Source organism: Lontra canadensis, unplaced genomic scaffold (assembly GCF_010015895.1).
Source record: "Lontra canadensis isolate GAN:19392208 unplaced genomic scaffold, GSC_riverotter_1.0 scaffold28, whole genome shotgun sequence".
Classification (NCBI taxonomy): Eukaryota; Metazoa; Chordata; class Mammalia; order Carnivora; family Mustelidae; genus Lontra; species Lontra canadensis.
The window spans coordinates 11,754,484-11,973,862 of NW_022631022.1; the positions used below are offsets into that span (position 1 = coordinate 11,754,484).

A 219,379-nucleotide genomic window follows, 5' to 3' on the forward strand; every position below is an offset into this window, starting at 1 on the left:
TGAGTCAGCCTACATCCCCATTGCCCACCCACACATGGTTTTGGAATTTTTTTAAAAAAATTACCTTTACTAATGTACAAGAGCTGTCTAATTTAAGGGTTTTTGACCTGTAGCCCCTCTTGCCAGAGATGGCTTTTTTCAGACTCCTTAAGAGATATAACACAAAAGAGTCTACAGTCCAGTACATCATCTGTACTCCTAAGTAAAGGTTCTGACTCCACCTTTTAAAAAAATATATTTATTTATTTATTTATTTTAGAGAAAGAGAGCATGAGCATGGGGGCAGGGCAAAGGAAGAGGGAGAGGAAGAGGGAGAGAAGCAGACTCCCTGCTGAGAGTAGAGCCCCACATGGGGCTTGATCTCACAACCCTGAGATCATGACCCAAGTTGAAGCCAAGAGTCAGTCCCTTAACCAACTAAGCCACCCAGGTGCACCCTAACTCCATCTTTGTCTGCTTGACAACTGTAGTGTGCTGGCCTGGACAGTAAACTCACTGCATTGCTTTATTCTTTTTACTGAAATCCTGGACCAGAACTGAGGTAGGTCTGGAGCTGGGCTGCTGCTCTCCTCAACACTGTAGAACCTCCTTCACTGCTTACTACTATTTACCACAGTGGAGAAATACAGAAGACAGAGGGCAAGCAAGGAATAGAACAGAAGATAGTTTTCTTTTTTTTTTTTTTTTAAGATTTTATTTATTTATTTGACAGAGAGAGATCACAAGTAGGCAGAGAGGCAGGCAGAGAGAGAGGGGGAAGCAGGCCCCCCGTCAAGCAGAGAGCCCGATATAAGACTCGATCCCAGGACCCTGAGATGATGACCTGAGCCGAAGGCAGAGGCTTAACCCACTGCGCCACCCAGGTGCCCCCAGAAGATGGTTTTTATAATTTTTTTCACTTTTCCCACCAGAAATTTTATCCCCTGACCCTGAGATAGTGATGAACAAAACATTGTTACTACACATCTATCATTCATTTAGTGCCTATTAGGAGCCAGGTCTTTGTTTATATACAGCCATGTTAACTCTCATAACAATCCCATAAAGTTGGTGTTGTGAAACTAATGAAACTAAGTTTAGGGCAGATTGAGTTAAGCAGCAGAGCCAGGATTTGAGCCCTAGTCCCAGACATCTGACCTCCCTGAGGTCATAATAGAGGTGGCCCTAGTATGAATGTGTAATGCTTGGCAGTGACCTTCTCCCATGGCAGGCACTGAAAGACAATAGGTACTTTATTTATTTTTTAATTTAATTTTTTCAGTGTTCTAAGAACAATAGATACAATAGATACAATACACACTTTAAAAATGCTTATTAATGAGAAGAGCAGCAATGGCATAAAATAAATTTTGAACATAGACAGCTTTAGAGTCAAGTGAAGCATCTTGTATACTCTTTTGTGCTGTAGGGAAGTTGATCAAAAGAAAAAGAAGGCATCAGTGCCCGCGATCTTAACAGGTTTTAAATGATCTCTGGTCCACCAAAATGCTTCTAAGTTCTAAAATAACTGGTAAAATTATTTTTTGAAGTCAATTTAAAATATATTAGCTATAAAAAATAGAATATGTTAGTTATGTGTATATTCCTCATGTGTTAAATTTGTAATTCACAATTCTCTATATGAGCAATATGTCTATAAAAACATCTTTGGATCTTGGAGTTGGGTTTTCCATTTAAAATATAACAGAGGTTTAGAGTTGTATGTATTATCACACACAAATCTCCAGTCATAAAGCTGTTTCTAACTGTATTAAAATGTTGTATTAAAATTTCTAGTATCTCCTTGTATAGCAATGACCCAATTTCTCATTTTCAACGGCTCCCTGATACCTTCCTGATAACATAATAACAACAAAAAAGGTAGATTTAAACACAGCAACCCTTATCTTATACTTTAATAAGTAGTTATTCTGTTCTGTTCTTACCCAACTGAAGATACTTCATGTTTACAAAATATAAGCGTAGTTAAGTAAATGACAAAAACTCAATGGCTTCTAATTACTGTGTAATGATTATGATTAGCTTTTCTACCAAGGTAAGTGCAGACATTTTCAAATATTTTTAAAAATATATATTATTCTCTTTTCTTGTTATCATTATTTTACTTGGGCTTTTCAGAGTATTTCTGTCATGCTATTTTAAAATAAGACTGTTCACTACCTGGTATCTTGTGTCAAAAAGTCTCTGGGTATAACTCCTACTTCTATTAATAATTGAAAGTCCTGGCGGCTTTCTTTCTCTGCTTGTTAATATTCAGTTCTCACTAACTTCTCACTGTCAAAAAGAGTTAATAACAAGTTGGCTATTATACATTTTAAGTGAGCTCTGCATATGAAAAAGATTATTAAAATGTTACATGAGTATAAATTCAAAAGTAGAAACAATTATCCATAAAAGCAAGAATATTGCTAAAATACCACTACACCCTCTATGAATAAACAGGAAAGACATGACAGATTCACTGGCTTTGCTGACACTAACATCAGTGAAGTCAGGAGAAGGCCAATACTTCAGTAATAATATCCTTGGGGGCCTCCCATATGCAGGTTTGCAAATAATTAACACTTGAGTTACAGAGCCTCTTGGCCTAACCTGCACAATATCAGTCCATATGACATTTAATAACGGTGTAATTATGCATCCTTTTAACCTTTTCAAATGCAGCTTCAATTTGAGATAAGAAAAATGACAAATCTACATATTTTTTCTATGAAATTTACATAAAGCCAAAGAGTTGTATCCACCGTGAATTAATATTTATAATGAGAGAATAAAATGTTTCATTGGGAACAAGACTAGCTGCAATTTTACTGATTCACTGACTTCTTTTGTATGTCCATATCATACCTTATTTTGCCTTTGGAGTATTTCATTTAATTTTAAACCATATATCAAATTACTCAGTGATTCTGAGATCAGTTTCCTCATCCGCACAATGACAGTAAGATAGGTTATTTGTATTCAAACCGTATTTTGAAGCTGGACCTCAACATATCAAAAAGATAAAACTACAGCTCTTATGCAGACATTGGAATAGGGAGGGACTTCCCTACCAGGGAGAACCTTGAGTCTCCCTCCCTCCCACCCTGCAAGAACTCTAGGGAATCTAGTAAAAACAAAACAAAGCAAAACAAAATACTAGAATTGAGAAGTGAGGCCATAAGATTCAGGATCAGGACAACAATCCAATAATGAAATTAAGAAAACATTTCCATTCACCATAGCATACAAAAGAATAAATTCTTAAGAATAAAGTCATTAAAAGAGCAAGACCTATACAGTAAAAACTATAAAACATTGTTGACATAGAAATGGGCAAATTGATCCTAAAATTTATGATCTGTACCCGTGAAACAAATAATACATTATATGTTAATAAAAATTTTATTTTTATTAAAAAAAATTAAAAGCTGAACAAGTGTTGAAAAAACTGGAGGGTATATACTGACAATCTCAAAACTTACTGCAAATTTTCAGAAATTAACATAGTGTAGTATTGGCATAAAGACAGACATTAAAATCAATGTAAAAAAGCAGCAAGTCCAGAAATAAATGCACACATTTACAGTCTATCAATTTTTGACAAAGATTCTAAAATAATTCAGTAGGAGAAGAATATTCTTTTTAAAAGATTTTATTTATGTATTTATTTTATTTATTTTTGTTTGAGAGAGAGAAAGAGAGAGAGTAGTACATGAGTGGGGAAAGAGCAGAGAGAGAGGTGAGAATCTCAAACAGACTCCACACTGAACCCAGAGCCCAACATAGGGCTCAATCCTATGACCCCGAGATGACAACCTGAGCCAAAACCAAGAGTCAGACATTCAGCTGACTGAGCCACCCAGGCTCACTGAAGACTATTCTAAAAACTGGAGCTGGAATAATTGTATATCCATTAAAACAAATATGCAAATATAGACCCTTATCTCATACCATACACAAAAGTTAACTCAAAATGGATCAATAGATATAAGGGTAAGACCTAAAACTATAAAATTTATAGAAGAAAACATTGGCAAAATTTTTGTGACTATGGGTTAGACAAAGATTTTTTTAGATACGACATCAACAACATAATTCATTTTAAAAATGGTATATTGGGAGCACCTGGGCAGAATAGTTGGTTAAGCCTCCAACATGACTCAGGTCATGATCTTGGGATCTTGAGATCAAGCCTTGCATTGGGCTCTGTGCTCAGCACAGTCTGCTTGAGATTTTCTCTCTCCCTCTGCCCCTCCTGCTTATGCTCTCACCCTCTCTCTAAAATAAATAATTAGGGGCGCCTGGGTGGCTCAGTGGGTTAAAGCCTCTGCCTTCAGCTCAGGTCATGATCCCAGCGTCCTGGGATCGAGCCCCACATCAAGCCCCGCACTGGGCTATCCTCTCAGTGGGAAGCCTGCTTCTCTTCCTCTTTCTCTGCCTGTCTCTCTGCCTACTTGTAATGTCTGTCTGTTAAATAAATTTTTTAAAAAATCCTTAATAAAAAAAAATTAAATAAGTAAATCTTTAAAAAAAAAAAAAGGTATATTGGCCTTTGCCAAAACTAAAATCTTTTTCTCTTCAAAAGACACCATTTAAAAATGAAAAGACAAACCACAGGTTGGGAAAAATACTTGCAAATCATGCATCTAAAAATGGACATATATACACCATACACAAAAGTCAACTCAAAATGGGTTAAGGACTTGAATGTAAGATGGGAAACCATAAAACTCCTAGAAAAAAACATAGAGACTAAGCTCCTTGACATTGATCTTTACAACGAATTTTTTTTTTTTTATTTGGCACCAATGCCAAGGCAACAAAAGCAAAAATAAACAAGTGGGACTACATCAAACTAAAAGGCTTCTACACAGCAAAGGAAACCAACAACAAAATGAGAAGGCAACCTACAGAATGGGAGAAAATGTTTGCAAATCATGTATCTGATAATGTGTTAATATCCAATATATATAAAGAACTCACACAACTCAACAGAAAAGGAACAGTTTGATTAATAGTAGCTAAACCTCTGTCCTAATAAATAAAGGAACCCGGTGTCAGTAAAGTAGAGCGGGAGGAATCCAGTTTCCAGAATTATGGGATAATTAGTAAGGAATTTAAGGCAGCTCATGTGGACAATCTTTATCAGTATTTGTCAGTACAAAGGACCACAAGAGAAAGATGGGTGCTTGAAGAGACAATAAAGGACATGGGACAGGAACTTCCTTGGGGAAGCTATTTTCTTGTTTTTTAAAAAGGCTGAGTATATTCATAATCCCAAGCTTGAAATAGTTAAAGTAACACAATTTGCTGCTGTGTTAATCACTGATGAATATAAGCTAGTTTAAAGATAAATGCTATGAAAACAAACACCATGAGTGGAAAGAGTGAAACCTTTTGTTAAGTGCTTCTTAATAGTAGAATTTCTGCATCAGTTAGGAGGATCATATGATTCTTGTCCTTTCTTTTATTGATGTAATGTATCACATTGATTCATTTGCAAATGCTGAACCACCCTTGCATCGCAGGAATGAATCCCACTTGGTGGTGGTGAATCATCCTTTTAATGTACTGTTGGATCCTATTAGCTATTATCTTGGTGAGACTTTTGGCATCCATATTCATCAGAGATATTGGTCTGTAATTCTCCTTTTTGGTGGGGTCTTTGTCTGGTTTTGGTATCAAGGTGATACTGGCCTCATAAAATAAGTTTGGAAGTTTTCCTTCCATTTCTATTTTTTTTTTTAACAGCTTCAGAAAAATTGGTATTAGCTCTTCTTTAAATGTTTGGTAGAATTCCCCTGGGAAGCCATCGGGCACTGGACTCTTGTGGAATATAAGAAATAGCTCAGAGGATCATAGAGGACAGGAGGGAAAATGGAATGGAAAGAAATCAGAGAGGAAGACAAATCATGAGAGACTCTTAACTCTGGGAAACAAACTGGTGGTTGCTGGAGGGGAGGCAGTGGGGGGGATGGGGTAATCTGGTGGCAGGCATTAAGGAGGGCACATGATGTGATGAGCACTAGGTATTACAAACAACTGATGAATTATTAAACTCTACATCTGAAACTAATGATGTACTATATGTTGGCTAATTGAATTTAATTTTTAAAAAGTTAAAAAAAAGTAGAATTTAAATTTCTCCAAAATTATTGCATTAATGTTGCACCTTTAACACAATCAAAATTATTCGGTCATATAATCCAATCTAGTTTATGAAAAGGAGATTATATTTATTGAGCAACTACTGTACATATATTAGCACATTATTTAAAGAAATCTCTTGAAATCATGATGACAAGTGGTGATCACATGATAAACTTAGTGGAACATAAGGCAGAACATTTTTAGTATCTTAAAGATTTTTTTAAAAAGATTTTATTTATTTATTTATTTGACAGAGACAGGGAGAGAAGGAATATGAGCAAGGGGAGTGGGAGAGGAAGAGGGAGAAGCAGGCTTCCTGCTGAGCAGGGAGCCTCATGTGGGGCTTGATCCCAGGACCCTAGGATCATGACCTGAGCTGAAGGCAGACGCTTAACGACTAAGCCACCCAGGCACCCCAGTATCTTAATGATTTTTAACAACAAATTTGTATGGAGATTTTGTAGCACAGATATAGATACATAGATAAATATGAAAGACACACAAAACAAAAAACTTGATAGTGGTTAAGTCAGATTTATGGGATTATGTAGTATCTTACATTTTCTTTTTGTTTATATGTTTTGCATTTTTAAATTTTGTATTATTTTTAAAGATTCTGTTTTATTTATTTATTTGTTTATTTATTTTAGAGAGAGAGAGGGCATGAGTAGCGGGGAAGAGCAGAGTGGGAAGGAGAAGAAAGGGGGAAGAATCTCAAGCAGACTTTGTTCTGAGCAGGGAGCCTGACGTGGACCCTGATCCCACGACTCTGAGATAATGACCTGAGCTGAAACCAAGAGTTGGAAGTTCAACCGACTGAACCACCCAGGTGCCCTGTTTTGCATTTTCGACATAAAAAAATTTTTAAAGAGACAAAAACGGACATTTTAAATTTAAAAATATTACTCCTCGTAAATTGACTGTTAGTTAAAAGGGAACTAGTTAGTTAAAGGTGGAAGTAGTACATATAAAAAAAAATCAGTATGCACTCTGAACTTATTTTACTTTTATTTTAAAGAAAGATGGGAAACAACTTGCAGAAGTGTTCTTGAGCTGTAAATGTGCCTTTGACTGTGTCCATCGCTATTATCCCTGTGAAGGACGGGAATTTTCCACACGAGTCTGAGAAGATTAAGATGGTGAGTGAGAGTGACTGTGATGAGCTAAGATGTATTTTTAGGATCACTGAGGGTCCGAAGAAGAATGGAACAAAATGATCCAGTGGCAGAGGGAAGGAATACCCTGTCAAGCAACACCTGAACATCTGAAGGCAGGAGTGTTTGCTTGGGCTGCACCAATGGGAATGGCACTCAGGGTGTGAAGGCCCCAGGTCAGAGAGGTGAGTCTGGACCAGGAAAGCTGGAGCATTTTCCTGCGAGGAGAACCAACAGAGGACTCTGGCTAAACTGATAGCAAAGGTAACTGCCAGCACGGCTGGTGGGGAAGCAAAGACCTTGCTCCTGAGATTTGGAGGATTACAAGGGTGAAGTTGGAAAATCAGTAATCCCAAAGGCCGAGGCCTAGAAGAGGAATTTCTGGACTGGGGGGAAAAAAAAAAGAAAAAAAGGAGCTATCAGTAGGGAAGAGGCAAAATGTCTCTGGATGATTTATATCAAAACATTGTAAAATTGTTCTCACCATTTGCCCCAACTGTCTAACTCTGTGAAGCACCCCGCACCCTGCCCCCCCGCCCCGGGATCCCTCTGCCACAGGAGGTTGTGTCTGTATATTGGCACCACAGTGCGCCCTGGATGTCCAAAGGGGGAGGGTACTAATATAATGGAGGAAATTCTGTTTCACAGAATTTGGCTAAGAGCATTATGCATGTCACATTTTCTTTTAATTTGCACAAGAACCCCATGTAGTCAACATTATGATCCCTGTTTCACAGACATGAAGAGAAAGGTATGGCCCAGCTGGTCGATCAGCCTCAGTTTGCTCTGAGCCCAGGCCCTCGTTTCCCATTTCACCACACCCAGACGTGCCCTCTGACTTGGAAATGGAGATTGAATTTAGGTGAGTCGATTTAGATACGTCGAGTGGAGGTATCATCTGTTTGGCATCATTAGTACTAAAAGGTGTGATAAAGCTTCAATATATTGTCTAATTTCCCAAAGATTCCAAAGAGACACTTAGCTCTTAAGACCCAAAAAAGCAGAAACATTCAGTTCTTTAAGTGAAAAAATTACAAGTCATATTGTTAAAATGCACACTCTCTGTATCTCTGGTGTTCATGGAATTAGATGCACTTAGCTTCCTAAGCAGGGCGCACCATGTCCAACTGGTCTGAGAGATTGAGGAAATCAAATATTACTAAATGTAATTTAGAGACGTATAAAGATAACTCTTAGAGGAAACCATTAGCAGGTTTATACCATTCCTAGATTTTTCTTTTCTATTTTTGTATTACAGCATAGCTGTTGATAATCAAGAAAGATTACCTGTTTCTGGGGTGAAGGAAAAAAAGCAATTACACTAAATCACAAGTATAATTTTGGGGGACGTAATAAGAGGTAGGAGTGATGAGTGACTTAATTGAGGTTGCAGCAAAGAATTTTAATGAGAACATTTTCATTCATTCATTCATTCATTCATTCATTCATTCTTCACTCTTACCTTCCTTGCCAGGCTCTGATAATTATGAGAGAAAACAATAATGAGTAGGACATAGTCCTTCCCTCACGGAACTTGCACTCCAGTGAGAGTGACAGACACACGCAAGCTAGCAACACCAAAGAAATAGCTTTATAAAGGCAGGATGAGCAAGGGGCTGTGAGGGCCAGAAGGGAGAGAGAGAAGTGTCTGTTGCACCAAGAACCTGTGTGGCTGTTAAAGCGCCCCAGGGGCCAGAGGCCAGCCCCAGTCCCTGGAATGGCTGCCAGTGTAGCAGCTGCAGAGCTGTGGTTACAACGTCGTAGTAACAGTCAGAGAGCAAGATGAAGCCAGGACTGGCAGCCTCAATGTTGTGGTTAACAGGTGTTGAAGCAAGTATGAAGAACATGTGAGATCAAGCCACAGCCGGGTTTTGAGAGGTAAGTGCTCTGTTAAATGCATGGAGAAATAACATAAGCTGGCAATGTTGATACCTGACTGAAGTTTAAATCCATCTTCAAATTAGCAGGATCCCATGACTTTTCCTATGGTTTTTCTTACTGCTTGCCTGGATTGTAGCTCTCATTTGGAAAGGATGGCAGCGTTGAGACCAATGTTCAGAGGTGAAAGACGAACCTCTGTGAGAAAGCGGCTGGAGTTTTGGTTAGCACTTCATTTGGAAATTTCTCGCCTGCGAATTCCTCGTGCTCTTTTCTTTTTCCCTTAAAATTTGCAATGCCCCATCCAACTCTCCATCCATCCATCCATCCATCCATCCAACAGCTGAACATATATCAAGTACCTATCATGGGCTAAACATTAAGGACACCCAGATCATCAAATGCCATTACTACTCTCTGGGGGTTGAATCTCGATGGGAGGCAGCACTTAAACAATCCCATAGGAGGTAATACTTATGCAACGTGCACTGGAAGCACAGTGGAGGAACTGACTGATCTGGGTCAGATGTCACAGTATTTGACAGGTGACCAGGTTTAGGTAAAGATTACAGCGGCAGGAGATGAACGGGGAAGATAGACTGGGACAGCCATACAGAAAAGAGGAAACGACTAGTTGCCTTACAGCTCTAGCCCCTCTGAACTTGGAGCTGAGAGATCATGGAGCTTGCCCTAGTTGACCCTTGCTTGGCTTCTCCTCTTGTACATTAGCCCAGTCATTTCTAAGACAGTTTTGAAGCAGGAAAAGTGCGTAGGCAATATCTCTCTGTCTCCCTTCTACTTCCCCTCCATCCTTCCCAAGAGTACCCTCTGCCGTCAGACTTCTTTACAGCTTCTTTTATTCTGGTGACCTAACAGAGACTGCCAGCCGGAGACTCCCTTCCTCATGGCTTTGCTCCAGGCTCCCATGAACCTGACAAACACGTGAAAAAGTAGCTTCCCCGTGCTACTTCTTAACACGATATACCTGACTCTTGGCAGAAGTGATCAGGGTTTTACACAAGTAAATTTTTGGATCTGGCAAGTATACGCATGTCTATTTGTTTGTGTGGTTATGAAGATTTGGGGAGAGCAGGGGAGCAGATGTTTCTGGGCTGCTGAAGTCATCACCTGGGTTCACACTCCACTGAGAGTGAGGAGCTGGCCATATCTATCCACTTTCATCTCATTGGTTGTTGTGGTTGTGGTTCTATCACCCATAGTCTGGTGGTGGGTAGCTATGCCTGACTGGAGCTCCAACGTACAAGCTTCATATGTTTAAAATATTTATAATCATTACCTGTAGAGATATAATAAATTACTTACACTAGTAAAGCCACCGCTACAACAGATTTCATTCATAAAGTCCCACCCCATCTTGATGAGTCCATAGGCTTCCTGCTATAAGAATAATCAATGTCTAATGATATGCTTTGAACAAATTAAAGACAGAAAACATAAATAGACAAGACTATAAATTATATGATGGCTTTGTTTCCAGAATTGACAATGACCTACAAACAGTCATCTTCTATGAAATCACAGATGCTTCCTGAAGCCTACTATTCTGACTTCCACACACAGCCCATTACAGGAGATACTGATTTCTAATACAGTCCCCATGTTCCAAGTGGGGGTTCTAGAAGTGACTGGGATGAAGAGAGTGTTTCATATTACCAGGATGACCAGGGGACTATAACTCTTGGTACAAGCAAAAACCTGCATTGGGGAAGTTAAGAAGGAGCCATTCATTTTGCAGTGTGCATGGTCTAAGCCTTTTATGTTATCTGGTGGCAGTGTTGGGAGGCACAAGTAAGAGATGATACTAATAAGCTCTGATCTTGCAGATGCAAAATGCTGGGCCAAATACTGACTATAAACGATTTTGCCAACTGGGGATCCAACACTGACACTTAAATTAAAACGTAAGAGCTTCCCTCTCTCTCTCTCTCTCTTTTTTTTTTTTTTTTTTTTGCAAGATCTCTTTTCTTCCCTACAAAGAAACAGGCCTACAGCACTCTTTTCTACTAGCTAAAGACCTCACTAATTCTAATGGGGGGTCTTTAGCTTCATGAGCAAAGAGAGATAGAGGTTTTCTTTTAAACCAACATCCTAAGCCAGTCAGCTGGGAACTCTTCTATCCCTCAGGGAAAGGTAAAATCAGTAACATGCTCTGGGCTGGGGGCGGGTGGCGGGGAGGATGTCACAAAGCGGGGTGGGTATATTGTATAGGCCTTCCTGACAAGCCTTGTGAGCTAAGCTTTGGCTGTGATGTGAGGGAATATTTTAAAAGACTCATTGCCAAAGGTGATGAGCTACCTCCACGCAGTCCTGGGAAACAATGGCTGGAGGCTGGTGAAGTGGAGTCTGGAGAATTTTGAGCATTAGTTCCTCTCCTAAGCTGAACTCCTTCCCGCTATTTGACAATTGCTATGTACAAAGCAGGTTAACCCAGTGCCTTGGGTAAAGGAAAATCCAAACTGAGGGTCCGCAGAAGCATTATCCATCTGCAGCTTGAACAGGGCATTTGCATATTAGTACAGAGCCCAACGAGCAGCAAGAGGGTTGTTTGTGCTTGGCTTATGTTTGCTGTGTTTCAAAACTAAGGTGAAATCTGGCCTCAGATCCCTGAGGTCTAATTAATCCAGTAATGAACTGAGACAACTTGATAGGGGATGTTCCCATCCAATTCCCAGACTGTTCTGTTCTGGGAAGATATTTCCTAAGTTGAAAATGGGGTAAATGTAACGGGTCCCACTCAAAAGTGACAAATCTCATTGTAAAGTCGTCTATAAACAAATCGAGCTGGTGATGCCTTAAAATATTCCTCTGTTCCTAAAGTTATATTCAAGAGTCTTATTGTCGAGCAAACATGATAGGTTTATTAAATACCCTATAGAATAATGTACTTGAAGTGCCTGCCCTATCTTATGCAATTTTTCTGTTTAATCTGAGTTGTATGTATGCTGCTGCAGCTTCAAAACATCTGGGCACAGCAATTTTTTTTTCCCTGCACCTGCAAGGGTAAGTACACACATAAACAAAAAAGAAATTAAATCTTCCGCAGAGCTGGGGAAAAAAAGAACCCAACCAGCCATGAAGCTCAAGGGAGCAGTATGACAAGTGCTGAGCTGTAAACAAGCTTGAGAGGGATTTAATTCTTATGACAAGTGCCAGTGGTGGCATCTCACATGGACTCAGCATATGCACACATTTCAGAGAGGAGCCACACAGGATTTAATGCAAATAGAAAAGAAAAAAAGAAAAGAAAGGAAAAGAAAAGCAAAAGCTCTCAGTGCATCAGCTTCTCCTCATCTATAAATAGCCAAGGAAATCAGGATGAGCGAGTGTTGTAATTATCTTGATTTTCAGAATTTTTGCCACTCAGAAGAGATTTTTAGACTCTCCTCCCTGCTCTTTATAATTATAGCTGCTGTTCCAACCTCTGCCAAGGGTTGGTGGTTGCAATGTGATATTCACCAGGTGGCTTCTCTACAAGCAGAGAAAATTACCAAGTTCTCTTGGTCGGCCCAGTTTTGTCATTTAGGAGCCAAATCAAAACTTCAGAGGGCAGCCATTCATCCTCCTGTGACAGTCACTTCTTCACTTTTGTGTGTGACTTCTAGACTCAGGTGCTGTGGGGCTCCTGCACTGGAATAAACAGTATGACTAAGGTACCAGAGTAGCTGAGCTCCACGTCGCATAAAATCTCAGATACCTATGTCAGGAGAAGATTAGAAACCAAGTCTTATGACGGCCCAGAAGCTGAACCCCTTCCAAATATGAAATGCCATGTTTGATATCCTTATTTACTTGATGTATTCAAGTCCTAGAATGCAGGGTGGGAAAAGGGTTCTCAGGGAGTGATTCTTTTTTTTTTTTTTTAAGAATTATTTATTTATTTCTTTGACAGAGAAATCACAAGTAGGCAGAGAGGCAGGTAGAGAGGGGGGGAAGCAGGCTCCCCACTGAGTAGAGAGCCCAATGTGGGGCTCGATCCCAGGACCTTGAGATCATGACCTGAGCCAAAGGCAGAAGCTCAACCCATTGAGCCACCCAGGCACCCTCAAGGAATGATTCTTAAAAACAGACAGGTGGGATGGGAGATCCTGCTTGTTTCTTACCTAATATTCTTCTCCTTTGTCAAGATTGGGTAAACTGCAGTCCTTAGGCGAAATCCAGTTTGCTGCTTGTTCTTTAATAATAAAGTTTCCTCGGAACACAGTCTCACCATGTATTGCCTGTGACTGCTTCCACGAGGCAAGGACAGAACTGAGCAGGTGCAACAGACACCCTCAGACGCTAAAGATGAAACCGTGGTGTTTTACAGAAAGTTTGCTGATCCCTGTCTTATATTAACAGAACCCCATTTTCATCAGTGTCTACATGCAGTTTTTACTTTTATTTTTTTGAAGTTTTTATTTAAATTCAAGTTAATTAACATGCAGTGTAAGTTTCAGGTGTACAATATAGTGATTCAACATTTCCATACATACCAATTTAAAAAATAATTCACTTTCTTTAAAAAAAAAAGACGTTTATTTTAGAGACAGAGAGAGAGAAAGAATGTGCATGTGAGAAGGGGGAGAGGCAGAGGGAGGAGAGAAGAATGCTGAATGATGAGTCCCAGCTTGGGGCTCGATCTCAACACCCTGAGACCATGACCCTGAGATCAAGACCTGAGCTGAAACCAAGACTCAGATGCTTACCCCACTGTGCCACCCAGGTTTCCCCCACCTCCCAAATTACTTTCTTGTAGCTAGGGATGGCCGTGTGATCTAGTTCTGCCAATGGGATGCAAGAGAAAGTAAACTGGTGGGGCCTCCAGGAAAACTATTGTTTGTCTAAATTGTAAGGGAAGAGTTCCCTGAATCTCTTCCCTAAAAGTTATCCACTTTCATGGTATTTCCATATAGGAGCTCTGCCTGGTGGTCGATAGTAGCATTACCTGATGGTGGTACCTCCGGGGCTGAGCTGCTAAACGTGACTGAATTTAGTTTCTGAGGAAAGGTGGAACCAGATACACTCTAATTCCCTACTTGAAGACTTTCTTATTATTCTAATTATGAGGAGGCAAAAACCATTTCTGAATGATTTCTGCTGCTCTTCCCACAGTGCTTCTCTCCCTTTCCCCTGCTCTCCTCTCTCTTCTCTCTGCTGCCAATCCCATGCTTCATTCGGCAGGGAGTGAGGGAGTGGGAGACTTCGAAAGTGGGATGAGCAGGGAGTCCGTAAAATAATCAGTGCCATTTCCTTACTCACCCCATGATGTCCTGCTCAAACTGTATCCAAGGATGGACTTTTCTCAAAGTGTAACAACTGCAGTAACAGAGTTGGTCCATGCCAAAATGGTGGCTTCAGTGGGGATACTACCAAAACCATTCCACAGTCCCCTCTGCTTCCTTCCCTGGTCCTCAGTAGGATAGTACAGAAAACCTTAGATAAGACATTAAAATTCCTATTCTTTTCTCACAAAATCCAAAGGGAACATTCAGTCAAAGATTCTATGGAAAATAATGTATCTGATACTTTTCCTCCTTACGGTCCTAAAAAATCTACAGTCAAATATGATCTCACTTAGTGTAAGACCCATGTTGATTTTTAAGATACAAAGAGGGTCAAGTTTGGGAGTTGAACTCCTATAAATATTTACTGGTAGGAATTTTTCTTCATATTTAACTGTGGCCATTTGTGTGAATGCTCCTATCTCACAGATATTCTGGAAAGCATGAAAGCATAGAAAATACATTTGCTCTTGGCATTAAGAGTAAACATTATTTGGTCTATTAATGCTATTTTGATTTGGTTGTAAATGGTCTGCAGTTTGCTTAGCTTTTCATGGTTGGTCTACAAATTACTGTAGACCCTAGCTACCATGCTTACAAAATTTTGTAGAGCTATAATCAGAATCTATAAGGTACTTAGTAATTCAAATAATTATATTTCATATTTAAATCCATTCTTTCTTCTTCCTTCTTTTGTGAATAACATCAGATTCACCAAATCCCCTTCTCAGAAATGGCTTTAAAATCAAGCATAGGGGTGCCTGGGTAGCACAGTCGATTAAATGGCTGCCTTTGGCTCAGGTCATGATCCCAGGGTCCTGGGGTCGAGCCCCACATTAGGGTCCCTACTCCGTGGAAAGCCTGCTTTTCCCATTCCCTCTGCCTGCTGCTCTGGCTACTCGTACTTTTTCTCTATCTCTCTGTCAAATAAATAAATAAAATCTTTTAAAAAATAATAAAAAATTTTTAAAAATCCAAGCGTATACCCAGCCTACTCAACATGCATCTCTGAAAATAAAAATGGCCTGGAAATATTCCCAAATTAAAGCAAAGCAAACAAAACAAAAAGCACTCTAGAGTTTAAAGATTCTGAGTCAGGATGACAAATGTAAACAGACTGTTTACTTGAAAAAAAAAAATCTGCAAACTTGGAAGAACACTAGAACTTGCATCACTGTGGAAGGCAGTATTCTACCATGACCCCCAAGACCCCCACAGCCTGGAGCATACATCCTATATATCCTCTCCCCTTGAATATAGACAGAACCTGTGATGAGATATCAGATATCAGGTTACTAATAAGTGAACTGACTTGACTTATTCCAAAGTGGGATTATGGAGGCAGACCTAAGAGATTGGAGGTATGAAGGGGTTTACAGAGGTAGCCATGTAGCTACACCTGAGGGCAGCCTCTAGGAGCTGAGAGCAACCCTTGCCCACCAGCCTGCAAGAAAGAGGGGCCTCAGTCCTCCAGCTGCAAGGAAGTGAATCCTGGCAATAACCTGAATGAGTGTGGAAGAGTCCCCCTAGCCTTCAAATGAGACCCCAACCCTAGCCAACACCTTGATTTCAGCCCAGTGAGATCCTGAATAAAGAACTCAGTTTACCCATGCCTGGACTCCTAACCCATGGGAACTGTGAGATAATGCATTCATGTTGTTCTAAGCCGCTAAGTTTGTGATGATTTGTTATGCAGCAATAGATATGCAACTATTACAATCACAGACCCAAAGCCTACCTCTGACAATAACCCTTACAGCTATGAGAGCTGCATATCCTGTTGTGGGGAAGAGATGTCTCCCTTTAGAACTTTCCTGCTTGGATGGATGGTATGTTGACTGGATATGGTACTTGTTAAGAATCCCTTAAAAGTTCATAAGAATGGCTTTATCAACAGTAAAGTTAATTAATTCACCAATTCATTCATCCAAAAATTTCTGAGCACCTACCACAAGCTAGGAATGCTTCCAGGTACTGTTTCGTAGGATTATTTTATATCTTGGTACCAATTTTTCTGTTTTCTCCTCTAGATACTACATCCACACTACTTATCTTCTGAGGTTAATTTTCTGGATTCAGCTAATGGAATAACAGAAAGAGGAAAGAGTTAGAAAAAAAGCGAAGTCAGGAAACATACTTTCCTGGATTTTTCCCTGTTGGGTTACTTTGAGCTAGAGGTATCCTTCCACTCTTGTTGGTGTTTGCCTCCTAAGTACCTTATCTCAGGACAGGTCCCCCACCCCCCACTCCACCCCTGGACAGGAAGAGTTCCCCACTGTTGCTAGCCCCGGTGTACTCTATTCACCCTTGTGGTATACCTAAACCCTGACCACACCTTTGTAAACAGTTTCCTTATCAAACTCCTTTCATTTCTTTGATGTTTGACTGTGCTATCTCCTACCAAGACCGGAAAGACAAAGCACTAACGATCCCTTTGAAAATGTGGTATTTGGAACCACTGGATCAGGGGACTTAGATTCCAAACCTCCATTCATCCTCTACATAACTGCAGGAACGTGGTCTTTCCGGGACATTCTTTCTTTATCTTATCTGTACAATGAGAGAAGAGGTTTAAAATATCTCTATGGTTTTTACCAGGGCTCATAATCTATAAATCAGTAGGTGGGTTGTAAAACTCACTCTTTGAGATATTCAGAGGAAATGCAATTTCCTGATCCAGCTTCTTCATGAATCTCAACCCTTTCATGTTGGAAAAACTATATTCAGGCCAACCTACTGAGCAAATAGAGCTATCCCTTTAGATAATATTTAATCTTTTTAGGTAAAAAGCTCAGCCTCCTGAATTTCTTAGTTCAGTCTTCAGTCCCTTTTCCAGCTTCTTTCCAGGATAGCTTGTGTGTGGAAGAGTTTATGCTAGGTGATCTCATGATGAAAGAAAGGAGTCCAGCTCCCTGGACTTGCTCGGTACCCTCTGGTCCTTTGAGCTCCAAAGCACCATCTCATACTGGCCTCACTGCAGCTTGTCCTTTAGCCTTTCATAAGGTCTAGGGCAGAAGTTGGCAAACTTTAAATAAAAGGCCAGGTAGTAAATGTTTTAGGCTTTGTGGACCCTAGAGTCTCTGTTACAGTTATCCAACTCCACAGTGTGTAAACAAATGGGTGTTTATTTGGGTTGGATTTGACCCACAGACAATAGTGTGCTCACTCCTAGTCTAGAGGCTCCTTGGCTTACTTGGCTTCCCCCCATTCTCACTCATGTAGATCCTGCCCCCTTTGCATCCTTACCATGCAGGACTCCAACTGCCTCCATTTGGAACCCAGGTCTGAAGGTTCCACTGATTCCAAGGTAAGCCCATAAAGGCCCTCACTCAGAACCATGGCACATGGGAGTTAAGGCTCTAGTCTCGTTCTATGGTACCCCTCCCTGCACTGTTTGCTCCTCAGTTTAGCTGGTGTTTCCATAGCCACCCTCCCTTAGACCATTGTCCCAAGAAGAAAGAGAAAAAATAAGAACTCTGACAGCTACTGTGTCTGTTCTCTTCTTCTCTCTATCCTTTAGAGTCAGAAGGATCAGTTTTTTCTCCTGACCTTTATTCTTTCTCTACCATATTCTTACTCTTAACTTAGGACAATAAGCTTCATGGTCTAGCTTGCTCTAGTGGAAGGAATACCTTCTCTGTAGCATGAGAGAATTCTTCGAGTTGATTCTTCTAGACTTATTTCTTGATATGTTCAAGGGGAAACAGGAACTTTGAAAATGTTACCTTGAGAAAATAATCTTGTTTGAGGACTAACATCTTTTTCTGCACAATTCTATTTTCAATATCAAAAGTTGCACATTAACTCCTCCACTCTCTTTACTTATGCCTTTCGGAGCCGCCATCACTAGTAAACGCTCATAAGTGGCTCTGCTGGAAGTACAAAACTAGGGGAAAGTTTTGGATTCAGGAAGCAAGCACCATGAATTTTTTTTTTTTTTTCTTAATACTACCCTGTTGCAAGAGACAGGAGAAGCAAAATGAAGCAGCTGCCTAAGATGCTCCAGAAAAGCCTTCCTAAAGAGTCATTTAATCCTTTATTCAAATAGGAATCCATCACCCACCTTACCCAACAAATGGGCTCCGAATGAAACATGCTGGTGTCTCGGAGGCACCACTGACAGGGATGTGGTGTGAGGAGTAAAGGAAAGAAGTTGGGTTTTAGGGTCCCACAGAATCACATTCCCATCTCCACTTTGCCCCTCAATCGCTATGAAATCATGGACTAGTTCTTACTGCTTCCGAGTCTCGTGATCCTTATTTCTAAAATTAGGCTCAATATGTAAGATAAATACAGCTGCCTACAATAGGGCCTGATATCCAATATGCTCGCTGAATGCACTTTGATGGCTACCGCTGTTATCAGTAGAAGTCTACAATGTTTTTAATTCAGCCAAATTAGTGGATACTCACAACTGTTTTGTAAACTGTGTTCTTATAAAGGGGTTTTGAGTAAATTGAACTATGCCCGGATTGAATAGGACAGCGCCTACCAAGTCTCTGCCGCCTTCCACTGTTTCTTCAACCCTTACAGGTGGCCCCCAGCAGAGGAAAGCAGTGGTAGGTTTGTTGGTACCGGATATCAAGTGCCATTTGTGATAAGAATTACACAGAGTTGCCTTTTCTTTCTTCCTATTTATTTACTTAGACTTTGCACTTTTTAAAATCATAATTCTTGGTTGTCAAAGAATAAACACGCCAGCAGGACATACCACTTTAACTGACCAAACTGACATTTCGACCTTGTAGTTCATGTCAAGAAGAGAGTTGCTTTCCGATTGGTATAAGCAATTCAGTAGTTTTAAGGTTTAGTTTCATTGGTCTCATTCGCGACAAACAGACAAGAAAAACTTGCCCCCTCTTCTTTTGGCTTCATTCTTAATAATACTTACCAGGAAATGCATTAAATGAAGTCAAATAATATGGGGCGCCTGGGTGGCTCAGTTGGTTAAGCATCTGCCTTCACTCAGGTCATGATCCCAGGACTCTGGGATCCATCTGCACTGGGCTCCCTGCTAAGTGGGGAGTCTGCTTCTCCCTCTGTCTCCCACTCCCCCTGCTTGTGCTCGCTCACTCTCTCTGTCAAAGAAATAGATAAAATCTTAAAAAAAATTTTTTTAAATGAGGCCAAACATTAAATAAGTTCAGAACTATTTGAAAGTCAGCACCCATTGTTACATTCCCCACAACAAATTCACTCCAGAAAATAATTAGATTCAGTAGGAAGCTCACTAATGCTGAGTCTTACTCCACTGATTTCTATTCTCAGTGGACAAACTCACTGTTATTGCCTGAAGGTTGTTTTATGGATTTTAGTTTCTTACTTCCCGTGAAAGAGTTCAAATGGCCCCAGCTGCTGGGCCTATCAAAGTGTAGCAGCAGACATCTGCACCGCGTTTCCCGGTGTTCTTGATAGTCCCTATGTTTATGTAAATATAATGTGACCGACCTTTGGCCCAAGCAGTTTAACTTTACCTGGAGAACTTACAGGGGCTAGTCGAGGTGGGGAGAAAGGTGAGTTTCCTGAAAACTCATGCAAAGAGGTGAAAATGTGTCTTTGGGGAGATACTTTGTCTATGAAAATGAAGAGGTAGCCCAAAGAGAAGAAAAAAACTATACCCACAAGTCATTTTTTTTTTTTAAGATTTTATTTATTTATTTGACAAATAGAGATCACAAGCAGGCAGAGAGGCAGGCGGGGGGGGGGGGAAGCAGGCTCCTTGCCGAGCAGAGAGCCTGATGTGGGGCTCAATCCCAGGACCCCGGGATCATGACCCGAGCCAAAGGCTTTAACCCACTGAGCCACCCAGGCATCCCTATACCCACAAATCTTGCCCAGGCAAGAATTTCATAATAAGAATGGAAGAACTGTGGAAGACAGGAAATCAACTTAAGAAATGGATAGCGCCTCTCTGGTAGCATCCTATGCCCGTTTGGCATTTCCTCTACTACCCTATGTCCTCTCCTTGTCTCTCTGTGTTTGGCCTGGGGAACCCTCCTCTAACCTCCCCTTCCTGTCTGCCATTCACTTGATCCTCATTAGGATGTACTTCTAGATCCCTGGCTTGGGTGATGGTTTTGCTAATGTGATGCCCTCATAATATGTATAAATATGTCGACTTTGCAAGCCACTGTCTTAAAAGTCTAAAACAAGGGTGTGAGTAGCCTGGGACTTGACTGATTCTAATGGAGAGAACATCAGTCTTGAAAGCAGGACATTTGGGGAAATCATTATGGACTGGAAACTGTGCTAAGAGACCAGAGTCCCTGGAGTCATACTGCTTAATCTAAGCAATGAGCCAGCTCAAAACATGCATATTAGAATATCAAGATTAAGTTTGATGAAGATAGAGTTGAAGACTGAAGGAAGGTGGTGAGCATGTGAAAAAATATGATCAGAATCTATAATGTGCTTGGGGCTTCGAATAATTTTTCCCATTAGTTAATTTATTTTTCTCATGAGCAGTGGCTGGGAACAGACTAACTTGCCAAGTACTCACTGTGCACCAGGAACTGGACAGAAGCTTTGTAAATATTGTCCAAGTTAATCTTTCCCACAAACCTGTAAAATACATAGTGAATCAGAATTCTAGGCTGGAACTCAACAAGGGTTGAGGAACTGACATTAGGACTGGTTCTTTTTTTTTTTTTTTTTTAAAGATTTTTATTAATTTGACAGATACCACAAGTAGGCAGAGAGGCAGGCAGAGAGAGAGAGAGAGAGAGAGCAGGAAGCAGACTCCCTGCTGAGCAGAGAGCCCGACGTGGGGCTCGATCCCAGGACCCTGGGATCATGACCTGAGCCGGAGGCAGAGTCTTAACCCACTGAGCCACCCAGGCGCCCCAGGACTGGTTCTTAAGAAAATCTGTGACCGTCTTCCAAAATGGTGACTTCCCTGAACCCCCCTGTCTCGGATGAGGTCTGAGATGAGAAGTGAGGGCGGCCACAGCTTTCACATGCCCAGTGCACAAGCCAGCTTGCATCCACCTCACAATTCTTCAAACAGCTTAGTCACACTCTTGGTTTTGCCCTATGTCTTAAGTACATATGTCTTGTCACATTGGTGAAAAAAAGGCTGATGGGAATCACAACAGTGATCCAGTAAGGGAGAATCAACAGGTCAGAGATGCAAGGAAGTCCAGGTCCCTACCCAGGGCCCATGGCTGTTTATAGTGGTAGGGATGAGTCCTGAAAAAAGGAGGGGGGCAGTGGCAGCATCACTGACATAACTCAGAATTCCTTACATCTTCAGCTTCACAGTCCATCCTCTCTTACCTCTCCAGTCTCCACAACTTGACACATTGGTGTTTTCCCAACACCTCTTGAATAAGAGCTTCTCTGGACACAAAGATGGATACTTACTAAAAATCTCTACAGATTCTGTTAACTGAGCATGCTTTCATTTATTCAATTACCAGTTATAAGAAGGCTGTATTTTCAAGGCATGTTTGGGTGCCAAAATAAGACACAGTCATGTCCTCAAGCAGCTTGCAATTTAATCCAGGAGAGAGAGATGTGGACAAGTAATTGCAAGTAATGCCAGGTGGTGAGTACCCTGATAGTTGTATATATGGGGGAAGAGCAGGACAAAATGTCAAGGAAGGTGTTCATAGAGGGGGCCAAGTTGAATGAGGAGGAGCTTGTGACTAGATAATTGGGGAAGAAAACACCCACGTGGTGGCAGGAGCAGGTGCAAAGAGAATGAAACAGTCTAGTGCCTTCTTAGGGGACAAATGGGTAGAAAGGTTCAAAGAGGTTGAAGGAGGCAGGGGTCAGATGTGAAAAGAGCTGAATGTGTTGCTAAGGACCTTGGGTTTTACTTTATAAGTTATGGGGTGGTTGAGGAATTCCTGATACCTTTTAGCTATGAAACAATGGAGATTTGTCTCAGGGACGGTCAGTGCTCTGCAATCTCCCTTTCTTCCTTTTTAGGACCCTGTTCTCCTCAGGTGCCAAGGGCTGAGTTAATCATACTTCTGGTTCACAGCACTCTTGCTACTGACATGGGTCTATGCACAGCCCCTTGTTTATTTCAACATATTTAAATTTTTATTTTATTTTCCCCCTTCAGCCTCGATCCCCACATACCCATTCCTTCCTCCCCACAGAAAATAATCCACTCTGATGCATTTGGCAGATGTCTCAGATACTTATGTATGCTGATAACTTATGTTGTGCTCTTTTGTATGTGTATATGTTAATTCACATAAAGGGTATTGTGATGTAACTTTTTTTGATTCAACACTGTTTTATGATCTATCTTGTGGTTCTACGTATATTTAATTTATAGCTTCCTACTCCTGTATAATATCCCATAGAATCTATTCACATTTTCTGATCCTTTCCCCTAAAGTTGAACAATTACAGGTTCACTGCTCACTAGAAAAGACAGTGCAGCAATAAACATCCTCAAATATGTCCCCTTACGGATCTGAGTAGGATTTTCTTTAGGATGTATAATCAAGACTGGGGTTATGAATGAGAGCTTTATAAATCCTTGGTTTACCAATTACTTGGCAGATTGCTCTCCGGAACACCTTTGTCAGTTTATACTCCCTCTCATAATATGTGAAAGTACATGTCCCTTCATCTTCACCAAAACCAGTATTTTCTGACTCTTGAACTTATGTATGTCAAATGGCATCTCATTTTATTTTTTTATTTTTTTAAAAAATATTTTATTTATTTATTTGACAGAGAGAGACAGAGATCACAAGTAGCAGAGAGGCAGAGAGAGGGAGGGGAAGGTAGGCTCCCTGCTGAGCAGAGAGCCCCATGTGGGGCTGGATCCCAGGACACTGGGATCATGACCGGAGCCGAAGGCAGGCGCTTAACCGACTGAGCCACCCAGGCGCCCCGGCATCTCATTTTAGTATCTATCTCTCTGACTGCTGATGTGGTTGAACATTTCCTCAGTGATTTGGTAACTTTGGATTTCCCTTTATGTGAATTTTTCATTTATATTTTTTATTTTTCTGCTGGGTTTTCTTTCTTATTTGTAAGTATTCCTTATGTATTAAGATATAAATCCCTTGGCTTGTTTAATCATTGCAAACATATTTTCCCAGGGTGTCAATTGTTAATTTTATCCATAGTATTTTTCTTTGAACAGAAATACTCAATTTGGGGGCACCTGGGTGGCTCAGTGGGTTAAGCCTCTGCCTCCGGTTCAGGTCATGATCTCAGGGTCCTGGGATCGAACCCCACATGGGGCTCTCTGTTCCATGGGGAACCTGCTTCCCCCTTTCTCTCTGCCTGCCTCTCTGCCTATTTGTGATCTCTCCCTCTGTGTCAAATAAATATATAAAATCTTCAAAAAAAGAAAAAAGAAATAATTTTGATAAAGTCAAAACCATCAAGATTTTTTTCTTACCTTATGACATATACCTTTTAGGTCTTGTTTAAGAAATTATCTCCAACCCCCAAGTAGACAAAGATACTCTTTACATTTTCTTCTTTTAGCTGTATAATTTTAATCTTTTATATTTAGGACTTGTTGATCTGAAGTTCACTTTTGTATATGGTGTAAGGGAGGGATCTGTTTGTTTTTCTCCAAATATTAAGAGAATTACCCCAACTCTATCTACTAAAGAATCCATTTCTTCCCACTGATGTGAGATGTCACCTTTTTCATTTGTCAAGTAGCCATATGTCAGTGAGTGTCTTTTGGAGGACTCTATTTTGTTCATTGTTCTCTTTGCCTATTTCTGCAGCGTTACCACAATGCTTTAGGCTATCTCTTATTTCTAATAGGGAATGCCCTTCATATTTATGGATTAATCTGGGGAGAACTGTTATTTTAAAATAAGTAAATCATTTCATCCATTAACATAAAAAATCCCTACATTTATTCAGATTCTTTTAATACCCTTTAAAGGTATAAAGCCTTAGATTTTCTCCATAGAGGTCTTAGCATACTTTATTATTTCACTCTTACACTTTATATAGCTATTGTTAGTGTGAGTTGTTTCCTTTGCAAATTATATTTTCTCCTTAATTGTTAGTGTAATAAAAATCCCAGCTCTTTTGTTCTGACAGGTTGGTGATTCTGAGGGTTTTCCATGTAGATAACCATGCTGCAGCAAATAATGATACAAAGAAGTCTCTTCCCAGGGCACCTGGGTGGCTCAGTGGGTTAAGCCTCTGCTTTCGGCTCAGGTCATGATCCCAGCGTCCTGGGATCGAGCCCCGCATCGGGCTCTCTGCTCAGCAGTGAGCCTGCTTCCCCCTCTCTCTGCCTGCCTCTCTGCCTACTTGTGATCTCTCTCTCTCTCTTTGTCAAATAAATAAATAAAATCTTAAAAAAAAAAAAAAAAAAGAAGTCTCTTCCCTTTCAATAGTTTTACTTCTAATTTTTTTTCTTTGTTATTACACTGGCCACGACTTCCAATATTATACTGAACAATAGTGGTGGTAACTGTTTTCTTGCCTTGTTTTTTAATCTCACAATGGCTGCATTTAAACTTTCTCTTGTAAGTATGGTGTTTGCCGTAGGTGGCAATGTAGAGCCTTTAACACATTGCAGAAGTTCTCCTCTGTTCTTAGTTATCTGAGAGTTTATATTTTTATATTAAAAATAGTTGTTCAATTGTTTCAAATTCTTTTTAGGCTTCCATGAGATAGCTGGGTAATTTTTCTTTTTTAGTTCATCAATATGGTGATTTATATGACAGATTTTCTATTATAAAACAATTCTTCATTCCTAGGATGAATCTTATTTTATTATGTCATTTAAAAAAAAAACACTGCTAGGTTCAGTTAGGTATTGCTTTTTTAGGATTTTTAAAATCTATTTTCACGTATAAAATGGGTGTAATTATCTTCTACTACTATATTTTGTATTGGAATCCAGGTTCTACTGACTTCATAAAGTGAATTGAGTAACTTTCTCACTTTTTCTACTTTCTGTAGCAACTTACATATGGTAGGAATCAAATATTTCTCAGAATTTCGTAGATTTACTTGTATAATTGTCTGGGGTTGGAGGATTTTTATTCCTTTTATGCAAAGGTGAATTCTTTTATTATTTTTCTGATTTGAGTAGTGGTTTTCATCTATTCACATCTTAGATTTCATCTTGCATCAATTTGGCATTTGTATACTTTTATAGACATTTATTCATTTGGTCTAGGTCTTCAAATACATTGGTGTCTATATGTGCATGTATGTAATTTTAAATTTCTAATTTCTTTCTGTATATGGCTTATTTGCAATTTCTCTCTCTCATTTTTTTCCTCTTTATCATTCTTGCCTGAAGCTTGTCTATTTTATTGATCTTAAAAAAATTCAAGTCTTGTGTTAGCTAAATTTCTCTGTTTTGGAGGGTTGCTGTTGTTCAGTATTTTATTGACTTCTCATGTTTATGATTTCCTTCCTTCATATATCTTTGGGCCTTCTCTGTTGTTCATTTCCAACTTGCTGAGGTAAGCACTTAGCTCATTAAATCTTTCTTGTTTTCTGATAAATATAAGCTTATCGAATCTATAAATTTCATTCCAAGTAGTGATTCTAACTGGTCTGTTTTTAATACCCTTTAATTTTAAAGGTTCTTTTTGTTTCAAGTTTTTATTTAAATTCTAGTTAGTCAACATATAGTATAATATTAGTTTCAGTACAGTACACTTTAGTGATTCATCACTTACATATAACACCCAGTGCTCAGCACATCAAGCGCCCTCCTCAATACCCATCACTCATTTAGCCCATCCCCCTACCCACCTCCCCACCAGCAACTCTCAGTTTGTTCTCTTTGTTAAGAGTCTGTTTTATGGTTTGCCTGTCTCTCTCTGTTATTAAGTTTCCTTTTTTTTTTTTTAAGTTTAAAAAAAATTTTTTTTTAAGTAATCTCTATACACACTGTGGGGTTCGAACTCATGACCCTAAGATCAAGAGTCACACGCTTTTCTGACTGAGCCAGCCAGGCATCCCTAAATTTCCCTTTTAACCAAAGGGTACATCTTTCAATTTCCAGACATGTACATTTAAAAAAAGGTTTTTCTTATTACTGATTTCTTTCTATAGTAATTTTTTTGCATATAGTCAGGTAATATTGTATTATTTGATTCTTTAGAATTTCTTGTGGCTTCCTCTGTATGCTATTACATTGTTGATTGATATATATATGTGTCATATGGGCTTGAGTAATATATTCTCTCTTAAAGATCATAGGTACGTGATAGATAGGTAGATAGATTCAATTTCTTAGTTTTGTTATTTAAAATCTTCTTTATATTTGATTTTTAAAAAATCTGAACAAAAGTTGGCCATGTGGATTTAAAATCTCCTAATCCAGAGTTGGATGAGTGTCAGTAAAGAGGATTGGGCATAAATTTGTTGATGGGGGAGAGAATTTTTTTTCTTCTGTATTCAATATGACTGTATTATGCTGATACATTTTTTTTAATTATTTATTTGTTTGACAGAGGGAGACACAGTGAAAAAGGGAACATAGCAGGGGGAGTGGGAGAGGGGGAAGCAGGCTTCCCACTGAGCAGAGAGACTGATGCGGAGCTCAATCCCAGGACTCTGGGATCATGACCCAAGCCAAAGAGGCTTAAGGACTGAACCACCTAGGCACTTACAGAGACATGTATTTTATTAACAGTTGTAAGAAGAGTGGAAGCAGAGAATGAAGGAGGAAAGTGCCCGAGTTTTGGCTGAGTGCCTATTCCCAGTGGAAGGAAAATCAAAGAAATTTTCTCCAGTTTAGGCCCAGTGGATGGCCTATAATCCAGAGAAAGGTAATATGTGTATGTACACATCAGCAAGAGAGAGAGAGAGAGAATGAGAGAGAGAGTGTGTATACATTTCAGGAACTACAACACTTGGGCACCAAACTGCTTTGCTTTGGGACATCCTGGGTGGTGGAAAAACACAAAGAAGAGAGGAGACTTTACTATCACCTCCAAACTGCTGCTTCCTGAACAAAACATGTAGTTGGCAGGAATAAGTGATTCCATTGGAAGCACTTTTTTTTTTTCGTAGTTCTTGATGTGTGTGAGTAAATTTCAAATTTATCAGAAATGTAGATGGGGGCTTCACATTAATGGAGTCATTGGGCCTGAGGCTAATATTTTTCTGATGCATGTGAATTCCCCTGGGGCCCTCAGAAATATTTTGGGAAGGGGACTTTATAAAAGCCTGGATAATGGAGCAGGAAAGGGGCTCAGGGCCACTGTAGTTTGACCATTTAAATGTTAAAATGACTTAATTTGTATTCATGGATAGTGACATCCTGGTTTCTTAGATGTGTATATGTCTCTATGTGTGTACTACCATATCACATGTATCTAGAAAGAAAAAAACCATGTGTGATGTATATGTAATTTTTTCCTCACAGATAGCACACAGTTTTGTTAACCTGCTTCATCCATCCAACAATATGCCATCGATATAGTATAATAATTAAAAATATCATTAGTAATCTGCAGTCAGAGAGAATTAATCCATTTGAAAATTCTACGTATCCACCCACTACTAGCTTGTCTGATCAGGCTCAATTTACTTAGCAGGGAAGCATCCGAACATTTAAGTATGCAAATGTGTAAAGCCAAATGAGACCTCATTTAATTCCTTTATTGTCTTCCAGTGAAAGAGAGCAAATGAACAAGTTGATGGCTTTATGCCAATTATTTTTACTACGATTTCTTTTATGCTAAGGTATAGCTGAAGGCAAGCCCTCAAATTCTAGCACGAACACGCAGCAGCAATAACATGAATATTTTAGGGGCCATAAGACTCTTTTTTCACGGCTTATGGTTGGAAATAAAAAATTTAAGTGGCAACTGCTTTGGAAAACACGTCATAAACCACTGGGACTAAGTGTAAGAGTGTGTGTATGGCCTCCACCCCAAATGTGCTTCTAAAAAACTCAAGTCCTAGGTGTCCAAGGCCCTCCATAATGCAATGCTCTTTCCTCCTATCTTTCTAGATTAGTCGTTCACACTCACCCCACTTAATTCAGCTCCACACCTCCTTCCAGTCGCACAAACTTACTTGAACAGAACATGCATTTTCACATCAAGGAATATGGCCCCAGGACTATCTTCAGATCCCAAGGCCAGCATGGGAGCTGGGCGACAGCGCCCACCATGAGAAACTCAGCCAGACGGAGACCAACTGGCTGAGCTAGAGAGAGCAGCGGGCTAACGAGGGTTAGGTCATGACCCCCAGCATGACAGCTCCATTTCCTCCACTCCTTTCCACCAGACTGCACACTGAACTTCACCTAGTCCTCTTACAGACTGGTTCTATTGACTAGAATGGTGACTGAGGCAGGGACCTTGTGGAAACCTCAAAGCCCTGTCCCAATGACAGCTTGTCCAGACCATTCATTCGCTCACATTGAGAAGGAGACATTATTACTAACCTGGAGGAGAGCTAACCAATCAGAGCATTTAGCCTATTTGTTTAAGGATGGTTTTCCCCGTCTAGGAAAAAAAAAAAAAAAAGTGCAGTGTTTCTGTGTTTAAAGCACATCAAGAATTAATGAACCTCATTTTCTTTCTCTTACCCAAGGCATATCACTGCTTAAAACCACAAAGTGCTGACCCAGCCAGTGGTTCCAGAACCCGGGGCCTCAGCGCAGCATTTTAAAGACTCATCCTCATAATAAATTACTATTTTAGTTATAGTCCTGGTAACATATGGTGAATGGAAAACACTTTTTGTAGATTAAGCAACATAGTTCCCATTAATGGTTTTCTATACTTTGAACTTAAAGAGATTTTAATGCACTGTTCATTTGGTGCAGTTTCTGCTGAATTATTTAAAACACCTCCTTACTGCTTTAACTATGAACTTGCATTAGGAAGTACAATGCCAGTTAAGATTCCTCCATTGCCTCAAATGCTCTAAAAATAAATACAAGCTAAATCCCAACCATAAATACATTTCTCTCTTTATACTCTGACCTTCCTGTTATCCTAACCTTAGGCAAAAGACAGAAATGATACACGCAACTTGGCCGAGAGAGACAAGCCGGAAGATTGGGAAATTATGAAGGTAAGAAAAAAATTGAAGTTTGAAGGATGGCTTTTGGAAAGTGCTGGAGACACACGGAGTCTTCACCATATCTAGGTGGAAACCTCAGCATTTACGTAGACCAGTACAAGTTCTACCATCTCCAGAGTTATATAACATAAAATACAAACACAAGTTCTTAATTTACATAAAGTCAGAAGTTAAAGATGTTGGCTCAGTTGGCTGAGTTGAATCTAATTTACTGTGATAAACAGTCAGAAGTGAGAATGGAATACAATCCATAACTTTGGCCATGTTTCATTTGCCTGTTTTATTTTTGCAAAGCTGAGTGTTTCTCTTGGTCTCAGCAACCTTGCCCGAGGTGTCTCCCCACTCTCTTCCCATTGTGTGAAGATTTGCTATTGACCCTAAGCCTGCATCAGATAACTTGCTCCCAGTAGACCGAATCTGACTCCTGGTCCCCATACCACTTCTCGAACTCCAGGCCACTTCCACCTGGTGTGTCTGCTGCCTCCTGCCCCTTCCACTCTGTTCAGAGCACTACTCCTGAAGGAAGCTCCTCCGTAAGGGAGTTCTCAACGAATCCCTCTAACTCCGGCATCTGATCACTCTATAACCTTGTACACGTCCACTTTCCGAAAGGAGCGTGCGAACATGATTTTCAGTTACTTTTGTATCGCCACACATTTTCACTTGGGCGCATCCTGGCTGATGAGTGCCTTGTCGCCACAGAGCTCAGAACACGTTCCTGCAGGACCCCTGGGAGGTTCGAGTTTCAGTTTGAATCAGACTGCCATCTACTGGTGTAAATGTTGTAATACCATTAGCGCGATTACATTCTGTATATTGCATACGTGTGACACACACCAGTTCTCACCGTTTGATTAAAGAATAAGGAATGTGCTGTCTAAAAGAAGTAATTTGCTCCCACACTTAGTAACACGTATGTTTTCAAAGAAGAAATGGCAATGAAATAAGAAAAGATCCCCATTTGGATCCTCTAAATAATAAAATCATCATCTCCAAAAGATGGGTGTGAATTCTAGACTGTGTCCTCCGGTTGCTTTGTAAACTTTGCTTTTTATTTATTGAAAAAAAATCATATATGAAATTAGGAACTGCAGCAATATAGAGTACAATGTCAGAATGCCATTAAGGCCTATGGAAAGGGCACTGTTTTAGGAGGAAGACTAGGGTTTTTTGTTTTGTTTTGCTTTGTTTTATTCCAAGAACTTAGCCCTTCCATACGGGAAGTCACCCCTAGACTGAGCACACTTTGGAGTCCTAACCCTCTGAGCTAGCATGGTCTCTTGGCACAAAGTGGAGGAACTGTATTTTTTTTTAAAAAGCAATAGTAAAAATATTTAACCCCTCTTTATCAGGCTAACATTTTTGCCCGTTAAATAATTTCTCAAACCATTTAATAACTCCATCTTTCTACTCACTCTAAATCCCATCGCACGGTGGGTAAATTTAAATTGCACAGAGGTGGGTCTATTAAGAGAACACTTTTCTTCCTTTGCCCAAAGGCTGATCCAGATAGCACGGGATCGTTAGTGACCAAACAGATGCCCCCATCTATAACCCAGAGACAGCCCTCAGCTGGACAGAGAACCTTTCATTTCCTACGTAGAGGTGAACTCAGAACGTGTCACTGGTTTTTGCACCCTCTTAATCTTCCTGTTTATTCTGAGCTTCATTAAAGTCAATCTCCACAGGGCAGACTGTCATCTGAGCTCGGCCCGTCCTGCTGTCTGCTCTCTCCAGAGAGCATCCTTCATCCTGATAAACGGCCTGTGAGCTGAGCACATGACTGAGCTCCTTAAGGTAAATAGATTATAGAGCGATGTTCCTTCCACACTGGCTCAACAGAATTTGATAAGCAGGATCATTGACGTGGGCGTCATGGTGGAGATGATGTTTTCTGAAAGATGGGGTTTCAGATTTACCATTGTAAAATGAGATAGTGAAGTTTTTTTTTTTTCATTGTGTAATGCCATACCTTTAAGGCTGCATTAGCTAGTGTCATTCATCTGCCAAGTATCTCCCTCAGGATTTAGCATCAATTATGGGACATCTTTTGTGTGCCAGGCTCTCTGCTAGGCATTAGAGACCTACAGATACACATAGGGAGGGAAAGTGGCGGCAGTGGTGGGAGCTGGAGTGAAGCTCTCTGGGAAGCCGTGAAGCATGCCGCCATGACAACGCCGGCCCGTGGGCTCAGATTAGTGGGTGCCTGTTTGTTGGACTCACAGGCCATGCTGTCCCAGAGCAATTGTTATATCTAGATGAAAAGGCAATGCTGGGGCCTGAGACTGGTCTCTAGGCAACTCTGTTCCTCCCCTGACTCATGTTGACAGATAAAGCAACAAGCTATTCCTGGAGGAGCCAGGACTGTCCTTCCTACCTGATAAACCAAACACAGACTGGACTACGGAGAGGGCAAGTCTCATATCTCAGGCAGGGGCTGTAGAGGGGTCTTGTGTTCCTGAGCTGAGGACATCTGAGTCCGTATGGCCGCCAGCTGGCACCACAGTCACTCCCCAATACTTGGATGCTGGAACCATGTAAAAGATACCCCACATATTGTGACAAGGGTAAAGAGATGGACAGTCCCAGAAGAAGATGGAAACTTACCTCCTGGATGATTGGGGCAAGATCTATGTGGAAAGTGTTACAAGGAAGCTCACTCTCTCTTAGCTGAGAAGGGAGATAAGGTCAAGGAGGACTCCCACCCACCCTACACCCCAGTTTTCCCAAGGTTTGCATAGCAGAAATCCAAGATCCTCCTCAACAATGACAGCAACTTCTGCCTGGAAGGCTTAAAGATCAGCCCGAAGACTGGACAGCCAGACAGATGGTGTCCTGTCCTGCCAGGGGCTGCTCCCGGCTCCTGTCTTCCTCTAGTTCACTCAGTGATAAAAACCAGGAGTGAAGAGCTCCACAGACAGGACGTCGAGGGCAAGGGCTTGGTCTTCTGACCCATGCAGAGTCACCATCCTCCAGACCCGTCTGTCTCTCCCTCCTCTGAGGAATGTGATTTACAGTTCAATATTTTATTTTATTCAGTCTTATAATGCAATTATTCCTTGCATGTTGTGTGGCCACAACGAGATCACATTTGTGAGTTTCTTTGAAATGAGAGACACAGTCTCAGACATGCAGCAGGTGTCTCATACTTAACCTAACCTGGGAATCAGAAAATAAGAGCTTGTAGAAACCTTCCTGTAACAGCATAGGAAACAGATCTAGAGAATCGCTGCTTTATTTACTTCACAAGCGCCTCATTAAACTTTTGAGTCACCGTGCTGGGCGCTGTGGAGGAGACAGAGAAGGACCCAGTTCTCATGCACCTGCCAGTGACGCGTGAGAAAGAGGATGTGTGGCCTAATTACCAAAAGTGGAACCCATTAAGAAGGCAAAAATGAGCCTGAGGGATCTCGCGTGAGGAAGGTGATGGGTCAGCTGAGGAATTGAAGGGAGGGTTTGTGGAGAAGGTGGCACCTGAACCCGATGAAGGATTTGATGGGTAGGAATGGGGAAGTGTATACAAGCGGGAATGTATATTGGCCTTTGCCAAGCTTTACATCCACCTCCAAGCCAGCCCTCAGGAGTCAGCTGAGACAATTGTTGTGGTGGCTACCACCCATGCTGAGCCCCCCGAGGGCTGGCTGACACTTTCATCCCCCAAATAGGAGCGTCCCTTGATGTGACTGTCTCAGCTCTTTACTCATGAAGAGGGCTGTCTCTTCCCTCTCCTTTCTCAGTTTCACATCCCCTTCCTCCCCCAAATGCAGGGAAGCTTGCAATCTCCCTTAACCTTTGGCAGCTGGCAGGGGCTCTGACCTTGTCTTGTCCCAGCCTCAGCACAACAGACCAAGGCGCTCCTATGGGCCCAGCTCCCCACCCCCCACACGTGCTACACATTGAACACCCTGCCTTGGGCCTGGCCCTGGTTTTCACAGGGTTTAAAAGGTTTCCTTGGAGGCAGAAGGGTGGGTCGTCCACCACTCTTTGCGTCAGGGCTTGGCACTTCCCATAGAAGGAAGCCAGGCTCTTCCTGAGAAAAGCTGCAGGAGGCTAAGCAAACTCAGACCACATAGGCAAGAATCTTCTGAGCCTCTCTCTGCCAGCCAGCTCCCTGTCCACCCCGCCCCCTCATTCTTCCTTCAGCTGACTTCACTGCCCTCGCGCCTGCACAGAAGTGTCCTTTGCCCAAGACAGGATATTCTTGCTCACTCTCCTTGACTCTGCCTGTAACTGGGCTCTCTGCCCTACACCTACCCCCCCACCCCAACCCAATGCAAGGAGTAACCCCTTCAACCTCTTTCTTGCTTCTGCTCACACAGCTCTCCCTTCTGGCCATGTCCTGTGGTCAAAGAGACCAATTCTCTCTCCTTCCTATCTGCTTGCTTCCTTTTTTCTTTCCTTATTCACTTTGAGTTTAGGGGAGAGGGGAGAATCCTCAGATGCCAGGACAGCAGCATGGACTCGAAGTAACACAGAGAGGCTGGATAATTCATCTCTGTTCTTAACTCAGCATAAAAGCCCGACCCCCACAATTTCCTCTCCAATCTTCCCTCTAGACCGGGGTCTTCAGACTCCTGCCTTCACCTTAAGTGGAAACTGGATGAAAGCCCCATCAAGAGGAACTCTGAAAGTTGCATCTGGATGAAAAGGGAGCCTCTTGGACACTCCAGCAGCAGGTGAGGACCTCATGCCTTCTGATTCCTTAGACTTCTGTCTAACGGCACCAGTGGTAGGTCTGTGAGAAGAACCTCCAAGTGAGGGTTTCTCAGAGTGCCCTCTCTCTTGGCCCTGAGACGACTTCTCTTTTAGGTGTGGCCAGTTCTAATCACTATTGCTTTAGAGCTGTAATAGCCTTTTCACTTATTTTTTAAGTTCCTGGATCCCAAAATTTAGTTCAAGTAAACATTTATATACAGCAAAACATATGGTCTAGTTCTAACCCTTTGGTAGCTATGCGACTTCAAAAATTTCACCCTATTTGAGGTAGGGCAGCAAAGCAGGGCTGTGCCCAAATGTACTTTCTCCTGCCTTCCTGCTACTCCTCCCTCCCGTCAAGGGCCCATGATGGGGGCCTTGGCTCGGCCGCCCGTCCATCAGGCAATCATTGATAGTGCTGGTGCCGCTGAGTACTTTAGAACAGGCCTTGCTTAGGACTTTTTGTGGATTTGGACCAAAGGTAAGGCTAGAGGGGAGACCTCAGTGCCGTAATAAGTCCCAGAGGCCTGGTATTGGACAGTACATGTTACAACCTCTAGACCCCATTCTGAGGATGGGACAGCCCAGACCTCTGAGAACCAGTAGTCCTAGGACAACCCAGCTCCGGCCATTCGGAGGTGGCAGGGAGGTCACTGGAACATGGTTCCGCAGAACTCTTCTCTACCACCACCTTCCAGACATCGCTGGGGGTTGTGAACTGTCTTAGATAAGCTCAGAGTTAAGATTCAGGAGATAATCTCTGGCAAAAACGACATGAAACGCACATATTTATCTCTTCCAAAGTGGTTTAACACCAGTCAAAACTGAAAATAGACACAAAATAATTTTAGTTTTGAAAACTGTTCAGTGGAAGCATTGGAATGTGTGATAAAGTGTATTCTTCTCCATCTACTGAGCAAATGTTTTAGAATCTATGAACCAAGGCTATATGAGTCAGGAAGCTTTCTCCAGATTTAAGCCTTGGCTCCCTCTAGTGTCCCTGACTCCACCTTTGTTTCAGCCCTAAAATGCCTGGGACCTACCATCTCTATTCAATGAGGATTCAAAGCCCAGTTCAACTAGTCCTCTTCCTTTTACCACCCCCACCACACAGTGACCATTGATCACAGACTTCTCCCTCTATGAGCTCAGTTATCTTCTGTTGCTTGCAACTGACATTTTATTATATTCTGTTCATAAGATAGTTGTTTCATATGTATTGTTTGTCCTGCTCCCATCACAAAATTCCTGTATAGTTAACATTATATTGGTTTCAGGTGTACGATAGAGTGATCAGACCGTTGTATACATTACTCAGTGCTCGTCAACCTAAGTGTACCTTTAATCCCCTTCATCTCTTTCATCCATCCCCCCACCCACCTCCCTTCTGGCAACCATCAGTTCTCTGTATTTAAGAGATTTTTTTTTTGGTCTCTTTTTTTCCTTTGTTCGTTTGCTTTGTTTCTTCAATTCCACTTACGAGTGAAATCACATGGTGTTTGTCCTCTGCTGGTTTATTTCACTTGGCCTTAGACCCTTTAGGTCCACCCACACTTTTGTGAATACAGTTGTGTCTTTGAAATGGGAAACCTATACTATCAGGCATGCAATAGGTGCCTAATACTCTAAATGGGGAATAAGCATATTAGAGTCAGGAACAAAGCTAATATGGTGTCCCCGTCTCAAAAATGGGAAACAGACCCAGAGAACAGCTGCATCATTCACTCCACAAGTGTCCCCATGCTGGGCAACGTGGAGGAGACAAAGGTGCCGACCAGATGGGCCACCTCTCCTGCCCCTAGCAGTGAGGCATGGAAAATGACCCGTGCCCCCATCCCTAAAAGTGGAAGCCATGAGGAAGGTAAAGATAAGTCTGAGGGATCTCAGGTGAGGGAGGTGGTATATCAGCTGAGGGATTCAGGATGGTTTTATGGAGAAGGTAGCACTTGAAACTGATCTTGAAGGATTTAAACAGGTGAAAGGCATAGTGTTGTAAAAGCACATTTGGGGAAGGAAGCCTGAAGAAGAACACCAGAAACTGACTGGGATGCCTTAGAGTCCTCGGACAGCAGGCCCGGAATGCCAGCCAGGAAGCTTGCCCTCTGACCAGTAAGCAGGAAGCCCTCCTGAAGGAAGAACTTAGAAAAATGTCTAACTTCTTCTTCTTTTTTTTTTTTTTAAAGATTTTATTTATTCATTTGACAGACAGAGAGCACAAGTAGGCAGAGAGGCAGGCAGAGAGGGAGGGGAAGCAGGCTCCCTGCCAAAGCAGAGAGCCCAACGCGGGACTCGATCCCAGAATCCTGGGATCACAACCTGAGCCGAAGGCAGCAGCTTAACCCACTGAGCCACCCAGGCACCCCAATGTCTAACTTCTTGAGCATGTATTGAACTTCTGTTTAAAAAGTGAATTCTCCATCCTTGAAGGTGTTGAAGTACATGACGTGCTTTTATCTAGCCATGTACTTATGATTTCTGAGTAGGTGTGTACAGAGGATTCCTGCATGGATTGGATAATGCTAAGGTCACTTTGAATTGAGATTACCCAGTTAGGATTAGAACTGGACCTATGCTCTAGGAGACAAGGCTGTATTTCTTCTTATACTTAGTAAGTGCTCAATTAATGCTTCCTCACACAACAAATGACATGAACATACCTGTGCTTTAGGAAGAGGAATTTGGCAGCAAGTTTTAAACTAGAGCGGCAAGAAGGGAGAGACGACACACAGGGAGACTGGCTAGAACACCATTATATTTTCAAGGCCTACACCAGGTTAGTGGAAATGGGAATGGAAAGTAGATTGGCAATGTGGATGTTGAATCAAGATGACTATTTTGTCTTACTTACTTGTGACCTTCCTCGACAGATGGCAAATCCTGTGAAAGCAGAAGTACCTTATTTGACTTTATATTCCCACTGCCCAACACTGACTAGCATATAAAAGCGCGCAACATGTTTTAAATGTATTTGTGCAGTAAATGTTGACCGACTTTATGAGTAGGTGGTTGTGATGGTGTTACTTGAGGGGCCCTGGATGTCCCAGCGGCTGGACAAGGGGCAGCCAGGATCTCTGGATCTGAGCCCAGGACTTGGGTGGTCCTGGTCCTGGGGCAGAGGAGACTCAGACAGTAGCTGCCCCTCTTTCCTCACTCTGCAGTCTCTGTGACCCATGCCAGGCAGGCCCTCATCCTCACAACTTCATCATGTTTGGGTCCTTTCCACCCTTTTTGCCCTTGTCTCCCCTCTCTTGTTTTACTTCTCATCAGGATTTGACACAGCTGACCATTTTATTCTTGGAATATTCCTTTCACGTCCACGACATGATTTTCTTCCTGTCTTGCTGATGATTCACTTTATTCTGGTCATTCTGGCTTAAAATCCTCTTCCCAGTTTTTAAGTCAATGGTTCTCAGCCTTAGTTGCACACTAGAATCTCAGGAAGCTCTTTATTTTAATTTATTTTAAAGATTTTAGTTGTCCGAGAGAGAGACAGCATAAGCAGGGAGAGCAGCAGGCAGAGAGAGTAGCAGGCTCCCTGCTAAGCAAGGAGTCTGATGCGGGACTCGATCCCAGGACCCCAGGATCATGACCTGAGCCCAAGGTAGACGCTTAACTGACTGAGCCACCCAGGCATCCCATGGGAAGCTTTAAATCTCTTGATACAACTCGAGCTGCCCCACAAAACCAATTAAATTAAAATCTTTGAGGGGTGGATCCAGGTTCAATATTAATTTAAAGCTCTCCTAATGATTCCAGTGTTGTAAACCACTGTTGCAAGTATTAGTGTTCCACGGAGCTTCGTCTTAAATCTCTTCCTGTCTTTAGCTATACCCCTCTGTGCATGGGTTTTAAGAGCCTCTTTATTATGTTGACCTATACTTCTAGCTCCAACTTCTCCTCTGAACTATAAACTCACATGTAGAACTGCCTATTCGAGATCTCCACTAGGATACAGACATCTCAGATTTAACAGGTGCAAATGGAAATTTTGACTCTTGTTAAAAGTGACTCTTGTTAAAATCCCCCATCTCAGTTGATAGTATCATTTGTCCAGTCGTTCTGGCAAAGACCACTTGACAGCTATCTTTGACTCCTTTGTTGCTTTCTCCCCTCCTCTCCCCCTCCATCACATCCATGCCCACTCCTGCCCACCCCTTCCCCCTCCCCCCCCAACCCCCCCCCCTGGTGTTCCATCCCCCCCCCCCCCACCCCCCAATCCTGGGGTCCAGTCCACCACAACCCCAAACCCACCTCCACACCCAATTCACACCCCCCCCACCCCACGTCGAATCCACCTCTGTGTCCTGCTAGTTTTATTTCTAGAATCCATTCTAGACCCAACCACTTCCCTCCACCTTTCTCAACCCCCTCCCTTACAGTCTTTTCCTCATACAGCTCTTGGAGGGATCTTGGAGAACATAAATCCTATCCTATTCCTTCATCCTGAAAAAGGTGTCTTGTGGTTTCCTATGACATTTAATACAAAATTCAAGCTCTTGACTTTGGCCTCCAAAGTTCTGCACGATGTGCTCCCTTCCTGCTACTCTTACCACTTTCTCATGCTCCCTTCATTTGCTCTGCTCCTGCTACACACTATTTTTGCTGTTTGCAGAACACAGCTTTTGGCTAGGATACTCTTCACCTAAGTCTTCCTATGGTTTGATGATGACCATTCAACCTGTGCTCACATCTTACCTCTTCAGAAAGGTTTTTACTGACCTAGTCCCTTCAGGCGAAAAGATCACCGTGGTCCCCATCTGAACCTTGCTTTATTCTCTTATTAGCTGAAATGTTTACTTGTGTTCATTTCTCTGCTCTCCTCCCGCCCCCAGTAGAAAGCGGGGACCTTGTCTGTTTTGTTGCCAGCTTGTCTGCTGGCTCTCTGGCACTTGGTAGGTTCTCAATAATTATTTGTTGAATGAATTGTTAAATCCAGAATTGAAATTCAAACTGCTAGTGAAGCCGACTGTCCTAGCAGATCGCCACTGTGAGGCGGATGAAGTATCTCAGCATGAGGCATGATGAATTCAAGACTCTATTAACAAGTCTTTTAGGGGAGTATCTGGCTTAGTCTTTGGGCAGACTGTCCCCTACCACCACCACCCCCCAAACTCCCTTTCTTCCTCTACTCATGGTATCTGAAATTCTCCCCTTGGCAATTTAGATTCATTGAATTGAAAGGTCTTCACCTTCCGTAGAATTCTCTACTAAAAATCAAATGCATGTGTCTGTTGACTAAAAAGATACAGGAGAGAAGATTTTTTTGAGAGACCAAAGCAAGAGCTGAGGGGACGAAGCACAAAGGGAAGACAGAGGATTGTCATACTAAATTTTCTTCATGATGCCATAATGCCTTTGACAGTGCCCTTTGAGGAAACTGGTCATATAGAAAGCTGAATGGCTGTCTGCCTTAACAAGAAACTTTCTGTTCTTATTCTGTTTCTGTTATTCTGTTGGGACTAGCAACCTCCTAATTTATTTCTCTCTGCCCTGTGTACTTCCAGTTCCATTCTCAATCCCCAGTGTAACTTCCTGAGTGTGGGGACTTGACAATTTGGTAGTCTATCTCTAACACTCTTCTCCCATCTAACACTCTAATCCCATCTATCGTAGTAAATCAACCGGCTCGACCTAGAGCCATAAGAAAGTCATTCTGTACCGGGGATTTAAAAATACCTAAAAAATGTTATTAAATGCTGGTTAAAAACCTATTTCCTTATTATAATATTTATATCTTAAATAACCTGTTAGGGACAATAAATTGGATTTCCCTAGTGCTAAAATTTGGGTTCTCTGAGAAGCACACTCAGGGACGGAAACTAGCAGAGTATTCATTAGAAAGTAGGTACGCTTGGGATCAACATTTTGGGAAGCGAAGGAGGAAGGCCTGGGTAGCCCAAATAACTGAGCTCAGCACAGTCTCAACGAAGGCCTCCGCTCCCCCTTTGGGGAGCTCCTCAGAGGAGCTGAAATGGCTCTTTGCAGTCAACTCCCCTTGCCGCGAGGAGGCTAGGCTTTCGTACTTTCCCTTCAAACAGGCAGTGGATGCAAGCTGATCCTGGGTGAAGAAGGTTCTCTGTAGCCAAGGGCGACTTCTGGACCTGCCCTACCACTGAGCTCCGCCCACTGACAGCACTACCTGAAGACAGGTCTGGGCAACCCCACACAGAATCCATTGCACCTAGGGTTTCATGTTGATGTCACTTTTTGGTTGCTAACATTCGTCTTAGTATCTATTGAAAGACAGTTGAATAAATTATGTACTGAGGGTCTCTACTGAATTGGCTCTACTACTGAGAAATTTTTTCGTATCCATGCTGTGCTTCTGAAATACTGTAACTTTTTCCAAACATATGTTATAATGATAAGTTGTTGTTTGTTGATGTCATTCTTATTTAACATTTTGTGAAGCATTCACAGGAAGCACCAGGGTCTGAGATTATTTCTTAGCCATCTGCAGTGGCCAGTCTGGCTGACTAGAAAGGTAAAATTCTACTCTCATTAATCCTGCATTCTCCACTGAATCCAACTCCCAGGAGTTTTTCTTAAAATAAATAAACAAGCAAATAAACAAAATAAATCCCTCAGCCTGGATGATGTCAAAGGAACTAATTATTCAGGCTTCTCATTATAGTTTTGTCTATGTAAGGACTGTGGATTGGGGTCCTGAGTAAGCAAAATTGAGAATTAATGTGTTCTGTGCCTTAGAGGTGGGGAAATAGAACTGAAATATCCCACGGGAGGAAAAAAAATATCTTTATTGTGTAAGTGAGACAATAAGATTCATGATTGTAGACTTCATTGCTCAGGCCTGGCCAGCAGATACAAACAAAAGTATCCTTTTTCTATGGTGGTCTTTCACATGAGCAAGATTGGTCTCTGAAATGGGACTAAATTACACCTTACCTTGTTCATCTCTCTGCAGAAAGATGGACATGAAAGAACAAGGAAGTTATACTTAGTATATTCTGCATAGGTCTGAGCAAGCATTAAGCAAATAATAGATTCTTACCAGAAATGATATCCTTGTCTGGGGCTCCAACATTGTGGTTGGGACCTGGAGTTGGTGCCAGTTGGCCCTTAGGCTCTTCTGTCTCTCTCTCCTGCACTTTTTCCAGTACCTGTGGATGATGAGGGGCGTCCACTGCTTCCTTGCACCTTAAGTTTATTGCTGAGGAGGCTATGTTCCATGTTGCATTTGGATGGCAATATAGTCCAATGGCTTGACATGTGACTCTCAAATCCTGGCTTCATCATTTAAGTTTTATCATCTTGGGCATCCAAATTATCTTCTCTGGCCCTTAAGTGGTTCTTCTCTAAATTAACAATGACCACAGTGCCTACTCCTAGAGTGGTAAAAAGCATTACATTAGATAATACATGGGAAGTGTTGATGGTGCATAGCAAAAAATAATCCATACTAGGTATTATTATCTGCTAGGAGTAAGATGAGGTTAAGAATTACTTGGACATTTCTGGAACAAAGAGAAATTTAACTAACCCTGGTTGAGTTGAGAATTCTTTGAATATGTACAATTAAGTAAATAGCAATAGAGAAGAATCATTTCAATACAGAGTTGAAACCAATAAGAATTCCCTCTTTAAAGTTAGATGTCCCTGGGAGCTGTATTAAACAACTTAGTGTGGCAAAGGTAATAAATGTTAAGGTAGGAATTGCTTTTGCTGTCAATGAAAGTCTAGGAATTGCTATTTCTGTCAATCACAGAAGACACATGTCAGTCGAGGGATTGGACCTCCCCACACCAGAAAGCCTTCCCTGGCTGAGCAGAACAAGATGTAGCCTCACCAAACCCAATAACCTGCCTTTCTCACAAGAAAGTTTCAGTTATGTAAGTAATAATTCCCTTATGTGTCAAAAAAAAAAACAAAAAACCAAACTCAACAGACTTTCAAATTTTGATCTGGAGGCCAACTTAGGCTCTGCTCTACTAAGTTACTAATAATTGGTCAAAAGTAATGTGTCTTTGGACTGTTTCTTGCACTCCTCTTACATATTTTAGGTATTTAGTTTGGAAATCCTAAACTTCTATGTGAGAATGCCTATTGATTAATTTTTTATGTACTAGAGAAGAGTTTCTTACATATCCTACTGCTTTTCTAGTTGACTCTGCTCCATATTTACCCAACAAATGTTTATTGAATGCTCACAATAAACCAGCTATCTAGTAAGTGAATATTGTGAGTAAAGGAGGTAAAAGGAGGATAATTTAAGGTTAATAAGCAAATATCTTTAAAATCTATCAAATAGGTTTATGATTTTTCTGCTTTGCATTCATGAGTCCAAAAGATCTCAACTCTGTTCCTTAGTGTTGGTACTACATCTCTACAGTGTTTTAGTAAAATTTCTAATATCTCTGACATGGTATCATGCATCCAGTTGACACATTTGTCAAGTGATGCTGAAAGATTGTTCTAGTTAGTAGTGGAGACAATTAATCCCAAGGGCAATGTGATTACCAATAATGTAGTTTCTCTTATTTGAAGAAAGCTAGTAACAGGTATGAACTTAGCCTGAATAAATGAAACAATTTGTGGATTTTTTTTCCAGCCATCAAGCTTTAAGAGATTTTGAGGAGTTAAACATTATTTCTTTAAAATGAAATGCAAGGAAGTCAAGATGAAATAGAAAAAGGAAAGATGGAATAGTCCGAAAAGAGAAGTTAAAATGGAAATTGGTACCTCTCTGAAATTATAGCTATGTTGGTAAAAGCTTTGGTATCTTGTTCTACTATAAGTGAAGAGAGTTTCTAAAATATAAAAGTTTTACTGAAGGTAGCAGGAAAGGTTAGCATCCAGTAGAAATTGAGAATAATCAAGGCTTAGTTAGGTATTCTATAATTTACATGTCATTCCTCTATTGCTTCTTCCAGCCTACTTCATTTTACTTAATGAATCTCAATTTTTTTTATTTTGGCTTTTACTGTGAAGGCTGTGAGAGAAGTGCCAGGGTCCCACCTCCGCCCTCCTGAGTCAGACCATCCGGTGAGTAGAGCTCATTCATCTATCCATATTTTTTTAAATGTATAAAATAAACATAACATTGACCATCTTAACCACTTCTATGTGTACAGTTTTGTGGCATGAACTATATTCCAATTATTATGTAACCATCACCAACATCCACTTGCAGAAGTCTTTTCACCTTGAGGAACTGAAAATCTGTGCCTATTAGACAACAGCTCCCCACTCCTCCCACCTCCCCACAGGTTGCTCCTGGCAACCACCATTATACTTTGTATTTTATGATTTTGGTTACTCTGGGTACCTTATGTAAGTAGAATCATATAGTATTTGTCCTTTTGTGATTGGCTTATTTCTCTTAGCCAAATATCCTCAGGGTTCATCCATGTTGTGGCATTTATCAGTTTCATTCCTTTTTTAAGACTGAATAATATTCATTATATCTATATACCACATTTTGTTTATCCATTCATTCATCAGTGGACACTTCTACCTTTTGGTTTTTGTGAATAATGCTGCTATGAACTTGTGTGCACAGATATCTCTTGAAGACCTTGTTTTTAATTATTTTGGGTATATATGTAGAAGGGGATTGCTGGGTCATATGGTAATTCTATTTTTAATTTTTAAGAAAGCACCAAACTCTTCCACAGTGGCTATACCATTTTACATTCCCATCAAGAGTGCACAAGGGTTCTGATTTTTCTGACTCCTGTATATCTTTGCCAACATTTGTTTTCTGGTTTGGATTTTTTAAAAAAATAGTAGTTATCATACTGAGTGTGAGGTGGTATCTCATTGTGGTTTTGATTTGCATTTCTCTAATAATGAGGGATGTTGAGCATTTTTTTCAAGTGCTTCTTGGTCTTTTGTACTTCTTTTTTGGAGAAATGTCCATTCGAATACTTTACCCATTTTTAAAATTGGATGCTTGGTTTCTGTTAAATTGTAGAAGCTCTTTGTATATTCTAGGTATTAACTCCTTATCAGATATGATTTGCAAATATGTTCTCCCATTCTCTAAGTTGTCTCTACATTCTGTTTTGTCCTTTGCACAGAACATTTTAATTTTGATGTAGTCCAGTTTGTTTTTTTCTTTTTTCTTTTGTAGCGTGGGCTTTTGGTGTTCTTTCCAAGAAATCATTGTCAAATCCAGTGTCTTGAACATTTTACCCCTATGTTTTTCCATTTTCCACCTATGTTTTCTATAAAGAGTTTAATAGTTTTGGCTCTTAGGTTTAGGTCTTTAATTCATCTTGGATTAATTTTTGTATATGGAATATATGATGTAAGTTAAGGATACAACTTCAATCTTCAGCATGTAGCAGTTGTACTTAAGTTCCAGAGATATTTCTGGTGTTTGTGAACCACTGTGTTATGCCAGTGATATCCAGCTATTTCACCCCTTTTCTAAATACTAGGTCAGTCGTTTGTGGCCAAAAAAACCTTAAAGGACCAAGCACAGAGACAAATACTTGTACAAAGCTCACATACACTAACTAGATTATGCTCACTATTTAAAGTAATTTAAAATGTGAAATGACTGCAACCCACAATGATGTTATTTCCCTGTTTTTTTCTTTTTTCACATATATTGTTCCAGATACCCCATACCCCCTCCCCAAATCAAGCCTAGAAATAAGCACTTAAAAAGTGATTCTGAACTAGCTGCATAGCTGCATCTCTGGGGGGGCGGGGGGGATTAAGCCACCAATTGGGAGACATTTCTGTAACTTAGGCCACACCATATTCCCACAAATGAAGTAAAGATGAGCTCACAATCCAAAATTACAAATATTCAAGGAAATACTCATCAACCATGAGAGTTGGCAGAAAAATCTAATATACTTTATATAATATTATCAAATACACTGCATTTTGTTTAAACTTATGATTTTAATTCCATCTTTTGTTCCTTTAAAAGAAAAATAAAGTATTTGCTATTTTAACACAGTAGGTTTTGATCAGTGTACTCAAGGTTAATTGAACAAGAAAGTTTTCTATCTAGGTTACAGGCCCACCCATTCTACACACTTCCACAAAACAACCAAATAAGAATATTAGGGGACCCCTGGGTGGCTCAGTTGGTTAAGCGGCTGCCTTCAGCTCAGGTCATGATCCCAGCATCCTGGGATCGAGTCCCTCATCGGGCTCCTTGCTCTGCAGGGAGCCAACTTCTCCCTCTGCCACTCTGTCTGCCTGTGCTCTCTCTCTCTCTCTCTGACAAATAAATAAATAAAATCTTTAAAAAAATATTATTAGAAATATTGCGATGGAAATTAACTGATTAATGAGGGGGGAAAAACCACTTTATCTCCAAATGTAGAAATAAACTGATAAAATTTAAATTTCCATTCAGGATAAAAATTCACAAACAAGGGAATAAAACACCTATATGATGAATTTCACTCTACAGTATGTAACTTTTATACTAGGCATATACAGTATAATCTCATTCTATTAAAAATCTATACATATATATTATTGTTCACAAAGGTGTTAATAATCATAAGTTCTGCTAATACAAATATAATGTTCTTATATTCAGTTATCTATATATTCTCACTTCATACAGTGCATATATAGTGATTTTGCAATAGTAGAAGTAAAACCAGAAAAAAAAATCTGTAGCAAACATCATGCTTACAGGTGAGATGTCAAACATATAAGTCAAGGATGCCCCATTAGTTCTTTAGTTCTTCTATTTTATTTGAAGTTATAGTCAGTTCAAATAAAGGAAGTAAAAAGAAATGTTAAAGATTTATTTGAGAGAGAGAGAGAGAGCATGAGTAGGGGGAGAGGCAGAGGGAGGGGAAGCAGACTCCTCCCCAAGCACCAGGGGCTCAATCCAGGACCCTGAGATTATGACTTGAGCTGAAGTCTGATATTTAAAGATTTTTTTATTTTATTTTATTTTATTTTTTTAATTTATTTGACAGAGAGAGCACAAGTAGACAGAGAGGCAGGCAGAGAGAGGGGGAAGCGGGCTCACTGCCGAGCAGAGAACCCGATTCGGGGCTCAATCCCAGGACCCTGAGATCATGACCTGAGCCGAAGGCAGAGGCTTAACCCACTGAGCCACCCACGTGCCCCTGAAGTCTGATATTTAGCCAACCGAGCCATCCAGGCACCCAGGGGAATAAATTTTCTTAAACAGTATAAGAAAAAAGGGGTGCCTGGGTGGCCCAGTGGGTTAAGTGTCTGCCTTCAGCTCAGGTCATGATCTCAGGGTCCTGGGATTAAGCCTCATGTCAGGTTCAGTGCTCAGTGGCGAGCTTGCTTCTCCCTCTCCCTCTACCCACCCCCTTATATTCTTGCTCGTTCATGCTCTCTCAAATAATCTTTTTAAAAATGGCATTAGGAGAGAAAAAGATGGTTCTGAACATAGAAAAGTCAAGAGGATCTACAGATAAGTGATTACAATTTAAAATGGAATTCACCTAGATAGACTACTGGATATAAAGTCAATATACAAAAATAATTTTCATTTCTATAAAGCAGCAATAAACAAAATTAATAGTGAAAAAGACATGGTGCTGTACATCTATTTCCCCCTCTAGATTCCCTCTTCACCTTTCTCTACACTGGTAGTACCTTGGGATACGGACTGCAGTGACAGGCTCCCTTGCTCTCCTGCTTCTCATTCAGTTCGGCAGGTGGTGGTCCCAGCAGGAGATCCAAGGGAGGAGGAAAAGAGGATGGGGATTATATTACCTCATCTCTCTTCCTGTGGGGTTGTTCTTGGCTGGCTGTATCCCTCTATCAAAGGTCACAGCTCCCATCAGAGGGCCCTCTCCACATAGCTATTTCAGTCTTTGTGTTCTGGAAAATTGCTTTCTTCCCATACCTTTAAGTTTAGGAGTGGCAAGTGTTCTCTAACATTACTGCCCCCAGGTACAGCAGAATCCCTGATAGTTGGCTTAAACCCTGCCTATGTCTTTGTAAATGACCTAATGTGAGGGTATGTTTCCTACTGGGACCGTCAATGATCTAAACATTGTTTTTGACAGCAACAAAAAATTTAACTGGAAATAAAAAGATACAAAATTTTAAAGCTTAAGTAAAGGACATTTTTAAAAAGCTGTTGAGTTGTACCCTGTACATATAGGCATTGGTTTTTCTCCAAATTGATCCATAGACTTGATGAAATTCCAATCAAATTCCCAATAGTTTTTTTTTTTTTTTCATGAGACTTGACAATGGAAGTCTAAAGTTATATAGAAGAATAGAGGGCAAAGAATAGCCAAGAAAAATTTGAAGAACAGTATATCAGGTAAAGCCTTGCTCTACCAGGTAGTGAGTATTACTATAAACATGTAGTAATTAAAACTAAAATTGGTGCATTATAGATCATTGGGGAAATATAATGGTACTGGAACAATGATTATTCATATAGACAAAATGATAATAAAATTATACACCTATCTCCCATTATACAGAATGTATAAATCCCAGGTGAATTATAATTGGATTATGAAAAACTTTATGATCTCACATTACTAAAAGAGTATTTAAATAAGGCCCCCAAAACCCACATTAGATGTAAAGGAAAAAAATCTGATTAATCTGACTACATTGAGTTTTAAAATTCCATGCATTAAAAGTCATTTTAGAGAAAGTAAGCATATAAACCATGGCTTGTAGAAAACAGTAGGTGTACATGTAAGAGCATTGTGTGATCTCACAAACATGTGCATTGAAGAGCAATTTAGGAAGCACGGCTCAGTCTTGTTAAACATGCAAAATACCACATTTTTAGAGTATTAAAAGTATAAAGACAAGCATGGGAATGATAAATGCTATTAAATATAGAATAGTATTATCTCAAGGGGGAGAAATGAGACCAGAATATGTACAGTGGTGCACAACAATAGCTTCCACAGTTTTTCTTATTTCAGTTTTCTTAGGGAAACATGGGTGTTCATATTATTCTCTGAATCTTTATGTGGGAGATATTATCGATCCAAAGGACATGACAAAAAAGTAGAAACTAGATTATCAGGAATCAAGTCCAATCAACCAAAAGTTGTGGGATTTAATTTTTAAAATCTAAGCTAGATACAAACTGTTATATTTAAGAAAAAAATAAGAAAATAGCAGCATTGTTGAAATGAATAGGTATTAAAAAGAAAAAGTAAAATACTTCCTTATTAACTGGAAATCAAAACAGATTTTGGGGGGTTAGAAAGTTAACCAAGATGTTTTTCTAGTAATAATTCAGTGTTGACCCAAGGTAAAGGCAATGCAGCAGGAAAACAGAAGTAAGAAAAACATAATGGGATTAGATGAAGTAGGTGTGGGTACAACTGGAGTCCCTGATCACAGGTGTCCTTGAGCACTTCAGAAATTGGTAAAGAATTTCACAAAACCACTCGTGATCATTTTATAGAATTCTGGTAGAGTGCCTGCCAAGGTTCTGAACATAGAAAAAAATCAGCACAATGACAATTTTTTAAATAGAAAAGAATGGCTTTTGTATTGTAATATGTCCATCAAGTCAAATTCCTTGCCCAGAAAGCTATTGAACCTTTTGTGAAAGCATTAATTTGCAAATCTTAAAAAATAATGTTGGACTTCAATTCAACATGAGTTGGCTAAGATTAAAATCTGTCAGTTGAATCTAATTTTCTTCTGTGATGGGTCTGTTAAAGGGCAGCGACAGTGTAATTAATTGCTCGAGGCTCAGAAACCCAATTAATCTCTAAGTTGACTTTTATTTCATAGAATGTTAGTGCTAGAAGAGGCCTCAAGGATTATCTAGCCCACCCTCTTCATTTTACAGAGGAAGAAACCAACATCAGAGAGGTCAAATAACTTGTTCAAGGTCAAAGATCCGGTCTGTCTTTGCCAGTGCATCCTGTATGTAGGTTCAGAATTGCATCCTTTAAGCTTGTATGGGTTTCTTTACATCAGATCATAAGATATTATTTGAACACAGGTTTCTCTTATTCCATAAAATACCTGAGAACTCCTCTTATGGGTTTCTAAGCCTAAAAGTCTTTAAAATTTGGAGCCTGTTCCATAATGATTATGCAGCCAAGGGAGAATGGGGGAGCGGGCAGTGTCCTAGTCTGCACTTTCAACAGGGGATTTCTAGAAAGAGGAGCAGCCACGTGTGGGCTTGTGGGAAACCAGGGGTCCCAGTTTGGCGCTGGGAGTGACCCCGAATGCTGGTGGTACCATGCACGCTATGTCCTCTTTTAGGATTGATGTGCCTGATTCCAAAATGTAAGTAGAAAAAGTGGGCATGTGGAATCTTTTTAGAGAAGACATCTGTAGAGTCACGAAGCTAACAAAGATGACACATGAGAAGATCAGGGACACGAGACAGCTGCTATAACTGTGGGAAGCAGAGTGGCCCTCCACGTGTCAATGTAGTCATCATGGGGGAGCTCTGCTCCATCTTCTTTCAGGGAAGCTGCTTCAAGGAAAGCCATGGTCCGAGAACCTCCAGTTGCTGCACATCAGGGTCTGCGGCCCTATTCGTGTTGAGCCCATACTCTGCCAAAGCTGCTCCCAGACAGTGCCTGAGCATGACCAGGGGATTAGAGTCGGGATTTTTTTGACCCAACATGGGACATCCCTAATGGGAAGGCTTTGCTTGGAGACTCCCCACTGGCCTGGCAGAGACTCCATCAATTATGCTGCAGTTTGGGGCTCGTCCTCTTTTCCTCTCTCCCTTTAAAGGTGTCTGTTCTGAAGGCTCTCCATACCTACCTCTACTTCTCCCTCCCCTTTCTCCTTTATGACCTTTACCCAAGTAAACCTCTAGACCCGCCAGTTGGGTCTTGATCTGTATCACAGAAGACCGTACCTGATGCAGAGTATAGCAATCACCCTGGTTGGTGTCCAGGAGGGATTAAAAAATTACTTGAGAAAAAAATTAAGATCCTGTTCTGCTGAGGGCTGGTTTAATAGCTATAGTTTCTGTTTGGTTATTGTAGTTATCATTATTAGAATTTTTTTTTTAAAGATTTTACTTATTTACCTGACAGAGCTCACAAGTAGGCAGAGAGGCAGACAGAGAGAGAGGAAGGGAAGCAGGCTCCCTGCTGAGCAGAGAGCCCGATGTGGGGCTCGATCCCAGGATCCTGGGATCATGACCTGGGCCGAAGGCAGAGGCTTTAACCCACTGAGCCACCCAGATGCCCCTCATTATTACAATTTCTTAACTGTGCTCTGTCATGATGACATGACTTAGGATATATGTATTACAGTGAAATTTACTTCCAGGAGGGAAAACCCATGTTCCATAGACTCTAAGATATACTTTTTTTCCCCATTTTCTTCTTTCTAAAAAAAAAAAAGACTTAAAATAGATAATTACGGGGCACCTGGGTGTCTCAGAGGGTTAAAGCCTCTGCCTTCGGCTTGGATCATGATCCCAGAGTCCTGGGATCGAGCCCCGAGTCGGACTCTCTGCTCAGTGGGGAGCCTGCTTCCCCCCTCTGCCTGCTTCTCTGCCCGTTTGGGATCTCTGTCAAATAAATAAATAAAATCTTAAGAAAAAAAAAAAGATAATTGCCACAGTTAAATTGAAGGGTTTTTTTTTTTTTAAGATTTTATGTATTTGACAGAGAATGAGAAATCACAAGTAGGCAGAGAGGCGGTCAGAGACGAGGAAGCAGGCTCCCTGCTGAGCAGAGAGCCCGACTCGGAATTTGATCCCAGGACCCTGAGATCATGACCTGAGCCGAAGGCAGAGGCTTAACCCACTGAGCAACCCAGGTGCCCCTTGAACGTTTTTTTTTTTTTTTTTTTTTTTTAATGATAAATAAAATACTGGGCATTCTACCATTTATGGTGTCATAGATTCAATAAGAAACATTAGCTCAATTCAGGTCATCAGATGCCAGGTACTATTATAGATCCTAAAGATCTAAGGAGCTAGATTATCTTTTGTGGGTTATTATTTGGCTATCTTAGATACATCTACTAAGAAAGGAAAGAAAATCTTAAGGAATAGAATTATATGATGAAGAGGTATACTGTGGGTAACTATTGTTATGTGTATATCACTGTAGAAATAACTAGAGATCCAAAGAGGCATAAAAAAAATGTCAGGGAGGGGCGCCTGGGTGGTTGAGTCACTTAAGCATCTGATTCTTGGTTTTGGGTCAGGTCATGATGTCATGGTCATGAGATCAAGCCCAAAGTTGGGCTGCCACTCAGTGGGGGGTCTGCTTATCTTCCCTCTGCCCCGACCCCTGCTTGCACACACATATTTTCTCTCAACTTAAATAAATAAATCTTTAAAAAAAAAAAAAGTCAGAGGACACAAGAATATATGCTCTTGTCACTTCTGGCTCTATTTACTCTTTTACTCTTTTTTTTTTTTTTTCTACTTTTACAACTGATGTTTCCTTACTGGAAACCTTATAGGACAGAGCTGACTTGTGGTTATTCTGTCATTCTCCCAGCAGTATCTTGTATAATGAGATCTATGTGTTCAACACATTGAGTGTTGAACCTCATATTGATACATGGTTAGAAATCCCAAGTGAAGGACCAGGCCACTTCAACAAGCTTATCAATGGTTTCCTGGGAAAGAGGTTATAAGTAAGGATCTGTGGTCTGGATTCCCCATAAATGTATCTGCTTATTTAAAATTAGATTCTCTGGCACTGACTGCTTCCAAGGTTAGATTGAAAAGATTGTTTCCTTTCTTTCTCCATGTAGCCTTTATGCTTGGATCAGTTTCTCCTAGCATTCCCCATATTTCCAAAATCCTAGAAAAGAATAAATGGGGATCGCTTTGATATAGTGCACCATAATTACTGGAAGGGTTGCTGTAGTTTGTGGAAAATACTTAAAACACATTAGATTCAGCAATTATTTGGAAAAAAAAATGGTTTTGTATGAAATGATGCCCTAGATATTGTAGAAAAGATTCCATAAAATGAGAAGTTCGCTGTAATTCAGAAGTTAAAAGCATCTCCCTAAGATTGGGAAAGAGAGGCAATGGGATTTAATTCAGTAGTTTTTAAACTTTTTTGACCTGGGCCCATAGTTAGAAACACATTTCATATCATGATTCAATATTTTCTTCCTTCCTTCCTTCCTCCCATTTTTCTATCTTATTTGTGATCTACATTTTAAAAAATACTGGACATGGGGCGCCTGAGTGGCTCAGTGGGTTAAGGCTTATGCCTTTGGCTCAGGTCATGATCTCAGGGTCCTGGGATGGAGTCCCGAGTCGGGCTTTCTGCTCAGCAGGGAGCCTGCTTCCCGAGCGCCCCCCCCCCCACCACCTCTGCTTGCCTCTCTGCCTACCTGTGATCTCTGTCTGTCAAATAAATAAACTCTTTAAAAAAAAATAAAAATACTGGTCTTTATGAAAGACCATGAGCTGGGAAGGCAGACTTGATATGAAACTCTGTCCCACGACTGGCCCCTTCCATGAATCTGGCAAGCTGCTACTTTTGAATCTTATTTTCTTCATATGTAAAATGAACTGGTTTATCCCGATGATTATATTACATATGAAGTGACTGGCAGATAGTAGATGCTCAATAGATATAAGGCAGTAGGAAAATGCTTTCTAGATGTTTTGCATTGCATTTCCTTGTACCCATTGTCATCTGTCGTCTCAAGGTAGGGTTGTTACAGGATTTCTGGGCCATTCTTGTCTGTTATCTCTATTAGTGAACTGATACAGCCTCTCTTTCTGTCTCGCTCCTCCCATCCTATTCTCCTCTCTTCTTTCCTGTCTCCTTCTTCTTACAGACCCATAATTCCTCTCTGTTTTCTGGCAATGGACCAAGCAGGGCTGGGTCTTAAGACAGTGTAAATAGTCTTGCATCAATACTCCTTTGCCTTGCCTCAAATGTCACAGCCAGCATGGGTTTTTTCACTGTCCCTCTTCACGGAGCTGCTGTCTTCGTCTGCCATTCCTCCTAAAGGGTTATTGTGTGTCTCTTTCTCTCCAGTATCTGGCGTGAATGCTCAGGTTCCGAGTGCCTAGTCATTCTTCTTTCCTAGGAGGTTGCTCAGGCTCTCTGCAAATTATTTCTCCTGGGCCTGCCCCACTAGCCCTCCAGACATACTCACATTTCTCTAGGTACATAGCTGATATGCTATTATTTATTTAATCACTTCCTTATCATTGCATATTTGCATTACCCCCCCTTTTTTGGGCTAAATTGGAAAATTCCACAATGAATAAAATAACGCATTTAGTGGTTTAAATTTTGGGTCTAATTAATTTTCCATTAGAAAAAAATGATACAAATATACCAAATTTGATCAAATAGGTAGTTTTTCCAAAGTTAAGAAGTGAAAAAAAAAACTTTCTAAAGGTAGTCCACATATATGTGTATCTATGTATTAATATGCACATATATATTGTATAAAATCAGAGATTTATAATTCAGAAAGAGACTCCTCCATACTTTGCAATGAATTGAACATGGGCATCTTTGCTTTACCGCTAACCAAATTACAGTGTCTCTGCACCAAATGACAAATCCCTAAACAATTATTATTTGCTGTTGCATATCCTGTTTATATATATACATGATATGTATGTACCAATCCCCTCTTTTAATACTAATTTATATCACTTTTCATTCATTTCTGTTCATTTCTGTTCCTGTACCTGTACTTGTTGTGTCTGAAACGTCTTTCTCCTATGCTTAGAATGTGACAAAATGCACAAAAATGGGCAATTGAGGCAATTCCCTATATGAAGATAATAACTTTTTTCAACTATGCAGTATTTTATTTTATTTTTTAAGTAATTATTCTACTGAACATTGGGCTCAAACTCAGGACCCTGAGATCAAGAGTCACAGGTCCTACCAATGGAGTCAGCCAGGTGCCCCTCACCTACATGGTATTTTAAATAAAAGTGGCTCTCAAAAAAAAATTACCCAGATAAAATTTTATTCATATCCACAGTGAATATGCATTCCTACTGTGTAGTGTCACCCAATCTTGGAAATGCATGTATAACATGTCTGTAGTTCCTTTCCAAGTTCGCTTTGGAATTTACCAAATCAGCTATTTCCTATAGAATTGGTGAGGATGGAAGTACAAGGATGAAAAGCAAGAGAGCAGGGAAGGGAGGGACCCACTAATCTAGGTTTAAATGGGGTGACAAGTCATTTAAGGGCGTCCTTTTCCTCCCCTGCCCCACAAACAATATTTAGCGCTTGATTCTATCGTCACCTTGTCAATGCGATTCCCAGATTATTGTGGCTAAAATATCCGGAAACAGATTTTACTGTCTCAATGAAACAATCAGATTCAACATATGGAAACTGGCTTATTCTGAATCAACCAGAAATAGTCACTTCCTAAGTGCATATCACAGAGAGACAAAGTAAGAAAGGAAGTTATATACAATGAAACCATTAAATGCAGATTTGCCACAAGGCAAGATGGTAATGCTTGAACATTATGAAGTGTGGAAACTGCACAAGCACATTATATTTTAAACACTTCATCTACTTAACAAACTATGTACACTCTTCAACTAAATAAGATGAATTGAGATTCAAGAGGCAGCACCGTACTGGCAAATCTCATCCTAAAGGCATCCATTAATATAAATCAACAGTAGCAATTTGGTTTGATCATTTATTTGCAAGAATCATTAAGGTTTATTAGCATAATTATTCCCTGTGGGATTTCATGTCAAGGAAATGAAAAATGGCATTATCAATATTTAAAAGATAAGTGTGTAATGTTCAGAGTACTTAAACAGTCATCTGCAGGTGGTGTCCAGCTGCAGCAAATTAGATTAGATTTGGGCATTTTTCTGAATGAAAGAAAAGTTGCTTTGTTTTGATTGCTTCATTTTTTAAAGTAATATAATTTTGTAAATTTCTACTGTATGGTTAGAACTTACAGTGTATAGCTATAAGGTGCCTTATTTCAGATCAGGAACTATGTTACATTCAATCCTGTTATAACTATTATTAAGAAATATTAATCATATAACCCATCATCTATTATTATTATTATTATTGATTTCTAATTTTTTAATTTTTATTAATGTATAATGTATTGTTTGCTTTAGGGGTACAGGTTTGTGAGTCATCAGTCTTACACAATTCACAGCACTCACATAGCACATACCCTCCCCGACGTCCATAACCCAGCCACCCTATCCCTCCCCCTTACCCCCCAGCAACCCTCCGTTTGTTTTCTGAGATTAAGAATCTCTTAGGCTTTCCTCCCTCCCCGGTCCCATCTTGTTTCATTTTTCCCTCCCTTCTCCCCATGGTCCCCCGCCCCCCTCTTAAATTCCTCATATCCGAGAGATCATATGATAGTTGTCTTTCTCTGATTAACTTATTTCGCTTAGCATAATACTTTCTAGTTCCATCCACGTCATTGCAAATGGCAAGATTTCGGGGTTTGTTTCTTTTTACCCACGATTTATTAGGAAAAACTCTTTCCTTTTCATACACAAGACTTTTAGTCTAGACCTGTGGGTGAGAAGCTAAATTCCAAAGGGAAATAATGCTGGGAGGGCATAAATCCTTCCTCAACAATAAAAAAGCACTTATGATAATGATTTATCAGGAAAAATAATCTTTAAATGTAATGATGTTTTTTTAAAGCCATACAATGGAATATTATTTAGTGATAAAAATAAATGAGCTATCAAGCTGCAAAAACACATGTAGGAATCTTAAGTGCATAAACAAAGTGAAAGAAGTCAGTCTGCGAAGTCTGCATACTATGTGATTTCAACTTTATGACGTTCTGGAAAAGAAAAAAAAAACAAACTGCAGAGATAGTGAAAAGATTAGTGGTTTCCAGGGGCTTGGGGGGGAGGTGGGAGAGATGAATAGGTAGTCGGTCCACAGGTGATTGCCCCATCTCCACAGGTGATTTTTTTTTTGAGCAATGTAACTATTCCCTGTGATACTGTAATGGTGAATACACAACACCGTGCATTTGTCAAAACCCATAGACCTGTATAAATAGAGGGATCTGGATGTCAACAATGGATTCAGTTAATGTATCAATATTGGCTCATCAATTGTAACGAATGTACCACACCTATGTATGATGCTAATGACAGAGACTGTGTGAGTACGGCGGGGGTGGGGGGTGCTGGGGGAGGACGCACGGAAATCTCTGTAGTCTATCAACTTTTCTGTAAACCTAAAACTGTTCTAAAAAGCAAAGTTTACTTAAAAAATGTAGGCTATTTTTTCAGGTAAAACAGCTAATTGTTGCAGTTTATAAAATTTGTCTTTAATTTAGGTGAACATTCAGTCCAAAAATCTTTCTCCCTGACAGATCCCTTACTAAATCACATAAATTATTGTCGAATCTTTCTACAATATCCATGTGTGGGCTGGAAACAAGAAGATGTAACTAAAATTCCCTTTAGAAATAATGGTCCGATTGGGGAAGGTGTGTCCTACAGTGAGTACTGTGAAGTGTGTAAACCTGGTGGTTCACAGACCTGTACTCCTGGGGCTAATAATACATTATATATTAATAAAAAATAAAAAATTGAAAAAATAATGCTCCTCAGAGAAGCAAGAAATAATGGAAAGTACACATTTGCTAAAATACTTTCCAATGCTACGTGACATTTCCCTATTAGGAATTAGCAAATTCTACTCTATTAAACCTGTTATACTCTGAACCTGTCCTTTTCATCTACCCTTACTCTAGGAAGCCTAACCTGGGAAAGTGGTTATGTCTAGAAATGAGCAGCAGGCTGTCTGTTTTCTTCCTTCCAGGTCAATTCACACAGAACACCAAAGGGGAAAGGTTGTGCCTTCCGTTCCTCTCAGACAATATTGCCAATGAGTAGAGCGGGAGACAAAATATTGATATGCAACCATGTGATCAATCACCCAAGGACAGGGAGAGGAGGAAAAGGTTTGCAGCTCCCAGAAGTTCTTTCAAGGCTCAAGTTCACCTTTTTACCCATGATTTGTATTCTTTTCCTCACCATCTCAGTCTTTACCACTTAGAAATCTTCCTTAAACTCCTCACCAGAATTTCCTTCAACATGAATGTTGCAAGAAAACAAAAACAACAAAAAAGCAACAACAAAAAACCCATGAGTGTTGCACATTTTAGCTTGTCTGTGTATGGCCCTACCTTTCATCACTGTTTTCTTCATTAGTACACAGTGTTCTCATTATAACGCCATTACTTTAAGGTAGGGGGTCCCTTTGCCAGTGCAATAGGGAGTGCAGTGTGAATTCTCTTAGACCAAGAACTTGAACTCTACCTGTTCAGACTCCTGTTAATTTTTCCAACACCCCCCACCCCACCTCTTGTGATTAAAAGCATGCCAACCATTCCACAAATTTCTTTTGTCTCTCATCTCATAATTTTTGGTCATCTGTATGGTTTCACCTTAGTTTATTTCTACTGACTAAATGCAAAGCTTTTCCCTCTTCTGACACACTAGATTCCCCATCTGAATTATCCTTTTGAACATCCTAACACTCAAATACACTGCATTCTTAAAAATATTGTCCGCCCTTCAGTGTATATTTATTAACCTATACTATGTTCAGGGCTCTGTGCTAGCCATATTTTGGTAAATTTAGATAATTAGTAATGAACTTAAACTATTGCTTATGTGTGTGTGGTGTTCTGAAATGTTAATTCCAAGTTTTAAGAAGCAAATGGGATTGATTTATTTAGCTGCCTAACTAAACAGATAATCTATATTGATGGATGAAATACTTTGTGTATTTGATTAATGTCTTTACTTACAAATATTTCCCTGAAAAAATAAATATATTTGTGTTTTAGAAGTCCATTGCATATGAGAAAACTTATATTTATTTACCAAGTAACTAAACATTTAATGATCAGATTTGTACCCTTTACTGTTTTTAAGACATTTATATTTATTGATCTGTGAGCAGTTCAGGTAAATAATGTTAACCTGAATCTATGTATGCAACCAAAAAATCTGTCACTTGGTTGCTAAGCTGTCTATTGGATTGTGTTAGGCAAGTAAGGGAAATGAAGAAATCCTAACGTGTCTACACTTTAATGGAGTCTTTTTGGAGAATTCTCCCATTAAAATTTTACAGAAAGGTATGGAAATATTAGTAGCATATCAGTAAATTTAGTGCACTGGCAGCTAGTTGACCATACTCAAAGTTGGCTGATCTGGTTCCCCTCAGAAAAGCTGCTCCAGTGGTGTATGTCAGGCCTTTGCGTTCTTGCAGCCTTGTCTACATTTTTATTCTTTGAAGTATCTGAAAATACAAAAGGCATGCTTCTCCAATGTGGAAATGACATGACTCTGGGAGTTATTACCATGTTTGATGGGTACTTTGGAAATCAAAACTGAGATTAAAAGTTTTGATAAGACTTGGAGAGCACAGGGACTATGGGACGGGAACTGGCTACTAGCTTCTAGAAATTAGGGAGGAAATGTGAGAAAGGAAATCAAAGGTTTTCTACTCTACCTTCTAATCTATAAAATCAAATATTGATGTAAAAAGGCAATTAATGCTACAAAAAGCTTTGTTTTTTTAAAAAAATATTTTATTTATTTGATAGAGCAAGCACAAGCAGGGGGAGAGGGAGAACAGACTCTCCGCTGAGCAGGGAGCCCCATTTGGGGCTCAATCCCAGGACCCTGGGATCATGACCTAAGCCAAAGGCAGATGTTTAACTGAGTCACCCAGGTGGTTCTGATTTTCTTAATCATTTTCACCCATGAGATTAAACAGAGATGGTGGTTTGTTAGGAATTGCATTTGGCTAATAATAATAATAATAGAATCCTGAGTGAAGAAGAGGACACAGAGGCTTAGATACATTAGGAACTTCCTCTTCTTTCACACAGCTTGAGGCCAGGAGTCAGGCAGCCCAGGGCTGGTACAGTAGCTCTGTGGTCATGAAGAACTGAGGCTCATTCTCTTTTTCTGTTCTGCCATCCAGGGCATGCATTATCTCATCGACAAGATGACTGGTGGGGTTTCGGTCATCACACGCTCTTATTAAGGCAAAGACCCACACATGCAAAGGCCTTCTGGAAGGAAGGAGCTCAAAGAAGTCCATTTTGGCTGAAGTTTGGAGAAGAAACCTGAAGAGGTAGACATACAAGCCTTTACAGCCCAGCTTAAGGGTTTTAGACTTTTTTAAAAAGCAGGAAGAAAACACAGTGAGTACTTACCATTAAGGAAAGTTTTTCCAATTTATGAGGCCCCACAACTAGTTTGAAAGAGTCCACCTAACACTGGACTGGACAAAAATAACGGAGAAGCCCCTCTTCCCACCAAGCCCCAAGAGCAGCCATCTCCTGTGGAGTTGGGGCGGGGAGCTGGACTGTGGAGAGAGACAGTCTCTGACATGCCAGGAACATAGGGAAGACCTTAAGCTGAAGGTGAACCAGGAACATTGAAAGAAGCCTTCTGGAAAACTAGGCCCCAACATAAGCACAAGATAACACGGAAGATATATGAAGACAGCGGTGTACTGAAAATAACCATAGCAACACCAAGTTCAAATCCAGCTCGACTCCTGACTGCATGGGCTCAACCTCCTCCACTAATGTTAAAGCAGGAGAATAGGGGTGTTTATTCCAGGCCTAAATATGCTTTACCTCGGTCTCTAGGTCTGGCATTCAATCCAACATTATGAAACCCACCAAAAATCAAGAAAAAAAAACTGTAAAAAATGTGCAAAAGGGGCACCTGTGTGGCTCAACAGGTTAAGGGTCTGACTCTTGATTTCAACTCAGGTCATGATCTCAGGGTCGTGAGATGGAGCCCCAGGTCAGGCTGCATGAAGGTGGTATATGCGTATATATACCACCTCTTCTTTGTCCATTCACCTATGGATGGGCACTTGAGTTGCTTCTATACCTTCGCTATTGTAAATAATGTGTAATAAGCATAGGGGTGCCTATGTCTTTTTAAATTGGTGTGTTGGTGGTGGTGGTGTTGTTTTTTTAAGTAAAATACCCAGTAATAGAAGTCCTGGATTATATGATGATATGGTAATTCTATCTTTAATCTTTTTGAGAAAACTCCATGCCGTTTTCCATAGTGGCTGCACCAATTTGCATTCCGACCAGCAGTCCATGAAGGTTCCTTCTTCTTCACATCCTCAACAACACTTGTTATTTCTTGTGTTATTTATTTTAGCCATTCTGACAGGTGTAAAGTGAAGATTTAAGCTTCCACGTTATGAAACTATAAAGAAAAGAGCAAATTAAACCTGAAGCAAACAGGGAAGAATATAATGATGGTAAGAGCAGCAAACAGTGGGATTAGAAGCAAACAAATTACACACACACACACATGCATGTGTATATATATAAATTAATAAAACAAAAAGTTTGCTCTTTGAAAACATAAGTAAATTTGATAAAATTCTGAATGATGAGCAATCTGTCTTAAAAGTAATTTCTGGGTAGATCTTTCTCCTATGTGCATATCAGTAATATAATTTCAGTCATTTGTTCATTTAACAAATATTTACTTATCACTTATGATATACTAAGCACTAATCAGTGTTCAAACCAAAACAAAAATTCTTTCTGACAACCCAGCTAGCAAAATTTTGGTTAAAGTCTACTTTATAAGAAGCTATATATAAATCATGTTTTTTGTAGAATTCTTGTCGACATTTCTCATCAAACAGGATTAAACGCTTTCAGAATGTTTTGCACTGTATCCGTATGGTCAATTTGGCTTTTATGGTAACTGGATTTATATGATCTCCCAAAATACAGAAGCTTGGACAATTACCACCCCCGCCCCTGCCAACACACAGTCCTCTTCTAAGGGAGGAAACAATTTGATTTTAAGAGGAAGTCCACAAACCCAATAGGATTATCTATTTAATGCTAATTTCCTTGCATTTCAGTTCGGGAAGTGTCTCTTGATTTATCTTCAAGCTCACTGATTCTCTCCACAGTGTTGTCTACCTTCCTATAAGCCTGTGAAGGGCATCCTTCATTTGCTACATTGTTTCTTATTTTTAGAATTTCCTTTGGATTATTTCAGTTGCCATTTCCCTTTTTACGTTACCCATCTGTTGAACCCATTTTCCATCAGATCCTTTAACATATTAAACATAGTGATTTTATATTACTGTTTAATAATCCTCCAAATCTGTGTCATAGCTCAGTGTAGTTCTGATGCTTATTTTGCTTTGCAGACTGAGTTCTTTCTTGCCTTTAGCCTTGCTGTTCTTTATTGAAAACTGGCTGTGGTATCTTGGTTAATAGGGATGGAGATAAATAGGGATATGAGGGTTTTTATTCTGTGACTAGGAGTTGGGTTGTGTTTAATATTTGCTGTAGCTCTTCATTCTAGAAGCTTTTAATTCCCCTAGTGTTTTTGTTTTTGTCTCCTGTTGTCTGTGGATTTTTTTTTTTTAAGATTTTATTTATTTGACAGAGAGAGATCACAAGTTGGTAGAAAGGCAGGCAGAGAGAGCAGGGGAAATAGACTCCCCGCTGAGCAGAGAGCCCGATATGGGGCTCGATCCCAGGACCCTGAGATCATGACTTGAGCCAAAGGCAGAGGCTTAACCCACTGAGCCACTCAAGCGCCCCTGTCTTTGGATTTCTCTAAGCATTCCTTGTTAGTGTGTGTTTGCAGTCCTTGCAGCTATCCTTAACTGTTATTATATGGAAGCACTTTTGGTGCAGTGGGAAAGTGTGGGAAGAAGAGTATTCTATCATTTAACATTAAACCTCTTTTAGTGTCCTGTGACCTTCACAAGTGTTTCTTACCTCCCTCCTCTCTACTTACAAGAGACAGAAAGGCTGGAGGATGCTGTGGTCAGAGAACTGTCCTTGCCCTGGGTGGGATATGGCTTTACTAAAGTCTTTTCTTCTGGAAAGTAGGCCTTTATTAAGGAGAAGGCTCTGGATGTATTTGACAGTAATTATTAATCTTATCCCCCTGCTAGAGCCACAAGAGATCTTTCTTGGTTTTTCATGGTGAGAACTTGCTGGAGTTCCTGGAAACAAAACCCATGGAAGTGTTGGTGCCTCCCAAGACTGCAGTCTCCAGGAGCTTTACTCACACTAGCCCCACCCAGTCTCCAGGAGTTCATCAAAATTACCATTCAAGTATTCGTCCATTATGGCTTCAGAGACTTCTGCTCTAAGTAAGTGGGTCTCGGATATGACTCCCCTCATCCCTCCAAACTTCAGGGTTGTGGTGTGTCCTGTGACCTCAGTTCTGTGATGACTCCAAGAAAAATTTTAGTTTTTAGTTTGTTCAGCTTCTTCCGGTAGTGAGGATGGAAGGGACAACATCGAGTTTTTACATTTTGGAGCTAAAACTGGAAGTTCTCTTGGTTTTTAATCTTTTTTTTTTTTAATTTCTTTTCAGCGTAACAGTATTCATTGTTTTTGCAGCACACCCAGTGCTCCATGCAATACGTGCCCTCCCTAAGACCTAGCACCTTGTTCCCCTAACCTCCCACCCCCAGCCCCTTCAAGACCCTCAGGTTGTTTTTCAGAGTCCGTAGTTTCTCATGGTTCACCTCCCCTTCCAATTTCCCTCAACTCCATTCTCTCCATCTCCCCATGTCCTCCATGTTATTTGTTATGCTCCACAAATAAGTGAAACCATATGATAATTGACTTTCTCTGCTTGACTTATTTCACTCAGCATAATGTCTTCCAGTCACGTCCATGTTGCTACAAAAGTTGGGTATTCATCCTTTCTGATGGAGGCATAATACTCCATAGTGTATATGGACCACATCTTCCTTATCCATTCGTCCATTGAAGGGCATCTTGGTTCTTTCCACAGTTTGGCGACCGTGGCCATTGCTGCTATAAATACTGGGATACAGATGGCCCTTCTTTTCACTACATCTCTATCTTCGGGGTAAATACCCAGTAGTGCAATTGCAGGGTCATAGGGAAGCTCTATTTTTAATTTCTTGAGGAATCTCCACACTGTTCTCCAAAGTGGCTGCACCAACTTGCATTCCCACCAACAGTGTAAGAGGGTTCCCCTTTCTCCGCATCCTCTCCAACACATGTTGTTTCCTGTCTCGCTAATTTTGGCCATTCTAACTGGTGTAAGGTGGTATCTCAATGTGGTTTTGATTTGAATCTCCCTGATGGCTAGTGATGGTGAAGCAGACATATTGCTGCCCATGGTGGACTTCAAATCAGGTAACACGAACTAAGTCAGGTTCTCACACTACTTAATTGTGTTGTTGTTGTTTTTAAGATTTTATTTATTTGGCAGAGATCACAAGTAGGCAGAGAGGCAGGCAGAGAGAGAGAGGAAGGGAAGCAGGCTCCCCACTGAGCAGAGAGGCTGACATGGGGCTCCATTCCATCACCTCGGGATCATGACCTGAGCTGAAGGCAGGGGCTTTAATCCACTGAGCCACCCAGGTGCCCCTGTGTTGTTGTTTTTAAGGGATTTCTCTGTCCTCTCTAAAATGAATTTATTTTACTAATTTCCCTGACCCATTCCTATTCTTAAATGCTTCCATTTTAAATGGACTTTAGCGTTTACCGGCCAATGAAATAAACTTGATCACTGCTGCCACCATCTATCTGCCCCACTGGCACCTGGATTATGTATTCCACGGCAGAGCGTCCCAGTGTCCCAGTGACCCATACATTTTATTACCAGAGTTTACCAACATCTGTCGGGGGTTGAGGTGAAGGCGGCTGCAAGTACACGCTACCCAAAAAGCCTCACAGTTACCTATCTAGAGGGACGGTGACCGTGCCTCCTCCTGCTAGAGATGAAGCCAGCCCTCAACACAGGCAGAATGGGCATTGAGGGCACAGGATGTTCTGAGTAGAAAGTACTTTGGCACGATGTACTAGACAGGAGTTTGCGTATTTCTGTGTAAACAGTTTCCACAGACCTCCCCTTGACTCCCAGCCCCACCCAAATCACAGAATCCAGCCGCTTGAGGGAAATCGTGAGCGCCCTAAGGCACTGCAAAGTGCTTGTGCCACGATAGGGGATCTGAACTTCCCGCCTGTCTCTTAGAGCTGGAGAAGTAGCCTCCCAGCCAGCCTCCCAAGAAGCTCAGTGCCGATTGGCTCTTGCTGCGCCCAATGGGAGACCGTACCCTGCGCAGGTGGGCCCTGCGCTCTCTAGGGAGGCGGCAGTTGCCAGGAAACCGCGGAAACATCGGAGCTCTCAGCCCGCCATCGCTTTTGCAGCGAGCGGTGGTGGCGGCTGGATCCTCAGAGCGGGATTTTCCTCCTCCAAGATGGTGAGCCTGTCGGGGGTCTCGAAACTATTTGTTTATCTATTGATTTAATTGTAGTTTAGAGCCGGATGCATCTAAAAATAGGATTTGGAGTGCCTAATCGGAGAATTAAGTGGGAGAACCTGTTCAATTTGCTTTCAGAAGCCTCATGTGCTATTGTTTAAGCAACGCTCGCGGTGGCTTCCAGCCTTTTTCAAATTTTCCCCAGACTCTATTAGATCTGCCTGATGAAAATTTTGTTTGGCACCCCCCCATTTTTTTTTTTTTTTGCCATATTTCTGGAAATTTGGGAAAAGATTAAGAACCTTGAACAAATAAGTGGGGAAGAAAGTCCAGGAGAGAGCAGATGAATTAGGTAGCAGCAGGTTGACCTGTTAAATCTGTATTAGGAAAACCTGACCAGCTTCTTTCTGAATGATACTTTCTGGCCAAGGGGTAAAGGAGGCTCGGGGGGCGGGGGGGGGGGGGGCGGTGTGTAGCGGGGAATGAGGAAAGGAATTCGGTGTGTTGTGGTAAAGAGCTAGGTCTATAGAGCTCACCTGCGTGTCTTTGAATACTAGTACTGTTTTAAGCCGAGGAACCTTGGGTAAAGTTGCTTTTACTTTTCATGTCTCATCTATAAGATGGGGAATAATAAAAGTAATTTATTGATATATCAATTATGTTTATCTACCATATGTACTTTTTTATTGTGTTACATTTCTCTGAATTTAGGAAGGAAGCCAAGGGCCCTTTGTTTATTCTGTTATCTATTTTTGTACCAGGGGCTTGCAGCGGTATACTTTTAAAAATTAGATATTGGAATACCAAAGTATGAGTACTTTTTTCCCCCATTATAGGCTTCTAGAAGGCGAACTTTGAGTTTCAGTGAAAGGCATCAGAAACAAGTAGATACAAATTACTGCAAACAACTACATGTCCAGTCCATAAGAAAGATACAAAATCAAATCAGGGACCAAATGGTACAGAATGAAAATGATGACCTCGTGGAGCGCAAGAGATTCCTCAGATTATTACAGGATGAACAATTTGAGTTGGATATGGAAGAGGCCATTCAAAAGGTACATTTTACTATTCATTGACTTTTTTTCTTCATTTTTTCATTGGAAATGATGAAAACCAGCTGCTGATGCTGGAATTGAGTAGATAGATAATAAGATCAGGTAAAGGATGACTCATCGTAAGTCAGACCAATGTAGTGGTAAAGAGCTGGGTTTTGGAGTTAGACTGTATGACTTTAAATCCTAGTACGGCTGTATGTAAGCATGCTCTGGAGCCCTGGGTAAACTGACTTTACTTTTCTGCCTCCTCTATAAAATGGCAATTATAATAGTATCCGTTTTGTAGGAGTTTTAATAATTAATGAGTTACTACATGCAAAGCACTTGGAATAGTGCCTGTAACAGTAAGACTCAACTTTTTTGTGGTTGTTGTTTTTTAATTTTTTTTCATAAACATGAAATCCATAATTACTGACTTCCACAGTTTTGTTCATATAAGTAAAATTCGGCTACTTTCCATAAAATTCGAAAGACAAAAATTTAAGAGTACCTTTTTTGAATTTATTGAGATTAAACATGTACATTATTCAGTGGTAGAAAATGAACATGTATGTATTAGGTATGATTTACTTATTTTTGATTTTGAAATACTGCCTTGAAGAATTCAAGTACAGTATCTATATAATTCCTAAAATATGGAGATAATTTTTTCATGGAAACTTCTAAATATTTTAAAGAATGAGGCTGGTAAAAAAGGGAAACCAATTAGAAATGAGTTCTCTTAAATGAAAGTTTCTCTGATATTTCAGAATTTTTCAAGTTCCTGCTGTATATTCAACATTTTGTAGGATATTGTGAGGAATAGCAAAAGCAACTTTTTAAAAGTGGTATCCATTCCTCTGAGTTCCAAATTCATAAGGCTTAGACATGATTTTTCAACTCTGAGCAATAAGATCCTAGGGATTAGATATTTTCCTCTTCTTTTTACTCTTATTTTTTCTTTAATTTTAAAGAAAATCCCAGATATCATATCACCTCTTTCATGTATACTTCAGTATGCATCTTACAAAATAAAGATACTTTCTTACATAGTAGTAGAATAATGCCACTATCTCAACTACTAAAATTAACAGTAAATTCTAGGTATTGTTTAATGCCATTCCATAATCAACGTTTTGTGATTGTGTCAAAATTGGTTTTAACAGTTGGTTTGTTTTAATCAGGATCCAAATAAGGTTCATACAGTATATTTGGTTGTTATGTCTGCTAGGTACCTCTTAGTCTAAAACGGTCCTGCCCTCTTCTTTTTTTTTTTTTTTTTTTTAAGAGTGGGAGAAAGAGGCTGGGGGGAGGGACAGAGGGAAGAGGTTAGAGAGAATCTTAAGCAAGGCTCCATGCCTAGTGCAGAACTGATATGGGGCTCTATCTCACAACCCTGAGATCATGACCTGAGCGGAAGTGAAGAGTCAGATGCTTAACTGACTGAGCCACCCAGGCACCCCCATCCTTTTTTTTTTTTTTTTTTTAACTTCATATTTCTAACTTGTTAAAGTAGGCCAGCTGTTTTTTGATATCCCATATTCTGAAATTGCCTGTTTGCTTTCTCCTTTGTTCATTTAATTTGTTTCCCTAACGTCTATATTTTTTTCAAAATGGAAGTTAATCCTAAAGCATGATTAGATTTAGGTAGAACTTTCTGGTAATCACTCCATAGTTGATGCTATGCTTGATATTGTACCACATCTGCAGGCACATGATGTGTCTGCTTGGTGCACTTGTAGTGATGCTAGTGTTGATAAACATGTACATTCTAGTACCTCTGGTGAGGCATTCTGGTTCCTCTGCTGTAAAATTCCTGATGAACCTTTCACCTGTAGTTTCACCAATGAATCTTTCCTTTCATTAGGGGTTGCAAAACACTGATTTTCTAATTTTGTTATTCCTTTCACATTTGATTAGCTGAAATTCCTGTGTAAAGAACTTTCCCGCAACAACTAGGATTTTTCGGTACCTGAAATATAGTTATTACTGGAAAGGGAGACATATACTTAACTTTCAGAATTGGTGCTCTGGTCACTTCCATTGGTGTCTGTCAATGTTGTTTTTAAACGTTTTCTTTAGTTTTTGACTTTTTCTTTTTGTAAAAAATCTTTATGGACTCATGGGTCTTTAATACTTGAATTAATTGCCTTTATTATTATTTTTGATACTCAAATTGTCCCATTTTTGGCCAATGGATGCCTTTATTGGTTTTGTGACCTTTTAACAAGATTCCTTTAATCTGTGATAGCTTCCTTCCTTTCTGTCAGAACAAAATGCCTGGGCTAGTGATGGTTAATTTTGTGTGTTGACTTTCACTGGGCCATGTGGTGCCCAGATAGTTGGTCAGACATTATCGGGTGTTTTGGGATGAGATTAACATTTAAACTGGCACAGTGAGTAAAGCAGATTGTTCTCTCTAATGTGAGTGGGTCTCATCCGATCAGATGAAGGCCTGAATAGGACAAAATGGCTGAATAAAAGGAAACTGCTCCTTCCTCCTTCCTGACTGCCTTCTAATCAGGGCTTCAGCTTTTTTCCTGTCTTCATACTTGAACTGAAGTATCCGCTTGTTTTGAATTTCAAGCCTGTCAGCCTTCAGATAGGAACTACACCATTGGTTCTTTTATTTCTCAGGCTTTTCTGCTTAGACCGGAGCTAAACCACTCTCCTGGGTCTCAGGCTTCATGACTCACCTTCAGATCTTGGGATCACTTGAGCTGACTAATTATCCTATTTATTTTTCTCTGGCTAATGCAAGGCTCATCTTGTGAATTTCTTGTTTCACACCTAGAGTCAGCCATCATATCGAAGAGCTCTATTATTGTCTAGTAGAAATAATATTTAGAGACAATTTCTTAGATAAATTTAGATTTATAATGGAGTTGCAAAAAATTGTATAGAGAATTCCTGTATACCTTTTACCTGGTTTCCCTTTATGTTAAAATCTTACATAATCATAGAAGAATTATCAAAATGAAGAAATTAGCCTTGGTACAATGTTTTACTATAGGATTTATTCAGATCGCTTCAGTTTTTCCCATTAACTTCTGTTTTTTGTTCCAAGAATACAAACTGCCTTAGTTGCCTTGTCTCCTTGGTCTCCTCCAATCTGTAAAAATTTTTTACTTTTTCCTGTCTTTCGTGACCTTGACAATTTTAAAGACTATAGTTCATTTATTGTATTAGTTTTCTGTGGCTGTTTAACAAATTACCACAAATCTAGTGGCTAAAAATGTTTATTACCCCCACGGTTTCTGTAGATCAGAAATCTAGACACGGTATGTCATTGGATTGACTGCTTCGCCTCACAGGGCTGAAATCCAGTTGTTGTCTAGAGTGCATTCTCATCAAATCTTCTAAGTTTATTTAAGTTGGCAGAATTCATGTTCTCGTGGTTGTAAGACTGAGGCCCACATCTCTGAGAGATTGCTGACATTGCCGGCCACATGATCCTCTCCACAACGTGGTAGTCTGCCTCTGGTTTTCCAGTTTTCTTCTTGGTGTTGATTTCTAGTTTATACCATTGTGGTTGGAAAAGGTGCTTGATATGATATCAATCTTGAATTTATTGAGACTTTTTTTTGTGGGCTAACATGTGATCTATCCTGGAAAGTGTTCCATGTGTACTTGAGAAGAATGTGTATTCTGCTGCTTTTGGATGAAATGTTCTGTATATATCTATTAGGTTCACCTGGTCTAAGGTGTTATTTAAGGCTGATGTTTCCTTACTGATTTTCTTATTTCTGTCAGATGATGTAAGTAAGGTGTTAAAGTTCCCTATCATTACTGTATTGCTGTCAATTTCCCCCCTTTCAATGTATTAATATTTTCTTTATATATTTTGGTGGTCCTATATTGGGTACATATATACTTATGAACTTTACATCTTCTTTCTTGATTGACCCCTTTATCATTATGTAATGCCCTTCTTTGTCTTTTATTAGTCTTTGTTTTAAAGCTTATTGTGTTTGATATGAGTATAGCTATACCAGTTTTCCTTACTTTTCCATGGATATTGTTTCCCTTGTGGTTTGTTGTCTTTCTTTAGTGTTGTGTTTAGATTCCTTTCTCATTTTCTTTTATTTTCTGTAAGTTTTTGCTTTGTGGTTACCATGGGCTAATCTATGTTTATAACATATGTAACATCCTATGAATAGAACATTCTATTTCAGCTTGATACCAAATTATACTTGAACTCATCCAAAACTCTACGTTTTTACCACCCCCCAACATTTTATTTATTTATTTATTTTTTAAAAGATTTAATTTTTTATTTGACAGAGAGATCACAAGTAGGCAGAGCGGCAGGCAGAGAGAGAGAGAGAGAGAGAGAGGAGGAAGCAGGCTCTCTGCTGAGCAGAGAGCCTGATGTGGGGCTCAATCCCAGGACCCTGGGATCATGACCTGAGCTGAAGGCAGAGGCTTTAACCCACTGAGCCACCCAGGCACCCCACATTTTATGTTTTGATGTCACTTTTTACCCCTTATTTTATGTATCCTTTAATTATTGTAGTTTTAGTTTATTTTACTGTTTTTGTCTTTTCATACTAGCTTTATAAGTTGATTTATCCACCACCTTCACTACATTTTTACCTTTCCAGAGAGATTTTTACTTTCATATGTTTTCTTGTTAATCAGTACCGTTTTTCAGCTTACAAGGTCCCTTTAACATTTCTTGAAAAACCATTTAGTGGTGCTGAACTCCTTTAGCGTTTGCTTATCTGAAAAACTCCCTCTCCTTCACTTCTGAGTGTTAACTTGCTGGGTAGAGTACTCTTGGTTGGAAGTTTTTTCCTTTCAGCACTTTGAGTATGTCATGTCACTCCCTTCTTGGCCTGCACAGTTTTTGTTGAGCAGTCTGCCTTGTGGGTTTTGTTTTGTTTTGTTTAATATGTAACAGATGGCTTATATTGCTTTTAAGTTTTCTTTTTAACTTTTGACATTTTAATTATAATATGTCTTGGTGTGGATCTCTTTGCGTTCATTTTATTTGGAATTCTCTGGGCTTTCTAGACCTGGATGTCTGTCTCCTTCCCCAGGTTAGGTAAGTTTTCAGCCATTATTTCTTCAAATAAGTTTTCTCCCCCTTTCCTCTTTCATTTCTGTTGGGACCCTGTAATGCAAATACTATTTCACTTGACGTTGTCTCATAGATCTCTTAATTTATCTTCAGTTTTTTAGAATTCCTTTTTCTTTTTGCTGCTCTGTCTGGGTGAATTCCAGTGCTTTGTTTTCCAGCTCTCTGAGCCGTTCTTCTGTTTTATCCAGTCTGCTGTAGAATCCCCCAGTGTATTTTTCAGTTCAGTTATTATATCCTTTGGCTCTGATTTCTGTTTTATACTTTCTTGCATTTTATATCTCTTTGTTAAAGTTCTCAGTGTTCATTCTTCTCCTGAGTTCACTGAGCATCATTATGCCTATTACTTTGTACTTTTTATCCAGTAAATTACTTATCTCTGTGTCATTAAGGTATTTTTCTGATGTTTTGTCTTATTCTTTCACTTGGAACATATTTCTCTGTTTCTGTGTATTGTTTGGCTGTGTTTGTTTCCCTGTATTAGGCAAAATAGCTACTTCTTTCAGTCTTGAAGAAGTGGACTTACGTAGGTGGTGAAACTTCTCATTCACCATTGATTAGTTCTTGGTTGTCTCTTGAACCTTTGTGATTGTCCAAATAGCCTGATTTATTCTTGATCTCTCTCTGCTGTTGAGGGTGTGTCAAGACCTGCCAGTCTTCCAAGGGGGAGGAATCTTATTCAGCACCTAATTTCAGGCTGAATGGAAGCCAGACTCTCAGGCAGCAGCTTTTAATATATGCAAATATATACAGTCCTGTGGGGCCACAGTTGTAAACCCTGCTGGCCTCCAGGTTTAGAGACAGAGGTGTGCCCTGGGCAACAGTTGCAAAACTCAGGACTCCAGATGAGAATATAAGCTCCTTTCTGGGAGGCCTTGTTGATCCCTGGGGAAGTGCCTTTGTAGCTTTGGCTTGTGTGGGAAACCTAAAGCCTGTTTGTTAGGCTGGAACTCCAGGATAAGGCAGCCTTTTTCACAGGGAGACTAGGTGTGTCTTTAATTCTGCGGTCTGTGCAGTGCCCTGAGGGTGTTGGCCTGCCAAGTACTGTCTTTCTGATTGTTTCAGTCCTTGGAGTTCAGGAATTCCAGCCCCTCGGCCCTGGTGGCCTGGTGAACAAGGGGCATCCCTGGTGTACTTGGCATGCTTCTGCCCCAAAAGCAGCACTCGCCAGCTTCAGCAAGGCAGTGGGAAGATGCCTGGACTGCAGGTGTCCAAAGCCTTCAATGATTACTGCGGGAGAGCGCCCTGTATCTGTGCCTATACTGGCCCCAGGTTGGTGGCAGGAGAATGCCATGACTGCTCCTACTTGTCAGCCCCGGCCAGAGAGTTAGGGGATGGCTATGACTGCCCCCATTGTCCAGCTTGCCCCCACTGTCCAGCCTGCCCCCACTGTCCAGCCTGGGGACAGTGCTGAGACCACTTGCGCTCAGCAGCCTCATTGAGGTGGTGGGACGGTGCAGTGCCCGTGCCCTCCTACTCTGGGGGGAGTGGTAGAGAGCACACAGAAGGAGTCTGTCTGCCTTGCCTCCATCCCTGCTAGAGCACCAACCGTCCCTTGCTTCTTGAGCAGATTCCCCCAGACCAGCAAATGAATTTCCTTCACATAAACACCAGATGATTTTCCCAAATTGGTGCTTTTGTGCTTGATTCTGGGATGAGTGAGACTGCAAGTGGATCTTTAAAAGGAGATTCTCAGTTTCCCATAGTACTTTGGGTCCCTTGGATGTCAGCCCTCTTTGTTGTCTAAACCAGACATTTTTTGTGCAGCTCTGAAGTGTTGGGGTGCCTAATGTGGGCAGCAACCCCTCACTCCTCTAGCAGAAGTGCTGGACTGGTGAGGTCCCTCTCTACTGTGTCTCCCTGCCTATAGGAGGTGGGTTTTTTGTTTTTGTTTTTTGCCAAGACCATGTCTCTGTCCCTTTACCCCTCTCCATGTGGTCCTTTTATCTTTTCTTGTAGGGAAGCAGTTCTTTAGTTTTCAGATCCTTTTCAGAAAGAAATTGTTAGAAGGTGCAGGAGAGACACAAAGTGTCCCCAAAGTGAGAAGGCACTTTGAGACTGAAAATGAAGTAGGCCACTCCATCCAGTTTATGCAGTTTGATTTGAGGTAACTTACTGAAGGGGGATTTGGATGGAGGACTAGTCATAACAACTGCATAGTTATTCTCTGCCAAATCCAGACCTTGGTCCATAAATTTTTTTAAGAGCAAAGGGCACATAGAAGGGCACTGTAAGATCAAAGGGTTCACACACACCTCAGAAGGTGTGTATGCATCTAATTGACAGCTAACTTTTAATTAGATCAGGTGGCCCCACCTGTTCATCAGAAAAGGGAAAGACTATGTTATCTCTAATAGATTCTTAGCCTTTCTGGACTAAGAATGGAAGATGGAGGGCCAAAGATGGAGGCAGTATTGTCAGCCTTCCTACCGAAATGATCCATATATAGCTGTAGATTTTGTGTATCCATGAAGATGAGTTCAGGATCTTCCTATGCTGCCATCTTGGACCCTCTGATTTTTAATACAGTTATTTTGACATAGTCTGTGTTCTCTTATTCCCCCCACCTCTAGTTGATTTCTTTAAATTTTTTTGTGTTGAAATAATTACAAATTCTTGGAAAATTGCAACAACAGTATGAGAGGTCCACTGTGCCCTTACACAGAAGCTTCCCCCAGTGGCTACATCTTGCATAACTGTAGTACAATATCAAACCTTAGAAAATGACAGTTGTACAATATGCGTGTATACCTCTGTTATTTTAGCACATGTGTAGATTTGTGTGACTGCCATGTCATTCAAGATGCAGAACCACTCCATCACCACCAAGACCTCATTTCATGCTTCCCCACTGTAGCCATATACTTCCTTTAGCCCCCACTATGTCTGATTTGTTTTCCATCTGTATAATTTTGTTCTTTCAAGACTGTTCTATAAATGTAATCATGTGTGAATCCATACATGTGTGGAATTATATGTCTGTGACCTTTAGGTTTCTTCCACTCAGCATAATGCTTTGGAGAGTCATCCAAGTTGTTGGATTTATCAATAGTTAATTCTTTTTTATTACTGAGTAGTAGTGCATGGTATGAATGTACTGGTTGATTTCTTTTTAAATTTGCATGTTATAAAATTATTCTCTTTGATATATACTATGGATTTTGACAAATGAATAGATTTCAGTTTCTGCCATCACAGTGTGATGCAAACAATTCTATCACCTCAAAAGTCCCCGCATGCTGCTCCTTTGTAGTCAGCTACTCACTTACCCCTTTCCCCAGTCCCTGGAAACCACTGGTTTCTTTTTTGTCCCAGTAGGTTCATCTTTTCCATAGTGTCACACTATTGGATTATGCAATATGTCACCTTTTGGGTCTCACTTCTTTCACTTAGCAAACCAAATGTAAGATTCCATGTTGTTGCATGAATTACTCCTTTTAGTGCTGAGTGGTATGGTCATACTCTAATATACTGATGTACCTGTTGTTTATCCATCTGCGTGTTGGAAAAAACCCGTGTTATTTCCAGTTTATGGCAACTGCGATTAAAGCTGCTATGAGCTTTTATTACAAACTTTAATATGAATGCAAATTTTTATTTCTCTTGGACAGCTATCTGGGAATAGGATGGTTGGGTCATATGGTAGGTGTTTGCTTCATTTGGTGAGAAACTGCCAAACCATTTTGCAAAGGTGTTGCTTTATTTTGCATTTCCTCAAGTAATGTATGAGAATTCCAGCTGCTTTGTGTTATCACCAGTACTTGCGGTTGCTTTTTGTTAATTGAAATTATTATTTAGATAATTATGGAGTCATCTGCAGTTGTCAGTAATAATACAGAGAGTCCCAGTATACCCTGTACCTAATTTTCCTAATGGCACACCTTGCAAAGCTATAGTATAATATCAGAAGCAAGACATCAGCAATGATACAGTCCACCCACTTTGTTCAGATTTCCCTTTTAGTTGTGCTCGTGTGTGTGTGTGTGTGTGTTTAGTTCTGTACAGTGTATCGCATGTGAGGTTTGTATATCCAACACCACAATCAAGATCCGGGGGAGTTCCATGCCAAGGATCCCTCATTTTGTCCTTTCATAAACATCATCATCTCTTTCTTGGATACACCTACCTCATCCCCGACTCCGGCAACCATTAATATTGTCATTTCAAGAATATTATCTGTACGACTCAACAATAAGAGACCAAAAAAATCCCTTAATGGGTAAATTATTTCAATAGCCATTTCTCCAAAGAAGACATACAAATGGACAATAAGCACAAAAAAAGATGCCAACATCATTAGTCATTAGGGAGATGCAAATCAAAATCAGTTAGATGCCCCTTCATAACCATGAAGATTGCACGCACGTGCGCGTGCTCTATTTTTTTTTAAAGATTTTTAAAAAAGATTTTATTTATTTATTTGATAGAGATCACAAGTAGGCAGAGAGGCAGGCAGAGAGGGGAAAGCAGGTGCCCTGCTGAGCAGAGAGCCTGATGCGGGGCTTGATCTCAGGACCCTGAGATCATGACCTGAGCTGAAGGCAGAGGATTAACCCACTGAGCCACTTAGGCACCCCATGCTATATATTTTTTAAAAATTTAAAAAGGACATTAAACATTGACGAAGAGGTAGAGAATCTGGAAGCCTTGTACATTGCTGTTGGAAGTGGAAGATGCTGTGGTGGCTGTGGAAAGCTGTCGGGCAGTTCCTCAAAAAGTTAAATGTAATTGCTATGTGACCCAGCAATCTGCTCCTAAACATACAGCCAAGACTACTGAAAACATGTTCACACAAGAACTTGTACATGAATATTCAAAGCAATACTATTCACAATAGCTGGAAGTTGGCTGTTGACCATGACGCAAGTGCCCATCAGCTGATTCCTGGACAGACCACATGTGTTCTATCTATACAGTGAGTATCATACCGACACAAAAGGGAATGAAGTTCCCATACATGCTGCAACATGGTTGAAACTTGAAAAAGTTACACTAAGTGAAAGAAGCCACACGTCAAAGATTGTATGATTTCATTTAAATGAAATATCTAGAATAGCAAATCCATAGAGACAAAAAGTAGATTAGTGGTTGCCAGAGGCTAGGAGGTAGGTGGACTGGTGAGTGACTGCTAACAGGTATGGAGTTTTTCTGGGGGGTGAGGAAACCATGCTGTAAAGTTAAAAACTTATACACACACATGCAAAATCCCGCACGTAGATGTTCATAGCAGCTTTATTCATAATTGCCCAAACTTGTAAGCTACTAAGATGTCCTTTAGTAGACGAATGGATCAATAATCCGGTCTATCGAATATTATTCTGTGCTAAAAGAAATGCACCATCAAGCCATGAAAAAGACATGGAGAAAACTTTCGTGTGTATTACTGAGTGAAGCCAACCTGAAAAGCCTTCAGACTGCGTGACTCCGAATGTATACCAACCTGGAAAAGGCGAAATTGTAGGGATTGTAAAGAGATCAGAGGATGTCAGGGATTTGGGGGAGGGAAGGATGAATAGGCAGGGTAGAGGATTTTTTAGGGCAGTGAAACTACTGTGTATGAGAACTCTAATAGTAGATACGTGTCCTTAAATGTTTCTCATACCCACAGAATATACCGCCAAGTTAAACCTACTGTAAACCATGTACTTTGGGTGATTGTGTTGATGTAGGTTAGTTGATTATAACAAATGTACCACTTGGTGGGGGATATTGATAGTGAGGCGGGGCTGTGTGTGTGTGTGTGTGTGTGTGCGCAGCAGGTATATGGAACTCTGTTAATTCTGCTGAGTTTTGCTGTGAACCCAAAACTGCTCCAAAAAATAGTCTGTTCAAAACAGTCCTGAAACTAGATAGTGATGATTGTTGTGCAACACTGTGAATATACTAAAAAACCACTGAGTTATGAATTGTGAAAGGTGAATTTATGCTATGGGAATTAAAGCTCAATTTTAAAATAAAGAACATATTCGAAGAACATTATATAAATGGGATCAGACAATCTATAACCTTTTGGGATTGGATTGTTTTCACTCAGCTTAATTCCTAGGAATTCATCCAGGTTATTGCTAGTGTCAATACTTGATTCCCTGTTGTTGCTGAGTGCTCTCCGTGGTATGGAGGTACCACAGGTTATCTGCCTAGTCACGTGTTGAGGTATGTCTTTTTCCAGTATTGGCTGTTTTGAATGAATCTGCTGTAGACATTTGAGTATAGGATCTTAAATAAACATAAGTTTTCATTTCTCTGGGCTAAATGCATGAGTGCAGTTATCAAGTCATATGGTAATTGCACGTTAGCTTGATAACAGACTACCAATTTACATTCCCACCCAGGAATAGGTGAGAAATGCAGTTTCTCACCAACATTCGCCTTGCCGCTATTTTTTATTTAAGCCATTCTAAAAGGTTTGTGGTGATCTATCATTTTAATTCGCATTTCCGGATGGCTAATGATGTTGAACATCTTCTCATGTGTTTATTCTTTCTAAATACAGAATTTAGTTAAGCCTCTAGATCTTTCTACCATTTTACAGGAGATACAAAAGAGAAGCAAGTTGAATGGTATCCTGGGGAAACAGTCAAATTTAGGATGTTTTGGGACATTCTACGGGCTACATATACTAATTTCGACAACAAATCAATGGTTTGAGGAAAGAAGTATGTATATGGGATGACGGTTACGGAATGAAAGAGACATAAGAGAAATAATAGCTAGATGCAATATGTGGCACTTGTTTGGATTTTCATTTGAAAAAGCAAACAAAAAGTATCTTTGAGACAATTGGGAGAACTTGAAAATGGACAAAGCATTAGACCTTACTAAGGAATTACTGTTTGGGCATGGTAAAGGCATGGTTGTTACATAAAATTAAATTCTTTTCAGATAGAAATCAACACTGAATTGTTTACATGGTAATGACATCTAGCCTATGTTTTAAAAGTCTAGCAGAAAAGAACAAAGGAAAAAATGAAATTGAAGTGGAAGAGTAGAGAAAGAAGATTGGAAAATTATGATAGTTATTGAAAGTGAGTGATGGCTAGCTGAGCGTATATTTTAATATTCTTCTTACTATTGATTAAAATTTTCCAGGGTAAAATGTTTGGAAAAACACTTACTGAAATAGTGTTTTGTATTTTAAAATAAAACACAGTGCTCGCTTCGGCAGCACATATACTAAAATAAAACACAAATGTTTGTTGCTCTGAAGCTTTGATGAAAAACATCTGATATGGTGGACAAATAACTGAAGTTACTTTAAAAAAAAATTCAGGCAGAAGAAAACAAAAGATTGAGGAAACTCCAGCTTGAACAAGAAGAAAAATTGGCTATGGAATTGGCGAAACTAAAACATCAAAGTCTAAAGGATGAAAAGATGAGGCAACAAGTAAGAGAAAACAGGTATCTTGGTTTTTATAAATGTCATTTATTTTGTCTTTGCCTTTAAACTTTTATCTAATGAAAAAAAATTTTTTTCTTTATGTCATTGCACTTTGTTAATATTTTGTCTGGAAATACTTATTGTTTTAAATGCTATGTATATTCATTTGGGAAAAGAAGTCGTATTCAAAGAAGTGAAATATTTAAGGTGAAAATAAATAGCAATTGTTTCTTTTTTTAAAATGACCTAAAAAATAGACTCATGAGGGGCACCTGAATGGCTCAGTCATCTAAGCATCTGACTTTGGCTCAGGTTATGATCTCGGGGTCCTGGTATACAGCCCCACATCGGACTCCCAGCTCAACAGGGAATCTACTTATCTCTGCTCATGCTTTCTCTTTCTTTCAAATAAATAGAATCTTTTTAAAAAATGATACATGAATCTTACTCTTAAGTGAAACCTTAGGGGATACATAATTTAATTTTCTACTCAGACATAAATTTTCTACAGTATTTCTGGAAAGTGGCTGGTTGGCTATGGCTCAATACCTCTAGTAATTGGGATAGAAAATTCTTTTTTAATTCAGGCCTCACTTTGAATAATCTTTTTTCCCATATTGTTTCAAAACTGATTTCCCTGTAACTTTCATGCATTTATTTCAGTTCTGCTCTCTGATGAAAATCACATTTAGTTCTTATTTAGGATATCCTTTCATATTTATGAATCCCCCAAATGTTTTCTTCTATAAGATAAATATCTTTCATTTGTTCCATATATAATATGATTTCAAGTTTCTTCACCATCCTGGTTTTTCTCTGTAGATGTAATTTACACAATTATTGTTCTAAAATATTGCCCTCATAATTGTGTATAATGTTGCAAGGTAGTACTTTCTAATAGTGGGACTGTTAACCACATTGTTCTAGAATATATTTCTTAATACTGCTTAGAATGGAATTGCTTTTTAGAAGCAGGCATGCCACACTGTTGACTAAAACTCAGGGCTAACTAAATGCTCATTCTATAGTTATATAGTCGAATGTATTAGAAATTTACTTTGATAATTGTTACGTATTATCTTAACTGCGCTGCACTTCTGTAGGATATTATATGACCTGTGGGTGAGCTTCAGGGATTTTGAGCTTCACTAAAGTATATTTATGTGTTTGACAAATGTACCTATTGTATTTTTTTGGGTCTATAACTTTGATCACATTCTTTAAGGATTACTAATATTTAAAGGTTTAAAATTGCCACTTATGTCTTCATATTATTCTAGTTGCAAAGTGTCTTTTTGGACATTAAGTCTCTAATCATTGTTAGCTGTTCCTCATGGGTTTATGTTGTCTGGAGATGAAATAACTATTTCATCATGTATTTGTCTAATTCACTGATCTAGAAATTAAATAGAGGAATTTTCTACCTCTAGCAATTTTTAGACAAGGTGTTGCAAATAAAGGCTTTCTCTGAGAACAGAATATCTGGAGAAAGTATAAAAGTAAGATCTGAGAGAGGAAGGAAACCAGAATGGTAAGCTTGGCATTTGTAGCTACACTTCCCCTGGAGGTTCTGCTGATTCCGAAAGGATGGCTGAGAGGTCAATAAGCATATTGCATATTGCAAGGTATCCAACATCATTTTACAAGTTTTATGCTTAAGATTTATACACTTTAGTGTATGTTTTACTTCACTAATACAGAATTCAATTAGATTTTATTAGATAGATACAGATGAAGAGATAATGTTAGTTAGTGGAAAATAGCCAGAATAAAGCACAGAGAGACAAAAGGATAGAAAGATAGAAAAGAAAACTTAAAAGAGGTAAGGTCTATGATGGAAAGTTCTAACGGATGTATAATTTTAGTTGTAGGAGTAGAAATAAAAGAGGATGATGCAGAAGCAGTATTTGAAAAGACACTGGCCAAGAATTTCCAAATATGATAAAGGAAATAAAGCCACAGGTTAAAACACAAAAAATGACGAAAATATACCTATACTCACCCTACTCAAACTTTTGAAAGGAAACAATAATGAGAATCACAAAAGCAGCCCCACAAAAGACGATTACCTTCAAAGGAGCAGCAATCAGAGTATGACTGAATTTGAAAGCCAACAGTGAAAATGAGAAGACCGTAGATTTAAAGGGCAAAGGAAAGTAGTGGCCCTTCTAGAATTCTGTATTTTGTGAAAATTTTCTTCAAACTTAAGGCAAAAGTCATTCAGTTGAGTACTTTTTCAAATAGAGTATGCTGTTTCTAAGCAGTGTCAAAACTTCTAAGAGTTTTTCACTTTATGCATAAGCCATGATAGAATTTTGACTGATGCAGAAATGGACCATTATTCTGATTAGTGTTTTCATCTGCTAATTGGCAGGTCTAAATTCAAGGAAATGTTTACTGTGGTACTCAAAATATATCCTAAGTTATTAAAAGTCATTTATATTAAGATTAAGCTCTTTAAATTAAAAGAAAGAATTAAAACCCAGGGTAAATTTTGAAAGGTCATTGAATTTTTTTTTAAAATAACTGAGTTTGAAAGTCACAAGATTATTTTGTTATTTGATTTTTGAACACATGATTTTTTTTTAATCCAAGAAAATATTTAAGACACTTTCTCACTGCTTTTAACTTGAAATGCCTTAACTCTCTATTTTTTAGAAGTCTTTTTTTTTTTTTTTTAAGATTTTTAAATTATTTATTTGACAGAGATCACAAGTAGGCAGAGAGAGAAGGGGAAGCAGGCTTCCTGCCCAGCAGAGAGTCCGATACAGGGCTCGATCCCAGGACCCTGAAACCATGATCTAAGCCAAAGGCAGAGGCTTAACCCAGTGAGCCACCCAGGTGCCCGAGAAGTCCTTTTTTTAATTAAAGCATGAATCAATTAATAATTACATATGTGATTAACAATTTTAGTCAATTATTTAAAATTATGATTAATTGTATAATTATAATTACACAATTTATAATTACATAATTGGCAACTGTACATTTATCACATTGTTAACACATTGTTTTATGAAAGAAATATCTCATGTATAATTTGTATTTAAGTTCAGCAAAAACTAGCTCAAAGAGAAGATAAGACATAGTCTTCCCTTATTAAATACATAACCCGTTCCTTGCTGATGCCAGTACAATTAAAACAATCAAAGGTTAATAGCAACCTAGTGAATGCTGAATCAAGAAAAAGAAATGGTAGCAAAGTTTGTGGTATTATTTGTTTTACTTGTCCTTGCTCCATCCCCTCCCAGCTCTGAGGCAGTCTAGAAGGCAGTGGTAGCTCATATTGTATCTATCGCTGGTTCTGGAGAGAGCAGAGCAGATCTTACTAGAAAATTGTTGTATATGTATGTTTAACCTACTTGGGAGCTCCCTGAAGGATTGGCACAAGATGCCTATCTCTATTTCACATAACTCCTAACTCAGGCCAGAAAAGCATATTGTATCTCTGATAATATGTATCAGAATATGTAAGGGATCCCTACAATTTAACAACAAAAGACAATGCAATTCAAAAATATGCGAAGTACTTAGAGATTTATTCAAAGAAGATAGACCGCGGACAATAAGCATATGAGAAAAACACTCAACATCCTTAGTCATTAGGGAAATTGCTAGGATAGCTATAATAAAAGTAATGGAAAATAAATGTTAGTGAACATGGAAACAAATTGGAACCCTTGGACATTGCTGGTAGGAATGTAAAATGGTGCAAGCACTGTGGAAAACAGTTCAGCGATTCTCAAAAAGTTAAATATACAATTACCATATGATTTAGTAATTCCAGGCCTTAGTGGGTACTTACAAGGACTGAAAACAGACTTAATCAGATATTTTTACACTAGTGTTAAAGGCAGCATTATTCATTATTCATAATAGCCAAAAGGTGGGAACAATACAAATGTCCATCAATAGCTGAAGAGATAAACTTTGATATAGATAATATCATTCAGTTTTGAAAAGGAATGAAGTTCTGATACCTGCTATAATATGGTTGAACCATAAAAGCAATATGTTAAGGAAGTAAGCCAGACATAAGAGGATAAATACTGTATAATTCCACTTATGTGAAATACCAGTACAGGTAAATTTATGGAGACAAAAAAGTAGTTAGACGTTACCAGGGGTTAGGGAAAGGGAAGAATGGGGAGTTATTTACTTAAATGAGTATAGCATTTCTATTTAGGATGATGAAAATTTCTGGAAAGAGTGATAGATGGTTGTAGAATATTGTGAATGTAATTAACACCACTGAATTGTATACTTAAAATAGTTAAAAATAGCAGATTTTTGTTTTGTGTATTTTACCACAATAAAAGTTATAGGATTAAAAAAAAAAAGCTTATGGGGTTTAGCTAAAACTGTTACTCAAGAGTCATTTATAATCTGAAATGACTACTAGAAATGAAGGCTCCTTCTGGAATTATTAGAAAATGAACAGCAAATTTCCATCTGGAATGATTACAAAAAGAATATAGAAGAACAATAAGAGCAGAAACAAATACATGAGAATGTAAACATAAAGTAGAATCAAAGCCAAGAATTGTGCCTTAAAAAGGCTAGTAAAATTGACAACCCCTGACAAGAATGATAAAGTATAACAGAGAATGCATGAATAACCAATTTTTTTTTTAGAATGGATGATAGGATATCACTATAGATCATACAAATATTTGCTAGATTATAGGATATTGTGAACAATTTGATACAAATATAGAAATTTAGATAAATTCATAAATAGAACATTTTACCAAACTGGCACAAGTTGTAACAGAAACCTAAAATGTTTCTATAACTTTTAGACTTTTATATCTATAATTAACCTTGTTCACAAAGAAACCTATGTGGTTAGGTGGTTGGTGAATTTTACCAAACACTCAAATAATAACACCAGTCTCACTTAGTTTTGCCAAATGGGAAAAGAGGGAACACTTCCCAATTGATTTTTAATCAGGTCAGTACCTGAATAGGATTAAAAATTATAGACTAATTTTTCTCTTGAATTTAGCTATTGTAATTAGAAATTAGTATCAAATCCAGTGGCAAGTGAGAAAGATATTATTACATCTGACTAAACTTTAACTTATCCTAGGGAATCTAAAGTGGATTTAACTAGAAAATCAATACATGCAATTCATCCCATTAACAGAATATAATAGAAAAACTATATGAGTGGAAAAAGCCAATTGATATAAATCAATTTAAAAAAATTTAAAAAAGGATTAGGAAATTAGGAATAAAATGGAGTTTACAGTAACATCATACTTAATGGCAAATGTTAAACACTTTATAAGAAGACAGGGATGCTTGCTATACTACCTTCAACTAATCTTTGTATGGACAAACTAGCCAGTGCAATAATGCAAGAAAAGTAAACGAAAGGTGTTAGGATTGGCAGTAAAGAAATAAAACTTTAATTATTCCTAGATGATATGACTGTGTATGTAGAAAATCCAAAAGAATCTATGTATAAATTATAAGTTCAGCAGTGTTTTGGATGTGAAGTCAATATTTGTATTTCCTCATTAATTGTATTTCTGTAGATTAACAATTAGAGAACAAAATTTTAAAAAATAATTTGTACAAGAGCATAAAAAATAAATACCTAATGAAAGAGGTATAAAACCTCAACACTGAGAGAAAACAAAAAATAAACCATTATTGTAATTTTTTTTTAAGTTTATTTATTTGAGAGAGAGAGAGAGAGAGAGAGCATGAAAGGGGAGAGGTGAGAGGGAGAAGCAGACTCCTGCTGAGCAGGGGCCCCCCCCCCCCCCGACCCCCAATGTGGGACTCCATCCATGGGATCCAGGATCATGACCGGAGCTGAAGGCAGTTGCTTAACCAACCCATTCACCCCCAAAATAAACCATTATTAATAGTTTTTAAAACCTAAATAATTGGAAGGATATACCAGTTTAACTGAATTAAAAACTCAGTATTGGGAACATGTCAATACTCTTCAAATTGATTCATATAGTCCTATTCAGAATCTCAGCCAGTATTGTTTATAGTGACACTTGAAGAGCTTATTCTAAAATGTATATAGAAATGCAAAAGTACCAAGAATAGCTAAGATGATCTTTAAGAAGACCAAAATTGGAGACTTATTCTCTAGGATGTGAAAAATTATAAAGCTACAGTAATTATAATATTCTGTGGTTTTAGCACAGAATAAACAAATGGATCAATGGAATGGAATGGAGCCGATCTTCTCACCCAGAAAATTTAAACCCTGATGGCCTAAGGCATCCTTTATCTGTAGTGAATTAACTAACCTCCTATCAATATAAAACAATACCAACTATATACTGTCTATGAGAAAATTAAAATATAGTTACTCAGTCTTCCATGGGGCTAATTTCCCTTAGGGAACCCCAGCTGAGGAAGGATGGGATATATTCAACAATGGATCCATGCATAGATGTACACTTGAATTTTATGACATTGCAGAGAACTCTCACTGTTCTGGTACTGCAGAGCAATCAGAAATGGACAGTTTTATACAATGGTACTGGATCAATTCAGTAGCCATATGTACAAAAATGAACTTGATTTTCACCTCACACTACACACAAAAATCAATTCTTGAGTGATTGTAGTCTAAAAGTCAATGGTGAAACAAAGTTTTGAGAGACTAATATAAGAAAATGCCTTTATGTCTGTGCAGTAGGCAACATTTCTTAAAACATGACACAGAAGTCATGGACAATGAAGAAAAAGATTGGTGAATTAGAATACTTCTCTTCATCTAAAGAAACTGTGAGAGTAAGTACAGACTGGAATGATACACTTGCAATGCATATAAGCAACAAAAGACTTGTATCAAGAATATATAAAGAACTTTTATGCAGCAGTAAGAAGTAGACAATTTAGACTAAAAACAGGCAAAAAAATATTGAACAAAAACTTCACAGATGATGTAGGAATGACTCAAACTTATGGAAAGGTCCCAGTTTTAGGAAAACAAAACCCTAATGATATATTACACACCCACAAGACTGGTTAAAGCGAAAAAGAATGACAAGACTAAAAGAGTGTTACTAGGATGTGTAGCAGTGTAAGCACTAGGAGTATGAAGCCTTGCAAAGCATTAGAAAGCTGGCATTTTCTACCGCATTGGAACACAGCCTACCCTGTGACTCAGATATTTCACTCCTAGGTAAATATCCAATAGAAATGTGTGTACTTGTCCTTCAAACGAAGGTCACTTATTTGCATGTTAGTTTTTGGAATTTGATGGACTTTGTTTCAGAGAGGTAATTTTATAAATTGTGATTGGGTTCATACGTTGGTTTACAGATACTAATACCTAACTCCAACAAAACCCATATAAATATATTGCAGTCTATTAGAGTAAAATATGTAGATTAACCTAGAAACTTAATCCTCATTTAAATTATTATTTTTTATGAAAGAAAGCGATCTTGTGTCATGTACATTTATACCTACAACAGTAAGGGCAAGAAGGACACATCACAACACCAAGAATAGCTTACCCATGAGGACTGTGTCTTTGGAGGTATAGGGTACTTATAAGTTTATAATTAGGTTTATAATTAGGTGAGTGCCTCTGTTCTAGAAAGAATTATGATGTGTTTGGGGCACCTGGGTGGCTCAGTTGGTTAAGCATCCAACTCAGCTCAGGCCATGATCTCAGGGTTGTGAGAGCAAGCCCTGCATTGGGCTCCAGGCTCAATGCGGAGTCTGCTTCAGACTCTCTGTCCCTTTGTCTCCCCACAACTCTCTCATTCTAAAATAAATAATAAATCTTTTTAAAAAAAGAATTAATCTAAGTAACATCTAAGGACCCTTCCAACTCAGAATTCTCATGTTCAGAATTCTGGCACATTGAGAAGTTATATATGGCATATTGTTTTCCACCAAAGCTAGGGAAAGAATTCATTCAAAAGCAGTTTAGAGATTATCTGAGGGCAATCCTCATTTTTAACAGATAAGCAAACAAGCCCAGAGAATTGAAGCAAACTTGCCCATGGTCATTCCTCTTCATCATCGTTATCAAAAAATAGTTACCGTTCGTAGAATGTTTACTGTGTAACAGGTACTTTACTAAGCTTTTTATACATATTAACTAATTCCCATAGCTAACCCTTCTACAGGTAACAAAACCAAAGTATAAAATTTAAGTAATTTGCTTTAAAGCATTCCACTATAGTTCTTTTAGCTCAATAGCATTAGTGGCTGGACAGAAGTTTTAACCAATATCGATAAACCATCTTCTCTGAGTCACTCTGGCAAAAGGATTTTTAGTGATGATTATTGGAAATAAAAGGGTTGTTTTGTCTAGAAAATTAATTATAATGCCTCACTTCGTATGTATTCTGAGTTTTCTTTGGGTGAAGGGAGGAAAGGATATTGTTTTCAAGGTATTTAATAATATAAATATCTTTTACATTTAGAAAAAAAGTTCTTTTAAACTTCAGATCTAGATTTCTAAAATAGGAAGAAATACGGTCCTCAACTTTATATTTCTGTCTTTTTTTTTTGAACAGTATTGAGCTCAGAGAATTGGAGAAAAAACTAAAAGCTGCTTACATGAATAAAGAAAGGGCAGCCCAGATTGCAGAGAAGGATGCCATTAAATATGAGCAAATGGTAATCATGTTTCTGGTCATTATGTTTTCTGTATTTTTAGCTTCATTTAGGAAACCAAAAATAGACCAATTTTGTGAAAATTGTTATATACGATAAGGAATTTACACTGCTAGTTTTCTTAAATACTTTTATACTTTTCAGATCCTTAAGGTACAGGAACTCCTAGATTTAATAGTGAGCCTTGTTTAATTTAATATTAGAACCTTTCAGAGACACAAAGAATGAGATTACTGTTTAGAATGAATAGTTATACTCAGTCTGAGCATTCCTATGGTCTCTTACTGATTATTCTTTGACAAATCAATATAGTACAAATTGTTAGTGTGATCAATATATTTTAGAATGTTATTAAATTTTGTATGTGTTAAATGTTTTAAAAATTAAAGTGTTTTATAATTTTAGGCAGGAAACGTGCCTGTTTTTTAAGTAGCTCCCTCTTCTTTTTCTATTTTTATCCTCTTTTCTAACTCCTGACATACTGCCAAGTTAGGGCAAGAGTTATTCTTGGGCAAAGGAATTTCAGACACGCTTACCAGTGGTGTTATACAGTAAATGTAGAATAGGGTTTATTGAGTGAATACTTCCAAGCAGGGTGCACACCATCATTTGAGCCCTTAGAAAAGCTAGATGGTAGATGAAGAGGTCTGACTGTTGATTACATGGTCTTGTAAGTTCCTTCCGCTCATTTCTCTATTATGTAGAGCATTTTGGTGGTAGAGTTCCTTCTCTCCTAGATCCCTTTCAGAGATGTTACACAACTATTAAAGAGAAGAGGTAGGGTAAATGTTCTGGCTTTTAAAGTTGTTCTGAATATATTTTAGGTTAAAAAGAAAAAAAGCTGCAGAAAAATCAAGTTGGAGAATAATACATACCACAGAACATTTTTTTAAACCTGTATGTGTACATCAGCCATGTGTAGATCTCAACACACATACACGTTCACATACACATACAATTAGAGGAATAATATCAAAATACTTAACCAGCGCCGTGTGATAGAGTCATCTAGTACGATGAGATGCTGGCCCCAGCAATCTGTGCGTGCCTGTGTTGGTGTGGGAGAAGTCGGAGCTTTGCACGGCAGGCTATTGACTGGCATCGCTTGTGGTGAGACAGGTTGTAGGAGAGCACGAGACTTCATTTCCTTAGCCACGTAGTTCTTTTCTAAGCTTGCAGAAATAAAGTAGGACATAAACCATGTAATCTTTGGCTAGTAGTTTGCAGTTTTGCCCCAATACTTGAGGTTTCTCAAAGCAACTGTACATTTTAATCTGACTCCTTAAAGAATTTTCGCAATAAAATTGGTTCATAAAGATTAAACTCAAATAGTCCTAGAACTTGATTATGTGTATGGCACCTACAGCAATGTGTACATAAATGTTTTTATCATTTCACATTTTTTTAAAGAACCTAGTACAGCATGTGATAAGAAAATAGAAGCAAAGAAAGAGTTTTGGTCAAGTCCTGTTAATAGTGTATTTGGTGTGCAGGCATCGTTGGATCAGGAATAGCATTCAGCATTCATACTTTAATCTGTTTCTTCTTGTCTGTTTGATGCTATTAACCATTCTAGTGTTTGGATTGTGATCATAATGGTAAAAGGTAACAAAAATTGCCTCAATATATTTAATTTACAATTTATTTGGTTACTGATTTCAAAATGCTCAAAACCAATAAGGGGTTTAACCTAGTTAAGAAGCAAGATTGTCTCCAACTCAGAGGGAATGGTCTTGAGCGAGTGAATTAAAAGCTACAGAAAACAGACACAGTAATATATAAGGCTCTTCTAAGTTAAAGTGATTATAAAGGGCATTTAATAAATGAGAGATGATGGACTTCAAAGGCCAGAGGCAAGAAGGAAAGTTTAGGCTGGGAAAAAAATAAGAGTTGCTCAGAGCTATTTAATAGCAGACCTCTATGAAAAAGAGTACCAACCTTGTTGTAAATGCACCTGATACACAATGACGTTAAGAATTGCCTGTATCAGCTTTTAAATAAAAGAAAAAGAGGACTGCTGCTTTTTAAACATAGTATTGATATGGTACTTCTAATTTTATTTGCTGTTTTTCAAATGTGGAGTTACTAGTTATCCTTTTCCTGTATTTCCTTGAGACCTACTTGAAGGAATGGGAAAGCCAGTTTAAGGTTTGACTCATCATTCAAACCGTTCAGATGACAGTAACTTCCCTTAGCTTTTTATTTTGACAGATGAAAATGTTTTATGCAGTAGGCTTTAAAATATTCCATTACATCTGTTTTGAAATATTCTATCATACTGTGCTCACATTTGAAAACGGAAAGATGAATCTTGTTTTAATAACAGAAACGTGATGCTGAAATAGCCAAAACCATGATGGAGGAACACGAGAGAGCAGTAAAGGAAGAGAGTGCTGCAGAAGACAAACGGAATAAAGTAAAAGCACAGTATTATCTTGACTTAGAGAAACAACTTGAAGAACAAGAGAAGAAAAAGCAGGAAGCATATGAGCAGTTACTAAAAGAGAAACTCATGATTGATGAAATTGTTAGGAAAATCTATGAAGAAGATCAATTGTAAGTTTATCCCAGCTTTTTTCCATGTCTAAACACTGAGATTTGATTGATCTTAAGCTTGTTTTGAAGACATAAAGCAACTGAACAGTGCCTAGTGCATAGTAAGTCCTCAGTAAATGTTATAATCCTATAAACTAGAACTCTTGTTTATCTTTGTAAGCATGACAATTACCTGATAACAAATGCTTATTAAGTAACAAAATGATTAAACCTTTGTTTTTCTTAAATATGCACATATCGTTTCAGAGGACTTGTATTCTGATCATTTCTTGGCTAGACAGTGGAAGTGTAGGTTGTTGGCCTTTCTGAAGTGAGATGCATAAAACTTCATTAATAATTTAGAGGAGAGGGGGCGCCTGGGTGGCTCAGTGGGTTAAGGCCTCTGCCTTCGGCTCAGGTCATGATCCCAGGGTCCTGGGATCGAGCCCCCCATCGGGCTCTCTGCTAGGCAGGGAGCCTTCATCCCTTCCTCTCTCTCTGCCTCTCTGCCTACTTGTGATCTCTCTCTCTTTGTCAAATAAATAAATAAAATCTTAAAAAAAATAGTTTAGAGGAGAGGTATAAGTAGTATTTTACTCAGAAGATTCATACCTGTCATTATATTTAGTGGTACACAGTGGATACTCAAAATGGTCATGGTATTAATGAATGAAGAAACTGTAAGTAGAAAAGCTGTGAGGCGCCTAGCTGGGGTCTGTCATTTAAGCATCTGACTCTTGATTTTGGTTCAGGTCATGATCCTCAGGGTTGTGAGACTGACCCCATGTCAAGCTCCAGGCTCAGTGGGGAGTCTGCTTGAGATTCTCCTCCCTCTGTCCCTTGCCCTGCTTATGTGCGCGCGCGCTCTCTCTCTCTCTCTCAAATAAATAAGTAGGTAAGTAAATAGAAAAGCTGTTTTTGCCCATGTTATTATCAACTGAAGGAAATGACGCATTTTTCAATATTATTTCTATTACTATAAAACTATACTCATTATTGCTTTTTAGGGAAAGACAGCAAAAGTTAGAAAAAATGAATGTAACTCGAAAGTATATAGAAGAGTTTCAGAAAGAGCAGGCTCTCTGGAGAAAGAAGAAACGTGAGGAGATGGAAGAAGAAAACAGAAAAATCATAGAATTCGCCAACATGCAGCAACAAAGAGAAGAAGATCGGATGGCAAAAGTTCAAGAAAATGAAGAGAAAAGGCTACAGCTTCAGAACACGGTACTAAAATAGCCACTTCTTTAACACTAGGGAAATTCTGAAATACTTGTTATAGAATTTGTTTCCTATTAACGTTTGTGTGTTTCTTTAAAATTTAATAGTTGGCTCAGAAATTGGAAGAAATGCTGCGGCAACGTGAAGATTTGGAACAAGTGCGACAAGAATTATACGAGGAAGAGCAAGCTGAAATACATAGGATGAAACTAAGAGTAAGTTTTGGAAATGGAAGGAATGATTAACATAGAGAAGCGTATCACTTTGAGATGAAGCAGTAGAAAAATGGTAGATCTAAACCCAACTATATTGGTAATTATATTATGTGTAAATAGTATAAACACTAAAATGAGGGGCGCCCGGGTGGCTCAGTGGGTTAAGCGTCTGTCTTCAGCTCGGGTCATGATCTCCAAGCCCTGGGATTGAGCTCTGTATCAGGCTCTCTGTTCCCTGCTTCTCCCTCTCCTTCTGCTCCTTCCCTTGCTTATGCTCTCTCTCTCCCTCTCTGTCTCCTTTTCTCTGTGAGATAAGTAAATAAAAGCTCTTAATACAAAACAAAACATCACTAAAATTAGGAGAAGAATTTTCAGGCTGGATAAAAAAGCTAGTCGTAGGCAGCAGTTAACAGCGTAAAAGGTGTGATTCAGCTGTCTGCCCTGTAAGAAACACAATTTAAATACGAAGACATATAGTTTAAAAACAGAAGGATGGGGAGAGAGATACTAAACACTAATCAAAAGCAAGTTAGGGTGGAAATCATGATGCCAATAGGATAAATTCATCTAGAGGCTGTAACAGCCCTAAAGGTGGATGAGCCTAAATAAAGCTTCAAAATGGATGAAATAAAACTGAAAGGAAAAGAGACAAATCTATAATTATAGTTGAAGATTTTCAGTATTCCTTCTCATTAGTATATAGAATAGTCCGAAAACCACAGAAACAGTGTTGAATAATATCGTATCCTGACCTCAAGTCAGGATGACGTGCCAGTTTTCTAATTGAGTTGTTAGTTTATTGTAGAGTTTTGAGAGTTCTTTATGTTATTCTAGATACTAGTCCTTTGTCAGGTTTGTAGGTTTACAGATTTTCTCTTAATCTGTAGTTCGTCTTTTCAAAATCTTCTTAACAGGGTCTTTCTCCAAGCAAATGTTTTCGGTTTCTATGAGGTCCAGTTCACCAATTTCAATTTTTATAGATCATAATTTGACATCAATTCTAGGAAGTTTTTGCCTAAATCCTGACAAATTTTTCTTTCTAAAACTTTTTACTCTTACATTTGTATCTGTGATCTGCTTTCAGTTAGTATTTCTTATAGGGTATGAAACTTAGGTCATGGTTTTTGCTTTTAGATGTTCCGTTGCCCTTACCAATTGTTGAAAAGATTTTCTATCCTACATCAAATTGCTTTTGGAACTTTATTGAAACAGTTAAGTATATTTGTATGGGTCTGTTTTTGGGACCTCTGTTTTGCTCTTTTCATCTATGTATCTATCCCTCCACCAATTCCACACAGAATTGATTATGGTAGCTGTAGTCTTCAAATTTACTTTAGCCTTTCCATATATATTTTAGAATAATCTTATCTCTATCTACAAAAACAGCCTTCTGGGATTTTTTTTTTTTTTTAAGATATTATTTATTTGACAGACACAGATCACAAGCAGGCAGAGAGGTAGGCAGAGAGAGAGGAAGAGAAGCAGGTTCCCTGCTGAGCAAAGAGCCCGACGTGGGGCTCAATCCCAGGACCCTGGGACCATGACCTGAGCCAAAGGCAGAGGCGTTAACCCACTGAGCCACCCAGGTGCCCCAGCCTTGCATTAAATCTGAGTATCAATTTGGGGAGAATTGACATGTTCACTATGTTGAGTTTACCAGTCCATGAACATAGTATGATTCCCATTTATTTACATCATCTTTGAATAGTTTCCTTGGTGTTTTATAGTTTTCAGTATATAAATCCTGTATGTGCTTTATAGATTTATATTTAAATATTTCTTTTTTTTTGAGCAATTATAAATGGAATTTAATTGCAGTATCCATGGACTCATTATTAGTGAATTAACTTTATATTTATCTTGTATCTCATAACCTTCCCGTATTCACTTAGTAACTTGTAGGAGTTGTTTTTTTTTCCCCTCCATAACCAGTCATGTTTTCTGAGAGTAGGGAGTCTTCTTTTTTTCTTATCTTTATCTTTTTAATTTCCTTTTCTTGCTTTATTGTACTAATTGAAACTTCTAGCATTGTCTATCACTATGTTGAACAAGAGTGATGAGATAGACGTCAACTCTCTTTGTTGCCTATTTAAGGGGAAAGCTTGCTGTTAACTGTACTTTGTTTTGTACATAGATGTTCTTTATTAACTTAAGAAAGTTCTCTTCTATCCCTATTTTTCTGAAGGTTTTTATCATGAAGGTTTCAAATGCTTTTTCTACATTTATAGATAAGATCATGTGCTTTTTCTTCTCTATCCTGGTGGATTACATTGATTTTTTTTTGAATACTGAAACAGTCTTCATTCACTAGAATAAATCCCACTGGTATATAATTCTTTTAATGTATGTCTGGATTCTGTTTTCTGATATTATGCTAAGGATTTTTTCATCCATATTTATGAGGAATATTGGTTTTTAGTTTTCTGTTTTTATACTGGTGTCAGGATAATACAATATTCATAAAATAAAAAGTGAAGTTTTCCCTCCTCTCCTGTCTTCTGGAAGATTGTATAAAATTGGTTTTAATTCTTCATTAAACATTTGGTAGACTTTTCCAATGAAACCATCTGGCCCCGGAGTTTTATTTTTTGAGTTTTAAATTATTAATTCAATGTACTTAATAGTTATAGGGCAATTCACATGATCTTATTTCATAATTGGTTAGTATTAATGACTTGTGTTTAAGGAAGTTATCCATTTTATCTAAGTTGTCAAACTTGTTTGTGTAGAATTGTTCATACAAATCCCTTATTATCCTTTGGATGTCCTTAATATCCTTTCTGATATTGGTAATGTTTTTCTATTTTTGGTCACTCTTGCTTTTGGTTTTTCAAGTTTACTGACTTTTAATATCAGCTTTCATGACGTATAACTAACATATACACTTGTAAGATATTTAAAGTATACATTATATGGTGATTTGATAAATATTTACATTGGGAAATGATTCTCTCCATCTACTTAATTAGTATCTATCATCTCATATGTTTATCTTTGTGATGAGAGCATTTAAATTCTACTCTTGGCAAATTGTTATACAATACAGTGTTATTTAACTATAGTCACTATGTTTTACATTAGATCCTCAGACCTTATCCATCTTATAGCTGAGCTCTGTACCCTTTTACCAACCTCTGCCTATTTTCCCTGCCCTCCAGCTTATTATTTTCTGTCTTATTATATACAAAAATTAACTGAAATGAATGAGACAAACAAAAAAACTGAAACTACAAAATCTCTAGAAGAAAACACTGCAGAAAGACTTTATAACCTTTAGAAGGGTGAAGATATTTTAGTAGTTTAAAAAGGCAAGACCCATAAAGGAAAAAGTTGAAAATTGGGTTTCATCAAAACTAGTAACTTCCTAACATTTAGGAAAATATAAATGTAAGCCACAGTCTGGGAAACAGTATTCCCTACATGTATCTTATAAAACCTTTTATTCAGAACATAGAATGTTTATAACTCAATAATAGAATACAAAGAACCCAGTGTTTTTTAATGAACCAGAAATCTGAACAAACATTTCATTAAACAAATACATGACTAGCCAATATACAATAAATTGTTAGCTTTTACTATTATTTTTAATATTTTTCAGCTATATTAAAACAGATCATTTTAGATACTGTTTCATCAGTGAGGAGGAAACTGAAAACCACGTATTGATATCAAAACCAACTGCATATATATTCTTAATGACTAACTGCATAGAAGAAATGTAAAATATGTACATTTCTTTTTAAAAACAATGTAATCGATTTATATATATCTAGTATCAAGTTAAGTTGAGGGACTAAAGTGTGGTGGAGTTGGTGGGGGCTGGGAGTTAATATCCTTGGGGTAATTCCTCAGCCAAGAGGGGAGAGAAATTAAGGGATGAATGCTTCTTCCTGTCAGCCTTGTGGACAGACCTGAAAGGTGCTCCATGCATTCCTCACAAGGTCTTGGCAGGATTAAGCCACAGTTGCCCGCATAGTAACCAGTTAACTTATGTACCCATGTGTTGGCTTTTCTTCCTTCCCTATTTCTCTCTGCTTTTCTCTCACTGATGCTTCCTGAGATCTTCTCTCATAAAATATGTATACACAAATATTTGTGTAAGGCTCTGCTTTCATAGGAGAACCCAGACCAAGATACCTCTAAAAGTTTCCAGGCTCAGAGTAGTTTTACAGCAAATTATTTCAAACCTTCAGTAAATAGCTATTTCTTAAACGACATTATGGGTTGTAAAATTATGCAGTCCATATTACTTATATTTATAAAATCCTGATCCAAACAGATCTAAGAGTACAGGAACACTTTTCTTGGGAAAAAAAAATTGTGTTTTGTTTTGTTTTGCTAACACCTCCCTGATTTCTACCCAGATGTCTTTACCATTACTAAGATTTGTATGGGAGATGGGTCCCAGGAGATGTCATCAATTCATTTGATTCAATGTGTGTTTTCTGTGTGTTAGGTATTATGATGAGCTCTGGAGGAGTTCAAAGCTGAGACAGTATCTGCCTTCACTGAGCCTTCTGACTTCCATATCATACATGGCAGATGAACACAAACTGTAATATCATAACACCGTGCCCAGTATCATAAACTAAAACAACAGATATGATACATAAAATAATAAAAAAAAATGCCCTCTAGGAATTTATTGTTAGTGAGGAGATAGGGCACGGGCATGTCAAATAAATTAAATGTTGGGAAAATTGAATGGTATCAAAGGCCCAAAAGAGAATTCTAATTTCTAAAAGGAATTAGAGTGATTAGAAAAGACTTTGTGGAGGTGAGATCTGAACAGATTAGATAGAGGTAAGTGAGGACAAAGAGGTTGAATATTCAAGATAATGAACAGAGTTACCGTCACTGATATTCCAGACTGATTCACTTAAAACCCACTCCTACCCTTTTGTCTTACTTTATTATAAAGACTATAAAATTGAAATCACATTTCTCTTCTTTTAGCCATAATTCTTCATAGGACCTAGGTAATCTCCCAAGTTATCCTTGCACTTCAAGGTGTGAAGACAGAAGTAGGCAAAGTGAGGTTGCAAATCATACATAGAAGACTGGGTCATTGGGAATAGTTTTGGTAGTTACCATCATGGAATTTGAGCCATGATGGTTAACTCTACAAAAAATAGATGGTAACCAAGATGGCAGCTGGTTCCCTGGCCCTCTATGCCACCTGCTGGCCTGTAGTAAATCCCTTATAGTTTGTGTTACATGTAAAACCCTGCTCATACAGCTGTTGTTAAGGCAATATTTTGAATGCCTTGAGGATATGGCTTACCTCCTGGAAATTGTGTTAGAATTAGGCAAGGCTGGTTACAGCTGAGAAGGAATTAAAATTTATATCAGTCCTAACTGGATAACAATAAAGCAAAAATAGAATCTAGGTGTTAGATGGGTGGTCACTGTAAACATTTTTCAGTTATGTTTAAAATTTTTTATTAATAAAATGTTAGGAAAATTAAAGCTTGTAGGGAAAGACTTTAACTGTGCCAAGTAATTTTGAATTTTCCCAAAAAACTTGTGATTGTCATTTCTAGATTATTATTCTGAAAAATATTTACCAGTGATTGGAACCACAGTTTCAGGCAAGATTCTAGAATGATTCATAGTGGGTACAAATTTCACAGATTTAATAACCTCAGGTGTGTAAAAAAGTTTTTATATCCGTTCCTTCCAAAATATATATAAATTATATAAAATCTAAAAATAAAAGAAGGCAATCCATAGGTAACATGTCCTTTATCCAGTGAGTCTTTAAAGGATGGGGAAAAGTGTTATCTTGAAAAAGTTAGTTTTTCAGTTTTATTTCTTATTTTAAACTGCACTCAACCAAACTCTATCCACCCTTTCTTTGTAAATCTGCTGTAAAGAAACAGTTACTGAATTAATGTTTATATGGATTGTTGTTTAGGAGGAAGCAGAAGAGAAATTGAGAAAGCAAAGGGAGTTGAAGCAAGATTTTATAGAACAAATGGCCCTGAAGGAATTAGTACTCCAGGCTGCGAAAGAGGAAGAGGAGACCTTCAGAAAGGCTATGCTAGCTAAGCTTGCTGAGGATGATCGGATAGAACTGATGAATGCTCAGAAACAAAGAATGAAGCAACTAGAACACAGGAGGGCTGTGGAAAAACTCATTGAAGAGCGTCGCAATCAGTTCCTTGCAGACAAAGTAAGAAAAGTGTTCTGTTTTTTTCATTATCACTGAACCAATAATCAGCTCATCTGCTCCTCCACTAAGCATTTCACTGAGACCCTTGCTGTTAGCTTATCTGTTTATGAACATATGGTGTAGACGTTTTCTGACCAATCATTCCTTAATGCATCTAGAATGTATTTATTGATGCTTTCCATTGTGCTAGACACTGGTTGGCTGGTGTTGAGAACATAAATACAACTAAGTCCATGGTATCTATGAGTTTATGGTCTTGTATAAAAATATATAAAAGCAATCATTATAAAGATAGGCCAAGTACATGTGATAATAATTATACAGGTATGGGCATCTTGGTATGGTAGAGGGGACACAGATCATGAATGCTCTGGATGCTAATTTAAAAGTGATCTTTAGCCAGGCATACCCACTGAAGAATTAAGTAGGCTACATGGTTAAGTTCTGCACTTGGAAAGATGACTTGAGTAGGGATATTGGGGGTAGAGTGAGGGGAGTAAGACTGGAGACAGGGAGACCAGTTAGGACATTACTATGGTAAGTCGGTGAGAGGTGGGGAAAACCCATGCAGATGGAGAAGGAGGGAGATGTGAGGGAGATAGCTTTGATGGGGCTTGGTGACCAGTTAGGTCTGAAGAGGTAAGAGCAGGATTACGGCTGCTGCTGCTACTACTAAATAATACTATTGTTTCCATCTTCAGTGAATGGGTGAGGTCCTAAAGAAAACAAAGAAAAATGGATTTCAAGGGGATATATTATTCCATTTTGTCCGCATTAATTCTTAGGCACCAGGGGGAAGATTTCTTAACTGGCAATGTAGACCTCAGAGTTGGAGAGGGAACTAGATTTGTGTCTTTGGACACATGTTTCATTCATAAACCTGAAATAATACTTAAATAATCTGCCTCACTAGATTGTTGAGCTTTAAGAACCAAATAAGATAATATGTAAGTACTCTGTAAGTACAAACAGCTCTAAATATGAAGAATACAGATTAGGCTTATGGTAAATATTTATGACTAATGGAAGTGGTTGGTAGCAGTAACAATGAAAATTTATTGAGCGTTTACATGCATCATTCACTATGCTAAGCTCATTACAAGCAAAGTGATAACTTTAAATTTTCAACCCTGTTGAGTCAGGTAGTATTCTACCCCCATTTTAAAGATGTGAAAACTAAGGCATAGAGAGATGATCTATATATTGCTCAAGGTTTCACAGCAAGTAAGTGGCAGAACAGGGATTAATAAAGTTACTTATGGTAATGATGATCTTTTCCTATATGGGTGGACAGGAAGAAATCTTCAGATATTCTTGTAATCAACAGATACTGACCTGTTAGGCATTCTGCTGAGTGTTGGTGAAGGAACCAAAATGAATAAAAATTAATTCTCATAGCTTCTAGGGTAGTGCAAAAAATAGGGTACAGATTTGTAAAAGATTTGATTATATACAAAATTATACTGAGTACATTTCCTAAATGTACAATGTAAACATTTATAGAATTTGGTAGTTGTAATTTACTAATTGTGCAATACGGTTGACCCATGAACAGCACAGGGTGAGAGGTGCTGAACCCTCCCCCTCACCCAGTCAAATATCCACAATTAACTTCTGACTCCCCCAAAACTTAATAACCTACTGAGGACCAGAAGCCTTACTGATAACATAAAGATTTGATTAGCACATATTTTATATATGTATTACATCCTACATTCTCAAAGTAAGCCAGAGAAAAGAAAATTTTATCAAGAAAATAAGAGAAAATACATTCACAGTACTATATTGTATTTATCGAAAAAAAAATTACTGGTAAGGGGACCTGTGCAGTTCAAACCTGTGTTATTCATGGGTTATGGACATTTCTGGCAGAACTATGTGGGTTTACCTGGAAATACATAAAAGATGAGTAAAAGCAGAAGGTATTCTAAGTTGGCAGCATATGGAAATACCACAACGAGAAACTTGAATGATAGGCAGAGGAGTCTAGATATGATACAATAGGAAACTGATGATCATAACATGGTCTTTAGCAAGAGGAGAAGGTAGTCATTCAAGAAAGAGGTGATTAGGACCTGGAATAGGTTCACAAAGCAATGGAAGAAGCAAGAAAGGTAAGAGTTTAAATATTTTTAAAGTAAGATGAGACTGGTATAGCTTTTTTGGACCATGAAGGGTAGAGTGGAGGAAGGAGTCAAAGTAACTCCCAAGGTTTTAAATATGAGAAACTCAAAGACTACCAAATGCTATTGTGTTATGAGGTAGGACAAAAAAGATATAATACTTCAGTTTTAATCATGGTGTGTTTGAAACGGAAATGCAAATTGAAAATATTCTTAAGGCAGTTGACCCAGAAGAGCAAAGCTTAGGTCAAATTTTCCTAGAAATACGTATCTCGCATTAAGCAGCACAGAGAGAGGTTCAAGCTAAGAGGATTCCTCCAAAGAATTATGATGAGAAACAGTAAGAGGGCCAGTCAAGTCTTGGTGAACATTCTTATTTGATGGTAGGAGGAGGAGGAAGAAAACAATGACATGACCAAGAGATGGTTAGAAAGGCAAGAGAATCTAGATGGTGTGTCACAGAAAACCAAGAGAGATCAGCTCTGTCTTTTGCCTGCTCCATGAAGTGTCGAGATACTTTGGCTCTCCTCTCTTCTTATGTCACACCATAGTTCTGTTGCCATATTTCCAGATGTCTAAATGACAAAGTTGGAAACAATTTGTCTTAATTTTCTTTAATGTAAATAGTCCTAGTATGAAGCTGTGTGCTTCAAGTGTTTGAGATTGGGTCACATCCCAAGGGCAAGGGTGGATTTTCATTATCATGGAATATGTTAATCCTTTCCATTATAATCCTATGAGGCTCTAACTCTGATTTCTAGATTTTGAAGATATTCCTAAATAGGTATCTACAATTCTGTCTAGCTTTTTAAGAAATCATACGTTTAGGCAGACAAAAATCTGAAACTCCCCAGAAAGCAGTTTCAGCTATTCAGAATTTGTCCTAAATGGACAACTTGGTTTCAAGAGTTTTCTAAACTTTTTAACCTAATTTACTATAAAAATATTTATTAGGATATTTAATGTGTTTACCACATCCTAAGAAGAGAAATCTTTTATTCTACCCAAATTAGAGACTATCCATCATTGGACAAAAATTTAACAAGTGAGTTTTCCTCACAACATTACAGAAATTTCTTGTATCTCCTTTCTATAAGGAACACATCAGTTAGAATTAGGTTTGGCTACAGGTACAGAGACCAAATTAATGGTGTCTTAGTAGATAGTTTATTCTTCCTCATAAAAGTCTGTATGACCCATCTGCTTATATTCCGTTGGCAGAAACCAAGTCCTATTTTGACCATACCGGACTGTAAGGGAGCCTTAGAAATGTAGTCTTTAAAAAAAAAATAAATAAATTCAGGTGTAACAATTCCATGGCAGATTCTGTTACCTATTTGATCTTAGAGGTAACATAAGTAAGGGCCACTCAACTCTTTGATTCAGGAACCAGATGGATGAGAAAGTCTTTTCTCAATTAGCTGTTATCAATGCTATGTCTGATTCTGTTATGCAGATAGTATTACTAAAGAAGACGAAATACTCTCATGAGAAGCAATTACAGGTTTAAGTGGCACTGGAAATGGCTGTGTCCTAGCATTCCCCTTTTTCTTCATTGGTAACTATGAAGAGTTATTAGGTTATGTAGAAGCTGGTCTCCCATTGTAGGAAAACATACTCTTTTCTAGTTTACATGACTTTGACAAGGACTGGTCTGAAAAAATAATGAGCCTAGGAAACTATAGTTATTACAAAGACACGCTTAACATTAATACTACTTTAATTCTAGGTGGGAATTCACCACTTTAGTGGTCTGCCTTTAGCACCCTTCCCTTTCCAACAGGATTATTTGGGTATGGCTCCGTAAGTTCTTTTAAGCCCTAAAACTTTTGAAGCTGGTCCTCTCTTCCGTAGTATATGGTACAGAAGTTTGATGTGGTTATATAAGAGCATTCAGAACTCCCTCCTGAGAAACACCAATTCTTTTTTTTTTTTTTTTAAAAGCTCAGCAAGTCCCAAGATTGGATTTTTTTTTTTTAAGATTTTATTTATTTATTTGACAGAGATCACAAGTAGGCAGAGAGGCAGGCTGAGCGAGAGGGAAGCAGGCTCCCCGCTGAGCAGAGAGCCTGATTCAGGGCTCGATCCCAGGACCCCAGGACCATGACCTGCGCCAAAGGCAGAGGCTTAAGCCACTGAGCTACCCAGGTGCTCTGAAACACTGGTTCGTCTGTTGGAACTATTGCTGCTATTCTTGTGCTTCCTACAGGCTCTTAAAAATCTTAACATATATGGAAATATTTACCTTTTAGATATCCCTGTTTTTTTTTTTTTTTTAAGATTTTATTTATTTGACAGAGATCACAAGTAGGCAGAGAGGCAGGCAGAGAGAGAGAGAGAGGAAGGGAAGCAGGCTCCCTCCTGAGCAGAGAGCCCGATGCAGGACTCGATCCCAGGGCCCTGAGATCATGACCTGAGCTGAAGGCAAAGGCTTAACGACCTGAGCCAACCAGGCGCCCCCCTATTTTGTTTTATACAGTAAACTGCCTTCAACACTGGGCATATGGTTAACATTATATAAATATCTGAATAAATTAGGAAATCCCTTCTTTGAAAATTTTTTCCTTGGTAATGAAGTTATATTGTCCTAGAAATATATACTTGCCTCCCTAAAATCCCAGTCATGACTACTGTTTTTGTAACTTTAAAAGATAGAGATATGTTGTATATATAATAAATATAAAAATACTATATAGTATATTCTGAAGTTAGTGTCAAATATTTCATCAATTTTGTCTAATTCACTATGAGAATAGGTTTTATTTTATGACTTCTTAAAAGATTAATGTATGCTGTGACAATAAAATTTTATTTACATTTCCAGCAACGTGAACTAGAAGAATGGCAGTTGCAGCAAAGAAGACAAGGATGTATTAATGCAATTATAGAAGAAGAAAGACTAAAACTTCTCAAAGAACATGCTACAAAATTACTAGGCTATCTCCCTAAAGTAAGTGAGATTTAACTCAAGGTATAATCTTCCTGAACTCCAATAGTGGGGAAAATTACATGGTAACTAGGACTTCAGAGGGTCTGGGTTTTGCTTACTTCTGGCTGTTCACAAAGCAGCAGTGGGATCTTAGGCAGTCATTGACATCTGTCCCTAAAATGAGAGAGTTGGTCTTGGCACATTCTTAGAAGCAGGAGCTAGAGTTCCTGAATTTCAATTTTAGAAGTCTAAAACTAAACTACCTGAAATCAGTTGTGATACTTTGTACACTAAAGCTGATGACATACGGGAAAATCTTGTAATTGGTAACAGTGCTAACAGACACATGCTTGAACCAAGTCCGAGACAGATCTGCTATCTAATGGGAAGTTTTAAGTAGGTACTAGGTAAACTGTATTTAAAAGTACTTCCAAGAGATAAGATTTTCATGTATAAGTGAGATATATTCTGACTATAAATAAAGTAACAACTGAGTTTCATAAGCCATATAAACATCTGGGTGCATGTAAATAAATTTTCCGTCTTTTAAATTTAGAAATGTCATTTGATTTATTCATCTGGAAGAATCAAGTGCTTATTTTTTAGTGCAGTGCTAAGGAGGGAGAAAGGGAATTGAGTAATTATTGCTTTTCCACAGGTTGTTACAGTCTAATTGGTTGACAGGATTCATTAATATAGTCTTTTTAAATTAATACGTCACCTTATAAGTTCTGGAGAGTCTGGGATTTAGATATTTTTAAAAGTAAATGTGGAGATGGGGAGAGCCTAACAAACCTGATATATCCCCAAATGACAAATTATTCTTTAGGTCCTTTAAATTATATAAGCAAATACTTAAGAGGCTTTTACTGTATAGTATAAGGGAAAAGAAAAGTAAGTAAAAGCATGGAGAATTTCAAAGGGCTTGCTTAAATGGCCTAACTCCAAACCTGGAGCCTTTCCTGCAAGATTCAAGGTTTGCTGACCAGCCACAGAACGGAGGCAAGAGCCAGTCTCATCCATGAGCCTGGCAAAGCTCAGTTTCTTCACCCTGACCTCTCTCAGTCCTTATTAAATTCTTCCTCATTCAGCCAATCCTAGCAGTTGTGACCTGCAGTAGTAAGGGAGAAGAGCCCAGATTCCTATTACAAATTCCTACACTGGAGCTGATAGATACGTCAGGAAATCAAAGAATATTGAGTATATATATCAAATCATAATTTTAGAGAACAGTGATTTTTTCATAAACCTATTAAATAGATTACATTATCTTAGAGCTATAACTTCATAAATTTGTAGTCTATATATTTGTTAGCATTTGGTGAACTACTCTAGCATTTGAAGTAACCCGCAAAATATTTTTCTTGCAGGGAGTATTTAAAAAAGAGGATGATATCGATATGCTAGGTGAAGAGTTCAGGAAAGTATATCAGAAAAGGAGTGAAATTTGTGAAGAGAAGGGACACCATCAAGATTAGGTAAAAACTAGATTGTTTTTCACCACTAGATGTCATTGTAACTTTTGTTTTACAGTTAATACTGAATCTGTAATCTGCTTGGATTTTCTAAAGTGTCTCTAATTCCTATTTTTTAGCTACAAAATTAATTGCTCTTAGTCAAACTCGTTCTTGTACTGATAATTTGAAGATCTGAGTTGTGTACCACATCACAACAGTCCATGTATGTATCAATACATTACAGGCCAAACCCAGGAGACTAACTTCTTCATACTACCCCTACTGCTCAGAGCTTTTGCTGCATCTCCATTCAGACTACAGTTCCACTGGTATTTTAGGAACTTTACTTCCAGGATCTGGCCAGCCAAAGTATCTTTTGCTTTCTACTATAAGGAAAGAGAATAGTTAAGCGTGAGGCATTTCAAAGTGCTTTATTGTCCATGAAAACTTAAAAGCAGAATTTCTATAACAGAAACTTACCGTTTACAAACTAGACCTGAATCTCTAGGACATAAAGTACTTTACCTTAGACAGCAAGTGGGTCACAAGAAAGAATCAAAAGTTAAATTCCTATTCTTTTACATATCAATTTTGTATCCCCTAAATCTGAACAGGGAATTCACTGGAATTACTTTGATTTCATTACCAAATGTCTTCATTACTTAGAGTACAAATAGTGCATTAAAACTTTAAATAAAATATATATGGGTCATACAGTTAGACAGACATACAAAGTCTATATAATTATAAAGTAGATAATTTATGAATTTCCCCATTCAAGTGCCTTCATAAATTCCTCTTCGGTGAAAGACAACATCTTGGCAGCTTCAATATGCATCTGTGTTTGTAACAAATCAATATTGTTTTAGTCTTAAGAGTAGACCACAGAACAACAGGAAATTGACAAAAGTGTGTACATAAATATGCTATCAAATTAATAAGGTCTGTTGGGATGTGTACTCGAAATCTAATAAACATGATATTTGAAATTACATTCAATGATCAGCTTGTAAAAACTTATTTTGTCCATGGTGGTTACTGAACCAATATGTTGAGAGAATAATGACATTTTAATTCCTAACCTTGGCAAAAAGGGAGAGTGGCAGAACCATGACGCCTTATCTTTTCACCACCAGGTAACTTTGTGGACAGAAGGAAATAGTGGCTGGGATTCAATTTTCAGTCTTCCGTGTTTCAAGAGGCAAACTAATCCCCTAAGATAATAGTTATTCTTGTACATACTTTCTTTAATTAAGGAGTATCCATACAGTATTTTTAGTTCCATTTGCCACATTACTAATATACTCGCATGAAAATATCCATTTGCTTGGATGACACATTGTATATAAATCTTATTATGTATGTTAATAGATAAAATTTTGTGCCTAGGGGCACCTGGGTGGCTCAGTGGGTTAGGGCCTCTGCCTTTGGCTCAGCTCATGATCCTGGGGTCCTGGGATCGAGCCCCACATTGGGCTCTCTGCTCAGTGGGGAGCCTGCTCCCTCCTCTCTGCCTACTTGTGATCTCTCTCTGTCAAATAAATAAAAAAAAAAAAACTAAAAAATTTTGTGCCTGTGTCAAAATAAAAAAAAAAATCTCTAAAGTAGAAATAAGAACTATTTTAGTAGAGTGGCCCAAATAATACCTATGATTTAACTGTGTTTTTTAAGGACAGACTCACCTTCTGCCTTTTTAAAACATCGATTAATTTTAATTGTTTCTTGAACCCTATCATTAATTCTCCTTTTTGTTTTTCTAGCTTCTTGTTTTCTGATTTTAGTGCTTCAATTTTTTTGTGTTCTTCATTGGCTATATCCTGCAAAAAGAGAAGAAACTCCCATATAGTCTTCAGTCTTTACTGGAAAAAATTATATTGTCACATTAGTAATAAATATCTTTAACTGAAATATAAAATTTTTGCAAGTTTTCTTCTTTGCATTACTGAATAACTAACATTGGGAACTTAATGATCTCTCAAAACAGTTTAGAAATAATTCAGTTCTAATTCCAGTAATGCCAGTTTGTAGTAGACCAACTCTTCTGGAGTTAACAAAAACATATTTGAAGGTATAGATGAATAATCAGTAGTAAGCTGAAACTGGAGGTGATATGCTCCTTGAAAAAAGGGAAATATACTGGCTGAAGTCCATAGTCAGCTGGATTTTTTTTTTTTTTTTTTTTCATAGTCAGCTGGCTTCTGAGAGTACTTTCTACTTCATGGGTTCACAGGAGATGGATCTCGAGGAAAAAGTAGCAGTCTTACTGGTCTGAGAAATGAGACAACAGGGTGGCGGAAATTTTCAGTTGACAAATCCTATAAAGAATGGAGCCCTAAAAATTCCCTTAAATCCTTGGTAGACACTTAAATACCCCAAATACCCCGGGGGCAGGGTGAGACCCCTAGGAACACATGAAAGGCAACAGCTATGGTCTAAAGAGCTGAGCAGAGAATTCAGCCACAGGCCTGACAAGGGAGAGAGAGTTTGTGAACTTGGCAAAAATTATCCAAATGAGCTCTGCATCAGTTTGGACAATGGAGAAGAAGGACCAATGAACTTTGACAGGTCAGTAGAATTTAACTAAGTACAGGAAGATCTTATACTTAAATAAATGTTAAAGGAAGCCTTTCATGCAAAATGGCAATGATACCAGAAGGAAATCTGAATCTACATACAAAGTAACAGAAATAATAACGTAATAAATATTAGTAGACTTCTTTTTAAAATAAATCTCTTTAAAAGATAATTGATAGTGATGTCACCAAGATGGCAGATTACGAAGTTCTGGGCCCTTGTCCCCCAACAAACACACATGGACACACTGAAGACACAGTGTAGTGTCGTGAGAAGTATAGAAGCCAACTAAGCAGTAACAGCCAAGCAAACACTTAAAAAGCCATACTCAAAAATGATAGGAAATTTCATGGCATTTATGCTCACCCTTTTCCCCCTTACCCTCCTGGCATAATGGAAGGAAGCCTTTCAATTTGTGGAAAGAAGAGTAGAACTTGCCTGTAATGGTCTGACTTGTTTGGGGATTGCTTGAGGGACTGTCTCACCTGATTCAGAGCACTGATGGAATGGTGACACCGTTTACGTATCAGGCTGGAGGCTGCTGGAAGCAGTGGTGGGAACTGCTGCACATAGGGCCATACAGGGGGTCTGCATAACCATGAATGTCTAGGTACAAGAGATTATGGGCTGAGGAATAAAATGCAACATTGAAGGCCCAGAGAAGAAGCAGGGCTGAGACTCCTAGGAAGTCATTTAAATTTAAGTCTGTCATTTAAATGACAGAGTGAAGAGCTTTAAGACATACAGAAAACAAATCAAAATGGTAATGGGAAGTTCTTTCCTCAGCAATAACTGGAAATGTAAATGAATTAAACTTCCCCTAGATTGTATTTAAAAAATAAGATTGAGCTGTGTACTGTCTACAAGAGATGTAAGGACATACACTGGAAAGATGAAAAAAGATACTGCATGCAAATGGTACCCAAAGGAGGACAGGGGTTCTATAATAGTATCAGACAAAATAGACTATAAGTAAAAACAGTTATGAGAGACAAAAAGGCCATTAGGTAATAAAATGCTTCATTCACCAAGGAATTATAACAATTGTATATTCACCAAACATCAGTTCCTAAATATATGAGGCAAACATTGACAGAACTGGTGGAGAAAAAAAAAAAAAGCTCTGTGATTATAGTAGACTTCAATACCCCACCTATGGATATAACAACCAGAAAGAAGGGCATTAAGAACAGTACGTGAACAACCCAACAGACCCAACTGGGCCCAAAAGATGTATATAGTACATTCCACCCAACAAAAGCAAAATACACATTTTTCCTTTGTTTTCCCCCTAAAGATTTATTTATTTGAGAAAGAGAAAGAATGTGAGCATGTGCAGGGGTGAAGGGCAGAGAGAGAGAGGGAGAGAGAAACCCAAGCAGACTGTGCTAAATGTGGAGCCCGACAAAGAGCTCAATCTCACCACCTTTAGACTATAACCTGAGCTGAAGCCGAAACCAAGAGTCGGCACTCAACTGACTGTACCACCCAAGTGGCCCCAAATACACATTTTTCTTAAGTGTACATGGAACATTCTCCAAAACAGATCATAGGCCACAAAACAAGTCTTAGTAAATTCTAAAAGACTGAAGCCATACAAACTTTCTGTTCACACTAAATTGAAACTCAAAATCAACAGCAGAAGGAAAATTGGAAAATCTATAGATATGTGGGGATTAAACAACATACTCTTAACCAATGGGTCAAAGAAGAAATCACAAGGGAAGTTAGAAATTATCTTCAGATAAATGACAATGAAAACACAATGTACCAAAACTTACAGGATATAGTGAAAGCAATGCTAAGGTGAAAACGTATAGCTGCAAATGTTTACGTTAAAAAAGAATAAAGATCTCAAATCATAACAACTAAAGAACTAAACATAACTACAGAACTAAACCCAAAGCTAGCCAAAAGTAGGAAATACTAAAGATTAGAGCAGAGATAAATAGAAAATAAAATAACAGTAGAGAAAAATCAATGAAACAAGAGTTGGTTCTTTGAAAAGATCAACAAAATTTACTTTATCTAGACAAAAAAAAATAGACTCAAATAACAGCAGAAATGAAAGGGGATATTAAAATTGACTTTACAGAAGTAAAATTGTAAACGAGACAGTAGACATTACAACCGAAACCACAGAAATAAAGAGGATAAGAGAATACTCTGAGCAATGATACACCAATAATTGGATAACCTAGACGAAGTAAATTCCTAGACACTCCCAAACTACTAAAACTGAATGATGAAGAAATAGGAGATTAGTTCAGGCAATACAAATATGTAACTAGTTAGCAGACTGAAGGAGCACTCAAAAACCTCTCAACAAGGAAATCCCCGAACCATATGGCTTTACTGGAGAATTATACCAAATATTTAAAGAAAAATTAACACCAAGAAGAGTCAAAGATAGCAGAGGAGTAGGAGACTTTAATTTCATCTGGTCCCAGGAATTCAGTTAGATAGCTATCAAATCATTCTGAACACCTGCAAACTCGATTGGAGATCAAAGAAAAGAGTAGCAGCCATTCTATGAACAGAAAAGTGACCACTTTCTGGAAGGTAGGGAGGTGCGGAGAAGTGAGTAGGAGGTGACATATGGGAAGACACACCACAGCAGGGAGGGAGCCTCCATCAGCTGGCTACTGACAAGTGACAGAGCAGCGGAGCACAAAATCGGAACTTTTAGGAGTTAGAGCATAGAGTCCAGCCAGAGACTAGGGAGATAGGAGTGACTGACTGCTTTTCTCTGAGGGCTCACTGAGGAGTGGGATCCCAAGTTCTTGGCTTCTCTGGGGCCAGAGATTGGGAGGCCGCCATTTTCATTCTTGTCCCCCAAAGCTGGACTAAATGACAAGAGGAAAGTTGGAAAGAACTCAAATACATGGAGGCTAAAAAGCATCCCACTAAAGAATCAATGGGTCAATCAGGAAATTAAAGAATTTTAAAAATCATGGAAACAAATGAAAATGAGAACACAACTGTTCAAAACCTTTGGAATGCAGCAAATGCAGTCCTAAGAGGGAAGTATATAGCACTACAAGCCTTTCTCAAGAAACCAAGTCTCAAATACACAAGCTAAACTTATATCTAGAAGAGCTGAGATAGGACAGCAAATAAAGCCTAAACCCAGCAAGAGAAGAGAAATAATAAAGATCAGAGCAGAAATCAATGAAACAGAAACCAAAAGAACAGTAGAACAGATAAATGAAACCAAGAACTGGTTCTCTGAAAGAATAAGATTGATAAACCCCTGGCCAGACTTATCAAAAAGAAAAGAGAAAGGACCCAAACAAAATCATGAATAAAAGAGGAGAGATCAAAACTAACACCAAAGAAATATAAACAATTATAAGAACACATTATGAACAACTATATGCCAGCAAATTAAACAATCTGAAAGAAATGGATGCATTCCTAGAGACTTATAAACTACCAAAACTGAACCAAGAAGAAATAGAAAAGATGAACAGACCCATAACCAGTAAGGAAATTGAAGCAGTAATCAAAAATCTCTCTCCCTCCCACAAAAAAAAAAAAAAAAAAAAAAAAAAGAGCCCAGGGCCAGATGGCTTCCCTGGGGAGTTTCACCAAACATTTCAAGAAGAATTAACACCTATTCTTCTGAAGCTGTTCAAAAAATATAAATGGAAGAAAAACTTCCAAACTCTTTCTATGAGGCATTATCTTGATCCCAAAACCAAAGACCTCATCAGAAAGGAGAATTACAGACCAATGTCCCTGATGAACATGGATGTAATAACTCTTACCAAAATACTAGCCAAAAGGATCCAACAATATAGTCAAAGGATTATTCATCACGACCAAATGGGATTAATTCCAGGGCTACAAGGGTGTTCAACATCGGCAAATCAATGTGATACACTACATAAATAAAAGAAAGAACAAGAACCATATAATCCTCACAATAGACACGGAAGAAGCATTTGACAAAGTACAGCATCCTTTCTTGATTGAAACTTTTCACTGTGTAGGGATAGAGGGAACATACCTCAATACCATAAAAGCCATCTATGAAAAACCTACAGTAAATATCATTCTCAATGGGGAAGAACTCAGAGCTTTTCTTGTAAGGTCAGAAACACGGCAGGGATGTCCAATATCACCACTGCTATTCAACAAAGTACTAGAAGTCCTAGCCTCAGCAATCAGACAACAAAAAGAAATAAAGGCATCTGAATCAGCATAGTAGTAGTCAAACGCTCTTTGCAGATGACATGATACTTTATGTGGAAAACCCAAAAGATTCCACCCTCAAATTGCCAGAACTCATAGAGGAATTCATATGAAGTGTCAAGATATAAAATCAATGCACAGAAATCAGTTGCATTTCTATACACCAAGAATGAGACAGAAGAAAGAAATTGAGTCAATCTCATTTACAACTGCACCCAAGCCACGAGATTCCTAGGAATAAATTTTAACTGAAGAGGCAAAGGATCTCTACCCAGAAAATTATAGAATACACATAAAATTGAGGAAGACACAAAGAAATGGAAAAATGTTCCATGCTCATGGATTAGAAAAACAAATATTGTTAAAATGTCTATGCTACCTAGAGCAATCTACACAATGCAATCCTTATCAAAAAACCATCAACTTTTTTTCACAGAACTGTAATAAATAATCCTAAAATTTGGACGGAATCAGAAAAGACCCCAAATAGCCAAAGGAATGTTGAAAAAGAAAACCAAAGCTGGTGGCATCACAATTCTGGACTTCAAGCTCTATTACAAAGCTGTAATCATCAAGACAGTATGGTGCTGGCACAAAAACAGACATAGATCAATGGAATAGAATAATGAACACAGAAATTGACCTTCAACTCTATGGTCAACTAATCTTCCACAAAGCAGGAAAGAACATCCAATGGAAAAAAGACAGTCTCTTCAACAAATGGTGATGGGAAAACTGGACAGCCACATGCAGGGATCTTTACTAAGATAAAATGCTTTTGCACAGCAAGGGGAACAATCAACAAAACCTGAAGACAATCGGCAGGATCAGAGAAGGTATTTCCAAATGACTTATCAGATAAAGGGCTAGTATCCAAAATCTACAGAGAACTTATCAAACTCAACACCCAAAGAGCAAATAATCCAATCAAGAAATGGGCAGAAGACCTGAACAGACATTTCTTCAAAATAAACATCCAAATGGCCAATAGACACATGAAAAAGTACACAACATCACTCGGCATCAGGGAAGTACAAATCAATACTACAGTGAGATACCACCTCACACCAGTTAGAATGACAAAATTAACAAGTCAGGAAATGACAGATGCTGGCGAGGATGCAGAGAAAGGAGAACCTTCCTACACTGTTGGTGGGAATGCAAGCTGGTGCAGCCACTCTGGAGAACAGTATGGAGGTTCCTTGGAAAGTTGAAAAGAGAGCTACCCTATGACCCAGGAATTGCACTACTGGGTATTTATTTGCCCCAAAGATATAAATGTAGTGATCCGAAGGGGCACCTGCACCCTAGTGTTTATACCAGCAATGTCCACAATAGACAAACTATGGGAAGAGCCCAGCTATCCATCGACAGATGAATGGATAAAGATCACACACACACACACACACACACACACACACACACACACTGGAATGTTAGGCAGCCATCAAAAAATGAAATCTGGCCATTTGCAATGATGTGGATGGAACTAGAGGGTATTATGCTAAGTGAAATAAGTTAATCAGAGAATGATAATTTTCATATGATCTCACTGATATGTGGAATTTGAGAAACAAGGCAGAGGATCACAGGGGAAGAGAGGAAACAATGAAACAAGATGAAACCAGAGAGGGAGATAAGCCATAAGTGACTCTTAATCTTAGGAAACAAACTGAAGGTTGCTGGAGGGGAGGGGGATGGAGAGAGGGGGTGGCTGGGTGATGGATATTAGGGAGGGTATGTGTTGTGGTGAACACTGGGTGTTGTTTGAGACTGATCAATCACAGAATCATAGCCCTGAAACAAATAATACATTACATGTTAATTTAAAAAATGAAACAAAATTTATATAAAAAAATAAAGAAAATTAACACCAATCACACTCAAATTCTTATCCCAAACTGAAGAGCCCAAACACTTCCAAACTCATTCTGTGAAAGTCAGCATTAGTCCATTACCAAAGCCAGAGAAAAACATGAGAAAAAAACCTACAGAACAATATCCCTCACAAATACTGATGTGAAAATCCTCAACAAAATAATAGCAAACTGAGTTCTGCAGTACATGCAAAGGTTTATACAGAACAACCAAGTGGGATATATTCCTGGAAGCAAGGATGGTTCAACATATGAAAATCAATCGGTGTAACACTCCACATTAACAGAAGGAAGGAAAAAAAAAAAAAAACCACACACAATCCTCTCAATTGATGTAGAAAAAGCATATGAGAAGATTTAACACATTTTCATGACAGAATGATACTACTTCAACATAATAAAAGCCATATAGGAAAAGCCCACAGCTAACAGACTCAGTGGTAAAAGACTGGAAGCTTTAGCTCTATGATCAGGAAGAACACAAGTTACCTCCTTTTGGATTTGTTTGTTTGTTTGTTTGTTTGACACAGAGAGAGAAATCACAAATAGGCAGAGAGGCAGGCAGAGAGAGAGAGGGACGCAGGCTCCCTGCGAAGCAGAGAGCCCAATGCGGGGCTCAATTCCAGGACCCTGAGATCATGATCTGAGCTGGAGGCAGAGGTTTAATCCACTGAGCCACCCAGGCACCCAAGTTACCTCCTTTTGCCACATTTATCCAACTTAGTCCAGAAGTCTTGGTCAGAGCAGCTAGGGAAGAAAAATAATTAAAAGGCACCCACATAAAAAAAGAAGAAAGCTTATTTCTGTTCACAGATAGCACATATATGTAGAAAACCCTAAGGATTCCACAAGTAAACTGTAAGAATAAATTCATTTGGTAAAGATGCAAGATACAGAATCAACTGATTCATAAGAATCAGTTATATTTTCATATACTAACAATGAACATTCTTAAAAAGTAATGACCATCAAAAAGAATAAAATACTTTAGAATAAACATAACTTAGGAGGTGGAAGACTTTTACACTGAAAACTTCAAAACACTGTGGAAAATATTTATTTTTTTTTATTATTTTTTTAAAGATTTTATTTATTTATTTGACAGATAGAGATCACAAGTAGGCAGAGAGGTGGGCAGAGAGAGAGAGGAAGAGGCAGGTTCCCTGCTGAGCAGAGAGCCCGATGTGGGGCTCGATCCCAGGACACTGGGACCATGACCTGAGCCGAAGGCAGAGGCCCTAACCCACTGAGCCACCCAGGCGCCCCTACTGTGGAAAATATTTAAACGCAAATAAGTGGACAGAAATTCTGTGTTTGTGGACTGGAAAGATTTAATATTAGTTCTGATACCAATATTACCCAAAAGGTAGTTATATATTAAATGTAATCTCTATCAAAATTCCAATTGTGTTTTTTACAGAAATAGAAAGATCCACCCTAATATTCATATGGAATCTCAAAAGACCAGAAATAGGCAAACAATCCTGAAAATGAATAACAAATTTGGAGGTTTCACACTTCCTGATTTCAAAATTTATTACAAAGCTACAGTAATCAAAACAATATGGTACCTTCATAAAATACAGACCAATGGAAAAGAGAGCCCAGAAATAAACATGTACAAGGACAAATAATTATTGACAAGAGTATCAAGCCATTCACTGGGAATAAACAGTGCTAGGAAACTTGTTATCTCCAAGCAAAATAATGAACCTATACCCCCTATATCATACCATATACAAAAATTAACTCAAAGACCTTGGTCTTCAGTCAAAGACCTAAACGTAAGCCCCCAAATCATGGAACTGTTAAAAGAAAACACAGAGAACATCATATTGGTACATGATATTGGATTTGGTTGTGATTTCTTGGATAGGACACCAAAAGTACAGGAAACAAAAGGAAAAATAAACTGGACTTACATCAAAGGACAAAATGAACAGAGAGAAAGCCAACCTATAGAATGGTTTGCAGATATTTGCAAATCATGTATGTAATAAGGGGTTAATATCCAGAATATGTAAAGAACTCCAAATCAGTAATAGAGAACAGTCCACCAACTGTTTGAGTACGCTGTATATTTTTTAGGCATTTCTCTAAAGAAGATAGATAAATGGCTTACTTCAAGCATATGAAAAGGTGATCAAATCACCAATCATTAGGGAAATGTAAATCAAAATCACAGAGAGAACCACCTAATAAACACAAGGATGACTACTATTAAAAAAATAAAACTCGGGGCACCTGGGTGGCTCAGTGGTTAAGCCTCTGCCTTCAGCTCAGGTCATGAACTCAGGGTCCTGGGATAGAGCCCCGCATCGCATCGGGCTCTCTGCTCAGCAGGGAGCCTGCTTCCCCCGCCCCCCTCCCCCGCCGCCTGCCTCTCTGACTACTTGTGATCTCTGTAAAATAAATAAATAAAATCTTTAAAAAAAAAAAACTCAAAACATGCACACACACACAAACAAAAAAACAAGTACTGGTGAAAATAGAGAATTTTTTTTTCTTAAAAAATTAAAGATTTAATTTAATCTTATGATTAGAGCAATTCCACATGGTATAATTCAGCAGTTCCACATCTGGACATATACCCCAAATAACTGAAAGCAGGGTCTAAAAAGATTAATTATATACTCATGCTTATAGCAGGATTATTCATAATAGCCAAAAGGCAGGAGCAACCCAAGTGTCCAGACTAGTTGATAAACAAAATGTGGTATATACATACAGTGGAGTGTTATTTGGCCTTAAAAAGAATGAAATTTTGACACATGATACAACATGGATGAAAGTGGAGTACAGTATGCTAAGTGAAATAAGCCAGTCACAAAAAGAGAAACATTGTATGAATTCACTTTTATGAGGTACCTAGAGTGGTCAAAATAATAAAGATAGAAAGTGGAACAGTGGTTGTCAGGAGTGGGGGAGAAGGGAATGGGGAATTGCTGTTTAACAGACACAGAGTTGCAATTTTTGTAAGATGAAAGAAGAGTTCTGGAGTTTGGCTGCATAACATTGTGCATATGCGTAACACCATGAACTGTACATTTAAAATACAAGAGGGTAAATTTTATGTGTACTATGCCAAAACTATTTTTTTTTTAATTTTAAAAGATAATTCTTTAAAGCAAAAAGTAACAATATAGTGTGGAATTCGTGTATATGTAAAATGTATGACAACAGCAAAAATGTCAGAAAAGAGTAAATGGAATATACCACTAAAAGGTTCTTAAATTATTCATAAAGTGCTATAGTATTTCTTGAAGGTAGACAATGATAAAGAACTGTATGAGGAATGCTAAAATGTGCATATGTAAAATGTACCTAGAAAAGAGTTGAGAATACAGGAAATAAAATGGAATCATTAAAAGAATATTCAAAAGAAGGAGAGAAAGAAGAAAGGAAAAGAAAGAAAATATGCAAATAAACAGGAAGTTAACAAAATTAAACACAATCATATTCATAATCACATTAAATGTAATGTTCTAAATATCCCACTTGAAAAGTCAGAGACTGCATTAAACAAATGAATAAACAAGTAAGAAAATAAGTACTCAACTATACGCTGCCTACAAGATATAAAGGAGTTACAAGTAAAGGAATGGCAAAAGATAAACTAATGCTAACACTAATTAAAAGAAAGCTTAAGTGGGTGCCTGGATGGCTCCGTTGGTAGAGCATGTGACTCTGAAACTAAGGGTCGTGAATTCAAGCCCCTTGCTGAGCATGGAGCCTACCATTAAAAAAAAAAAAAAAGGCTAAAAAATGCTATAGTTACTTAATATCTAAGTATATATCACAACAAAGACTACTATGAGGAATATAAAGTGTGTCACAATAATAAAGTGTTCAACTCAATATGAGGACATAACAATTGTAAATACAGACCTCCAAAGTATATGATGCAAAAACTGACAAACTGAAAAAGGGAAAATAAACTAATCCACAATTTTATTTGGAGATCAATATCCCTCTCAGTCACTGATGGAACAAGTAAACTAGAATATGTAAAGATACAGAAGATTTGAGTGACACTATCAAGCAACTTGACATAACTGATATTTATTGAATATCACATTACTAAGAGAAAGGATACAAACCATAAAATCATTTCAACAGATGCAGGAAAAAGCATTTGACAAAGTACAGCATCCATTCATGATAAAAAACCAGCGCCTCAACAAATTTAGGTTTAGCGGGAACATACCTAAACATAATAAAGGCCTTGTATGAAATCCCACATCGTACTCAATGGTGAAAAACAGAGCTTCTCCCCTAAGGTCAGGACCAAGACAAGGATGTCTACTCTTGTCACTCTTATTCACTATAGAACTGGAAGTTCTAGCCAGAGCAATCAGATAACAAAAAGAAACAAAAGGCATCCAAATTGCTAGGAAAGAAATAAAACGTTCACTATGTGTAGATGACACAATACCTATATATAAAACCCTAAAAACTCCATCAAACAACTACTAGCTGGTAAGTGAATTAAGTAATGTCAAAGGATACAAAAATCAATGTACAGAAATCTGTTGCATTTCTATACACTAATAATGAAGCAGCAGAAAGACAAATTAAGAAAGCAATCTCATTTACAACTGCACCAAAAGCAATAAGATACCTAGGAGTAAACCTAAGCAAAGAGGTGAAAGACCTATACTCTGAAAACTATGTTACACTGTTGGAAATAACTGAAGACAACATAAAGAAATGGAAAGACATTCCATGCTCATGGACTGCAAAAAAATTGTTAAAATGTCAGTACTACCAAAGCGATCTATGGATTTGATCCAATCCCTATCAAAATACCTCCAGCAAGGGCGCCTGGGTGGCTCAGTTGGTTAAGCATCCAACTCTTAATTTTGACTCAGGTCATGATCTCAGGGTCGTGAGATCAATCCCAGCTTCGGGAATCTACACTCAGCAGGGAGTCTGCTTGAGATTCTTTCCCTCTGCCCCTCCCCCGGCTCTCTCTCTCTCAAATAAATAAATAAATAAATAAATCTTAAAAAGAGAAAAATACCACCAGCATTTTCCACAGAACTAAAACAAACAATCCTAAAATCCATATGTAACCACAAAAGACCCCAAACAGCCAACGTACTCCTGAAAAAGAAAAAACTAGAGGTATCACAATTGAAGACTTCAAGTTATATTACAAAGCTGTAGTTCTCAAAAGAGAATGGTACTGGCACAAAAATAGACAAACAGATCAACAGAACAGAGAGCCCAGAAATAAACCCACAATTATATAGTCAACTAATCTTCAACAAAGAAGAAAACAATATGCAATGGGGTAAACAGCCTCTTTAACAAGTAAAATTGGGAAAACCGGGGGCACCTGGGTGGTTCAATGGGTTAAAGCCTCTGCCTTCGACTCAGGTCATAATCCCGGGGTCCTGGGACGAGCCCCGCATCGGGCTCTCTGCTCCGTGGGGAGCCTGCTTCCTCCTCTCTCTCTCTGCCTGCCTCTCTGACTACTTGTGATCTCTGTCAAATAAATAAAATCTTTAAAAAAAAAATTGGGAAAACTGGATAGGTACATGCAAAAGAATGAAACCTGAACTACTTTCTTATGCCATACACAAAAATAAATTCAGAATGGATAAAGGCCTGGGGCACCTGGGTGGCTCAGTGGGTCAAGCCTCTGCCTTCGGCTCAGGTCATGATCTCAGGGTTCTGGGATTGACCCTCACATCGGGCTCTCTGCTCAGTGGGGAGCCTGCTTCCCCCCACCACCCCCCTTCTCTGCCTACTTGTGATCTCTCTCTTTCTCTGTCAAATAAATAAAATCTTTAAAAAAACAAAAAACAAAAAACAAAAATGGATAAAGACCTAAACGTGAGACCTAAAACCATAAAAATCCTAAAAGAGAGGATAGGCAGTAATTCTGACACTGTAGCAACATTTTTAGATAGGACTCATGAGGCACGGGAAATAAAAGCAAAAATAAACTACTGCACAGTGAAGGAAACAAAATGCAAACTACTGAATGGGAGGAGATATTTGCAAATGACATATCCTATAAAGGGTTAGTATCCAAAATATATACAGAACTTCTACAATTCAAAACCCCAAAACCAAATGAGTAGAAGACATGAACAGACATTTCTCCAAAGAAGACATATACTTGGCCAACAGAACATAAAAAGGTGCTCAATATCAATCATCATCCAGGAAATGCAAATCAAAGCCACAGGAGGTATCACCTCATACATGCCAGAATTGCTAAAATTAAAAAACACAAGAAACAAGTGTTGCTGAGGATGTGGTGAGGAAGGAATCCTTGTGCACTGCTGGTGAAAATGCAAACTGGTGCAGCCCCTGTGGAAGACAGTATGAAGGTTCCTCAAACATTCTAAAACAGAAATACCGTATGATTCAGTAATTCCACTACTCAGTATTTAAAGAATATAAAAAGAGTAATCCAAAAAGATATATATGCATCTCCTTATTGTAGCATTATTTAAAATAATCAAATATAGAAATAACCCAGCTATCCATCAACTGATGAAGGATAAAGAATAAGTGGTATAGGGGCACCTGGGTGGCACTGCTGGTTAAGCATATAACTTCAGCTCAGGTCCTGATCCCAGGGTCCTGGGGTTGAGCCCCACATCAGGCTCCCTGCTCAGTGGGGAGCCTGCTTCCCCCTCTGTCTGCAGTTCCCCCACTTGTACTCACTCTCTGTCATATAGATAGTAAATAAAGAGACAAATATCTTTTAAAAAAAAAAAAAGTGGTGTGTGTGTGTGTGTGTGTGTGTGTGTGTGTGTGTATATAATGAAATTCTTCCACAAAAAGAATGAAATCTTGCCATTTGCAACAATATGGATAGAGCTAAGAGTGTATAATGCTAAGTGAAATAAGTCAGTCAGAGAAAGACAAATACCACATGATTTCACTCATAGTGGAAAGTCAGAAACAAAACAAATGAACATAGGAAAAAAGAGAATGAGAGAAAGAGAGAGAGAAACCAAGAGTTAACTATAGAGAAATGATGGTTACTGGAGGGGAGGGGAGTAAGGCAATGGGTGAAATAAGTATGAGGATTAAAAAACACTTTTCATGATGAGCACAGAGTAATGTATAGGATTGCTCAATCACTATATTCAATACTTGTAACTAATATAACCCTGTATATTAACTATGTTGGAATTTTTAAAAATTGAAAAAAAAGAACAAATGTATTATACGTCCACTATGGAATTAATAGTAAGGCTCCAGTAAAACTGAATAGGAAAATATGATACAAATGACCAATACCAAGAATGAGGGAGAAAAGGAAACCCATGAGAATGTGGGAAGGACACTATAGATTCTACAGTTATTTAAAGGACAATAAGAGAATAACAAATAAGAAAAAAGTGAGACCATAAAAATAAATTTGGCAACATAACACCATAAAAATAAATTTGACAACATAGATAAAATGGACAGATTCCTTGAAAGACTCAATAAGGTATAGTCACTATATAGACTAGAAATCTGATGAAAAATATGCCACCAGGATCATATGTAGCCCAAAAAACTTAAAATAGTTATTAGCTAGCACTTTACAAAAAAAGTATGCCTACCTTTGGCCTATATAGAATCTTAAGGATTCCAGAAAAAGTGACTTTAGCAAAGTTTCAAGAATAAATAAAACTCTATTTCTATCTTCTAACAACAAATAACTGGAAATTGAAATTTTAAAAATTTATAATAACATGAAGAAAGATTAAATACTAAGGACTAAGTTTGAAAAAAAAAAATACATGACCTGTATACTTTTCAGTATGTATGTAGTTTTTTTCAGTATTTATGTAGTTTTCACTACAAAAAAACTGCCTACTAAAAATGAAAAAGTCTTACAAAGTAGATAGGCTCTATTCATGATGTAAAAAACAAAGTATTGTTAAGGTGTCATTTTTCCCCAAATTGATCCACAGATTCAGTGCAACTCCAAACAAAACTTCAACAGGATTTTTTGTAGAAATAGGCAAGGTGATTCTAAAATATATATGGAAATGCACAGGTCCTAAAAGAGCCAAAGCAATTTCCGGAAAGAACAGAATCATACTACATGCTTTCAAGATTTTATTATAAAGATGTAATAATTAAGACTGTTGCTAGTGTAAAGAAAGACACAGACATCAATGGAACAGAAGAAAGATTCCAGAAATAGTGCCACATGTATCTGGGCAATTAATTTTCAACAAAGGTGTCAAGGCAATTCAATGGTAAAAGATAGTCTTATCAAAAAATAGTGCCCCACATATGCCAATAATGACCCTTGACCCTTATATTATAAACAAAAATTCTCCTAAAAGCTCTAGCGATGCAACATCTATAACAATACATAAGAGCAAATCTTAGTGACCTTAGATTTATTGGCAAGGAATTCTTTAACAGGACAAAAGCACAAATTATAAAAGAAAAACAATAGATTAGGCTTTATCAAAATTTAAAACTTTACTCTTTAAAACAAATGTTACGAAAATAAAAGGAAAGGGATAAGGTACTTGCGAGGCATATATCTGATAAAAGACATGTAGTTAGAATATATAAAACTCTTATAATTCATTTATAATAACAATTCAACTCAATTTTTACTCTTATAACTAACTCACTTACAGTAAGTCAACTCAATTTTTTAAAATGGACCAAAGAGATAAAAACTAAGGAAATGTGAATAAAGTATACTCCTTAGTTAATAATGTTATTAATTCATTCATTAACCATACTAAATGTACCATGCTAATGTATATGTTAGTTTCAGAGGAAACTGTGTTTGGAGATTACAGAAATGCTCTGTACTAACTTTCCAACTTTAATGTTAATCTAAAACGTTTTTTTAAAAAAATTTTACTGTGTTATGTTATTCACCATAAAATATATTATTAGTTTTTGATGCAGTGTTTCAAGATTCAGTTGTTTATATAAAAATTAAACTCCATTAAAAATTGTTTTAAATGAATAAAAAACTTGTTACAAATACTTCTCCAAAGATATCTAGACTCTGATAAACCACCAATAAATCAAAGAAGAAATCAAAGGGGAAACAGTATCTTCAGACAAAAAAATAAAAACACAAAATACCGAAACTTACAGGATATAGCAAAAGCAGTTCTAAGAGGGAAGTTCACAGCAATAAATGCCTACATTAAGATACAACAAGATCTCAAATAAACTAACTCTATGATTCAAAGAACCAGAAAAAGAAGAACACAGTGAGCCCAAAGCTAACAGAAGGAAGGACAAGATTGGAGCAGAAATAAATGAAATAGAAATAGGAAAATAGAAAAGATGAACAAAACCAAGAGTTGTTTCTTTGAAAAGATAAAATTGAGAAACCTTTAGCTAGACTAATCAAGGAAAAAAGAGGGAAGTCCCCAAATCAGCAAAATTATAAATGACAAAGGAGACAACTGATATGACAGAAATACAAAGGATCATAAGAAACTACTGTGAATAACTATATATCAACAAACTGGATGACCTAGATAAAATGGAGAAATTCTTAGAAACATACCACCTACCAAGACTGAATCAGGAAGAAATAGAAAATTTGAACAGATCAATTACTAGTAAGGAGAATGAATCAGTAATCAAAAAATTCCCAACAAGAGCAAAGCCCAGGTCCAGATGGATTCACTGGTGAACTTTACCAAATGTTTAAAGAATCATGCCAACCTTCTCAAACTCTTCCAAAAAAAAAAAAAAAAATCAAAATGGATTTATTTTACAAGGCCAGCATTATTCTGATACTAAAACCAGAAAAGGACACTATAAAAACTACATACCAACAATGTCTCTGATGAATACAGATGCAAAATTTCTCAATATAATACAGACCAAATTCAGCAGCACATAAAAGGATTATTCATCATGATCAAGTGGGTTTTAACCCAGGGATGTGAGGATAGTTCAACATAAACAAATCCATCAATGTGATACATCACAACAGAATGAAAGAAAAAAAGCACATGATCATCTCAATTAACACAGAAAAAGCATTTGACAAAATTCAACATCCATTCATGATTAAAAAAACTCTTAATAAATTAGGTTTAGAAGGAATGTACCTTAACATATTATAGGCCATATATATGATAAGCTGCAATAGCTAACATCATAGTTATGGTGAAAGGATAAAAGGGTTTCCTTTAAGACTAAGAACAAGGAAAGGGTGCCCATTCTCACTACTCCTATTCAACAAAGTACTAGAAGCCCTACCCAGAGCATTCAGGCAGGAAAAAGAAATAAAAGCTACCAGAATTGGAAAGGAAGAAGTAAAATTATCTCTATTTGCATATGACATGATTTTATATATAGCAGCATTATTTATAATAGCCAAATTACGGAAGCAGCCTCAGTGTCCATTCATAAATGAATGGATAAAGGAGATGTGCATGTACACATGATAGAGTATTATTCAGCCATAAAGAAGAACAAAATCTTGCCATTTGCAATCACATGGATAGAGCTAGAGACTGTAACCCTAAGTGAAATAAGTTGGTCAAAGATAAATACCATATGATTTCACTCATATGTGGAATATAAGAAAAAAAAATGAGCAAAGGAGAAAACAGAGATAAACCAAGAAACAGACCTTTTTTAAAAATATTTTATTTATTTATTTGACAGACAGAGATCACAAGTAGGCAGAGAGGCAAGCAGGCAGAGAGAGGAGGAAGCAGGCTGCCCGACGAGCAGAGAGCCCGATGTGGGGCTCGATCCCAGGACCCTGGGATCATGACCTGAGCCAAAGGCAGAGGCTTAACCCACTGAGCCATCCAGGCAGCCTCAAGAAACAGACTTTTAAGTACAGAGAACAAAGTAATGGTTACCAGAAGGGAAGTAGGTGGGGGGATGGGTAAAACAGGCAGCGGGGATTAAGGAGTACACTTGTGATGAGCACTGGGTAATATATGGAATTATTGAATCACTATATTGTAACTATCACCTGTAACTAGTATAACACTGAATGTTAATTACACAGAATTTAAAATTAAAAAGAAAGGGGAAAAAAGAGAATCCTGAAGACTCCACCAAGGAACTGTTAGATGTAATCAATAAATTCAGTAAAGTTGCGGGATACAAAATTAACATTCAAACATCAGTATGCTTCTATACACTAAAAAAATAATTATCTGAAAAAGAAATGATCTCATTTATAATATCATCAAAACCAATAAAACAGGAATAAACATAACTAAAGAGGTGAAACACATGTACAATGAAAACTGTAAGATACGAAGGAAATCAAAGAAAATACAAATGCATGGAAAGGCATCCTGTGTTCATGGATTAGAAGAATATTGTTAAAATTTCCATACTACCAAACAATCTATAGATTGAGCACAATCTCCTCTACCAAGATTGCAATAGTACTTATTACAGAAATAAGCAAAACAATCCTAAAATTTATATAGAACCACAGAAGATTCCAAATAGTCAAAACACTCCTGGGGTGGGGGGGAGAACACAGTGGGAGGCATCTCACTTCCTGATTTCAAGCTATAAAGCTGTAGTAATTAAAATAGTATGGTACTGGCATAAAAGCAGACACTTGGACCAGGAGAACAGAATCAAGGGTTCAGAAATTGACCCACACACGTACAGTCAACTAATAGCTCACAAGGGAGGAAGAACACTCAATGGGAAAAGGATAGTCTTCTCAATAAATGGTACTGGGGAAATTGGATACTCACATGTAAAAGAATGAAACTTGGTTCCTATCTTATACCACTCACAAAAATTAACCTGAAATGGATTAAAGACTTAAATGGAAGACCAGAAACTCCTACAAGAAAGTACAGGGAAACAAGTCCTTGACATGGGTCTTGACTATTAGTTTTTGGATATGACACATAAATCATCAGTAACAAAATGAAAAACAAAGAGAACTGCATCAAACTAAAAAGCTTCTGCACAGCAAAAGAAATAATCAACAAAATGAAAACAGAATGGGAAAAGTATTTGCAAACCATATAGCTGATAAGGGGTTAACATTTAAAATATGTCCAGAAATCATACAACTCAATAGTAAAAATACTCCACAAATAATCCAATTTAAAAAAAATGGGCAAAAGGACCTGAAGATATTTTCCAAAGAAGATAGAATACAAATGGCTAACAGCTACATGAAAAGGTGCTCAACATCACTAATCTTCAGGGAAATGCACATTAAAAACACAATGAGAAATCACCTCATGCCCGTTTGAATGGCTATCATCAAAAAACAAGAGATAACAATGATGGAGAGGATGTGGAGAAAAGGGAACACTTGTGCACTGTTAGTGGGATTGTACATTGGTAAAACCACTACTGAAAACAGTTTAGAGGTTCCTCAAAAAATTTAAAATACAACTATCATATATATAATCCAGCAATTCCACCTCCGTGAATTTATCTACAGGAAATGAAAATACCACATCAAAGAGATATCTGCAACTCCATGCTCACAGCAGTATCATTTACAATAGCCAAGACATGGAAACAACCTAAGTATCCATCAATAGATGAATGGATAGAGATGTGGTATCGGTGCAATATTATTCAGCCACAAAAAAAGAAATTCTGCCATTCACAACATGGATAGACCTTGAGGGCATTATGCTAAGTGAAGTTAAGTCAGACAAAGACAAATACTGTGTGGTCTTACTCATATTTAAAAAAATCTTTTGAAAAAGTATTCTAAAAAATGCATTAGAGGGCGCCTGGGTGGCTCAGTGGGTTAAAGTCTCTGGCTTCAGCTCAGGTCACGATCTCGGGGTCCTGGGATGGAGCCCCACATCGGGCTCTCTGCTCGGCAGGGAGCCTGTTTCCTCTCTCGCTCTGCCTGCTTCTCTGCCTACTTATGGTCTCTGTCAAATAAATAAAATCTTTAAAAAAGAAAATGCATTAGAAAAACAGAAGCAGGGGATGGCAGGGGGTAGAAGGGGGGGATTGGAGAAAGGTGATCAAAAGTTACAAACTTCCAGTTATAACATAAAAAAGAACTAGAAATGTAATATGCAACATGATAACTACACTTAACTGTTACATAGTACATTTCAAAGTTGTTAATTAAGTAGATCCTAAGAATCCTCAATACCAGGGAAAAAAAGCTTTTCTTATTTTTTTGTATCACTATGAGATGATGGATATTAAATAAACTTACTGTGGTAATCATTTCACAATATACGTAAATCAAATCATTATACTACACACCTTAAATTTATACAGTGCTGTATGTCAATTACATCTCAATAAAACTGGGGGGAAAGGAAGATATCAAGATAGCAAATAAGCACATGAAGATGTTCAATATCATTCACTGGTCATTAGGAATATGTAAAGTAACCACATAAGATACCATTAGTCACCCACTGGCACAGTAAAATGTCAAAGCCTGACTACATTTTTTTTTTTAAAGATTTTATTTATTTATTTGACAGACAGAAATCCCAAGTAGGCAGAGAGGTGGGCAGAGAGAGAGGAGGAAGCAGGCTCCCTGCCGAGCAGGGAGCCCGATGTGGGGTTCGATCCCAGGACCCTGGGATCATGACCTGAGCCGAAGGTAGAGGCTTTAACCCACTGAGTCACCCAGGCGCCCCAAAGCCTGACTATATTAAATGCTGGTGAAGATATGGACCAGCTAAAACTTTCATATGCTGCTGTGGGGAATATAAATTGTTAGAGACATTTTGGAAAACAGTTTGGCAGTTGAATGTACATCTGTAATAAAACCCAGACATTTAATTCTAGGTATTTACCCAAGAGAAATGAAAACAGACATCTACACAAAGACTGACATGTGAATGTTCATGGCAGCTTTATTTGTAATAGCAAAAACTGGCAAACAACACTAAGTCCATCGATAAGGTGGTATTGCTTGGTATATTTATACCTTGTGTAAAATTATTAAAAGTGAATTATTAAATTTAATAATAATTTAAAAGTGAAATTATTAAAAGTGTCACATGCAACAATGGGATCAATCTCAAGATATCCAGAAATACCTCAATCTTCTTTCCCAACCTATTCCAGTGAATGGCACTATCTGGTTCTGAAAATTAAAAATCAAAACATCCTCTTGAAAGCTTCCCTTTCCCACAATCCCATACCCAGTCCATCACCATGTCCTAGTGATTTTTTCTCTTTGATGTATTTTGGTACATATTTTCTTTCCATTTTTACCAATATCAGTTTAGGCCAAGCTACCTCATCATCTCTCATACTGCTATTCTTTCCCCCGCCCCTAAGATTTTATTTATTTATTTATTTAACAGAGAGAGAGATCACAAGTAGGCAGAGAGGCAGGCAGAGAGAGGAAGGAAAGCAGGCTCCCTGCTGAGCAGAGAGCCCGATGTGGGGCTCGATCCCAGGACCCCGGAATCATGGCCGGAGCTGAAGGCAGAGGCTTTAACCCACTGAGCCACCAAGCCGCCCCTCACACTGATATTCTTAACCAGAAGCCATTCTTGCCTCCTTCCAGTGAATTCTCCACACAAGAAACAAAAATACTTTCCAGGTGCTCATATGATCACGGCATATGAGCAACTTCACCCAACTTTGTTCGAAATAACCACACAGTGGCTTTGTACTTTGTACTATTCTTTTAACAAAAGCCAAAATACTTAACACCGCCTAAAGGATCTAAATGGTTTGGCCTCTACCTATGTTCGAGGCCTCACTTGGCAACACTCCCTTCACTTCCATCCCCGACTTTCATGACCTTGTCTTTTTTTTCCTGCCACAGAGCCACATTTCCTGCCACATTTTTTACACGAGATTCCTTTTGTCCATAATCTTTTCCTAGCATATAACTTGTTAATATTATTCAGATCTTAGTTTAAAATTGCATTTTTAAAAAAGCACTCCTTGACCTGGTTTCCTGCTCATAGCACGGCTGCCCCTCACTTTTGCTTGAATTGTCTAAATAACACACAGCTTCTCTACTACAAAATGCATGATTACACAGACCACATTTATTTATTTATTTTTTATCACCTTTATACCTCCAACCTCTAGTAAAGATCTGGCAGGTACCTAGAAGGCCCTCATAAATATTTCTTAATGAATTAAAGAAGAATTAGAAATTATCTATTCCTAAAGAAAGTGACATGGGCTTGGTGACATATTTTAAGTGGACCTCAACCAAACCATATAATCAAATGCCCTGTTTTTAAGAAGAATTCCAATTAAAGCATCACATAGTTGTCTTTCCACATTCCTTCCTGCAGATGCTTCAGAGGCAATTACTATGTTCAAGGCACTGAGACACAGAAGTGAATGAGACAGTCAGGGTACCTACACTCATGCAGCATCTGGTTAACTTGACTGACTTTTTGTTTCAAAAGTGACTATTACTCTAAGGCCAGGTTACTTAATTCCTAACCTCTGTGGAGAATATATCATTTTTAAAAATAAATCCTTAACTTTCTGAACACTGTGAGGCAACCTTACTCTATTTTAAGGAAGACTTACTTTTTCTTAAGCATACGGACATGAATAATTTTAATTATCTACCTAATTATGTCTAATCAGAATGAGAAGCAAGGCACAAAGAATGAAAATGGAAAAAAGTATACCTCCTCACAAAAAACTTACATACAGAGTAGACTATAAGGAAAAACTTATAGCATATCCCCAAAACATCCTTCAAAGACAGAAGTTAGAAATGAAGCAAAATTATTGAAAAATTAAAAACTGAAGACTCGTAGACATACTTTTTCAGAAATCTGAAATAAGTTACATCTAAGAACTCTGACCTCAAAATGTCCACTTGATCGCAAAGAGTTACACAAAATGTTCTCCCACTGTTTAAACTGAGCATCCATAATGCAGACTTGGGATCAGAAATTTGTCTCGAACATATTTGGTTTTACAGTGTTGATGATTTTAAACTAAGTAATGAGGACTTGGTGTGTCAATCTGTAAAATAGTTGATGAGGATTATTGTTGTCATGGAAACAAATTTTTCCTTCTACTTCTCTAAAGTGTGTGCTAAAACAGAGATCATATCTACAACCAAGAATTAGCAAATCCTGACATATATGAGGTTATTCCATTTTATCTGTTTCAAAATCCCTTCAGAGTGAACCAAACTGGAAGTACTATTCCAATAGCATGCTAGTTATTGGCAAGTTATAAAGATGACTTCCGAACTTGTTCATTTAGTAAGTTCTATTAATAAACTCCCATCGTACCATCATTGATGTCTCTTGAACATGAATGTAATCTGATCGCTCAACATAAAACTATCTCACAGAAGAGATCACAAAACTCTGTAGTCTCTGTAACATTTTTGCATTTGTTAAATGTGTTGGAGGATTTATCAAGTTCGGTTTATTTCTATATCCTTTTAAGTGTTATTAGTTTAATTCAAAATGTATCATTTGTGTATGTAATGAAGGTGGCTCCTAACTTCAACATCCAAGCCACTGTTAAATTATTCAATATAATATACAATAAGGGGAGATTCCAATGGAGCATCACTTTTAGGTTGACATAGAACCAAAAACTAATAGCCAAAATTTATAGAGTACACAAAATGTTTTCATATATAATGATCCTTAAGCCTTCATTTATTCAACAGATATTTCAGGAACTGAGTGCTAATTCTATGCTAATCACTGGCTAGATACTGGGATACAATAGTGATCCTTACAACTATATAACAGTGAATATCAAATGTCAGCTCAGAACCAGTGGCTTCAGCATCACCCAGGGAACTAGTTAAAATGGGCCTCACCCCCAATCTACTAAATCTGAAACTCTGGGGTTGGGGCCCAGGAACCTATGTTTTAACAAGCCTTCCAGGTAATTCTGATACTTGCTCAAGTTTGAGAACCACATCCCTATAAAGTAGCCCTTTGCATTCTATATTAGAAAAGTGGGGCTCAGAGAAGGAAACAGACTTGAGATACCAAAGAGACTTTTTCCTACCATTTATCCCCAGAGATTAGAAAAATGGCATGTCATATGGGCACACAATAAAAATTTGTTGGATGAAAAAATGACTGAAATCTCCAAAGAGTTGGGCTATCACCCAGTTATGATAATAGACCAAGCAATATAATCTTAACTTCTTGAAAATACACATATCAATAATGAATGCACTTCTTCTGAAAAGAGAAATGTTCACCACCATGACATCAAGAATTATAACTTAAAGGGGTGCCTGGGTGGCTCAGGGGGTCAAGCCTCTGCCTTCGGCTCAGGTCATGATCCCAGGGTTCTGGGATTGAGCCCCACATCGGGCTCTCTGCTCAGTGGGAAGCCTGCTCCCTCCTCTCTCTCTGCCTGCCTCTCTGCCTACTTGTGATCTGTGTCTGTCAAATAAATAAATAAAATCTTAAAAAAAAAAAAAAAAGAATTATAACTTAAAAACTGTATTTTTTACTCTTGCATAAAAGAAGGTACCAAAGGTGACCACTACCAAAACTATTCAATTTTTCCATACCTTGTTATTTTGCCTTGATTTACTTAACTCCAATTTATACTTTTCTGCCTCTTCTAGAGCTCTGTTCAACCGAACTTCTGTAGCACTTTGGTTACTGGCAGCCTGTTTTTGTTGTCTTCTTTTACTCTCTAATTCCTGTATGGTCAAAGATATATGGAACATTTATAAATATATCATAAGTTCCCTCTATTATTCTGCAACATTTTCCATTTCCATATTCCTTGCTTTCTCCCAAATTTTATACACACTTATGTACACACATACACCAAAGGCTAGGGTCTGAGCACTGAATGACAGAGGTCTCAGGAAATTCTTACCCTGACTTGGTATTAGAAAGATATACCCTTAAAGACATAGTCATGAATTAGGCTTTCAAATTACTTTGTGTTTAGAATTTTCTATCTGGTTTTATATAGTATAGAGGTCCTCTATATTTATTTTATAAGCAACTCTTTGTCACTATAGTTCTTCCTTTGGGAACCTCCCCAAAACAGCTATGTAAGGCACGAACTCTATTAAATACTGTGCTTGTATAAACCTAACAAAGTATATCATGTAAGAAATATTTGTTAAAAACAGAGCATTCTACATTAGCCTTACAGGGAAAATCCTAACTCTGAGCAAAAGCAACAGACCTTGTGGATTCACGTTCCGTGTCTTGGGGTAGGTTTAGACTTGCATTTCTGAAAATATTCTAAGAGAAGCTGTTGCAGAGAATCTATAGAACAGACATGAATATGTAGGACAAACTCCAAACTCTACCATAATCTGCGCCATTATCTCATCTCCTGCAAGATGTCACCTTCAGATCTATCTCCCAAATAGCTAGGATGTTTCTTGCCCCTGAACCTTTGCTTATGTCATACTCTTCCTTCTGCCCTGATCCCTCCTCCCTGCTCCTCATTTTTACCTAGCCAGCACCCATCCATCCTTTAAGACTCAACAAGGGGTGTACAGGAGGGTTTTACCTCCTCCAAGAAGCCTTCCCTCATTCTACTCCCAGGGTAGATTAGGTACCCTTTCTTCAGAGCTTCTATAACAACTTAACACACATATGTCAGAACTGAAACTATCAGTTTACTTCATTTTCCCCACAATTAATATAAGCTCAGTGGCATAGAAGAGGCACTAATGACATATTTATTCACCTGAATTTATTTTGTAATATTTAACTCACTCTTCTTTGCATCCCCTACAATGCCTCATACAGAGCCTTATATACAACAGATATTCAATAAATAGCATGGAATTGAAATGATGCAGTTAAAAATACAGTTGTCTGTTTTCTTCTTCTATAATTTTTTTTTTTCTCCTGGCTGTATCACTGTGTTTTATTTGAAAACTGATCTCCCTGGCCCTAAGTAATTAAGGGCAAAACAAAACAAAACACAACAAAACACATGCTGCTCTTTATGTGGGTTTTTAAACAAATCAAACTGTGTATGAATACCATCTGCTATCACCAGCCTTCTTCACAGCTTTGTGGGTGGTAGCTACAGTAAGAGCAAGCTTGATTTATCTCACTGTTCACATGGAAAAGGCAGAGATTCTCATTAGCTACAAAGTCCACAGTTCTAGCTGCCTCATTTCAGCCTCCACCCATAAGAATAGGAAAATAAATCTTTGCCCTTCTCTTTCCTGCTGGTGACTTTGTAACCTACTTCATAGAAAAATGAAAACCATCCAACACCACATTATGTTCTTCTATCCATTAATCAACATGGCCCCCTTCTTGGGAGAAGAAAAAAGATAAGCATTAGAAAAGTAAAATACAAAATAAAGTATTCCCATATGAGCAAACCCACTAATGAAAGGGAAAACCTTACAAAAACTTGAAAACATTTCTGTTTTCAATCACACTCAAGTACTTTTTACAAAGTGCAAACAAGATACCAATATTTTTTATGAGAGAGGTTATAAACTGAAAATAATAAAGTAAATCTATTGTTAACAAAAAAATTAAGCAGTCTACATGTTGTTAGAGAAAAATTTTAGGAAAGATTTCAAGCCCTGAATTTTACATTAGCTTTAAAAGAAAAATCTAGATCGCCTAAAGAAATTAAAATCTCACTTTAAAACTTAAATCCAATGAGATCCAATGAGAAATAACTTGCCATTCTCTCTTAACTTTCAAAGCATTCATAAGGAACTGTGGGAAGTCAAGAACAGACAGAGCTATGTATCAGTAGCCACAGCACTGACAAAATGATAGCAAATGCTTTAAGAGTAACACAAATTGCCACAGTAATTCAGAAGAGAAATAACCAGATAAGAACAAATAAGTGATCGGATAAGGTTCTAGAAATAAGTGGCTAAGGTACAAAAAGCAATAAACTTGGACTCAGAGAACCTATGAGCTGTGGTAAACAGTTTCTGCATCTGAAATTGGTAGTAATGATATCTATGCCTAATTACTTATTCATATTTATCGAGGATTTACTATGTGCTAGGTACTCTTCTACATGAACGATGGGCACACAAAATTAAGAATATATATAATAGATAATTAGTACACCATGAAATGTAAGCTGGGGGAGAAGGGAATAAAGAACTGGGGAGAGGTGCAGATCTATGTAATAAAAACATATGACTACACACAACTATCGTATGTATGTGATAGCAATTTGTAAACTATATAGTATTAATCAAAGATAAGGGCCACTAATATCATGGCTTTGCAGGATACATATAATAAAAAATTTAAAAGCTTTCTTTGCAAGATAAAGACCTGAAGAAATTAAGAAAATGCTTTTGAGGAGTTTTGCTACAGAAACAAAAAAGAACAGAAGCATCTTTAGGAAATGATACAAACCTCAATTTTAACTGGAGTGAAAGATAAAAAGAGAGCAGACTTTTTTGTGTGTGTGAGTTACTAATGATAAGCATTGTGTGACATAACCCATGGTCAGAGAAACTTGTGGAATGTACCTACTGACTTTAATTTGACCAAAACAAACAAACAAACAAACAAACAAAACAAAACAGAGATTAAGGACTCTACCCATTATGAAACAGTAAGAACCTAAGATAAAAACACATTGTAAACAACCAAAAAAATAGTCAAAACATGTAAAATAACTATTTAGAGATAAAGGAAGATAATAGGATTATGATTCCTGAGAGAAGAGAAATACATGGAGTAGTCCTACAATCACTGCAGCGCTCTGCCTGGAGGCAATATCCACACTGTGGGTATGAGGAGGAGAAAAGAGCCAAGTTCTGCTGAGCTGAGGAGACAGAGATAGAAGCTGGAGAAGACTGAGGCAGCTGGAATTCTGAGAAGAGTTCAAATAAGGAGGAACTTCATTAGGAGAGAGCTTTAGGAATCTACACAGGATATCCTTTGAGTATACTGAGGACTAGGCCACACCTAGTGGCTTCTCTAGACACACCCAAGCCAAACTTAAAAACAGGCCTCGACGGGACTAAACTGGCAAAAAAAAATAACTTGTTTTCAAAGAGCACATTAAACACAGATATTCAAGAATACAATATTCACAATGACTAGTATCCAGTATAAAATCACTAACTAAACCAAGCAGCAGGAAAATGTGATTGATATCCAGAAGAAATATTCAACAGAAACAAATCCATAAATGAGAAATACAATGGATCCAGCAGACAAGACAGTCAAAACAGCTATTTTAATTATATATATTAATATAATGAGGACATAAATTAAGAATATAAAAAAGAATCAAATGGAACTTCTACAGATGAATACTATATCAAAATGAACACTTCACTTGGTTAAAAGTATATTATACACTGCAAAGAAAAGATCAGTGAGGGTGCCTGGGTGGCTCAGTGGGTTAAAGCCTCTGCCTTTGGCTCAGGTCGTGATCCCAGGGTCCTGGGATCCAGCCCCGTATCGGGCTCTCTGCTCAGCAGGGAGCCTGCTTTCTCCTCTCTCTGCCTGCCTCTCTGCCTGCTTGTGATCTCTGTCTGTCAAATAAATAAATAAATAAAATCTTAAAAAAAAAAAAAAAATCAGTTGACTACTGAAGACAGCAATAGAACCTATTCAAATAAAAAATATAAAGGAAAAAAGGCTAAGAACATCAGTGACTTAATGTCACTGATATATTATCAGTGGGATAATATCAAGTGATCTAACAAAAGTATAACTGTAGTTACAGGTTGGGGGAGGGAGAGACAGGGTACAGAAAAAATACTGCAATAAATAATGGCCAAAATTTTCCAAATTTGATGAACACTTATAAACCCACAGATTCAAAAAGTTCAACAAACTTCAAGCAGAATAAACACTTCCTACACAAAACTGAGAAAACACATCATTATGAAATTGCTGAAAACAAGTAACAAAGAGAATGTCTTAAAAACAAAGATGAAAGACATAAAAATAGAAGGTAGAAAGAAAAGAATTACTGTGAACTTTCTGTAAGAAATGACATAACCCAGAGGACAATAAAGTACTCTTTAAAGTACTAAAAGAAGACAGAAACTTTCAATTGATAATTCTGTATCTAGTAGAAAATATCCTTCAAAAATTTAAGGGGGTCCAAACACACACAATTGCATATGAAACTGGTGAAATCTGTCAGTTTCCAGATTTTAATACTAACCTATTAATATACTAGATGCTACCAATGAAGGAAACTGAGTGTAGGGTCCACAGGACCTCTATTTTTGCAGCTTCTGTGAATCTGTAATTTTCAAAAAAAAAAAACAATTAGTAAGGAAAAATACAGTCTTTTTTCAAAGAAACAAAAACAAGGAATCAGTGACTAGCAAACTGGCACTACAAAGATTGAAAGGGTAGTTATTTCAAGCAGGCATATAGAAAAACAGATCTAAAGAATGAAGAATACCAGAAATGGCAAATATAAAAGGCACTTCATATGTTAAGCTCTTTAAAATATAACTATTTAAAGAAATATTGTGGTAAGACCTCAATGTGAGGCAGGAATCCACCAAAACCCTTGAGAAGAACATAGGCAGCAACCTCTTTGACCTCAGCTGCAGCAACTTCTTCCTAGAAACATCGCCAAAGGTCAGGGAACAAGGGCAAAAATGAACCACTGGGACTTCATCAAGATCAAAAGCTTTTGCACAGCAAAGGAAATAGTCAACAAAATCAAAACACAACCGCCAGAGTGGGAAAAGATATTTGCAAATGACAAATCAGATAAAGGGATAGTTTCCAAAATCTATAAAGAACTTATCACTCAACACCCAAAGAAGAAATAATCCAACCAAGAAATGCACAAACATAAGGAATAACATGGAGGACATTAGGAGAAGGAAAGAAAAAGTGAATTGGGGGAAATCAGAGCAAGAGATGAACCATGAGAAACAAACTGAGGGTTTTAGAGGGGATGAGTTTGGGGGATGAGTGATCCTGGTGGTGGGTATTAAGGAAGGCACCTATGCATGGAGCACTGAGTGTTGTACATAAACAACAAATCTTGGAACACTGCATCAAAAACTAAGATACATCATTAAAAAATAATGATGTATTTTATGGTGACAAAAATAACACACACACACAAAAATGCGCAGAAGACATGAACAGACATTTCTGCAAAGATGACAACCAAATGTCCAACAGACACATGAAAAAGTGCTCAATATCACTCGGCATCAGGGAAATACAAATCAAAACCACTGTGAGATAACACCTCACACCACTCAGAATGGCTAAAATTAACAAGCTAGGAAATAACAAGTGTTGTCGAGGATGCAGAGAAAGGAGAACCTTCCTACATTGTTGGTGGGAATGCAAGCTGGTGCAGCCACTCTGGAAAACAGTATGGAGGTTCCTTAGAAAGTTGAAAATAGGGCACCTGGGTGGCTCAGTGGGTTAAGCCTCTGCCTTCGGCTCAGGTCATGATCTCAGGTTCCTGGGATCGAGTCCCGCATCGGGCTCTCTGCTCAGCAGGGAGCCTGCTTCCCTCTCTCTCTCTCTCTCTGCCTGCCTCTCTGTCTACTTGTGATCTCTCTCTGTCAAATAAATAAATAAAATCTTTAAAAAAAAAAAAAGTTGAAAATAGAGCTACTCTATGACCCAGCAATTGCACTACTGGGCATTTACCCCAAAGATACAAATGTAGTGATCTGAAGGGGCACATGCACCCCAATATTTATAGCAGCAATGTCCACAATAGCCAAACTATGGAAAGAGCCTAGATGTCCATCAACAAATGAATGGATAAAGATGTGGTGTATATATACAATGGAATACCATCAAAAAACTGAAATCTTGCCATTTGCAATGACATGGATGTAACTAGAGAGTATTATGCTAAGTGAAATAAGTCAATCAGAGAAAGACAATTATCATATGATCGCTCTGATATGAGGAATTTGAAAGGCAGGGCAGTGGTGGGGAGAAGGGAGGAAAAAACGAAACAAGGTGGGACTAGGGAGGGAGACAAGCCATGAGACTCTTAATCTCGGGAAACAAACTGAGGGGTACTGGAGGGGAGGGCTAAGGAGGGATAAGGTGGCTGGGAGATGGATACTGGGGAGGGTATGTGCCATGGTGAGTGCTGTGAACTGTTTAAGACTGATGATTCACAGACCTGTACCCCTGAAGCAAATAATACATTATAATGTTAATAAAAAAATAAAAAATAAAATTAAAATAAAATAAATACAAATTTTAAAAAACAGAATACTAACCCTGAAGTCAGGTTGAATTTACAGCCATAATATCTATCTTTGGATTTGGTTTTATGTTTTTACCCTTGATTTATGTGCATGCCTTCCTCAGCATCCCATATCTCAAGCAACATAAAGTAATGAATTGAGGGGAAAAAAAGTAAAAGCATAAAGGAAAAGAGGCAGAAACAAAACATACTGTTGTGAGGGTCTTATATGTGAAAGAATATAACATGATTTGAAGGCAGACTTTGATATGGTAAATATTTTTTTGTGTTTTATATAATTTTTATATAAAACTTTGTGTTTTATATAATTTATATAATTTATGCATGTAAATATATTTTATGTTTTTTGAGTTAAATATATAAAAATATAAGAGACACAGCCAACAGTGGAGAAAAAAATGAAATCCTAAAAAAATATTCAATTCAGAATCAGAAAAAAGTAACAAAGAACAGTTAGAAAAAAACAAGAAACAAACAGCAAGATGATAAATTTAAATATGAACATCAAAAATTGCATTAATGTGATTGATCTAAAAACATGCCAATAAGAGAGAGACCATCAAAGTGGATGAAAAAGCAACACCCAATTATACACTGGCTACAATAATAAGCCCATTGTCAATATAAAGGCAGATGAAGAGTAGAAAGTTGAAAAAAGATATACCAAGCAAACATGAAGCTGGAATTACTACACTAATATAAGACAAAGCAAGCAGATTCTGGAACAAGGAATGTTATTAGAAATTTTTAAAAAAGTATTTTGTAATTATAAAGACGTGTTAATCAAAAACACTATAATCCCAAATGTGCAGGCATTCAAAACAGAGACTAAAAATACATAAAGCCAAAACTGATATAACTGAAAGAGAAATAGACAAATCCACAATTTTTGTCAGAGATTACAGCACCAGCACCTCTCTCTCAATAACTGACAGAACACTTGAACAACACTATCAACAAATTTGCCCTAATATTTATAGAACACTCCATCCAACACAGCATACTATATATTCTTTTCAAATTACATGAAGTATTCACCAAAAGAAGCCAAATGCTGGCCTGTAAAACTGGTGAAGACAAATTTTAAAAGAATGAAATCATAAAATGTAGGTTCTCACACCACAGAATTAAATTACAAATTAAGAGAAAGACGTGAAAAATCCTCAATTATTTAGAAATTAAACAATATACTTCTAAATAATCTAAAAGGTCAAGAAAAATCATGAAGAAAATTAGAAAACACTCTGAACTTAATAAAAATAAAAAGACAACATCAAAATTTATGGAATACAGATAAAGCAGCACTTAAGAGGAAAATTTATAGCTTTAAAATGCTTATGTGGGCGTCTGGGTGGCTCAGTGGGTTAAGCCACTGCCTTCGGCTCAGGTCGTGATCTCAGGGTCCTGGGATCAAATCCCACATTGGGCTCTCTGCTCAGCAGGGAGCCTGCTTCCCTCCCTCTCTCTACCTGCCTGTCACTTGTGATCTCTCTCTGTCAAATAAATAAATAAAATCTTAAAAAAAAATAAAAAATAAATAAAATGCTTATGTAAGAAGAAAAGTAGAAAATCAGTTGTCTAAATTTCTATCTTAAGAATCCTGAAATGAGGGGCATCTGGGTGGCTCAGTGGATTGAGCCTCTGCCTTTGGCTCAGGTCATGATCTCCGGGTCCTGGGATAGAGTCCTGCATCAGGCTCTCTGCTTGACAGGGAGCCTGCTTCCTTTTCTCTCTCTCTCTCTCTGCCTGCCTCTCTGCCTACTTGTGATCTCTGTCAAATAAATAAATAAAATCTTAAAAAAAAAAAAAAAAGAATCCTGAAATGAAATTAATCCCAAATAAGAATTAAGGAAATGCTAAAGGGTAGAAATCAATGAAATAGAAAACTGACAAAAAGAGCAAAGTCAATGAAGCTAAATACTAACTCACAGAAAAGAGAAATTATTAATATCAAGAGTGAGATAGGTGTCATTAGGACAGATAATGCAGGCATTATAAATATAATAAGGGAATATTAGGGACAAATTTATACCAATAAATTTGATAACTAAAATGAGATGGAAAAATTTCTTAAGAAACACAAATTACCAAAACTAACTCAAACAGTAATAAAAAAATCAAAATAGACTCATCCACTAAATAAACTGATCATTAGAATCCTTCCACAAAGAAAATTCCACTCCACATGGTTTTATTGAATGATCACTTGTATCAAACTATAGATCAATGAACATATAAATCAATGTAGCAGAATAGTCTAGAAATAGACTCACATATATGGTCAATTCATTTTCTACACAGGTGCCATGGTAATTAAATTGACAAAGACTAGTATTGTCAACAAATGCTGACTGTATGAAAAATACAATAAAATTTGACCTTTATTCCCATGCCATATAAACAAAATTAACTTAAAATAGATTAAAGATTTATTCATGTACTATATATATGTATACAAACACACACACATACATAAAGGCTAAAACCATAAAACTCCTGTAAGAATACATGAAGATTTTCTCCCATGGGGTGGGCAAAGATTTCTTGAATAAGATGAAAAAAGCACAAACTAGAAATAAAGTAAAATAAAATATTGGAGTTCATCAAAATTTAACACTCTTTTGAAAAACACTGTCAAGAAAATTTTAAAAAGCCAAGTATGATTGGAAGAAACTATTCACTATATATATTCTAGCAAAAGAATTATAGAAGGAAATATAAGTAAGTCCTACCTCAACTCAATACATTTTTAAATGGGCAAAAGGTTTGAACAGACCAAAGAAGATATATGCGTGGCCAATATGCATATGAAAAGATACTCAAGGGCGCCTGGGTGGCTCAGTGGGTTAAGCCTCTGCCTTCAGCTCAGGTCATGATCTCAGGGTCCTGGGATCGAGGCCCGCATAAGATCTCTGCTCTGCAGGGAGCCTGCTTCCCCTCCTCTCTCTGCCTCTCTCTCTGCCTACTTGTGATCTCTCTCTCTCTGTCAAATAAATAAATAAATAAATAAAACCTTTAAAAAAAAAAAAGATGCTCAAGACCAATAGTTGTAAAGGAAATACAAATTAAAATAATAATGACATACTAATCTAGCTAAAGTGGTTTAATGGTTAAAATTCAAAAGACTGACAATACCAATTGCTGATGAAGACACAGACTAACTGGAACTCTCATATATTGCTGATGGGAATGAAAAATGGTACAATTACTTTGGAACTGTTTAGCAGTTTCTTATTAAGTTAAACATATACTTTCTGTTATACCCAGAAATCAGGAGTGATGTTGGATGTCCCTGTATAAAAACACGTATCTATATAAAAATTTGTATATGAAAATCCATAGTGGCTTTATTTCTAATAGTCCAAAGTTAGAAACAACTCAAATGCTACCAAAAAATAAACAAAGTACATCTATAAAAAAACACTACTCAGTAATATAAGGGAATGAGCCACAAAATATGCAACAATGTTAACGAATATCAAAATCATTAGGCTGAACAAAAGAAGCCAGCCATAAAAAAGTACATACTTACGATTCTATCTAAACGAAGTTCTAGAACAGGGAAAACTAGTCTGTAATGAAGGAATGCAGATCACTGGTTGGGCCATGGTTGGAGGTTGCAGATTTAGGGGAAGGGAGACAAAGGAAATTTTGGGGAGGTGATAGAAATTTTATCTTGATAGCAGTGGTGGTTATAAAGATAAACTATTTTGTCAAAGCTCAATTAATTGTACAATTAAAACAAGTATATTTAATTGTATTTATTTCTCAGAAAAGTTTTAAAACAGATCATTAACTGAAAAACAAAATTCAAGGCTGAAATAAAATGTTTTCTGTTTTTATGTTTTAGAAATAGCTCCACCTGTAAGTGTAATATGTATAGGAATTTTTCAAATAATTGGCTTTTATAGGTTTATAGAAGTAGTTCCATCAAACTCAAGCTCTGTTTTGCATTTCTATCAACTGTACATTGAGGTTTGTTTTTAGAGATATGTAGTGAGCAGAATTAGCCAAAAAAAAAAAAAAAAAAAAAAGACTCATTCTTGAGTTCCACACAACCCATGAGAGTTGTTAGGCCTCTCTTCCTGGTAGGTAGATAAGGATTCGAGATGGGAAGTTCAGAGCTAATGAAAGTCATAAAAATCTTCAGATAGTCAATGTATCATAACAGCTTAGAATGTTCACTGAATCAAAGGTTTCAAATATTTAACTCTAAACAGCCTATGTGTTTAAGACCACTTAATTCTGAGAGCCTGGAGAAAGAGTCTACATGATTTGTAGGAAGAACAGAGACTTTGGAGTCAGACGAACATGGTTTGAAACTTATTCTGCCACTACCTGTATGACCCTGGGCACTTTGTTTCACCTCTCAGACTCAGTTTCTCTTCTGTAAAATGTTTTGCCTGACACATAGTACTAAAAAAAAAAAAAAAAAAAAAAAAAAAAGTTAGTTTCATTTCTGCCCACACAAAGGTAGAGTTATAATCAACATAGTCTTTTGGGAACATTAATCTATTGCTAGATATAATGGGTAAGGAAAAGAGGACATAAAATAACCAGTGAGGAGGATTCAAAAATAAGATAATAATAGCCTGAATCAAGAAGGGGCAATGGAAATTGAAAAGAAAAAATGAATGCAAAACATTTGAAGAATGCATAGGTTGGATATAAAGGCCAGGAACAAGAAGAGAATCAAAGATGTAGGCAAGGTTTCAAGATTATGTTAAATGGCAATGAAGATATGACCAGAAACTTGGTAGCATGTTGACAAAAATGATAAAGTATCATAAAAAATAAAAACAACGGTTTCCCAGATACAACAGTTTTTTTCTTAGAACACTTGTCTATATTTTTTAGACTGACATATGAACCACATAGGAATCACATATGTAATTTTAAATTTTCTAGCAGCTACTTTAAAAAGAAGTAAAATTTTAATACTATACTTCACTTATCCCAATATATCCAAAATATTTTAGTCTGTAATCAATATAAAAATATTCTTTTTTTATTCTTCATTAAGTCTTCAAAGTCTGATATTTACTTTAAACTTACAGCATGCTACAATTTGGACTAGCCACATACAGTGAGCTACCAACTTGAATAGTACTGACGTACACTATTAGATACTATAATTATTTGATTTCCAGATATATAGGTACTAAAAATGTGGTATATCCATCAATGTTACACTATCCAGTAATGAAAAGGAATAAACTACAACATGGATTAACCTCAACTGCCTTATGCAAGTGAAAAAAACAGACTCAAAAGCCTGCTGACTCTATGTGATTCTATTTACATGACATGCTGGAAAAGGCCAAAATGTAAGAACCAAAACCAGATCAGTGGTTGCTTTGGACTGGAAGTAGGAGGAAGACTTGACTAAATTCATAAGGGAATTCTTAGGGATGGTGGAACTGTTCTGTATCTCAATTATGGTGACAGTTAAATAACTATTTGTTGAAACTCACAGAACTGTATACTTAAAATGGGTGATTTACTATATACAAATTTTATCTCAATAAAGCCAATGTTAAGAAATTTATTATCAGAGATAATACTAATTATACAAGACCAAAATGGTCAGAAACATACTTTTTCATGAACATGCTAAAGAAAAATACAGTAATGATGGCATAATTTCTTACTCCTTAAGTCTCTTATATGATATTTTTATCATAAGTCTTACAAAGTAATACTGTACAGTATGTTTTGTTTTTATTATCTCAATGGTACGTTAATATGATTTTTAATGAAACAGCTTATTTAAAATATATTATCCAGTTAGATTTGACACCAAAAGCACAAATAACTGAAGAAAAATTAGATACACTAGATTTCAAAATTTAAAAATTTTGTGCTTCAAAGGACACTGTAAAGAAAATGAAGAGACAACTCTAAGAATAGGAGAGGTATTTAGAAATCATATATGTGATGAGGGACTTGTATTTAAAATATATTAAAAAACATTTACTACTCAATAATTTAAAAATTCCAATTTAAACAGTGGGCAGAGGATTTGATCAGACATTCTCCAAAGAAGATATACAAATGGCCAAAAAACATATGAAAAGATGCTCAATATCTTTAGTTATCAGAGAAATGCAAATCAAAATGATTTAACCACCTCACATGGGCTATAACCAAAAAGATAATCTAACATGTGTTAGTAAGAATGTATAGAAAATGGAACCCTTACACACTACTGGTGGAAATGTTCAAATCATACAGCTAGCTAGGAAAATAGTCAACAATTTTTCAAAAGGTTAAACACAGGGTTACCATATGATTCAACGATTCTACTCTTAGGTATATACCCAAGACAAATGAAAACATATGTCCACACAAAAACTTGTATGTTAATGTTCACAGGAGCATTATTCAAAATAGCCAAAAAGCGGAAATGACAGAAATGTCCATCAACTGATAAACAGATGTTTTATATCCATATAATGGAATATTACTTTATAAAAAAGAATGAAGTACTGATATGTACTACAACATGGGTGAACCTCAAAAACATTCTTAAAAGATGTCAGTCACAAAATACCTCATATTGTATGATTCTACACATAGCATGTCCAAGTGTCTAAGAGAGGCAAATCTACCAACAGAAAACAGATTAGAAGTTGCCTAGAGCTGGAGGGGACTGAGAGAAGACTGGGGTACAGTGGCTAAAGAGTATGGAGTGTCTTTTTTGGGGTGATGAAAATGTTCATCATGGTGACGGCTACACAATCCTTGAATATACTAGAATCCACCGAACTGTGTATTTTAAAAAGGTGATTCGTACTGCATGTGAACTGTATTTCAATAAAGCTATTAAAAATATTCTTATATGGTGAAAGACTTTTAGTAAATATTAACAAAATAACTGAACAAAAGTGGTGCCCACACAAACATGTAACTTTAATGTTTTATAGTATCTTTAACATTAGGTCCAGAAAGCAAGCAAAATTATTACCTTTTCTACTGAAGACAGCTGTTGCTGTAATCCATCACATTTTTTATTCAGCTCTTCAAAAAGAGTTTTATATTTTTCTGTTTGAGACTGTTGCAAATTAATTGTTCGTTGCTGTCTCACACGATCTTCTTCAAAGTTTTTTATTTGAGACTTTAAATCCTGAATTTCATTTTCCTATATGTAGGAAATTATAGATTATATGAAAAAATGCACAAGGTTTGGTATCACAACATAAAGCAGAAAACAAAATGGAGCGTCATATGATTTGAGATATTTATATTCACTCCACAAAGAAAAACAAACTGCATTCCATTTTCATCCTCAAAAACGGAAGTCAGATGTTTTATTTTTATTTAATAGCTTACAGTTGTAAATCTTATACAGAAAATTCTAACTGCTAACAAGTATTTAATATTCTTTAGCTCAGAGAAAAATTCAACATCTCAAAATAGAAATTCAGTATTTACATACAATTAATTCAAAATTTAACTGTAAATTACATCTCAATGAATATATTTTAAAAATAATTGAAACTGCTCCTAAAAATCTTTGAATATTAGAGAATTTATTTTGAGAGGTTTTTACCTTTTTATTGCATTCATATACAACATTATCCAATTCCTCCTGCATAACACGGAGTTTGGCCTTTAGAAATCTGTTCTGGGCTTCTGCAGATTTAAATAATTACATTTATTGTCTTTCACTGAATTTAAGATCAATTGCAAGACAGACCATTATTTTATGAGGAAAAAATGTGGAAGATGGGGAATTTATCAGGAGATCCCTCTCTGAGAACAGTAAAGACACTAAACACCCATACTATAAAGATAAATGAAAAATGAATCCACCCAACAGAGAGGAACTGTTCACATCTCAACCTGAAACTGAGTAAAGAAAGGAAAAACAACCAAAAACTCTCCTGAGAATCTGAACCACAAACCCGTACTCACATTAAGTCTGCAGATTGAATGTGTACTTTACCAACATGATTCAAAATACCTCAGTCAGAATTTAAAGGGGTTTCAGGCTGGTAATGTCCCTAGGTGTTTGGCAGAAACAAACATAAAACCTCTCTAGCAAAACTCAACTTCAATCTCAGCCATTGGGATTACAAAATACCAGTGACCATAACACCTATCCCGATTTCACAGAAGTTAAAATGTAGTCTATGTGCCTCAGAAGCAAAGAAATACCTTACTGCTGAAGCTTTCTCCCACCGTCCCTAAGATCTACCTTTGGTATTTCATTGCTACCTAAAAATCTTTATTCAGTGATATCAGCAATAAATCTTTGATATTTCTAGAACTATATAAGTAAATAAAGTGAAAAATGAACTTAAAACTCACTCCATAATTCATTTGATCATTTATCTAAAAAATATCTATTAAGTCTCTATAATGTCCCAGGCATAGTAGGGATAAGACAAGCTTTGCCTTCATGGATCTTATCTTGAACGAACACTCAGAATCGTCTCTGAGGAGTCATTAGGATATATCCCAACAGAGCACAGAACATCTCCATACACACTTCCCACTCCAAAGCTCTTCTTACTAAATGCTCCCAGTGTTACCATGGAGCTAATTAATGGTGACTAGCTCTAACCCACCTAGACCTCTTTAGCCTCAAATCTCCCTTCAAGCCTCTCATGTACAGGATAGAAGGGAAATGATACATTTAAAAATGTGTAGTTTGCAGTAGCTGGTCTGCAAAGGAGGAAGGAGGAAGAATGGGAGAGCATGACTTGACCATCTCTATCTCTCCCCCAACCAACCTCAGTGTCACGAAGGAGACGAATGCTCTCACCTCTCCAGGCCCAGAGCATTAACTTCCCATCCCCGTTTCCCTCTGACTTTAGTCTTAGAGAGCAGTATGTGCTACTAAGCTACTTTTGATCTTTTCCTCTTGCCTATATAGCCATTCAGGCAATCATATGGATAAGAGAAAACTCCCCCAGAAGGGGCGATACCTTGGCCAAATAGTCTGGAAAGGGAAGGCAGGGAGGCAACGTGGCAGACAGATGATTCAGCAATAAAAAGGAAGTAGCAATTTAAGGTAGTTTGTACTGGTTCTGTGTATCTAAAAGCAGGAATAATTCTAACAGGGTCATGGGTGACTATGTCCTGAAGAACAGTCAAGGTGTGACCACTGTGTCCTTGAAGGCATCTTGACAGAGACATAAAGGCAACTTCCTGCTTCACTTAACTTCTCTTCTGAAAAGTACCCCCAGAAAGCTTAAATAAGTCAGTAAATGTAATAAATTCGTAAATAAATTGCTCATTTATGACTAGCATGTAGCAAAATAATCATTACACATATAAATTGTTATGGTTTTCACAGAATCAACAGAATTTTAAAGATAAATCTTATGACTATTTCATACAAACTGCTATATTTCTAAATGAGGAAATTGCTATTATAGAGAGGCTAAGTGGCTTGCCTGAAGTCACAACTATAGTTCAGTACTAACCATGTTCAAATACATGTAATTGTCTTATTCTGTTTATAAACACATGGGTAGCTCCTCACAAATTCAACAGTTCTAGAGGCATTACTGGTAACTAAATTCTGGTTTTAGATGATCTAAACTTGGTATTATTTTTCAAAGTGATATGCAGAGAATGAGTTTATAAGAAAGAAAATTACATTTACTAGAAAACTAATGTGATTATTTTAACTGATGCCACATCAACCATTCATTTATCCTTTGAACATGCAGTAAGTAAAATATACTATCAATAAATGAAAGAAATTCAAAGAAACATTGGATTTAAAAAATTATTTTAATGTGGGTCGCCTGGGTGACTCAGTTGGTTAAGCGTCTCTTGACTTTGGCCATGATCTCAGAGTTGTGAGATGGAGTCCTGCATTGGGATCTGCACTGGGCATGAAGCTTGCTTAAGATTCTCTCTCTCCTTCTCCTTTTGCCCCCCCCCCAAATTATTTTAATGTTTTCATGATAAGCTATGAGGCATGTTAACCTTAGTTGCAATGTCGTTAATGAAACTGATACCATATAGTCTTTTTTTTTTTTTTTTTTAGATTTATTAAGGTGGGCAGGGCCATGGGAGAGAGAGAGAGAGAGTCTCAAGCAGACTCCGCCATGAGTGTGGAGTCTAACACAGGGCTCAATCCCAGCGCCCTGAGATCATGCCCTGAGCTGAAATCAAGAGCTAGTTCTTAACCAACTGAGTCATCCAGGCACCCTCCATATAGTCTTTTTCATTTTTACTTTTTATAATGGAAAATGTCAAACATATGTAAAAGTAGAGAGATTATATCAATGAAAATAACCACTTTCCCATCACCCATATTCAACAATTATCGATTCAAAACCAATTTTACTTCATTTATAATTCCACTCAGTCCTCCTACCATCATGTCCCACTAGATGATTTTTGAAACAAATGCAAGGTATCACAATACATTTTTTAAATGCAAAAAAAATTGTTCCTAAATACCTTTTTCTAAGTAACTGTGATATAAGGATAAAAAGAAAAGAAAGCTTACCTATTCCAATGTCGTTACTAACACCACAAAAAATATCATCATCTATATAATCAGGCAAACCTTCTTCCTCGAGTTGCCCTTCAATTTTGCTAATTGTTTTTGCAAGAGAAAAGTCTGAGAAATCCTCTGGAATAGCAACATCATTGGCAGTCTGTACATCAGAGTATTTCAATTTTATACTATAAATAAACACACACATATATATACACATTCATATATTACATACAATGTCAATATATAAAGGAGATAGGACTTTTTTATTCAAATAACAAAGCAGATCAAAATTATTAATTTTAAATTTATGATGAAATCTACAATTGACACTTTGAAGGATGATATTATAAAAGACTTAGTCGACTTTCAATTTTTATGAATCACACAGCTAACAGAGTTAGAGAAGGCTTATGAAGCCAGTTTGTCTAGACATTGCCTCCAAACAAGTAAACACCAAAACTCAAGAGTGCTGAACTTAGCCTCCCAGGTCAAATCCATACTGTCGCTTTTAAATTACACACTGCTCAAGAATCACTACATAAATTGATATTGCTTCTAGCCATTATTCTGCAAACACTGAAAAAATTTAGAGTGGGGGTACCTGGGTGGCTCAGTGGGTTAAAGCCTCTGCCTTCGGCTCAGGTCATGATCCCAGGGTTCTGGGATAGAGCCTCACATTGGGCTCTCTGCTCAGCAGGGAGCCTGCTTCCTCCTCTCTCTCTGCCTCCTCTCTGCCTACCTTGTGATCTCTCTGTCAAATAAATAAATAAAATCTTTAAAAAAAAAATTAGAGTGAACAGCTATTAGCTCAATCAAAATCAACTTTTTTTTCCACCTAAAGAAACATAGCCCAACCAGAATCAAAGCCAAACAAAAAATTAGATTTTTTTTTTAAGATTTATTTATTTAACAGACAGAGATCACAAGTAGGCAGAAAGGCAGGCAGACAAAGAGAGAGAGGAGGAAGCAGGCTCCCTGCTGAGCAGACAGCCTGAAGCGGGGCTCGATCCCAGGACCCTGAGATCATGACCAGAGCCAAAGGCAGAGGCTTAACCCACTGAGCCACCCAGGTGCCCCTAGATTTTATTTTCTTAACAAGGGAAGAAATATGAAATAAAAGTCACTAGTAAAGGCATTAAGGAATGGGCCAGCCCTAATCATTAAGTTTATGGTTCTGAAAACCTTATTTTTAACTTTTTACTAAAGCTTAACTTACTTTTATAACACAAGCAAAGCCTTCAGAATTTTGTTCAGAAAAACAATCTTTTATTTAAAAAGTAATTTTGAAGTCTGAAAATAAGATAACCAGTTATGTTAGTTCTCTTTTCTTCTATTTTAGATTTATTTTCTCTTAATAATTGCTTCATTTTTTTTCCTTCTTTTATTCAAAAAACAAAAAAGTTATTTAGCCAATTAAAAGACACAAACATTAACAAAGATTTTTCTAGGATTATAATGTAATTATCATTTTGGGTAAGTAACACATTTAATAAAAAGAAGCTGGTTGGTATAATACACGGCATGTGTAACCTTCCTTTTTTAGGTCTCCTATTCTAAAGAACTTCTTGGTCCCCTTTACAACTTAAAATACTAAGAACAGTCTTGAATTATTTCTCACCAAAAACAACAGAATGTAAATTACAATGACACAATAGTCTTACTTAGAGCACACCAGATTATTCTGTATGTCAATATATGCGATAATGTATAGTGTTCTATTAAAAGCTCAAAAAAGTACACTTGTCAGAGAAGGACACCCATGTTCTAGTCTAAGTTGTAAGAAAATATTTAACACTTAAAAATTTGAAATGTGGTGATTTTGCTTAAGAGAAAAACGTAAAACATTTAGTAACTATTGCAAGACATTTCCGAGTAGAACATGTTTTAAATTATTCAGTGCAGATAAAATATACACAGTGTAAGATATAAAAAGATCTGGAGAAACCGATAGAGCTTAATAATTAAAATGATGGTACTGTGAATCATCAAACTAAAGAAAGAAAATAATAATTTTAAAACTGTACTATACCTTGAATTTGTTTTTCTTCCTTTATTTGCAGAGCGCAGTTTGTTTGGAACCTTGTTTACTGCATCAACATCTTTGGTCCTTGGCTACATCAAAAGAATTTAAATTACTGATTAATTAGATTCTAATCATTTGTCATGGAAAGCAATTTTGTAATATACAGAACTGTGAGTTTACTACACAGAAGAATTGCTATTTTCATGTTATTAATCAAATTATATTTTAAAGAATCCCAGAAACATATAGCTGGAAAAGACCTAGATATCACTAGCAGCAACAGATTCAATGATAAGGAAAATGAGGCTCCAAAATTCAAGGATATTCTGCTAGCTAGTGAACATTACACTGGATGTTCTGGCTCACAGAATTTAGCTCTCCTCACTGATTATTCCCCAGACAGACCTGCACATATACTGTTCCCTTGGCTTAGATCCCAGTAGGTGGGGAACTTGTAGATCCCAATTTGCCTAGCACCTGCAAGAGTGTTCTATCTATACACTGTAAATATCTAAATGAATGAATAACCTCTCAAATTACCTCCTTTGTATAGAAATACTTTTCTTTTTTGGGTGGTGTATGTGGTAAATTTGGGCTTCAGAGAGAAAACTAAAAATGCTTACATTACAGATTCATTTTACTTAAAATTTTTTCTAATATATATCCAAATTGTTCAATGAAATTATGAGACAAAAAAGCATTCAAATTTATTTTATGAGCAACATGAAGGCATCTAAGTATCAAGGCTTATACTCTATTTCTATAGTCATACTCTTCCGTTTTATTCTAAGAAAAGTCTAAAAAATAACCTAAATTCTACAGAATGTAATTATATTTACGGAAAGTTTAATTTTTTAAAAACATTTTATTTATTTATTTGAGAGCCCACAAGCAGGTGGAGCAGGAGGTAGAGAGAGAGGGAGAAGCAGGCTCCCCACTGAGCAGAGAGCCCAGTGCAGGGCTTGATCCCAGGACCCTGGATCATGACCTGAGCTGAAGGCAGAGGCTTAACCCACTGAGCCACCCAGGTGCCTCAAAAGTTTGATTTCATACCTTAGTTTCTGAATGCAGATGAACTATCCCTTCAGACAACAGATCTCTACAGACCAAAAATAAACATTATACATTAATAATAGATGTTACTAAACAGAGACACAATAAAATTCAACAGTAATTATATGTAAAAGGGAAAACAGACAACTAGCAAGTAGACGTTGCTATGATTCTAGTTATGCACATGTTAATTAATTTTGATAAGTGTCACAAACAACAAAAGTTTTTTGGTTAAATAATTCACTTTTGAGAAGATATACCATAATATGAATATTTTTGTAGGGAAATAGAGCACAAATTTTGACAAATAAAAATCATAAGGAGTGATTACTGGTAACCCACAGGGATTATCGATTTTACAAAATGATTCACTACAAGGCTTTTAGTGTGAGCTCATCCAATGTTATCCTTTGTAAATGTATTCAAATACGTGGTCACTGTCTGTTTTCCCCATTACACTGTGAACTCCATGAGGGTAGGAATCATGTCTGCCTTGTTTGCTCTATGCCTAGTACTTGGCATGGTACGTAGCATATGAGCTCTTAAACTGTGACTGAGTATTTGTTAAATGCATGAATAAATGTATCTAAAATACAACTCACTTTTTTAACATTTCACATTCCTTTTTTATTGAAGTGTAATTGACATACAATAGCCTATTAGTTTCAGGTATATGTCATAGTGATTCAGTATTTTTCTATATTACAAAATGGTCCCCACAACAAGTCTAGTTACCATCTCTTACCATACAAAGTTGTTATAGTATTACTGACTACATTCACTGGACTGTACATTACATTGCCATGACTAACTCATTACTGGAAGTTTGACCTCTAAAATACACTCATTTTTATGCAGTTTTCAAAATATGTTTTTATTTCAAACAAAGAGTGTTTATGGGGTCTTGCACTTTATGGCCCGTGGGCTGAATCCACCCGCAACCATTCATTTCACATCATATATGGCTGTTTTCTCACTGTAACAGCAAGGCTGACTAGTTATGACAAAGACTGTAAAGCCCACAAATACAAAAATATTTATTATCTGGCTCTTTATTGGAAGAGTTTGCCTACACCTGATCGATTGTCTTGACTATCCCTATTACATGTATTAGTATTTCTGAAAACCTACCATGTTACTATCTATTGTTGCTATTAAAAACCAAAAAACCAAAACCAAACCAAAACAAAACAAACAAAAAAACTCATCATATCCTCTGAGAATTCATAACCATAATAAGGACACAAAAACAAAATTACTTTCCATCATATGCCACCTACTCAACTAGTAATACATCAGTTATTTCAATATTAAACACAAACAGATACTTAGAAAATATTATATACAACATTTTAAAGAACTAGAAATAGCTCTGGAAAGAAAAAAGGGCGGCTTTCAAAATACCTTAAAATTACAGACTTAATCATTCTCACATACGACATTAAAATGTTACCAAATCTCTGCTCAGCCGGGAGCCTGCTTCCCCCTCTCTGCCTGCCTCTCTGTCTACTTGTGATCTCTCTCTGTCAAATAAATAAACAAAATTTTAAAAATAAAATAGAAAAATAAAATTTTACCAACTTTTCTACAAATTTTAAGGGTCCTCTTTAATGGCCTTCGGATCAAATTAATATTTGCCATTTCCTTACTTTTCTGCATCTTCCATCTCCCGTCCCCGATACACATACGTATCAGCCAAAAGGCATTTAACGGTTATCAGTCTCGCTCAGGTTTAGGAAAGTGACATTATTTTGTCAGTGTATTTCCATGAATAATGAACTAAAACACTGTATTCTACCTATTTTTGTTACACTTCTCCAGGAAAGGTTTGTGTGTAACATAGCAAATGATTTGTGTGGTAAATCTTTCTTCCAGCAGACTGAAGGATATGTATGTTACACTATTAGGAAACTAAATTCTGGTTTCCTGACCATATTGTTTGGCAGAGTAACCTTGGATGTTGAAGACTTATTATAATATACTGCCTGACCACCATCATTTACACGAATGATTGTTCTGAGCTAAAATGGATTGCCTCTTTACAAAATTACCTCCCATCTTCAGTAATTTCCAACTAATAGTCAAGGGACACGTTTCACGTGGTAAAAGCCAGCTGTTCAAATAGTAGCATTTCTTTAAAAAGCCACCTGATCAAGGTAAACAGAGGTGTCATCACCACTTTGCACTTAAGGAAAATTTAGTGAAAGGAAACCAACAGATTTATTTTTATGCTTGTGAAATCAGTCTCTCACTTGCTTCAACAGAATCTAGGGATTAACTATTGTTACCATCATTTCAGTCTTTCAGTTTACTTGATAAAAGCTGTGCCTAATCTTTGTAATCCAAATTTTGGAATTTTGATAATTGCTAAACATCATTCGTCATAAAATATCAGAAAGCATTACATGTAATAAGGATATGTAGTTTCAAGTGTATATATCAAATGATATAAAAAATGTAAACTACACTCTTTTTAGATTTACAGTTCTATAAATGTTTTTAAAGATTTATTCATTTTTAGAGAGCAAGAGAGAACATAGGTAGGGGGAGGGGAAGAGGGACAGAATCTTTCAAGCAGACTCCCCACTGAGCAAGGAGCCGGATGAGGGGCTCAATCCCACAAGCCATGAGATCATGACTGAGCAGAAACCAAAAGGACATGCAACCGACTGAACCACCCAGGCACCTCTACAGTTCTATAGACTTTTTTTTAAGGTTTTATTTATTTATTTGTCAGAGAGAGTGAGAGAGACAGAGGGAACACAAGCAAGGGGAGTGGCAGGCAGGGGGAGAAGCAAGCTCCCAGTAGAGCAAGGAGTCCAATGTGGAACTTGATCCCAGGACCTGGGATCATGACCTGAGCAGAAGGCAGGCACTTAACCCACTGAGCCACCCAGGCGTCCCAAACAGTTCTGTAAATTTTAACAAATTTTATGGTCATGTAGCCACCACAACAACCAAGATAGAGAATATTTCCATCATCTCCAAAAGTTCCGTTGTGACCCCTTGTAGTTAATTTCCTCCCCTCCATCACACACAGCCACTAATCAGATTCCATCCCTATAGTTTTACCTTTTCCAGAATGTCAAATAATGGAATATAGGGGGAAAAAAGAGAGGCAACCCAACCAGAGAATAGACTTCTAACGCTAGAGAACATACTAATGGTTATTGGAGAGGAGGAAGGCAGGGGATGGACCAAATGGGTGATGGGTATTAAGGAGGGCACTTGTGGTTGAGCACTGAATGTTGTATATGTGATGAATCACTAAATTCTACACCTGAAATTAATATTACACTGTATGCTAACTGGATCTTAAATAAAAGCTCTAAAAAAAAGACAAAACAACCCTCGAAAATAATGGAATCACACAGTACACATATGTTTTAATCTGTCTTCTTTCACTTAGCTTCCATGTTGTCGCTGCATCAGTAGTTCACTGCTTTTTACTGCCAAGTAGTTCCGTTGCATGGATATACCATAATCTGCTTATCCTATCTGTTCACCACTTGATAGCTGAGCTGTTCCCAGTTTTTGGCAATTATGCATAAAAGCGCAATAAACATTCGCATACAGGTTTTCACCTGGACATGTGTCTTCACTTCCCTTGGGTAAATAGCTAAAAGGGAACTGCTGGATCATATATATGCAGTACTTTTGAGTAAATAATGTCCCAATATTTCAAGTATGAGCTAAATACACTGCTGCTTAAGTAACACATTTCTTTTTGTTTGGAAGCCCCGTAAGGTGTTAAACATTCTATCCTGTTACAGCCTGCTGCTTCATCTTAGAAGACTGGGAGGACCTACAGCTGTTTTGAGATTTAAACAGTCACAGTTTCAGTCTATCATTCAAAGTTTATTGGTGGGCAAAACTCCCCCCAAAACTAGTGGATTTCATATCTTTTTCCGGTGAGTTCCATGTGCCATTACTCCAGCCACAGTTCCTTCCAAGACTATATTTCTTTATACTGAACACCTCACCCACTTTAATAATGGCTTACTTTGAGATTGTCAGGCTTCTATGGGGAGACTATACCTTTAGGCAGAGCTTTGCCCGGAGCCATTTTATCAAATTGGAAGTTTCACTAGGTGCCATTCAAAATGATCCTTGTCCTGAAGAACCTTAATCCATTATAAAGTTTTATTAATAGCATGAAGACCACATCTTTAGTCTCATCTTTGCTTCAAGGCTTAGCTTTAATAGACTTTTGTTCCTCAAAGACTTTCTCAATTTTATCTCATAATTTTTTTGGTTGAAAAGCAGATAATCCTACAAAGCAAGGGTAATCAAGACCGTGTGGTACTGGCATAAGAACAGATATATAGATTAATAGAATAGAATTGGGAGTCCACAAACAAAACCACGTGCCTCTGGCCAGCTGACTTTTGACAAGACTGGCAAGAGCTTTCAGTGGGGAAAGAATACAACTAATAGTAACAGCACATACTACTAATATTCTGTTTTCCAAACTCTTTCCCTGAGAGCACAAGTTCATTTGACACCTGTCCTGCCTTTACCAAAGATGGCAATTTTACTAAACCCATTGCCATGACATTAATAGTGCTTCTCTACCTTTCCTGCCTCCAGGATCAGTTTCCTTGCTGGCTACAACCTAACTACAAAGCTAAAGCCACACTTTCCAAGTTTTTGTCATATGGCACCTGATTCTCAATACCAGTTGCTCTATTATTAGGATAAGTAGGAAATCAACCCCCAAATTTCAGTGGTAGTAAAGAGGGATAGAGAGCCCTTTTTTCCCATAAGTGCCACATGGTCACCCAGAGACCAGGCTGGGAGGTTTCATCAACTACATTTTCACTGATCATGGCTGAGAAAGAGTCAGCTGGAGGTTCAAAATACAACTCCTATCTGCTGGCTTGGAAGAGAATAATATGACTTTAGCTCATAATAAGAGACTTAGAATGTTGACTAAACACCATTGCCTGTGCTGTAAGATTTTATAGTTATATTCACACAGATCCTTTGTTTCCCTAAATACATCTTGATACCCTATTTTTTGGGAAGATTTTATTTATTTATCAGAGAGACAGCCCAAAGAGGGGGCAGTGGCAGGCAGAGGGAGAAGCAGGCTCCCTGTCGAGCAAGGAGCCCGATGTGGGACTCAATCCCAAGACCATGACCCAAGACCCAAGATCATGATCTGGGCCGAAGGCAGACACTTAACTGACTGAGCCACCCAGGCATCCTGACTCCTTTTTTTTTTTTTTTTTTTACATACCTGAAGTTCACATGAAATTCAAGAAAAAAAAGATCTATTTTATTTTTACTAACTTATTTTTATCTAATTTTCATATGGAATTTTAAAAGAAAGGTAGTATAATATTTAAGAACAGGTTCAGAAATCTTTACCAACTATGATTTGCATCTCGGTGAAATCACATATAATCTATATATCCTAGGGCAAGCTACTGAGCTTTGCTAAGCTCCAATTTCCTCATTTGTAAGATGAAGACAATAATATTTGTATCAAAATAATACTTTGAGGACTAAATGACATAAAGTAGATAAAGGGTTTACATCATGTCTGGTTCATATAAGCCTCGATTTTATTAGTATATTATATATTACATTATTTTTCAAAATATAGATTTCTAATACATGCAAAAAAGACTTTACATGACAAAAGATCCACATATATCATCCAAAAATGGTGTTTTGAGAATTTAAGTTACTTACCTTAAACTGCAATTCTCTTCCTTCTCATAGGATTTAATTTGTGTTGAGACCGGCCTTGATTGTACTTCTTGGTGATCTCTCTAGTTAAATGAAGAAAGATAAATCATATAGAGAGAAACCACAAAACCAGGATATCGTCAAGTCCCTTCCTGATCATTAATCATTTCAGAGTTGTCCACAGCTTCCATGAAATCAAGGCGTAGAACTCAAATGCTATGTATGGTATGAGTATAAGGACTGTAACAATGTAGTTTCACCTTTCATTCATTCTGAATTCAGAAAGTCAATTCTAAGGGAAAAATGTATCAATACCTTTATCTGATCTTATCAACCTCCTGCTTGCCCACTACATCAGTCTTCCAATTTGTGTTAACACGCAAAGGAAATTAGGCTCACAGGAAATTAGAGCATAAATTCATTTAATGAGTGGAAAAACTTGTCTCAAATTGGGCAAAACTCAATTTTTTTTTTTTTTTTAGAGAGAGAGAATGCACTTGGGTGGGGGCAGAGGGGGAGGAGCAGAGGGAGAGAGAGAATCTTAAGGCTCCACACCCAGTGCAGAGGCCAACGCAGGGCTCGATCTCATGACCCTGAGATGATGACCGGAGTAGAAATCAAGAGTCAGATGCTTAACTGACTGAGCCACCCATGCCCCAGAGCGTCAATGTGAAGACCAGGAAGCACTAAAGCACCAAGAGCACTAAGAGTAAAAGCTTTTGGCAATGATACTGAAGTGAATTGAAGTGAAAATGAGTGAACAAAAATTCAATGCAGCAAAGTTATATTCATTAGCTTCCATGGGACAGGAATGTCCTCTCCCCTTACCCAACCCTTCCCAGGCTTCTACCCTACTCTTTTAGGAAATGGAAAGGGAATCATCCTTATTAGAGGATTCTTGGAGCAGAATGTATAATGAGTCCTTCATTCTCCTCTAACACTGGGTTTGTTAATTATTTTCCTGCTCTTTGACACTGGCAAAAACTAAAAGATATAATAAAAATTTATTTAATTTATTCTATTTTTATTTTTTATTTTTATTAACATATATTGTATTATTTGCCCCAGGGGTACAGGTCTGTGAATCATCAGGCTTACACATTTCACAGGACTCACCATAGCACATACCCTTCCCAATGTAAAAATTTATTTTTAATAAAATATTTGATTATAAATGAAACTAGCAAATCTGTAACCATTATCTATATTACCTGAAATATTCTTATTACAAAACTAACAAATAATGATGGATCTGTAAAAGGCATTAAAACAAATTTTTGCCTATTTTTCACTACCACCTCCAAGGAGGATGGGTGGAGAATTTAAAAGAAAAAAATATAATTTTTTAGGGTAAAAAAGTAAAAATTGAAAAAAGTTTGAAAACAGCTACTTTCTTTGTCTAAGGAATACTACTATAGCCTATCAATAAATAATGGGAATGCTAATTCTTAAATTGCTGCTTAAAGTTGGAACAACCAATCTGGCAGCCAGAATGGGGCAAAATATACTGACTTTGTCTAGTGATATAACTTCACTACATTTTTTTCTAACTATAAATCTGACTAGTCTAGCCCTAAAAATTTGAATTAAATCCAACTGCAGAATTTAAGAAACAAATTATCATCTGAGTATTAGTGATAATTGTTATCCTTTATTCAACTTTTGTCCTGAGCCCATTTTATTTCTAACCTTACTGAATTACCAGCATTTATTCTATACATCTACTCTCAAACATTAATTTTAAAGTAGTGGGAAAGATTATTAAATATCAATGTTCTTACTAATTAGATGGTTGGGACATCTAAATGGTAAACACTTTTTCAGTTGCTCTTAGGAAATGTGTGCATATCAAAAACACAAGTGCATATATGCATCTATTCATATATTCATATTCAATCTGTAATAATTCATTGACCTAAAAATTTATGCTTTGGGCACTTTAGAAAGTTAAAAAGCTAGCACTCATAGGAAATAAATAATAATCGCACATTCACTTACTATCACTTCCTCAGCTTGTCGGACCAGATCAGCTGTTTTTGCCTCTAATTCTGCATTCAAACGCCTAAAAGCAAAAAATAATTTAGTATTTGGGATATACTGAAGATTCTAACAAAAATAAAAGTAATTAAATTTCAGTAACTACACTTTAACTGATCAAGAAATGCCAAAACATACACATGACATTTTTACTCTAAAATTACCATTACTATTAGAACACTTACCTCCAACTCTTCATGATCTTTTGTGGTAGAAATTCAAACACTAACTCTTGGCCTCTCTCTGGCCCTCACTTCAGGTGTAATGATTTATTTGGGTAGAATAAATTGGGTGGGTTGAATTCAGTTCCACTATTCATCCTCATGGGATTAACTCCAAATGGGGACAGGAATGAGGCAGGATGGGGGAGAGGCCTGTTTTGGTCTGGGGGTGTTGCTGCAACTGGGGAGGTAAATCTGGGGTTTAGTGAGCAGGGCTAATGTGGCTCACATCTCAGTTATACACTTCAGTATCAGCTTCAGAAACAAAGGTGCTTGTTTGAACCGCCACCTGCCACTCCTTTTCCTACCCCCATCTATTTGGAATCTGGCAAAGAACAGGAGTACTATATGGCCCAATTTGAATGGAAGAATGGCAGTATCACTAAAGGAAATGGTTTTTAAAGATAAAATTGCTCATAATCCTATCACCATCATCTAAATGTTTCTATTTTTCATATCCCTTCTAATTTTCACCTATACTATGTTTTCCCATACAAATATAGAATTGTTTAGCTCTACATAATCTATAATTCATGCATTAAACGGCTACACAATATTGTAATGAGTTGCACTTAATATAATGTACTCAACTGTTCCTACTGTTCAAATCCTTTTTTCAATTTTAAAGGTTAACACGATAGTAAACATCTTCAACAGCATAAAAATTTTGAGTTTTACTGACAGCTCACAATTCTAGACCATCTAGGCTCTTTTGAAATTATATGAAGGGAACATGTGGAGCAATTTTTAAAACATCTTCTTGTTTTACTTAAACAGGTGATTCAGAAGGAACAAAAATTAGTGACAATCCCCACTCCCAGGGGAAAAAAAAAGTAGCACTATATCCCTTCTTAAAACAGTCTAATGTTCTAAGAAATATTTTGTATCTTAGGATGAGTTAATCAAAAGAAAAATATTTAATAAAGACTTGAAGTTGCAGTTAATATGCCATTACTTTATTTTTCGTATTTCCTTAACAAGAATCACGAGAACTTAAATAGAAGCTTCTAGTCAATACAGTATTCTGAGGTGACACAAAACACTATTCTGCTCCAAACCGATGGACGTGTTGGATAAAATGTAATGTAGGAAATACTGCTAAGCTCCAGCTCAGGCAAGGGAAATACCCTGGCACTAAAAATAAAGCAGCAACTCAAAGTGAGAGCAGTAAACAGGAACAGAAGCCAAAAGTATCTAACAGCTAAAAACTGATGCATGTGTGGGAGTCATGAAAGGCTACACCTGTGAAACACAGACTACAAAAACACTACCCCTAACCTTAGGTAAACGGAAATGAAACTGGAGCCATGGGTGGAAAAGACTCTTGTGAGTAAACACAGCGAATTCATTTACTCAGATGGTATAGTGACCCTATGCCAAATTTTAGTACAGAAAGCCACACCAAAACCAGTGAAAACTCTGATAAGTTAGGAAAAGTAAATGTGAAATCAACCTACAAAAACACTTACCTAGAATATATGGAACTCTCTCAGAAAGCAAAGCCTGCTAAAAATGACTTCACAAAGACAACAAATTGCATAAAGAAAGGAATCACTGAGGCAGAGAATTAGTAGACACAACAAAATTTAGACCATAGTAACAGAATCATCTAAATCTAAAAACTAAATCTAAAATCTATTTTTAAAAGATTTTTAAATCAGCATTTTTCATTTGCCCACTCCCCCAAAAGCAGGAATAGAAACCATTAGGCAAGAAGAAGTATTTATTACAAAAGAACACTGAATTTCGAAAAGAACCAAATAGAATCACATAAATGAAAAACAATTATTGCACTTAAAAACTCAAACTCAATGGTACACTGAACAATACAATGAACTGGAGAGGAAATGAGTGAGAAGACAGGAGAAAATTCACCTAAAGGAGATAGAGAAACAAAAAAAAACAAAAGAGAGGTTAACATGCATTGAAGAAAGACTACAGGACAAAGACAGATGTCTAATTACCTAATAGAAGTTGCAGAAGGAAATTCCATAAAAGGAGGGAATGTCAATAACGAATACTGAGAGTTTTCTTAAATTGAGGAAAGATATGAATCTCAAGTAGAATTAAGAAAACAGGGGTGCCTGGCTGGCCCAGTTGGTAGAGCATGTGACTCTTGATCTTGGGATTGTAGGTATGAGCCCCGCACTGGGTGTAGAGATTACTTAGAAATTACATCTTTAAAAAAGAGAAAGAAGGAAAACAAGCCCACACCTGTATACATCATAGTGAAATTGCAGAGCTTCAAGGACAAAAATAATCTTCAAGTTACCAAAGGAATTATTATAAAAGAACCAAGAAAAATATTCTACTGGCATTATGTTCTAAAAACCTAAGATGGTTTTTCAACATCTCTAGATTCCAATGGACAAATAAGTGTTATCTTTAATGGACTGAGGAGGAAGAAAACAGACCATTTAAAATCCTACGTGCAGCAAAACTCATTGAAAAATAAATGTCATGTAACAAAATTTTCAGAAAAGATGAGACTCAGAAGTAATGAAGGGTCTACACTTCAGGAAGGAAGAAGCTGAACCTGCAAAAAAAATCATGATGAGGAAAAAAACTGAAAATATGATAAATCCAAATTAGTACATAATATAAAAATAACGTTAATGATAACCTGGAGAGTAGGAGTATTTAAAAGAAACAGGAAGTAAATCATTACCTAACCTAACAGATGGGAAAACAAAGTTAAAGTATTTTAAGGGCCTTCCAAACCAGAAAAAGAAAAATAAAAACGTAACAAAAATTCCTTCAATCCAACAGAAGACAGAAAACAATAAACAAAGAAAAGGGGTAGTAAAAAGAAAACACAAAAAATAAGATGGGTCAAATAACTTTAAATTAATAACCCAATAATATAAATAAATTCACCTATCAGAAGGCAGAAATGATTAGACAGGACATAAAAAGGATGCTATTAACGCTAAATGACATAAGAAGCTTGAAAATAAAGGAATAAAAAAAATGGCTCTGAATAGTAAGGAAAAGAAGAATTCATCTAGAAGATTTAAGTAAATCAAACAATATAGCATCCAAGCAAAAATGGACACAATTATAAGGAGAATTTTTTAAACTACAGTTATAGTTTATTTTAATTCACCTCTAACAGGAATCATCAGAGCTAACAGGGAAAAAGGTGAGGATACTGATGTTATGGACAGCCAAATTAATTAGCTTGAGCTAAGAGAGTCATCAAATAGTAAATATCGTTCCTATGAAGAATACGTGAACATTTACAAAAATTGACTATGTACTGCTCACAGGTTTCAATATATTTTTAAAAATCAGTAGTAAATATTCTCTGATCATACTGCAATTAAAAATAAATTTAGAATAACAAAAATAAAACAAGCAAATACCCAATATGCTTGGGAACTAAAAAAACTCCTAAATAACCAAAACAAAAATCATAAAATATTTAAAACTAAATAACCACAAAAGAAATACATATCAAAACAGCTCCTGAAATACAAATAAGCTGTAGTTGGAGAGAAATTTACAGAAATTAAATGTATTTATTAAAAAATAAGAAAAAACTAAAAAACAAAATAAAAGTAAACTAAATATAAATTAAATTAGAACTAAACTAAAAAGTAAAAAAAAAAAAAATCCACCATAGTTAGAAGAGCTAAAGACCAATGAAGTTTTAAAAAATTACATAGATTAGCAACAAAATCAAAAGCTAGTTCTCTGGAAAGACCAATAAAATAAACCTTCAAGCAAGGTGGATAAAAAGACAAAAATAAATAATACTGGAAAGCTTCAAAAAGATGTGTATAAGGTTACAGACAAGACTTAAAACTTATCACTCACACACACACACACACACACACACACACACACACTGGAATATTAATCAGCCATAAAAAAAGAATGAAATCTTGCTCTTTCCAAGATCTGGATGGAGCTAGACAGTACTGTGCTAAGTGAAATTAAGTCAGTTAGAGAAAGACAAATATCACATGATTTCTCTCATATGTGGAATTTAAGAAACAAAACAAATAAGCAAAAGGGAGAAAAAGAGAGAGAGAGAGAAACCAAGAAACAGATTCTTAACCAGAGAGGAGGGTGTGGGAGGATGGGTGAAACAGGTGATGGGGATGAAGGAGTACAATTGTTGTGATGAGCACCAGGTGACATATGGAATTGATGAATCACCATATTGTGAACCTGAAATGAATATAACACTGTATGCTAACTATACTGGAATTTCAAAAAGCATTAACTATTATTAAAATGAAAAAAATTAGCATATTAGAGCATAGTTATGCTATTACCTTTTAAAACCTACATGAAGTGGACATTTTTCTAGAAAACTATCAAATAACCAAAATTTATTCTGGAAGCACTAGTACATTTAAACAAATGAATAATCTTTAATTAAACTGAATTGATAGGCAAAAAAATTCCATCAAAAAAATACATCATACTCAATTTCACAATTTTAACCAAAAGGTAGATAATCCCTGCTTACAAAAAGCTTCCAAGAACAGAAAAAATAAAAAAGGAAATCTATTCAGTTATTTCATGTGGCTAGGATAATACTGATATTAAAATCAGAAGGAAAAGAACAAGAAAGAAGTATAAGGCCAATCTCACTTTTGTTCAAAGATGCGAAAAACCTACATAAAGTTATAGCAATCAAATCCAGCAGTCTTTAAAGGAAAATTAAAAATCTGCTTGGTAGTTCAATATATTAAAACACTAAATGTGTGTGTGTGAGGGAGAGGGCATTTAATCACCTAAATTAATTTGGGAAAAAAGTTTTGATGAGATTTAACATTCATTCAAAATAGGAATTAAAGGAAATAATGTCCTTAAACCTGATAAAAGAATCTAGCAGAACTCTACATCAAATACAGTGATAAATTAAGTGGGCTCCTTAAAATCATAACGAAGATAAGGATGCTCACCATCAGTTTTTCTATTCCATACTGCAATGGAAGTCCTAACTAAAATGAGAAAAAAAGAAGATGCATGAGAAACTGTCAAGAGACAACACTATCATACTTTGCATATGATGTAACTGCCATTATAAAAAAATGCAAGGTGGGGTGCCTGGCTGGCTCAGTCGGTGGAGCATGCAACTTTTGGGGCACCTGGGTGGCTCAGTTAGTTGAGTGTTTGACTCTTGGTCTCAGCTGAAGTGTTGATCTCAGGGTTATGAGTTCAAGCCCCGTGTGCTTAAGGGGGAAAAAAAGCCATTCATTACAGCCACAAAAACTATAAGACACTTTGAAACAGATTATATATGTGACAGTTTCATGTAGTAATATAAAATATTAAAGGGCATAAAAAAACCTCACCCCTGTGTAAATGGAAATGTATCATATTCATGAAAGGAAAGATTCAATAGCACAAAGATGCCACTGCTCTGCAAATTAATCTATAAATCCTATGTAATTGGCATTTATGGGCGTGGGGTTATAGGGAGGGGTGGGGCTTGCCCTACCAGCTATCAGTACATTTAAAACAGATATCACATAATCTTACTGTTTAGCTTTCAGGTTTTAGAACACAGGCATGAAACATGGAAAACCTACTGACTGGAGCCATCAGCATATTCTGTAGTCTATCCTCTCAGATAGATTGTTTTCCTCCAAATATTTGACAAGAGCTGATTATAGAAGATTTTGGATTGGGATTCCCAAGAAGTGCTGTGTTCTGCTGAATGAAGACATCCCATATATGCTTACTACCAAGAACATGTGGCTTAATACTCTCTTATTAACTCATTTCTGCCTACAAGAATGGCCAGACATTTTACTCTTCTGCATAGCACAGAAGTAGTCTACAGCTTCAGGCTGAGCCTGGGAGCTCCTCTGTTCATATATGCCTCAGATCTGCACACCCAAGTAAAGATAACAGAACAAGTAACAACTGGCCACCTTTACCACCAAATGATTTCTGCTGAAATAGAACAGCTTCTGTAGATGTCTTTAAGACAATTTTAAGCAGGACCATAACAACACACCAGAGCCAGGTGCAAAATATACCCTTAAGTAAGTAAATGATTTAACCTAACCAGTGCAGGCATTTGGTGCTATCTGGTATATGGTAAAGAAAATAACCATTTGTGGTTGGGCAAGCTAATTCAGACTTGTGCAAGGACAAGAGATCAGTTGCTTAGGTACACTTTTGAGCTGGGTTAATAGACTCATTTTATTAAATAGAGGAGAGTGATTATCTTCCTATTTGCTATGGCAAATTAACAAGTGCCTAGTTTATCAAAAGACAGTACAGTTCCATTTTAACTTTAAATATGCTTTAGTTTTATAAAATAAGATAAAAGCAGAAAGGGAAGCAAACCATAAGAGATTCTTAAATATAGAGAACAAACAGGTTTGCTGGAGGGGACGGGCTAGGTGGGGGATGGGCACTAAGGAGGGCACTTGTTGGGATGAGCATTGGGTGTTATGTGTAAGTGATGAATCACTAAATTCTATTCCTGAAAGCAATACTACACTGTATGTTAACTAACTTGAATTTAAAAAAGAGTAAACTGGGCCCTTAGGTGGCTCAGTGGGCTAAAGCCTCTGCCTTCCGCTCAGGTCATGATCCCAAAGTCCTCGGATGGAGCCCCGCATTGGGCTCTCTGCTCAGCAGCGAGCCTGCTTCCTCCTCTCTCTCTGCCTGCCTCTCTGCCTACTTGTGTCTATCAAATAAATAAAATCTTTAAAAAAAAATTAAAAAAATAAAAATAAAAAAGAGTAAACTGGTCAGAAAATAAAAATAAATACGCTTTAAGTATAGATCATGTGGTAACTTTGTTAAACAATATGAAGTAGTGCTACAATGTTTCTTAAATTTTAATTTAAACTAGGTAAATTATAAAGAAAATGAGTTGTTAAAATAAGGGTATTTTATAAGGGTATAGGCAATGACAATAGACTTGGCCTCTTGCTTGAAGAATTTACAGACCAGTGGAGAAAACAGACAAAAAGTACACTAACAAATTAATGTGTAACCATTATGCTAACTGCAAAGAATACGAACTCAGTAAAAAAGAGTAACTAGGAAGCTTAACATAATTCAGGAAGACCACGCTTAGCATTACAGGTGGAAGGCTTGAGTATGACTGCCCTCAAGGGAAAAGCCTGAGAAACTTAGGCCTGTGAGGCAAAAAAGAGAGGGCACCAGATCAAACAAGACACAGGAGTCAGATTTAACAGACCTCCTAAAGTGCAGCGGGGAACCACTGCAAAGTTTCAGGCAAAGGACTGACTTGATCAAATTAAATGATTACTCTGGTTTCTGTGTGAAAACTGTGGGATGAAGAGGGAAATAGTCCAAGAATGAAAGCACGTGTTGTCAGAATAGGTGTAATTACACTGAGAGCAGAGAAGGAAAGGACAACCTCCCAACACCACCAATGTGGAGAGAACGGGAATTCCAACTGCACTGAGAAGTACGCTTTCAGTTTAGAAACCAAGCCTAGGAGAAGTCACAAAATTAAACTTCCAAGAGGTACCAATTAAATGGATTTTCTTAAACTAGAAACTAAACTATTTGGCAATTTCTCCTAGCCAAATCGCCTCTAGCAGTATCATTTTGCTGATGAACATGTTTACTTGGGCTAAATTTTCACCCCTTTCAAACACCTAGGAAGTTAGCTAAGAAAAGAAGAAGATGAGCGAACAGGATGTTGGAAGGAGAACGGTGAACAGTGAGTGATCCCAAATACCCAGTCAGTCACCACGAAAGTATTTGTAAGCAACCTCATTTGGGTAAAAGAAAGAAGGAAAAACTGAACGGCCTAATTTCTTACTTATATTCTGCCTCCCTGGCAAGGAGGTCCGGTCCAGACGCTGCAGGTTGCTGAACGCGCGGCGGGAGAGGAGCGCCTGAAACGCTCCGACTCTGTAAAAGAGAAAGAGACTTTCAGACCTGAATTTAAATGAGGTTCCGCGTTCTCTGGCCGGCTAAGAAGCTAGTTGCTATCCCCGGAGTCTGTTTGAACTGACCCGAGGACCAACACTTCGCCCCGCCATCTTTCGGGACCATGGACGCTGTAACCGAGGCAACGAGCGCATCTTCCCGCGAGACTTACCACATCCCGCACAGCACAGCGCTTTCCTTGAGCGCAGACTCCAGGCTCTTCTGGGCTCTCGGCGGAGAGCGGCCTGAGGATGGGGTGGGGCCTGAGGGCAGGGGAGTGGGCGGACCGCGGGACTGCGGGCGGAAAGGGCGACCCCAGCTGTGCACTGCCCCAGTAACCAGAGAAGCTTACGCGGTGCTTCCACTTAGAAATTCTTAAAGCTGGGGTTGGAAAGGTTTCAACCAAGGCAGGCAGGTTCGTTTCTAAAACTCTGTGAAGCTAGCTAGTAAAGCCTCTATTCTTGTGCTTTTCCAAATTTACTGACCACTTCGACCTCCACCTGTTTTGGTTTTTTTTTTTTTTTTTAAACGAACTCTTCGTTGGAATTCTAAGTTTTAATTTCTCACATTTATTTATAGCATGATTAAAGGCTCGGTCTCTCAAATCAGTCATCCTAAGTTCAGGTTGTAGGACCTAACAAGGTCCTGGCTCTGCCACTTACTAGTTGTTTAGTCTTGGGTAAATCACTCTGTATCTTGGCTACTTCACCTACAAAATGGGGGTAAGAATAGTGACCATCTCATAGAATTACTAGGAGAAGTGAATTCATGATTAGGATTGTGGCTGAAACACAGTAAGTGGTTAAATTTCCCAGCTCTTTTGGGATAAAATTGAGAGTTCAGAAGTAAACCTTCACATTTAGGGTGTTAGCCTTAAAAGATAAAACTGTTTTATTTTACCAGGAAAAATGGGTTTATTTGGGAATAGCAGAGAATTGCAATCTGGAACAAGTAAGCTGAAGCAGAACTATAGTCCAAGTCCACAGAACAAAAGCGAGAACTGCTCTCATACAGGAAAGGGGGATGTTGAGAAAGCTATTATAAACAACAGTCCATTGACATAAACTGGGAGTTTGCAGTATAATGGCTTTCCATTGGCTGAGCGGTGACAGCCTCTTATTGGCTGGGCTGTTGCCAAGGTATGAGGAACACCCTTCCTCCTACTGGGATAGTAAAGTGTATCCACGTGCAAGTAGGCCTCTTCCTGTTGGATTTGTAATTGTCAAGTGGTAGAATTTGAGAGCTCCCCCTACTGGTCTCCTGAGTCCATTCTAAACAAAGTTTCCTTTTATTAATTTTCACAAAAATTAACATTTGGCAAGGGTGCCAAGACCATTCAGTGGGAGAAAGAATAATCTCAACAAGTGGCACTGGGATAAGTGGATATGCACATGCGAAAGAATGAAATTAGACCCCCTACCTCACAATGGCTATAACAACTGGCACAAACTGGATCAAAGACCTAATCTTAGATAATACTATAAAGCTCTTCAAAGAAACCATGGGTGAAAATCTTCATCACCTTGGGGCGCCTGGGTGGCTCAGTGGGTTAAAGCCTCTGCCTTCCGCTCAGGTCATGATCTCAGGGTTCTGGGATCAAGCCCCACATCGGGCTCTCTGCTCAGCAGGAAGCCCGCTTCCTCCTCTCTCTCTGCCTGCCTCTCTGCCTACTTGTGATTTCTGTCAAATAAATAAACAAATCTTAAAAAAAAAAAAATCTTCATCACCTTGAATTAAGTAATGCTCTCTTAGATATAACACCAAAACCAAGCCACAAAAGAAAAATCAATAAACTAAACATCATCAAATCAAATACATTTTGTTTCAAAGGATACCATAAATAAAGTGAAAGATGAACAATAACAAGAGTTGCGAGAAATTCAAACCCTCATACACTGTTGGTGGGAATATAAAATCGTGCAACCACTGCAGAAAATGGCCTGGCAGTTACACTTAGTTACCATATGATCTAGCAACCTACTTCTATGTATATACCCAAGAAAAATGAAAACATACACCTTCACAGAAAGTTGTGCACAAATATTTATATAGAAGCATTATTCAGAATAGCCAAATGGTAACCCAAATGATCATAAACTGATTAATGGGCAAATAAGAGTGGTATAATCATAGAATGAAATACTGTTCAGCACCAAAAAGGAATAAAGTACTGATACATACTACAATATGGATGAACGTTGAAAACATGAAGTGTGAAAGAAGCAATTCACAAAAGACCAAATATTATATTATTCCATTCCAATATAACCACCTATTACAAGAAATGTCCAGAATAGAAAAATACATACAGACAAAAAGTAGATTACTGGTTGCCTAATTTGAGAGATGATGGGGGATTGTCTAAGATATTGCAAGGTTTTTTGGTGGGGGTAATGTAAATGGACTAAAATTGATTGTGATGATGGTTGTACAACCTTTTGACTATATTAAAATCCAATGAGTAGTAGACTTTATATAGGTGAATGGTAGGTATGTGAAGTACATCAAGTTGTTAAAACATAAAAAAATAATTATTTTTTTAAAGATTTTATTCATTTATTTATTTGACAGGCAGAGATCATAAGCAGGCAGAGAGGCAGGCAAAGAGAGAGAGAGGTGGAAGCAGGCTCCCTGCTCAGCAGGGAGCCCGACGCGGGGCTCGATCCCAGGACCTCAAGACCATGACCCGATCTGAAGGCAGAGGCCTCAACACACTGAGCCACCCAGGCGCCCCCCCCCCCCAGAAATAAGTTATTAAAAGGAAAAGTTCAAGGGATGGACAAGGGTAATGCTAGTCAAAGGAAAGTAGGAGTAGCTGTATTAATTTCAAGCAAAGCCAACTTCAGAACAAGGAAGATTATCAGCAACAAAGAAAAGCATTATATAAAGAGTTTAACACTCCATGGAGACACAACAATCCTTAATATATGTGCACCAAACAATTTAGTGTTAAAATGCATGAGGCAAAACCTAAAAAGACTGCAAAGAGTTAATGATAAATCCACTAATATATTTGGGGATTTTGATACCCTTTTTCAATAATAGAGAGTTTAAAAAGGGAGAAAATCCGTAAGGATATAATTGTCCCAAATAGCACTATCCATCATCTTGATCCGATTGACATTTAGAGAATACTCCCTCCAACAACAGCAGAATACACATTCTCCTCAAAGTCACACAAAACATTTACCAAAATAGACCACATTCTGGACCATAAAATTCATATTAATAAATTCAGTAGAATTTATATCAGTTTCCTTTGGCTGCTGTAACAAAGTATCGCAAACTGGGTGGCTTAACACAGGAGAAATTTATTGTCTCACAGTTCTAGAGGACAGAAGTCCAAAAAGGTGTTGGCAGGGCCAGTGCTCCTTTTGGAAACCGTAGGGGAGAATCCTTCCTTAACTCTCCCCAGCTTCTGGTGGTTGCTGTCACTCCTCGGCATTCTTTGGGTTTCAGGTGTGTCACTTTAATCTCTGCCTCTGTAATCACAGTGTTCTCCCCAAGTGTCCCTGTCTTCACGTGGCATTTCTTCTCATAAAGACTGTAGTCATACTGGCCAAGGACACTGTCTCATGTCAATCTCCGTAGTGATGTTAGCCTACCAGTAGTGATGCTATTGGCTAGGAATGCCTGGGGACACTGCCCACGCTTGTCACAAGCCCCTACAGATATGGGAAGTGTGGTTTAGGACTTCAGCATATCTTTTGAGGGGACACAATTCAATCTCTAACAGGATCTTACCAACTATGTTCTCAGCCCACAATAGAATTAAACTAGAAATCAATAACAGAAAAGTAACTGAAAAATCTCAAAATATTTGGAGATGAAATGCATACTTCTAAATAATACATGAGTCAAAGAAGCCTCAAGAGAAATTTTTAAAAAAATATTTTGAACTAGATGAAAAGGAAAATATAACTTATTAAAATTTGTTGGATACAGCAAAAACAGTGCTTAAAATACTTAGCATTAAGTGCATATATTAGAGAAGAAGAAAAACCTAAAATTGGCAATGAAAGTTTCCACCTCAGGCAATGAAAGAAAGAAGAGTGATTTAAGCTTAAAGAGAAAAAAAGAAATACAAATTAGAACAGAAATCAATGGAACTGAAAACAGGAAAACAATAGAAAAAATCACAGAAACCAAAAATCTGGTTCTTTGGAAAAATTAACAAAATCAATAAACTTCTAGCCATGCTAACCAAAGAAAAAGAAAGAAGACATAAAATTACCTATTCTGTGTCATTTTATGTGATGGTCAGTCAAGTATGACCAACAAGCGGAGACACAGGAGAGAAACAGGAGGCATAGTATACCACATAGAACTACATAGGAAAGCCTCAGGTGGTAAGAAGACAGAAAATACAGGCAAGGGGGAAAACCTAGCTACTTATTGGGGTTTCTACAGAAAAGGCAAGGCAGTTTAAGATTGGCTAGTTTCAATAATTTTAGCAGGCTTTGGGGCATAGAGGCTGTCCCTATTTTGTGGAATCTGGTACCGGGACAATTAAGGCAGAGGAATAGTGCCTCCTGGGGTGTACAGTACAGGTAAAGGAGATATGACTCTGGATTGGTTAGTTTGCATACCAAGGTCATGCTCCTGGCTGAGCCCTTTGGTATCTCTGAGAATTGGCTAGCCCCAGAAGAGACAGTCTCTCACCAGGCAGAAAGATTTTTTTTTTTAAGATGTCAAAATGTCATAATCCACAGAAAATTTAAAAATATAAGGAATACAATACCAGGATCAGAAATGGAAGAGGGATCACCATTAATTATCCCAGGAACATGAAAAGTATAATGAAAGCATACTATAAACCACTCTATACCCAGAGATTTGATAAATTAGATGAAATGGACCAATTCCTTGAAAGATGCAAACTACCAGAATTCACACAAGGAGAAATAGATAATCTGAATAGTCAAGGACTGAGTCGATAACTGAGAAAGAGCACCAGGTACAGATGGTTTGATTGGTGAATTCTACCAAATGTTTAAAGAAGAATTGGTACCAATTCTCCACAATGTCTTCTAGAAAATAGAAATAGAGGGAACACTTCTAAATTCATTCTCTTAGTCCAGCATTACCTTAATAGTGAAAGTAGTTTAACACATTATAAGAGAAAACAATGTACTGATATCTCTCGTGAACATAGATGCAAAAATCTTCAACAAATATTAGCTAATAGAATCCAATAATGTACAAAAAGAATTAAACAACACAACCAAGTAGGAGATTTATTCCAGGTATACAATAATGATTCAACATTCTAAAACTGATGTGATTCAGCACATAAAGACAATAAAGAAGAAAAAAAATCATATGATCATAAATATTGATGCAGCAAAAGCTTTTGAGAAAATCCAACAACTTTTAGGCTAGGAAATTTCTCAGCAAAAATTCTTGGAGGAAAACATCCTCCCTCAACTTGGTAAAGAACATCTACAAAAAAAACCTACAGCTAACATCATACTCAATGGTGAGAAACTGAATAGTTCCCCTAAGATCAGGAACAAGGACATCTTCTCTCACCATTCTTATATAATATCATAGCTAAAGTCCTAGCTGGTAATAAGACAGGAAAAGGACATAAAAGTTATACATTGGGAAGGAATAAATAAAATGTCTTTGTTCAAAGATGATATAAGTATCTATGGGGAAAATTCCAAAGAATCAGCAAACAAACTTCCTGCAACTAATAAAACTTATAAACAAAATGTGATATATATACACAGAGAAATTTGGATCTATACTTTAACATGGATGAATTCTGAAAACATGTGAAGTGAAGCAAAGCAGACACAGAAGGACAAATATTAAATGAATCTAATTTATATGGGATACCTAGAATAGGCAAATTCAGAGACAGAATATGGACTAGAGATTAATGGGGAATAGGAAGAGAGGGACTGGGTAATTATTTTTTAATGGGTACAGACTTTCTGTTTAGGATGATGAGAAAGTTCTGAAAGTGGATAATAGTGACCATTGTACAACATTATGAATGTACCTAATGCCACCTGATGGTATACGTAAAAAATAGTTTTATAATATATATAATTTTTATATATTTATAATATATTATTATATATAATTTATATATATTATAATTTAATTATATTATAAATATATATAATTTTATATCATATATATAATGGTACACATAAAAATAGTTAAAATGGTAAATTTTATGTCATATATAAATATGTGTGTGTGTGTGTGTGTGTGTGTGTGTGTGTGTATATATTTTAACCACAATAAAAAATTTCCAGTTGAGGGGCATCCTGCAAAATACCTGATCAGTACTTCTCAAAACTATCCAGGTCTTCCAAAACAAAGAAGTCTTGAGAAACGGTCACAACCATGAGGAGCCTCTGGAGACATGACAACAAAATGTAAAGTGGTATTCCATATAGAAGCCTGGGACGGAAAATGTATTAGGTAAAAAAAAACACAGAAATCTGGATAAACTATGGACTTTAGTTCATAATAATGTGTCAAGAATGGTTGATTAGATCTAACAAGTGTAAGATTAGATCTTACTCATGTAAGATGATAATAATACAGTAAACTGGGTTCAGGGTATATGGAAACTCCCTGTACTAAATTCTCAATTTTTCCTTAAACCTAAATCTGTTCTAAAAAATAAACCATATTTTTTTTAAATAAGCTAAAAGAGACTTCTTTAACAGAATTGTGAGCTAGGTCATCTGGTACACCCTCAAGCTGTACAACCACCAGATTCTGTCAAACAAACAAACAAACGCATTGCTCAGTCTGCAAAGGTAAGGAAAATTTCCGTGTCCTCCTGACATCTCTCAGTCCAGCTCTTTGGTCCCTCAAATACACAAAACTGACTCTGCAGATAGGCAGTTAAGAATAAAATGGACTACCTAAGAAAATGCACATGAAAGAACTGTGCTCAGAAAACAAGGTTTAGCTCAACAGTAATATGGAGGAGCTGAATCTGAGACCCTTGCTGTAAGCTACTAAACTAGCTGATAAAGGCTAAAATAGTTCCACATTGGTAATGGCCCTAGGCTCCCAGCAGAATCAAACACAAAACCTCTTCAGAGAAAATATCCCTAATTAAGCCCAGGTTCCTGGATTAAGATCAAGAAAATGTGAATGCACCATCAAAAATCACCAGGCATAAAGGAAACAGGTCACCATGAGTAAGAAATCAAAAGAAATAATAAATATAACCCCTGAGAAACCCCCAAGAAAGTGAGATATCAAAATTTTTATCAGTTGTGAAATACAGGATATCTATTTAGAAAATGTTTTTTAAAATAAAGGATAAAGTTACAATGATGAGCAAGCAATGAAGGACTATCAGGAATGATCAAGCAGATGTGACAAATAATCATATGAAGTTTTACACAGTAAACATATATTTGTTGAAATAAAAACACTCAGTGGATGGGTTGAATGTCACATACTACACAGATAATTTGTTAACTGTAAAATATCTAAGAAAACTATCCAGAATGAATAGAGAATCAAGACACAGTAGATAAGAGAAATGTTAAACAATTATAGAAGTTAGACTGAGAAGATCTGACATATAAATAATCAGATTTTAAGTGCTGAGAAGCAATATTACAAAAGTTAATTGCTCAGAACTTTTGAGAATTTGAGAAAGGAATGTATAGATTCAAGAAGCACAGACTATCACAAGGAGGATGAAGTTAAAAATCTATACTCAGGGGCGCCTGGGTGGCTCAGTGGGTTAAGTCTCTGCCTTCGACTCAGGTCATGATCTCAGGGTCCTGGGATGAACCCCGCACGGGCTCTCTGCTCAGTGGGGAGCCTGCTTCCCGTTCTCTCTCTGCCTGCCTCTCTGCCTACTTGTGATATCTCTCTCTCTCTGTCAAATAAATAAATAAAATCTTAAAAATCTATTCTTAGACCTGTTATAAAATCCAAAAGATTTTTTTAAAGCATCTTTAAAACATCCAGAGAGAAAAAAGACAACCTACAAAGAAGGAATTAGACTGAAAGCGGATATTTTAATAGAAATGGTGGAACCCAGAAGACAGTAAAATAATGAGTGAAATCCCAGAATAGTAAGCCTCATTATAATGAGAATTTGGACAGAGTACTGATGGATGACTAATCACCAATTAATCATTAATGATTGGCTGCCTTCTCTCTTGCCCCCATTTTCAAATGGGGTGGGATAAACTTTTATCTTCTGAGTGGAGGAGATAGAGGATGCGGAAAGATAAAGAAAGAGGATGTAAAGGCTGGAGAGAAAGAGTAAGCATGCGTTGTCAGGACACAAAGAAGGGGAGGGTGAAACCTTCATTGCCTGTATTCTTCTAGTCCATTCTCCTTTGATTAGACTGAAGAGAATATAGGGCCACAGCTATATCGGAGATTACTATAAATTACTATAAATGCTGTCACTGTCCTGGAAGTTCTAGCCAGTGAGACGGGATCCAGAACCAGCACCACCACCACCAAGCTGGTGTTTATTTTGAATCAGACAGCCACCTCCAAGTAGTGCGGAACCACAATCAGGGTGAGCAAAGATTCTGGGGCGCCTGGGTGGCTCAGTAGGTTAAGTGTCCGCCTTCCGCTCAGGTCATGGTCCCAGGGTCCTGGGATCCAGCCCAGCATAGGACTCCCTGCTCAGCAGGGAGCCTGCTTCTCCCTCTCCCTCTCCCTGCAGCTCTCCCTGGTTGTGCTCCCACACTCCCTCTCTCTCTGTCAAATAAATGCATACATAGATAAATAAATAAAATCTTTGGGGAAAAAAAGGATGAGCAAAGATTTTAATTGTAGAACCAGACCACTAAAACTTCTAGCCAACCAGCCAGACAGACTCAAGTGACTCATTTCTCAAGTTTCCACAATAAGCCCTCTCTTCTTTTTACACAGTTAGAAATTTTCATCTTCATTAATCATATTCTGAGAGGATTTAATTGTATCTTCAAAGTGATAAAAAAGAATTTCAGTCTAGAACTGTGCACTCACTACTAATACTACACTGCAAGAGTGAGGGGGAAATGGAGACATTTTCAGATAAATAACACCTGAGAGATTCACCACCCACATACACATACTAAAGGAACTTCTAAAAGATGTGCTTCAGGAAGAAAGAAAATCATACCAGAACACTTTGAGATGCCAGAAGAATAGTAAGCATATAAAATGGTAGACATGTAGGTAGGCCTAAATAAATAATGTCTCTAAAATTCCCATTAATAATAATGTCTAATTTGTGGAGTTTTTTTTTTTTTAAAGGAAGACTAAACATTGCATTTTCATCAAACTAGGAATAAAAAGGAACTTCTTCAATTGATAAAGAGCATCTCAAAAAAATCTATATCTAACTTCATATTTAATGATTAAAAAAGCAAATGTTATCCCCCTAATGTGAGGAATAAGACAAGAATTTCCGTTCTTACCACTCATTCATAATCATACTGGAGAACTGAAGCTCCCAACCTGTGCAATAAGGTAAATTAATCAATCTGTTTCAGAAAGGAGAGAATAAAATTGTCTCTATTCACAGATGACACGATTATCTATTTGAAAAACTCCAAATAAGCTACACAAAAAAAGTCCATGGAACTATTTAGAGATGTTAGCAAAGCTGTAAGATATACAAAAACTAACTGTAGTTCTAAATACTAACAATGAACATTGGAAATTGAATTTTGAAATGCAGTATTATTTACAATAGCACCAAAAGAACATGAAATGCTTAAGTATAAATCTATGTGTGCAAAATCCATATGCTGAAAACTGCAAAACACTGGTGAAAGATACCAAAGAATAACAAATAAATATAAAGATATCCTAAATTCATGGATTAGGAGACTCAATATTAGGAAAATGCCAATTCTTTCCAATCAACATCCCAGCAGGATTTTTGTAGAAATTAACAAACTGATTATAAAATTTGTATGAAATGACAAAGAAACTACAATCATTTTTTAATAATTTTTTAATATTTTTTTATTTAATTTTATTTTTTATAAACATATATTCTTTCCCCAGGGGTACAGGTCTGTGAATCGCCAGGTTTACACACTTCACAGCACTCACCATAGCACATACCCTCCCCAATGTCCATAACCCCACCACCCTCTCTCCACCCCCCTAACTCTGCATCTTTTAACGTGAATGATAATTATAAGCAAACCTTTTTAGTTTCTGCTGCTAATCTGACTTTAACTACAAGATGCCTTCTGACTTCAGATACATTAAAATGTGAAAAAGGAGGACATTTTGGAATTTAAATGTGGAGAAGCAAACAAAGTTTAAGTCTTGGTGAAACAAACCTTTTACTATTATGTAATAATCTATCTTCAATAATGCTTTCTAGTCAATTTTATCTAGTAGTATAACTAACTTGACTGTTTTTTGATTAGTCACTTTCCAGGTCTATTTTTTCCTCTTCATTTTTTACTTTTGGAGCTCAGCCCACCTTTTTCAATTCACGGGCTCTAGAAAGCCGAAGTTGGTGTTCCGCAGAGTCCAGGATGCTGGATGGGAGGGAGGTTAGATACCCCACAGAACAGTAGCGGCACCTTTAAGAAAAGACTTGTTTGTAAATATAGGAGAGACACCCCCTGAAGGCCCCCAGAAATACTTGAAGGACATTGCAGAGTGGGTACTATCTCATGTAAGCAGGTGCAGCAAAAGCCAGAGACATTAGTAATGAAGGAATGACTCCTATATCTGACCCCAACAAACCTAACTCAGGATACAAATATGCCAAGAGTATAAATGTATTTAAAGCCAGGAAAGATTCCACTAAAATGAAAAGGAAAACAAAAACAAAACCCAACAACAACAACAACAAACAATTCCACTAAAATGTTTATGGAAATTGAGTATCTTTTAAAAAGTCTGTATTTTCTAATTCACTACAAAGAACACATATTACTTTTACAATATTTAGAATTCTAATGGTAAAATGAAACAAACATGGGGTTACTCATCTGAAATGCCATGGAAAAACTGAGCAATAGGCAGACTGAGAAGAGGCCTCTGGATTTGGCAAGAGAGAAGCAACTGGCCTCAGGAAGGATATTTACAGTGAAGTGGAAGAATTAGAAGCCATATTAGAAGGGAATGAGTGGAAGGCAATTACTGCCAACAGTATGCTGGAGGAACCTGGTGCCAAAGGATTGTATACTTCTCTTGAATCTGAAAACCCAAAGCTTAGGGCTGACCAACTGAATTGATTTGTCCAGCTTTCTTCATCTATGCCACTTTAATTTGTACCACATCATCTCTCTCTCTTAGAGAGAGATGATGTGGTACTTTTTCTCCACTTTTTATTAGATTTTATTTTAAATAAGTAACTTTAGTCACCATTTCAATCATGGTCAAAAACTTCTTTTAATAATTATTTGATCCCTTTTCTATTAAGGTGAATTTTAAAGAAGCTATTATTCATGATTTCTAAGGCATAGATTGTATCTTTCAAAAGCGCCTTTTATTAATTTAGAGTGCTGATGTGATTTTATATTTTATATTTTCCCCAGGAGTGCTATATTGAGCAATAATTGTTGGTTTCATTTTTCTCATTAAAAATATCCAGAGCTAAACATTTCTTTTTGGCATCCTTAGGATGTGACTGTTCATTTTGCAACAGACTTTCTTTAAGGTAAACAACCAGAATGAAAAACAACAGCATGAACATTAATTTCATTAAAACAAGCTTATATATTCTGAATCCTTCTCAACATACAATAAAATTTTATTGCAAACAATAAAATAAATCAAATATACATTAAAATGTATAAAGTAGTTACAAGTGGATAAAAAAGAAACAAGGCCAGTCTAGTCAAGACAAGAGGAGGATTACACAACCAGCTTAGTCTTAATTTATCTCTTCTTGGTTTTAAGTTTAGTAGAAAGACTTTAAATGTGCTTTCCAGCTTGTTATCAAAGAACTTTATAACATAAATTCATATACGGAATTTCCACTTTTTCTTCACCTATAGGAAAAGCTACTGTTATTAAAATAGGGATTATCTTTTTAATATTTTATGATAAATATAGAGGTCTAAGCTGTTTGTTGAAATGATTTGCCTTAAAATTGTTATCAGAAAAAATATTTTTTAATTTAAGCTTTAAGAAACAGACTAATCTAGGGATATCTGGGTGGCTCAGTTGGTTAAGCGGCTGCCTTCAGCTTGGGTCATGATCCCAGGGTCCTGGGGTCGAGTCCCGCATCAGGCTCCTTGCTCACCGGGGAGCCTGCTTCTCCCTCTGCCTGTCACTCTGCCTGTGCTCTCTCACGCTCTCTCTCTCTCTCTCTCTGACAAATAAATAAAATCTAAAAAAAAAAAAAAAGAAAGAAACAGACTAATCTAATGCTATATAATAATCACTGCTGAACAGTCAACTTCTTGTGAGAGTCACGTTTAATACATAAAATGAATAGTCAAAAAAATTCTTTCCATCTCACTAGGGTCCCTAAACATGTTATATAATCTATTTCGGGAGGGAGATATAATTTCTGGATGTTTTTCCTCAACAGACTGACAACTGGCAGCAAGCAACAAGACACAGCCACACCCCTTATTCTCTGTTATGTATTTTTCAGCAGCTGTTCCCTACCTTCAAATATTGTGTAATTCAGGTAAGATTAAGTCAGACAAGAGTGTGTTAAATCCATAACTTTTCCTGAGAAAAATCAGAGCATTACCAGTATTTATTAAAAATCTTCTTTATGTCAATGTTTATATGCAATAATTATTAGATCTGGTTGCAAAGCTGCACCATACTTTGATATGTTATCCCTCACGTGACAGAGATCTCAAGTCCTGCCCTGATAAAACCAATCTTCTGGTGCTTTTCAGTAATACTTGCTTTCTACTAAGTGATTAGACTCAGCTACAAGTCAAGTCAAGGATGGCACACATCGTCTCTCACAGTGTCACTTTTTAAATGGGATGTACTTTGTGATAAACTTTTCAAATAATCAGTGCTTGTGATTTATTCTACTTTGAATGGAACTTGAAAATTCACAACTAGTCCTCTATAATTCAATTCTGAAATTATTTGAGAAAAAAATTAGGAATGTTTAAATGGTTTATGTAGCTACCACATCTGCTTTGAAATAATGTTTCACAGTAATGAAAATGTATAAAATATAGCATTTTGGTATGGAAACATTGTGAAATCAAACAGGAATTTAAAGGGTGTTGTGAAATCAGGATCTTTATACAATAAAGTTAATCACTTTGAGTGTGACCTGAATAAATATTTGTAGTTGATTCAATAGTATGGAGCTAATAAGTACATAGGGATACATAAAAGTCTTATGGGGATGGGTAGGAGGAAGCTAATAGGAATTTAGTTAAATGTATGCATGAAGCAAAAACAACTTGGAAATTGTGTCTAAGTTATCATTATTATTAGCTAGAACAGAATGCCAATCTACTTAAAGTATTTTAAAAATTCAGATGAAATTATACTACAGAATCATATTATTTTAGAGCAGTACATAATCTGGTACAGGCCCCTCATTCTACAGTAATAAGGAAATCAATTTCTAGAGAGATTTAAAAATTCATTCAAGGTTATGTGGCTCATTAGCAGTAGATTTGGGATTAAAGCTAGGTTTTATGACCCAACCCCATTTCTGTTTTTACTACAAAAAATTTTTAATTAGAGTAGTATTTTAATTTTATAACCAAGATAATCATATATTTTCTCTAACATGCTTCACAATCAAAATTTCACCCTTAGAAATGCTAAAAATACAAAGCTTAAGGGGGAAAAAACCCCTATTCTGATGTTATGTGTATAGCCAAAAATAAAAAGTGTACCAATAAAATACCTGCCATTTCAGGGGTTAAAACTAGGCTGGATAGGAAAATCCATTACATATAAAGCTGTGTGTTAGCAGTTCATAAAATGTTTAAAATGATGTTGGAGGAAATGAGACTGAAAAATTGTAGAAGTTAAGACAACAATATGATTGAGTATGTGATTAAGGAAAGGCTAGAGCATGTAATCGACACTGTAGGAGTTCCAGAAGGGAACACTCCTAGAATTCCTGAGAAACAAGACAAACTTCCTGGGTAAGGAGACATTTGGTCTGGTCCATAAGGGACCTATAACATTTGGCAAGTGCTGAGAAACAAAAGAATCATGTGGATGTAGAGTGAAAGGAAGAGGAGACTGGTATGTCCAGAACGGAGGTCTATGGTGGGGCACAGTGAACAATAAGGTGCAAATATTAATCAGAAAATACTGAAGGTTCTGGAACTGGGAATGGTATGATAATTTAAAAAAAATTTCTGAAGGAATAATTCACCCAACAGCAGTGAATAAAATGAATAGGAGGAGAGAAAGTGGGGCAGGGGTCCTAGCTAAGAAACTATTTTGGTAATCCAGACCTTTAAAGTATTTGAAAGAAACAAAATTATATTTTAAAAGATAATATGGTATTGTGCAAAGAACATCGTCTTTAGACTCAGAGAGATCTGAGGTTTCCTGGATCTGCCACCTAATAGCTGTGCAATCTTTGGAAAATAACTTACCTACCCTGAGCCTTAATTTCTTTATTTGTAAAATAGAAAAACCCATATCATAGTGTTATGACAATCAATAGGTGGTAGGTGTGATTATTTTCATTTTTTTTAATTTAATTTTATTTTTTCAGTGTTCTAAGATTCATTGTTTATGCACCACACCCAGTTCTCCATGCAATAGATGCCCTCCTTAGTACCCACCACCAGGCTCACCCATCCACTCACCCCACTCGCTTCCAAAACCCTCAGTTTGTTTCTCAGTGTCCACAGTCTCTCGTGGTTCATCTCCCCCTCCGATTTCCCCCAATTCAGTTTTCCCTTCCTTCTCCCAATGTCCTCCATGTTATTCCTTATGCTCCACAAGTAAGTGAAACCATATAATAATGAATTTCTCTGCTTGACTTATTTCACTCAGCATAATCTCCTCCAGGCTGGTCCATGTTGATACAAAAGTGGGGTATTCATCCTTTCTGATGGAGGCATAATACTCCATTGTTTATATGGACCATATCTTCTTTATCCATTTGTCTGTTGAAAGGCATCTTGGCTCTTTCCACAGTTTGGTGACTACAGCCATTGCTGCTATGAACATTGGGGTACAGATAGCCCTTCTTTTCACTACATCTGTATCTTTGGGGTAAATACCCAGTAGTGCAATTGCAGGGTCATAGGGTAGCTCTATTTTTAATTTTTTGAGGAATCTCCACACTATTTTCCAAAGTGGCTGCACCAACTTGCATTCCCATGAACAGTGTAAGAGGGTTCCCCTTTCTCCACATCCTCTCCAACACTTTTTGTTTACTGTCTTGTTAATTTTGACCATTCTAACTGGTGTAAGGTGTTATCTCAATGTGGTTTTGATTTGAATCTCCCTGATGGCTAATGATGAACATTATTTCGTGTGTCTGTTAGCCATTAGTATGTCTTCTTTGGAGAATTGTCTGTTCATGTCTTCTGCCCATTTTTTGATGTGATTATCTGTTTTTTGAGTGTTGAGTTTGAGGAGTTCTTTATAGATCTTGGCTATCAGCCCTTTGTCTGTAGTGTCATTTATGAGTATCTTCTCCCATTCCGTGGGTTGCCTCTTTGTTTTGTTGACTGTTTCCTTTGCTGTGTAGAAGCTTTTGATCTTGATGGAAGTCCCAAAAGTTCATTTCCACTTTTGTTTCCTTTGCCTTTGGAGACATATCTTGAAAGAAGTTGCTGTGGCTGATGTGGAAGAGGTTACTGCCTATGTTCTCCTCTAGGACTTAGATAGAGTCCTGCCTCATGTTGAGGTCTTTTGTCCATTTCAAGTTTATCTTTGTGTACGGTGTAAGAAAATGGTCGAGTTTCATTCTTCTACACATAGTTGTCCAATTTTCCCAGCACCATTTATTGAAGAGACTGTCTTTTTTCCACTGTATATTTTTTCCTGCTTTGTCAAAGATTATTTGACTATAGAGTTGTGGGTCCATATCTGGACTCTCTACTCTGTTCCACTTGTCTATGTGTCTGTTTTTGTGCCAATACCATGCTGTCTTGGTGATCACAACTTTGTAGTAAAACTTGAAATCAGGCAACGTGATGCCCCCAGTTTTGTTTTTCTTTTTTAACATTTCCTTAGCAATTCAGGGTGTCTTCTGGTTCCATACAAATTTTAGGATTGTTTGTTCCAGCTCTTTGAAAAATACCGGTGGAATTTTGATCAGGATAGCACTGAAAGTATAGATTGCTCTAAGCAGTATAGACATTTTAACAGTGTTTATTCTTCCGATCCAAGAGCATAGAATGGTCTTCCACCTTTTTGTGTCTTCTTCAATTTCTTTCATGAGTGTTCTGTAGTTCCTTGAGTACAGATACTTTACCTCTTTGGTTAGGTTTATTCCAAGGTATCTTATGGTTCTTGGTGCTATAGTAAATGGAATCGATTCTCTAATTACCCTTTCTATATTTTCATTGTTGTTGTGTAAGAAAGCAACTGATTTCTATGCATTGAGTTTTGTATCCTGTCACATTACAGAATTGCTGTATGAGTTCTAGGAGTTTGGGGGTGGAGTCTTTTGGGTTTTCCATATAAAGTGTCATGTCATCTGCGAAGAGGAGAGTTTGACGTCTTCTTTTTCAATTTGAATACATTTTCTTTCTTTTTGTTGTGTGATTGCTCTTGCTAGGACTTCCAGCACTATGTCAAACAACAGTGGCGACAGTGGACATCCTTGCCGTGTTCCTGATCTCAAAGGGAAGGCTCTCAGCTTTTCCCCACCGAGGATGATATTTGCTGTGGGTTTTTCATAGCTAGATTTTATGAAGTTAAGGAATGTTCCCTCTATCCCTATACTTTGCATCGTTTTAATCAGGAACGGATTCTGTATCTTGTGAAATGCTTTTTCTGCATCAATTGAGAGGACCATGTGGTTCTTCTCTCTTTTCTTATTGATTTGTTCTATCACATTGATTGATTTGTAAATGTTGAACTGCACCTGCATCCCAGGGATAAATCCCACCTGGTCATGGTAGACAATCCTTTTAATGTGCTGTTGGATCCTATTAACTAAGATCTTGTTGAGAATCTTGGCATCCATATTCTTCAGGGATATGGGTCTGAGATTCTCCTTTTTGATGGGGTCTTTGCCTGGTTTGGAGAACAGAGCAATGTTGGCTTCATAGAAAGAGTCCGTAAGTTTTTCTTCTGTTTCTATCTTTTGAAAAGCTTGAGGAGAATAGGTATTATTTCTTCTTTGAATGCATGATAGATTTCCCTGGGGAATCTATCAGGTCCTGGGCTCTTGTTTTTTGGGAGGTTTTTGGTTACTGCTTCAATCTTGTTTCTAGATATTGGACTATTCAGGTTGTCAATTTCTTCCTGATTCAGTCTTGGAAGTTTATAGGTTTTCAGGAATGCATCCATTCCTTCTAGATTTCTTAACTTATTGGCATATAACTGTTGATGATAATTTCTGATGATTGTTTCTATTTCCTTGGTGTTAGTCCTGACCTCTCCCCTTTCATTCATAATTTTATTAATTTGGGTTCTCTCTCTTTTCTTTTGGATTAATTTGGCCAATGGTTTATCAATCTTATTGATTCTTTCAAAAAATTCCGCTTCTAGTTTCGTTGATGTGTTCTACTGTATCTCTAGTTTCTAACTCATTGATCTCTGCTCTAATCTTGATTATTTCCCTTCATGTGCATGGGGTTGTCTTAATTTGTTGTGATTTTCCAGTTCTTTAAGGTGTAAAGAGGGTTGGTGTATTTGGGAATTTTTCAATTTTTTTGAGTGAGGCTTGCATGGTTGTATATTTCCCCCTTAGGACCACCTTTACTGTATCCCATAGGTTTTGGACTGAAGTGTCTTCATTCTCATTGGTTTCCATGAATTGTTTAAGTTCTTCCTTGATTTCCTGGTTGACCCAAACATTCTAGGGCAGGATGGTCTTTAGCTTCCAACTGTTTGAATTCCTTCCAAACTTTTTCTTGTGGTTGAGTTCCAGTTTCAAAGCACTGTGCCTGAGAATACAGGGAATAATCTCAATCTTTTGGTATCAGTTGAGCCCTGATTTGTGACCCAGTATGTGGTCTATAGATATGATTATTTTTGAATACTCTACAGTTCATAGTTTTGTACATTTAGGTCCTTCCTCTCTGAGGCCTCAGAACCATATTGTTAAAATGGACTGTCTTGTAGGCTAGTTAATTCTTCATCACTTTATAAGCATTCACACAGAGGTCAAATGAAACCACACATTAGGAATATTACAGAAAAGATTGGGCGTTCATCGATATATTTACTATGGACTGTTTGTGTCCTCCCAGAATTCATATATTGAAATTGTCCCCCTCAATGTGATGGTATTTAAGAGATGAAATCTTTGGGAGTAACTAGGATTACATGAAGTCATGAGAGTGGAGACCTCATGAATGGAATTAGTGTGCTTAAGAGTCCTGGGATGGAGTCCTGCATTGGGCTCCCTGCTCAGCAGAGAACTGGTTCTCCCTCTCCCTCCATCCCCCACCCCACCCCTGCTAGTGAGCAAGCTTTCACTTTCTCTCAAATGAATAAATAAAATTAAAAAAAAATTTCCAGTTTCATAAAATCATTTTGAATGTAGTCACAAAGTTTGGATTAATAATATCCTACATGTGAAAGAACTGCTATGTTATTTGGCATCATGTATTTCTTTAATTCAGAATGTTTTTTTTTTTCCTTCAGCTAAAGTACCAAGGGGAGGTATTTAAAATGCTTCCTTTAGATTTCTCTAAGTCCTAGTATGTAACTTTGCTGACAAGTCACTTTAGACAGTATTGTTATCCTCCTTAGTACTTGAGATGAGTAGGAGAGGATGTATGGTAGGTATGTAACGAAGCTCTTGGTCTGAATGTATCCCTGTAGTAGAGCTTAAAGCTATTCTAATGTGGACAAGATTGAAAAGGAAGCAACTTCAATACTTTGGGGAATGAACTTGATTTCCAAAAAGTTAGCATGTATAGGTTTAAAAAGAATCTGACAGGAGTGAGTTGGAAAATGTTGAATGATTGGGTGTAAAAGGCATACCCAGATGTTGATTGCTGCATTTCTGTTTCAAGCTTTGCCATGTGTCTTCCATTAGTATAAACTTTTAAAAATAATTTACTCTTCCTTTGGCAATGCAGAGGCTGGTGGCCCTTCTATTCTTGTTTATTATTTCTGTTTTTAGTATTCTTACCATATCATACTTTATATCAGGTTACTGGAAAGCAGTAAACATATTTGTTGTCACATCAGAAATTATATTTCTTCAAAATTAAATCCTCTTATAATTACTTTTTGGGCTGAAATGTTCAACAGTGATGTGTGCTATCCTAACTCCATTATCTCATTTCAGACAGATTATTCAGCAGGTCTGTCTTTGTCCTTTACTGGAGATAATAAACCACAACCTGGCATAAATTTCAGTTATTTTGCACTGATGATGTCCTGTTCATCAATAAGACTTATGAATCATGATCTACAACCACAAATGATTTTCATCTTTTTATCAAAGAGAGGAAAAATATCCATTGTACCCTAAGTGTCTTGGATTTGGAAGCCTATGAAGGGAAAATTGACTAATGATCTTCTCAAATAGTGACCCTCCATAAAGCTATGGAAATGTTTTATAGTTTCTGTTCTTCCATCATACCCACTCCATTGCCATACATGCTGTACTTATAATTGTTTTATCTAAGAATAATTAACATACAGCATTATATTAGTTTTGGGTATATAATATAATGATTCAACAATTCCATACATTTCTCCTATGTCCATTTTTGCCTGGTCTTGGCCTCAGCTAGATATCAGTTAGTTAACTATCTTTAACTCTTAACTTCTTTTAATTTCTAAACTATTACCCTTTCCACAAGTATTTTCACTCTATTTAGGGACCTTTTAAGGACCAATACAGGTTCAAGGCCTAATGAAATGAATAAAATTTATGACATTTGTGGGACCAGGATTGATGTGTCCCCTAGCAGAATAAACTTTAATCATTGAAGATCACTAGACTAAAGGTCAGACTCATTTAGTTTTAAGGTTATTCCAGACTAAGTGAATAAAATTTTGAATTGGCTGGTGTGAATGGAATGAGAAAACTCCAGGCACCTATAGATCCATAATGTGGCTGCCTTCTTCTCTACCCCTGCCACTAATGACTGATGAACAGGATCGATTCTGTAACAGTTCTAGTTTTGTCATTCCCACTGCTGGGTCTGGAATATTTTTGTCTCCATAACCTTCCTAAGATTACTAAGCTTAAGAGTTATATTGGACATGTCCTCTTGGACTCCGGTTCAAATATCTGGACACTACACACTTACCAACATGAAGAGAATCACAAAAATAATGTATATATAAATTATATATGTATTAAAAATTTGTGTATAAATTATACACAAACACACAGTTGACCATTGAGCAATGTGGAGGTTAGAGGCAACAATCTCTCACAAAGTTGAAAATCTGTGTATAACTTTCAAAGTTGAAAATCTGTGTATAACTTTTGACTCCCCCAAAACTTAACTACTAATGCCCTACTATTGACTGAAAGTGTTACCAATAACATAGTCAATTAACACACATTTTGTATGCTATATGTACTATATAATGTATTCTTACAATAAAGTAAGCTAGAGAAAAGAAAATGTTATTAAGAAAATCAAAAGGAAAAAACATTTACAGTACTGTAGTTATCAATACCATACGTTTACAATGTCTATTAATAAAATGACTTCTTTTTCATTTCTGTCAGTACCTACATTGATATTGTCTTATTTGTTATTAAACATTGTAGATGTTACACATGTTGCTAGCACTAGACATGACTATTAAAAAAGATAATATAAAAAAAGAATTTGCATTTATTTACAGGGATAATGATTCATGCTTTGATTATGAAGAAGCAGCAATATGACTGCTTCATGGTAGCCTAAACTATACATTAATGAATAAATTGTTATAAAATTTTTATGACATACATGTATTACAGTCACATTCACGATAGTGTATTAGAAAGGTTGCTACATTTTATTTTATTTTATTTATTTATTTTTTTAAAGATTTTATTTATTTATTTGACAGACAGAAATCACAAGTAGGCAGAGAGGCAGGCAGAGAGAGAGAAGGGGAAGCAGGCTCCCTACCGAGCAGAAAGCATGATGCGGGACTCGATCCCAGGACCCTGAGATCATGACCTGAGCCGAAAGCGGAGGCTTAACCCACTGAGCCACCCAGGTGTCCCTTATTTTATTTTTTTAAGATTTTATTTATTTGTCAGAGAGAGAGAGAGAGAGAGAGCCCACAACCAGGCAGAGTGGCAGACAGAAGCAAAGAGAGAAACAGGCTCCCCACTGAGCAAGGAGCCCGATGCAGGGCTTGAACCCAGGACCCTGGGATCATGACCTGACCCAAAGGCAGCGGCCTAACCACCTGAGCCACCCAGGTGTCCCTATGTTGCTACATTAAAACAAACAAACAAACAAACAAACAAAAAAACAATTACCTGTGATGATTAGTTGATATGCAGCTTCTCCAACTATGAGAGAGAGAGAGGCATAGTGTATGGTAATGTAAATCTTTGAAAGTAAAGTTATAAAACAGTAAGAGAACTAACACATGATTAATTTTATGTTAACTATCACTTATCTTACACTTATGTGTGGATAGGCCGTCCACTTCCTTACCAGTCTCACATGGAATGTTCTACATGATGAAATCTTGGGCAACAGTGGTAATGGTAACACAAAAATGTCTCACACAGTTCTTGTTGTATAATTATTAGGTTTTCATATGAGGACACATACACAACAGAAAAGTTTATTGAATTTACAGCATAATGATTATTACTATTCTTTAAGTGGAAGTGGATCATCATAAAGGTCTTCATCATCATCATCTTCACACTGAGTGGACTAAGGAGGAAGATGAAGGGTTGGTTGTTGTCTCAGTGGTAGCAGAGGGGAAAGAAGTGGAGGAGGTGGGAGGGGACACACTTGCTGTGATTTTATGGAAACACATTGTAATTTCTGTCTGACCTTTTTTTTTATTTCTCTCAAATGTTTCTATATGGTACGAATTCTTCCACCATTTCCTTCAGTTTCAGTGTCTGTATCATAGAAAGGCCCATGTTGTAGAAGAAGCCGAAGTGCTCTTGAATTATCAGAACACTTCTCCCATGTTCTCTAATACCAGTTTATTCTCTGACACCACTTCTCCTACATCTCCCTCAACATCTGGCACTGGCTTGGAAATCTTGTCTCCATCAAGTTGTTTTCTCTTAATTCCTCTAGTGTAGTGTCTATTAGCTTTTGAACTTCTCTAAGATCCATATCTTGAAATCCATCACCCCCATACCGTTCCCCCCACCCCATAACCACAATCTCCATAATTTCCTTGATTGGTTCTGTTGTAATCCTTGTGAAGTCATGTACTGCATCTGGAAAGTTTCTACAACAGGGACTTTTATTGTTTAAGGCTTGATGATTTTTCACAGCTTTTCTATAAATGATTGCATTTTCAATTGTGTGATCCTTGAGGCTTTCATAATATTCTATCAGTCTCTTCAATGACTTTGACATTCCTTTCTATAGAGGACCATGTGTAATACCCTTAAATGTCCTTATGACCCTCTGATCTACCGACTGAATTAGAGATACTGTATTTGGGGGCAAGTAAACAATTTGATGCCTTCAGTGTTGAACTCTTGGGTTCTGGGAGGGCCAGGGGCCTTGTCCACTAGCAAAAAAAACTTTAAAAGAGTGTCCCTTACTGGCAAGGTACTTCCTGACTTCAGGGACAAAGCACTGATGTATCAATCAAGAAATAGTGTTCTTGGGGCACCTGGGTGGCTCAGTGGATTGGACCGCTGCCTTTGGCTCAGGTCATGGTCCCAGGGTCCTGGGATCGAGTCCAGCATCGGGCTCTCTGCTCGGCGGGGAGCCTGCTTCCCCCTCTCTCTCTGCCTGACTCTCTGCCTACTTGTGATCTCTGTCTGTCAAATGAATAAATAAAATCTTAAAAAAAAAAAGAAATAGTGTTCTCATTGTCTAGATCCTCTTGTTAACAACCAAAAGACTGGTAGCTGGTGTTTACTTTTTCCCTTCAAGGTTTGGGATTAGCAGCTCTGCAGATGAGAGTAGTCCCCATCATAAATCTGATTGCATTTGCACAAAATAGCAGATTTAGCCTATCACTGCTATAAATCTCAGTGTTCACTTCTCCTCATTACCAATAAATGTCCTTTGTGGCATTTTTTTTTTTTTCCTAGGGCAGGGCACTTCCAACTGCATTAAAAATCTGTTCAGGCAGATATCCTTTCTTCTCAATGATTTTCTTAATAGTATATGCGAACTTCTCTTGTGCCTCTTGGTTGGCAGAAGTTGCTCCTCCTGTTATCTTGACATTTTAAAAATTAAACCTCTTTCTAGAATTATAAAACCATCTTTTGCTGGCATTAAATTCTCCAGATTTAAAACCTTCACCTTCCTTTTGCTTCAAGTTGTCACATAATGATTGTTTTTTCCTGATTACATTAGAGTCTATAGGTATGCTTTTCTTATACCAATGCTGCACCTTCAATATGAGATTAAAAAGTATTTTGCAAAAATTGCAAGGTTTTTGCACCCGCTGGTATAGCTCCAGTGATGGTTTCATGCATTTCCTTTTGTTTTTTACAATGATCCTCAATGCTGGATTAATTTATTTTGAAATGGTGAGCAACCACAGCTGCAGACCTCAATCTATGGTACATATCAAGGAGCTCAACTTTTTCTTGTATTGTCATCACTTCCCTCTGTTTCTTAGAAGGACTTTCAGTACCACTAGTGACACTTTGTCTGGGTCCCATGGTATTATTTAAGGTCTATGTATTGCACTAAACGCAATGAAAAATATGTGAGAACCACAGATCATTTTTTGCTGTGATATGCAGCTTACTGGAGAGACAAACCGCTCATGCAGAGATGATTAGCATCACATGGCATTTTAAGCAAATACTGCCGACACCTGAGTTCACTGCACCAGCAACAGGAGGTGGCTATGAGATTATTACAGTAGTACACTATGTACTATAGTTAATTTTATGCAGTTATGATTTAATACTACTTCTTAAGTTTGTTAACAGTGAATGGTGCCATGTACTCTGTAAATGTATACATAAATTCTGATAAACTTTAACTTCTTATAATAGATTTGTGTATATGGTGGTAAATGATAGATATTTTATGGTAGTAAATGACAGTATATTTTATGGTAATAACTGATAAAATGGACTACCATCTACATATGTTCGATGCACTCATAACATGCCTTTTACTTAATTTTTTCAACATTTCAAAACTATGTGGTCTGTCTGCAAGTTTTTCCAACTTGTCACAAATCTCTAAACAATTTCCAGTATACTGATTGAAAATAATCCACGTATAAGTACACCGATGCAGGTCAAACCCGCGTTGTTCAAGGGCCAGCTGTGTGTGTGTGTGTGTGTGTGTGTGTGTGTGTGCTGATAAGTAAAACAGAACATTCTGTACTGATAAGCCATTATATGTATAGATAGGTAGATGTGTATATCTATACACACACACACACACACACACACACACACACAGTAGAGTATTGTAAATGTATTTTCACTTCCTTATGATTTTCTTTTCTTTTTTTGAAGATTTTATTTATTTATTTGACAGACAGAGATCACAAGTAGGCAGAGAGGCAGGCAGAGAGAGAGGGGGAAGCAGGCTCCCTGCTGAGCAGAGAGCCTGATGTGGGATCATGACCTGAGCCAAAGGCAGAGGCTTTAACCCACTGAGCCACCCAGGTGCCTTCTTATGATTTCCTTAATAACATTTTTTCTCTAGCTTACTTTATTGTAAAATACTATATGTAATACATATAACATACAAAATATGTTTTAATGACTATTCATGTTAGTAAAGCATCCAGTCAATGGTAGGCTATTAGTATTTAAATATGTGGGGGGGGGTCAAAAGTTACATGCAGATTTTAGACTATGTGGGGAGTTGACACCTCTAGTCCCCATGTTGTTTAAGAGTCAATTGTATGTGTGTATATATCTCTACCTCTATCTATCTATCTAACTATGTAGTATCACACAGTGCTATAAGATGCATAATATATCTTATTAATGTAGAATTTTTGAAAAATAGCTATCTTATGCACCAGATCTTGTACAACACACAGGAATATAAAGATAAATAAATTAGGGTCCTTGAGCTCAAATTCTTATAGTCAGTTGAAAAAGAAATACATACATCAGTAACGTCATTAAAATATAAGTACTATAAGCAAATTTGACACAAGTTCCTCTGAAAGCCCAGAGGAGAGACACCTAATCAACTCTCATGTAGCTAACCAACATTCAATCTGAAGGAAATGAAAGCAATAGTGGCTTTCTGTGAGGAGCTAATGTCTTAACTATTCTTAACTGATGAAAGGATGTTCTTTTGGTAAAAAAAGAGAAGAAAAGAGTTCAAATTCTCATATGGCTGAGTAATCTATAGGACCCAAACTTCTCCAGATTACAATAAACTCTGAACACAAGTAAAATCACCTATAGGAACTGGATAGTGACCCAAACCAGACAATTTATGGAAGAAAAAGTATACTTGAGTATAGGGAATGGCATAGAGTGAGCTTCCCGTTATTATAGCTTTTTAAAAAAAATTTTATTTAATTATTTGACAGACAGAGATCACAAGTAGGCAGAGAAGCAGGCAGAGAGAGAGAAGGAAGCAGGCTCCCTGCTGAGCAGAAACCCGATGCGGGGCTCGATCCCAGGATCCTGGGATCATGACCTGAGCCGAAGGCAGAGGCTTTAACTGACTGAGCCACCCAGGCACCCCCCGTTATTATAGCTTTTAACATAAAAACAAGCTGCAATTGACACAGCACAAAATGGCTAAAACTCTGATAGAAAACCCACAGTCTTTCTGGTCTAAAGAACCAGACAACAGTTTGGAACAACTTGAAAGAGCATCAGAGAAGAAGAGCACAAAATTCTATGTATAAATTATACCCAAATCTCTAGCTGACCAATGAATTGCATGTGCATGGGAAGATTTCAAGCAGCTCAGCTAATAATGGCTGTGAGATCTGAGGTGTTTCCCAAGAGACAAAGTTTTCACGGCTTGAGTCTGACCAACTTAATTTCATTCTAAAGCAACTCTTTGGGGGAATATAATAAGATCCAGAATCTCTACAAGGTTAGTATTAACATTGTTCAAGGTACAAACCAGAATAACTTGACATATGCAGAAACAGGAAAATGTGACCCATTCTCAAAATAAAAGCCATCAATGGTAACTGACCTTGAGATGACCCAAATTAGGAAATAGCAAATAAGGAATTTAAAGTTGCTATCCTAACTATTATCAGTGAAATTTTGAAAAATTCATTAGATGGGCTGAAAAGCAAAATAAAGATGACAAAGGAACATCAGTGAACTTGAAGATTAACCATTAGAAATGATTCAACCTAAACAATTGAGAGAAAAATATTAAAAACATAAACAGAGATTCAAGGGCCTATAGGACAATATTGGTTATTCTAATATATGTGATATATAAGTTACTGAAGTCACAGAAGAAGAGATTTGGAATGGGACAGAAGAAATATGTAAATAAATAATGGCTAAAAATCCCCCAAATTTGATGAAAGAAATAAATTTACAGCTTCAAGAAGCTCAGTGAATACCAGGCAGTATAAATATAAAGAAACTAATGCCTAAACATCATAGACAAATTTCTGAAAACAAAAGAGAAAGAAAAAAAATTAATGTAGTCAAAGAAAACAACACAATGGATGTCACCAAGATGTGACACAGGTTATTCCTAACGTTCCCCGCCCCTTACAAAAAGAGCAACTAACAACTACTCAAGAAGAATACACCAGTGAGAGAAACCTAGAACATGGGATGAGGCTGAAGCACCCCATTGTACATCAGAAACCATGACTGCATTAGAAGAGTAAGAGAAGTACCTATACACAGACAACATGCCTCTCCCCCAGGCCAGTGCAGCACCATGCAGAGAGGTCTCCGCTGAGCCTCTGGTTCCTTCAGTGGGAAGAAAACCCAGGAGAGACAAACTGTGTCCCCAACATTGCAGGAGTCCCTACTCTGATCCCACTCTTTGTGGACTGCAGGAGAATTTCTGGTGCGTAGCCAAATGGAATCTGATTGTGACAGAAAAGAAAGGAGGGGCTTGCAACCGCCAGCATACTGATCCTGCTAGACTGAGTTCATACCTGTAGAAGCCAAGTAGTAATACCAAGTAGTAATTCCTTTGTTTGCCAAACCAACTCGGGGGTGTACTCTGACCAGGGAACTCAGTGGAGTGCAGATCTTCTTGATTTGAATCCTCAGATGAGGTATTTTGCTGGCTTTAGAGCCCAATTTGCTGACATCCAAGCAAGATGCTGTGTCACAGCCTCACCCACTGTGCAGAGTATTTTCTAGCCCCATCTAAGCAGCGGGGCTAATGACAACTCATGGAAACTGTATATCATAATAACACTTAAGGCAAAAATTGGGTAGGAAAAGCTGATTACTCCTAGGACAAACCAGGCATGGAGGGTTCAAATGCTATGCACAGGAGGAGTCATTAATTCATAACCAAGGCTCAGGGTAGCTGACCAGGAAATGGTGCATACTCTGGCCTGGTTGAGGCCCCAAACAATGAGCTATACAGGTCCTGGGCCCTAGGCTCTGACCTGTTGTTATGCCAAGGTAGGGAAGCTAATTCATATCCCCACCTATTACTTAATATGACATGCAGCCCCAATCATCTACTTAGCCTGACCAGATTATTTAGATAGCTGCAGAACCCATACTGCAAACACACCTGGGCAGGGAACAAAGACAGCAGTTTTATCTAAAAGTTCTCACCAATGACACATCCCCCCCATACCTGTCCTCAGAGCTCAAATAGTTGCTTCACTGAAAATTAGACCATAAAAATTATGCCATAATATTAGACAACCTACCAAAACAGATTACCAGCAGACATATCCAGAAGCCCAAACTGAGCTGACTGGTGAAGAACTATTTCTGCCAAAGCAAACCTGTAAAGTCTGGAAGAGGAGCCCCATTTTTTGAATGCACAGATGCCAAAATAAGAAATCAAGGATCATAAAAAATCAAGTAAATATGAAAACAACAAAGGAAATGATTAAAGCTCCAATAACAGACCCAAAGAAATAGAAACATATCAACTGTCAGGCAAATAGTTCAGAATAATCCTCTAAAGGATATTTAGTGAAATACAGGAAAACAAACAACTAAACAAAGTTAGAAAAGCAATGCCTAAACAAAATAGGTGGTTTGACAAAGAAATAACAAATATTAAACATAACAACAACAATAAGCAGAAATTCTAAACTTGAAAATTATAATAAACAAATTGAGGAATTCACTAGAGTTTCAAAAGTAGATTGGACTATGCAAAAAAAGAATCACCAACATAGAGGATGGGACATTGGGAACTATCCAGAGAAGAAAAGGAAAGAAAGAGAGAAAGAAAGGAAAGGAAAGGGAAAGAAAGGAAAAGAAAAATAATGAAAGCTTATAGGAATTATGAGATACAATGAAAGAAACATTATTCACATTATGGGAATTCCAGAAAGGAAAGAGAAAGAGAAAGGGACAGAAGGTATATTTACAGCAATAATAGTTAAAAACTTACCAAATCTAGGGAAAGAGACATCCAGATCCAGGAAGCCCAAAAAATTTCAAATAGGTTGAACGCCCATAGGACTACACAAGACATCTTAAAATTGGAATAGCAAAAGTCAAAGGCAAAAAAATTTAAGAGCAGGAAGAGAAGAAAGAGAAGTCACATGCAGGGTAACCCCCATAAGATTACTGGCACATTTCTCAACAGAAACTTTTCAGACCAGGAGAGAATCAGATGACATTTTCAAAATATTGAAAGAAAATAACTTGTCAACCAGGAATTTTATACCCAGAGAAATTTTCTTTCAGAAACAAAGAAATGGTTAGACCTTCCCAAACAAACAAAAGCTGAAGGTGTACATTATTACCAAACCTGCCATATAAGAAATACTAAAGGGAGTTCTTTGAGTGGAAGAAAAAGAATGCTAGTTAACATTATAAAAACACAAAAAGATAGCAAAACTCTAACTGGTAATGATAAATATGCAGTCATAATTAGATTCTGCAATATGGTAATAGTGGTAGATAATTTATTTACAACTCTAGTTTAAAATTTTTCTAAATTAACATAGTAAAAACACCCACAATAAATAAATAATCTGTTGTGATTTACACAATTGTGGGGCACCTGGCTCAGATCAGTTAAGTATCCAACTCTTGGGTTTGGCTCAGGTCATGATCTCATGGATTGTGGGATCAAACCCCACATCAGGCTCCATGCTCAGTGGGGAATCTGCCTGATGATTCTCTCCTTCTGCCCCTCCCCCCTCTTGCATACTCGCTTTCTCAAATAAATAAGTAAATATTTTAAAAAATATGTAAAATGTAACAGCAATAACCTAAAATGTGAGGGGGGAAGTAAAAATGTACAGTTTACAAATACTATTGAAGTTAAATTTATATTAGTTGAAAATAGGATGTTAAAAGTTTAAGACATTTTATGGAAACCTCACAGTAACCACAATGAAAATCATAGTAATTATATAAAAGAACATGAGAAAGAAGTCAAAGCATACCCATAATGAATGACATCAAAACACATGAAAAGACAGCAGGATAAGGAACAATGAATCTATAAAATAACCAGAAGATAATTAACAAAATGCCATTAGTAAATAGTTCCCTGTCAATAATTACTTTAAACATAAATGGATTGAATTCTCCAATTGAAAGACACAGAACAGCTGAATGGATTAAAATATATATATATCCAAAACATGCAGCCTACAAGAGGCTCATTGTAGCCTTAGCGACACATATAGACTAAGAGTGAAGGGATGGAAAAAGACAACAAATGGTAGCCAAAAAAAGAAGAAGGAGAAGGAGAAGGAGAAGAGGAAGGAAAAGAAGGAGGAGGAAGAGAAGGAAAAGGTGGGGTGGGGGAGGAGAAGAAAAGAGGAGGAAGAAGAGAAGAAGAAAAAAAGAGCAGAGGTAGCTATACTCACACCAGACAAAACAGACTTAAAACTAAAATGGTAAAGATACAAAGAAGGTCATTATACAATGATTAAAGGGTCAATACATCAAGAAGGCATAACTATTGTAAATATGTATGTGCCCAACATTTGAACATCTAAATATATAAAGCAAAAACTAACAGAACAAAAAGAGAAATAAACATTAATACAGTAATAGTTGGGGTCTTAAACACACCACTCTCAACAACAGATAGATCATCCAGACAGAGAAACAAGAAGGAAATACTATAGACCAAATGAACTTAAGAGACATAGTTTGTTCAGCAGAATACACATTAATCTCAGGCATAGATGGAATGTTTTCTAGGATAGACCATCTGTTAGTTCACAAAACAAGCTTTAGCAAATTGAAGATGATTGAAACCATCCAAGTATCTCTCCGACCATTGTGGCATAAAACTAGAAATCAATAACAAGAGGAAAACTGGAAAATTCACAAAAACATGGAAATTAAACAACACTCTCTTTTTAAAGATTTTATTTATTATTTGACAGAGACAGACACAGTGAGAGAGGGAACACAAGCAAGGGGAGTGGGAGACAGAGAAGCAAGCTTCCTGCTGAGCAGGGAGCCTGATATAGGGCTCGATCCCAGGGTTCTGGGATCATGACCTAAGCCGAAGGCAGATGCTTAACAACTGAGCCACCCAGGCACACCGACACTCTCTTTTTAAAAAAAGATTTTATCTATTTATTTGAGACACACAGAGAGAGCACAAGCATGTGGTGGGGGGTGGGGAAGAAGAGAAGCAGACACCCTGCTAAGCAGGGATTCTGACATAGGGCTCCATCTCAGGACCCTGGGATCATGACCTGAGCCAAAGGCAGATGTTTAATTGACTGAGTCACCCAGGCACCCCTTAAACAACACTCTCCTGAACAACCAATACATGAAAGAAGAAATCAAGAGAAAAACAAAAGTTTCTTGAGACAAAGGACAATTGAAACACAACAAATCAGAACTTGTGGGATACAGCAAAAGCAGGTCTATGGGAGAATTTCATAGCAATAAACATCTACATTAAGAAAGAAAGAAAATCGAGGGCATGGACTGCATGGAGCACTGGGTGTGGTACAAAAACAATGAATACTGTTATGCTGAAAATAAATAAAAAAAAAAAAAAAAAAGAAAAAGAAAGAAAGAAAATCCCAAACAACCTAATCCTATGACTTAAGGAAGCAGAAAAAGAACAAACTGAGCCCAAAGTTAGTACAGGAAACAATATAATAAAGATTAAGCCAGAAATAAATGAAGTAGAGAACAGGAAAAACAACAGGAAACATTTAACCAAACTAAGAATTGGTTCTTTAAAAAGATAAATAAGGGGCACCTGGGTGGCTCAGTGGGTTAAAGCCTCTGCCTTTGGCTCAGGTCATGATCCCAGGGTCCTGGGTTCAAGCCCCACTTCAAGCTGTCTGCTCAGCAGGGAGCCTGCTTCCCTTTCTCCCTCTGCCTGCCTCTCTGCCTACTTGTGATCTCTGTTACATAAATAAATAAAATCTTAAAAATAAATAAATAAATAAAAAGATAAATAAAATTGACAAACCCTTAGCTAAACTAAACTAACCATGGAAAAAAGAGAAGGAAACAAATTAATAAAATTTAAATGAAAAAGACTTTACAAATGATACCATAGTAATACAAAGGATAATAAGAGGCTTCTATAAAGAACTACATACCAGGGCACCTGGGTGGCTCAGCGGGCGCCTGGGTGGCTCAGTGGGTTAAAGCCGCTGCCTTCGGCTTAGGTCATGATCCCGGAGTCCTGGGATAGAGCCCCGCATGGGGCTCTCTGCTCAGCAGAGAGCCTGCTTCCCCCCCACCCCGCGCCCCCACCCTGCCTGCCTCTCTGCCTACTTGTGATCTCTGTCAAATAAATAAATAAATAAATTCTTAAAAAAAAAAAAAAAAGAACTACATACCAACAAACCAGATAACCTAGAAAAATTGGAAAAATTCTTAGGAACATACAACTTACCAAGATTGAATCAGGAAGAAATTTTTTAAAATGAAAAGACCAACTAATAGTAAAAATATTAAATCAGTAATCAAAATATCTCAACAAAGAAAAGCCAGGGACCAGATGGCTTCACTGGTGAATTTACCAAACACTTAAAAAAGAACTAACACCAATCCTTCTCAAACTCTTTCAAAATATCAAAAAAGAACACTTCCAAACTCATTTTAGGACTCCAGCATTGGCCTGATACCAAAACCAGAAAAAGACACTACTAGAAAAGAAAACTATAAGCCAATATATCTGAAGAATATAGATGTAAAACTTCTCAGTAAAATATTAGCAAACTGAATTCAGCAGCTCACGATCAAGAGGAATTTATCCCTGTGATATAAGGATGGTTCAACATATGCAAATCAATCAATGTGATACATCACAAAAAGAGAACAAAGGATCATCTGATCATCTCGATAGACACAGAAAAGCATTTGACAAAATTCAACATCTGTTCGTGATAAAACTCAAGAAATCAGGCACAGAGAAACATATATCAACATAATAAAGGCCATATATGACCAGTTGGCCCACAGCTAACATACTCACTGGCGAGAGGATGAAAGATTTTACTCTACAAACAGGAACCCACTCTGAGAGAGTGCCCACTCTCACCACTCCTATTCAGCACAGTGATATAAGTCCTAACCAGAGCCATGAGGCAAGAAAAGAAATAAAAGCATCAGAATTGGAAAGGTAAAATTATCTCTATTTGCATATGATATGATTTTATATTTAGAAAATCCTGACAACTCCACCAAAAACCTGTTAGATCTAACCAATGAGTAAAAGCCCATAGGATACAAAATTAATATTCAAAAATCAGTAAAGATTCTATACACTAACAATGAGTTTTCTGAAAAAGAAATAATCAATTCCATTTACTATGATATGACCAAAAACAATAAAATATTCAGGAATAAATTTGAGATTAAAGATTTCTATGCAGGAAACTATAAGGCATGGATGAAAGAAACAAAAAAAGACACAAATAAATAAAAAAAAATTATGTGTTCAATTATTAGAAGAAGTAATTTTAAAATGTAACTACTACCAAAATCTATCTATAAACTGAATGTAATCCCTACCAAGATTCCAATGGCATTTTTTACAAACATGGGAAAAACACTTCTAAAATTTGCATGAAACCATGAAAAGACCCTGAATAACCAAATAAATCTTGAGAAAGAAGAGCAAAGTAGGAGGAATCATATTTCCTGATTTCAAATTTTATAGCTATAAAGCTATTTTTAAAATATTTTATTTATTTATTAGACAGATCACAAGTAGGCAGAGAGGCAGGGAGAGAGAGAGGAGGAAGCAGGCTCCCTGCTAGGCAGAGATACCGATGTGGAGCTCGATCTCAGGACTCTGGGATCATGACCTGAGCCAAAGGCAGAGGCTTTAACCCACTGAGCCACCCAAGTGCCCCTATAAAACTATTGTTATTGAAACAGTATGATACAGGCATAAACACAGACAAATGGAACAGAATCAAGAGACCAGTGATAAACCAAGCATATATAGTCAACCAATAGTTGACAAGGGAGCCAAGGATACTCAGTGTAGAAAAGATAGTTTTTTCAATAAATGGTGCTAGAGTAATTAGATATTCACATATAAAAGAAAGAAACTGGACCCATATCTTAAATCACTCACAAAAATTAACTCAAAATGGATTATGGACTTTTGATGAAGTCCCAATGGTTTATTTTTGTTATTGTTTCCCTTACCTCAGGAGACATATTTAGAAAGATGTTGCTATGGCCGATGTTAGAAAAATTATTGCCTGTGCTCTCTTCTAGGATTTCTATGGTTTCAGGTCTCACATTTACATCCTTAATCCACTCTGAGTTTATTTTTGTGTGTGGTGTGAGAAAGTGGTCCAGTTTCATTTTGCATTTAGCTGTCCAGTTTTCCCAGCACCATTTGTTGAAGACACAGTCTTTTTCCCATTGCATATTTGTTCCTCCTTTGTTGAAGATTAATTGACCATATAATTGTGGGTTTATTTCTGGGCTCTCTTTTCTGTTCCATTGATTTGTATGTCTATGTTTGTGCCAGTACCATACTGTTTTGATTTACTACAGCTTTGTAGAATATGTTGAAATCTGGGATTGTGATACCTCCAGTTCTGTTCTTTTTCAAGATTGCTTTGGCTATTCATGGTCTTTTGTGATTCCATACAAGTTTTAGGGTTGTATGATATACTTCTGTGAAAATGCTGTTGCCATATTGCTCTTTTTCATAATGATTTTTATAATCCTCTGTATTTCAGTGGTGTCTGTTGTTATTTCAGCTCTTTCTTTTCTGATTTTATTTGAGTCCTCCCCCCCCTTTTTTTTTGATGAGTCTGACTAAAGGTTTATGGATTCTGTTGATCTTTTCAAAAAACCATCTCCTAGTTTTACTGAACTGAGCCGTTGGTTTTTTATTTTTCTATTCTTTTATTTTTGCTCTAATTCTTATTATTTCCTTCCGTCTGCTGATTTTGGATTTTGTTTGTTTGTTTTCTAGCTCCTTTAAGTATAAGATTAGCTTATATATTTAGATTTTTTCTTGCTTCTTGAGGTATTACTGTATTGCTATAAACTTCCCTCTTAGAACCACTTATGCTGCATTCCAAAGATTTTGGATATTGTGTTTTCACTTTCATTTGTCTCTGTGTAATTTTTTTCCCTTTCATTTCTTGTTTGACCCATTCCTTATTTAGTAGCATGTTGTTTAACCTACATGTATTTTTGTTCTTTTCAGATTTTTTTCTTGTAGTTGATTTCTAGTTCATAGCATTGTGGTTGGAAAAGATGACTTCGATCTTTTTGAATTTGTTGTGATTTGTTTTGTAGCCTAATATGTAATCTATTCTTTTTATTTTTTTTAAGATTGTATTTATTTGACAGAGAAAGAGAGGTCACAAGTAGGCAGAGAGGCAGGTAGAGGGGAAGGGAAAGTAGGCTCCCGGCTGAGCAGAGAACCCATCGCGGGGCTCGATCCCACGACCCTGAGATCATGACCCGAGCTGAAGGCAGAGGCCCAACCCACTGAGCCACCCAGGCGCTCCTATGTAATCTATTCTGGAGAATGTCCATGTGATCTTGAAAAGAACGTGTATTCTGGTGATTTAGAATGGAATGTTCTGAATATACCTGTTAGATCCATCTGGTCCAATGTGTCATGCAAAGCCACTATTTCCTTATTGATTTTAGGTTTGGATTATCTATCCATTGATGTAAGTGGGGTGTTAAATTCCTCTACTTTCACTGTGTTACTACCAATTACTTCTTTGTGCTTGTTAAAAGCTGCTTTATGTATAAAGGTGCTCCCCTGTTGGGTGCATAAGTATTTACAATCGCCATATCTTCTTGTTAGGTTATGCCCTTTATGATTATATAGTACCTTCTTCATCTCCTGTTACAGTCTTTGTTTTAAAGTCTGTTTTGTTAGATATATTGCTACCCTGGCTTTTTTTTGCTTCCATTTGCATGATAAATACTTTTCCATCCCTTCATGTTCAATCTGCAAGTGTCTTTAGTTCCAAAGTGAGTCTCTACGCAGCATATAGATGGAATCTTCTTTCTTATCTATTCCATCACCCTCTGTCTTTGGACAGGAACATTTAGTCCACTTATATTCAAAGTAAGTATTTATTGGTAGGTACTTATTGCCTTTTTGTTTCTTGTTTTGTCGTGTTATTTTGTAGTTATTCCCTATTCCTTTCTTCTCCCATTCTTTTCTCTTATAGTTTGCTAGCTTTCTTTAACGGTATACCTGCATTCCTTTCTCTTTATTTTTGGGATATATATCACCAGTTTTTGATTTGTGGCTACCATTATGTTTGTATATAATATCTTCTGCATATGGCAGTCTGTATTTAGTTGTTGGTTGTTTAAATTTGAACTCATTCTTTACTCTTCCCCTTTCCATGTTTTAGGTATACGGTGCCATAATTTACATCCTTTTATTTTGTGAATCCCTTGATTGAATTTTATAAATATAGTTACTTTTTCTGCTTTTGTGCTTCCTACTTTTCTTACTCCTACTTATGATCTTATCTTGCAACTCAGAGTCCCCTTTAAGTATAAGTACAAGTATAAAAGTATAAGTATAAACCAAGCTGACAACATTTCTTGTCGGCTTGGTTTAGTGGTCATAATTCCTTTAACTTTGTTTGTCTGGGAAAGTCTATTTCTCCTTCTCTTCTGAATGATAGCCTTGCTGCATAGAGTGTTGATTGCAGACTTTTCCCTTTCCCCACTTTGAATGTATCATACCACTCTCTTCTGGCCTCCAGAGATTCTGCTGAAAAATCAACTGATTGACTTTTGGGGTTTCCCTTGTATCTGTTTTATCTTTTCTTACATTCTTCAAATTCTCTCTTTATTCCTACTTTTTGCCATTTTAATTACTATGTGTATTGATGTAGAACTCCTGGGCTGATTTTTTGGGGGGCAATTCTATCATCAGGAGGCCTGAACTACAAAAAATAATATAGAAGTTCTTCAAACAGAAGTGAAATGACACCAGATGGATCTTCAAGAAGGAATAAAGAGAATCAGAAGTGGTAAATATAGAGCAAATATAAAATATTATTTTTCTCTCTCTAATGGCTTTTTAAAAGAAGGTAAGGTGCATTGCAGGCAAAGGAAACAGCATAAATAAAGGCATGAAAATGGGGAACAACATGGTGTGTTAATGAATTACAAACAGCTTATTACTTATAATGTTAAGTGTGATAGGAAGGCAGAAGGGCACACCTGTCATCCTAAGGATCCTGTTCTTAATGGTTATGCGAAGGTTTTCAAGCCAGAAAATGACATAATAGGATCTGTATTTTAGGTAGTTCACTGAGGCTACAGGGGGAAGAACAAATTGAAGGGACAAAACTGGAGACATCAAACTCAAGCCCCTTCTGTGACCCATAAGAGTTATTGAATAAAGAGCAATTAAGAGAACATGATCTAGAGAAGTAATTGTACAGTGGTTTGAGGAACATAGTTGAAAATATTTTAGAAGTAAAATTCCGTATGAATTGGAGATTGTGAATAAAGTGGAAAAATATCACTTGGAGCATTAAAAAAGATTGAGGGACTTTTCCCTCAATATAGACAAATTTAGGGATGCCTGGGTGGCTCAGTTGGTCGGGCCGCTGCCTTCGGCTTGGGTCATAATCCCAGGGTCCTGGAATCAAGTCCCACATCGGGCTCCTTGCTTGGCAGGGAGCCCACTTCTCTCTCTGCCTCTGCCTGCCTCTCTGCCTGCTTGTGTGTACTCTCTCTCTCTCTCTGGCAAATAGATAAAATCTTTAAGAAAAAAAATAGACAAATTTACTACCTAATTTTCTGATAACATTGTATTGGGTACTAATCCATGTTGCCAGTCTCATTCATAGCACTTAAGGCTCAAACCTCTTATTTATTATTTGTACTTTTTATTTTAATTCCAGTATAGTTAACATACAGCCTTATATTAATTTCAGGTGTACAATACAGTGATTCAGCAGTTCCATATATTACTCAGTGCTCATCAAGATAAGTGTACTCTTAATCTTCTTCACCTATTTAACCCAGCCCACCATTCACATTCACTCTGGTAATGCAAATCAAAACCACAATGAGATATCAAACCTCCTATTTAATGCCAGGTGAATAATATCCTTCATCCCCTTGGCAATGGCTATTTTGATGAGGCTACCTGGTAGAAAGACGGATTGAACAGTCAATGTATAAACCTACCAAAATCTGATAATGTAGCCAGCACCAAATGATGAAGTGAGTCAGTCAGATTTTCTTCCTCTGAGAGAGACCAAAGAAATCCCAAAAGACTAGGTCATTTAACAGTGGAAGCCAGGCTGCAACTTCATGTCAAAGAGAGAAAGGCAAGTCCAAAAACTGAAAAATAAATATGGAAAGAAGCTGACAGAAATACACACACCCCAAGAGTAAGTGACACTAGATCCAGAAAGAGACAAAAAGAATAAGCTGATATGCTAGCGATACCTTCGTTTCCTGCCTGTTACATAATAAGGATTCGAAAAATACTTTTGTTGTTGTTGTTGGCTGAAAGAATACATAAATGGACAAACAAATTAACAAATGAATGTGACTGATTTTTCCAGTGCCATTTTCTGTGCCATTTTCTTGCAGGCTTATTTTCTAGGTCCTCAGAAATTTCTATCCCTATCCTCCTCATGTCCCATTCCTTTTCCTTTGTTATGCTCATCTCCATTTTGTCACATTTCACAAAGTCCTTTGATCATCTATTCTTTTTAGATTAAAAAGTTGAGCAGAAATGACTACCAACTTATTACATTTTCTTAGATTATTTTTTTAAAGATTATTTATTTATTTATTTGGCAGACAGAGATCACAAGTAGGCAGAGAGAGAGGAGGAATCAGGCTCCCTGCTGAGCAGAGAGCCTGATGTGGGGCTCGATTCCAGGACCCTGGGATCATGACCTGAGCCGAAGGCAGAGACTTTAACCCACAGAGCCATCCAGGCGCCCCTACTACAATTTTTTTTTTCAGCGTCTCTAGTCTCTAGTCAGAAATTCTCAGGATGGGGGGGGGGTTATGGACATTGGGGAGGGTATGTGCTATGGTGAGTGCTGTGAAGTGTGTAAACCTGGCGATTCACAGACCTGTACCCCTGGGGAAAAAAATATATGTTTATAAAAAATAAAATAAAAAAAAAAAAAGAAATTCTCAGGATGTACCTTTACCAGTGATGGGTACATTTTTGAACAATGGAAATCAAACACTTCTATACACACTAATATTCTCATACCTTAAGGACTCATGCAGGTTTGATTACTCAAATTTTTTATGCTATACCTTTCTAGAATTACTGTTTTCCTGCTGAAAAACAACTGATACCAAGTCTTCAAAGTCTTCCTTGGGTAGCTCTCTGGGCTGCTTCAGACCTTTCTTAGACCAGGTGTTCTGTTTGGATCACAGCCCAGGGGGAGTAAGGAATGATGACAGTGCCTGATCATCATTGCAGAAAGCATTCCTGAACTCCAGATCTGAAATTTTGCCACACTCATTTCAGAATAACACAGCAAAGGGACTGAGCCTGTAGTAGAGACCTCTAGCATAGACCACAAACTACAACAGAAAAGTATTCCCCTTTTTGCACCATTAAAGTTGAATGAAAGAATAATAATAATTAAAAAAAAAGGTTTTCTTTAAAAAATTTTTTTAAACAAGGGAGATGTTTTCTCATTTCTGCTGCTTGGAATTGCTTAATGCTACACATTCTACATGGAGGAGCAAATTAGATAGACGAATAAAGGAACAGAGGTGATTAGCTCATCACTGAACACGAATATTAAAGGAAGGAAGAACATAGAACAAATTTGTCAGTTCCTTAAATAACTAATGAAATAATTATAGCTAATTGTCTCTGAATTATCTAGCTAAGACATAAGGTCAATCCTTCTAAAATTTTCTTCCTTCCCTTCAATTTTATCTAAGGTGTAGCATCTGAATTCATATCCCTCTTCAACAAGCATGATCTCCCCCTCGACACATCTAGCAGTGTTGAACATACCCTAAACAAATTACATAATTAGCATTTGCTTAAGAGCATGCGAATGGAAGTAAATATAGCCACACACCAAATACTCACCTAAAGAAATTCTATTACAAGGGCGGCTGGGTGGCTCAGTTGACTAACCCTCTGCCTTTGGCTCAGGTCATGATCCCAGGGTCCTGGGATCGAGCCCCTCTTCGGGCTCTCCGCTCGGCAGGGAGCCTGCTTTTCTTCCTCTCTCTGCCTGCCTCTCTGCCTACTTGTGATCGCTCTCTCTGTCAAATAAATAAATAAATAAAATTAAAAAAAAAAAAAGGATTCTCTCTCTTTAAAAAAAAAAAAAGAAATTCTATTACATTCTAAATTTTCTAATCTGTTAACATAGCATTTTTCACAGCATTAATTTATAATTCTTTGTGTTTCCTTGGTATCAGTTGTTAGTTCTCTTTTGTTTTTTATTTTATTTGAGTCTTTCTCTTTTCTTGATGAGTCTAAGAGTTTATCAATTTTGTTTATCTTTTCAAAGAACCAGATTTTGGTTTAGTTGATATTTTCTATTTTTCTAAAAATTCTTCATGTCATATATTTCTCCTCTGATCTTTATTATTTCTTTCTTCCTACTCACACTGGGTTTTGTTAGTTCTTTTTCTAGTTTCTTTAGGTGTTAAGATTAGATTGCATATTAGAGCTTTTTCTTATTCCTTGAAGTAGGCCTATATCATTATATATTTCCTCTTAAAACTGCTTTCACGGTGTCCCAAAGATCTTGGACCATTGTATTTTCATTTTTATTTGTCTGCATGTATTTTTAAATTTCTTCTTTGATTTCTTCATTGGCCCATTGATTATTTAGTAGCATGTTATTTAGCTTCCATGTGTTAGTGGTTTTTTTTTTTTTTCTGTTTTGGACTTGTGTTTGATTTCTAGTTTTATACTTTCATTTCTTTGTGGTCAGGAAAGACGCATGGCACAATTTTAATCCTCTTAAATTTACTGAGAATTGTTTTGTGGTCTATCACATGATCTATTCTGGAGAATGTTTCATGTACACTTGAAAAGAATGTATATTTTCTTAATTTTGGATGGATTAAACATTTCTAGAAACATACAATCTTCCAAAACTGAATAAGAAAAAAATACATATGAACAGACCAATTACTAGTAAAAAAAAATTGAATTTGTTACCAAAAAGTACCAGAAAATAAAAATCCAGGCCTAGATGGATTCACAGGTGAATTCTACTACACATTTAAAGAAGCATTAATACCTAATCTCCTTAAACTATTTCAAAAAAGTAGAAGAGAAAGGAAAGTTTCCAAATACATTTGATGAGGTCAGCATTACTTTGAACCAAAACCAGAGAAAGACACTAGAAAAATAAAACTATGGATCAATATCCCTGATAAACATAGACATAAAAATCCCCAACAAAATATAGCAAACTGAATCCAGCAGTACAATAAAAGGATCATTCACCACAATCAAGTGAGATTTACTCTGGGGATGCAAGAATGGTTCAATATTCACAAAGCAATCAAGGTGATAGACCACATCAGCAAAACAAAGGACTAAAATCCTATGCTCATGTCCATAAATGCAGAAGCACTTGACAAAAATTCAACATCTATTCATAATAAAAAAAATCTCAGTAAAATGGAATTAGAGGGAACATACCTCAACAGACTAAAAGCCATATATGATGGGTTGTCTGGGTGGCTCAGTCAGTTAAGCATCCGACTCTTGATCTCAGGGTCATGAATTCAAGCCCCACACTAGGTTCCATGATGGGTGGGGAATGTCCAAAAAAAAAAAAAAAAAGGCTGTATATGAAAAACCCACAGCTAACATCATACCCAATGATGTTTTCAGTTTTGAAAGCTTTCAAGAACATGACAAGATGTCTACTCTCATCATTTTTAGTCAACAAAGTACTAGAACTCCTATTCACAGCAATTCAACAAGAAAAAGAAATAGGCATCCCTACTGGTAAGGAAGAAACTAAACTGTCAGTATTTGCAGATAACATGACATTATGCATGGAAAATCCTAAAGACTCTACCAAGAAAACTACTAGAAGTAATAAATGAATTCAATAAAGTTGCAGAGCATAAAATTAATACCCACAAATCAGTAGTTTTCTATATACCAACAGCAAAGTCACAGAAAGAGAAATTTGTGTCGTGAAGTCCAGAATTTTGATGTCTTCAGCTTTGCTTTTCTTTTTCAACATTACTTTGGCTATTCTTTTCTGGTTCTATCCAAATTTTAGGATTGTTTGATCCAGCTCTGTGAAAAATGCTGGTGTTACTTTGATAGAGATTGCATTGAATATGTAGATTGTTTTGGGTAGCATAGATATTTTAAAAATATTTTTCGTCTAGGGGCGCCTGGGTGGCTCAGTGGGTTAAGCCGCTGCCTTCGGCTCAGGTCATGATCTCAGGGTCCTGGGATCGAGTCCCACATCGGGCTCTCTGCTCGGCAGGGAGCCTGCTTCCTCCTCTCTCTCTCTGTCTGCCTCTCCATCTACTTGTGATCTGTGTCTGTCAAATAAATAAATAAAATCTTAAAAAAAAAATATTTTTCGTCTAATCCATGAGCGTGGAATGTTTTTCCATTTCTTTGTGTCTTCCTCAATTTCTTTCATAAGTATCCTATAGTTCTCAGAGTACAGATCCTTTACCTGTTTGGCTAGGTTCATTCCTAGCTATCTTACGGTTTTTGATGTAATTATAAATGGGATTGATTCCATGATTTCTCTTTCTGCTGCTTCACTTTTACTGTATAGAAATGCAATTGACTTCTGTGCATTGATTTTATATGCACAGAATGTGCAATGTGACATTGCTGAATTCCTGTATCAGTTCTAGCAATTTTTTTGGAGTCTTTCAGGTTTTCTACATAGAGCATCATGTCATTTGTGAAGAGTGAAAGTTTGACTTCTTCTTTAACAAATTGTATGACTTTACTCCTTTTTGTTGTCTGACTGCTGATGTTACGATTTCCAGTACTACATTGAACAATAGTGGTGAGAGTGGACATCTTGTCATCTTCTTGACCTGAGGGGAAAAGCTTTCAGTTACTCCCTGCTGATGGTGATATTTGCTGTGGGTTTTTTGTACATGGTTTTCATGATATTGAGTTATGTTTCCTCTATCCCTACATCGCAGAGAGTTTTTATCAAGAAAAGATGCTGTATTTTCTCAAATTTTTTTCTGCATCTATTGAGAGATCATATGGCTCTTGTCCTTTCTTTTATTAATGTGGTGTGTCATATTGATTTATTTGCAGATGCTGAACCACCCTGGAGCTCAGGAATAAATCCCACTTGATCATGGTGAATTATCCCTTTAATGTACTGTTGGGTCTTATTAGCTAGTATATTGGTGAAAGTTTTTACACCCATGTTCACCAGGGATATTGGTCTATTATTCTCTTTTTTAGTGGGGTCTTTGTCTGGTGTGGGGATCAAGGTATGCTGGCCTCATAGAATGAGTTTGGAAGTTTCCCTTCCATTACTGTTTTGTGGAACAGTTTCAGAAGAATAGGTACTAATTCTTTAAATGTTTGGTAGAATTCTCCTGGCAAGCCATCAGGCACCACACTCTTGTTTGCTGGGAGAGTTTTGATTACTGATTCAATTTCTTTGCTGGTGATGGTTTTGTTCAGGTTTTCTATTTCTTCCTGTTTCAGTTTTGGTAGTTTACATGTTTCTAGGAATGTATCCATTTCTCCCAAAATTTATAAGGAACTTATCAAACTCAACATCCAAAAAAATACAAAATCCAGCCAAGAAATGGGCAGAAGACATGAATAGACAATTTTCCAAAGAACACATACAAATGGCTGACAGACAGACAACAAAATGCTCAACATCACTCAGCATCAGGGAAACACAAATCAAAATCACAATGAGATTCCACCTCCCAAGAGTCATAATGACTAAAATTAATAACTCAGGAAAACACAGATGTTGGCAAGGATGTGGATAAAGGGGAACCCTTTTACACTCTTGGTGGGCATGTAAACTGGTGCAGCCACTCTGGAAAACAGTATGGAGGTTCCTCAAAAAGTTAAAAATACAACTACTTTATGACCTAGCAATTGTATTCCTAGGTATTTATCCAAAGGATATAAACATAGTGATCTAATGGGGACATGCACCCCAAAGTTTATAGCAGCAATGTCCACAATAGTCAAACTATGGAACAAGCCCAGATGTCCATCGACAGATGAAAGGATAAAGAAGATGTGTGTGTGTGTGTGTGTGTGTGTGTGTGTGTGTGTGTATTACTCAGCCATCAAAAAGAATGAAATTTTGCCATTTGCAATGATGTGGGTGGAACTAGAGGGTATTATGCTAAGCAAAATAAGTGAGCTAGAGAAAGACAAATACTATATAATTTCAGGCATACATGGAGTTTATGAAACAAAACAGATGAATATAGAGGAAGGGAAGGGAAGGAAAAATAAAATGAAAACAGAGAGAGAAGCAAACTATAAGAAACTCTTTTTTAAATTATTTATTTCTTTTCGGCGTAACAGAATTCATTGTTTATGCACCACACCCAGTGCTCCATGCAATACATGCCCTCTATAATACCCACCACCTGGCTCCCCCAACTTCTCACCCCTTGCCCCTTCAAAACCCTCAGATTGTTTTTCATAGTCCATAGTCTCTCATGGTTCATCTCCCCTTCCAATTTCCCTCAACTCCCTTCTCCTCTTCATCTCCCCTTGTCCTCCAAGCTATTTGTTATGCTCCACAAATAAGTGAAACCATATGATAATTGACTCTCTCTGCTTGACTTATTTCACTCAGCATAATCTCTTCTGGTCCCATCCATGTTGATACAAAAGTTGGGTATTCATCCTTTCTGATGGAGGCATAATACTCCATAGTGTATATAGACCACATCTTCCTTATCCATTTATCTGTTAAAGGGCATCTTGGTTCTTTTCCCAGTTAGGCGACTGTGGCCATTGCTGCTATAAACATTGGGGTACAGATGGCCCTTCTTTTCACTACATCTGTATCTTTGGGGTAAATACCCAGTAGTGCAATTGCAGGGTCATAGGGAAGCTCTATTTTTAATTTCTTGAGGATTAAAAATACACTGTTCTCCAAAGTGGCTGCACCAACTTGCAGCCAACAACCAACCCACCAACAGTGTAAGAGGGTTCCCCTTTCTCCACATCCCCTCCAACACATGTTGTTTCCTCTCTTACTAATTTTGGCCATTCTAACTGGTGTAAGGTGGCATCTCAATGTGTTTTTAATTTGAATCTCCCTGATGGCTAATGATGATGAACATTTTTTCATGTGTCTGATAGCCATTTGTATGTCTTCTTTGGAGAAGTGTCTGTTCATGTCTTCTGCCCATTTTTTGACATGATTAGTTGTTTGGTGTGTGTTGAGTTTAAGAAGTTCTTTGCAGATCCTGGATATCAACCTTTTGTCTGTACTGTCATTTGTGAATATCTTCTCCCATTCTGTGGGTTGCCTCTTTGTTTTGTTGACTGTTTCCTTTGCTGTGCAGAAGCTTTTGATCTTGATGGAAGTCCCAAAAGTTCATTTTCATTTTTGTTTCCTTTGCCTTTGGAGACATATCTTGAAAGAAGTTGCTGTGGTTGATATTGAAGAGGTTACTACTATATTCTCCTCTAGGATTCTGACAGATTCCTGTCTCATGTTGAGGTCTTTTATCCATTTTGAGTTTATCTTTGTGTACGGTGTAAGAGAATGGTCGAGTTTTATTCTTCTACATATAGCTGTCCAGTTTTCCTAGCACCATTTATTGAAGAGACTGTCTTTTTTCCACTGTATATTTTTTCCCTGCTTTGTCAAAGATTATTTGACCATAGAGTTGAGGGTCCATATCTGGGCTCTCTACTCTGTTCCACTTGTCTATGTGTCTGTTTTTATGCCAATACCATGCGTTCTTGGTGATCACAGCTTTGTAGTAAAACTTGAAATCAGGCAACATGATGCCCCCAGTTTTGTTTTTCTTTTTTAACATTTCCTTAGCAATTCAGGGTGTCTTCTGGTTCCATACAAATTTTAGGATTGTTTGTTCCAGCTCTTTGAAAAATACCGGTGGAATTTTGATCAGGATAGCACTGAAAGTATAGATTGCTCTAAGCAGTATAGACATTTTAACAGTGTTTATTCTTCCGATCCAAGAGCATGGAATGGTCTTCCATCTTTTTGGGTCTTCTTCAATTTCTTTCATGAGTGTTCTGTAGTTCCTTGAGTACAGATACTTTACCTCTTTGGTTAGGTTTATTCCAAGGTATCTTATGGTTCTTGGTGCTATAGTAAATGGAATCAATTCTCTAATTACCCTTTCTATATTTTCATTGTTATTATATAAGAAAGCAACTGATTTCTATGCATTGAGTTTTGTATCCTGTCACATTACGGAATTGCTGTATGAGTTCTAGGAGTTTGGGGGTGGAGTCTTTCGGGTTTTCCATATAAAGTATCATGTCATCTGTGAAGAGAGAGAGTTTGACTTCTTCATTACCAATTTGGATACCTTTTATTTCTCTTTGTTGTCTGATTGCTGTTGCTAGGACTTCTAATACTATGCTGAACAAGAGTGGTGAGAGTGGGCATCCTTGTTGTGTTCCTGATATCAATGAGAAGGCTGTGAGCTTTTTCCCATTGAGGATGATATTTGCTGTGGATTTTTCATAGAAAAATTTTATGAAGTTCAGGAATGTTCCCTCTATCCCTATACTTTGAAGCGTTTTAATCAGGAACGGATTCTGGATTTTGTCAAATGCTTTTTCTGCATCAATTGAGAGGACCATGTGGTTCTTCACTCTTCTCTTATTGATTTATTCTATATTGATTTGTGAATGTTGAACCATCCTTGCAACCCAGGGATGAATCCCACCTGGTCATGATGGATAATCTTTTTAATGTGCTGTTGGATCCTATTTGCTAGGATCCTGTTGAGAATCTTAGCATCCATATTCATCAGTGATATTGGTCTGAAATTCTCCTTTTTGGTGAGGTCTTTGCCAGGTTTGGGGATCAGGGTAATACTGGCTTCATCAAAAGAGTCTGGAAGTTTTCCTTCTGCTTCAACTTTTTGAAACAGCTTCAGGAGAATAGGTGTTATTCTTCATTGAAAGTCTGGTAGAATTAATTCCCCAGGGAATCCATCAGGTCCTGGGCTCTTATTTTTTGGGAGGTTTTTGATCACTGCTTTAATCTTGTTACTAGATATCAGTCTATTCAGGTTGTCAATTTTCCTGGTTCAATTTTGGGAGTTTATAGTTTTCCAGGAATGCATCCATTTCATCTAGGTTGCTTAACTTATTGGCATATAACTGTTGATAATAACTTCTGATGACTGTTTCTATTTCCTTGGTGTTAGTTGTGATCTCTCCCTTTTCATTCATAATTTTATTAATTTGAGCTTTGTCTCTTTTCTTTTGGATTAGTGTGGCCAATGGTTTATCGATCTTATTGATTCTTTAAAAAAACCAGCTTCTAGTTTCATTGATACGTTCTACTGTATCTCTAGTTTCTATCTCGTTGATCTCTGCTCTAATCTTGATTATTTCCCTTCTTGTGTGTGCAGTTGGTTTAATTTGTTGTTGATTCTCCGGTTCTTTAAGGTGCAGAGATAGCTGGTGTATTCTGGATTTTTCAATTTTTTTGAGGGAAGCTTGGATGGCTATGTATTTCCCTCTTAGGACCACCTTTGCTCTATCCCATAGGTTTTGGACTGAAGTGTCTTCATTCTCATTGGTTTCCATAAATTGTTTCAGTTCTTCTTTGATCTCCTGGTTGATCCAAGCATTCTTAAGCAAGGTGGTCTTTAGCTTCCAGGTGTTTGAGTTCCTTCCAAACTTTTCCTTGTGATTGAGCTCCAGTTTCAAAGCATTGTGATCTGAGAATATGCAGGGAATAATCTCTGTCTTTTGGTATCAGTTGAGCCCTGATTTGTGACCCAGTATGTCATCTATTCTGGAGAAGGTTCCATGTGCACTCGAGAAGAATGAGTATTCTGTTGTTTTATGGTGGAATATTTTGTATTTATCTTGAGGTCCATCTGGTCCAATGTGTCATTCAATGCTCTTATTTCTTTATTGATTTTCTGCTTGGATGATCTATTACTGAGAGAGGCATGTTAGGTCTCATACTATTAATGTATTCATATCAATATGACTCTTTGTCTTGATTAATAGTTTTCTTATGTAATTGGCTGCTCCCATATTGGGGGCGTAGATATTTATAATTGTTAGATCATCTTGGTGGATAGTCCCTTTAAGAATGATGTAGTGTGGGGCGCCTGGGTGGCTCAGTGGGTTGGGGCCTCTGCCTTCGGCTCAGGTCATGATCCCAGGGTCCTGGGATCAAGCCCCGCATCGGGCTCTCTGCTAAGTAGGGAGCCTGCTTCCACCTCTCTCTCTCTGCCTGCCTCTCGGCCTGCTTGTGATCTCTGTCTGTCAAATAAATGAATAAAAATCTTAAAAAAAAATAAAAAGAAAAAAAAGAATGATGTAGTGTCCTTCTGTATCTCTGACTACAGTCTTTAGTTTAAAATCTAATTTATCTGATATGAAAATCGCTACCCCGGCCTTCTTTTCAGGCCCATTGGCATGAAAGATGCTTCTCCATCCCTTCACTTTCAGTCTGGGTGTATCTTTAGGTTCAAAATGGGTCTCTTGTAGACAACATATGGATGGGTCCTGTCGTTTTATCCAATCTGCAACCCTGTGTCATTTTATGGGTGCATTTAGGCCATTCACATTGAGAGTGATTATTACTAGATACGTTTTTATTGACATCATGTTACCTTTGAAGTCTTTCTTTCTGTAGATTGTCTCCATATTTCTGTTCTATGATATTCTTAGGATTTTTCCTCTTTTATAGAACCCCCCTTAATATTTCCTGCAGTGTCAGCTTGGTGGTCACATACCCTTTAAACCTTGCCAGTCTTGGAAACTCTTTATCTCTCCATCCATTTTGAATGTCAGTCTGGCTAAATAAAGTATTCTTGGCTGCATGTTCTTCTCATTTAGTGCCCTGAATATATCTTGCCAGCCCTTTCTGGCTTGCCAGGTTTCTGTGGACAGGTCTGATGTTATTCTGATGGGCTTTCCTCTGTACGTAAGGAGGCTCTTTGTCCTAGGGGCTTTCAAGAGATTGTATCTACAGTTATGATTTCTCAATTTTATTATTAGGTGCCTTGATGTTTTTTTAGAATCTATAATCTTCTGCCTCTAGTACATGAATGCTGGTTCCATTCGCGAGATTGGGAAAATTTTCATGGAGAATTTGTTCCAGTATATCTTCTAGACTTCTTTCTTTCTCCTCCCCTTCAGGAATTCCAAAAATTCTGATGTTGGAATGTTTCATGGCATCATTTATTTCCCTAATTCTGTTTTCGTGGTTTCTAAGCTGTTTGTTCCAGGCTTCCTCCTGGTCCTTTCTCTCTATCTGTTTGTCCTCCAGATCACTAATTCTATCTTCTGTCTCAGTTACCCTAGCTTTGAGAGAATTTAGATTAGATTGGAACTCATTGAGAGCATTGTGAATCTCATCCCTGGTGGCTTTCAGTTCTGCCCTAACATTGTGAACATCATCCCTGGTCGTTCTCAGTTCTGCCGTAATCAATTCCATTTGGTCATCCATGGCTTTCTCCATCCTAGCTACTGCCTGGATAATTGTTAGCCTGAATTCCCTTTCCGACATATTGTCAGAAAATGTCGATAGCCATTAGCTCTGTTGCAGATGGCCCAGACTCTGAATTTTTCTTCTGTTGGGCATTCCTCCTCCTGGTCATTTTGGTGAGAGATGGCTGAACGGATGGAGCTGGATGTATCGCCCATGGTGCAGTCGAGGTGCACTCTGGGACACTTCTGAGCAATCAAGAGTCTCCACCCAAGTGAAAGAAAAAAGAAGGAGAGAAAAAAGAAAAAAAAAAAAGAGAGAGGGAGAGAGAAACAGGAAAAAAAAGAAAGATAAAATAAAAGAGAAGGCCCAGCCCAAATGGGCCCCAAGGTAAGATTTATGAGGTAAACAAACAAAAACAGACAAATAAACTGACAAAAGTAGATGACAAGAGGAAAAAAAAAAATATATATATATATATATATATATATATATATATATATATATAAAAGCAAGTCAAAAAAAGAAACCTCGTCAAAAAGAATCCCAAGTATAAGATTTATATACTACCAGGACAAACACAAATACACAGAAAGACTGGCAGAAGAAAAAGATGGGAGAGTGGTTACAAATTCTCAGTGTGGGGGAGGAAGATTATTTTGATTCTTCCTGGATGTATCTTGATACCTTTGCTAAGGGACTCAACTTTCCTAAGATTAAGGGAGATTAAAAATTGGTTTACCTATAGGGGTAGCATTGATTAGGGAAAGGGGGACTGTCTTGAAGTTTAACTCTATATGAATATTAAAAAATAAAAATAAAAAAAGAATAAACTAAACTAAAATGAAATTTAAAAAAATTAAAAAATAGAAAAGCAAAAGAAAAACGCAGGTATATGTATCAGAAAGTTCAGGTTAAAAGGTTATTATGGAATTTGATGTACTGGACAACTCACTGAGATAGTAAATAGGTTAAAAAATTATCTATGAAAAAATGAACCAGAATGGTGGGAACAAATTAAAAATAAAAGTTGTAACTATGAAGTAGTGGTGGTTGTTCTGTCTTTTTTTTTTTTTTTTTTTTTTCTGGTTGGCTTTCTGGGGGAGGGGACCGCCCAGTGGGTTTTCAGGCAGTGTTTTCTGAATTAAGTCCTCCGGCCCCCCTCAAGGGGGTGGGCTCTGAGGAAACCGGTTTTTCAGGCTTTTGTTCTCTGGAGATTTTGTTTGTTCATTTGTTTTCTCTCACCTTGACAGCTTTTGATGGTTTTTAGAGGTTTAGAGGAAAGAAAACTGCACCCAGACCTCCCTCTCAGAGAGAAGCCTCAGTCTGTTCCCCTCTGGGTGCTCCAGAGCACATAAATTCCCCCTTGGCCGCTGGCAGAGCCTGTTCCCAGTCGCGGTCCCTGGGGACGCAGGAACTCCTGCTTGTACCCAAAACCACGACCTCGGTGGCTGTATGGGCAGCTCCAGACCGCCAGAGAGGTTCCAAGCAGTGATAACACACTGAAATTTTCCCGCTGGCCCGGGTTGGGAGTGCTCAGCCTTTCTGGTACCGAGTGTGCTGTGCTGGCACCTGCACACACTTCTCTCAGGGTAGGGTGTGGGGCGCGACTCAGACTCTGATAGCACGGTGCAGTGCGCGCGTGAGGACTGCAAAAAGGCTGTGTTTCTGCCAGCTGGCAAGGCTCCCAGCCCCTCATGGGAGCCATACCCCACACGCTCTCAGGTGCACTCACAGCTCAGGGACCAAGATCTGGTTTCTTCACCGCACTCTCTCTGGCTCAGTGCCGGGGTGGCTGTCCTGGGTCCGGCGACTTAAGCCCCTGTCCCTAACCTCCCTGATTCCCACAATTTCCCCCCATGATCCTTTGCTCTTTTTGAGTGCTTTCAACCAGACTCCGAGTTAATGCTGGTCCCCAGTCCAGGCACTCTCGTATTGGGGTATTACGTTCCAGTGGGTGGCCTCTGGTGGCTCCCTCCCCCTTTTGTTTATCTTCCGATATCAGTCTGACGTTCCCACTCTGCTTTACCTGCCCACTGGTGTCTTCTGCCCCTGTAGAGATCCAGACGTGTGTAATTCTAATCTCAGGCTGATTTCATGGGTTATCAAAGTTCTTTGGTAGGTAACCAGCTCACTTTAGGGTAAGGTTGAAACGGCACCTCTTCCCAGTTCTCCGCCATCTTGTCTCCCCCACCATAAGAGACTCTTACCCGTAAAAAACAAACTGAGAATTGTTGGAGGGGAGGTGGATTGGAAGATGGGGTAATTGGGTAATGGGCAATTAAGGAGGACACTTGATGTAATGAGTACTGGGTCTTATATGCAACTGATGAATCACTGAATTCTACCCCTGTAACTAGTAATACAGTACATGTTATATAAAGTGAATTTAAATGAATTTTTTTTAAAAAAGAGATAAATTTAAAAAATATCATTTATAATCGTACCCAAAAAAACTCCCTAGGAATAAACTTTACCAAGGAGATGAAAGACCTATACTCTGAAAACTATAAAACATCGATGAAAGAAATTAAAGACAATGCAAACAAATGCAAAGGTACTGCATGCTCATGGTTTGGAAGAATCAATATTATTAAGTATCCATGCTGCCCAAAGCAATCTACAGATTGAACACCAAGAGTGTTTTTCACAGAATAGAACAAATAATCCTAAATTTTTTACAGAAACATAAAAGACCTCAAATATCCAAAGCAATCTTGAGAAAGAAAACCAAAGCTGTAGTAATCAAAATAGTGTGGTACCAGCACAAACATAGACACTTAGGTTGATGGAAAAGAATGGACAGCCCCAAACTAAACCATGATTATATGGTCAATTAATCTAAGACAAAGAAAGCAAGAATATACCATGGGGGAAAGACAGTCTGTTCAATAAATGGTGCTGGGAGAACTGGACAGTTCCATGAGAAAGAATGAAACTGGAACACTTTCTTACACAATACCCATAAATAAACTCAAAATGGTTCAAAGGCCTAAATGTAAGACCTGAAACTATAAAAATCCTAGAAGAGAACATAGGCAATAATTTCTTTGATATCAACTGTTGCAACATTTTTCTAGATATATCCCCTAAAGCAGGGAGAATAAACTATTGGGATTACCCCAAAATAAAAAGAGATTGAATAGCTAAGGAAACCATCAACAAAATTTTTTAAAAAATCATCTTACTAAATGGAAGAAGATATTTGTAAATGATACATCTGATAGGGGGTTAATATCCAAAATATACAAAGAACCTAGACAATTCAGCATCAAAAAACAAATAATCCAATTAAAACATGGGCAGAGGATCTGAATGTACATTTTTCCAAAGGAGACATAGGCCAACAGACACATTAAACGATGCTCAACATCACTAATCATCATGGAAATGCAAATCAAAGCCACTATGAGATATCACATCACACCTGTCAGAATGGCTAAAATTAAAAACAAAAGAAATAAGTTTCAGCAAGGATGTGGAGAAACAGGTACCCTTGTGCACTGTTGGTGGGAATGCAAACTGGTGCAGCCCCTATAGAAAACAGTATGAAGGTTCCTTAAAAAAAATTAAAATAGAAATACCATATGATCCAATAACTCCACTAATGGATATTTACCCAAGAAAATGAAAATACTAATTCAAAAAGATATATTCACCCCTATGTTTACTGCAGCATTATTTTTTTTTATTTTAAAGATTTTATTTATATTTTTGAGAGAGCAAGTGGGAGAGAGAAAGCACGAGCAGGGGGAGGGAAGAGAGAAGCAGAGTCCCCACTTAGCAGGGAGCCCAAGGTGGGGCTCGATCCCAGGTCCCTGGGATCATGACCTGAGCTAAAGGTAGCCATTTAACCGAATGAGCTACCCAGGTGCCCCAACTACAGCATTATTTACAATAATCAAAATGTCGATGGTATATATAAATGATATATATGTATCATATATATATATACAGACCATATTATATATACATAAACACCATATATATGGTATATAAATGGTATATGTATGTGTGTGTGTGTTTGTGTGTGTATGTATACCATATATACACACATATATGTAGGAATTCAGCCATAAACAAGGATGAGATCATGCCATTTACAAAAACACGGATGGACCTATGGGTATTATGCTAAGTGGAAATAAGTCACACTAAGAAAGACAAATACCAAATGATTTCACTCATAAGGAGAATCTAAAGAACAAAACAAATGAATAAACAAAGAAAAAGCAGATTTAGACCTATAAATATAGAACAAACTGATGGCTCCAGGTGGGAAGGGGGTGGGCAAAATGGGTGAAGGGGAGTGGGAAATACAAGTTTGCAGTTATGAAATGAGTAAGTCATGGGATATAAAGACACAGCAGAGGGAATATAGTCAATGATATTATAATAGCATTGTATGGTGACAGATGGTAGCTACACTTGTGGTAAGCATAGCATAACACATAGAGATACTGAATCAGTACATTTTTCACCTGAAACTAATGTAACACTGTATGTCAACAATATGCAGATGAAAAAATTTAAGTTAAAATAATAAGTTCTGGGGTGCCTGGGTGGCTCAGTGGGTTAAAGCCTCTGCCTTCAGCTCAGGTCCAGATCTCAGGGTCCTGGGATGGAGCCCTGCGTTGGGATCTCTGTTCTGCGGGAAGCCTGCTTCTCCCTCTCTCTCTGCCTGCCTCTCTGCCTACTTGTGATCTCTCTCTCTGTCAAATAAATGGATAAAATCTTAAAAAAAAATAAGTTCTACTAAATTCTATTTACATGGCTTTACAAACTTTGAGTACCAGGTGTTCCCAAGCCACAGGCTGGAAAAGAGCAATCAAAAAGAATAATCTTTGGAAAGCCTAAGTAGCTCAGTCAGTTA

At 37.4% G+C, this 219,379-nt stretch overlaps 2 protein-coding genes across 4 annotated transcripts; one reads left to right on the plus strand and one right to left on the minus strand.

Moving 5' to 3' along the window:
- The first annotated feature begins 34,094 nt into the window (after positions 1–34,094).
- Positions 34,095–104,938, plus strand: MNS1 (meiosis specific nuclear structural 1). Of its 3 annotated transcripts, XM_032864883.1 has the most exons (12): positions 34,095–34,134; positions 60,231–60,333; positions 62,010–62,208; positions 65,139–65,360; positions 77,690–77,817; positions 86,311–86,413; positions 88,737–88,966; positions 89,953–90,169; positions 90,271–90,378; positions 96,299–96,556; positions 101,504–101,629; positions 102,979–103,474. In XM_032864883.1, the coding sequence occupies exons 4-12, from the start codon at positions 65,259–65,261 to the stop codon at positions 103,084–103,086; spliced, it is 1,380 nt and encodes a 459-aa protein (XP_032720774.1). In that variant the 5' UTR covers positions 34,095–34,134; positions 60,231–60,333; positions 62,010–62,208; positions 65,139–65,258; the 3' UTR covers positions 103,087–103,474. The 3 variants fall into 3 exon arrangements, with proteins under 3 accessions (XP_032720774.1, XP_032720772.1, XP_032720773.1); XM_032864881.1 differs by lacking the exons at positions 34,095–34,134; positions 60,231–60,333; positions 62,010–62,208 and adding exons at positions 64,235–64,302; positions 104,826–104,938 and having other exon boundaries at positions 102,979–103,086; XM_032864882.1 differs by lacking the exons at positions 34,095–34,134; positions 60,231–60,333; positions 62,010–62,208 and adding an exon at positions 64,235–64,302 and having other exon boundaries at positions 102,979–103,086; positions 103,203–103,474.
- Positions 103,580–165,350, minus strand: TEX9 (testis expressed 9). The gene is made up of 12 exons (XM_032864884.1): positions 165,249–165,350; positions 165,053–165,144; positions 157,019–157,082; positions 155,024–155,103; positions 149,324–149,369; positions 148,277–148,359; positions 146,254–146,432; positions 143,332–143,414; positions 142,747–142,920; positions 129,148–129,282; positions 104,748–104,882; positions 103,580–103,903 (listed from the first exon to the last, which is right to left on the minus strand). The coding sequence occupies exons 1-12, from the start codon at positions 165,315–165,317 to the stop codon at positions 103,826–103,828; spliced, it is 1,218 nt and encodes a 405-aa protein (XP_032720775.1). The 5' UTR covers positions 165,318–165,350; the 3' UTR covers positions 103,580–103,825.
- Between the last annotated feature and the right edge of the window lie 54,029 nt (positions 165,351–219,379).

Excerpts from the sequence above, each read along its gene's own strand:
- MNS1 (XM_032864881.1), top strand. Across the intron at positions 65,361-77,689 it reads TGGAAGAGGCCATTCAAAAG|GCAGAAGAAAACAAAAGATT; the intron begins GTACATTTTACT and ends AAAAAAATTCAG. Across the intron at positions 90,170-90,270 it reads GGCTACAGCTTCAGAACACG|TTGGCTCAGAAATTGGAAGA; the intron begins GTACTAAAATAG and ends AAAATTTAATAG.
- TEX9 (XM_032864884.1), bottom strand. The coding sequence starts at position 165,317 with ATGCGCTCGTTGCCTCGGTTACAGCGTCCATGGTCCCGAAAGATGGCG. Across the intron at positions 148,360-149,323 it reads ATCTGCATTCAGAAACTAAG|CCAAGGACCAAAGATGTTGA; the intron begins GTATGAAATCAA and ends CTTTTGATGTAG. Across the intron at positions 146,433-148,276 it reads GGAAGAAAAACAAATTCAAG|TATAAAATTGAAATACTCTG; the intron begins GTATAGTACAGT and ends GTTTATTTATAG.